The sequence below is a fragment of the Falco peregrinus genome, chromosome 8 (genome assembly GCF_023634155.1).
Source record: "Falco peregrinus isolate bFalPer1 chromosome 8, bFalPer1.pri, whole genome shotgun sequence".
NCBI lineage: Eukaryota > Metazoa > Chordata > Aves > Falconiformes > Falconidae > Falco > Falco peregrinus.
This window is the reverse complement of record NC_073728.1, coordinates 4,173,413-4,461,770: the sequence shown is the minus strand read 5'-3', so window position 1 is coordinate 4,461,770 and position 288,358 is coordinate 4,173,413. Positions and strand designations below refer to the sequence as shown.

The 288,358-nt window shown below is 45.0% G+C and overlaps 3 protein-coding genes and 1 long non-coding RNA gene across 5 annotated transcripts; 2 read left to right on the top strand and 2 right to left on the bottom strand.

The window, feature by feature from the left end:
• Positions 1–26,427: 26,427 nt before the first annotated feature.
• NABP1 (nucleic acid binding protein 1) lies at positions 26,428–35,673 on the top strand. Of its 2 annotated transcripts, none has more exons than XM_005241319.4 (6): positions 26,428–26,723; positions 26,819–26,957; positions 29,901–29,972; positions 31,394–31,466; positions 31,732–31,798; positions 33,278–35,673. In XM_005241319.4, the coding sequence occupies exons 1-6, from the start codon at positions 26,633–26,635 to the stop codon at positions 33,463–33,465; spliced, it is 630 nt and encodes a 209-aa protein (XP_005241376.1). In that variant the 5' UTR covers positions 26,428–26,632; the 3' UTR covers positions 33,466–35,673. The 2 variants fall into 2 exon arrangements, with proteins under 2 accessions (XP_005241376.1, XP_027648108.1); XM_027792307.2 differs by having other exon boundaries at positions 26,442–26,723; positions 31,738–31,798.
• A 27,873-nt stretch (positions 35,674–63,546) lies between these two features.
• Positions 63,547–116,161, top strand: LOC114013182 (uncharacterized). The gene is made up of 11 exons (XR_008748450.1): positions 63,547–63,741; positions 64,666–64,792; positions 65,680–65,780; positions 68,577–68,745; positions 86,501–86,557; positions 87,136–88,221; positions 88,518–88,659; positions 93,387–93,433; positions 107,099–108,950; positions 111,912–112,073; positions 112,805–116,161. It is a non-coding gene; the product is annotated as an uncharacterized LOC114013182 (long non-coding RNA).
• Positions 80,800–91,222, bottom strand: CAVIN2 (caveolae associated protein 2). The gene is made up of 2 exons (XM_005241345.4): positions 90,782–91,222; positions 80,800–83,413 (listed from the first exon to the last, which is right to left on the bottom strand). The coding sequence occupies exons 1-2, from the start codon at positions 91,172–91,174 to the stop codon at positions 82,619–82,621; spliced, it is 1,188 nt and encodes a 395-aa protein (XP_005241402.4). The 5' UTR covers positions 91,175–91,222; the 3' UTR covers positions 80,800–82,618.
• A 3,103-nt stretch (positions 116,162–119,264) lies between the features above and the next one.
• On the bottom strand, positions 119,265–250,316 carry TMEFF2 (transmembrane protein with EGF like and two follistatin like domains 2). Its single transcript, XM_055812960.1, has 11 exons — positions 250,136–250,316; positions 248,694–248,803; positions 242,533–242,662; positions 239,499–239,525; positions 173,447–173,543; positions 153,052–153,200; positions 151,792–151,851; positions 128,670–128,793; positions 126,974–127,132; positions 121,220–121,306; positions 119,265–120,811 (listed from the first exon to the last, which is right to left on the bottom strand). The coding sequence occupies exons 1-11, from the start codon at positions 250,314–250,316 to the stop codon at positions 120,715–120,717; spliced, it is 1,221 nt and encodes a 406-aa protein (XP_055668935.1). The 3' UTR covers positions 119,265–120,714.
• Positions 250,317–288,358: the final 38,042 nt, after the last annotated feature.

Genomic DNA, 288,358 nt, shown 5'->3' with positions numbered 1-288,358 from the left:
GACAACCATACCGCACACCAGCTGAGCAAACCAGGCTGTGTGAACCCCCTTAGCCCATCCCAGCAGTGAAGGAGAGCCCCTTCACTTAGATAACTGTTAGACTTTGGATGGCAAAAGTGCTTGCTCTGCCTGTCCTCAGTGTCTCGATGGTGTGTGATCTCCTGCTTTGCTGTTCTCTGCCCTCAGCACAAATCACCAGTGTGCTCGGGGGCTTCAGTTCCTTGGTTGAGGACTGTAAAAATAACGCTGCTAACAAAGCCGGGGTGTGTGTGTGTGTGTTGGTGCAAGTAAGAAACACATCGTGTTGTTTTGTCCCTGTTCTTTTCTGTGGAAACTCCTGTGTGAAGGGTTCTGCTCCTGTTTGTTGTTGCTAATTTGATATTTGTATCAGCGCTGTGGTTTGTCCCTTATATCCTGGTATTCTGCCGGGGGGAACAACAAAGGATGCTGCTTGTCAGCCTAAAGTGGAAGAAAAGAGTCTGACGAGGAAGGTTTGATAGCATTGGAGTGGCTGGGGATAGAGGGAAGGGAATGGGCAAATATTAGCAAGGAGAGTATAGATGAGCAGGGGGATGCTCTGAAATGCCAAGATTCTGTATGAGTTTGTAATTTGTTTGTTAACTAAATGAAGTGACTCTGAAGCACAAACACTTGGCAAAATCAGATCAGCAGAGGAGGCTCCCCTCCCCGTAAGAGCAGCTTTCAGCAAAACAACAAAAAAACCCTGGGAGACCCGGACCTCATGTTCATCTTTGCTGTAGCATCTGCAGTGTCGGGGGACTTGCTTGAAACTTGAGGCACCAAAGAGATTTGTGCTACAGCTCCCTTTCTCAGCCAGCGCTGCGAGCCAAGCAGGTCAGCTACCGACTCGCTCTTCCCTTGGGACTTCATCCCTCTGAAGTCACGGGGAGTCTCTGCGTTACCACCAGCTTCACAGACTTTGGAGCAGGCTCTGAAGCTTGTCTTCAGCCAGCTGAACCCTATTCAAGTTCTAAAGCGTAATATTTCTTACTGGTTTCTTCTTTCCCGAGGCTGTGAACACTCTTATGTGAAAGACAGGGCTCAGGGACTTGAGTCTGAGCTACTCCCTGAAGTGCGCGGGAACAGAGTGGGGCTCCCGATGCACCTTACGCACCGGTAAATGAGGTCCTGTGATGCCTCTCACTCGAGTGAGCAATAAGTGGCTTCGGCAGCAGCAGCAGGAGCTTATCACCATCGTCTCCTCGGCTGACAGCCACCGCAAAAGTAGAGGGTGATGTTTTGGTGCTGTTGGGCTGGCACAGGCAAAGCGCAGAAGGCAATACTTGAGCGGTGCTCTGCTCCATCCCCACAAAAACCGTGTGCTGCGCTGGTTCCAGGTGAGCATCTTCTCCTCTCTCCACCGGGAAAACGATCTGAGCCCTTTATGTGTGCCTGAGTTGGCTTTTAATTCATGTCTCACTGAGGAGAAAAGAGGAAGGTGAGGTATCACTTCTAAGCATTGGCTGCTGCTGCTTTTTGTAAAATTATTTTTAAGGCAGTAATCATTTTACACAGAGCTAAACCCAGCTAAGCAACATTAAAAGGAAGACAGTATTTAATGCAAGAGCACAGCCTCTGCAGGAAACAAAGGCAGCGCAATGCAGAAGACTGGCACAGTGGTTGTTCTAGATCAGATCAGCATCTTTCTGCTCCGGCCCTAGTAGCAGTCGAGAAGCACGGGCTGTTCTCTGCCAATATCGAAGTGAAGTCAAACTAATTGAGAACGATAGGGGAATGTGACTGTGCAGCGAGAACGATTTCATCTGTCTGGATAGGCAGCGTGAAATGGGAGCCCACGAGCACACAGCTCTGGCACCCATAGCAGTCAGGGTACGGTTAGTGGTTTAGGTGCTAATTGCTCTTCCTAAAAAAGGAGATGGTTGTTTGGGGTGGCCTTTAAAAAGAACAGTAGGGCTGTTAGGAAGCTAATAGTCATCCCTGTAAGTCACATCTGATTCAGCTTTGCTATCACTTGGAAGGAATGCAGGAGAGCAGCCTCTCCCAGGAAAGCTTGGTTAGAAAGAGCTACTAAGGGAGTCTGAAGCCACCCGCTCCAGCAGGGCCGATCTCTGCTCCAGGCAGACTTTAGCAAGAAAGTTGTGAAGGAGGCCCTTGGCCGAGGCTGGTGGGGCTGCTCCTCGGCATGCAAAACCACCGCAGACGTACTGAGGAACTGGCTTGGTGGCAGCCACCTCTGCGTAGTGCTCCAGGGAGCCGTTCCAGTAGGAGACTTGCGTGGGGGTAAAGCAGAGCTGAATAGACGCGTAAAACCCTGCATAATGCAGAACTGAGTATAGGCATATGCTGCAACACAGCTGTGCAGCAGCACGGCACGAGCTGCGACAAGCCGTGATAGAGTGCTGCACGGCTGCCCCAGGCGCGCAGCCCGGAGCGCTGGCTGCATCTCCTGCCACTGCTGTCCCCCGGCTGAGATGCGCTGCCGGCGGGCAGCGAGGCAGCCCGTGCCGAGCCCCCACAGGGGGCTCCTGGCTTTCAAGACCTGTTTCTGCTGCCTGGCAGGCTCCCCGTAAGCTCTGTGCTAGTCCTGGGTAACGTGAGGGGGGCAATGGGTGCCCCAGACTGCACTCCGGCTGCCGGGAAGCCACCCAGCCCTGTTTGCATCAGCAGGTTGCATTTCCATTGCTGCAGAAGGGAGCCAGCTCAGCCCCTCCGGGCAGAGGAGCAGGGCAGAGATCAGAAAGCCTGGCCAGCTGCTGGCTAAGGAGGTCCACTACAACCTCCCGCCAGGTTTTGGTGGCACCAAGATCTTACCCACCCACCCTGCAGCTTCTGCTTTTTTCAGGTCACTGTGGTGCCTGCTCTCCACGTCCCGATGTCAGACAGGTTTAGCCCTAGTTTAATGCTCGCCTTGTAGCTGTTTGGTGAGTGTACCTACCTCTGGTGAGTGTATTCAACTTGGTGTATTTATGTCTGTGATATGGCTGTGGTGGAAATGACTACCATGTTTGCTATCAAATGTAAAATACATGAGCTACTGACCAAAAAAGCTTGATGGGAAGACAAATGATAGTTCTTCACTTAATTCAGAGAGGCCCCTCTCCCCTTGTTCTGATTCCCCCTTTTTGTGCTTTACAGCTGCTGTGATGTTTATGTTATTTTTGATACATTTGAAAGCATAGCATTTTGGCACAGCTCATACAGGAAGATTAAATCCACCGTGGGAAAACTCTAGCACCCACTGCAGCCGGTGAAAAACCTTCATGTGAATCCACTTTGGGACACTTTCTCTGCTCGAAATGGGCTCCTGACAGGCAAGTCCCTTCTTTCCTCCCCAGTACCAGGCAGGCTCAGCAGGTCCAGCCCTGCACAGGCAGCTGCCTGCAGCCCCCTGGGAAATGAAAAACCCTTCATGCACAGGTAAGAAACGTAAATACACAAGCCAGCTAAAAGCAGAAAAACAGAATACCAAATGACCTCGCAGCATGTCTAACACCTGCTCGCTGGAATTACAGAAGCAGAAAAGTAACGCAGATTTGTTGCGTTTCCAGGTGTGCACAGGAACAACCAATATCCAAATACCTGCCATGCTGAGGGATTTTTTAAAAGGCAAATCCAGCATCACAGCTTGAGCCTCTCTTTTTAATTTTTTTCTAAGTAATATTTCTTTGCTTGCTGCTGGAGCCAACCTGCAGGCTCTCTAGTGTGTGCAGGCATCCCAAGAAGAGTGATGAAGAAAACCAGGCAGAGAGGGCTTTTTTTCCCTCTGACTTCTCAGATGAACGGGGGCAGGTGAGCTGGTACTTCTCACAGGTGGCCAAGCAACCAAGCAGACGGTGGGGGCCAGGTTTTGCAGCCCTGGTATCGCTTTCTAAAATCAGTAGTGGTTTCCTTCATGCTTTCTCTTGCCAAGCTGCAGCCTGCCCGGTAGCCTGCTGCATCGGAGGGGAGATGTGGTAAAGGGCTTGTGAGTCCTTCAGATCCCTGCTAGAGTTAAGGCTGTGTGAGGCTGAAGGCTTGGTCAGCCCAGCCTGAGTTTCAAGTCCTTTCCCAGATTTTTTATATTCGGACTTGAGGCAGGTTTTTACTACGCTGGTTTTTAATCTACCTGAATGTTTTTTTCCAAATTGCAGAGGAACACATACCTGTTTGTGTTTGTGCACATGTGTACAGGCACTTTGAACATTTAGCCCACAAATGTCAGGCTAGAGCTGCTGCAGATTACTGTAACGTGCCTTTGCAGTGAACCTTCAGCGGCTGCCTACCTGCTCCCCTAAGCCTGCGATAGAAGGGGGTCTATCAATTGGATCCTGATATTTATTTTCAGGTAAAGACAGTTTTTTGTCAAAACACACGGTGAATCTCCTTCTGAGAAACTAATACAGTAAATCCTACAAAACAAGTGTTTTCTGTTGTTTTTGACGTTCCATGGTTCAGTGGCTTCTAAGTATATACAGCAGGCTGCTACAGGGGCTTCTGCTTCACAGAAGGTAGTTGCTAATAAGGCTTCAGTGTTTCTCCTTGCATGCCTAGACATCAATTGAGAACTAAAGCCATAACCTTATATTAGGCTACACTTGATTAATGAGGTAGGTCCCCTCCCTGCTGCAAGCCCCTGGGTAAGATGCCTCCTGCGCTGCTTTCAGGATGAGAGTGCTTCCAGCTCCTGGCAGAGCTTTTGGTGGGGTTGAAGTGACCTCAGAAACTGAGCAATGCGTTGCTCCTTGGCAACCAAGTCTCATGAACTCTGCTGCAGCCTAAGATGAGCTTGCTGCGTGATGGAAGAGGTGCAGTGCTGTTAGTTGAGTGCTTTGTCCCAAACAAGTAGGATCCGCTGCTCATCTGGAGTTACTGTCTCAGGTCTGGTGCCATGTTATGTGACTACAGTGTGTCCAGGTGGCAGAGCAGAGCAAGTCCTCCTCTATCTGCCTCTGATAGTAACGGAGTAGTGGTAAAAGCACAGGAGGTGGGTTCCTCATTCTTATTATATTCTTATTATTCCCACTGTTATTGCCTCTCGTGGGAATCTGAAGACCTGAGATAAAAGGGTATACTCTGCCACAAGCTGTGAAGGACATCTGATGTAGATTATTGACCGCAGGGCAAGGACAAGGGTGTGAGAGGTGCCCAGAGCTGTGGGACCCTGGCTGTGGGTGTACTGGGTGGTTCCGCTGCCCCGAAGGTATAGACCTGTATTAACCCTGCGCTGTGACTCTCCGCTGATGCAAGTCCAAATCTAAATGAGTCATCAGATGCCCCAGTTATGTGCAGAAGAAATTAGATGTATTGTGGGTTTTTAGGAGCAGCTTTGGAAACTGGGTATCTAGCGGAGTAAGTGAGCAGGATTGAAGTGCACATCTACTTAATAATAAAAATTATTAATACTAAGACTTTGTTCCAGTGCTCTGTGATAGAAAAAAAAATCATTAGCTTATAGCACAAACAAATGGAAGATTGTCATTGATTAAAATTATAATTAAAGCACAGGAACAATACTGGCACTGCAGACATCTCTGCAGACTATTTGAACAGTGCGTTAAACAAAGTCAATCATTTCTTTGTAATAATGGCATTTACAGTAACACAATGGGAATGCAAGGCATTTCACTGCAGGCAGCCCAGTGTTTTGAAATACACTTACAGCATTAACATCCAGAAAGAATAGGTACGGTCTGTGTTGAAAAAATGGTTAACGCTGCAGTTCAATTTACAGATGCCAGGCTTCAGTATAATAAGCAGCAGCAAAAAAATGAAAATGAGGGAGGACGTTGAACAAGGGCTGTAAAAAGAGGATTTGCTAGAGAGAGTTTAGAGCAGGATGATTTTGATTATGTTACTGTACTAGATAAAATGACGCTGGGGGGATTCATAATTATAAACGTTATAATCCATGAAAAATAATTTAAAGATAAGGTGATAGAATATTATTAGCAACTTCAGGCAAAGCCTTCCTATTTGTGGTCATTATTAGTTGCCCTCTTTGGATCAAATTAAAAAGAGAAAAGACAAGATACAGCTCTGTTTCAGCACAGAGCAGGAAAGGAAAAACTTTTCTTTTGCTCTCCAGGGCTAAATTCCCTTCTAACTGGATGATTTTTTTTTTTATTTTATTTTTATTTTTTTAAAAGGAGGTTTCAAAATTGGGCTACAGATTTGTTAATAGCCCTGGGAAACTTTGTAATGTACTAGAATAGAATAAGGAGTGCCACCACATGCCATGCCACGCTCTGCGATATTGTGAGGAGATAAGCAGGTGCTCCATGTCCATTTTCTCTTTTAAGGGTAAACAGGGGACATTCAAAGATAGGAAAACTGGGAAGAGTTAAACCAAGCAAGCCACTAAGTACCACTTATCAAAGAGGTTGGTATGGTGCAGGAGAGAGCGTCAAGTGAAGTTCTTGCTGTTGAGTTGTACCAGCCCTGTGACATGCCTGCCTCTTCTCTAATATATTTAAGAATTGCCTTTTCTGTTTGGTATTTTTGTGGAAGAACCTGTTACCTTTATTTTTTGTTTCAATCCAAGCAGTTGCTACTGCTCGCTTACAATTTTGGGTTGTTAGTCTGTGGTAAGAGTTCCCACACTCCAGTTACCTGATTTAAAAAAACAAACAAACAAACAAACCAACCACAACACAACCAAACACTACCCAACAGATTAAATATGTAAATCTTTTCATCTGCTTTTTATTCATAGGTACAGATCCACCTGATAGTGAGGCTGAGCTAGCAAAGCTTCATTGTTTGTTTGGAAAAACCACATCTCTGCTGTTCCAGCCTGCCGGGGACTCTCCCCACTTTCCAAGCTGGTCTCTGCGGGAGCCTCAGCACAAAGCTGAGAGCTTCCTCCACAGGGCAGAGGTTTGAATTCAGCAGCCTCTTCTAAAAAAGTACTGGTGCCCCCTGAGGCTGGTTCAGACAGATGTGGAGGAATGCCAGGATCAGTGCACTGCGTTGGTCAAGGAATAAATTCACTACGATATCGCCTCTCATTAGCAAGGCATAGAGTGAAGGAGCTGCTTTGCATTGAACCCTATGCAGCAATGTCATCAGTCAGTATGTCTGTCATACCCCATACAAGGGGACCCACGAATACTTCGGTGACACCACTGGAAGGCTAAACTTCTTGATTTTGGGTGTACCAAACATTGCTTTGGGCAGGTTGTGGGCCAGATGCTGATCTCCCTTACACCAGTGAATGTTGATTACAGTTGAGTTACTCCAAGCTAGAACAGCAGGAACAGACCAAAAACGGGTAAGGTTTTTGGCCATGTTTCAAGACATATCCACCAGAAGACACAAGCAACTAATAGGTCCTTTGCCTTGCGTGCCAAGTTATCAGAAAAATACTGGGCATACAGAAGACAAGGGCAAGGGACCTTAAGAAGGTTCCTTAAGGATGCTGATACCTCCTGTAACTGTTTTGCTTGTGCCTTCAGAAGGCAGACCTTCCTTGGGTGGAAAAAAAAAAAAAAAGCATCATGGAGCCCAGATGGTTTTAATGCCCTTGAAATCTTTTAGTTGGCTTTATAAAAAACTGAAGTGATGGAAAAAAATAGGTGTGGTGATGTACAGAGAGAATGGGGAAGACAGCATGAAAGTGCTGTTAGGAGAGTGTTGTTCTGTGCAGAACAGTGGTGAAAGAAAATATAGGCAGGAGGAATGTTCAATTAAGGTAGTAAAAGGAAGCAAATATTTGAGGAACCAGTAAATCAACTAGATAAGGGTAGAATAAATGTAATTCAAAGACCAATTTCTTGTTGTAGTATGTTACAAACATCAGAGCGCAGAGCTGCATTTGATGGGCTATACAGTACAAAGTTGGGGAAGAGGCAGTAGCTCTCTTTAAAGCTTGCTGAAAGATAAATAAATCACAAAGGTTATTGTATCATACTGTCAGTGAGGTTTTTAATAAGCAGGTACAATTATTTTAGGGATGAAGAAAATGTAAGAAATATCTGCCCCCAAGGGCTGTTTTTTTCTCAACAAATGTGCTGGCAGAGAAAGTCACGCAGAGACATAAATATAACAGGATGGGAAACCATGTGTTGAGGAAAAGGAGTTTGTGATCCTGTTAAAAGTGCCCACTACAGAGAAGCAGATCCCAGTGGAAGATTTTCATAGAGAGGGAAAAACACGGAGTTTTACATAAAGCAATGAAAATGGAATACAAGGCATGAAGCTAGGCATCGATAAATTCATACGAAACATCAGACTTACACAGCATTAGAAACAGGCTTAGGACAATCTCTGCAGTTGATCAGTGCTGTGGTGGGAGGTGTGAAGTCCCACTCGCACACGTGAGGACCAGTTTAGAAAGCCTTTGCGCTTATTGGTCAGCATGCAATGCTCATCGTGCTCCATCTGGGGTGAATAAAGGCTCCATCAGTTCAATTTTAGGCCAAGTGTGATGGCTCAGAGGAAGTTTTTCCCAGGTAATGACTCCCTGACTGGAGGATTAGAAGCATCAGAGAATATCCCTATCAGCAATATAAGTACCAATAGAGGGGGAAGTTAGGAGATTACCGAAGGAAAAATAACATTTATTTCTCTGTTAGGGAAAGTAAAGGTAAAGCAATGGAGAAATGGCTGAAGTAAAGAAAGATAAATGTGGCAGAACAGGCTTTCACACTTCAAGTGTCAAGTCAAGTGGTATGGGTAAGTGGGAGGATAAATTAAATGTACAACTTGAATTTTGAAATAGTCCTAGCGACTTAGGAACGTGCCAGCTAAGCGCAGTCTAATGATACACTGTAGAGGGCAGTCCATGTATCTTGTTTACAGGGTGCACGGCAATTTCCAGTCCCACACCAAGCTTGCTCCTGGCCTACCAATGAGAACCCTAAATTCCGTGGTTATTACTGTTCTCCTTTTCTGTAGCTATTTCAGTTAGGGTTTCATTTGCAGTCTTTTAAACTTGAGCATTGCATCTGGAAGAGATTTGTGGAGAGTTTTTTTGTTGTTTTTTTTTAAGCTCTGTGGCAGCCCTGCGATGTCAGACATGGGTCCTGGGGGGTGCCACCACTGCCCACGCGTGGACCAAACGCTGCTGCCACTCTTCGTTTCAGGGCTAGTTTGTAGAGCCTGGCAGCGGCAGGTGTTTAAAGCATGTGAGCTGAGCATACTTGCAGTTTGAAGGGAAAAACCTCCTCTGTCTATCCCTTAAAAAAGAAAATCACTGTGGTTACTGTAGTAACCGTGATCTCATCTGCCAGCAGACACCGACTTCTGAACAGTCAGTACTGCAGTTGTGAGGTGTTGCACATGCATGACTGTAGCAAACAGGGCTTGGATAACATTTTCAAAGTCATCTAGGCTCCCCCTTCCCCCCAGGCCATGACTGGCTTTACCTTCACCAGGCAGGTGTTTGTCAAACTCGGTTTTTAACATCTCCAGTGATGGGGAAGGGAATGTTTTTCCTTGTCGCAGCTGTCGGCTGTTTCATAGCCTGCAGCGTGAAAAGGCTGGCATTTCCATGCAATTTTTATATTCACTGGTGTGATCGTAGCTCATCTCTCTGGTTATTTGATAGATTACACTAATGACCAACTATTTGGGTAGTGATCTTTGTCACCTTTTAATGTGGGAGTCGGAATACAGTCATGTAGTGCTTAGGAGGTGCTAAAGAGCAGAGCTGTCCTCTTGACTTCTCATGGCTGGAGAGCACCTGGGCAGACTCAAAATAAGCCTTTTTCTATCTAGTTTATTGGGCTGTATTCCTTTATTTATAGAATTGATTCTCTCCCAAGCTTGAAGTAGTACCAAATTGTTCTAGTTCGCGACTCAGTTCCTTCATTTTGGCTTTTAAATCTGCTGTCACCAGTAAATAATAAATCCAGGATAACACCGGTTTGTGAGAACATCTAGGTCTTGAGGAAGAAATGGCCACCTAAGTAACTGCTGACCAGAAGGTGTAACATGTTTATCAGATGAAACAAGTCAGAGGCCATCATGTCCAAAGAAGAAAAAAGGATGGTTGTTTTGACCAGGTTGATACCTGCAGCACGAGCAATTCACCCGCTTGTTCAAACAGTTCAGCTTTCCATTACTGGCATGCTTTGTTTTCAGCTAAGGCGCTCCCGATTTTCAGGCGTAACAGTAAGCAAACTAGTAACAGCAGGAGAAATACCATTTCAATGAAAGCGCTCCAATCCTGTGATAATTTTTTTTCTTTATCAGTTTGAGCTGATACAGAGATTCACTCATGAAAAGGTAGACAGGGATCACTGCCAAAACCATTGTCCTTCATGGGAGGATAGACCTTCACAGCAGGGAGGAAGGGATGAGTGTGGGGAGCGCAGCAGGAGGTAAGGGCCAGGTCAGGCACTGCAGTCTGAAATGGGCAGCCTGGCCAAGGAAGTCCAGAACCAGGAATGGCATATGAGTGCAAAGCCCTTCAGCCCCTCACCGAGCTGCTGCTCCCACCAGACAACCCGGCAGAGCAGCCCTGTGACACCCTCGCCCAGCTGGGTGGGACGGTCCCCTTGCCAAGCGAAGGGGTGGCCGCGGGAGCGCACGCCTTGGCTGGCTGAAGCCTCCTGTCCATGTTGTAGTGGGCCCTTTGCAAAGGACAATCCCCACCTGCAGATCAGACTCCCTCTCGTTCCCTGAGTCATGCGATCACCAAGTTTAATTTCATTTGTGACTGGTCAAGATTTGAGTGATTTGATCGGCGCAATTCTCCAGGGACAAAGCAAAGCCATTACTGCCACTCCTGCTGTATTTGACTTTGATAAAACAACCATTAGTTATCAGTGTGGTAAAGGCATCAGCTGACCGGAATTTTTGGCTGGAGTATTGCGTGTTTAAATAATAATAGGGCTATGTGAACACCTTTTGGTTAAAGGTACCTCCTACTTAATTAAGTGTTACATAAAAACTAAATTGTCCCCAGACAGTTTTAGTCGGGAGTATTTGGGTAATACACAGAGCAACAGCTTATTAAAATGGAAGAAGCAAACAAAAATAATAATGATGAAAGGGATCCTTGATTCAAAACAATATTGCTTGCCTTACAGCATTGACATTTGTGTCAATACTGTATTAGAGGTAATCAAATTTCTCATTGTCTGCTACGGTGTAACCAACTCCTCGGGTATAAAACTCCATTAATCACGGAGGTGTGCTCTCTGTGCCTGTGTTGGTGGGAAGATAAATTAGGTGGCATTTTGCAGATCTGCTGAACGACAGGAGGACATGCATTGAGTATAGATGGAAAAGGATAAGCAAAATCTACTCCTAGGTCTTCTTCCTTGACATTTCCTCCATGCCAAGCCAAAGAATGGTTCAGAGACGGTAATCTCATTAACCATCCTGCATTGTTTGCTATCACAGTTTTCATTTTAGAGCAAATGAAAGTGTATTTCTATCCTTAAGGCAACAGGTTGCAGGGGGTGAGTTTCTGTAACTCTGCAGACCGTACAGGCATTTTCCACCACCTTAAAATAGGAGTAACACTACCAAATGTCACAGTTGTCTTGGTCCTGATAGAGACTGCAACACTGTCAGCAGACTCTGGAGACCTACGTCTGCCACGGCTCCGCCACGGACCTCTTGCATGACGCTGGGTAGGTCACTTCATTTTGCTCTACCTCGTTTCCCCTGTCTGAAATGCAGGTAACAGCACTCCCTGCATGCAGAAGGCACAGCAATAACAATGCCATGTTAATGTTCATGAGATAGCGCCAAAGAAAGAACTTGTGGGTATGGGTTTTTTTTTAATATTCAGGTTTCTGAAGCTGTGTGAGATGAGGATGAGCTGCACGTGGTAGATGTCAGATGGCTGGATGGGAGGTGTTAAGGGTCTGCATCCCTGTCCCTGGCCTTCTCTTCACAGCTCTATGTACGTCCTTGTCCTTGGAAAGGCCACTCAGCAGCCGTGTAATCAGCAGGCTGCTTTGTAAATAAATGTGCAGTTTTGCTGCAGCTCAGTTTACATGTATGGGGAAACTTCACTGCAGGGGCCTTTCTTCCCAGTAATCCCCCTGTAATTTTCTACAGCCTCTTCTTACACCAGTGACTTGCTTCTGTTAGGTTCACCTGTGCTTCAGCCCCAGATGTTGTGTGGCTTATCTGAAGGGGCTGCATGTTTGAGTAGGTCATTTCAGGTACTAGAGCATTTAAACGGGTGGGGTTTGCCTGAGGGATCATTTTTACCTACGAGTGATCATACCGTCAGCATCCCCAGTTGCAAAGCAATGACAATGTTTTTTACCTTCTGACACAGAGCTCTCGGTAATAAAAATGCCAAGCGTTGTTGCTGTGTATAGTGTGACAGAGCTCTGCTTCGTAAGAGAGTTTAGAAATCTTTGGTTGTCCATAGCAACCTGAAGGCATTGAAATATCAGCTTGCACATGCGTGGGGGTTTGAAACACTGCTGCTACTGGAGGCTGCTAGGGAAAGGCTCTCTGCTTTGTCCCTGTGTTGGTGTTCTCCTCATTGCTCCTACCCACCCCTTTGAGACTGGTGCTCTTGTCAGCACGGCGGTTTGTAGCAAGCTGCAAGCCACGCTCCCTAGGAGGTGTGCATTGTGTACGGTCAGAGAGAAGCTGGCACCAAGGTGACATGCGTAGGGAAGTTCTAACCAGAGTTAGCCCCCATCCTGCAAAGACCTCAGTGCTGTGGTGTCCACGACTACGAGGCATCACAGAAGACTTCTGACTTTACTGGTGGTGGGTGCATTGTAAAAGGGTGCCTTTATTTTAGTTCAAAGTAGGAGAGAGAGACCAGCGCCACTTTGTCTCACGCTCTCAAGTCCCTTCTCCGTTCCACAGCTAACAAGTGGGGGGCAGGGCAGCATCCCAGGCTGTAGGCAAGTCATTGGCCCAAAGTAGTGGCTGTGTGACATGAGTCAACATTGCAGGGTCCCCCCTCTGCTGCAAACATCTCAGATTAACACACTGGGTCATCCTAAACCGACCTTGCCAAAGGTTGCACCCCTTGCATGCTTTGGGAGGCCCTCATGCCAGCCAGCTCTGGTAGGCACAGAACAGTGCATGCTCTGTTCTGGTGCAGAGTGTTGTGACAGCCCTGAAAGGGTGACTGCCACGGGTGCTTCGTCACAGCCTGCCACTGCCTTACTCCTTCGTACACTGCTCTGCTGGGAGCCAGAGCCTGGAGCAACTGCCCAGCTTTGCTGAGCCACTTTTGCAGTATTAAGAGTATGAAGACGTTTTCAGCAGCTTCTGTGCTTTTGGCAGCACCCAGTCCCCGCTGTAATTAGGCTTGGGTGTCTTCCAAAATGGCAGAGACTTCAAAAGCCCCAAGTCTAACCTTGGGGGAATGTAGGTGGGGCTGTGATCTCCAGGCAACGTCATCCTGGGATTCTTTCAGCTCCAGTGATCCGTTTACATAGTCAAGGTCTGACACAGCAAAAAAGACACTCACAGTCCAGCAACTTCAGTTTTTTAATCCCTATTTCTACCAGTAATCCTTTTCCTGTGAGTAGGCCCTACTCGTGGTGCTCTTGGCTTCAGTGGAGTGTCTTTGACCTGCCTGTATTTAATGTAAACTAAGACTACTTTTGGCATCTGTGGAATTCTAAAAAACTAAAACAGCAGAGCGTGATCCAGGGCAATGGGCTTTATAGACCCAGGAGGTCATGCTGGAGTTTACATTTCCTGCTGGCAATTCCATGGGGTTCCTAGCACAGGCACAGCAGATGGATTTCCTTTCTGACTTCAGAATAAACATTGGATGGGGTGTAAATATGAAACGAATTACTGTAACAGAGTGGAAAGGGAGGAGAGCGCCTTTGTCTGTTTACCTGATGTCCCCACACAGCAGACACTGCTTATTGGAGTGTTTTGGAAGCCAAAAGATAAAGCCCTAAACAGGGACAGCCAACTGCAAAGATGAGGAGCGCTCTTCCAGCTTTTCAAGTTTTGTGTAATTGTGGCCATTGCTAATTTGCATACCATGATGGTTTAACAGTTCTGTGCCTGTGATTGTGCAGCCTGATTCACATGGGAAATGCTTCTTGGAGCCTAATAAGCCCTAAGGTGCTCATCTTCTGTGCTACCATGGCAACGGCGGGATGCAGGAGAGCTGGGAGGGCTGTCTGCCAGGAGCTGCTGCACCTTGGCAAGAGAACTGCCTGTTGGATGTCCAAATTGGTTTAATTACCAGCCCTGGAAAGTATTTGGTGTCTAGTGAAGGAGTCTTCAAATAAGTGATACTTCCCTGAGCAGAATTAACCCTTTGGGTGCTGGCTTCAGGTGCGTTCTGGGCCTCCTAGCACAGCTGTGTGTAGTGGCGGGGAGGCAGTCCCAGGAGGGACTGCGCTGCTGCGCGCAGTCTGGTGGCATTCATGCAAAATTGTCAGTCTTGAAAAGGAAGCCTGCTGAAGCTTCACTGATGGTGTTCTGGCATTCAGTGTCAGATTGTGTTTTGGGTTTCTGTTTTTACCCCGCTTTCCCAGTGACTGCTGATGCCCGTTCCCTTTGGCTGCTGGCAGGGCGTGTGCTGACCTCCAGGCAGGGCTGAGCGGCTCTGCGCTTGTGGCAGGAGAGCTGATAACAACTAATTTTGTCCCATGGAGAGCTCTGGTGCTTTGACACTTATCTTCCCCCAGGGAAGGGACAATGACAGTCATTTTCCTTGCTGAAAAAGATCATGAGTCTGAAATGCTGAAGCTGTGTTTGCCAGGTCAGCCGGCCAGAGAAGCTCCCTGCCTGAGCCATGGCAGTGCCCGTGGGATCTGCAGCTTGGATGCCCCGTGTTCTCAGTTCTCCTCCATGACCCTGGTCACCAACAGGGCAGCATCCCCTGTGCTGCGTCCTGGCCAGGGAAACCACATGAGGCCCCGTCACTGCTGAAGAGGGGACAGCAGGATGGAAAACCGAATGGGGGAACATGGTCTATGTAAGAGAATGGGCACATGAAATAATTGAATTGTAATACCTATGAAGTACTCTGGCAGCTTGGGTAGATACCTGTTAATGCCAAGCTGAACCAAAACTAACTGGTTTTTTTTATTTCATTTGAAAAAATGAAGCAGTGTGATTGAATTCCACGGACCTGAAACTGTTTTGCCGTATCTTTACTCATGCTTTGGTAAAAATTAGCATTTCCCACTCTTAGGTCTTGACATTAAAGAAAGCAAGTGTTTTGCAGGACCCACCACAGCTGATTTCAGCTGCTTGATGTGCCTTTAGCGATGGGGTTCCTGCCACTGTTACACCTCGTGCTGCTTGGATGAGGGGAGTGATGGTTGGTGTGGCCGTGTGACATATGCTCCACGTGAGCTCTCTGCACCCTCCCCTGGTGCATCATTTGGCTGAAAATAGACAATACTTATTGCTAATTATGTGTTGCTCTAATACTGGCTGATTAAGGAAGGCTGCAAAGTTGACAAGTGTGTTCTCTGGGGTAGTGACCACCAAATTCAGTGAATGGGGAGGTGAAGGATAAAAATTTTAATAGAGAGAGAACCTGGAATGGCTTATCCAATAGCGGTTGGTTGGTTTATTGTTTGGGGTTTTTTAATCTTCTTCAGGATGTACTGATATTCCAGTTCAGAAATATAGCAGTATTGATTGGGATAAATGTACGTAAATGTCACAGTTCCTAACTCTAGGGAAGTGAACGCTACCTGGTAGGAAAAACCATTTCTTCTTATCTGGTTGGAAAAGAAACCCGGTCGTGTTGGCACGTTTTGGAAAAATAAACAGCAGGGAGAGAAACAACACCGTGGCTCTGCGGGTTTGCGGAAGGGCCATCAGAGGAGGGAGCTCCCTTGCTCTGCAGGCTTCAGAGAAGGCTGAGGGGAACGGCAGGAGTGGCTCCCGGTGCTGGGAATTCAGTGGCGTTCTCTGGGAGTGGCAGCCATGGCAGGGGCTGCGCTGAGAGGGTTTCTGTCAGGCTAAACAAACCCCTCCATCTCTGCAATGTCTTCTTGGTATTACGTGATGGTCCCTGCGCATTGCAGATGGGCAGGGATGATGAGACGCATACCTCTCTGTTATGCTGGACTGGCCATGATTTCACCTTGGTTGCTAGGCTGGCGAATGTCATGAAGACTTTTCTTCATATAATGTGAATGTTGCAGTTTCGCTATAGTTCCACTGTAGGTTGGCTGGCTTTCTAGCTTTCAAAACCAGAAAGGTGCCATCAAGCTTCTGAAATTAACATCTGGTTAAAGGCCAGCTTATACAAACATTTTAAAAACTCTTGTAACACGAGATAAAAATAAGCTTGAATATGGAAAACCTATAAAAAAATATTCATGATGCACATCATTATGCACCTTCTTTCATGTAGCATCTGATGATGAGCAGGATCTAACTTACTTAGGGGGTTACTGAACCCTGTTATTGAGGTACTCATGTCTCTCAGTTCTGCATCACAGCAGCTGAAGCTCAGTCATAAGAGACGGATGACGAAATGACGAGCGGATGATAAGCCTCCTAATGATCCTATGGGCAGTAAGCTACTGGACAAAACAGAAGATCTTCTGGGCACACAGATACGTCCCAGAAAGTACCTTCTCAGTTGGACTCTCTGTGTGTGAGCCCACGTGGGAGGGAGAGGCAGAGTAACTTTACCCACGCCTGTAAAATGTGCTAAGGATATCGCAGGAAAATACTTTTCATCAGAGAATGAAGTACTACTGCTTATGTCAGTGGTGAGATCGTTTTGATAGTTTGCTGTTTGCTTCCTTTGGAAAGAAATAGCAGACATTGCAATACAACTGGGGAGATAGAGATGCAAGTCCCAAACTGAGCAGCTACCCACTTTCCGTAATATCTCCTCATCTGTTAACCGAATACAATATCCATTAATTTACAATCATTTCAAGAGGTTAAATTAATGTACCGTGTCTGGGTTCTGTCCAATGGAAGAATGCCAGACAGGTATAAAATTTATTCATTTCATCAGTATTGCAAGATAAGTGGGTTGTTCTTCTAGGATTTTGTTTTAGTTTACCTCACAATATTTTACCAGTGTATGAAACAGCAGTTTAACAAACCTGCAGTCTAATTTATTGCAAAAAGTCCCTCTTTGCACAGGAAAAATCAAAGAATGCAGCAGAAGCTAAAACACTGCTGTAGAAGGAGGAAGAGAAAACTTTGGTAATAAATGTGTACTGGCTTTAATCTTTCACACTAAAGACCAGGGTACAAACAGGCCCAACAGATGAAAGACTTCAATTACACTAGAGCCTTCATCATATGAAGTAAATCAACACAGCAAGACCCATGCTCTAGGCTCACGGTCACCGGCCCAGCAAAAGCTCTGCTACTCAGCCATCATCTGGAGTCTTTTATGAGCTGCCTCCAGGTGGCTGCCACTTTAGGAACACCCCTTTTTTCTCTGTTGTCATTGACACTGCTTGCTCTCCACAGTTAGTCTAATCGTTCCAGAGATGTGAGAGAAAAAAAGGACCAAGTTTCAAATTTGAAGTAAGGTCATCCAGATTTTTCTTGCCGTCGCATTCAGCCTCCAGAGCAAACGCTAAGGGTATTTTTTCTGCAATGGCTGGGTGGAATTTCTAAGGATTGGCTCCTCCTGGAGTTCAAGATGCCAGACACAACCCTCCAGATTGTATCAGGTGGAGGTCAACATCCACATACAGTAAAGATGACTTACATAAAACAGTTGGACTGATACTCTTGTATTTCTTTATAAATTATAAAAGAAGCTTGGAATATCTGTAATACAAAATAGTTTTCTTGTACGATTTTGGTATTGTCTGGCTTGCCTGGAGAATTTAATGAAACTATGGCATTAGTAGATAATGCAACTGCAAACCGAACAACCTAGAGGAATTTTTGGTCCTCCGGCTACGTAACACTTTTTATTTTCATTTGCTTGTTAAGCTTAATTCCAATAATTAATTACGCTTTTGCAGAAAATATATTTTATTAAGTACTATCTAATACTACCCTGCAGCAAAGATGAGCCTCTTAGAAATAATCTTCAAATGTAACCTCAACAGGTAGATGTATATTGGCATCACTGGTGTCTTCACGGTTAAAAACACAGAAAAATTCAGTCCATACAATAACCAAATTTTAACTGTCCTTTATATATATACAAAAGTAATAGGAAGGGAATAGAATGCCTTGGTACAAAATGTGAAGACAGTATCTGATATTTTACTATTATTAAAGCCTTTTATTGGTCAAGGAGACCCAGCAGAACAGAGACTATAGTTATTTTATAGGAGAACAAGTTTTACGGTAGCAGAAATGCAGACAATTGGTAAACCCCTTCAAATAAGAGCAGCGAAGGTATCTCATGCCTTGGGATTACCATTTCTCCAGCAGTGCTAGTGAGGAATGATGCCACTCTTTCCTAAAGTGACGCTGCATTCACTGAGACATCTGATACGGATGGGGTTTGGGTTTTTTTAAGCCTGGGTAAAATCCCCTTTGACTAGGTGCTGCCTTCCTCTGGCACTGCCTTCTCTGCAGAGCTCCTGAGGACTAAATCAGGCCTCTAAAGGTTAACCTGCTGGTAGGTGTAAAATGCCAGGAGGGAATGATCACCCAGCTGGTCTGGGGCAGATGACTCGTGAGGCCAGTAACCTGAGAGCCTGTTGCACAGCTTTTGGGCCCCGGAGCTGCTGTGGGATCATAAGGAGCTGGACGGCTCAGTCCCTGTTTGTGCAATGCCCGAGCAGCTCGCCTGTGTTGCCCTCCTGAGTGTATGCCTTTCAGCTGTGTCTGAATTCAAAGTGCAACACCTATTCAGAGTAACTCCCAAATTGGATGGTCCTATTCTGAGCTGCTCTGCCTGGATTATTCAGGAATATCTGGGTACATTTGTTCCTACCTGTCAGTCATCCAAAACCTGGGAAGCCCTAGGAAGCTTTCCCTGTCCTCCATTTATTTTTCCATTCTCCCCATACCCTAACACAACACCAGGTGACAACACAGGCTGCCATATAATGGTCCCTAGAAACATGTTACCACAAGGAGTTAGGCTTTTTTTTTCTGTTGTTGTTTTTTGGGGATTTTTTTTGTTTGTTTAAAAATATCCCAAACTACAACTTGGTTTCAAACAGTGCCTTCCCAGAGGCGCTCATCACAAAGGACCACTCAGAGTACCCATTTGATTTCAAAATTCATTGGTGACTTTCAGAAGGAATAATTTCCTTTGTCTTCCTATCTGGACAGGAATGTTGATGTTATATATGGTCAGAAAATGGAAGTGGAAATGGAAAACCTGGGGTACAAAACCTCTTCTCATTGCCAGTGGCACTGGAAATGTGCTGCACTGGGGGTTTGATGTTTGGAAAGAATGTTTTTTCATCTGCTGGCCCTTTTGGGCCCGGGTGGATGGTCCTTAGGTCCTGTCCTGATATCGTAAAGGGCAGCGATAATATGCAGCCTATGGAAATCTGCAGCAACTGTTAGGTACTCATTAGTCACTGACACAAAGCTTTGCACATTAGAATCTATCTACAGGTGCCACAGGGAGAAGGCAAGGAAGAAAAATGTGTCATACTTTGAGGTAAACAGCTTGATTCCCTATTAGTCTGCCGGAGGCTGAATTAGTAATTTATGAAGCACTTTGCCACAATGAGATTTGTTTAGTCCACTTAGGATTTGTTTTTCACTGTTAACACAGAACTAAACAACTGAGACTGTGTCTACATGCTCTTCTGCAGATACGAGCTTGCTCTGTGCCCTGTGCCTGCCAGCTATAAGCCACATCACTGGCAGCACGGCCGCGCTGTTTGCACAGCATGGAGGGTAGGGCTAATATTCCCACAGTTACTCATCCCAGCACTGCACCTCCCTTTTCTCCACCAGGTGTTGCAGCCGCTTCTGACTTGTTAGCGAAACGGCAGGCACACCGTGTGTCTGCCTAACAGGAATGCAGCGGTCACACATGGAGCGCTGCAGGGAGGTCAGGGAGCAGGGGTGGTGACTACCCTGGGCAGGGTGGGGGCCATCACATCGTCATCCAGCTCTGTGACAGTGCGAACAAAATGCGGTTCCTCTGCCTAGGGAACAGACTTGTGGGATCGTCTGTTTTTCCATCTTTTAACACGCCCTGTTGCTTATTAAGATTTGAGAAAGGTAGAAGTCCATCTTGTTAAGACCACCAACAAACTTTCAGGAAAAAGCAGACACTGCTACAGAAAAAAAAAACCACCTCCACCCCCCCACCACCCCAAAAACAACAAAAACAAAAAAAAACCACACCAAACACCAAACATCGAAAAGAAATGCAAATCCCCATTACAAAAAAATAAATCCAAACCAAATTAAATTTTCAAAGCCTCCCTTCCTGGACATAAATCCTCTATTTTTCTTTTGAAGGTCAGCATTAGATGATGCAAAACCAACGCTGAACTTCCAGCCCATTAGCCTCTGCAGAGCCAGGCAGCCGGCAGACAGGGTGATGTGGTATGTCTGCATTTTTCCCCAGGCACTGGAGAAGTCAGAAGCAAAACCCTTCCTGGGGTGGGAACAGTTAAGAGATCCTCTTCTCTAAGGGGGTCTGTTACAGCCCTGGGGGCGTCATGGGACAAACCGGTGGGCTAGCCTACAGGAATCACCCCTGGCAGAGACAGGGCTGGCAAAAGGAGAAGGCACTTGCAAAGTGTTTTTGAAATGTTGCCTCCCCTGGGTAAAACCAATAGGAAAGGGCTTGCCTTGCTGGTATTTTAAGGGTTTCTGAGCCACATCAGACACCTCCCTAGTGCTCGCAGCCCTGCGCTGCGCCATGTGAATGAAGCAAGTTAGTCAGCCCACTGAGGGGAAAGGCAGAGCTCTGCACCCCACAGGGACTGCTTTCTTCTGTGACTTGAAGCATTTGCCTCTTGTATCAGCCAACCAAAGATTGCAGCAGGGCTAGTTTAAGGGATCACTGCAGGTTTTGTTGGTGTAAAGCTGGTATCTATTTTCCCTATGTAAACAGCGGTTACTGAACCGGTTTAGGTGATTGTGACAGAGTGGGGGTTATTCTGGCATAGCTACAGTGGGACAGTGCTAATCCCCGCCCCCCCCCCCCCCCCCCATCTGCACTTGTTAAACCTTTTGAGTAAAGATCCCTCAGATGAAGAAGCAAGGTTGTGAGGTCTGGGGTTTGCTACAGCACTCGCTGGAGACCCCAGAAACAGCAACTGTGAGTGTTAGTGGGCTTTATGCCCACAAATCTTTGAGGTTTATTGTGCATAGTCCTTTGGATCTCTGATGGAAAACATGAGGAGGCACCAGCTGCTATGCCCTCCATCTGTACAGGGCAAATTTAGATCCAGATTCCTCTGGTCCAAGCCCAAATTCACAGCTGAGCAGGAAAGGTGCCCTAGAATTGCCCCACATCAGGGATTTCATGTAAATCATCCTACCGGTGTGCACAGGATTAATCAAAAGAGGGAAGTAAAGAACTTTCAGAAACACCTTGCAGGACTGGGCTCTCAGGTGAAAAAAATTCTGCTAAAATGCATGGAGCCCAGGAAGAAAAGGCTATGTCGGTGCTGCAGGACGCACAGGTGGCTCCTCTTGGAGAGAATGCTGTGAATTCAGGACGTTTACTTAGCGTTTGGGGTTTTTTTCTGTGGTACATTACAGTGCCCTGGTACTCAGTTGGCTTTCTTAGCTAACAGCTAGGTAGGCACAAAGCTGCCTGGAATCCTGGCGACGGGCACCTGGCAGTCCTTCCTGCTTCAGGCAACTTGCAGGTACACTGCCCTGAGGTGGGGTGGGGGGCAACAGGCAGCTCGGATCTGTGTCCCTGATCAGGAGCAGGACCCCAACAGAGTGGGGATTCCCCACTGCATCTTTCCCACTGACTTCTTGCTGAAGTTCCTCTCAGGCCTCTGTGGCTTCCCCTGGGGTCATTCATATTTCCTGAGTGAAATCCTGACCCTGATGGCCACATATGGTGTCCTCAAGAGATGCTGAAGGTACCAAACCACTGTTTTCTGGGGTCTCCAGAATGCCAGTCTGGCTGCCAGCTCGTTAAATGGGCACTGAAGTGTCATCAGGGAGCTGAGGTGTCATTAACACTAAAACACAGCTGACCAAACCTGTAGCTTAATTTAGGAGCTTGTCAGATGTATGGTAATGGCCTGATTAGGCTTGGTTAAAGGTGGTGTTTGCAGGCTTCTGTACATTTTTAATCTCTGTATAATAAAATATTAAACATCAGCTCTTGCTCTTACTGGCAGATTTCTTGCGGGAAGATCTACTCTGGGACTTCTTTAGCACTGAATACTGAGCAACTGACAGAAAAAGGGGAGTTTGGACCAATGTCTCTGCTGGCGTAACTCCATGACAGCCGGAGGGTGGAATCCCAGCCCTGGGACTTCTGCCAGGCTTATGACTGCTGAGAACTCTTTTAACAACTCAACCCTGATTTTGCTTTGGACTGAAACCTCCATTTGAGTCTTGGCCTATAAACACTTGCATCTCCCATACAGAAGAAAAATGCTCTGCAGCAAGCAAACGAGCTTGGAAACAGATTTAACTTTGTCAGTGGAACCCTTGCTGTAGACATTCATTGAGGGCTAAATTTGGCTTCTGTGGTAAGACACTGAGTGGCACACAGACATTCAGCTCCCTCAGTGATGGAAAGGCTCCTGCTTTGGCTGCAGTCACAGTTTATTTGACATGCTCCCTGTCGCTCCTGTGAACTGCATAAGCAAAGTGTTGGTGCTGCCTCTCAATGAGACCCACTCGTGCAGTCAGTGCTCATTAACATTTTTTTAAGACCAGGAACCCTTGATACTGACAATGCATCTCTCTTCTGTCTTTCCATTGCATACTGCTGTTGCAGCTTCCAGACTTTTTTTTAGGCTTATGCATTGTTACAGGGTATTTGCGAGTCTTTTGGAAGTTCTTGTGGCTGAAGATAACACCTGCATCAAAGCCCTCTCTGTGCTCTTCCTGTTTGCGGAAGACTGACTACACCTCCAGCAAGGAGGTCAGAAAGTTGGTGCTTCCATCACCCACAGCAGAGACTTGATAGCCTTATGGTTCTGAGGTTTAAAAAGGAGGAGGAAAGAAGATGCTAGAAAACCAAAATAAATTAATAATAATTCTGATTTCTTTATACATTATAAAGAAGCAAGGGAGAAAAAAAATGGTTTGCTTTGCAGGTCACCTTCACAGTAAATAGGAATTGTTCAATCACTGCTGGATAATACTAAGGGCACTCTCAGGGGCTGGCAACTGGAATGACGATTAAAAAAATATGAGCAAGATTTTAAGTGTCTCTTTGTGAAACAAACAGAGCAAAATTGTTCATCAGTGGCGGAACAGATACTGTAAACACTGTCTTAAAACAAATCTGGAAGGAACGCGTATCTCTGCAGAAACAACAGAGAAGATGATCAGCTCTGTCTTCCCAGCACAGTCCCAACCCCTTATGGATACAGAGGGAGTCTGTGACCTTGCCTTCCTACTCCACGTGTCGAGCTTTCTGAAGCTCCATGTCTCTTTTTGCATTTGAGAAGACAGATAGGAAATATTTCACAGAATCAATGAAGTTGTCTGGGACCTCTTGTGATCATCTAGTCCAACCTCCGTCAAGCCGGGTGAGCTAAAGCAAGTTGCCAAGGACAGTGTCCAGTTGGGTTTTGAATGCCTCCATGGAGGGAGACTCCACAGCCTCTCTGGGCAACCTACTCCAGTTTTTCAGCACCCTCACAGAGTAAATAAAATTTACTATGTTCAGATGGAATCTGATGTGTTTCAGTTTGTGCCTCTTACGCTGTCATTGAGCACTACTGAAAAGAGCCTGCCTCCCTCCTGCTGGCTGTGCTTCATCTCCTGCTTGTTGGGATGGACCTTCCGTGAGCCTGGAGGAGGTGATCTCTGAAAGCCAGCTCAGAGGACCCCTATGCTCTCCACGACTGTATCACAAGCAGCTCTCTGAAGAGGCCAAAGTCTGCTCTTCAAAATCAGAGTTGTGGTCCTGCCGTTTGCCTTAACTCTCCCCTCTTATCATCCTGAACTCCACCATCTCATGGCCACTGCACCCAACGTTGACCCCGCCTTCATGTCTCCAACCAGTTGTTCCTTGTTTGTAAGTATGAGGTCTTCCTTACTAGCTCCCTGATCACCTGTGCTAGGGAGTTGGTGTCAGTGTACTCTTGAACTCTCCTAGATTGCTTGGACCCCGCTGTGTTGTCACTTCTAGTTTAAACCTCGTCCTACCGGCTCTAAGCTTAACCTTAGCATAAAATACATCCATCTCCTTCTGGGCTCACTGTTGGTCCCTGAACTCCCTGCTGCAGGCCTGGTGGCTCCATGCTAGCCGATGAGCACCAGGTGGCCCGGGCGTAATGTGTTGCAGAGAAGCGGTCACACACACTGGCGCAAAGGTAGTCCATCTGCATGTTTGCAAATACACTGGCTACAGCGGCAAGGCGGCTCAGTAGCCCAGATCCTTTGCACCTCTTCCAGCTGCAGCGCCGACACCTGCCTTCCAGGACAGATGTTCACTTGAAACTTAGTAGTGACACATCACTAGAAGCACATCTGCGGTGAAGCGGTTCTTAGTGTTTTCTTCTTTTGAGCTAATCACCCTCGTGACTTCCTCTCTGCCTAAGAGGTGAGGATTCTTTTTTTTTTAACTGCTTTTTCTGGCTAAAGGAAGGATTGTCCTCAAATCTCCAATGAGATTTGCTGTATGATCCACTTTCTCCTTTTGTCTCTCCTAATAAGTCAGAATGCAAGAGCCGGGACTGGAGATTTTCCATGGGGTTGCTCTCCACTAGGCAGAGCAGCATACGGCCTTTGGCTGCTCTGTCCCAGACACCGTAGTACTGAGAATCATGTTTTGTTTTAATTGAGCCTGGTGAATGATCCAGGCACAGGGTGCTACTGTGCTTGGGGCTGAAAACACAGGATAAAAAATTATTCTTTCCCAAGGACTCTAAATTGATGGACCAGACAAAAGGTAGAGGGGATGGCAGAAAAACCCCAAAACATCTGTACGGAAAAATTCTACCAGTTCTATGGATAAAAGTGTTTTTGTCCAACCTTTGCCAGGGACATTGTCATTCCTGGAGTTTGAACTCTTCCCCAGGTGACTAAATTAAAGCCATTCATGTACAGTTGATCACCCTAAAGGTTTCAACATTACCAGATTAAAGTTATAGAGCTAGTCTGGAGAGAAGCCACCAAGGGAGTCTGTCATCCCCGCCATCTGCACCAACAAGGATTTGGGACAGAAGTGGATTAAGCTCTTGGGGGCTTTAAGTAAATTCTCTTGTGGCTCAGGCTGCCTTCCTCTCAGATTCCTACAAACAGCACATTTTATTCTGACCACCCATTTTATTAATGAGTTTCACCCAGCAGGGCTGCTCCACTGCCTACAGATAAACATTGCACAACATTTGTTGGAGCAGAGCTCCAGTGTGGCGGAATGCATAGCCAAGCATTTCACAACTGTCATCTATGGATTTCTGCTTACAGAAATAGCACAGGAAACCCCAGCTAGCCAAGTCTGGCTCTCAAAAGGAGGAACAAAGTGCACATATACTGCTCTGCTACCTTTCCTAAGGGAGAGAGCTGAATTACAGAACCATCTGCATGTCTTCGGGCTGTTCTCTGCCAGGCAGCAGTTTCCTGAGGACCTGCCAGCCAAGGATGTCACAAGGCTGATGCGGCTTGTGGCTGGTCCACCACTTTGATGGCTTTCCCCTTGGAGAAACTACCCTCCCCTCATGCCTGACCCTGCCTGTAGCCTCGCTCAGACACTTAACATCTCCCCACAGGAAGGTCCTGACAAGAGTTCAGTGCGCTTTGACAGCCTTTTTAGTTCTCAGCAGGATTTAGGCTCACATCATTGGCACTGAAACCTTCAAAGCTTGGTACTGCATACCTACCCCTAGGCTTTCCATCTACTGCACATTTGGTGCCAGGAGCGTGAGGCCGTGGTGCAGCCCCCAAAGCCCTGAGGTACTATGCAGCACCACCGCCCTCCCGCCCAGGCAACGGCAGTTTCTGCCTGCTGGAGACCAAATCAGACTTCACCCTCCAGCCGACATCCCAATGGATGCCTCCTCCTCCTAAAAGTGTATTTTTTTTCCTCAGCGAAGGAGGCCGAACTGCTAGGAGACAGCTCTCCGGGGAAAAAAAAGATCTCTGTGACAAGACCCCTCTCGGCGTTACAACTGGGTCCTAAAATGACGCGTAAAGGCGGCAAATCGTTCCCTAACTCTCCTCTGTCCCCCTGCCGCGCTCGCGGCTGTTTTTCTGAGGGGGGGAAAGCGAGGGACTGAGGGAGCTGAGGCACCGCGCCCAGCACGGGGACCGGTCCCGATCCGCCAGCGCCCTGAGAAGAGCAAGATGGCGGCGGCACAACCCAATCAGCGCGCCGCGCCTGTTCGCGCCCGCCTTTTGCCCACTCCCGGCGCTCCGCGTGCCCCGGACGGTTCCATTCAGCACCCTCCCCCCCCGCCCGGCGCCCGGGGTGGGCCCGCCCGGTCGCTATAAAGCGGAGCGCAGCGCACATGTGCTCCTCAGTGCCGGCGGGAGCGGGAGGGCGCTGGGGTCTGCGTTGGTCGGGAGAGGGGGCGGTGGGGGTCGGGCGTGCCGCACAGTCACCGCGCAGCCCCTCGGTGCTTGTGTCCCCGTCCCCTGTGAGGGTTGCCGGTGCCCCCCTGCCCGGCCCTGCGCTGCCGCCGCTCCCCCGCGGGATGCGGGCTTGGCCCGCCCCGCCAGTCCTGCCCCCCTAGCCGGCCGCAGCATGAGCGCGGCGAGCGATACGTACTTCCTCATAAAAGACATAAAACCCGGACTGAAAAACTTAAATGTCATCTTTATTGTGCTGGAGATCGGTAAGTGGCGTCCGGCACGCCCCACCCCCGGGCCGCCCACGCGTGTCACGCAGGGGCCGTCCCGTGCCCCCCCTGAGCCGCGCTTCTCCCCGCAGGGCGAGTCACCAAGACCAAGGACGGGCACGAGGTGAGGTCCTGCAAGGTGGCGGACAAGACGGGCAGCATCACCATCTCCGTGTGGGACGAGATCGGCGGCCTCATCCAGCCGGGGGACATCATCCGCCTGACCAAAGGGTGCGTATGGGGCCGGGCCCGCCCCCCCCGCTGCCCGGGGGCCCCGTGGCGGCGGGCGGGGGCGCGGGGAGCACGGCTGGCCCCGGCGCGGCGGCACCCGCAGGTCACTGCCACATTAAAACCGCCTCCCCCCCCCTCCCCCGCCTAGCAGCAGCGTGGCTAGGAGGGGCTTGTATTTTTAATGAGGAGGTGGTGTTAAGAGACCTGGCTTTTTTTTTTTTTTAAAAAAAAAAACAACACAGCTCCTTAGGAAAGACTTCTTTTGGGGGGAGGGTTGTGTGGGGGGCGAATGCAACAGACTGTCCTGGTCTGTAAATCAAGCATGTTATTTTTACAGCCAGTTCTTTACTCTAGCAGGCAGCTCCTTAATGAAAGAAGGGGATGATAAATGTGTCTGGTGCAGAAAAAGTTGCTTTTCATTGCAGTGGGTTTAAGAGAAGTGATGGGCAGAGGAGGAGAACCTTGTCAGCTTCACTCTGAAAATTCATGCAAGGGCTTCACTGCAGAGCATGTTAGCTTGGTTAGGTGCAATTGATTTATCTCAGAGGTGGTTTAATTAAAAAAACACACACACACCCCTAAACATGTTTATTAAGTGAGAAAGGGACTAGATTCAGTTTGAAAATCCTCTTTCATGTCACTTAACTTGTCAGTAGCAAAACAATAGTCACTTTCATTTGAGTTCTTCATGCCATTTCAGTTATACTTAGAAATCCATTACACTGGCCCACAGCACTCCAAGAGATGGTGTGTAAGGTCCTCTTAATTTCTTCTTATGAAGAAGTAGGTAAAAGGTGACTGGGTGGTGCTGCTGACTGAGCTGGTCTTAAGTTGCTCATTTGAGTGTAATTCTTGGTTTTGGCGTGAAATGGGCTCACCCTTGCCACCAAAACTACAGCTGCTTCCTCCTATGCAAATGTCCTTTTACACGAAATGAGCTGTCTCCTCAGCAGGGGTGGTTCTGGGGAAGCCTGCTTGCGTGGAGAGCACGTGGAACGCTGCGCTGGGTGGAACTGAACAGCTCTGGGCCACTACAAAGCCCTGTGCACAGACGACATTGAAACAAATTAATAGCGATACTGTTCAGCGGCGTTACTGTGCTCTGCTCTGACTAGCTGGCTGTAGTTGCGCTGGTGTTTCAGTGCAACAGATGGGAGGGTCACTGCATCCCTTCATGTCCAAAAGTCAGTTTGGCTAGTATAAATTAAATTTATGAGCTCTCATTGCTGTTCCTGGTGGGTGGCTAAGTCATGCCCTCATTTGCGTGAATCGCATGCTCACTTAGGACTGCTTAGTGAGTGAAATGGCAAAAGCTAAAGACATTCTGGTTGGCTCTCACATTAAGAGAAATGCCCTCATGCTGGCATACGAGGTTCTCAAAACACCATTTTATACTTAGACAGGATTAGTTTGGGTGTGTGATGTTGCCAGTGCAAGGCAGGTAAGTTGCAGCTCTGTAGGCTACTCTGACTTCAGTGCAGGGTGCTCGCTGTTAATAGCAGAAAGGCTTGGCTGGGCCCCCCATATAAGCATGTCTTTCTGCTGAATTTCAAGCTGTAGATGCATTCCTTTGCAAAAGCAGACACTTGCTGATTTTTGTCATTGGCGGGATGTTAGTTCTGGAGTTTAGTGCTTTTTTGGCTGGCTCTTTCCGAGACAAAAACAAGGGCTTGCATACGTGGAATAACTTTGTGCTGGAGGTTATCAGTCGCATGATTTGCTGGGTCTTGTCCCAGGAAATTTATGTTTGACTTACATTTATCATTTCGTAGCTCTTGTCCTTTGTGCTCTGCTACAAGAGTGTCCCACTAGCTGGTTATTAAAGGTTAAGCATGGAGTTAAAGCATACTTTAAAGTAAAAGGTGGTGTTACGAAGTGCATTAATCCTGCTTCTGGATGGAGTGCTGCTGAGATGGGTACCCAAGCTGTAGATACTGTGCTGTACTGCTTGTGCTGAAGTGCGGGGAAGGTTATCTTTGCATTGGCACGATGGTCCTGTTCTGCCAACCAAACTCCTCCCCGGTGCCTCTGTTTGAGGCACTGTGTGTGGCTGGATGGCTCCCAGGCTCAGCAGATAAAGTAAAGGGCAAGAGGAAGGTTTGTTATCTATGTTCCAGAGATAGACCTGGAGCATAAGGAAGTGGTGACTTGTCTTAGGTTATCGGTGACTCCTGAGAGTGCAGTTGCTGGGGCTCCCTGTTCCTTTGCTAGAAGACACCCATATTCCTGTTAACTCTTGCACTGCACCTGGGTTTCTGGACTGTATTTTCATTATTTTTTTCACATACATGATGCCCCTCACTGGAAGAAGCGATTATGCAGAAAGTTTTGCATAACCCGAATCCCAATGCTTGAAGTCAAGTGCCACTATAAAGACTGGAGTGCACTCGTGCTGTCTTGTAAGTGAATGTTTCCGCCATCAGAAAATTATTTCACTGCATTTCTATGTCAATTGGAACACGATGATCAAACTCGTGCCTTTAAAAAAGAAAATCTGGTAAGGACCTATACTAAAACAGCGAGCGCTTCCTGTTGTACACATTCAATAGCAGTATCTGTATTATGCAGTGAACAAAGGTAATTCTTCCTGGCTCCTGCACTGAGAATTGTCACTGAATGGTAACACAGATACTGCTTTCAGCAAAATGCCTTTCCTCTGCAAGACCAGTCATAAGGGTTGCTCCAGCCAAGGGAAGAGCATCCAATCTCAAAATGATTGGCTGCTTTCCTGGAATTCGCAAAGGAGTCAGCTGAGCTTCCAGTACCTTTTGCTAGAAGCAAAATGTGGGGAACTTTGTGTGGTGAAGTTGGGGTCCCTGGGAATTTCTTCAGTCCTTTCATGCTGATACTTACTAACTCTTAGAAGAAGGCATGCTTCTACTTTTTTTCAACAGTGGTATTTCTTATTTGCTAAGAGACTGCTTTGCTTCTTCCTTTGGCCAGGTATGCATCTCTGTGGAAAGGATGCCTGACACTTTACACAGGACGAGGAGGCGAGCTGCATAAAATTGGGGAGTAAGTATTGAGTGTTCATAGTTGCAGTGTGATGTCCTCAGCAGAGCATCATGGTAAGTATGAGACATGGTGGCTCTTAGTAAATGGAAGCTAGGGCAGCAAAAAACTGTGTTGATTGGTCATGGGTAGGTACAGTACAGACAACTGTGATGTGTGTTTACACATGCTGTTGTGTTAATGAGCTCAGACCCTCTCTGGATTCTAGGTATGTTGAGGAAAACCAGCCTCCAACACTGGCACAGGTCTGAGTTTTACTTAAGGAGGAAGAGTTTAAATGACAAGAGATTTAATCTGCATTGCTTACCTAGGCCTCAGCTTGATTGACTAAAACTCAGTTTATTTTGGTGGAAGCCCTGTGTGTGTATCATGTTTGAGAGAGAGGCAGTGCAAAGAAGGAAGACAAAGGTAACTCCAGTGAATCATATATAAACAGAAGGAAGCCTCATTAACCTTCTTTAACCTTCCCACAAACTGAAGCAGTGGCGACTCCTGACTAAGAACAAACATAAGTAACATACTTGACATGCAACAGGAAAAACAGCAACATTTTCTAACCAGAAGAGCACTTCCGCTGTTGCACAAATGCCGTGGGAGGCCTTGCAGTCATCAGGAAAGTGGGGTTCTGGGGTGGCCACCTCTCATCTTGGATAGTTCAGAAATGCCCAGTGTCCAGCTGGAGATTGTGAGGGATGACCTGTTTTTTCGGTTTTCATGATTTGGGTTTTTTTGGTGTAAAGCCACCACCTCAAAAGTGTTGGCTTACTCTGCAGCAGGCTGGATTGAGGTGAGCCCTCACCTGGGCTGGGAGCTCTGCTTCTGCTTAACCAAGCTGCTTAATCATTCAGATCTTTCTTCCCTTCTGCCATTGTTTCCATGTGGTGAGTTGGTGGGGCCTTTTCCTCCCATGGTCCCTTTGAATGGAAAAAGATGCTTTGAGTTTCATTCCCTGTTTTGGATGCTGTGATGTTAATAGGGCACTCCGTAACTTGGGAGCGTGTAGGAGCATTCAAGCTGTCCCTAGAGAGCTAAAGCAGTCCAGTCTGCGAGCAGGCTGGGTGACTCTGTGCCTCAGGTGACCTTGTGAGTGGGCGTTGGACAAGATTGCACAGCTGGAAGAGAGGCAGAGGGAGCCCTTTCATCACCTTTTGTTTTCTTTAGGCCATTTTACCCTTTAGAGTAAATATGTACTTGCCTCTGCTTGACTGAAACACCCTTGCCAGGAAGATGTGACAGGTTCACCGCAAGCTGTAAAGGGATCAAAGAGCCTTTTAATACCTATGAATGCTCTCTGAACTTTGGGGTCTGGATAAGTTACTTCTAGGTGATGGGATATGTCAAAGACACATGCTCTTTGAGCTGTGGAGTTGAGAAGTCTGTTAAACAGCTTTTAGAACTTCCTCATAATCTTAATTTCTCCCCAGGTTCTGCATGGTGTACTCAGAAGTGCCAAACTTCAGTGAGCCTAACTTGGAACACACTGGGCAGAACAAACTGGTATGTTAAACTTGTCTGAGGCTTCTGTCATAGTGCTCCTTGTTCTGAACACTTCGCGTTAGGCAGTGATCAGATGTGACTCTTCTGGAAAAGTGGACTTGAAGTGATACATAGATAAAAATGAGCCAATAATTAGAGTAGCAAATAAATTTGCTGTGGAATGACTTTAAGAACGTGGGGGTGTGTGTGGGAAATCAGCGGTTTTCTGTAAAAATGTGAATTTTCTCTGATCCTTGTTTTTTGTTTCATTTAAATTTCTCCGAAGGTACAGGGTGAACAGAATAATAGTTCTGCATCAAGTAATATGGGTTCTTGTACTTTCGGGCCACTGGGTAAGTTTTTTTGTTTTGTAGAAATGAAAGGATGAGAAACACGTAACGGGGGTAGAAAGAAATTTATCTTGCTAAGGATTCTTTGTTCTGGGGCAACAGTGTACTATGGTCTAAAAAGTCTTTTAGATTGGGGCATGAACCTGCAAGCACAGAAATGTGAACACTTCCTGAATAATGGTTTCAAGATTTCTTTCCTAGAAGAGGGAGACATTAGAATATTCAAGGTGCCTGTATCACATAAAGGGACTTCTTTTTTCATCCTAAACTGATGTGATACTTGTAGAGTTTTTGCAGCACTTGAAATCCTGTTTTTGAAACCACCTGAGACCTTAGCTTTTAAGATTACTTCTGTTAGTCTTGCCAGTCACCACAGCTGTCTTGCCGGGTTAGCTTTCCAAAATAGAAGTGGTGGTAATCTGAATTCCAATATTTGACCTGGCTGGATCATTTTTTGATGTATTTAAACAATGAAGCTTAAATGAGAAGATGCTTCAAGGACTCGACTGGGTGTGAGCTGAGAGGGAGCCTTAGTTATGGCCTGCCTACATGATACCTGGCATTGTATAGCTGAGCCCTGCTGGTGGATGGCAACAAACTGATTCTGTAATTTGCTGTTCAAAAGCTCTCTGTCACTTCAGTGACTGGCTGCTTCCTCTTGAACACCATGATTTTAATTTCTTTTCTTTCACTTCTCTTACGAGACCTGTCTGTTCCCTTGAAAATAAATTATTCTGAACAAAGAAGGGCAGTGCTTTTGGGCCAGTCTTCCCTCAGTGCCAGGGTGAGGCTTTCAGTGTGTAGGTACTTCCTTGGTGGTGTTGCTTTGGGTGGTGGACAGCTGCTTTCACTGAGATTGTGCACATCTTCTTAAATGTCTTTTTTTTGTCTCTTCCTGCTTCATAGTCTTTAAATGCAATGATTTAATTTTGTCTCTTCCTTCCTGTCGTCATTCTGCCTCTCTTTCTACCAGTAAAATGTGAACAGAGAATGAGAACTTGGTGCTAGCTGAGTTGCTTCTGTGGCTGGACTTCACAAGGCAGCTTTCTGTTTCTGTTTACGTGGTAGTGGGGAACGATGCAAGGAGCTCTGTGTAGCCTGCTCTTTTGCTGATTTCTCCTTGACTTCTGCCCTGCTGTCTCTAGAAAATCTTGGGGTGTGTGTGTGTGACCTACAAGCCAGTGCATGTTTCTGAAAGCACCAGTTTAGTTTCATGAGATTCCAGTCTTTGTCCTGGGGAAAGAATCGGCACGCAACTCTGACCCTTCTTGCTTTAGTAGAGTGAAGTGTAGGAATGGAGTGGGGTTAACTTGGGAGCAGGGGAAAAGGCAAGCTGTGGTTTGGGGTCTTGTGGTGCCAGAGTGGCTGCTGGTGTTCAGGGTTTGCTGTAAACTCCATGCGTTCCCGCTTGCTAAACTTATGTAAGGGAGCAGTGATTTCAGCCCATGGAGCTCGTGATAACCTTTTTTCCTGTCTTTTTAGGAAATGGTTTACAAACTGGACCTGAATCAAGTGGATTTCCATTTACGTATAATCATGGCCACAGTTATGCAGGTAGTGGGAGAGGCAATGGACGAGGACCTGTAAATCCAGCCCCAGCTAACAGTGTTCAGCCTGTTCTCCCTGCTGTCAGTAATGGGAGGGACCCACGCAGAGCCTTTAAAAGATGACTATGCCAAATGTGGTTGTACAGCTTGCTTAAACTCTAAACTCTACTTGAACACTTATTGCACTTTTATTTATAGTTAACTGTGAACCAGTTTGTCCTTTGCTGTTTTTTTTACCTTTTGGTCTATGGAGCAATGTGATCGATTTCTTGTTTTGCTTAGGGAAGCACAGTGAGTCTTCCCCATATGTTAAGGGGGTAGGGGGAGAAGGTGGATGTAAGAAAGTAAGGGTAACGGGTTGAAGAGTCTCATTTAAAACTCGGTGCCCTTTGCTAAATGGAAGAAAATTTCAGTTACATGTCTGTATTTTTTGTTTCTGTTGGTCAGCCATATAGCCTTAACAGGTCTATTATGTCCTGTGCGTGCATATGTTGGCTTCCATTAGGGTTAATGGGAGTTCTTCGTATTGGAAGGGAAATGAGCGGGAAGAGCAAAGATGCTTTAGTGAACTAGGTGTCCTTGGAATGAATATAGCTTGCAAAAGCAATAAGTATAAGGAAATGGTGGTGCCAGCAACTAGTGGTGTTTCCTGAATCGGAGAATGGATAGCTTGGATGAAAGTGGAAGACATAGTGAGTGTCTTGTACCTTGACTTCTGATTCCAGAAAGGTGTGCGCTGCTCAAAAATTCTCTATGAACACCATTATCACTGTCAAGGAAAGTGACAAGACACTGATTTTTTTTGCTTTTGATAGAAGCTTGGATATTTGTTCTTGCTGTGCATGACATAGCAGGAGAGGAGAATCTAAATTCAGACAATATTGGGGAATACGCTGTTTGTAGCCACTCATTTAAAAGCCCAAGGTTACTTTGCAGGAGTCTCAGTTTCCAGGAAAGAACTAATTTCAAATGCTGTATTACCCATCCCTTCAATGAGGCTGCCTATTTCTCCTTCCTTGATTCACTTTTCCAAATGAATTATGTATTAGATGAAGCTATATATATGTGTGGATTGCAGAGGTACTGGCCAAGCGCACAGCTGCACTTCTGATGCTGTTAAGCTGCTAAGCTTCCCTTCCTCTGTGTCACATGAAATAGGAATTATCCCTTCAAGAACACCACCACCACCATCTCCTGGGGGAAGATAGCTGTGGTTTGATTTCCAAGATCACAAATGCCTTGACTCTAGGTAAGGGTCCAGTGCCATATTTCAGATCAGGTTCAAAAACAACTCGGAAGCTGAGGTGTCATACTGGATTCATCTGTTTAACTTCTCTTATAGCTGACCTCTCAAATAAAAAATTGCACTAACCATTTCAAAAACAAATCTAACTTTCTTTCTGTCAAGCCATAAAGACTTCATTGACAAAAGGCTCTTTCTAAATTGTGAGTTGTTTCTGTGGTTGTTCATGTTAATTGAATTTACTACTGTGTCACTAATGTTTACAAGTTATTTACATTTGATACTTCTGCTTTTGGTACTCTATCATGAGGACTTGTTGAAAATTGCTTCTAAGTGGCAGAAGTTCCTTGCTTAGTCTGAAATAATGAACTTCCTTTTAAATGCAAGCAGCAGTAACAACAGACTTCTGAAGGGAGGTTTACAAAGCCCCGTGTGCCCAGACACCCGAGGGCTATTTGCCTCCAGTCTGGGTCAAGTGCTGTCTTGGTACCTGCTTCCAGACAGAACTAGGAAAACTTGTCTTGGACAGAAGAGAGTGGCACACCTTGCGAGATCACCCATGGGTGCTGTTATGGAAGAACAGTGCTAATGGGTGAACCAGAAAGCGTGCTGCGACTTCTGGGGAAATGGTGTAAGGTGGCGATGTGTAGCTCAGGGACTTTAAATTGCTTACCTATTTAAATAAGTCATGTATAGTCTAGATGCATGGACAACCTCTTAATGCTGTGCTGCATTAAGACACTTGATATACTTGTGAGAAGGAAGCCAAGAGGACTTCCAAACCTGTCAAGTGTGTATATGGCGTGTTCCAGAGGTAAATGAGATGTAAGTATGGTGTGAGACGTGCTTTCCGGTAGTAGCTGTAAAGGTAGCAAGTGAAGTGATGGTGTGGGGGGGACTTAATGTTCATTGGGGTGTCTCCACCACGGATCTCAAATCCTGGTGGTCTTGTCTACAGCATAAAGAAGGTTGAAATAGGGGGAGAATCCTGTGTTGGTGTGTGCTGAGGTGCCTGATGTTTGTAGCTCTATGCATTTGAGCTTTTTTGAAGCTAATAAACTGAATGCTTGTTCACAAATTCCAAATAAGTGAGATGATTACTGCTCGTAAGTGGCGTAAGATTAAAAACTTGCTGTCAAGTGGATGACTGGTTTGCAGTTGAGAGGAAAGAAGCAAGAGGCTGGTCTTCATGTTCAAGGTTAGTAGCATTCCTGCCTCCCTGTTTCTGATGTGAAACTATTTTGGTTTATTAATGAATTTTTACTTCTTTGCAGGGGAAATCTGTGCCCTGAAAAGTCGCGTGGACTTAAAGTAAATTTAACGATAGTAATTTTTCAAGGTCTTCTGATCTTCCAGTGAACCTAAGACAATACCTCTGACTACCTCAGAGGTATCGGTGTCAAGATGGCAAGTTCTCAGCTTGCAGAGGAATCTGGAAGCCTGCCTTACATCTGTTTGGATCGTACCACCTCTGTGTACAGAGAGACAGAGATGGTGCATTTCTCAGTGTAAACAAGCAGTTGTCACGCATTACTCTGACACAACCAGGCAGTTCATAGGTGCCCAGCGGTTAGGTCACTGGGGAGTCTCTGTACAGATGTCTTACTGAGATAAAGGTAAGGCTTGCAGCTAGGGTAGTCTCATGCTAGATAGTACAGATTGCCAAGGCGGGGAGAACCAAACCCAACCCTCTGGAAGGCGTTGAGGTGTCCAGACACAAACTGTGCGGTGCCGAACTGCAGCTGAGCAGTCCTGATACCCCCCAGTCACCGGCAGCCCTGCTTTCCTTTCCCCACGAGCTCATCTCAAAGGGCTGATGGCAGGCTGCAGCAGTGTGGCAGCGGCGAGTGTTGCTGTACCTCTGCTGCAGTCCTCCGGGTGTTCCTGCTGCCAGTCGTCACCGTGAATCTTTCACCTTGGTCCCAAAAGTGGAAAAGCAGTCCTGTACCATGAAATACTCTCAACCGTGGATGCGTGGTAGTCATGCACCCTATGTCCACAGTGGAAAAGGGGAGGTGCCATAACAATAAACATAAATGCTGGACCAAGGCATGCCAGATAGAATCTGCTTTCACAACTCCATTAGCTTTAGCCTTAACTCGAACCTGGGAGGTTGCAGTCCTGTGTGCTCCAGTAATGCTGTCCCTCAGCATCACGTGGATTCTGGTAAGGAGATCTGCAGCTAGTGCTGCTTGTGATGAAACCGTGTTTCTACATCGGTGCAGTCTGCACAGATGACACCCTTAGCAGCACTGCAGAGATGTCAGCCATGTCCTGGATTTCTCTCAACACGGGATTGTTTACTAGACAAATGCTTTCTTCTAGCCCTTTGGGACTTTGCATTTTTCACAGGCGTAACTGCTTGTGTTTTGGTAATGACCTGGCTGTGCTATGGTCATCCTCTGCAACTTGTGTCCGTACCCCCAAAACAAAGGATCCTTTCCTGTTCTACAAAGCAATTTTCATCAGCAGCTTCTTAAGTGCTCTGTTAGGACTAGGAATTGGTAAAAACAATGAGGTTTTGAGTGTTTCTGAGGAAGTTTCCTGGGCTGTGTCATGGCCCGTGCATTCTCAGCTGCCAGGTTGTTCCCCTGCTTCTCTCCTGTGTCTATAGATTTGCCCTTTCAGATGTGCTGTTCATTTTTAACCCTTGAGCTGAGCAGTTATTTGCAGAGCCGAGTGTGGTCTCTGGCAGTGCTTCTGAGGGGGATCTGGGGAGGTGCCCAGCTTTCTCGCCGCAGTGCTCGCTAGCAGCCAGCTCTGGAGCTAGAGCTGGCCCATTTGAGGGATTTCCCCTTAGTTCAGCACCAGTGCATGGTACTGAGGAGGTGGCAGGGCTGTGGCTCCCTGTTGCTGGTCTGATGATGCTCTGTTGATGATTCCGGTAGAGCCATGGATTGCTGTGTCTTGGCCAGACGCTGCCCCTGTCATTTGATGCTGTGGGGTGAGCTTGGCCCTTGCTGCTGGGGAGCGTAGGGATGCCAGGGGATCCCTGGCCAGCCTGGGCTGGGCACCCTGCTTGGGGTGGCCCGGAGCACCCCCAAGGGTGGGCTCTCCAGTAACCCCAACCCCTCCACGCTGTAGGTGGAGTGAGGGGCTTGGGGTCTGTAGCTGGTCCAGGGCAGTGCATGGGTGCTGGAGGTGCTGGGCTCTGCAAGGCTCCTGCTTCAGGCTGCTGTGTTTGCTCGGCCGTCTCAGAGGCATAGCACGGTTTGAGTTGGAAGGGACCTCAGAGACATCTAGTCTCAACTCCCTGCCCTGGGCAGGGGCATCTTCCACTAGAGCAGGGTGCTCCCAGCCCTGTCCCACCTGGACTTGAGCCCTTCCAGGGCCGGGGCACCACAGCTGGTCTGGGCAGCCTCACGCCCTCATGGGGAAGAAGTTCTTCCTGATATTTAATCTAAATCTACCCTCTTTCAGCTTAAAACCATTACCCCTTGTCCTACTGCTACGTGCCCTTGTAAAAAGCCCCTCTCCAGCTGTCTTGTTGGCCCTTTTAGGCACTGGAAGGCGCCGAGGTCTCCGCGGAGCCTGCTCTTCAGGCTGAACACCCCCAGCCTCGCACGGCTGCGGGGGCTCCGGGTGCTGTGGCCCGGGAGCTTGGGGGGCTCTGCCTGCCGCCGTGGCTTGGCTGCTGCTCGGAGTTCCCAGCTGGCTCCGGTTGGTGTGGGGGGAGAGGGTTGCTCCCACCCGTGGAAGCACCCAGACCTCGCAGGGCTGTGCCGGGCTGATTTAGCAGCCTCTCCTCTGGTGTGCTTTTGTTTGCTTCTGCATAAGTGGGGAGATTGGAGCTGGCTGAAGGGGGAACTGCTCATGGGGACGTGGCTTCAATTAAAACAAATAAACAAAAAGCCCTTGTGTTCCCACTGGAAGACACGTACCAAACCAGGGGGAATTGCCTGAAAACTGAGACTGATGTTTTCAGCAAAGTCCTTCAGGAATTCATTCAGAGATGCACTTTCTGACTTCAGCCTTAATCATGCTACTAATTCCTTTATTCTCGATTCCGGAGAATTTGAAGTTGTTATGCCTCTTTACAAGGATTATGCTTTTTGATTTATTCTGTGATGGACATTTGTGTGTGTGTATACATAATATCTATAAACACACACAGCATCTTGTAAATTGGAATGGAAAAAAAATAATCCTAAACAAGCTGTTGACTAAAATTCAGAGGATGTAGTTCAAAGAGATTAGAAAAAAAGTTTGGAAATAACTAAGGGGAATACTTCAGGACTTCCTTTAGCTTTTAATTTCTTTAAATTGCTAATGTTTTTTTCTGAGGAAGAAAGCAATGCAGTTATAAGATCCTCATCTAAAACTGTATTCCCACAGCCCCTTCTGTTAAAGACTGTCCGGATTTGTACATTTCCTAGGGAGCAAGATTAGGGAAAGGAGTAAAGCATCAGGATTTAGCTCAGAAAAGGAAGTCTTTGTACTGTAAACATACCTTCAGAGCTAAACGTTTCCTAATTAGACAAGTGTAAATGGGACCGTATCGACTCTGCAGAGGAGTGCAGTCACTGCAGGGCTGAGTAGCTGCTACGTGTCAAACTGACATATAAAAGACAACATTGGCTTACTACATCACTGACTGAGACTCCCCAGGCGTGCAGTTTTGTGTTGTAGGGCAGAGCCCTCTACTAAGCTTTCTTCAGGTTCATAGCCAGAGGGTAAAATGGCCTTGCAAAGTACTGGACAGCTATCTGGGAGGTTTGCAAGCACGCCTGCCCAGCTCTGCTGTATGCCTGTTGGGACAGCCGGGAGATCCCACTGACTTGAAGCATGATTTGGATCAAGTCCTGTGCAGGTGGTAGATTCTCATCTGGAAAACCAGATTAAGGTGGTAGAGCAGATCTATTGGGTGCTAAATTCATAATTTATGAAGATGCTGAATGCTGTGGAAAAGCTGGAAGCCACAGCCAACGTGCAGATGTTTCTTTCTACCTCAAGTTTAAGAATATATACTCCTAAGCTCAAATTCTTTATAGTTAGGTGGTCGGGTTTGCTCTTTTTCCAGAGATGCCAAGGGCTGTAGTTCTGTGCCCAAAACTGGAAACAACCCACCAGTCATGGAGAGCTTGCTGGTGTGACTGGGAGAGGCTGCCACTTCCTTGGGAACTGCCTGCCAGTGCTGCCTCAAGGAGTGCTTTGTGCTGCGGTTGCACGGCTCGGGCTCTTGCGGTGCCAGTTCCTTGTGTGGGGTCTGTGGGTGCCTGTGTGCCCCAAAGCAGGTGGGGCGAGGCTGTCCCTTCCACCCCCGTGCCAGTTACCGGTGCCTGACTGCATGGTGGAAAGGCTGTGGCTCTGGCCGTGGCAGCACCGGCTGCGTGCCGTGCACAGCCGTCTGTGCAGGACCTGCTGGTGAAGCTTGGGGTTATTTATTGCTGAAGAAAAGGAAAAAAACCCATCCTCCCAGGTGGGAAGGGCAGCCATTGGCAGACCTGTCAGAGCTGGTGCGTTTGGTTCGGTTGGGTCCTGCCGCACGTTCTCAGCAGGGTGGGGTGGTGTATCCCAAATCCGGGGGGCTGGAGGGTGCCGGGCAGAGGTCTGTGGCAGAGGGGCTGGTGGAGCCCTGGAGGACTGTGCCTGGTGGCTTCTGGGACCTGTGGTGTTGTTAAATTTTTAAAACAATTGGACAAATACCTGTCAGGAGCGGCTTGGGGGAGGGGGATGTGTTGATTCTGGTGTGGAACAAGCATGAAGATGCATTAAATGATCTCTTGTAGCCATTTCCACCATTATTTTCTATGATTTATGCATTAGCTTAATTTTTGTAATTTCCTCCTTCCTAGGTTGATTAATACTAAATTTAATTTTCTGTAATCAACTTGAGCATGTAACTTGGAGACATGAGGTTTAGGCTGATTGCAGTAAAAAATCTACCTATCCAGCCTAGCTTGAATAAAGCAAAACTATTTTTATCCCTAAATTATGCACTATTTTCATGGAGCTCTGCAGCCTACTTATATTTAACCTTTGAGTGGAGTGCTCTATTTTTTCCGATCACCTAATGCAAACTTTGCAAATGGGTTTTTTAATTATGAGAAACCCACCTGCATGCCATCAACCAAATTATTAGCGAGGCAGAGAAGGATAACCAAGAGTGCTGTCAGACTTAAGCTGAATATGAAAAATGTTTAAAAGCCAAGAACAGAAGTTGCCAAGAAATAATTTTAAGCACCAGATGCTGGGGGAACAAATTAATACAACTTATTTTATTTTTAGAAATAGTGCGTTGAAGCCTGATGCAGATAGACATTTTGATGTGCAGCAGCAGCACTTGGCTATGCAAGAGGACTGACAAAATCAACACAACCTTCTGTTAACAGAAAAAGGAAAGATCTAAGTTTAAAAAAACTCTAGGTAGGGGGAGGGAGAAAGAGAACTTGATCTGCCCTCTACTAGTTGTAAGACTCCGGTGAGCTGTAGTTGTGCTGTTGCTTATCAGAGCTGTTTGTGATGTGGTTTGGGACGACCTTGAAGCCGGAGACCCCTGTGCAAAAGCCAGTCTTGAAAGCCTTTCCCTGGTACGCGCAACCTAGTTTCATTTTGCCTCTGCTTTACTGGTGGCGGGGCCCATTGCTAGGGACAGTGAGTCTAAACGTTCTTGCTGAGCTTCTTTTCCCCAGTGGTGCTGGGAATCAGACGTAATTTCTAGAGGAAGCGGGACCCAAAACATCCGTAAGTCAGTACCAGGAAGCCAGTAAGGAGGGCATGTCAGCTTGGGAAAATTGCTGCAATAAGCTCCTGGTAGCTTTCTTAGCAAAGTGGATTTGCAGAAGCTTTCTGTGCAACTTCATCGGTGTTGTAGCTGAAGGCGTGAGTCACAAAAATCTGGGTCTTTCTAGTAGATGCAAACAGCTGGAAGCTACGTTGGAAGAAAGAGAACCATTGATGACGGTTGTTTTATTGGATGTCTAGTGACTGTCAAACAAAAAGTGGTAGTAGATCTGCAATGACCTGACGTTTTTGTGGACAGGCTTCAGGAATCTGTTTTCACTGTACTAATTCTGATTTTTCTAGGGGGGTTGTGTGTGTGTGTGGTGGTATGAGTAGATAGCTCCTCCTCTGCCCATGGCTGCTTTGATGTCCACAGCTGGTGAGCTGTAGTTGTTACCACAGGCGTTGTTGTTGGTCCAGGTGTTGAGGTGGCCCCTTAGGAATTAACTTCAGGGACTCAGGTGGTATGTGCAGCAATTTGGGTGATGTGTGTAGCCTGTGATCATAGAATCATTCAGGTTGGAAAAGACCTTTAAGATCATCAGGTCCAACCATTAATGCAGCATTGCCAAGGCCACCACTGAACCATGTCCCTAAGCACCGCATCTACACATTTTTTAAACACCTCCAAGGGATGGTGATGTCACCACCTCCCTGGGCAGCCTGTTCCCGTGCTTGATCACCCTTTCAGTGAAGAAATGTTTCCTAATACCTGATCTAAACCTCCCCTGGCGCAACTTGAGGCTGCAGTTGATGTGACCTACGAGCCTGGCAGAGGGCCCCGCTGTCATCAGGGTGCTCTGCCAGGGACGCGTGAGAGGAGGTCTCCTTGGGATTGTATTTTTAGGTACTGCAGATGTTTCTTCTTCCTCCAAAAATGTTTGGTTCACAGTGTGCGGACTTTGGGTTTGATTTTTGTCAAGTTGCAGGTGAACTTGAAAGATCCTGGTGTGCAGCTCTGTGTTTTCTCTGACTACCCTCTCTTTACCTGCTGTCCTGCTGAGCCTTCCCCTGCCTGGTGCTCACCTTGCCGTGTCACCACTTGCGTGGCTGCTTATGCCAATATTCAGCTGCTTTATCACAATTCTGATTTGCTTCTAATGTGTCACTACTTATTGGGTGTTTGACAGGTCTGTCTCTTATTATTTCTGCTTGTTCCAGCTCATTTCCGTATGACCGAAGCCATTTGCAGGCCTGCCCAGTTAGAGCCCCCACCTCCCTCCCCAGGTCGGGGTGACATTGCCTGCCCTCCAGGGTAGCAGAGATCCGCCTGCAATGCCATTGATCAAATCCTCCGAGGCTGGAGAAGGCATTTCATGCATCTTTGTAACAAGTTGTTCACAACTCCCTGTGTGCTGGGCTTCAAATTCAGCCTTTCAAAGGACTTTGATAAAGAAGAAAGGATCATTTTTTTCCTAGCTGCTGCAAATGAAAAAGCTTTTCACTTGGGAGTCGTGGGTCATATTTATGGAAATGAGGAGAGCACTTTCAATATTTATAGTGGTTACAGAAGCGATTGAATCTATCTTTTATTGATATGTATTTACATGCCCACAAAAATCTTATTGCACAGTAGCTGAGAGAACTTTATTTAGATTTAGTATTTTGAAATAATTTTTTAGTGCTTCTTTATTATCCATGGAGTGCGAGATTCAATATTTCAAGTAGGACTGTCACCAAACAGCCGGAGGTTTTTAAAAGATTTTTATTTTACATAAAGATAAATGTTGAAGCCACATTTTTCAGAGGCACCATCTGTTCCGTGTTGACCTTAATTTTCTGGATGAGTGCTTTTCTTCAAACATTTTAAGTCTTGTCTACATTTCATTTGGTTGGGAGTGTTTAGGTTATTTGTCGAACAGGAAATCAGATATTCAGAATGCAAACACACCACTACATTGCAAATTATTCCCTTTGTATAATTTAGCAAACTGCTTTGTAAATATTCCGCAGACTTGCTGGAGTAGCTCTGACATCTGGTGGGTCGGTGCTGTGTGGAGCTGGATTTCTTTCGAATGTCACCATCATGCAAGCACTGGGAGATGGGGCACGGGATGCTGAGTGACAGCTGTGGAGTACCCTTTTAATGGGTAGTTTCTGGAGACAAGGGTTGGATAATGGTTTGTCGGTTGGCTTCGTGGCCTTAAAAGGATTTGCTGTTCAGACTGTCTAAACAGTACCTGATCCTACTGAAAGGGGGTCACTGAGATAGCTCTGTGTCTACATATGCATCGTTCCCACGGGGAAATGTGTCCCATCCTTCCTCCACATTCTTCTTGCTCCCATGTCTTCAGCTCAGGTAGGCTCATAGGTGATTGTTGCCTTCCTTTGCCTCTAGCCTTGCTTTGTGGCTCGTCCGAACTCTTGCTGCTCAGCAAGTTCAGCTGCTGCCCCTGCCACCTCCAGGGGCTTTCAGGACCTTCTCTCCACTCCTTCTGCCCTGTATCGGCTTCGCAGGCTCGGCACCTTGCCCCTTCCTCAGCCCATCCCTTGCCAGCCCCATGGAAGCTTCTTGGCACCGCCGGTCGCTGTCCCTTCCAGGGCGCTGCAGCTGAGACTGGTACAGGTCTATGTGAGATCTCCTCTATTGCTGTGTGGTCCATCTGGGCTAACGCTGGCCTGCAGCAGCAACTATTTTAGGGACAAAATGTACTCCTGGCAGGGACAGTAGCATCTTAGTGGCTTTGGATTGCAAGTGGGACTGTAACTCTGCCTTTATGTTTCTTTTTGTAACGTAGTAGCCCCCTTGGCCCCTGCAAAGTTTGTAGCTGAATGCAGAAGGGATATCAAAACTTGTTTTCCCCCTCAGAATATGGATTTGGAAATAAAACTAATGATGTAGTAGAAAAAGTGATACAACTTAATTTTTTTTTTTTGTGTGTACTTCAAGAAATTCCCAGAGGGGAATGCTGTGAGGGCGGCATGCTTTTAAATTAACCATCTGGTTTCTTTACAGCTCTGCTCTGTAAGTGCCTAGTAAAGCCCGTTTCAATGAGGTGCCAAGATGAGGGGAAAAGAGCTGAACAAATAAGAAAATACCTGCTTAAACCAAGACTACAGTGTTTCCAAGTACCAAAGCCCAGGGTCTGTCTCACCAGGCTGTCTGGGTTTGGAAGTGCCTATGGCTACACCGATGCTGGAGGGAGGTGATGGAGCAGCTGCTGGACCTGTGGCTCATGCCGGTGGCTGTTTGCTCTCCAGAAGGCGAGATAGTGCTCTGCTGCTGGATATTTAGGGGGTTCTTGGATGTTCTCATGGTACGTATCGTGGCCAAGGCCCTGTGGAGCAAAGGCAGTGTGCAGCTGGGGTGGAGGAGGCAGCGGGTTGGGTTGCCTGCTGTCCTTCCTCCTCACCGTGCCCAGGGGACCAGACTCTGCTGGGAAGTTGGGATGTCGGTCTCTTGTTTTAACTCCAGGCTAGCTCAACCGATTTTAAAAGGGATGTTTTACTAATCTGCGCTATAAAATAATTACATTAAATGTAGAGTGCGTAAGTTTTGTCTCTCCTGGTTATTTCTAGAATCTAGATTTGTATCTCTGTATGCAAGGACCAGCGTGATTAGTACTGGAGAAAATGAAGTCTGCTCTCCCTCTACCACAAAAATAAATATTTTTCCGCTCTCTGCAGAAACACTGAGTCTTGTAAATGGAAAATAAGAGCGGTTTGTGGTGTTTGGTCTTGTTTTGAGGCAGTGATTTATAAAATAAAGCAAACTGCACATGTGTAAATGGGTGAAGAGTAACTCAATGGGAAGAACTACAACACCAGAACTGTCCCTTGCACCTGCAGGACAGGCTCCTTCAGAAAGCAAGATGTCTGGCTTAACTGCCGGCAGGTCAGCTTTTCGTTATTACTGTCATTAATCTCAGTTTGACCTTTTTTTTTTTTTTTTTTTAATCTACTCAGCAGTGACAGAAGGAACTGTTGAAGAAACCCATTAAAACAGGACTCTTCAGCAGAGCAGGGAGCCGTTCCCAGGCTCTCCCGGGGGTGGGCAGATGGGTGAGTGCTCAGGAACAGCACTTCGGGCTGATGGCAGCATTTAGGATCTCAACTACTGCTCTAGGACAGGTTGAAACCTCCAAACTATCAAAAAGTCGGACTCTGCATTTAATGTGGGAGTCTCGGGTGAGACAGCGGCATCCCAGCGTGCTAACTGCCCCGGTGGCATGAAGCCCACTTCACGGGGTTCCCATTCAAGGGTCCTGGGCAAAATCTGGATATCCCAAGACAGCCTGAATTTGCACTAAGAGGCTGTTGGAGACTACAGCAGCAGTGGGGTAAGTGAATGAGCAACAGCTGTGTCCTTTTCAAAACAGATCTAAATTAAAACCAGTATGTCTTTCTCTTCAGCGGAAAAATGTTTAGTTTTACAGGATAAAACCACATTCGTTTCCAAGCATCTGCCTTTCTACAATTGCTTAAGATGACACCTACCTTCGGTAGCGTCATTGTAGAGTAAGTGTTTTCAAATCACTTGGTGTATGTTTATCATGTTTCTGTGGATAGTTCCGCAGCATGAAGTTTGTTAGGCTTTGAATGAATAATTCTTTTGAGACAAAATAACTCACTTCTATGTGATCTAAAGAAGGCATTCTGCAAGTGTGCCTTTGCTTTGCTATGGTCATATCTGCACCGCGTGAGTAAGCGTGTTAAAGATGATCAAAAGTATGCTGACCTGCTGGGCTGCGAGTTAAATATGAAGTCACTGTAAAACTATTTGGGAGACTACAACCTTGTTTCTTAAGCTGAAAAGAGAGGGCTGAAAACTGAGTGCTTATCCATGGGAATTCCTGAACCACCACCACATGATTTTAGATGTAAGAAAGAAATGTGTTGCAAATCTGGGGGAACTAAGGGGGGAATCTGCTTTCCACTGGCACGTAGGATAGGTCACAACTTGCAACAACAAAAGCAACTCTATCCACTAAAACCTTCAAACATGGCATCACACTCCCAAAATTCTGTGCTGGCTTTTCATTGCTAGCACTTCAATGTTTGTTTTGTGGTGAAATCCAATGCCCTGGTGCCTGTTTAATTTTTGAGGGAGACCGCTGTGCAGTCTGTCTCATGTGGTGAAACTCTGATGCTGAAAAATCTAGCAGAAAACTGGCAGGTCACATGGGGAAGCAGTACAGATGTTGCTTTTGTTTGTCAGGGTGAAACAAGGTGTTAAATAATGGGAGGGTTTGTGTATTGCTTGATTTTTGTGTATATGACTAGGCTAACCCCAATGTGCAGATCAGGAGGATGAATTGGTAGGCAAGTGGGCAGCTGGAGTGATCGGGGAGGGGTGGGGGTGGTGGTGTGTGAGGGGTCATAGGGAAGGTTGTTAAGGACACAAGCTAATTTTTTTGATTCTCCTGGTTTGCAACAAGAAAGAAAACCTTCACCTCTGCTGATCCAGTCACGGCCCTGCCACCTTGCTTGCATCACTCCTGATGGGAAAATGAACCCTCTGACCATGATCTGCCATACAGTGCTGGCTGCCCGCGTCTCACCTGTGGGCTATTAAAACCCTGCGTCAGCAGTGCCCCGCACTCCCCCAGGGGCTGGAGCTGCTCTCCTCGCTGAGCGAGGGCTGCCGGGGCTCCCGCTACTCAGTGCAAACCCAAGCTTCAAAATGACTACCCGATGTTTGGAAAAGAGTGGCCAAAGAAACAGCAAGGTTGGTTTCCTGGGCTTCTAAGAACTGTTTTCACATTCACTTCTCACAGGTAAGAATTAAAATTGCAATCTTGTGTCCATAGTTCTTATAAAGCAAGCTCCCCTCTAAAGAAATTGCCACAAACCCACATGTTCAAAAGCTGAACATCATTTTTCCTTATTAGACCATGCTATTATCCCATGTAATCTCTGGATTATAACTAATTAATGTAGCTACACCTAATTATTGAGTTAGCTACAGGTGAGAAGGAGCTTATTTTTAATGAGATTTTTGTTTGATGGAAATGAATGGATTCTCCAAATGGCATGTCCTTTCATCCAGAATTATTTACGAAGAACTGGATGTTGAAGTGATATGGGTTGCGTTTTGTTTTCTTTTTTTTTCCCCAAATATGATGCAAAACGTAGTATGTGGTAACTTGCTTGACTGCTCAGGAGTAAAGGGTGCTACGTGTGAAGAGGCTTTGAGCATTTTGCTAGGATTCCCGAATGTAAGAAACTTGTAGTGCAGAGATGTGGCAATAAATTCACTGCTTGGAACCTCAGCACCTAGAGGAGATGCACCATATTTATCTAGTGTGTTAAACCCCCCCTAGAATAGGGTACAGGTGCAGCTTGTGAGCAGCCCCCAAATGATGTTAATTCATTGCACAGTTGTTCTGATCTAGAGCAGGCTGGTGCTGCTGTGCCATAAACCATTTTATCCCTCCCCTGGCTGGCATTAGCACTTGGGCTACTTCAACCAAAATCTGAAAGAGAGAAGGATGTCCTTTTTGCTAGGCTCAGTGAGATCAGAGAGTGATATGCTCTCTCTATAGCATCTGTGTCAGTGATACACTCTCACTAGAACACTGGTGTCACCAACTTGAAGCCAGATTTAGGCCTAAACATCATTTATTGGTTCATCTAAATGCAGATGAATAGTTTTCCCAATTATTACAGAAATAACATTGTTTACTTGCCTTTATTATACTCCCCTCCCCAAGATAAAATGAAGATCTTTTGATTAGCAGCAACAGTAAAACGTGACTGATTTATTTGTGAGAGTTGCTGTTTGCCAAGTACATTGCTGCAGCAAAAGTACTGTTTGTTATGACATTGTACCGAGTCACTTGTTGATGCTGTTTGAGGGAGAGAATTCAGTTAAAAGGAACTGGAACAGGATGTTCATTTTATTTCAGTACTCGTAATCCCGAGTCATCTCTGATAGCTGATGAAATACAGCAACTTGCATTTTAGACAGGGCTTCTCCTAACATAATTTGAAGATGCTGTAATTTGATAGAGGGCAGAAAAATACACAGAGCTTATTTTATGCAGAGAGGTTTATTTTAGTTGTCACTCTATGTTGAAGCACTCTTAAACTTTACACATCTGTGGCACTTTACCACGTCTTTAAATACTTTGTAGTTAGGGTGAAACAAGAGCCGATGTGTGGGTAGCACGTGGCTGTGCGGGTACTGGGATGTCGAGGACTCTGTCCCAAGTGCAGGGGGTCTGGCTGTGGAGATCAGTCAGGTTGCTCCTTGGTTGATCACGCTGGCTTGCCTCATGGTTTGCTTCCACTGCAAAAACAGGAGGTCCAGAAGCATTTGGTTGTGTGCGTGGGAAAGTAAGGAAGCAAAGGGGAAGTTTATTTCTCATATAAGAGGTTGAGTTCAAATATTAAGTGAAATTTTGGATATAATTCTATGCAAGCCTGTTCATCTGTGAGAATATGATTATTAAGGCGACTATCAGAGTAGCGTGAACCATCAAATGTGTGTTGTTATTATTTCCTGTATGAATTTATTAATGATGGTAAGATTCTGAAGTTGAGTGTATTTCCTCTTGGCAGCATAGAGGCCTTTCAAAATAATTTGCATGTATCACTTCAGCTTCACTTTGGGGGTAGCAGGCAGCAAATCTTTAAAAGCACTGAGTACTTATGGGCAGAAAATAAAGAATATTGACTCTGTTTAAAACTGTGGGAAGAATTTATGTTGGAAGAATGTAATTATTAGATTTGGAATTTGACCGGCGTGCATGATACTGCTTTGAGTGGAAAATACTATAGGGTGAATGTTGATCAGAGGATATAAGGATGTAGTTTCATTTTTAATTTGCATACGTGCCTGTTCAGTAGTGCAGTTGATGTTCTCGATACCAAGGTGATGAGCTGGCTGGGAAAGCAAAATGATACCCCTAATCTTGTGCAGTTGGCGGTTTTCTTTTGAGATCCTGAGGTTTCAGGATAGTCAGGTTTGGTCTGGCACTGGTATGGCAGTGTGCCTGTCCAAAGGCTTCTCCTTGCACCCCTTTGCCTCCTGACATTCCCAGGAATGTGTGGGACCAGGCAGCAAAGCAGCTAAGAAGGCTCCTCCACCCTTTCATAGGAAAGTACAATGAATACAGGGAACATAGGTAAAACTGTACATTTAAATTATCTGCAGTCAAGTAGTGAAATACATTCATCCCTTCTGGCACTGTTGCTAATTTATATTTAAAGCAATATGAATTTCATGAGCATTTTAAAAAATCATATTTTTAATTCAATTTGCTGTCAACTCATTTGATGTTTTGTGTAAAGTCATTTCCCGTAAACAGGTTACTGAATATCAAAAGACTCGTCTCACACATAAGTTTGGAAAGAAATAATATTATAATAAAGATGAGAATCTGGCCCTCATGTGAGTTGGCAAGCACTTTCTGGATCACTGCAGTTCTTTGGTGCTTGCTTTATCACAGTTAAAGGAGTGTCCTGGGCGAGGAACATTTGGGGAAACGGTCAACAATAATAATATTTTCTAGGCTACAGTAGGTTATTCCGCAATTAACTACTAATATATAATATATGAAGAAAGACACCAATGTATTTTTTTCAAAATGTCAAAAAGAGAGTTGGAAGAAAATGGATTAAAATATCTCAAATCTGACAGACCTTTCAAGTTGTAGACCTCATGCAGAGTAATGGACTGTATAATATTAATAGATAAGTTGGAAAGCTAAGACATGTTTGTTAAAAACTGTTGAAGAAATAACTGCTGTGTTTTCTTGGCATGGGTTTCTTACCTGTGCTTGGAGATTGCTGTCATTTGGCAGATGCTGCGCTATGTAAAACTGAGCATCAAAGCTGGTATGAAGCTGCATTCTTTGCAAAAAGAAATAAATTGGTCTCTGGATGCCACCAATTTCTCTTCCAAGTACTGAGTAATGTACCCTGGGTGTAAGCGTTACAACATACAAGTAAAGCTGCTTGAGCTCTCACAAAGATTTGATAGATTCCTATCATAGTAAATCAGGCCAGTAAGGTTGAAATAGCGTTTTATTTATTCATTTATTTGAGCAAGCTCTGTTGCGAAAGTGGGCTTCTCCCTCTGTCTTTGAAAACTGCTAGAAAAAGTAGTTTGCACATTTTGAATTCCTTTGCATTGTAGTTGCATGTGATGCATCAACAAAACATGAACACTGAAATAGCCTCTGTTATATTAAAGGTCATTAGTGGATGTCGCCCTGAGTACAACTGAATAGTACTTTTGCCTTTCTCCAGCAAACTGGCTTCTAGTTGATATGTATGATGCAGTTTTACACCTTAATAAAATTTGAAGTTAAACTTTGAAATCCCAAGCTCCCAAATTTTCCCAAATCAATGGTTTTTTTTCCCAGCTGCTGATTGCCCTGGAAGGACTTGTGTGTTATTTCAATTAGGGAAGGAAGCTTCACCTAATTGCTAAGAGTTGAAATGGCCTAAAAAGCAGAATTTCTGTGCCTGAGGCAGCTCAGCTGAAGCCACTGAAGCATTCTGAAACAGCACCATCATGTCGCACCTCTGAACCCAGCGGGGCCCCTCTCTGGTTGCCTCCGAGGTTTGCTGTGTATGTCTCGTGGCACTCGGAGACGTACAGGGCTTGGACAAAAGAGTTGTCCAGCCTTTCCCCTCCCCCATCACTTCTGGGCTGGCTCCAGATGTGGTACTTGTGGCCAGAGCTTTCTCGTTCTGAGCCAGAGGTTTCAAGCCTGGTCCTGCCTGCTGTGAACCCAGGGGCTGAGCTGAGGGCAGCGATGCCCACATACGTGTTTAGCCTCTGTCAACTATGTGTATTTCTGTATAGCGTTAATGAGGTCAGAAAAGACTCGGGAGCCAAAAGGGTTTGTAGGCAAGGAGATCAAAGCAGACCCGTGCTGCAGGGAGTAGGGGGGGAGAGAGGGATCAGTCCTGGCAGGGGCTGAAGGAAAATCCTGTTTTACTGCAGGAGATGGAGAGTGGTGGTCACCACCACAAGGAGAAAACAGCAGCTTGTCTTTGCACTCTGCATCATGCCTTTTATTGTTGTTGGGCAAATTCTCACCTGGTGGGGATTGCCTCTATTTCGTTATCTTCAGTGGAACTGATGTGACTTAGTGTGTGTGTCTGAGAAACAGATTCATTACAAGGAACAGGGAGGTGCCGTACAAATCCTGAGTGTTCATGCAGTGGCACATTCCCCTGTGTTCCTTTTATGAACAAAATGAAATGAATCCCCGAGGGTCACAGACATCTGGACCTAGTCTGAAAACGCTGACACCATTGCCTTGATTTGATTCTTGGAAAAAAATTCAGAGCAGGTAGAAAGTGGAGCATGGGCTAGGCAGAACAGGGAAAAAGGGAATAAAACCAGCTTTCCCCAGTGAGTACACAGCTTTGAAGGAGTAGAAGCATAGTGTGTGCTGGTAATGCTTAAGCCTGCAAGTTAAAATTGTTATAATATGAGGCAAATCCACAATACCCACAGCAGGAAGCTCAGTGCATTACAGTGGAATTAATACGCTACTTCTGTGGTCAAAATGTGGGGCATGCTGAATAGCAGCTAAATTGTCTGGGAAGAGCCTAGCCAGAAACCCCGTATTCCTTTTGAGCTCTCGCTCTAAGGACATTCGACATCTCCTTTCCCACTCCAGGGGAAAAGCAAAAGCAAAGCTTCCCAGCAGCCATGTGTGAGGCAGGGCTGATATTCATCTGGGTCACACCAGCTCTGTACTTTGAGAGGCCATCGTGTCCTCAGGATCACAGAGATGCCTCCTCCGCAGAGACCGTGGCCTGAGGGCAGTGAGTGGTGGCCAAAGGTGAGGAAGAAATAGCATCCTTTGGTTCGCTGGTAGGCATTGTGCTTGACTCTCCATCCTATTCAGAGCTCACAGCTGCAACTGGTATTTAAAGTAGTCACCTGGGAAGGCCTCCCAAAGTAACTGTAGCTTTCTGCTGCACACGGAGGATAGATGATGCTGGGAGAAAGTTTTATGTTATTTTATGTTATTTCTGATGATACCGATGTCTGAGTGCCTGCTGTGAAGTGTGCAGAGAAGGCTCAGCGGTGCAGAACTGCCAGGGATGTATGCAACCTGCACAAGGGATGGGCATCCCTTCGCTGCAGGGATGGTGGGGTAGGGGTAAGCTGAGAGTTTCCTATATGGTAAGAATAAATTAAATTGGAGAAGACATTGTCTTTGAGTCCTTGAAACACATGGGTAGGAGGAAGAAAGTTAGTTTCAGGCAGAGGAAGTTCTCTGTTGCCAGGGCTCTTTGTGACAAGGAATCCAGAGGTGCCTGAGCCAGAGGTGAGGAGGCACAAGACGTCCTCTGCAACGCACAGTCGCTGACAAAGGGGCAGCAGCACACCTTGGCTACCCTGGGTTCTCCAGGCTCGTCCACCTTGCTGGAATAGCTGGACATGTAGGAGGGCAGAAGATACAGCCAGGTCAGGTGCACCCTGGTGTCTGCCAAACAGCTGGTGAGATCAAGCACTGTTTTTTTGAGGCATATTGTAACGTAGGGTGCTGGAAGTACAATGGTGATTTTCCATACGAAGGAGCACGGCTGCTTTGCCTTGTGTTGGGTTTCTGGCCCTACACCAACGCCTGCGCTGTGTCGTGTCGATAGGTGGTGCAAGTTTGCTGCAGTTTCTGGGTAGCCGGAGTGTTTTTTTGAAAGCTTGCAGCATGCATGTTAGGCTAATAGTGGGATCAGAGAAGTAAAAGCTAAACACTGTGCCAGCTGTAAGTAAAAGCTGAATCTTAAATATAAGCACTCTCAACGGTCTGGGCAGTACCCAAACAGCAGAGGTGGTGTCATGTCGTGTACGTTACTTCCATAGGTGCTTGGAGTTGTGCCTGGTAGATGGCATTTAGACAGGTCTTGCAGCAGAGGGACAGGGCAGACAGTGGTGGACTCCCAAGGGTAATGACCGGCTCGGTGTGAGCCCCGGGTCTGCTGCCGGGGGCTCCCCCAGCCTCGCCGCATGGCCTGGCTGCGGCAGCTGAAAGGGGTGAGCCACGCTAGCTGAAACGGAGCTCCTGGAGGAAAAAGGCTGCAGCAGGGAGGACGGCACAGCAATTAGACTGTCTCCACGTTCTGCATAGCATTAAGGGGTTTTGATGGAAAGTGAAAACCTTGCTGATGCTGAGCAGAAGCGACAAAGCCCCTGGTGTCAGCTAAAGCAGCTATGACTGCTCAAAATATAGAAAAAAGAGGATCTAACAAAGTCAGGTGTCTAACAGGTCCTTGCACACTGAACGTGCAATTGCGTAGTTTGCTGATCAGACTGTAAATGTGTCCTGTAAGGTTTGCAAATAGTTGTGTTGCAGGTCTGGGAAATCTGGTATAAATCGGAGGGGCAGAGTTAGTGGCTTGCAGGAGCATGAGGCCATCACGATGTCCGTTGCCAGAGATGTGTCCCAGTGTTTCCAGTGGTTAACTGTGGGGTTGTGGAGTCTAAATTTATTATATGGAAGTATTTGGTTCAGCTGTTTCTTCAGAATAGATGCCTATGGATAGCTGTTTGCAGGTCCACCCAACAGCAGAAGAAATTAACGCTCAGGCCGTCTGGTGTTTAATGTTAAGGAGACTATGAAGTCAAGGAGAGAGAATTGCAAGTGGTGCAGTCTGGCTGCAGGAATATTTTTCTAAAAGGGTTTACTTCCATGCCCTGTAGCTGGGAGTCATCCCGCTCACAGCTGTCCAGGTAATGATGATTTCCCTTTGCTGTGGCTTTCAAGGTTCTTAACTGTGTCTGTTTCACATTGAAAAAAACCCAAAAAATTCTTTCGGACCATTTTCATCAAAATGGAAACATCCGCTTTGGGTGTAAAAATAGTGGGTGTGTTCTCAGTGCAGTGCACATTTTCCTTCTGCTTGTCCTGATGTGCAAGGGCATTAGGTGCAACTACTGGGAGACTCAGATGCCCCCTGGGCACTGTGGCACTGACCTGCAAAACCCACGGTGTATCCGTGTGCCTGCCTGCACCCTGTCCAGCCTCCCTGCCTGCTTTCCCAAGCAGCTTGAACTGAAAGCGGTCTATCTCCAAGCTGAAAGGTTTTCTGGAAAAGCAGTATGCTTCAGGAAAACGTTGCTTGGTTAAAAATGTCTCAAACAGCAAGAGTGCTACTGGTGATAGGAGTAGGGGAGATAACAGGGTTTAGACAGCTTTTCTACCACGTTGTTGCTTTGCTACATTTGTGGATTAATCAAGGCCTTTGCCAGATAGGATGGAAGAGCAAAGTTAAGGCAGATCATGCTCTGGTATCTGTCGTTCATTCTCTCCCTCCCCTTCCTGGCTGCCTCTCGTGGCACAGCACAGTTTTGAATGGGGCAACAGCTTTTTCCTGCTGCTGTTGAAGTCAAGCCGCAGGAAAAAGCTGTCCTGCTCTCCGGTCACTGCAGCCGAAGAGCAGACCTTGCCGTCGGCCCCAGCTTCCCTGCCAGGTGGGCAGGTCCTGCTCTGGCCCACCACACCACCCACTCCACCAAGCGGCTTGGGTCGCTTCCCTTAACAGTGTGTGATTCTTTTGTTGATGAATTCAGGAATGATGGCGCTCTCCAGTGAAATGCGGAGCACCTCTGAGCTGGATGGGTGAAAACGCTGCATTAAGATCTCTCGCTAATAATCCTTGATTAATGTGGTTATATTGTTGTTGTTCAAGGCTGTTGCTGGACAGGATTAAGGAAGAAAGACCTATGAGAAGCAGGACCGGTTGCGAGTTATCTCCCTGTACCTTTTAATCTCTCATGTGGTACAGCCTGATGTTTTCAAGTCTTCCTTTTGAAATGGCAGATAGAAACATATTGCCGCTGTCTAGAACCTTTAATCTTCAAATGGAAATAAGCTTTTCTTGCAGAAGTAGGCTGCTTTTTCAGATGCTTTCAGAAATGCTGATGTTGTGCCTTGGTTGATCTGGCTAATTAAAAATGAGCTCCTGTCAATCAAAGCCATTACTTTAATGGTAATGGCAAAAATGCAAAGTGCAGCTCTAGTAAATAAGTGTTAGACAGAAATGTGCTTCATTTCCTCTGTCTGATTCACTCAGGAAGAGCTGAGGGTTTTATTGTGAGTTTTGATTTTCACAGGCCTTTCTGTTAGGAATTTTACCCTTTTAATTCCTGTTGGCTGGCCAGATGACCAAGGCAAGTTTGTTCAAAATATTTCATTACTTGCCCAAAGTCTGGGAGAGGCATCGTGAGGTCCCTGCTGGGCTGAGTCCAGCTGGGTTTGAGACACCTCCTCCTCCTCCTCCTCCGCCTCATACCGTCTGAATCCCAGCCCCTTGGGAACACCTGGTTTTGGCAGATACTACGTTTTGCTCCCTGTAAAAATGGGCAGAACCGAACCTGTAGCCCCAGGTTTTCTAAGCTGCGATCAGTCCCCTAAGCTCTGCCATTCCCCAGGGTCTGTTTGCTGTCCTAAATGTTCAGACAGCTGATCCTGATGATCCTGAATCCGCCTCCAGGGAGGCCCATCTCACTGGCTATGGACTGGCCAAGAAGGCACCTAACATAAGCTCCCTGGTTAAGCACATACAGACAGCAAAGTTTTTTTACTCCCTCCCTCACACCCTTCGTGTATATTTAGGTTTTAAAAACCTATTTCTACACCAAATAGATCAGTTGCTGCAGTGAAAGATATTCTGAGTAGAGTTTAACTTCAAAGTGCACACAAGTAATGCTTGTAAAGATCCCTGATGGTCAAGGTTCAAAAGTTATAAACATGCAGCGTTAGGGGGGTTGTCAGCTCTGTCCCTGGCTAGCAAGCCTGTTTTCAACAAAGACGCAAATGAAAGCAAACATATAAAAATATATATGAGATTTCTCAAACATTGGTACAAAGGCTCCAGGTGCCTTAATGATTAATTAGACTCAAAATGGCAAATAGGACCATGTAGCGGCAAAAGTTAATTATATGCAAATAGTGATTTAACTCAACCAGAGCTAACTCAAAAGAACTCAAAGCAGCTCAAGGCTTTAAAAATATATGTCTTATCCGTGCCCCTCCCCTAAATGCAAGGAACAGACCTACAGACCTTGACCTTCCTCAGAACAGCCTCATAGAGAGAGGTGCTGACTTCCCCCTCTTCTCCTGTATTTGCTAACTCCCAGTATCTCTTTGTCACTTAAACTTTTCAAAGGCAGCATCCCCCTGCTTCTGTCTGCCCTGAGCTCCTTCCCCTGCTGGCTCCTGTTATCTCTGGCTCTGCCATTCCTCTCCCTCCCTTCTTTTGGAAACAATGCTCTTTCCTTCTGCCTGTGTGCTTGTTCCTGCATCCCACAGTCTAGCAGCACTTCCCTTGTCCTTCAGTTGCTGCCTTATCCCTTCATCTCATTCCTGCCTTAAGCAATCTGGTGCATCACGTTTCTCCTGCCTGTCTGCAGCCCCACTGCAGCTGTGAGCTAAAATCCTCGCCTGGGAAGATGTAACTGGGGCAATTTAATAGCAGACCCAAATGCATCAGGACAAGCTACCGCAGGCTCAGTACCTTTTCCCCAAGTGCTGTAAAAGTCAGTCTTCCCTATTACTTAACTGTTCTTCAGATTTAATTTGACAAGCGTGGTGGCATCAATTTCCTTCACAAGGTCCTACTTTAGCCTGTCTCCTTCTAGAAACCCTGGAAGTTAGCAGGGATCTGTGACAAAGAAGAGCTGACATAGATCCGGCACGCATGTACAGCTGAGTCTCTTGCCTTCCCAAGGTGGAGGCCTCAAAGAAAGTATCTGCTAGGGTATTCCAGTGCTCTTGCACCCCTAATTACATTCTCATGACTTAATCATAAGCTGCCTTTTGCTCAGGTCTGCTTGTAACATCTTCCTCTTTTCCACTTCTGATGCGTGGGCTTTCCCTTTAATGTAGCAGCTGTTCAGTTCCTGCCTGAGTGATGGGATTGAAATACCTGCAGACAAGCAGAGGATCTTTCAAATTCCTTTTGAAATACACCTGGAAATTGCTAATTCAGTTCTCAGATGGAAAGCTCAACTGCCTGCTACCCAAGGGAAGAAACCAGACATGAGCTTCCTGCACAAACAGGCAAATGGCACAGATATGAAACACAGCCTCTATGTTTAAAGACCTCTGCACTTCACAATTCCCTCCTGTTCTTTTACTAGGGAGTCTTGTGATAGGCAGTATTTTCCTTAGGACTCAAGCTCCCAGTCTTGTGATCGGAGTGCTTTCATTAAATAAAATAGGCCTGAAAGCACGAGGGTGCTCAACAGGGTGACACACCGAGCTTGAAAACAAGACAAAGATACATAACCCTCCATTTTAAGGCTTTTTCACTTTAGAGGTCACGATTTCTTTGGAGGAAACCAGGGTGATAATTTTGGTGTGCTGTTGGCAACTATTCACAGCTGGCTTTTATTTTTAGGGTGGCACCTGAAAGAATGTTTTCCCCTGGTTTTGCTTCTTTGGAATATATCTAAGGGTGGAAAGGATAGTTGTGAAAAGTCTTTTTGTTTCTTCTTCTACATTGGAAATACTGGTTTTTTTCTTAGACTAGTGGATTTTTAGCCAAGCTGTTTTGAACACGGCAGTCAATACGTGCGCTTTGAGAGCGTACATTGGTTAAAGATCCCTTGCTACCAGTGAAGGTGGAGGCAGCCTTTTGTCTTTTCCTGGTCATGTCTACAATGTGTGTATCGAAGTAATTTTTCCTTTGGATGATGTGAATGCACACCAAATAAATTAAAGTCTTGAGCATCCTTTGTGCTCTGTTGGGTCTCCCCTCCAGACTTGATTTTTTGATAGTGAGAAAAGAGAATGTGTCCAAGTGGGGAAAAAAACCACCCTGTATGTAACAGCTCTAAGCTAGGATGAAAAATACATAAAATAGGCACCCTTTATTTCCCACAGGTCCTGCAGTGAAGCTGGAAAAGATCTGCCTTATCTTTCTAAGGGAAAAACCCAAGATTTCCTTTAAAAAATCTTTCTTGAGTATTTAAGTTAAAAAGCCATTGAATTGAGTTACAAAAAAAATCGTATACATATTACTTTTATTCTCTGTTTAATGCAAACTACAGCAAATCTGTGGACAAAGTAAAAGGCTGTGGCCTAGCAGAAAGTTGGCAATGCACTTGGGAACTCGCAAACCTTGAGAACTCTGTATTTGGATCATGCTGTCATCCAGTGATGAAAAATCTCCAGAGTCACCTTCTCGACCCTTCGCTGTATGTGATACATTTGTCATTCTACTGCATATTGTGAATTCACCTGGCTCAGATTTATGCACATATAAACATTATAATGAGAAGGAATTACTGCTGCCACCAGTGGATGTGTCTGGCCGGCTGCCAGGGAGTTCACTGATTGCTGGGGAGATGCCAGCATTTATGAAAAACGAGTATTCTTTCAAATCACAAAATTGTTTTTGATTGAGGGGGAATTATGAATAGCTGCAGTGTCTGCGATGGACAAATAAGTTTACTCTGAAATGAGGGCTTGGCGCTCTGATTGGCAAAATGCTCAACAGCTCTCGAGGTTTCGGGGCCTGATTTTCTGGTGCTCGGAAAGCTGCCGGTTGGGACTCGGCTTGCACAAAGCCGGTTTGGTCCCTGGGAGACCCTTTGCCGGTGACCAGCAGCCCTGGCAGGCTGCTCCCCCCTGCGCCGTCTGCCGCTCCTTCCTGAGCTGGCTCCGGCTGCTAATGAGCAGTGGAAAAACCCCTTTGGTCTGGAGGACGTCTGGAAATATTCTGTATTTCCTTTAGCTGGTCCTTACACCTTCTCCCCTTCGCCGCGTGTGATCCTGCCGTGGTCTGGCTGCCTTCCTGTGGTTTCTGTAGTTTGGCTGGGCTCGCTTTGCCCTCCTGTGGCTGACAGCGGATATTCAAGAGGTCTGTGCGGTGGCTGCCCCGACCAGTGATGCCCGACACCAGTGGCCGCCAGGCCAGGAGCTGCCCACAAGCCCGACTCTGCTGCCCAAAACAACCCCTTGATGATTGTGCTCAGTGTTTAGTACTTGCTTTTAAGGCTAAACGCAAATGTCTTATCGCTTAATGAAGAGTTGTAAGCTCCTGATCGGTGTTCCCTATGTTGTTCTGAACACCTCTGGCTGGAGTAGCTAATAGATATCGTTTAGGGTTTGTTTACTCGCCCTGAAACACGACCAAATTCTTATGAAGAGAAACCCACAGCCAGTTTTACTTTGAACCCAAATAATTATAACTTCAGACAAAAGAATTCACAATAACAAAAGCTTCCTTGGTAGGAGATGAAGCATGCAAAGTCAATTCTTGAAATACGTATAATTCTACCTCAAAATAACGTTAACATTGTCAGTCTCCTGCAGAATGGTTGCATCCTCAGCTCTGCGGCTACTTCACATGCCTGTTGATGTTGCTTCAGTTGCTGATTTTTTTTCAGTTGCTGATTTGCTTTCAGAAGGTAATAAGATTTATTGAGAGGGATAGGACTGGGGAACTGCTGGCTGGCTCTGCGGGTGTTGCTTTCTCAGATGCTGCAGAGGCGAGCTGTGTCAGCGGCGCGCAGGATGGCTTGAGCAGATGCGTGGAAACACACCACCTCGCATGGCCCTCGTGGTGGTGGCACATGGCTTTCTCCATCTGTCTCATGCAGGCACGGGGATGCCATCTCCTAGTCACTCTGATTAAGCAGCTGGGACTGCAGGGTGATGTTAGATTGACTTTCTTCTGAGAAACTGGAGGTGTCGCATGTGAGAGTGGGACATGGCTTCCAAATTTATAGCTGCTGCGTGTCAGGGTGACTTACTTGATGGAAGTGGAAGGTGGGATTTTTTTTCATTGGCAGATAGGATTTTTAATGTGAAGATAAGAAAAATCTCATATTTTAATAGTGATGAAGAGAAAATTACTGGAATAAGGAAAGCTGCTGATGTTTGCATTTGACCCAGGTGAACTCAGCAGGTACTCACTCATTGGCTATGTTTCCAGTTTCAGCATAGTTCAAGGATATCACTGGGATATTTTGATTTCTAGGTGGGGAAATGAGAAGGCAGCATCATTACACATGAAATAAAGCTTTCTTAAGAAATAACTCTTTAAAATACTGTAAATGCATTAGTAATTAACTGGTACTTCAGTTAAGATGGCTGAAATCTAAGCAGCTTAGGTCAGGTAAGGGTTCATATTCTCTGGGACATGTGTAGTTCCCCATAAATCTCTTAACTGTTTGTAAGATTTGTGAAGAGGAAAAAGGGAAGGGTAAAGGAGAACAAACTTTGAGATGTATGAATTGCAACACTGAAATACATGCAACCACTTAAGATAAATGCAATAGACTAAAGAAAGCCAACTAATAATGTAAGGAAAAGCAGTTATTAAAGCAAGCAGGGGCTCTTCCTTTCCCTGCTGTGCAAGTGCTGCTAACCCTGGGTAAGCTGATTTCATTTGATACCACGTGCTCATTTCTCTGGCTGTGGTGCCAGCCAAGGGTGACTATGTCCCATGGAGAAGTCTGCCTTGTAGATGTCTGAAGGTAGGTGAAAGTAATCCCACCACATATGGCATATGCTCCTTAGTAATAGGATAAGATTTTTAGTGGATCCTTTTCTCCTGTTTCCGAGCTTTAATTATTGTTGCAAGCATCTGCTATTGGCTGTGCATCCTCCTGGTAAAATTCCTGAAGCACGTTCTTACATTTTGTTGAGGATGAATTCTGGGGAAAGTTGGGAATTTCTGTTCAAAGCTCACCCAAAATCATGTGTTTGATGCATTTTGTTTAAAGTATTCAAGAGTTTGAGGGTAAAATTGGTTTTCCTCTTCTGCTATAATTGTAGGTAACCATGAGTTCTTGTCCACCCCTCCTACAGATACAGCATACTTGTTCTATTGCTAAGCTCCAAAAAACCCCAGCATTGTAACTTCTTTGAGAGTGACAGTAACAAAATCTCTCCACTTAATGCTAGAACTGTATTCCTGTTTCTCATGTCTCTAATAAAGAGGGTGTTGAAGATTCTGCACCATATGGTTTTTGCAGCCGGAAGTCCAGATGAGGTAACTGGTACATTCAAATGGCGAAGAACCAGTTTCATGGCTGCGGCAATAATGATTGCATATGGCTTAACCGAAGATGGGTGCTGTGCATTGGAAGATATGTCCCTGCCTGCAGCCATGAAATTTCCAAAGCAGGACTGGGACTCGAATGCGATTATAATGTGAGTCAGAACATAATTATGAATGCAGGAGGGGATGTGGGAGTGCAAACTGTGTTTGATATGGTAAAATCTTTGGTGTGCTGTAGTTCTCAGCCTGAAGTTCTGCACCCATTGAAGATTTCCAAAGTTGGAGCTTTGGAGTTGCTTTAATGTGAAATATTTATTTTTACATTACAAAGAAAATAATGGCTTAGGGGAAAAAAACCCAACAACAACCTAGGGAAAGTGTTCACAAAACACCAGGATTAGGACTGTGAAAAATTGCATAGAAAATTGCTTTCAGGTCCACATTTCAGAGCCAAAGTGGCACGAGTTCTCAGATGTGACAAGCAATCACCAGCTCCTCTCAGACTCTACAGGAGCTGCTGAGTGCTCAGTGTGTGTTTGAAAATGAGGCCACTGATTTAGGCTTCTGTGTAGGGACTTAATGGCCTGATCCAAGGCATCCACTTCAGAAAGTTTTGACTGGATTCACATAAACCCTTCAAGTCAGAGTATGTAATTTCTTATTTCCTGTGTCCAGTCAGAGACTTAACTCCAGTTTTGCATTTCATATGCAGAGACTATTTATAGCCCATGGAGGAAGGGAGGTATTTTAAGCAGTGTTGTTTGTGAGGACTGGTCAGCCTCTGAAAACTCACTGGGTGTTTCTGCTCCTGCAGCCTGAGGGTAGCAAAAATCTTGATGGTGACCTGGGGATAGGCTGACTCGGCAGCATCCTAGCTCCCACCCTTGCCAGTGAACACACCTGGAGGCTCAGTGCTGCAAAGGGTCTAGTCCTACCACCTCGTCCAGCTACAGGTATCTAATTCCTGGCAGGGATTTGTTCATCCTGCTCTCACTAGGATCTGATGATGGAGACTCCTCAGCCTCCCTGAGCAATCTCGCTGGTGCTTTGTGGGTGGCTACTGCTAAAAAGCATCGCCTCATCCCTTCTGGTGTTCATTCTAACTCTCTTTGCTGACATCTTAGGTCATCACTTTTCCCCCTTCCTTTAGGGAGATGGTACCTAGGTGATTCCTTCATAGTTTTGGAAAGCCCTCCGTGTACCTAATAGCTACTTATGTTTTCCTTCAATCTTCTCCTCTTTGTGCAGGAACGTTGAAAGAATTTTGGCAAATGCGTCATGTCATATTTTCTGTTCTTTTGACACTCTTGGCTCCCTCCAGTTGACCTGTAGCTTTCTAAATGTAGTATTTCAGCCAACATCTAAGGACTGCTGGGTTTGCTGTTACTGTTACTCCACGGGTATTTCTTATAGATATTGCATTTTATGATGTAAGTCTTTCTGCAGCAGCATAACTTTGACACATTAATTTTATGATTCCTTACAAACATTCCAGAAGCATTTCTGCGCCGCTGCCTTGCCTGTCTCTTTTCTATACAGGTGCTTATCCTGGCCAAGTGTAGGCCACCACATTTTTCTTCACTAGATTACGATCTGGGTTACATTTTTAAGACATTTTTGAAGACTGTTCTGATTTGCCAAGATCATGTTCATCCTAGCTCTGTCTTCAAAATCCCTTAAAGCTTTTGTCATCTGCAGAATTAGTAAGCGTGTTCTTTTCCATCATCCCAATTATTTATGAAAGTGTTCAAGTCACCCAGGACAGATCATCATGGAAAATATCCTTTCAATTTGACAGTGAACCACTGATACTGCTCTCTGAGGACAGAGTATCTTCTGCACTCTAGGTTGTGTTTCCTTTTCTTTTTAATGATTATATCTGCAAAGAAATCCTTGCTGAAGGCAAAGTAATGTGTCACTGTTCCTTTTTCAAAAAGAAGGGGAGCGCAAGACGATCATGGAGGCTCATGCAAGTTGTGTCCTGGCCTACTATCTGATGCCATTATGCCAGGGACAAACAATTGGTGGACAGGCCGAGGTGTAGGGAATGTGCAGAAGGGATTTTCCTTCCTACATTCCTTTTCCTCTGAGCCCTATGGGATTTGGATGAGCATGGCTAAGACAGAAGAATACATTCTCATGCCAGTCAGCACGTAGGTGAGTCCGTTTCTCTCTGTGCCTTTGGCGTAACGCCGTCCTGAGCAGGCTGCCTTGCCACAAACCCAAGGGATGAACGTGCTGAGTGGACACGCTCCTGCCGTACCCTGCCAGCCTCGACCTAAACAAGGCCCGGGACCTCGGGAGCGCAGCACCACGCTAGCAGTTTTAATTGCTTTCAACCAGGGCTTGAAACGCAGCCAGGAAACACACCAACTCTGAAAGCTGCTGTCTCAGCAGGGCTGTATTAAAAGGAGATTTAATGAGGGGAACAGGACGGGAAGCCGCCGGAGAACCGCTGCCAGAGCGCTGGTTGGTTTTAGCCCTTTTTGCTGCCAGCGCTCCCCACGGTAAGGCAGGCCTTCGCCCCACGGCCTGCGAGATGCAGCGAGGTCTGAGGCAGGTGATGTGGAGCGGAAGGCAGCCATGTTATCCACCCCGGCCGCTCTCCAGCCTGCGGGGCAGCCTTCGCCGGGAAGGGCTTGGGCCACGGCAGCGAGCAGCTGCCTGGTGGCGTGGAGGGGCCCTGTGTGGGCTCCCATTGCTGGGGGGGACGCAGAGAGCACCCGGCAGGCCTTGGCGGGAGCCCCCCCCCGCCCCGGGGCAGCGGGAGGCCGGAGGAGACCCTCGCCGCTTCCCGCAGCGGCTTCACCGCGCCCTCACGGCCCGAGGGAGGCGGAGGGGCCCGGGGGCGGGCGGGCGGGCGCAGGCCGGCGGCGAGGCGCCAGGGGGCGCCGCAGTGCTGCGGCCGCGGCGCTGCCCCCTGCCCGCGGGCTGTCACCGCCTGCGGGGGAGCGGCCGGCGGCGCGGCCCGGCGGGGCCCAGGGGCGGCGGAGGCCGGGGCGGAGGGGGGCTCGCCCTCACGCCGGTGTGGGGTGCGGCCGTGGCGGGTTTGGCCCCCGGGCTGTCGGAGCCCTGTTTCCCCCGTGGGTAAGCAGCCCGTGGGCCACCCGCTATGGATGGCCTCGACGCCTCGGAGGGGGCTGCGCTTCTCCCGGGCTGTGTGCCCCGAGGGGGGCGAGGGTGGTGAGGGGGCTCCGGAGCTGGGCCAGCAGCAGCCTGTGGGGCCAGGCCAGGCTCTTCCAGCCGTGGGAGCCCGCTGCTGTTTGCCTGCGGAATGGCGGCACCGGGACTCGGTGCTGCAGGACCTGCAACGAATACTGTCCTTAGGCAACATGCGTGTGCTGGATGTACCGTAGTTTCAAGCGCAAGTTCTGTGAAAGGAAATTATAGTCTTTATATGAGCATATATTGACTCACGCTAAATTTCACAGGTGCAAAAATTTGCTGCCCTGAGGCATTGGTGGCCTGAGCCGCCCTGGGGGCGTAGCGCCCACCTGCCCGGAGCTGGGGTGCAATGTGGCTTTTCTCCAGGCATTTCCAACCCGCGGTCCCTGCCGGGTAAGCGACCTTGAAAATCTGTGATGGTAGAGGAAGGGGAAATCCTGTGCACTGAGCCCCACCTAGGAGCTGAAAAGAAAATGCAGAGGGTGAATTCAGTGCGCCCTTGGATTTTGCCTGCGCTCTGCAGCATCCCACATAAATTAGTGGTGAATCATAACACAGTGACGAATTCCAGTCCCTGTGACTGCCTCTCTTCCCTTGCTTATCTGCTGGCTGCTGCCTTGCTTCGTGCTGAGCAGGTCACCAGACCGCAATAGTTCAGTGGTTCTTGCATAGGTGACTTGAAAGCAGGGGCTGGGGAAGGGGAAAAAAAAAATAAAATAGTACCACTAATTATTAAAAGCGTAGCATAACTCTAGTGCTGTAATAAGAATAGACTTCATACCACGAATGTTAGTCGCCGCTAATGGGAAGCATCACGTATAAATAACATTCCCATCTGGTTAAATATTTTCCGCTGAAAGGTAATTCCCGACTACATGGCTTTTCCTGAAGCAGACGCTGTCTCCTGCTTTGGCCCGATGCTTTGCCGTGCGGGCGTGCAGTCCATCGATAGTACATAGTGAGGCACGTTAAGCATTTTGTACCATATTCTTGTCTTAATTGATATTCATAACCCTCCGACTCTTTCATGGGGAGGGGAGGGGAAGGCAGAGCTATGAATTAAAAGCACCTGCATATGTGAGGAATACAAAGAATGTTGATTTCTAATAGTTTATTCTTGCAAGGTATAATATAAGCTAAGCTGGAGAGTAATGCTAGTTGTTTCATCTCCTGAGGCACTTGACTCACCTTTGTGCTATCAGAGGGCAGATTTTCAGTTGAATTGAAGTGCAATAGTGGAACTAGCAATAATAATAATTCTTACTTTTGTATTGTTTCAGTAAGTGGTGCTAAGGACCTGTTCCTTGGTTCCCTCTCCTGTACTTTCAGGGTGAGTTAGATGGATCTGACATTCACAGCTTGTTAATCACCAGAACCCCAGGTAAAAATAACTGGATACTTTAAGTGCTGTAAGATTTTCTACTGACACTTAATAACACCCTAGATGTTTTTCTTAGCTCCTGTACTGTGTGTGCATTGTAGTAGTTTCATCATCGCAGAATAAACGTGTCTTGGTATTGAGATGGAGCAGGAAATGGAGTGGATGTTTGAAGCTGCAACAATGGTTTTTGTTACCTTTGGCAATTTCATTCCAACCCGTATTATTTGGCTTCTTGTGAGTGGGGAAAAATACAGTCCTTGAAAGTCCAGTGCTTCAAGGCATACAGGAAGGAGCTATGCTGTAAGGACATTATGGACCTCAGTGCATCATACCAGTCTTTTGCGGGGAAGGGCAAATGACATGTAAATTTTATTTGTTTATTCAGATTCTGTTCCTCTTTTGACATCAGGGACGCAGTTGCATTCACTTGATATTTTCACTTCGAGTTACTGTTCTCACAGCAAGAAGAAAGATGTGTTTTGCAAATGGTGAATTTCAGATGGTAGGATTGTTGTAGACCAAAGGACTACAATGGTGAAGAAGAGGAAGTTTTAAAGTTGTTTTTTATTTACATATCCGTTTGGACACTAAAATCAGAAACTGCATACTCTAATGTCTGCCATGTGTATTCAGGGTGCTCTTGTCTCTAACTACAACAAAGCTAAGATGAAATAGCTAGGCTCTATGGCCTGCCTTCTGGGGAGCAGCTAAGATATCTCAATGGCTGTTGTAAGATTCTTCGGTATCAGCTGGTGTTACAGGGCATTGGCTGACAGGTGATATTCTCGTTGTTATAGATGTGATATGCCTCTGCTGGAATCTGGCTGGCATGCAACTGCATGAACTGAGCTCAAATTGAGAGGGATTGCTACTTAAATGCTGGTTGGAGTTCCTACCTGGAAATTCAGGAAAATTAAACCAAACTACCTGGTGCCTAATAAGCTAATTTTCCTCACTTGCAAACACAAATCAATTGGTTTAACCAGCAACACTTTATTAAGGGGAATTAAGTTTCCCTAGCTGGTATTGCTTTCATCTGCCCACATGATCCCAGACAGCAGATGCTTGGCTTTTGTTTTCCCATAGATATAGTGGTTTTGCTTGTCTGAAGCCCACAGAGCACCCATAAATGCTGATCTGGTGGGAGATCCTTCAGGTGCTCACCAGTGCGGGCCAGGGCTGCCTGAGCAGAGCCCCGTGTTGTCCGAGTTGGGGAAATTCATGATCTCATGACCTTTCTTGTGTTTCTCTACTAGGGACTGCTTTCATATTGCATAGCTTTATTCACACAAAGTGTTTGGCCAGTATCCCTGATGAGACCTGACTTGTAATTCTAAAGCACTGGAAAATACTGCAGGCCTTGTGCACGCATTGTTTAGTGCATTCCTTACATTGACACTGCGTGACCTAAATGTGTTCCTAGATATGCAAACTCTGCTGTAGTTGTGCTTTTCTTAGTTCTAGGGAATGCATGTATTACAGGGAGAGATTTACATGTCAGACATGTCTTTGAATCACCGAGCACTCCCATATTAATAGATCTGTGTTTTAATATTGCTGTGACAGTTTGCTGGAAAACAGACGTATACATCCTCACAAACACTGATGCATTAAAATTTCACTCTGAGGGAAGAGGATAATTTATTTCTACTCTACCTTCATGCCTTTCAGCATCATGAGCGGCAGTGCTAGCCCTAGCCACAACTGATGTCACAGAGTCCATGGCTAACAAGCAGGAAAGAAAATCAGTGTTTTCACAGCCTTGTAATGCCTTATTTATTTATGTAATAGATTGAATGTCATGTAAAGTTTGAAACTGCACTTAGCTTTTCTCAGCTCCCTTGATCTGTCTCACAGCTGTGGTAGATGGTTCTCTCAGCTGCTGTTGCTGCCTCTCTAATCTGCACTTTGATTTTGTAGGCATTTCTTATCTGCTGGTTGTGGTCTGTTTGACACGTCCAGCTATGAAAGGAAAAACAGACTGAGAACTCGTGTGATAATACTTCTGCCCCAGTATAAAGGAACTTTAATCCTCCTTGCAAACTTGCCATATGCGTGCAAAACTGCATGTCTTAAAAAATTCTTATAAGCACTGAGTTATTAGATACCAGTGTTGCCCTAATTTATTTTACACTTGATTTTCAGTGGGTGTGAGCTGATGTTGGTATCAGCGGACCTATGTGTATTGTTGGAGAAAACCAGAGCTGTGTAGTTCCTGGAGCTTTGTAATGACCTGGTTTTACTAAACCTGCTCATGGTGATTGGTATTTTTGCCTGTATGTCTGTATCGTGAGGGCTGAGCCTGGGCTCCCTAAAGCTAAGGCTGACTCTGAAGACAAAACCCTGGAGTTAGAAGCTGCACTGGATGACGTGGGGTCCAGATGACTGAACACAGCCAGTGACTGGCTGCACTGCCCAGGTTGCCGCTGCCTGCCTGCAGGCAGTATAGAGGCTGCCCCTGCGGCTGCATCGGGGTGGGTTACAGGGTGTGCTGTGCTGTGGGTAGGCTAAAGTTTGCAGCATCATAGCCATTGGTGCTGTTTGTCCTGAGACGCAGTGCTGGCGCACAACACGGCCCTGGCAGCGGAGCCTCGTGTGACTGCACGGGAAGTTCATCTTCATGAGGCACAGTCTCTCCCTCTCTGCAGCAGCCCTCTATGTTCAGTGCAGAAATCTGTTTTATCTAGGCTCATGCAGTTTTATAGTATAGAAGGTTATTTTATTGTGCGTGCAAATTATAATTACTTTGATGTTCATAAGGAAGTTTAAAGTTTGGTTTCTTTGGTTTGCCCCTAGCTCCATTTGGAAAGCCATCTACCAAAGTCCACTCTGATTACCATTTTGTCTTCTGACCTGATAAAGCTGCTGCAAAAGGAAACAAGCTGCTTCTGTTTTGCCTCCTGCTTTCCTGTGGTCTCAATGGCAGAAACCTGCTTCCTTACTTATCATTGGCATAAGGCTACGGGTAAGTGTTTTGCCGGAGCTGTGATATACGTAACCAGCTGTTCATCTTGTCTAAGTGGGGGAGAAAATCACCCAGAGGAGCAATGGCTCTCCCTGAGGCAACAGCTGACGTGGATTTATGAGGCTGTAGCAGACATAATCAACCTATTTAGTTTTCCCGATGCAGGAAGCGAAGCTCTCCTGTGGGAACAGACCTTCTGTACCCTCAAGTAAAATAAATCTTGCTTCCTGGGTGATTCTACTAGATGGGAACCAAAACCTGGGTGTCATGCTGCTTCAGCTGTGGGAAGCTTATTTACCTGCTTGTGGAACAAGATCTGCTGAGGATGCTCAGAGCTTTATTTCACCTGGAAGGTATCAGAGTTTGTCCTAAACCTTTGGAAATAGCTTTCTAAAGGATAGTTGCCTGCCTGAGGAAAAGGCAGTACTCATTCTTTCTTTCTGGCTTCTTTAGGCTCTAAGCTAGCACTAGTTTTTCTGAAAGAGGGTGCTGCTTTTCCCTGAGAGGTGATCTTCATCAGCAGTCACCCATTTCAGCCATGCTCCCTGCGTAGATGGCAGTGTTCAGGTACAACCAATACTGTTGGATCTGGGGGCTGGTTAGAGAGGACACTAAATCTACGGCGAATAGTGCACAAGTGAGCTGTGCTGTTTCTGATTCTGGCATTTTCTCGTTTGAATAGTTTGAAGAGCAGGGCAGGCTGAGCAATGAGGGCCGGAGGTGGGCCAGGGCTCAGGGAAGTGTGTGTAGCAGTGGCCCTTGAGAGGGTGATCTTTTCCTCCACCTCTCATGAGACTCAGGGAAACAGGAACTATTCTGAGAGCAATGCTGTCTGCGCCTCTGATTGTCTGGATGCTCGCTTATCGGTGTGAGACAGGTGCCTGGATGCAATCCTCTCGGGGGAGGGGGCAACCTGTTGTTTGCACTATTTACTCTTTCTTGTGGTAGTGTCTGAGAACCACAGTCATGGTTCAGAGCCCCCTTGTGCAGGGAATTGATTATGAGTGGGACTGGGATGAAAGGGGATGGTTCCACAGGGATGGGCTGAAGTTTGATATTTTTCTCAAGTTTTATGGAAAAATACATTAGTTTCTAAATGAGTGACAGAGCGGTTGGTATTTATGGCCAACATGAGCAATATAACTCCTTTCAGCATTTTACTTCAGGATACGAGCAGCGGAAGGCAGAGTCCTGGGAAGAGGAGCTTGTAAGCTGAGCTCTGAAAGCGTTACTGCATTCAGGTGGCATGTTTCAGTGGCAAATTCTGGCAGTTTTAGCCTATGCCTGTGGTATCAGAAAAAATCAAGGTAAAACACAGGTTTGAGAAGATGTAGGAATCATCTTCAAGGGGTGAAACATTTGCTATCTGCTGGAAGATCTATTAAGAGTGTGTTTAAACATTTGTGTGGTAAGGAAGTTGGTAAATGCCTGTGGAAACTTTCACCATTTTCTCTTTAAGCGTGACCTTTTCTTACGTCTCTTTTTCTATTTTATTTTACTGGCTGATTTTGTTGTGTTGTTATGTTTGGTTGGTTGTTTTTTGTTTTTTGTTTTTTTTTTTTTTTAAAAAAAAACCAAAAGAAGCTGCTTGGAAGTTACTGTAGGCCTACTTCAAAATTTCTTTGGAAAGTACTGGGGTTTTTTTGCTTGTCTAATTCAAGCTGAGAAGCAGTGTAGTCCACAGGAAGCACTGTTAATTTCAAGGAACCAGTCAGCTTTAGTAAGGCTGATTAGTTGAGAGTATTAGGTGAGAGCTTTTGCAATATTCAAAGTGTCAAGTTATTACTAAATTTTACATTGATTTTTACCAATTGTCACATTTTCTGACAAGTGTTTTAATTGTTGTCTGGAAAAGGAAATAAGTATTCTTGTTCCTTTCTTTTGCTGCTTCTCTGTTTTAGAGTGAGGAGTAATTCATTATCTCACAGATAGAAAACAATTAAAGTGTTGTTTCTTTCATCACTGTGTGATAATGGAGTAACAAGATGATGTCTCAGACCTGAAGTCCTTACTGGAGTTCTTGGAAGGGAGGGGAGTACTGCATGCAGCTGAGCTGGCGTAAGAAATGTCTCATCTGTCCTGTGCTAGGGGGTGATTGAAATCTCTCTGTAAGCTACTCTATTAGATATGCTTATGCACTACTGAAAAAATGCAGGCTGTAGAAGAAAATACCACTGCAAGCAAAGCCTGAATATAGTAATACCTAACTTGTAAGCAGTGCTCCACTTACCTGGCTGAGTGCCAGCTTTTTTATGATACAGGCATCAGTGTTTGTTTAATGTGTCCCTTATCAAATCCAAAAGCTAATATTTGAGTTAGTCCTCCATGAAGATAAACAGGAACTGTTTGAGTGAGAATTAAGATATTGTGTATCATACTCCTCAGAATAGTATCTCGGTACTTTACCTTGAATCCAAAGAAATGTCTTGCAGATGTGTATTCAATCTGTGCTCAGAGAAAGTTCTCTTAAAAGCTAGTTTTCGTAGTGAAAGTATTTGGGGAAGTTACAGCAAAGAAGGGGATCTTGATTTTAATCAGATGCAAAGCATGCTGAAGTTGATTTGAATCAGTCGATTGGCTCTCAGGTCAGGCTTTTAGTCTTGAAGGTAGTAAAGAGACTGTCTTTTGAAGAAGCTCAAATAGGGCTTCTGTATTCCTACAAACAAGAATTCTGTAATTCCAGCCTAGCTGTGCCGGGGAGTCTGGTCCACGATCATCTTTTCTGCTACACAGAATAGGCAGAGCTTCCACAGCTCCACTGGCTTCAGTGCATTCATTCCGAAACTGCATCCCCCTATACAGGGGTAGAATTAAGCTCCCCATACTTACCTCTCAGTTTAACCATTGATGATTGTGTTTCTGAAAATGGCACTTTTGAGTACCTTAGGTACAAACTCAGATTTGAAGGCAAGCAGCGACATAAGGAGTTTTACTGTATGGTTGGAATAAATGGATGACACAACAAATGATTCCAGAATGCCATTGCCGATGAAGGTCAGGACCCCACCTCCCCTATTGCTACCACAAAAAAAAAAAATAAAGTAGTATAGTTAGGTGGCTGCAAAGTTTAACATATCTTACTAGAAGCCTAGTGAAAACCGACCTGATAATGCAAATCATGGTGGTAATGGTAGCGAAATATGGATGGAAAACAAGCAAGAGACTTAGAAGGCAGCAGCTTGGGAAAGGAACAACAACAAATGGTCACTGTACTAAATCCAGTTAAGAATGAAGCTATAATATGTATTGAATGTAGCAGGCTTTTCCTCACCAGGCAGTATTCATGTAGCTTTAAAGGTGAACATGAAAATCTGAAAATATCACAATGCTATGTAAAGAGGATTATTGTGCACAAGAAATTTCTATTAGTCGGGGAAAAAAAGAACATTTCTTACTAAGGGCAAGCTTTAACTATTGCTATAAGAACAATAACAACTGTTAATGCTGATAATCATGAACATTTGACATCTTCAGGTTCTTGCCAGGCTCACTACATGCTTTGTCAAGTTAAATGCTGGGAGGGAGCAATGTAGCTGGAACTTGCTGGAATGCATTAGGTGGAGGAAAGGAAACCCTATTTCCTGACAAATAATTTTTTCAGCTACTGCTTTTTTGCAGTGTTTGGCCAGCTACATTGTTGAGTGAAAATAATATTTGGAGAAAGATGGCAGAGCTCACTGAATAATATATAATCTTAACGAGTAAAATGTCTCCATCACAGTGGCGATATGGAAGTAGGCTAAAGCCTTGTCATTATCTACACAAAGTAATTATTCTCTGTAAGCATCTTGGCACTTCTTCCACCTCAAGTCCCTGTGGTCATCTGGATGGCAGAACTGCTGCTGGCAATGAATCTGCTAGTGACCTTTGCCCAGAGCCCCAGTGGATGGGCCCCTGTATCATGGAAGGGCAGGCACACGCCTTGCTGCTGAGTCCACCAGCAATTTTGCATGCCACATTCCCAGAGGATTTTGACCAGAAGAAAGCCACTGAAGAGCTTAGCTGATCCCTTCTTTACTGTCTTATTGGAGCCTTGTACAAAGAAAATGTGAGCAGACACCAAGCACTGTATTGTAGTGTGATGATTAAGATTTATAGAGCCAAAAATAATCTTTCAGATTGCTCCAGTGGCATCAAAGAGGAGGTTTTGCCATGCTTTCTACTATAACAAGCAAATCAGATGAGTTCTGAGTTGGAGAAAAAAATGATTACTCAGTACTTGCTACAAGTAAAATATTTACCAGATGTGTGTGTGTGTGTATGTATTTTAACTATAATCTGGGGATCTATTTTGTTCTTGGGGTAGGTTAGGCATTAACGGAGCAGCAGTGGAGTAATACCCCTTGCAACTGCCTTGTTTGTGCAGGCAAAACTCTCTGGCTATGTTGCCTATCATTATTGTACAGGCAGAGATGATCTCACCCTGTCTGTGTTTTGAGCTGACCAGGCATCATCATATGGATGTAGTTAGTGCAGTGCCCCATTTGAGCTAATAAGAGACGTGGCATATTAGCTTGGGGCAACATCTGACATTTAACATGTCTTCCAGTTGGCTTGAAGCGTGGGCAGAGCGAGCTTGCATCTGTCCGTGTGGACATTGCCTCTGCCTGAAAAATATTGTGCAAAACCGTGTGTGAAAGACTTGCAAAGTGATTTTGTGAAATCCTTATAAAGTGAAACACTCTAATACAAAATTGCTCCTATTAGAGCTGCAGCTTGAGTAACTCTTACATATGATCAAGAACCACCAAGTCAAGTTCTTTTGTCCCTGATTTTCTCTAAACACATTTGGATTTTCTTAGTCTCCTACTGCTGGCGTAGATTTGGACTACTGTCACAGGATGCAAAAAAAGGATCGCCTGCATTTGTTTAGTTTTTCAGAGTAGATGCTGAATACTGTGATAGTATAGGCACTATAAGAAAAGTCAGGAGGATAACTTTTCAGGGACTTTGTATGAGTTTATAGAATGAGTTACAGATGTGCAGGTGTCTTCAAAATTAATGAGATGGATTAATGGATGCCAAATATGTTTTTTTAGGGTGTAGCACGTTAATTCTTGTGCTAAATAGTACAGATGGATATACAGGTATGCATACAGAGATACATGTGTGTCACACGTGTGTATATATATAGGTGTAGCATGTATATATGCACATGTATGAGATACATATGTGTCACTGTAAAGTTGTATGACAAAGAATCCATACAACTCCTGAGTTTCCACTGTCTTTTTTTTTTTTTTTTTTTTCTCTCAGTAATACATTTCTCCCTTCCTCTCTACAGAAGGAGACTTTCTTTTCAGGCACTGAAGTATGACAGCAGTAAACAAGTAGGCAAGGAGACATTTCCCTTTTAAAGCGTCCTAGTCCAGGTTTGCCTTCCATTGGCTCCAAAGCTCGTCATCATTTTTTCCGTTTCCCTCTTCCATGTAGAAAATTATCCAGGTACGGCAGGTACAAAACCCCCTGTATCCTATGAGCCATTAACAAAAATTCATAGTAATGCCTTTCATTTTAGGAGAGAATTATACAGCAAACTGGATAGCTTCTGGAAAAGCACAAGAAACGGTCAGGAAATAACCTAGAAGATGTTAGGAGTGGAGCAGGAGGAAGCTGCTCCTGATCTGGGGGCTGCACGGTGGGAAGGGGATTCAGCAGGTCCATGCTGGCATCAGAACAGAACCTGGCCTCTGTTGTGCGAAGTGGCAGAAAGGCACCACTAAAAAAAGAAATTGAGGAAAGCCAGAAAGAACAAGCTGTTTCTCAGCAGATATGTGAGAATGGAGCAACTCCCACGGGAGGCCAAGCACGAAGGAGAAATGGCCCAGCCAGCATGGCTGCCTAGTATCTTAATATAGCAGACTTGGCAAAGCAAGGGGGTGAGGCTCGGTGGAGGAGGAGAGCTGGGTTTGCTTTCCCAAAACCCCATTTGCAATAGCAAAGAAATCCCTTTGGCTCTGTTCCAGCAAACCATTAGGATTCAGTGATCTGGCAGGGAAATCCAGCTGCTGGAGGTGCATTCCTCAGTGTTTCTTGCACACCCTGCCTGCCCCATGTCTGCAGAAGGTCTGTACTCGGTGGGGGATTAGCTAAATGTCTGGACAAGCGGAGACCCCATCCTGCTGTTACCAGCATTTGTTCTCTCTCCTGCTAGCCCCCGCCTCCCCACAAGCATTTTTGGAAGCAAGTCGACATGGCATATGCATGGTCTTGTGCGAGCTTGTGCAGCAGACCTGGGAAGGGGCAGTTCCCAGCATGGGCTTCTGCAGGATCAGGCTGAGCTTTTCTGATGTGTGTGAATAAGATACTGCTTTTGCCTACTCCTGACTAACTTTTCTCTCTCAAAACAAAAATAATACAAGCAAACCAAAAGGTATTGACAACATTGCACAGTAAAAGTCACTTCTAGACCTAAATCCAGGGCACTGCCTCTGCAATGCTGATTGGTAGGTAGGGACATGATATATTAAATATTGTGCTCTTTCCTCACTGTTACTGTCTTTTATATGGCAGCTATCCCACAGTCTTTCCGATTCCCTGCTCTCATTTCCATCCTTTTGAACCCTAGACCTTACTGACTCTTGTTTTTCTTTGTTTTCCCTGTTTTGTTGGTGCCTGTTGGGTTCTGTCCCATCCTTTGCTTTGAGGACTTTGTCTCTGCCCTGGCACTTTGCCGGTGTTTCTTTCTCGGCAGCCTTTCAGCTCCTTCCTTCAGTTCCTCATCCTTCCCACTGACTCCTTCCCTCACACTTTCTCTCTCTTATGCACATCCCACTGTTTCATTTGTTACCCACATTTTCCTATTTGTTTTCTCCTCCCACGCACTTCTTCCTGTCTTAATGCCTCCCTCCATTCCCAGCTGGATGTCAACTATTGTATCATTAAGAAGGAATGGGAACTGATCAAACAAAAATATCAGATGGATTGATTTTTAGGACTGGATCCTGTCAGTCTTACTTTTTTTTTTAGTGAAAGAATTTACAACCGCTCCAAAATCCATGAAAACTTTTCCAGGTTCTCACCTTATTTTAAACTGTGTGTCATATATATTACGTATGTATGTCATACATAGTATTTTAGTGCTACTGCATAATACGATCTTGCTTTAATTGAGATCTCCATGCTGTTAAACCTAACCCAGAAACACAGGCTTCGATGTACTGCAGGCTTGCCTTTCATTTGAAGAGGTGTGCAGTGGCACGCGGAGGATAAAGTCATTCTTCCAAAGAGCTGACACCTGGACATGCAAACAGAAACCCCTTTCTTCTCAGATTTACATAGGACCTAATTACATGGGTCACAGGTCTTTCATGACATATCACCTCTTAATGTTTTCAATCATAACCTGCTCACTGACTTCCAATCTCCAGCAATCATCAACAGTAAATAGTAAACCTTGTAGGAAAATGAAGGTTATTGAAAAGAAGTCACATAGTGAGTATAGCTTTCACTGTGATAGTGTGGAAGTGACGATCGACTGCAAACGCAGACAACTTCTGTGTGTTCATAATTTGTTTACCGCTAGTCAGACGTTCTTACTGTCCCCTTTTCCATGTCTCTCACAGCCCTGTGTTGAGTTGTAATGATGCAGGGACCAGGCAGCTGGTTAATGCAGCTCATGTTGTCACCCTCACGGGGCTTATTTGCCTACAGGCATGTCAGAAGGAACAAGTAATATAAGGGCATATATAACTGTAGTTGGCAGTGTACTGAAAAGATGGTGAAGCTTGCTTTAAATGAATAGCGTGGGACATCAGGAGCTAAGTAGCTGAGAAATAAGATAAATTTGCTTGAATGGAGTGTTGTGTTTCTGTAGTTAGGCTGTGCCTGGTACTTGATCTAAATGAGGTATGTGTACATGGTGTGCAGTGCAGACATCCCCTGTGTGCGATTTGTTCCTAACACTGTCTTGCACATTTTCGGTATCTAGCACAGTTCACCTCACTCGTACTTCTACGCAGCTTAAGCCTGATGGGAGGAGTAAAGCAGGCAGAGCCAGACTCTCCTCGCCGGAGTTAATGGCATAGGGCGTTACAATGACCTGCCTGTTACAATGTCCTCCCTGTGTTCAGGACTTTGAACGTTTGGGGGTTTTTTTCCCCCCAAACCTTTAGGGAGGAGTGTGGAGCGATTGATACTATGTTAATTGGTGTTCTGGTGTTTCGTTGTGTGCCTGCACAAGCCTGAGCCTGTGCGCGCTGCTGCTTCATCCTGGCAAGGTGATAGCGAGCCATGCATCCTTTGTCAGTGCAATCGGCATTTGGTTTAGCTGTTGGGGATCCCATTGAGAGCTTGCTCTGTCTCTCCGTTTTGGGTTTTGACTGTTGACTGAGTGCATGTCCCCTTGGGCTTGCTAACTGTTTTTCCTAATTCTTCTCCTGCAACAGGTGCTATAGGTTTTCTGACTGCTTTGCACTAGCGCACAGCAGACTGTCGAGTAAGGGGAACGTAGGAGGCAGTTGCACCCACAAAAAAGTCTTACAATCTCTTGTGATGATCTGGTGTGATCATCTGTTAAGATATTCCAAGAAGCTGTATGGACAAGTTGTTCCAAGGCCAGTACTGAAGGGAGTAAAGAGAACCATGTTTATTACTAAACCTGGGCTGTGTATTGCAGCTGCGTTCCGTGGGAGAGGAGGTGTTGGAGAGTTTAAAGCTATCGACTGGCAGAGGAGCAATGCTAGTGTCCAACCTTGCTGCCACCCAGTATAACACGGCTTCCAGTTTGGATCAATTCGAGCTGTCAGACCCCAATTTACTAACCATGGTAGAAAGGACACGAGTTTTCTTCCAGAAGGTCAGTATCATTTAAGGTTACTGAAAGTGAGGAAATCTGTTCCACCTTTATAGGGAAAAGATTGCTGTGGAGTTTTTAGAAGCTGCACAGTTATAATGAATAATGAATGTATGGTACTTTGTGTAGTGTTTAGCTCAGTCTGAGAAAGGGAAAATAATGGAAGTCTCTTCTTTCTGCCTGTGTGTTCAAACGAAGGAAAATCAAAGCTGTTATACCAGAGCTATATATCAGCTAACATATTTTAGGAACTGTGGAATGATCATAATTACAAAAAAGTCCTCCAGAGAGAAATTATGACTCATAGTTTATGTTCTCTTTAGTGTTGCTATGGAAAAAGAGGTTAGTGCCAACGGTCATACAGCAATATTAATCTCTGATCTGAAAGAAAAATAAATAACAATCTCTAGCTTAACCCAAAGCGGATTTATTCTCAGTTACCACCGCACACTCCATTAAAGGGGATAACCGTGTAAGAAAAATTAAAGATGACATTGATTATCAGTTCTCAACATGCAGTTAGAGTGAGTTCCTTATTTGAATGTGTGCACTTCAGACTCCTACAAATGACTTGGCGGAGTGAGAGGAAGAGAAAAAAGGCATTTTGATCAAAAGGAGGGCATAAAGATCAGCCGCCACCGACAGCTGCAAGTATGCTGATTAAAATTTCTTTATGCATGCACTTAGGCTCAGCCTGGGGTTGATGCTGGTTCAAATGCAGATTCTGAAACAAGACCCTGGCAAATGGGCAGTTTAAAGTGGTGGAAAGTGGCTATCAGCCTTTTTCCATTTATTTGGGAAAGTAAGGGCTGTGAGTCAGAGCGGCGGATACTTATGTGCTGAGTCAGCACCCTCCGGGCTGCTCTGGCAGTTGTTTCCTGCCAGTTGTTTAGTTGCCTAGGCAAAACCCTAACCAGGACTGGGGCCAAACAGCTGCGTGCTTGCTTTGCTCCACTGGTCAACCTTCTTTGCATGCAGGAAGACTACTTGCCAGTGTTCTCTTGACACCCAGAGCGAGCATGTATGTCTTAGTGGGTCACAGTAAAACTTGTCTACCTGCGTACGTGACTTTATTTTCAGGAGTTGGAGCTACGCTTGCTCCGTTGTTTGCAGTTACCGATAGCGAAGACCCTGCGGTCAGAACTTTGCTTGAAATTTTGCTCACAATGCACCCTGCAAAGCAGGCTATAGCTTTCCTTTCTGCCACACTGTTGCATCTGCCATGCTGATGGCAGTAAAACTTTTTATTCTGTTGATGAGCTAAGCAGATTGGATTGGGGAGATACACGGATCTCATGTCCTGTATCTACGCGTGCAGCTCTTACTGACGGTCACAGGAGTTGTACGTGTGGCCCAAACACATTGTACGGCTCATAGAGTTGTCTGAGCCAGCTGAAGGCTTTCCATTGACATTCAGGGTTGGACTGGTCCCTTGGCGAGCAGTTTGCCCTCTAGCAAATTGCCATTGCTTCACTAATTCTTCTGAGTTTACCCCTTTTTTTTTCTTTTTTTTTTCTTTTTTTTTTTTTTTTTTTGTTGTTTTGTTTTTTCTTTTGAAGTGTGTGACTATCAGGCTTCAGCTGTGTAACTGTGTGGCATCACAGCCTGTAACGACAAATGGGTTTCACTGCATCGGTGTAAAAGGCATACAGGTATATTTTTACCTTCTGATCCTTTTCTTCTTCCTTTCTTCTGTCTCTTTAATTGTCAAACATGTTTCAGTCAGGCCCGTCTGAGGGCTTTCACTGCACTCTCTTATTTGACAGTGAAATGGTCCAGAAAGCCCCTATCTGTGCCTTTTCACGGAGGAGCTGGCTCATGGATTAGCGCGTGGGGGTCAACGGGATGCTCTTTGCCCTTTCCCCTAAAAGGGGACAGAAATGTCAGCTGGATTTCTGGCATTGAAAATGGAAGTATCAGCAGCTGCTGAGTGCTGCTAGTTTAAATATTTATACCGTAAGGACTTCATCACACCCTCTTTCTTTGTGCAACGCTCCCACTGATTTCAGTGGAGGTCAGACTCTGAATCCATGCAGCAGCTAACAGGTCAGGTCTTCCAAGTAATAATGGTACGAGCGGAGCTCACAGGCAGGCGCCGTACCCGTGTTACTGTGTCAGGAAGGGTAAACAAGCAGTTTTTTCAAAAAGTAATTATGTAGACAAACCTGTCAGCACAAGCATGGAATACCCATGCGTATGTGTGACATCTGCCAGCCTGACAAGATCCAGGCACATACTTCAGATACTTGAAAGAATACAGTGCTGCTGGTGCTTCAGTCTGTCTCCTCCCCAAAACAGTTAAGTTTTGCAGACTAATGTTTTCAGTCAAGACTCCAGAATAGGAGGAGAGGGGAAGAAAGAGCCTGGTGACATCTCAGGATCCTGAGCTTGCTTCTTCCTCTGGTTTATAGGACAGCACCAAATCAGACATTCATGAGTTGAGCAAACATTTTTCTCTCTTGCAAAGCATGGTTCCTTATGTTAGGATTACAGGCCTGCTCATCCTTGTAAATGTGTGATCATGATGGAGAAAACATTTAATTCTAGTCCTGCAACTGATGGCTGTGTGCGTAACGTATCCTGAAGTGGGTATTTGAACTAATTCTCACAGATGCTCGGTATCCGCATTTCCAATGGTTTTACTGGATGGCATTGTAATGCTCTTAACACACTGCGCATGGGATTCGTTTCAGCATCTCTAAAACTGTATAAAGCGTGGCCAGGGGTATTGTTTGCATTAAAGCTTAGCAGGACAAACAAACCAGGCATATCTGAAAGGGAAATGTAAACATGATGTTGGGGTTCCTGGTTAGCGCTGGGTGGCTGTGGGAAGTTGACAGCTGTTACATAAAGGTTAAACGTGCATTCTTTGGACTGTCAGTAAAATTAAGCCTGCTAAAGACTATGTGGCACTCTAGAAGACATGAGTTTATCTGTGTGCATAAACAGAGTATACACTTCAATATAAATATGCTTTAAGGACTATTTAAAGTATTAGAAGTGTGCTGCAGTCCAATAAAAAAATGCAGATGGAGCTAGCAGATTTTGGAAAGTGCCTGACTACATTTGGATGGGCTAGAGATCTGACAAGTGTTTGGAAAGCAAAGCACTGCTGTTCACGTTGCTAAATAACAGCAGAGGATGAGAAAGAAAATGGTATAGGTACAATAGGGACGTGAACTTTAGTAATAAATGCTTGACCTTTAAATTTCATCTTTGCCAGCCTCTCAGGCTGCTTCTCCCAAAGACTGACGTGGCTGTGTGCTTTATGTTATGCTTTTATTTGTCATTTTTGTAGTTAGTTACAAGTAAAAATGATTGAAATCCATTGTAGTTAATACAAAATAAAAATATAGCTGCACGAGTTATGCCATGATTTTTCTTACAGACAGTATCACCTGTATGATACCACACACTTAAGAGCTTAACTCTTGATAGTACTCGCCTACACTAAGCTCTTACCAACTAACTTCCAGTGTGATTTACTGGTAACAGATATTACCCCTGTGGAGTAATACCTGTTAATCATATCATAATGATATTTTTGTTTTTTGTAGTTTTTATTTCCCCTGTAATTTGTGGTACTAAATACAAGTTGAAGGAAGCAACCTTTTAGTGCAATGTTAAGCATCAGTAGAATTTTATATATATTTTTATATATATATAAAAAAATAATCCACTGCATAAGCAAACAAGGATGTAAGGTAACTGTTGTGGGCATTATGCTTCCCTTTCCTCCCTTCCCCCTTACCTTTGTTAAGTGACAAGAATGAACATTCATAGTGAACAAACTACCCCGTAACCTCTCAGTTTCAATTAATTTTGAAAAATCACTGGTAATTTTGAGAGTAGGTAGGTGGCTTTGATGAAAGTTATTAGCAGAGAATCAAATCCTGTGGCTTTGCCGAGTCATCCTTACGTAAACTCATCCCTGCTATGAAGTTCAATCCGTAACACTTTGTTCCCTTTTAGACGTGCTTAAAAGAGTATTTAACTTTTTTTGAAAAAGTTGTCCTTACATCCCTGTAGTTATCTAAATTCTGTGTAGATATAGCTCTATATATGAAATACTTGTAAAAAGATAAATTATGCTATTTTCAAAATACTCTGAGATACAAAGTTGTGCCAGGTGCAAAGTTTGATAGTATATTGCTATAGAGACTAAAAATTAATTAGTGTTATCTAAGTATATATACTTTAAGCTGGGAATATAGATTTAATATTTTGGGGTTTTATTTTTGCCTTTTTTTTAAAAATTACATTTCATAGCATCTCATACTTTCTTCAGACTATCTCCATGTTCCTATCAAATTCCTTCTGTGTTTCTATTTTTTTTTCTTCTTCTCCATTTCTCATCCCTTAAAGGTACAGTAACTGATCATACATTCATGCTTGTCACTAACGTACTTCCATAACTCCGGTAGATTAGAAAACATTTTTTCATTTCCACCTAAACACAGTCATTTCTTCTAAGTGAATGGCGAGAGACTACTGGCAAAAATCCTTCCCTGACTGAAATGGGTGAAGCCAACTTTTCCTCTGCTCTTTTAGTCATACAGCATCGTGGAGCAAAGCCCCAAACCGACCATACGTGACTGCGTGGTTACTGAGGCTGTTGGTATTCACGGAGCATAGCAAGGAAACCCGAATCAAATGTTCCCGTTGGTATTTCTACATTTACATACAAAACTACTCACAGTGCTGTGAAATACTGAGAGAAGAAAGCAGAACAAAAAAGTCTGGGTTTTGACTACTCTCCATGCGTTCCTTTGACCTAACTATGAGGAAGCCAGCTGACCAGCTTGCTCCTAGTAGACGTGCTCGTTTCCTGATAGTCTTTTATGCCAGCTGACAGCATCTCTAAATTCATAAACACTGGTGACTTGGCCTAAAACGGAGCATGTTGCAGCCTGTGTCATTGACCTCGTTCACTCTGCATTCCAACACGATGCAATAAATTACCACTGCAGAGAAAAGGATGGAAGAAGCTGAATTACTACGACTGGCTGTGTAGCAGAAACCAGTTAACTCGCCTAAGTAAAACTGTGCATCGGGAAGGCGAAGGAAGGCTCGGGTTGATTACGCTGTGTGGTCTATCTGCAGGACAGCTGCTTGGGTCGTTTCTTCATCAGATTGTTCCGTTTCCCCACCGACTGGGTTGTTTCTTTCATCGTACAGTTTCTGGCTAGAAACTTCTAGAGGCACCCCATACTCTTCATCATCTTCAACAATGGACAGCTCAATGTTGTTGTCCATCCTGGCATTCCCTACCATTCTGGCTTCCTTCTCTAGAGAATCGGCTACTGCTTTGCCCTCCTCAGCCAGGGAGGTGGTAGGTGTCATATCGGAGTGCATGTCGGCGAATGACATTTCATCCTCGTTTTCAGCTTGGTCGTTGCTTGTAGTTTCTGTCGGTCTGTCCTCAGCTTCAGCGGGGCTTTCTCCTTCACGGGCTTTCTTCACATTGAACGCGATGGGAGATACTTTGAAAGCTGAACTCTTTGAAGAAGAGGATTTCTGATGATGTACAGTAAGCGATTTCTTGATCTTTTCTCTCCGTTCAGGTGAGACAATCTTTGTGCTGATCTTGTTCATCTTCTTCTCGATGTTTTGGCGGGAAAATGCTTTCTTGAGGCTGTCCACCTTCTTGAGGCTGGATCTTTTAATTTTCTCAGCTCTTGATTCCTCTGTTTTCTCCTCTGCACTGTCATCCACATCATCTTCCTCATGAAACATTTCATCATCTGAACACAACTCCACTGTGTGCAAGGTTTCTTCCAGTGTTTTGTTCTCATCCACAAGCTCCTCTTTTCCTTCTGTAATGCTGGGGATAGGCTCTTTTGCAAAAACACTGGCAGGGATCTCATTTTCCTCCTGAAAGAATTGACAATATTTGAGTTTCATAGTTCACACGGCACAAATTTAATAAACAAAGCACAAACCCTGTGCTTCCCCCCTCCCCTCAGTGAGATGAAGAATGCTGAACACTTCTTGTTGTTTCAGTATATTTAACCAGTAACAAGCCACTCAAAGCCCACTGAACCATTATCTGGTAAAGTTTAAGACTAATGAGCTGTCAGCTGTAAGATTTCTCTTTTGGAGGGACTTGGAATGTATACAGAATGGAAATCCTGTTCTTTGTCATTTAAATTAGACACTCTTGCAATAAGAGTTTAGCTGTGTAGTTGTACACCTATCCCTGGGGAGAAGGGATCGTGTGGTGGCTAAAGGGGTTGTGCTACAGACCCCTGCCTAGTCCTACAGAAGTCATATACACCCCCTCCCCACCCCCCGGCCCAAGATTTCAGTTTCTCAAGCCAAAGACTGGAAATATCTCTGCAGAGGTGTTAGTTGCATCTGAGAGGTATCTTGGATGTCAAAATTCAGTTAGGGCTTTCACTGGATTTTTAGAAAAAAGTATGTTGCTGTTAAAAATGGATTGCTGATACTGAGAAGCCATGCAGTCCACGATGCATAGAGTATGTGCTATTTTACAGCTGTTTACAGAAAAAGTTGGCAAATTTGGTTGGTAAATTGGTGAATATGAAAAATATGGACAGGACGGCTCCTTGAAAAACAAAAGTTTATGGCACACAAAACCAGACAGACACTATACCACCTAGAAAACACTAGTAGTCATTTCTAGGTAACAGGAAAATTACTGCTTTTTAGAAACCAAACCAAGAAAGGGCATGGAAAGAAAGAAGGTATCTGAAAACAACACGCTGAACAAAGGCAGATGCTGCAACTTGTAATGAAGGACCTCTGTGACTGCCGAGTGCAGAAGCTCTGCAACCCCGAGAGTTCAGAGGCGGCACAATAAACACTCTGTTCTGCGGTGGGTTTTGCAGGCATCTGCCCATGCAAAGCAAGCGAGGCTCCTCGCACACTCCCTTTTTCTTTCAGGATTGTTACGCCTTAGATCTGCATAGTCTCTTTTCATTACCTTTTTTATCACTTTCAGACAGAGTGCATGCAACATCACTTGGTCATATGGATTTTCTCCTCTCACCCCCCGCCCCCCCCGCCCTGACTTATCTTTAGATACAGAAGGTGGTAAGTGCTGAGTGAAATGGCTGTAATAGTCTCAGATCTGTCCCAGCGGGCTGGAGTGTACAGTTGAGGGGAAAAAAGGCCACATGCACTTCAAAGTTCACGCTCATTATTTCAGGACTGAGCATGCAATTGTGATCACTGGAGAGAACAGTGGCTTGGGTTAAATTTGCTGTCAAGGCTGTATAAGGATGTTGTACATAGTTGTTTTTAAAAACAAAATAGTCCTGACTACCTCATAGTGCTTCTGGTACTCAGGAATATGCACGTGGGCAAGCAGAATCATTTTATACCATATAGACGCAGTATATAATCGTATATGCTGGGATTCATGTGTGTTGATGAATACACCTCAAGGATATAAAAATGAAAAGCATCAAAAAAAGGGATGGGGTTTTGGCAGTTGGTATCTGCTTTCCTTGTACGGTTTCCACACACCTTTCTGGCCCAGCGGCTTCAGTCAGATACGCTGGCACAGATGAAAGCTAATAAAGCCAGCGCTCTTCTCCCGACACCTATAATGTTGTTGCAGCTATCGGCAACAGTGACCAAGATAACAAAACAAAGACAGCCTGCACCAGCTTTAAGTGAAGGCAGCTGTAACTGCAGTACAAATATTTATATTTTCTCTCCACTGCAGTTAATGAAATGTGGATTACATGAGTGGGTGCAGTGTTTAAATAATTCCCCAGAGTGTGAGAGCTCAGTATAAAGCATAATTCACGTATCTTGTGCGTTCTTTCCAAACCCAGGTAATCGCGTACATCTGAACGTTCAGGTGAAAGTGCCTGAATGGCATAGAAAACTCTGATTTTAATGAGTGAAGATGGGTTGTAACTTTTAAAGTATCGAATCTGGGAAGGTGGTGTCATATGAGATTGATCACGGTGCAGCCTGAGCCAGAGGTGGGCCTGTGTGGCTCTTCTCAAGGTCAGTTTAGCTGTCTACAGTCTTCACGTTAAACTAAAGTACTGCGTGCAGGCCCTAGAGGAATGTGGACACAGATTTTAATTTGTAATTTTTATCAAGTTAGTGACTGAGTAGAAAGGAGACTGTCAAACTATCCGTATTTATGGAGAAAACAAACCAAACAAAAAGACACTACGCAATGAGCTGATGATTCAATTAAAAGCAGATCCTAGGTGGCTATCGGACAGTACTGGCATTCAAGAAATCACCTCTCCATCTAAGCTTCCTGCGTGGCCCGGGAAAACATCAGCCTCTGGGCATCTATTACTCCGCTTGTAAAATGGGAATGACCTGCTTTCCTATCTCACCTTTCTAAAAGACCTTAGTATCACAGGAACAATTAAAATGCAAATGAAAATAAATTAAGTAAAATGCTTTGGAAATCGGGTGGTGGTATAGCAGGAACGCTCTGTGGTGGAACAGACGTTTCTATTTCAAATACAGTTACTGATAACACGTTGTAAGTGGGCTATTGGTAACTTTTTGGTCTAACAAGTTTATATGACAGCTATATTTTGTTTTGATACATTTTTCAAGCAGCCTGGTACTTCATTTAGGAAGACTAGAACAATACACTGAGAAATGCCAACTGTTACAAACTGCACACCTATTTTCCATGCCAAAAAAAGTAGAACTTTGATCTTTTCTTCTTGATCTAATCTAAAATTCTGAGAAAGCAAGACATCTTTTTATTTTTCACATCCGAGTTCAACAACAGCGCTTTGTATTTTCTCAGATGAGCTTGACTGCAGGTAGTTAGCTCCTCTGAATTTTAGTTTTCCACATAGGAGATGAATAGAATAGCGCAAGTTCCCCGTGTAAAACAACTCTTGCTAATACAATACTTGCAAAGTTAAAATCAGTGCCTTCCCTGTGGCCTTGATCAGCCGTTCTCGGGAACTTCCTATAGGTCATAATCTCATCTCTATCTGTTACCAGAAAGGAAGATAAGATCCTTAATGGTGTACTACAAAACTGGACAGCTGGAGTGAACGGGTAACTAATTTACTCAGAAGTGCTGGATGTCTGATGCTACAAAAGAGAAATCAGTGTGCTTTGGTTTGGGTTCTGTTAATTGGATGTACGAGGCCATGGCCTTCAAGAAGGGGAGATGGCATTTTCCCATGCTGACAGCAGTCCAGGCTCCTCTCTACTTTGTAGATGCTGTTATATGCCTAAATGATTACTAGTCTAAAACTTGTTTTGCAGCACAAAATTTATTGAAAGATGACAAATCCTTCTAAAAACAGCTATAGCTCCACCTATTTTCCTTTGGACAAACGCATGCTCTGCAGCCCGGGATGCTGCCGCAGGGAGGGAGGAGGAGGTTGCTAGCTGCCCATCTGCACGTCCTGGTCCTGTGTAGGCTGAGGCATTGGCTGCACCGTCCCCCAGCCGCCCAAACCACAGCTGGGTCAAGTCCTAGGAGCCTCGAGAGGAATTTTTGTCATTAGTCGATATAAGAGTATTCTCCCTGCAAAGCTCCACTGGGAAATTTAGTAGTTAGATAATAGCATTAATGGCCTGTAATTCTTCTGTTTCCCTCACTTGTTCATTTTTGAGTTTTTCAAAAGATGATTGGAGCGACCCAAACAACAAGGTACAATCAAATGGCAAATTTCCTGTGCCCTCCTCTTGCTTCGTTTCAGCATGAAAACCAAGAGCAGCATCTGGAAGGGACTTGAATTCAGTGTACTTGACCCCAAGCTGTAATTTTGACTTATCTCTCCTATTCACTAATAAACATGACATTTAATTAAAAAAAAAAAATTAAACATGAGCCTTTTTTTATCTTGCATCTTGCTTTTGCAGCTAAAAAAGCAAACAAAACCCCCACCAAACCAGAACCAAAAAGCTGATCATGTGATGAGAACAAAACAGAGGGGAACAATGCCAAAGCTTAACAAGGATTTTTAAAACAGTCACTTTAGTGTTCTGCTGAATTGCTTTGTCACTTGTGGCATTTGTAATAACTTTTGCATCCTCAAATGCTTGGAATGGAGCTCCCTGAAAATATGTCACCAATTAAAGAAATATATGCAGACAGTCTAGGGAGAGAAAACTAAGAGCATTTTAATGGAAAATATGTAAATAGATGAACTTTTCTAAACGTAGTTCATTCTCAGCGTGTACGCTGAGGGAAAGCTGATGCTGGTGGGCAGCAGCACGGTTTCAAAAAATGCAGAGCTGAAGCTCAGTCATGTGTTTTGGCTATGCTCAGTGCTCCCACCAAGTATCAGGGAGTTTGAAGTATATAGTGAACGCAGAACCAACTCGCAAACATGTATTTTTATTTTCATGCCGAGCTGTCTTCCTAAGCTGGAAAAGCAGGTCTTAACAAGAAACATGCTGTGTGAAGTTTGGGATTTTTTTTTTTTTTTTCAGTGGAAAAAAAAGAATACCCCAGCTGAAGAGGAGCCTCAGACATCCAGTTTTCCCTTTTGTTTTTACAGAAATCTGACGTCAGTATAACTTCTCCTTCCTGCAATTGTTTTTCCATAGATTCCTGCTTGGGGCAGGACAGAAACGCAGCCAGCCTTTCTGCTTTTCCTTCTGTGCAATTATGCCAGCAAGGTGGTGGTCCTGCTGACTACCAGGTCATCCCACCTCCAGCTTGTAAGGAGACCCCACGGGGCGATTTCAAGGAGGTGGGCACGCAGGTAAGGCGCCTGCCCAGGCCAGCAGCAGGCACTGGGCACAGCCCAGTAAGCACCCACTATCCCTCTGGGTGCGGCTGCTTCCTCGGTGGAAAATCCCAGCTCCTCCCAGGCTCTGCGGGAGAAAGCCCTGGGTGCTGCCCACCCGGCCACCCTCCTACGCCCCGGGAAGCGCTGCTGGCTGTCCTGGTTTTCCAAACAGCCACACTGCCTGTTAGCAGCAGACCAGTGCCAGGAGCAACTCCCGGCGGACAGATGAATATTTTTACTGAATTTAACTGCAGTATTTCTTTTCAAAGGCTTGTGCTCCTGATCTGCATCGGCTTGGGATCGGTTATGTTCATCTCCCCCTGCCACGGCAACATATTTTCCAGTGAGAGGTGGGAACTGAGTCAACTAAATCCTTGTAAAAGCAATGAAGAACAGACCTGCTGTTCAAAGGTACCAGCCCAGTGGTGGGTGGCGGAGAAGCAGTGGATGTTATTTAGCCATCGTTCTGGGACACAGACCTGTGTCGTTTGCTTTGGGTTTATGCACTTTAGGATCTGGTATTAAGGAAAGACTTGGAGGTTTAGAGAGGCCTTAGCTTTGCAGAGATGCTACGTAGTGTCAGGAAACAAGCAAAGCTAGCTCTCCCCTGTTGGGATACTGCTTCACCCTTCAAACCTTCTTGGTGAGTTTTACCATTACTTTCACCCGGTCCCTGCAAATCACTGCTGCGGGCCAGCAGCAATGGAGATCCCTAGCCAAGGAAGGTAACACGGAGTGCCCTGCACGCACACACACACACACATGTGTTTTAGTCTTTTCTTTCCGCATTATGTCATGTTAAAATGCTAAAATTTGAGTTCTGTGGAGGAAGATGCTGTAGTTGCAATGGCAAGGCCTTAATTCTCGTGCTTGGAGGTATCAGAAACGCCACAAGATTACCTCCCCCAGGCCACGCTGGTGTGCCCTCCCTATGGGAAACCTTCAGGGTCTAGGTCTGAACCTGGAGGGGGGAGCCAGTCATTAGCTAATGGGGCCTGGGAGATGGCAGTCTTTTGACTTGCAGTAATGGATCTTAAATTACTTGCAGAACTGCAGAGAACATGTGTCTTTTAATTTACCCAGTCCCTGGAATAATTTCCACATTCCTTCTGTGGTGGAAACCACTGTGCTCGTACAGGCTGCAGCTCCTCCTCTTCTGGCTTGACAAGCCTGGACTGTAATTTGGGAGAACAATAAGCAGGGAGGTGGGAGCTTCCTTTCTGGGGGAAGTGCCTGTGTACTACCCAGGCCTGCCAGCTTTTAAAATCTAATACTGCTCTGTTGTTTTGGCTTTGTTTAAATTGAAAGAAAACACCCAGCAACCCAAGGAGCAGAATTAGTGACTCGGCCAACAAGCTTAGCATGAGGAGCTGGTGATGTGCCTGAGCTGTGGCTTACTCCAGCCTCATGTTTGCTCTCCCTCCTTCCTTCCCCCAGGGTGTTGTGGAGGTCTGTTTGCTTTTTTTAATTTTAAAGATGTGAAAGTCATGTCCTGTGTTTAGTTAAAGCTCACGCAGTGTTCTATCCAGCCCATTGCTTAAAAAGGGGAAAATATGCAAACTGCTGGTATCACTGGATGGACTCCCAGGAAGTGGAGTTTTTAGCTGCATTTTTAGCTCATCCCTGAATGGGCCAGAAGAGCCTGAGGAGCAAAGCGGGGCGGAGTGAGCCTGAGCGGACAGGGAGCTGCAGTGCTGTCTCTCTCCTGCTTCTGAGGGCAGATGGGATGGCAGTTTCTAGGGGCACTGCTATGATTTAGCAAAATGGGCTCTTTTCTCAAGTTTTCTGAGTTTGCTTAAAAAAAAAAAAAAAAAAAGGGCCCTTTCTTCAAGTTTGCTTAAAAAGCCAAAACAAAACACCACAAACCAAAAAACATCCACAAAAGAACAGCTCTTCTCCCCGTGTACGCTGAGAATGAGTAAAAGACGGCTCTTTCCCAAGTTTGCTGAGAAGAAAAGGCAGCACTTTTCCCAGGTTTGTTAAGAGCAAAACAAGGGCTCCTTCCTCAGATTCACTAACAGTAAACAACAGCTCTTTCTCCAAGTTTGCCATGAGTTAAAGGGGGCTTTTTCCCAAACTCTGCTAAAAGTTAGCAAAACCAAAAGGCTCTTGACCCTTGTTTGCTAGGAGCTCACAAAAAGATAAAGAACTTTCCCCCCACGTTTGTTTGCCGAGAGAGCTGGCAAACAAGACTGCTTAACTTTCCTCAGGTTTGCTAGGAGTTAGCAAAACAGGATTTCCCCTGCAAGTTTCCGAAGAGTAAAAGCGGGCGTTTCTCCTGAATTTGCTAAGAATTGAAGAGGGCTTTCCCCCCAGGTGTGCTAGGAGTTAGCAAAAGACTGCTCCTTCCCCAAGTTTTTCAAGATGAAAAGAAGGTTTTTCTCCCAAGTTTGCCAAGTTCGCACAAAGACAGCTCTTTCCCCAAGTTTGCTAGGAGTGAGCAGAAAAGGGCTCTTCCCTCCAGTTCAGGAGTGAGCTCGCGGGGCCGGGATGCAGGGATGCGGGGCGCAGGGGTGGCCGCAGAGCCTCTCACCTGGAAGATGAGCACCTTGAAGCGGTCCCGCCGGAGCAGCTGGGCGTGATGCTGCTCCAGGCGTCGCACCTGGTCGCATTGCCTCTCCAGCCGCTCCCGCACGGCACGGGTATGGGCACACACCTTCCGCGACTTCTCCAGCAGCTTCTCCACCGCTTCCCCGGTCGCCCCGTGACTGCGGCACAATTTCCCTAGGTCTCCCTGAATACCCCGCACAGCCCCTTCCAAACCCCGCTGCCTCTGTTCCATCTGCCGTTGTTGCCCTTCCACCGCTTCCAACATCGAGACCAGTTTCTCCAGTAAGGCCAGGACGGTCAGGGCATTCACCTGCCCCCCCACCGCCTCCGACGGCGGCAGCGGGGGTACCGCGCTGCCTCCCACCGCCTCCCCCATGGCCGCGCAGGGATGGGGCGCTGGATGCCGCCGCCGCTCTTAAGGGCTGCGCCTTCGCCCTCCCCCGGGGAGGTTTCGGGCAGAGCCCGGCCCCGGTCCCGGCCCGCCCCGGGCGGCCAGGCCGCCCGGGGCGGGCCGGGACCGGGGCCGGGCTCCCGGTGGCTCCCCCCATCCCGTAGCCCCCCCGTGTGGGGCGAGAGGGGGGGACCCGCGCCCCACGCGTGGCGAGAGGCAGCAGCCGCGGCAGCATCAGTAGATGGCAGGAGATACCGCCGAATGGCGGCGGGGGGGGATGGGCAGGGCACGGCGGGGGGGGCGGCTCCAGTCGGGAGTTTGGCTGATAACAAAAAAATTGTTTACCAATTAAGATGCTGCTGCTATAATAATCATTTCAATGATATATTAATATCCACGTGCCGCAGCAAATCTAATAATAACAAAATTTTCTAACGTTAATTTTTATATATATAATAATCGTTTATTAGTATTAACACTATATTATTAAATATAATAATAAAAAGTTATTACGAGTATCAATATGATTGTTATTTAAAAATATCTTAATACTAATGTGCTATAGCAAATATTGTAAGTTCTTAAAAGATATTACTAGAACCAATGTAGTTATTATTAAAATGATATATTAATATTAATATGATATAGCAAATATAAGAATAACGAAGATTTTAGAAATTCAATTGTTACTAGAATCAACATAATTATTAAAATAATATAGGTATATTAATAGTAATATGCCATAACAAATATAACAAAAATTTAAAAATGTAATTATTACTAGAGTCATCATAATTATTAATATAATAATATGTCATAGCAAATATAATAAAAATATATAAAAATTAAATTATTAATAGAATAAATATAATTTGTATTAAAAGCGTACTTTGTTAATATGCCATAGTAAATATAATAATAATGAACAATTATTACTAGAATCAATACAATGATTATTATTAAAATCATATAATAACGTTAATATGCCATAGCAAATATAATAACAAAACATTTTAGAAAATTAAGTTATAGCTAGAATAAATTTTATTATCATCATTAAAATCATATATTAATATTAACACAACATAGCAAATATAAAAATATAATATTGGTATAGTTGTGCTTATATATTATTAATATCTTGATAATTATGTACAGGAATTACCATCATAATTAGCATATGTAAATATATTCACACGTGGTGAATCAAATCTCCCAGCAGTCCTTCCACCGAGCAAGTGCCCCATGCAACATCAGACTGGTCTTTAAAGATAAGTATTTAAACTCTCCCTCTTCCCCTCATCATTATTTTTATTATTGTTATTTTTAATAATATTTTAGATGATGATTATTCCATTCCATTCTTCTCATTCTTATCTTATTATTTCAAAGGAAGAAGGCTGAGGCTGATGCTGCCTGGGCCGCTGGATGGATGGAGGGAGCACCAGGAGATGCGATTCACTGCCCGTGATGTGGCAATTAACTGGGCGCTCTGGTTGCCCAGACTGGATTCTCCGGGACATTTTTTTTGGATAAAAAATCGTAGGGCTAGAAGGGCTGTTTTGGGGGAATAGCAATGCACTGGGGGTGGTGGCAGCGGGACAGTGTTTTCAAGCTTTTGCGAAGCACCAAACGGAGCTGCTTGGCATGGAGAAATACCAAGCTGTTTATTTAGAATAATACATAACTGTTCCCAGGTCTGAGCCAAAGCTGTTATCGTCAGGGAAAATATTACAAAGTTGCACAGACTTGGGTTGCTCATCCATATACTGACATTCTCCAGCACAGTAGATTTCTTTTTATCTTCTGTTCTTGATGTTTGTCTGGTAACAGGACTTCTCGCCGCAACGCGGATGTTTCTAATACCTGGGCATATAAAATTCTAATACTCGGGTAGTGGAAATGCATTACTGTTGAATACTTGGGTGTATAGAATTCTTCCACAATTTTCCTGCATCCTGTAGATTAAAAACACCTACTTGGAGTCTAAATGGCTGTGATCCTCATTCCCGCCCCCCCCCCCTCCCTTTTTTTTTTTGTACGCAGAAAACAAAGTAGTTTAATTATTTTACCATGAAAAGGAATAGAAACTAATGACTTCAGAATAACGCACATGAATTAGCCATTTCAAGCACTGCATGTTTGAGCCCCTGAACGTTCTGCGGTGTGACTGGTTTTGTTCCTTGCTTTTTTTCAGGCTGCAGCTTCTATTCCTTAAGTTGTGGGAGCCTGAAAAATGCTTTGGTGAGTGAGTTCACTTAGGAAAAAAAAATTACCGAGTCTGCCAGAGTTGTCAACAAGGAAAGTATGCTGAGACTGTGAAATATGCAGGCTCAGAGGGGAGTGGACATATTTTAAAGGAACAACCTAAACAAATCCCTTCTGTTTCCTTCCACTGGTGCTCCTCAGCACACTACCTGATCCGCCCTTCCTGAGCCATGTGTGTTTCTGAAGGATGGCTGCTGTCGGCCCTGCTCCTGCCTCGCTCACTTCCTTGCTTTCTCCCTTCTTTTTGGCTGGGACCTCAAGAGCCTGGGTGAGGAGGAGGCATTTTTGCTCACCTTGCTCTGGTGGGGTCTCGCGCACCGTGGGAGAAGGGCAGGAGTCTAAAGTGGTGGCAGTTTCTAGCAGAGGTGGCCCAGGCTGCTGCCAGCCTCTCCTGCAGCAGAGGTGTGAGATGCAGGTGGTGGAGGGGAGGGAGGGAGGGAGGCCACTGCTCCCAGCAACACTGCTCAAGGCTTTTGCTCTCCCAGCAGCCTTCTCCCTTGCAAAGCCAGAGGAGCTGCAAGCCCAGCTCTCCTCCCTGTCTCTGTTTCTACTCCAGTCCTTCTTCCTCTCTCTCTCTTTCCCCATGGAAGGAGCAACCCTGGCCATACTCAGCTACGTACCTTTCCTGTAGTAAAATTTCTCCCCCCACCTTTTTTTTTTTTCTTTTCAAAATTAATTTTTCTTTGGTTTTCTATGGCCTGGCTGTAGTCCCAGCTGCTAGACAAGCTGGCTTTCCAGCCCCTTGCTGGTTTGCACTTTGCAGCCTGTCTGCCAGAGCCTTTCTGTGTCAATGTTCCACTGTACGTGGTACATATGGGTGACAGAGAAGATAGGTGTGCCGTCTTTGTAATCTAAATAAACACTCCCCTAACTCCTGTCGTGAGCCTTCTGCAAAGGTTCTGCAAGGTTTTGACTGTGTAAAACTCCCAGCCTTGTGTGCATCCTAGGGAAAAGCTGCAGCACCCCATGGTAGCCAGCACAGAATCCGAAGCATGGTTTCCCTGTTAGCCCTCTGACAGAGTAAAGCAAAGCCAGGGGCGGCGGCGCTGATGTAGCTGCAAGGCCCATTGCCACCCACGCGAGAGGATTCTCGGGGTCCCCTGGCTTGGGAGGTGCCGTGTTGCCCCTGTGCTCCCTGCCCAGCCTTGCCACTCCGGTCACAGGCCCTGAGGTGATGCCATGGGGGAAAGGAGGGGTGATAAGAATAAGAATAAGAGAGCCCCAAACTCGTACCTATCCCAGCCTGCCGCTAAATTCCAGCTGCGGGTTTTGACACCAGCTGTCAGCTCTGATTACCTGTCACGTTTGTAACTGCGCTGTCAGGCTGGCTGAGCTGCCAGCGCTTGGAGGAATCGGAGGCTTTTTATGCAGGTTTAGGTTTTTCTTTTAGTTTTATTGATTTATTCGGCAGAGTAATAGAGGAGGTTTTTTGCCAAGTTGCAATGCAAGTTTTACTGGTGAGAAACTTTGTAGAGGAAAACATTTTACATTTATTTAGAAAGAAGCAGCATTAAAGAGATTAAATTTATCAGGGTCATCCAATGTAAGTCAAGAGTTCTTTTCATGTAAAATCAATGTGCGTGAATTACACGGACAGAAATTGGAGGTTAACTCACTCATTAGTCACGTGGTGCTCAGGATAATAAATGTTTGATGCTGCAGCATTAGTGGTAATTTATTAGGCATGGAGTAATTGGTAAAACAATATGATGGGAAAAGAAGGAGAGAGGAATTAATAGGGAAAGGAAGAACGGCAGGGACCGTACAGGTCGTCCTCAGCTTATTGAATTTCAGTCCAAGCTCCCACTGACTTTAAAGGTGTGGCGTGAAGCAATCTAGCTCGGTGAAGGCAGGTGGGTGAAGGGCTGGTTAATGAGAGGAGCTGTGGCAGCCATGGGAGGGGAGCCCAGCAAGGGAGAGTGGGCGCCTCACGAATACACATGGGATGGGAAGAAGTGATGCTGCATCGATGCTAGCACCAGGACCAGCAGCGTCTGCACCCAGCGAGTGGTTGAGGACATGAAACCTGGTTACCTCTTGCCAGAGGGTTTCTCTGAGGGCTGCTCGTGGGTCACCGTAACATTTCCCTCCCATCAGTCTGCTCCTTCTATTGCAGTGACATTTGTCATGCCACTGGAGCCTCTGCCTTTCATCCAGGGTTGTTTGAAGCCGACCAAAAGCTTCTGGGGAAGAAGAGGCCAGACTGGCTGGTTGGTTCAACGTGCACGGTGATGGAGTGGGTTTTGTGATCCTGGGCAGTGAGGCTCAGAGTGCTGATGGGATTTGTCCCAGCAGAAGCCATTTCCCACCTTGGCCACAGGCTGGTCTTTCTAGTGGCACAGATCACAGAATATCAGACTGGTCGGGGTCAAAGGTACCTCTGGTCCCTCCCCTGCCAAAGCAGCGTCACCCAGAGCAGATCGCACAGAGTCACGTCCAGGCGGGATGTGAATGTCTGCAGGGAAGGAGACCCCACAGCCTCTCCGGGCAGCTGTGCCAGGGCTCTGCCACCCTCCAGGGAAAGAAGTTCTGCCTCACGTTCAGATGGAACTTCTTGTGCTGCGGTTTGGGCCTGTGGCCCCTTGTCCTGTCGCTTGTTGCCTGGGAGAAGGGACCGACCCCCCCTGCCCACAGCCCCCCCGTGCCCCCTGCCGCCCCCCATCAGCCTTGTGCCCCAGCCCCTTCCCCAGCCCCCAGCCCAGCTCCGGACACGCTCCAGCCCCTCCGCGTCCCGCCTGACGTGAGGGGCCCGAAGCTGCCCCGGGGCCCGAGGGGCGGCCGCACCGGTGCCCAGCGCAGGGCACGCTCCCTGCCCCGGCCCTGCCGGCCACGCCGCTCCGGACACCAGCCAGGGCGCTGCCGGCCGCCTCGGCCACCCGGGCAGGCCGGGGGCTGGTGCCCAGCCGGCCCCAGCCGCCCCCCCGGGCCCTTTCCCCCCGGCCCTGCCCAGCCGCTGTGCCCCGGCCTGCGGCGCTGCCTGGGGCTGGGGTGACCCGCGGGCAGGGCCCGGCGCTGAGCCCTGGGGACCCTCACACGGTGGCCTCGGGCCCTGGGCCCGGCCTGCCCCCTGCCCCTGTAGAGCCCCTGGCTGGGTGCCAGCCCCAGACTGAGGGGCCTGCCATCCCCTCGTCCATCCTGCCCGTAAAGATATCAAGCAGAACCGGCCCCAGCATGGAGCCCTGGGGGACACCATGAGTGCCTGGCACCAGCAGAGGTAACTCCATTCCCCACCACTCGGCCATCCCGCCAACTTGTTACCCAGCGCAGAGCGCGCCCAGCCCCGCCAGCTGTAGCCGTTGTGTTTTGGGAAGGTGTCACGATCTCCACTGTGCCATGCCGTGGTGGGCTGCGCGCTGGGGAGCAGGACCCTCACTGCTTGGCAGCTCCCGGAGCACCGGACACAACGTGGGAGGCCGCACGCCGCGTGGCAGGTATGCAGAATACTTAGTGCAAGGTGAGCAAGTGGAACCCCACCACCTGTGTGCAAGGTGGATTGGGATCTGGGCAGCCTGGGGCTTCTGCCGGCAGTGGGGGAGGTTGGGGAAAAGGCAGCTGGAGTGGGAGGATGCAGCAGGAGTGTCCCCGGTGCCCCGGCAGCGTGAGCCTCGGAGAGGTGGAGAGAGGCCCTGTCTGGTGAAGCTCCATGCTCCTGCTGCAGCGGCCCTGGGGTGCTGCACCCACCCTGCCAGGGCTCTGCTTGTCCCCACGGCCACCCAACCCGCTCCCCCGGGAGGGGACCCCAGGGCCCGGCTTCTGGCTGGCAACTCCCTGCAAACAAGAGTAACGGCCTTCGGCGAGGCAAGATGGGAGTGAGGGGGGGAAATGTGGAGTCGCTGCTGGGAGAAATTTTAATATTTGGAGGAAGAGAGAGATGAGGCTGCCTGACGGGAAATGTATCATCATAGAAGAACATGAAACTGCAATTTTACTCTCTTGTGCAAATGGTATCCGGTAGAACTTAATATGCAATGTAGAAATCCACTTCCACTTTATCGGCCAGGCTAAATCATGTTATGCACAGGAGACCTCCTTTTGCTGCGTGCCAAATAGTAATGATTCTGTGCAGACTTGTAGACAAGTTAAAAAAATAAGCCACATAAAAATACCATATGTGCCAGGCATTTTCTGTGTATTTCCTCAGATATTTGAGGAGCAAAATAATAAACCACTTTTTTTCTTTTTTTTTTTTTTCTTTGAAAAGCAATTTAAGTTTTGTGAAAGGGGAAAGAATAGTTTCCTTAGCTTCAGATAAAGGAGAATATTTCAGCCACTCGGTTGGACTTTTTAGCAGCTCGGACAAAAGCGAGGTCAGGACACCAGCGGATACAAATTGAACAGCATATGGCCAGTCAGACCGGACTTGCCAATTTATTGTATTCATCTAGCGAATATGTGGGGCACAGAGCAGGATAAGCGAGTCCATTAATATTGGAATAAAAAAAAGATGTGGAGGTGATATTAAAAGGCCATGAAAAATGGCAGGATCTGCAGGATGGGCCGTGAGTACCTACAGGGAACTAGCTCTGCTTTTGAAGCAGAGAACCAGCTTCATCCTCACAACCTGCTCCCGTGGCCGAGCCTTTGTGATGGGTGTGAGGAGCTACAAGGTCATGGGGACTGGGGAATTGGAGCCTGAAGGGAGGGTTTTATTGTTGTTCTTGGTGAAAGCCCTTTCCAACTGGAAAACGGGCTTTTAGGAAGGTGATTAAAATGCTCACCGATGTTTTAATTTCCTCTAAAAGTGCCAGGTTCTTTGGAAGAAAATGCTGGGTTTTTTTCTGAATTTCAGATCAGAAACTATCTGTGGAAATGGAGCTACTTTTCCCTTCCATTTTTGGATATTTCTGGAAAAAGAGGAGGTAATTTTCAGTGAAAGGCAGAGATAACCTGTCTGCTTTCCCTTTCCTCTGCCACTAAAAGAGAGTAAAAATTAGAAAGCTTTTAATAATTCAGAGTTGAATACACATGGATGCAGTTTCTTCTAGGATACTTTTTATTACAATCCATTCTCAATGATTTATTGTCTTTTGAAGTTTCTCAAGGAACATTTAAGAGAGCAAATCTCATTGGAGAGGACGAGGACGGTCTACTCCTCTGAAGACTGGCAGAGTGTTCTTGTGTTGCTTGAGGTGATGCCTTTTCCTAAAGGAGGGGAGATTTTCTACTGGTAAATCAGGGATTAAGATCAGTATTGTGCTAAAAGGGAGTCTGTCTCTACCCAGCACATTCCTCAGGACTGTTATTATGGGCAAAAAGCTGAAAGAAAGGCTTTTCCTACTTTGTAATCAGGTTGGTTGGTAGAAGATGATGATGAAATCATGTTTAATGGACCCAAATAGAACGTCAATTATGTGAAAAGCAGGTGAACCGAGGAGATCTGTTTTCTGCAGATAACTGGGGAGACTCGAGTCACTTACGGTCTGCAGACACACTGTCGTTCGTATCCCTTGAATCTTTTATTGGGGATGAGCTATAATGGACCTGGAATCTAGAGAGTGTCTTTCCCTCATTGCTGAGGCATCTGTCATGTTGTGCCATGCGACTTCATGTTGTTCAAATGACATCGCAGGCAATAACAGTGCAATGCGAAGCCAAGCATGATAAATATGACATGGCATGTCCAAAACAATACTTGCTTTTAGTAGATCAGTTATCCTTTAAAAGCTAGCATTTAGCTTTGTCCTTAGATAATTCAATAGCTCCTGTCTTTAGTAGGAATATTGTCAACCTGAGTTACTGTTTCTGATGAACAGCGGTGATGGGACAAGATGGCATGAAAAGGACGAAGGAACAGCAGACTCTGGGTGTGCATCCCAGAGCTCTTTTCTGAGTACCTGGTCAAGGTGAGGTTCGTGGGGCTGAGCACTATAACTATGTCAGAAATAGTCGAGCGAGATCTGTCAGGGGCCAGCTGGCCTCAGCGGTAGCATTTGCCCACTGCAGCACCCTTGATTTTTCTCTATCCTTTTTATCCTCAGGTCACCACTAGCGTGTCTGTGATAAGATAGTGAAAGAAAAGGGAAAGAACACACACACACCCACCCACCCACCCACCCACCCACCACATGGTAAGTTGTGTGAGCTGGGTAGAGGAGGAACTGACGAAATCAAATGATTAAAAAACCAAACTAGGACTTAAACCTTGACCAGCCATGAAATTTTCATTTTGTCATGAAAACTGCATCTGGTGTGACCTGGCAGAGCCTGAGGGAGAAGCCAGCGTCTCAGCCCCCCAGGACAGCCAGGGGCAGAGAGCATCCAAAAAGTAGGAGTGCGTTCTGGACCCCCAGAGTTACTTCCTCTTCACAGAGGAATATTTTGAAAACTGTTTGTTCTCGTACATGAAAAACAGAAATCTAGGCTGGAAGTATCTTGAGTATTTGACAGTATCTTATCTTCTCTCTTGTTCTCTCTCTCTCTTTCCTGCACTCTCCCCTTGCGGTCTTATATATGCCCTGTGCATGCTGCTGTCTGTTCATGATAGTAATTATTTCCAGTGATTGAAAACACTAAGTTAGTTATAAAAAAAGTTACATATTTTTCAGAGCCCCGGTTGGGGTTAGAAGAAAAAAAGGTTAAATCAGGGACCGAGCACCTGTGGTGCGTAGTATTAATACCTTATTTATTATTGCACAGCTATGAAGTGTTTTGATTCAGGGTATTGAATAAGCAGAAAATCAGCTACATAGGACACAGCTAAAATGTCAGGCTGCAAATTAGTTTGTTTATGCAGCAAGCACTGAGGATTTCAGACCCTCTCTCTTGCTGACACGTTCTAGGTTACAGTTGGTGAACCCACATTCAAATCAAAGCCATGAGCAGGGTGAACTTGGTTTTTAACCCGAGCACAGTTCACCAGGAGTTATTTACATGCATTGGCTGCAGAACTGAACTCATGGTGCTGTTCAGTGTTTCAGATGACCGCTGGCTTGTGCCCTGCAGCAGCCTGTAGCTCGCCCCCGTGCCGTGTACCTCCTCCGGCACCATCTGAGAGTTTCCCATTGCTTACTCCAGATGCAGAGGGGCTGCTGCAGCTGTGAAGTGGGTGCATGTCTTTCCCTACAAAGATTTTACTTCCCTTTTAGGCCATGGATCTTTAACTACTAGGGCCTGACTGTCCACAGTTCTCCAGGCTGTGTTGCCAGGCTTTTTTTGGATCTCTCAGACAGTAAGCGCAACTCAGGGTTGCAGCCACATAAAGGTGGAGAAAGTGGTGAAGCAGCTGCACTGTGTGCGCTCTGCCACTAAGGATCCTTTGCCAAAGCCCATTTTGTTTTGCCATGTCGCATGTGTTTGAACAAGATCATGGAAGGATTTTCAGTTGTCTTGATGGCTGCAGAAGTGGTGTGGCTGGGGAGCTGGTGGGATAGCCTTCTTCCAGGCTGGCCTCTTGCAGTGCATCAAATCTGGATGTCATTCCCAAGCAGATCAGCCCCGAGATCTCTGCTCATGCTGCCAATGCAAAGATCAATTAGCCCCTGTCATGCGGGGTACTCTAAGGAGGAGACCGGTGCACTGCAAAGTGGTCTGGACCTGCAGAGTCATTTTGTGTCTGTCACCAAGGAACTATCAAAGAGTAATGACCTTGTCGCTAGTATGCAACTGAGATGGATGTGCAGCGATGACCCAGATGTGTGAGACTCCATCCCATAATTAGTCCTTCAAACGAACCAGCTGCTATGCCATTGCTTTTCAACTGGCTTTCGCCCTGATTTCATACCCATGCAGTGCTGCTTGAATTATGTTGCAAAAATTTCTCATTAGTGGCATATAAATCAGTGGCAACTGTACCTGTCCCTGGCTGCGCGATGCCAGCTGTAAGCAGGTCCCCCGGTCTCACGGCTTCCCCTGTGAATGGAGATTCATCTCTTCTGCTCTTCATCACTTAGGAGGGGAGGACGAGGGGAGCTTGGGCATTTAGGGCACAGGAGGAGTACATGGGCATCTCAGCTAGCTTAGAGTTTTCCTCAGCCAAGGACTTTTTGGTTGTGCAGTCAGTCCTATTGTTAAGGGGACATCAACCCTCCAAGAAAAAAACAAAACCAAAGCATTTTCCTCTCTGAATCTTCTGGCAGCATTGCCAATTGCTGAAAGAGGGCTTGAGAAAACTGATCTGCCATCTGGGAAGGGCTTTTTCCTCTAGCTTGCTTTGTCCACAAAATCTTGCTTCCCAGCTTCTTTGTTGCTTTCTGGGAGCAGTAGCCACAACTCCTTTACTGAACAGGAACAAGGAAGACCATGGAAGGGAAAAGTTGTGATTGAAGAAATGAAGCATCGGGATTTGTTTTTTTTTTTTCTGCAGATAATCTCCCTTTTATGAAATCTACAAGGCCAGAAAAAAAAAAGTATTCAATTGGCATTGTGCTTCAGTAAGGTGTGTCCTAAAAAGTAGTACATTTAAAAGAATAAAAAAATTCTGATTCCTGACTGCTCAACACATTTGCCCAACTTCAGAGCTTTGCTAACAACTCCACGCTGTTTCTTAGCACTAGGCATCATAGCAACTGTTGTGCAGTGTAGTGTTTTACAGTGCTGCGGTGGGTTGGCTTGTCTGTTTGTTTCTGAATGAGCTCTAGGCATCGGAGGGTACCCCAAGTGGGTTAAGGCAAGAGAGATACTGCAGTGTTATTCTCGATGCTATTTAGCTTTTAGCCCTCCTGCAAAGAAAGCAAAAAAGCTGGCTATTGTAGGTTAGGTACATGTAACTCCAAAACCTATTATGAACAGAATTACTGGCTTCTTTAGCTGACTTGTGATGCAAAATATCATTGAAGGGACTCAGAAGAATATCTTTTGCTCTTGGACAACCCCCAGCTGAATGGGAACTGTATGGGTAAAAAACCAAGCTAAATTCTGCATTAAAACACAGTTTCTATCCTCTCGCCTTCTCTTTTTTTTTTTTTTTTTTTTTTAAATGCTGATAAACATTTCCCCCCTGTTTATTGTCACAGCAGTCTACAGTTATATGTAGTGCAGCAGCACATCATTCAAGGTAGCACAATCTGAAGAAGCAGCATGTTTTAAAGCTGTATATTTTCCCAGATTCCACATTTACTGGTCCAGACAGCAGGTCTGCACCTTCTGTGGCTTTAAAGGGGTTCAAGAGGATCAGGCAGACGGAGCAGTGTTGCTCTTCAGCTGAATCTTCTCTATGTCATTTGCTATATCTGCATTTATGAGAATCCTGTATCCATGAGAGCTCTCCATCTTGAGATGTAAGAGTGTGGGTATTAATAAATATGAAGTGGTTTAAAGAAAATTTAAAATTAAAAAGAAAAGCTGCTGGCCAAGGTACACTCAAGGTATTTGCCATAGAGATGATGCAGGAGGTTTGTGGTGAGTTGTTGGGTGGTTTCAGGAGTTAAGATCCAGACTAAAAAGAAAATAATCAAATTTTCTCCACTGAACGCCTTCAGCAAATATTTTCCCATCTTCTCCAGTTACTAAATATGGTAATATTTGAAGAATTAAGAGCTGAATGTAGGAGCATAAGAAATATCGGGTCGGAGGAGGTTAAAGAAGTCTCTTGGAATCCAACTTCCTGAATAATTTTCCTCTTGCAAAAATTTGATTGCCTTTCGAATAACCCTGTTTAGAATGCATTTACTGATCGTTATCTTGCGGGCTTGCATCCTGTAATGAAATCTTCCCCGCCGTCATTCGGAGCGTGGTCCTTCCGGAGCTGGCGGGCTCGGCCGTGGCTGTGGCTGGCGTGCTGGGGCGGTATCGCAGCTCCAGCTCACCCCCCTCTCCTGACACCAGCCGCTTCCCTTCCTCTCCTTCTGCTTTTAAAGGACAGCCAAAGTGTTTCAAGTGTTGAAATCCCTGTCTCACTGAAATTGCTCTCAACTGGCTGATTTCCTCTGCCTTACAACTCGTAATTAATTAGGAAAAGGTTAATTCTGCACCTTCTAGTACTTTCTCTCTGATATTACTCAGACCATGGTTATCTGTCCCTGTCTCCCTCATTCCTCCGTCTCTCCTGTAAAAATGGGTTTTTAGGATTACTCAGTTTCTGATCTCAGTATTTTTGTATGTCATCTTGTACATCTCTAAAAGCATATTACAGGTGTCGCTTCATGTGAAATCCGTGTAATTATTTTTTAGATTTGAAAGGTTTTTGCTTTTTAAAGGGCAAGCAACACCTTTCGGCAGTGCTTCCAGGTGCAGTGAAATGCATGGGAATTTCCAAGCACAGTGGGGGGAGAGGTTTCACTGTCACCAGTGCGGAGCGTCTAGAAAAGCTAGCTGGCGTCCCTTGACATTTTCTTTGTGGAGGATGGTGGTCATCTGCAGATGCTTTTCAGAACCTATTTTTAAGAGCATTTTAAAGAAATCTCTCCTTTGGTTACGAAGGGAGACTACCCAGGGAAGGATGGACATCTAAAATCTGTTGTGTGTGCCCTTCTAGGGAAAGCCAAGGTAAAAAAATGAAGCTTTAGAAAATGTCAAAACCTTTTTGAGAGTATTTATTTCTGGATGCAGGGTTTTGTTTTCTCAATAAATGTATTAATCAAATTCAGCATGCCTTCACCAGTTGACCAGGTCAGTCTTAGTTGTCATTGAAGTTTATTCACTGTCCCCAAATTCTGCTGGGTATGTCCAGCAACATTAGGGGCCTTGATATGTTCTTCTTTTACAGGTCCTCGCCCTACAGTAATTTTATTTTCTTTGTGCTAGGAGCAGTGGTGTGGTGTAGTTGTGAACGGTGCTGAGTTAGGGGCAAGCCACCAAACCCTGGCTGATGGCTGGCGCGTTGTGGCAGCTTGCCCTCAGGAAAGAGCTTCTGGCGTGGGATATTTTCCCTTTGTGACTGCTGCTCAGCTGGCGGGTGTCTCTCTGCTGCTTCCTTTAGGGAATGGCTACAGAAAGTGGTACAGGGGTGGGGATAATCCATGTTTGAGACTCTTCTGATGGGACCAGAGATTTAGTACAGGATGATATGTCTTAGTTTACAGGAGGATAGTGTTGTGTAATGTTACTCCACCATGCTATGATGTACATGTTTTGTAATCAGAGAACGTTAATATGCACCAGAAAAAAAATAATCTCATCTAGAAATACTAAATAAGTACATAGGGCATCCAAAGGTATGGTCATGTGGAAAGGCAGGTCAAGCCAGTGAGAGGACCACGTCTAGCACTTATCGGGGCTTTGCAGATCCTAATACCTCACGGGGAGGCAATACTGTTTTCACTGCTACGGATGAACATTGGTGAAGCTCTGGCAGTGTAACGTAAGGCGCCTATGCAATAGGTGATATGCAAAACATCCTGCATCCATTGAAACGACCTTTAATATTCTCAGAATCTGGTGTGTTAAGCAACGGAGCTCCACCAACCTTCTAGCCCCTGGAGCTCTCACCAGGGTGAGATGAGGACATGGTCAAGAGGTTCCTTCACAGTCTTTCTATTTTTGATAGGAGAGGGTTGGAAGTACTTCAGCTGTGCTGCTGAACTCCTGTTTTTGCGACAGTTTAGTATATTTCTTAGTACTCTGTTTTTTTGCTTACTTTATTCAAGTACTAATTATGGCAACATTAATATAGACCAATTTTAATACTGAACAAGCATGCACCAACATTTGTGAAGACATACTTCCCAGTGACTTTACAGTTGTCCTTGATGTAGGATGGGATGGAGGTGTACAAGGAGAAGAACTGGGAGGATTGGAAAGGGCTTTAGGGAAAACCTTGAGTCTGAAATTCAAACTAATTAGACAGGGAGAAGCAAAAGAACTGTTGGCAGGAGCAGCAGGAGCAGGAGGGGGAAGTGCCTGCTCTAGTGAATCCCTGGTTACAGGTGAACGGAAGTCAGGAGGACACAGCAGAAAGAGAGGAGGAAGACAAGGTCCCTGCACTTCGTGGTGTTACTGCTCAAAGCAGCAGTGGGCTGTTCACTGCAGCATCTATCCGCCCCAAAGTCCACAGGCTGCCTTTTCCCAGCGTTGACCCAGTAGTAATGGAAGAAGTGTGCGGGTGACTGCTAGAAGCCAGCAGCAGTACGTGCTCCTCAGGGGAGCCCTGGTGAGGGACCCAACATTCTTACCTTCTGCTGGTGACTCAGTTGGAAGGCTGCCTGGACCTTTGGTATGCCCTGGTTTGGGGGGTTCCTGTGTTTTTTGTGTAGCCTCTGGCACAGCAGCTGTGACTGTCTCAGCAGGTGACATGTGCCGGGATGAAGAGGTTCGGTTCCCTGGGAGAGAAATGACAGTGGTCCCAAAAAGTACCCAGGCTTTTATGTACCATTCGGAAGAGCACATGCATTTAAAAAAGAATATTGTTGAAACAACAGAGCTATATATGTTGTATTACTGTCCTCTGAGGATTGCCTTTCTCCCAGCTTCAAGGTATCAGCCCTGTCCTGCAGGCACGACCCCAGCCCCATGCAGCTCTCTGAGAAGCACCTCCTAAACATCACTCAGCCTCTTCTGAAATGATTTATTCACTCTTAAACATGGGTTTTGACCTTCAGGCTTCCACTGCCAGCAGGACAAGGCTTGGCAGCTTCTCGTATATGGGCTGTAGATGACTCCAAACTGAAAGGTTGCCCACTTGTCTTTTGAGCTTGTGCCAGGCTGTCCTTCAGGTTGGAGCTGGGCTCCAGCAAGTGCAGCACAGGGAAACCAAGGTATTGCTGGTGTTTGCAGAGACTGCGGGGGTCTCGTGGTGACAAGCAGACTTGGTAAAAGTGATCCTATGCGAGTCTGAAAGGCAAGGGGACAAAACTAACATCCAAGGGGTTTAATTTATTGAGGTTATTTTCAACTAACTTCATTGTTTTCTCACTGTCTTCATGCTACCTGTGATTTTATTGCTGCCTGCAGGCTCAGGGAGAATTGCTCGGGAGCAGAACAGATGTGAACTAAGGGGAAAAGGAGGGATTTGGTGACCTCCAGCCTTCCATGGGGGAAGGGGCAGGGGTCAGTGAGTTATGAAGAAGCACCGCAGAGAAGCAGTGAGCATGCTCACCCTCCTGTCCATGCTTTTCTTCTTTGCAGGTTTCTTCCGCAGCAGCTTTTGTGACGACCACTAGTGTTGTTTTTAATATAGGTGGGCTCTCTGTCATTGTGACAGTCCCGCATGAGCCCAGCTCCTCTAAATTGCCAGGGCAGGCTGGCCCCCCGTCGCCCCGGCGAGCTCCATCAGCCTAATTGGGGCTCCCGGCAGGGCTCTGCTGCGCAGAGCAGCTGGTGCAACCAGGGCATCCTCGGCAGCAATCGCTGCTCTTAATGAGTTTGTTGCTGTTTCATTAATGAGTGAGTAGCTGGGATTTCATTTTCCCCCCGTACTAGTTTTCCAGACCTCTCCTTGAGAAAGCAGACCAAATTCAGATGAAAGGGATAGTACAGTATTCTAGATAAAATTCCATTTCCCCCCTCTTTTTTTCTTTCCTTTTAACCAGAACAGAGTCTCTGAAGGCATCAAATTGATACTTTTTGCATATCAAGTGCTACTTCATTTGAAACTATTTGCTCTTATTAACTAACATAGACATATCACTAAAAGACATTGTTATTCCTGGCTGAGTAGCATCAAGCATTTTTGAGGAGGAGAGGGCTTTATGTAGCCAAACCCCTAAGAAATACACATAAAACCCACCACCTGGACCATGTGTTTTTCTTCAAATGTATTTCCCATAGAGTTCTGCAAGGTCCTTTGTGAAGGGAGCGAGAGATGGGCTTTGTGCACTGCAGATGTCCGCAAGTGAATGAACAGCAGCAAAATATTTTCCTCTCTGAAAAGTGGGGATGCTCTCCTCTCCAGCTGTGAAGCACATGCCGACACAGTCAAGACTGGGGTGAGCAAACTGCTGAGCTGGTCTGCAGAGCAGGGAGTTGACCCGCCGTCCGAGGGAGCCTGGGGTCTGACGGGCTGGGGGATTAGCCTGCTTATCTGCTTTTCTGGCTTTCAGTTAGGATTTAGTTAAGAATTTCCTGCATCTGCATCAGCAAGAAGAAATGGCTGTGCCCAGGATTTGGAAAGGTCAGCAATAGGCCAAAGATATTTAAGCACACAGACTTTTAAGGTGTTGGAAATGTGTAGGCTGGAGGCAAATCCTGAAAGTAGGTCCTTGGCATCAGAAAAGTAAGTCTTGGGAGCAGCTTCTAGCTAGGACTGCCTGTGCGTATGCACGTGCAGGAGATGTACGCGTTCCATTTTGTGCCAGCTGGGTGTCCTGCCACAGCAACCCCCCTCCATGTGCTGCTCCCTCTCAAACCGGCCGCAAAGCTCCCGTGGGCTCCTGTGCTGCTGGGTCTCGCTGGATGCGTGGCGTTTGGGTGACCGTCCTCCCGGGCCGGGGTTCCCCCTGCTGCAAAACCCAGCACCCTGACTTTTTCAACCCCACCTGCGTTTTGACCCCTAGCAGCCAGCTGGTAGGTGCCTGCTTTGAGGCAGGCAGAAAAAGCCCCTCAGATTAATGGTCTGCCTAAAAGCTAAAAAGAAAAAAAAAGAAAGAAAGAAAGAAAAAAAGAAATAATTTAAAACATCACATTAAAATGCCACTCCACATCTGAAAGGATCCATTAAAACTTTTATAGAGCTTTTTACATTTGTTTCCCATTTTACATTTTGTTCTGGATTTGGGCACTCCTCTTTTGTAATTCTCCTTTGTAATAAACATTTTTGCCTTGCTTGGCTCTGCACTAACAGGGACTATTTGCTGTGCAGAAGGAAACGTGGGATTTTGCCTAGAATGGAGCTTTTTCTTCAGAAATCACCATTTGCCGGGATCCAGCCTGGGTGGGAGCCACAGGCTTGTGGCAGGAGGTGTTCCTGCAGCATCATTGTCCTTAAAAAGCTGTATTTTTTTGAGGGATTTGGAGAAGCGCATCCGGGCTTCTCCCTCTGGTGCTCTGCCTGCAGCTCCTTCAGCAGAAGCCCCATGGTGGCAGGGGCAGGAGGAAGGGCTGGCACTGGGAAAGCTGCAGCATCGCATGGCCAGGCCTGCGTGTCCCTCTCCCTCGTCCCACCACACTGCTCCTGGTCCTGCCACCTCCGTGTGTGTCCCTGCTGCAGCTGCCCAGCTGCCATCCCCACTGGTGGGTGCGCCCCCACCGCCTCTCAGTCCTCACGTCTTTTCATGGCCTTTCTATTCACAATAAAGTAAATAATTAATTTCCATTAAAAATAAATAAATTAAAAATAAGTCTGCTGCAGGTGGGTGAAGGAAAAGCTTCTAAGGTTCAGCAGGAATTGCCAGTTGTCTCTGCCTCCTCTGGAATGTTGGCAAAAAAATTATAGCTTTCACCTGTTCAGCCTTTTTTTTTTCAGAAAAGATTTTGACTCTTAAGTATCGGAAGAGCATCCGGACAAGCGCTGCTGTCTGTGGTGGGAGCCAGGAGCAGTGGGACATGTCCTGCACCCCACCCAGCTTGTCCCCTCTGACGGGGCCTGGGGAGATGCTTGAGGAGTGCGGGGCGGTCCGCTGCTGAGGCAACTTCAACCTGCTCGTCACGGCACTGACATGTGTGGGATCTATGATGCCAGCTGGTATGTTGTTACTTTGAAAATAATTTTAAGACCTCAAATTTAGGTTAAAGTCAAGTATCCCTGTAGTCAAATGCCAGCAGCTTACCCAGGTAGTCACAAGCGACCCAAGGGAGCCTGTTGCGCCATGTGTCACCGTTGCCTTGCCTTTTCCTTCTTCTCGTGCGTGCATGGCATTGCAGAGCTGGCTGGATGAAACCCCAGACACTACTCACCTGTAGTTCTCAACTAGGAGATCTGACAGGGTGTTATTCCATCCTTTGCCTTGCCTTGTCTGCTGCTCTGCCCCTTACATGGGTACGTATTTCTGAAAGTTAAATATTTGCAATGAAGCCTTGTACACTGGGTATGGCATGGCCACCCCAAGGGGTGTTTCTCAGGAGCAATAAAGGGTTAACACTGGCATTGCTGGGGCAGTGCTGCTCCTTGCATGGCTCCTCTTCTTGCTGTGTTGTCTTGCAGCTGCACCCGCTGCCAGGGCTTTCCTCTCCTGTCTCCGGCTGTTTGGCTTCGGCACACCTGAGCCTTGAAAACGGAGGCCTGACTTCAGGAATGCAAATAATGTTCCCTATGCATCCACACCATGTCTCTAAAAACCTTTTCATCTTGTTCCTTGTTGCCCTGGAGGATAATTACTTCAAAGAGCAGCCCTGTTGCCTGGTATTTCAGTTTATCTCATTACCATTGTGTTTGCCAAGCCAGCCAGCTTTGCCAAAAACAGAATCAAGGTTGCTGGCAGTGCTGGCTGGCTCGCGTGTTCGCCCTCTCTGCTGGCTGAGATGCTAATTTTTCCTTGATTGCAAACCCTGCATTCATCTTTTGTGAATTAACCATGCCTACAGACACAGCATAACGGCTTTAAAACCCCAGGCCCGAGCCTGCAGGCCCTTCTCCACAGGCCATCAAAGGCAGGGCTAATGGATGCTGTTAGAATATTTACTTGCCACTTTTTTGGCCAAAGGGAGCAGCTGCCTGGCACCCATGGTTGGCAAAGGGCAGGCGGGAGCGCCGTGCGCGAGCTGCTTGGCAGGCAGTGTGCCGAGGGGAGGTGCTGGGGGGGCACAGCGATGCGGCCGGGTGCGGGGATGGATGCGCCGTCACAAAGGTCGTTTCTTGTGGTGCCAGTGAGTCGCAAGCCTAGAGATGCGAGCTGACAGCTTCTGGCTATAGGAGCTTCCCTGGGCTTCAGGAAGACTAGAACAGCCCCAGGATACCCTCAGGGTGGTCTTAATATAATCTGATTTCCCTCTTCTAATCTTGAGTTGATTGCAACAAACTATGTGTAAATTTTTTACAAGTCTTTGGTGCAAGATGCTGAGCCAGCAGAGGCATAGCCACAACCTGAGCAGGCGGTCATGCTCACATTGACTCGCATCGGCATTGCCATCATGGTCAGAATGGGGCACCGAGCTTTGAATTGCTGCTTAAAATTAGTTTAACGGGTGAGAATTATTTTACGGTTTTTTAAGATCCCTAAAATCAGACACTGCTCCAAAAAATAAAAATAGAATGAGCAAAGTTGGGCTGTGTTAGCCCAGGTCTGCACAGCTTCGGCAGGGATGGATGACTTGGGGTGGCTAGCCACATTCCGGGGTTTTACATTGCTGTTTAGGATAAACCTGCCATAAGTGATGCTATGGCTGTTGCTAAGCAACAAGTGATGATTGCTATAGCCAATATTCCCCTCTTAAAGGTACATTTGCAAAGAGTAATCTTTTGTGTGCATGAAATTAATTTGCAGATGTATGGATTTATATTAGTTAGTGGCAATAAACTTCGGAAGCGCTTCGGTGCGGTGTTAAAAAGGAATACAATGTAGCATGAAGATATTGCGTAGCAAAAACATTAAGCCCTCCCCTTTAATTAATTGGAACTTAAAGCTGGGATATCTTACTCACCAAAATAAATTAACAGTAAATCAGGTTACAGAATAAATTAACAAATTAAATCGGGTTACTTGGAGAGCTTGAAAAAAAGGCCGTCTGCGAGCTGCTTGCATTGCAAATACAGTTAAGAAGTCTTGAGCTGGAAGGGAAGGCGCACCCAGAAAAATGTAACTGTCCGCCCGCACCGCTTGAAAGTGGCTGATTTTCAGTCTTTACCATCAAAGACTGGATCTGCTTTCAACATGGATTAAAACTCAGCCGCAATGTAAAGCCCACCGAAATCAAAGCAGCCACACCAAGGACGGACTTGGGCTGCTTATTTTCTTCTGTTTTTCTGCGCAGTTGCCATAGGTTTGCAGAGGATGATGCTCCTTTCACAGGCCATCACAAATATCCCTTCTTCTTTTTTTTTAAGCTTTTTTTCCTTCTCTTGCTTTTTTTCCACTGGTAAGGACTTCACTTTGCCTCCTGTGCCTGCAGAAGCTGCTCCCACCCTTCGCTCGCTCCCTGCCCCCACCTGTGCACGCAGCGACTCTCACCACCCACCGTACCTTGGCCAAGGTGGTGGCTTTTGGAGATGCACGGAGCCCGCTGAAGGCTGGGGCTGGGGGCTGCTGGCTCTCAGGGGCTCCGGGGGGGACAGGCGTGATGCTCCTGCCATGCTGCAAAACTTCCCTGTGCGCTTTTGGTCACCCTGGGCTTGCTCCGTCGCGGCGGCACGGCTGGAGAAATGGTCATCTGCCAGCAGCTGGGAGAAGGGGAACCTGGCAAGGTATTTCAACTGTATTACTTTCAGGTGGTTGCTACATCTTTTCTAATTAAAATAAAATCATCTTAGGACTCCTGAAATGAATATTTGGTATAATAGATTCAGAAAGTGATGAAAATGTTTTCATTAAATAGTGAGAGAGGGAGAGAGACCCTGCAAGGCATAGCATTTTATCTCAACTCTCTAATAACATTAATAAACTCTTTAATCTTTGTCACATTTATGACTTAATGGCAATCCTTAAAGACATGACAGACAAGTAAGAGCTGCCAGGTTCCTTTAACCTATAAGCATTCATATTCTTTGCAGGATTTTGATTAAGTGGAAAATTCCTCTGCGATGGGCTTTATTCTCCACGTAAAGCTGTGCTCTGTGGTCGGCGCCAGCGGCAGAGGGTGCGCAGCCCTGGCCGGGACCCGGCGGTGCCAGGGGATGGGGGTGGCATCTCCCTCCTCCATGACCAGGAGCCAGGTGGGTGCTGGCTCCTTCCCTGCTGCCGGCCGCGGGTGTTCAGTGCCAGCCGGTGTGAGCAGCCCATGCTGTTTCCCCTGTCCCACCCGTGCTGTCCGGGTACCAAGCTGACCCTGCTGATAGGGACCCAACCAACCCGTCTTTGGTCACCTGGGGGACTTCATCCCTTTTTTCCATGAAAAATGTGTTTAAAGTGATTGACGGTGAGCTTTCTTTTGTATTCTCTGCTTTCTCAGGGCTACAGAGTGCTGAATAATAGCCACTCCGGAATCTTTGCTCACATATCCGTGGGTCTGTGGTGGTCTGCCACTTCAAACATTTGCTAAGAAGTAGCATTAAAAGTGTCACTTGGTTGGTGGTCAGGCACTACAGGTGCCAGGCTGAGAGTCACCAAGCCCAAACTTCACTCTGGCCCGTACGCCGTTGTCCTGTGGTTCAAAAGAAGCAGGTGTCCAGGGGAAAAATAGTACGTGATGGGGTAATTAGGGGGTTGCACGACGAGACAGGCACAGTGAGGAACTGACCCCAGCCTTTGTATTCTCTTTCTTTTTTAATTTTTACTTATTTCCAGACTTCCAGCAATCTGGTATTTTCTAATCTTTGAGTCCCTGAATATAAAACCTAATTAATGCTCATTTAATGCTAGGTTTTTGCATTTAATCTCCTAGGGTTTTTTTCCTTTTTTTTTTTAATGTTACGTGCTAGTGCAGCCTTTTTTCTTCTTTTGCCAGGGTTTGGACCCAGCATATCCATTACTGCAGCAACTGTTCCCCAGCTGGAAGCAGACAGATGCTCCACTGATGGGGTGAGTCCAGAAAAGGGTCGTCATCAGCAGCTCGTCCCCTTTGGTGCCTCCTGGGGACCCTGTGTCCCTGGGATGGCTGGGGCAGCCGCATTCCTTCCCTGCCTGACTCGGGGGCATCTACTGTGCCCAAAGAGAAAGAGCTCCACATGGTGCAGATGATATTTCATACAGATTTGGTTCAGTGTTATCTGCTGTGAACATAAATACCAGCTCGGTAACTTCGCTCTTGTAAATGATAAACTGAAACCTCTTTGGTTGTTTCGCAGTCAAATGCCAGTAACAAAAATGAAAAATCACCATTAATCCCCCTGCTTTATTTAGTTTTGATGCTGTCAAGAAAAGACAACACTCATGTAGCATAAGGAGAATTTTTAAATAGAAGCATTACATTTTAAAACTCTAATAAAGATAAAAGCAAAATAAACAGCGGAATTTGAATTTAGAGAATGAGAGAAGAAAGATTAGCCTGTACTGGTGAGGTAATGAAGGTAGTGGCTGGCAACAATATTTAATAGCACATTAATGCTGAATTACTTTGGAATTTCTGCAGGAGTAGAGATGACATCCACATAAACACCAAATGAATTCCAAATGATTGGTATTATCATAAAGAGCACCAAATGAATTAATAATGATGGAACACTTAAACTAAAACGTTATCTTCTCTGTTGTCTCTTTTATGCACTGTGCAATTCATTTTTTGCCAACTATGACCCTTTCTTTCGTTTGTCTTTTAATTTAAAAAAAAATAATAATTTATTTTTGCACAAAGGTTCTACTCCTGTACCGTGTGAACTGGGGCTTGGACTAGTCTGTCTTCATAAAGTTTTGTGTTGGCATCGCAAAATTTAAGAGATCGATGGGAAGACATCTGGATGTGAGATGTATCGCTGGGAAAATGACTATGACTAATAAGAACCATAATAATAACGATTCCGCCTTGATGGTCCCACATGTGCAGAGACCTCAGGGCACCCTTAACAGCATTTAATAAACTAAATGGCTCACTTTACTGCAGCGCAATATGTCTCCCCCTCCCATGGAGAAGCCCAACAGGAGAGGAAGCCTGAACTCGCAGTCTGTGTCACAGCCAAAGAAGATAAATAAAAGAAGAAAAAAGAAGGTAAAGAGGAGGCTGGGGCTTGTTTTGTGTGCTGGGCGGCGCTGCCCATGGGTGCCAGTGAGGAGCTGAGCTCTGGCGCTGTGGTTACATGTGTGGGGGCTCTTTGGGGGCCTGGATACCTGACAAATGTGGGCTCTTCAGGGTGGCGGGCAGGCAGGCAGAGCCTGGGGAGGGGGACCCAGCAGCAGCAGCAGCAGCAGCATTGCCTTCCTGCGGGCAGCAGTGCCCCAGGCCACACCAGGTCTTTTCCCGGCACTGGGCTGGGTGCGCTCGCTGACATATTAGCAGTCAAATGACATTTAGGGAGCACAAGTCTCACTCTCTCCTGCAGGCCAAGTAAATATCATTAGTAATGATATTAAATCTCGAATTGTGCTCCTGCACTATGGCAACCACTCAGCCAGCATGTGCTATTGCTGCTTGTTCCTAACAATTACTTTCAGAGACTTTATTTCTTAGAAAACTATTACTGACCATAATCCTCTACATGGCATGCCGTGAAAGTAAGAAAGAATAAAAAAAGGAAAGTCAACCCAGCTGTCAGAGTGAGGTTGTAGAGGTGCCCAGAGGCTGGCGTGGCAGGTTTCGTCTGGGTTCGGAGGGTGCTGCTGCTGGGTGCTGCCCCGGGGAGCTGGGCAGGGCAGAGCTGCGTGGCTTTAGAGCAGCACATGCTCCAAGGCAGTCAGCTTGCTCCCCAGCGCAGTATCCGTCACGGAAATACATATATATATATAAAATTACTTTTTTAAAATATATGTGTATGTATAGATATGTATATACATGTGTGTATATGAGTATATGTATATATAACACAAATGTGTGTATATCCATCTGTGTACATGTGTATATAAATACATGTATGTGTATACATGCACATGGAAATCCATACATATAAACGTATACACACACACAACCTCTTAGCTGTTGGCTTTTCGCTGCTGAAGTGTTTGCTGGGCTGTTACAGGCTGCCGGTGGCAGCGGTGGGCCGCTGGCCCGTCACACGTGCTGTGCTTTTGTGACAAAAGCAACGTATAATTATATTACAAATTAACTTGCAAATGCTGGCAGAGATGTACTCCACAGGAAAAAAAATAATAATAAAAAAATCAGTTTCATCTTCTCTTGTGTCTTGTAGCTGGTCCCTCCAGCACAGTCTGCATCTGTCAGAATCCATGCCCTGGGAGCACTAATCATTTTTATTAACCATTAAACAAGAAGATCCTTTTTATTTGAAAATGTAAAACATGCAGGAAGCACTATCTATAGCCGCTAATTCAGGTCACATGAAACAGCTCTTCCTCACCTCTCGGCTCGTCCCTGCTCTGCTGAAAGCTGCTCACCGACCAACCTGCCGCAGCACCTCTTCCCCGTCGGGGTGATGGTCCATCGCCTGCATTTGCATTTTGAAGCTGGATTTTTTATCCTGAATAATTACATTTCATTTCCGAGTGACCTGATGTAAAGCAAGCCCCTTTTAAAGCTTCTCTCATGGCACATTTATGAGGCGTTACTACATTTTCTTAACATTTTTCACCTTCCCATCGTTTTTATTTCACATTGGGGCGGTGACAGGTGAAGGCACGGTGGCCGCTGCAGAGTGAGCCGGAGGATGGCAGCGGCCGGGGTCACTCTGCGTCTGTGGACTTTGGTCACTGGTGGGATGACACCCCACTCCTGTCCCCCTCGCCCCCCGTAAGGAACAGCCCTGTGGGCTCCCACGGCCTTGGGAAACTGGGAGAGGGATGGACATCAAGGCTCCTACCTGGGGGTCTGCTCTAGCTGAGCAAAAGGGGTCTCAACATTTTATATACAAAGCTGAGGCTGGTGCTGCCTAGTTAGCATTATAGAGCAGCTTCCTCACATGCTTTTTTATTATGCAGCTTGGCGGCTGCTGTGTGAGACTGCGGAATATTTTACTGCTTTGTGGCTTGCATTCAATACGGCAAAAAAAAGGAGAATTTGACAAAAATCCTGCTTTTTTTTTTTTTTTTTCAAAATGCATCTTTGTTTTCAGTAGCCCTCCTGCTGTGACAAAACTGTTAATTAAACTGAAACTAAAATAAATTAAGCCCACCTAATATGGAAACATTTGAAGGCAGAGCACCAGCCTAAAGGCTGGCTAGGGTAGGAGCTGGCTGTTCCTGCCCGCGGGTGCCAGCAGAGGTGGCTTTGATGGCATTGGCAGGGTGCAGTGTCCCAGCTGCCGCCCGCGTGCGGAGCAAAAACCGAAATTTTTGGCTCCTGTGTCAAACAGAGCAAATTTAACTGGCTCAGTCTGCTGGGTTTTGGCCCATCCAGAGCAGAACTATAGATAAAATATTATTATTAATAATAAAGTGGCTCTAAAGACCTCATTGTAATGGCTCAGCGCATCTCCATCTAGCTTGAAGTCCCATTGGGGTTACTGGTTATTGCGAGGGGGGAACCCCGCCAGCACCAGCAGACGGGGGCGTTCCTGCCTCCAGCTTGCCTTCCCGAGCTGTGCGGGCTGACATCTGCAAACACCTTGCGGCCAGCCCCCACGGCCATGCCACATACCTATAAATAAAAGCAAGGGCAGGCCTGGCCCAGGCGCAGTGTCTACTTTGATGTGCAGTAATGAACTTTGCTTTTAATTCGGGGTTGTAACTTCCATCCCGACGCAAAACGGGGAGCTGCGGAAAAGCTGCATGCATAATAAGGGGTGAAAGCAAGGATGCGGCGCGAGATGCGTCTGATGTTGGATGAGAGGGAAGATAGCCTTTAATCATTTTGTTTTCAAAGAAGCTTTAGAGAGCTCTTTGAAGATGAGGCTTTCTGAGAGCTGCTTCTGGAAAATAGGAGGCAGCTATACATGGCACCCACCTTCGGCTCACGTCCACCCGCCCCCTCGGTTGACCTGCGCGTGGGACAGAGGGACAGGCGCCCTGCCTTCAGCACGCACCCCGCTCCACTGGCACCCGGGACACTTCGGCAGCGCTGAGCCCACCTAGTGCTGGCCGGCGGCAAGGTGAGACCCTGGCAGCTACAGCAGCGAGGAAAAACCACCCCAGAGTCTTCACATTTGTGGTACTCGCGGCTCCTCAGCGTGCAGAGGCAAGTGAAGGGGGGGAGCAGCAGCTAGAATAGGATGTCCAGCCTTCCTTTATTAATTATAATATTTTTGCAATGACAATATTCTGTAAATCATGTCTTACCATCCTTGGATGAAAGGGAATGGTAATGAACATCTGATCCAACTTTATTTTAAGGAAAGGCATCACAATGGCAAAGCATGGAAGCTCCCCCTGTCCTGTAATGCAGCTTTTGGGGTGGGAGGAGGCGAGAGTTGTGTGTCACCCACCCACTGCACCCAGGCTGCATGGCAGCTACATGTGCCACTGACTTCTCTGTGGGCTGGGACTTCTCAGCGGGCTTGTCTGCCTGCATCCAAAGGCACCGAGGGGTTGAACATCGTCCAACATCCCAGGCTGGGCAGGGAGGGTGAGCTCTGCTCACCAGCACTCAGCGTGTGCCAGGGTTTATTTTGAGGACCGAGGTCAGGCTGCTGTTGCGTTAAATGCATCACGTACAAAATAAGCACATGGCTTCTTGCTCCAAAAATGTTACAGGCTGAGAAGAAAAGCCTTGGGGAAAGGTGTGCCAGCAGTCCTGGTTTTATCTGGTTTTACTAAGTGGTTTGGCCTCAGTAAAACAACAGCCAGGCTGGCAAGAGCCCACAGCTGTTGGGACATCAGGGCGCGAACAGGGGGTGTTGCCCCTAAGCAATTGCCCCAAGTGTGGTATCACTGGTCTTGCAAGTGGTTTTGTACATCTACATCTTTTGTAGTTAGTAATTCAGTGTGTGCTGGTATTTGAGGTTTTTTACAGAAATCACAGTGCCATGGCAAAAAAAAAGCCCATGAAACAGCCAAAATAAATGAATTATTACCCCCACCCCCACCCCAAGTAAGGAACAAGCTCATCCCCATCAGCATTGCGAGGGGCTTTGCTGTGGTGGTGTAAGAGTGCATGGAGAAGTGGACAAACAGCAACACATCAGCATCTTCCACGCGACTCTGGAGGGAGCTGGGCTCTGCCTCCCACGTGGCACTAGCCTCGTGGCCATGGCTTTCCCGGCCAGGCCCTCATGTGCCCAGCCCACCTCCCTTCGCTGGGTAATGTTAAGCTGCACAAAGATTTTCACATCTCAAGTTCTGGCCAGCATATGGCTCTAGCAAATGCACTTTCCAATCCCTTCAGAAAAGGAAAAAGCAACCCCAAATCCACGTCTCCAAATTTGCTGTTGCACATACAAGTTCTGCGAATATTTTCTACAGAAAACTCCATTCCTGTAGGCACAACCCCCAGACACTATAATTTTCAGAGCGGGTGCCCACACCAGCATGTTGAAGTTTAAGTTTGAAAGGCCCAAAGAGGTCTGATACTCGGCGGGACCTGCCCTCTGTGCATTATAACCACGGTCCCTTCCCCTCTCTGCCCGCTGCTCTGCAGCACGTGCGTAAAACTCTGGTTTTCAGAGGCGTGAAGGCTGTGAGACACTGCTGCTGGGGCTGCAGCTGGCAACAAACACCGCCTCGCAAAGGCGGGCTCTTTAGGGATTAGACGTGGTGTTGCACCATAAAAGCAAGGCGACTTACTTTGGGAAGTTTAGAGAGCATATGCCGGACTCCTGCCTTCACTTCTAAGCGATGCTATATGCTCTGAGGCCAGGCCAAGCCTTGCCTTTTTGCCATTAGGTTTACTGCTATAACTACATGGCGGCGCATTATGTGTTAATGTTTGATTTTTGTATCTAATGTGACTGAAATAAGCAATCCAGATCTGATAGTCCCGGTGGGGGGGGACTGACATTTGGATTCGGCTCAAAATCTGCAGCTTCGATGCTTGTTACGACTCTGCCATGTCACTCCGAAAGCACAAAGCGCGGCCGGGGGATGCAGAGCCACCTTCGCCACCCCCAGCCTGAGCCTCATCCTCACACTGCCACGCTCCTCGGAGGCATTCGCTGCCATCGCCGCACCGGGTTTAGCTGATGGAGGGATGTAAGCGGGGTGCTAGAATGCCACTTAGGGATCTGTTTAATTAACAGAGCTTGCAAAGTCTCCTTAGATGGGATCTTGGAGCACCAAACCTGCACAGCTCAGCGCTGTCGTGCCTGGGCTCCCTCCATGGTGCCACCTGTGCCAAGCCTGTGCGTGGGAGACACCCCAGCAGGGACGGGGACAACGAGGAGGATTTGATGGTGGGTTTGAGAATGGAAACGTCTCTGTGGTCCAGCGGGCTGGGATGCCGGCTGCTCGTGCTGCGCACTCCTACCCTGCACCATCACCCTTCTAACCTGAACAGGAGCTTCAAGGAGTGGAGAGCTGGAGCTTGGGCTGAGGAGCCCCCTCTCCCCCTGCCTCGCCCCAGCCAACCGCTCCGCGAAGCCGATGGTCCCGGCAGAGCTGCCCCGTGCCATCAGCTGCCCCGCTGCCTGCGAAAGCACCGCACTCCCGTTCCCATCAATCAGCACAGACCAGGTGCCTGAAAGCATCTCTTGCCAATCGCCTTTTATTACCTTTAAAAAGCCAAGAAACCCAGAACAAGACAAAAACTGAGACCGTGTGAACATCATGCAATGGATTCACTTTAAAGCAGGCTGGGGGGGGGCGGGAGGTGGGGGGGGAGACTAAAAGCCATGTTAGAGGAGAAGTATCACTTCACCCATGCCTGAAGGCCAGACCGGGTGGACCGTCACCGGTGGGATTGGCGGTGACTGCTGTGGGCGATCAGAGCGATGCTGAAGCAGGAAATGGAAACACACTCATGAGACATCATCCCAGGTAACCCCAGATCTGATTCTGACCCGAACACAATTTCTTACGTGGCAGTGACAGTGAGAAATACTCCTGACTCTTGTCATGGGTACTTTCTGCCTAGGCAAGGTCTCTTTGGAAAGGAGCAGCGCAATGAATACCGTTACAAGGTTTTTTTTTTTTTTTGTTCGGTTATGTTATTCAGTGTGACTAGGAGTCCGGGAGTCAATTAGTGGAGTGGATGTTATCTAGCAGGAGTGAAGTTACTGCACTCTGCCCTTCAGTCTCACTCTGTCGTCTTAAAAATTCATAGCACAAACTAGAGTAATATTACCTTCTCGAAAGAACGTGTTTTGGAGAGTTTCAGCTACCATGGAAATAACTTTGCATCTTGTCCATCATGTGGCTGTGACAAAACCCATGCCCTTATTTTCCTGAGGTATAGCTGACATTGGAGTTCATTACATTTAATGGAGTAGGGTCACCCATAAAGTTATTCATAAGGTACTTTCTGAGTGGTTTTCACCTTCTCTTTGAAAAAATAAATTATATCAGCATGTTCGCGAGGTACAAATGGTGCTGGCATTTCAGCTGTTATTATGTTATTAACTTTTTTAACCTAATGATTTTCAATCAACAGTAAGAAGCAATTTTCACGCACTCCACTGACCATAGTTGGAGATTCTGCAAAGTGTTCTCGTAGGGTTCACCTTGACAGACACCTAATTCCCTCCCAAATCGAAACATTACCCCCGACACTCTCATCACGGTTACTGAGAATTTCCATTTCCCCTTCAGTTAGGATTTAATTTAGAAGGCAAAGACTTCCTAAGCTATGGGAGAGTAAAGATAGATGGTATGGGAGAAGAAGGCTGATGAAATGTAGTTGACTCCGGATCTGAAATATTTTATCCCTCCTCAATGTAGGTTAAATTATTCTTCACCTTTCCCACATCCATAATTGTCGCTGATCTTGGACCAACTCAAAACCCTACTACTGAGTTCAGTAGACTCAAAATTGCCACTAGAACTGGAAAAAGAAAAAAAAAAAAGAAGAGATTTGTTAGTGTCCACATACAATATCCCAAGACTATACACAGCTATGAGATACAGCAAATTTAAGAAAGGCAATTTTTTTCTCATCACTGAGTATTTATTATATATAACAAATACATGAAAAAGAAAAAACTATATTGTGTGATATAAATAGTTTATTTACATTACAGAAAAACATCAAGACAATGTATACTATTTCAAATATATCCATACATAATCAAATATAGCTGTAGTACATGTTCTCATTGGTGTAGATTACCACAAATGCAAGGCAACATGTGTAGATCTTGTCTTAATCTTTTGTCTATAATACTGTATTTTGTAGTCCAAGCTCTCTGCAGTTAGTTTTGCCATTGTGGAAACATGCGCTCTTTAAATTAACCTTGTCGATGCTCTTGTTGTGTTGTCTGAACTGTAGTGCCCTGTGTTTTGCTTCTGTCTGTGGATTCTGTTGCTCCTGGGACATTTCCTGGAAAAGAGAGTTGTGAGAATACACAGCTCTTAACAAGGCGGCTGCTCAAGCGGTGGCGTGGGCAGCAGGGGACGCGAGGGCGAGACAGGCATCCTCCGGCCCTCAGCGTGTTTCCTCTTCGATGACATGAAATGGGCTGGCTAATGGCAACCCCCAACAATCCCCCACAAAGCCCACAAAACATGTTGTAAACAAAAACATGGCAAAGGAAAACATAAGATTCCTGCTCCTTACTGGTGAGCAGTGGTGACTCTGCTGCGTGGTGACAGCCCCAGCTACACCGCATCTCTCCTCGTTAAATAACGCATTTTTTTTCGGTGGAAGATTTAGGATGGTCTCCTGCTCACCTGCTCAGCGTCCCAGGTCTGTGAAGTATTTACGAAGCGGACATGGGGCCTCTCTTTCCGAGGAGCTAAGCGTCCGCAGTCCCTACGAGTCTCCATGGAAATGCTCCACGCTCAGCTCATTAGCGAGCGGCTACTTTACTACGGGTGCCTGCACTGTGCTACGCTCCTCACGCAGCGGCTTGGCTTGGGGTGAAAAGCAATTGCACTGAAAAGACCAAAAATTTGTTTTTTTCTTCCTTTGAACGGCTGTGAAAGGAAATCTCTTTTGCCTCAGGACCTCATGGTGCTCCTCAGCAGGGGAATGTTTCAGCCTTTTACTTGCAGCAGCGTCAGCTAGGGGGATGCTACAAGCGTTTCCCCCTAATGGAAAGGTAATAATAGTACGTTTCTGGTTTCCTCCCATGGAAAGGCACCCTGAGACAGAAAGCGTGGAGCCGTTTAGCCCCAGCTGGAGGCCACAGGAGGTTCCAGGCAGCCGAAAGCCAGGGGGGGTTATGGCAGAAACTCTCAGGCAAGCAGAACCACAGCAGGGTGACCAACACCCACTAAAGATGCTGGCGCTTTTTGCGTTTGTGGTACCAGTAGGAAAATGGTGAGCTACAGAAAAACAACTAGCAATAAAAATGGTCCTTCACCCAGCGTAATCTAGTTACCATTTCGCACAGGAGGAGGAACAAGCTAGTTGCAGTTCGGCCATGCGTTAGTCCTCTTTCTTCAGCTGAAGCTCAGGGCAAGTTTCTAGCCTGGGTGCACCTCGTCCTGCCCCCCCCCCCCCCCCCCCCCCCCGTGGGCAGCTACAGAAGAAAGACTGAAACGCCTTCTTGGAGTGGCATGGCAGAAAGCCCCCCGATACTCCAGAACATACTGACACGGCAGAAGGTTCCCTTTGTACTGGGCTAACTCGCTTTTCTGTTCCAGGAAGGCTTTCGGCTGCACCTTGTGAAAGGCCATGTGTCAGGCACCGGGGAGAGCCCACCCCCTCAGTGCAGCGAGAGCTCAAAGCCCTTGTCTTCAGCTCTGTGTCAAGTAACTAACAGCAAAATAGAGTAAAACAAATTTATACGGACTCCTTAAAATCAAAAAGGCCACTTTTTCCCCTCCTGTTGAATGAGAGTGATGCTATAGTTTTGCAGTGCCGGCTGAAAGGCTGAACAAGAGCACAAGGACTTATGGAGCATTTCAAAATGCTGAAATACAATTATGTAAGAGTCTAGCAAAATATGGGTCAGATTGTCCTGACTTGCCTCACTTTTAAGCCAACAGGACCACCCCCTCATGAGAAACTGTATGGCTGTGCGCTATATTTTGCCTCGTTCCTTTCTTGGAAGCAGTAAAGTAGGCTGCTATCGTTACTCCAGGAAAAATAAGCCTGCGTCTCCAGCGCTCGCGGAGGTCACAGAAGAGCTTTCATTATGAAACTAACGCAGACTTTGGCTGATTTGCGATTTCATGACAAACTCATCATTCACTGCACCTTCCTAAAAAGGCGGTCAAACTTTCTGAGTGAGTCAGGGAGCTGTTGCTAGCAAACACAGGGCTGATTCACTGAGCCGCATGTCATGGGCACGCTGACAGCATCCCGGCCCCGACTGTCCCCAAGCGGCCCCTCCTGCCCATTCAGCCGGAGACGGCACAGCAGGACCTCGCAGCGCTCCACGGGAGACGGCACCGACACCTTGACATGCTGAGAGACAGCCCTGCTAAATCCTGCTGGCAGCCAGGCAGTATGGCCAGGCTGCTGGGCTTCCCCCGACTCCCAGGGGATGAGGATTTACACCGCAGCCCCACTTTGCCCCCGCACTCAGCCATGTGAAGCAGGCTGGTTTTGTAAGAAACGTGGAGGTACCAGGTGGCTGGGGGCTGACCAGGATGGTCAGCAAGCCCAGGGGATGCAGACGTGCATTCCTGGAGAACAGTGGATACCGACTGCTCCAGCTGGAAGCAGGGAGATGAGCACCTCACCGGCGCTTTCCCCAAACTGACATTGACAGTATCTATGCAGTCACTTAGTCCAAGGTCGAGAGAAATAAATTAAAATGTAGAGATTACTCCAATTAAGATGATGAAAAAGCATCTTTTAACCAAAAATGCCCATGTTTTAACCTCATCGTACACCCCGCTACCAACTGATGGAAGCTTGGGAAGGCCCGGGGTCCAAGTACTGACAGCAGGACCGCCTGAATGCAATGCTGCTGCACCTGCAGGTAGGTTGTGTCTGAAGTACATCTGGGTTTCCTAAGAGGGGCGTTGGCATTTAACCAGCTTTTTAGACTTAATCATCTGCTAAAATTGAGTGACAACTTTTCCTTGGTCCTTAACTCCTTAATCAAACACTCTTTGTAGTGCTCTGTGTGTGGGATGCATTCATTTATGAACACAGCAGTTATACCAATGTAAACTAGGTACGGAGCACAGGCTGCCTGCCCTCCCTCCATTGAAGCTTGCTTGCAAGCTTGAGTTACTCACAATGTGATTCATAGCAGGTAAAACACATTACGCATTCATTTTTAATCAAGTTATTTCTTCACATAAATAAGCTGCTGTGACTAAACATTAGGGGAGCACAAAAAATGCAAAGCTGTAAAGAAAACTGCTGAGAATCATTATGACACTAGGCCATACCTATATTATTTACCACCCTGCTTTTATCATCGCTTCTCTTGCGCCTTACCTCTAAGCTAAAAGCCCTTGGGTTCAGGGGCTGTGCCTTACTGCTCCACTCCCTTCCCTCCATACCTCTTGGCCTCCGGTCCCCTACGCCTGCACTCCAGCCACTTATTCCCATTGCTGGCACTAGCAATGAGTAGCCAGGTGGCCAACTCCATCAAGGAATCGAGCTGCTTACAACCAAACTACCAGTTTTGTCGGCTGAGTTTTCAGCTGAATCCATCCCCTGACCGGGTTCGCCGTGTGCCTACAGGGATGCTAACGGTGGCACAAGAGCGCTGGCAGGACCCAGCGCCCAGGAGCCGGGGAAGGGCCGAGGGCAGACCACCCCTGCCAGCAGCACAGCTCATTTATTCAGATTAAAGTGTCTGTGCAACAGCGGCCCTACAAGCGCCCGGGAATTGCTCAGAGCCTTCCAGCAATGGAAGACAGTCCATCGACTTGCACCACTGTACAGGTATGAGTTTAAGAGCAACAACAGTAACGGTAGCTAAAAGATTTGCAACAGCAGCCTCATGTGGCTCCATTGCAGGGTTTGGACACTGCACTCAACTCCTTTGATAAATGAATTAGGTGAAGCTGCACTGAAATGAGCAGCAAAGAATCTGGCTGCAGTGGCCTCTGAGCAAGTAAAGTTTCCCTTCTTTCTCCCAGGAACCTGGCGGGGCAGTTTTAGCAATAGGATGTGGAGTTCAAACCAGTACAGTCAGGTTCTCCAAAGCAGCTGACTTCAAAAACTCAATTACTTATGCACATGCTGCCACAATGCTCTCTTGTCATGTGGATTTCTCTTAGGCCACTTAGGAGTACACTTTTGCAAATGTATCTTGAATCATTATGCCGGGATGGAGGATGCTCCGCAGTAATTACGTGCATTACAGAAAAAAGTCAAAAGATCATAAATTAACTTGGTTACAAAGTGTGCGGGAAAGGGTACCATCCACCTATGAAAACAGTGCGATGGGTGATTTGCATGACAGTACCAGATCATTCAGCACACTGCCTTCGTTCTCCGAAGTACTCCGAGGGACTGCATCAAGGTGACAAAAGTAAAGTCACTCGACAAGATGATACAGAACATTTGTTCCATTATCAGTTACTACACCATCTTCTCTTTCTTACTACACCCTACATTTTTGGCTGTTTGAATTATTTCTGTGAATACCAGCCTAATCTACTGCCTCATTAGGCATTTGCCATTGAGTGAGGAGCCCCAAAGGGCACTGGGGGGGGCTCAGCCTGGAGAGGGGGCAGCTCGGGGGGGCCCCTGATCGCTCCCTGCAGCTGCCTGACAGGGGCTGTGGGCAGGGGGGGTCGGTCCCTTCTCCCAGGGAACGAGTGACAGGACGAGGGGAAACGGCCCCAGGTAGCGCCAGGGGAGGTTTAGGTTGGGTGTGAGGGAACATTTCTCCACCGAAAGGGCGGTGAAGCCCTGGGACAGGCTGCCCGGGGGGGTGTGTGGTCGCCATCCCCGGAGGTGTCCAAAACCCATGTAGATGTGGCACTTAGGGACATGGCTCAGCGGTGGGCTTGGCAGTGCTGCATTAACGAGTCCTGGACCCGATGATCTTAAAGGTCTTTAAAACCTAAATGATTCTGTGATGACTCAGCTTGGCCAAAAAAGCATCTGCCTTTCATCAGATGGTTTTGTTTTATTCCTTTAGGCCAGAGAAGGATTTGTGACTTTTTTTTTTATTTTTTTTTTTTTCCAGGAACAAATGCTACACTTGTCTTCCAGCTTCCAGCTGGGTAGGGACTGCAACACAGGGACTGGAATATAATAAAGATTTTATCTTCTACAGAGGTACGATACCTGGCTTTTATTTTTTTGTATTTTAAAAATAAAATTATTTTTAAAAGAGTGATTTCTCTATGTTGCCAGCTGAAATAATTTAAGCTTGTGATTTCTGAGAGAAGCCTGAAGATGCCTGAAGTTCAGAACTTACCCCCAGCCCTCCTAGAGGCAGTTCAGTGGGAAAGCAGAGCAGCACGTGTAGTAGGGGAAGGGGATTTACCCATTTACTGCCTTTGCCCATCTCACTCTGAACTACCCTGGGGCTGTCATTTCCAGCTACTCTTGGAAAATAGCGAAAGTTGCTACTCTTTCCTCCTCATTTAAGAAAAAATAAATAAAACCTATATGGCTTGGCATGCCACCACCTAGTGAAGACCTTAAACATGTGCGGTACCTTTGAACATATACACAAGCCTAATGAAATCATTTAATCAATGGGATTGCAAACAGGCTTCAAAGTTTGTATGCTCTGCCTGATTATGACTAAGGGAATGGGCCCTTGAGGAAACCAGATGGAGATATGATTAGTTTTATTAAGTGTTGATCCAGCTGCTGTATTTATATTCCCCTTATTTATATGAACAATATTTGTCCAAGCATCTGAATACAAAATAGGAAACTTCATTTGCTGTAGGCACCGTTGCTACCTAAGTTTGATTAAGATGGAAGTAAAAATTCAGTCATAATAATGAAGCAGCACTGGCTGGCTGGCCCAGGCGATATCTTCTGTTTGTTGGTGAATTAAACAGCATTTGTTATCAGTGGTGTCACTGCAGAAATCTGTATAATCAGCGCACAAAGTAGGAAAAACAAAAGTCTTTTCTTTTTCTATTGCAAAGTACCAGAGATACTGACCTTGTAATACAGAGGACTACAACACAGATGATAGCAATCTGGATGGTTCCAATCACAGCCGCTATTAAGACATACTGAAATCGTACTGGACCTGGAACCACATATAAAACGCTGTAGTCCTTTTTTTCACAGTGTTGTCCAGTATAGCCGGCATCACATCTGAAACAAAATATATTTGTTCTGGTTATATCTGCTGCTTTCAAAGAATGCTGCAAAAAAATTATATCAGAAAAAAAATAATGTATCAGTGTCAGAAGTATAAGCTTATGTGCTTTTTTTGCAGGATGGGCCGCCCATAGTGAGTACCAGAGTCTCCCAGACCTCTCAGAGGGAAGACTTCAGATCCTCAGCATCACCGAGGTCTGTGAGAGTGAACGACACTGCGATGGTGCCAGGAGGTGCCCAGGGGACTGGGACTTATCTAGCATCAAGTGGAGCTACTTGCACGTTGTGATGAGAATCCATTTAGTTCCTTGCACAACATCTTTTAGATTTCTCCCTTTCTTTGGAGAGGTGGGGGAGGGTGAAAAGCCGTCTAGTTGTGGCTCCTTATGCAGATTACCCCTAAGGAGGTGATAAGCAATCATCCATGCTCCGTATGAAATGTGATTAGATGTTCCTGCAAGTGGATACATCATTTACATTTTGTCTGGTTGCTATAAAAAACCCCTCTGTTGATGCTGCAACCATCCACGCCAATGCTGCCTGCTGCACTGCTCACCAGTTCCCATCCTGCAGCCTGACATCTATCTCCCCTCTGTGATTTTGGGGAGCAAACAGTGGTTTTCCCATTTCAGCTCTTGCCCTGTTTCCCCTAAAAAGCCCAAGCAAGAAGATGCACAAATCCAAGTCAATGGCAGCAGCAACCATAAGAGACGGAGCCAGATTGCCTGGGCTCCTCTCAGAAGTGTTAGTGCTGTGCTAACGCTGGCGGGTTAAGCCTTGAGCACCCACCCTTCTCCTCTCCTGCCCTCCCAGAGCTGCCAGCAGCTTGAGAAAAGGACATTTCCAGCTGAATGGAGAACCTAAAACGCAGCAGCTGCAAAGAGCAAAATGTGCCCTGCCTGTTTGTGGGAGCTGGGAGAAGCTGGCTTGAGGGTCTGCCCTGGGGGATAAGTCTGGTCCGTATCTTTGCTCTTCCAGGCCAGTGTCCCAGGAAAACAGTGCTTCATGTGTAATAGTCCCTTTCCTTGCCACCAGGCTGCTGGTTGGACTTTGGAAGTAATATCTCCACCCCTGCAGGGAGGCACTCGCTGCAGAAACACGTCCTTTCAGTGTTACCCTTCCTCCCTGCCCCAACCTCCTCCAAAGCCCTGGCATGAAGGAGCCACCTTCACCCCAGCTCACTGTCCCACGAGCATCGCTCCTGCCACAGCAGGGCCATACCCCTGGTGGCCCTCCTCTCCTTCAGGCTGAGGAGGCTACCTAGCAGCTGCCTGAGCACCGGCTGAAGTGCTTTTTAAAATATATCTAAATATAACTGAAGGTTACGGAACGGTTTTACAATCAATTAACATTGTGCATAACTCAATACGCTTTTGCCACATGAAATGGGGACTTTGTTGAATAATTTACATCTAACGGGTTTTGTAGCACAAAGGGCCACGGTTACCGTTATTTTCCATAGTTTATCTAGATCAAGTGTTTTTGTAAGTCAGTATTTTCATGCATGTAGCCTTGGTAGGAGAAGGATTACCTGCAAGACGGCTCCAGCATGTTAGTGGAGTGCTCACACTTGCCATGCATGCAGAAGCCATTGTAATGCTCTGGACAAGGGATGTAGATCCCTCTCGCACTTTCTTCCAGTTTATTCGCATTCTCTGTGAACACAGGTGAAGGGAACATTAACCCGACAACGCACGATAAGGTGAAACAATGGAAAGAACTCAGCGTATGAAAGAAAGGAAAATCAGAAGAACAAGATGTGAAAGATGTTGTTTACAGGAAGCAAGAGCAAGGGTTTGCACCTTGAAACAGGTGGGCTGCTGTAGGTACAAAGCTTTGCAAGGTGTTCTGTCATTCTACTGGCTGTCTAACTCCTGGTAACTGTCAAGTTACAGCAAATGAGACAGCAGGAAAAATAATTTGAGTATTCAAACCCCAAAATATTCAAAACCAGACGAGCACATGAAAAACGCCTGCTCATTTCTGTTATCCTCTACAGACTGCCTCCTCACACCCAGGCAAAGCTAGGAGCAAGGCTCTGGACGTTTGCATGTAACATACCATTACAATATATTTGGTCATTCAATACAACATATTTGGAAAGATAATTTTACGGCTGAAGTGGAGGAGCAGGAGTCCAGAGCTGACATTTCTCACCAGTGCTGCATGCCCCATGCCGCAGAGCCTGCTGGCCTCCTCCCCATCCCACAGCCTGGGCACTGCTAAACTAGTCTGGCTTTCTGTGCCTACTTCTGCAGCTGTCACATAGCCACCGAGACTGCAAATCCTGCAAAACTTTTCCCTCCAGGCAGCCAGGAAAATGGAGGTTTCATTTGGTTTTCAAACAGGCATGTGCTCAACATCTACACCACGGGCTGGAGTGCAGAGTGTTACTTGCAATAAACTCACATGAACTTTGTAGGCCACCGAGGTGATAATTACTCTAGGTAATTTTGGCAAATTCTTCCATGTAACAGATACTTACGATATCTCAAATGGTAAAAATCCCTTTTCTGTGGTAGTAACATCTAGCCACAACTAATTAAAAGCAGAAGAAAAAACCTCTCATGGTAGATGTCTGAGGAAATGTCATTTGCACACAAATATGCTGAAGCATTTGCACCTTCCGAGAGGAGTCCCCGAGTGTCAGGAAACAACTGCAGGTTGTGTTCTGCCTCCCAGCCAGCCCTGCCGGCAGTAGGTGTGCGCAGGTATTATCCCACCTTTGGGAAAAGTGTGTGCGGCAGATCCAAGATCCAGATTTTCATAATGAATTTCTTTCCTGTCATTGTTGTCCAAGGAGACTTTTACGAGTCTCTTAACAACTTGTGCTACTGAAGTTCGTTATATTGCCCTTACGTTAAACCAGGCGAGGACAAGCTCCCAGCAAATGAGAATGACAGGGCAACCTCTACAGCCCCGCAGACAGCATGAACTTCTCTTTTATCGTTAGGACCTTCAGGAGCCCTGCACTAGGGACCATTGCTTTATCTTTTCTAAACGCACAGCCTCTCCTGGCTCCCTGCTCACACTGGGGTGTCTGCGCGAGGCTGCTGTGAAGGCTGTGAACGACAACGCGGCGCAGAAGCGGGCATCACAGTGCAGTGACGCCTCTGGGACGGCACAGGCAGGACGGGTTGACAGGAGACGTGCTGTAGGCACAGTATAACCGCCTTCGAGAGCTGGCCCAGGAATTTCTGCTACTGGAAAGAGATGGGAGCAGAAGGTCCATTCGGTCTGGTGCTAAACATTTTTGGTGACCTATCAACCCTCTAGGTGAGGCAGTGGCTACCAGCACGTGAGATACTTACGCAGAGAGTTATCATCCTACCAGGACCTCATCTATGTTCCTTTTTTCCCCCAGAAAATCTTCCCAGATCAGAAAAAAACGTGTATTATGTGTGTCAGCTATCAATGGACTTGCCCAGTGCACACACACAGGTCCAGTTGTGCTTGGGACTTGCTGGACTCCGTACCCACAAAATGATCATCTATGCACCATGCCCGACAATTTCTGGGTGTGCTGGACCTCTGCTATGGTCCATACTCAAATATATTTCTGCCCAGGAAACTGCAGCAGGAAATACAGGATCCTTATTAATACATGATCCTTATTAATACACATTTTTTCTCTTGTGGAGAATATTATGCCATTTCCTTCAAATCTTCCACCATCCAAAGGAAGTTTGATTCCTTCCTGAAGAACAGGAGACTGTTCCACGTGTGCGTGCGTGTGTGTGTGTGAGAGAGAAATTGTTACTTCCAGGACAGAGTAATGTGCTAGGACTTGAAAGGGGAACTGGGACCTGTCCCAGACTGGCAGATGCTCTCACTGCGTGTAGACTGTAGGGCTGGTAAAAAGAGGAATGATTTTTCCTCCTTCTGCAATCATGTGGGCAGAAACCGTGTTTACTTTAAAAATGTCTGTAGTATGCTTTAAAGTAAATCTAGGTTCCTGCAGAACTTGTAATTACACCTCTAGGTGTAATTTCATGATGGAAAAGCCTTTACTGAATCAAAAATGAGCTGGCCCAAGCTTTGCTAGCACTTCATAGGATAAACACTTCATACGGGAAGACTTGTCATCTGGCTAGGAAGGCACCACAAAACCCAGACATGAATTGCCTGCAGTCCCTCATTTCGACTGATGACTCTTCTAAAAGACTTAGGGATTGAACATAAAGGCAGAGAGGGGGAAAAAACCCCGGTATTTAGTTTGACTTGCCATTTCAGATGTTCAAAAGATAGACAACAATAAAAGCATCACTCAGTTCAGACTAAGAAGTTCCCTTCTTCCAGCACATTTTGGATTAATCCAAAGGGCTTCCCTGCCTCAAAACAGGTTATTTTCCTCATTACACAAAACACCTTTTCAGATCCAAAACAGAGACCCCGAACACCAAGACATGCTTTAAAAGCTCCTTCGTGTTAAAACTGGCTGCTCACATCTCTGAAGGATCTGAGCGCTTCTCAGTAATCCAGCCGTCGATGAGAAACTAACCCTCACGAATGCATCACAGGGTTTACATCACTATGGAACAAGAACTACAAATCATCTCTAAAAAGAGAGGATATGAATAAAAAACAGGTTCAAATTATGAATCAAATAGGAACTGTACAAATTTTAAAATATTAAACCTAAACAAAATAAATTAAGACTTCTCCCCCCTTATTATAATTTTGGATTGCTTATAAATTCCGCACTAGAGGCAATCCACACTAACTAGGTTACAGTACCACTAACCTAAGGAGCCCCTCTACCACACCAAGCTCACACATACAGAGAACAAAGCTGAAATACAAATTTACCCACTTTTTCCCAAGCACAGCAGAGCAGTATTCATACAGCAACGACCCAGACCAAATTCACAGTTAGCCAGGTTTCAGTAACCCTGAATTCAGTAGCTCCTCTTCAAACATTAGACTTGCTGCATTGTCATTGGCAACTATGGGTGAGTTTTATTTGCACCAGAAAAACCAGATTTTACCTTTTTGTGATGGTTAGAATTTGAGACAGAAGCTGTAAAGCCTGAAGATAAAAACTGGACTGACTAGGTCAGTCTCTCCTATCTCTGGACAAATCTAATTCCTGGCACATTTCTCAAAATGCTTCTCTTTTTTATTTTAAAAAGAAATACACCCTCACCCTCCAGATCAACTGAATTCAGAAAGCTTCTTCTTTGAAGCATTTCTCTGATAGAAAATGCCACTTTGACAAAGCCAACATTTTTTGCATTTCTGCAACACTTTTTGCATCTTTAGCCTAACATGACATTTCATATTCACATCTTTTGTTAGTGCCAGAACATGACATGATAGCCTATCATATAAGCTACACTAGTCAAAACAGATTATTTTTAAATGCATTGAGGCCAGATGCTACTTTGTGTAGACTGAAACAGCTTATCATCTTGCTTACGAGAAGAGTCTCCCAGTTGAACACTTGTTCTCCAGCCCTTCTGTGGATGGCAGGGAGATGCTGAGACGATGAGCTATTTTGCTGGGATAAATTGGATCCTGAAAAGTTATCCAGGGTGCCTGGCCACCCACTCAGTGATCTTTCTTTTCCTGATGGACTACCTTGCGAAATGTTAAATACATTATTTAAAGCTATCTTGCCTAAATCTTGCCTTAACATCTATGGCTGTTCCTGTCCTCTATTAAGGAGCAGAAGAATTATTTCAAACATATTTTGTATTCTTTTTATTTCATTTCTGGTTTAGCTATGTGCCTTTCTTTCCGTTTTTGGCAGCTGAATGTGCACGAGTAGGATTCTCAAGCACATATTTCAGTGAAGGCTGAAATTCAAGAGCTGACATGGTCTGCCCAGTTGCAGGACCATGCAAGCAATGAACACAATGCAGCAGCCAGCCCCTTCCCTGGGCAGCCCCCCGTGCCCAGCCCCCAGCTGAGCAAGCGTGCAGCTTCTGCCACACAACCGAACATGTGGAGTCGTGCCACTGACACACGGATAGATCTGGTAGTGCCCTTGATGAGGATTATATGAAGTACTGCCTGGAGTGCCCAGCAAATTCCTTCCAGACATAAGTTCCCGCAATACACTTCGGAGATATTAGATAACAAATCTAAGCAAAAAAAGGTTTCTTACATCCAAAAATTGACTGCCAGGCACTTAACGATCAGTTCTGCCGGGCTGGTAATTCTGTTATTCTTTATGTTTGAATCAGTGAGAACTCCTTGGTGATTTCAAGCAAGCAACGTAGAGGGCCACAGCCTGTAAGTTCTCATGTTGGCATTTTCACTTGTACAGTGTGTCACGTTGGAGCTTATAGAAATAATAACTGAGATGTTATGCCCATATGAAAAAATACTGGCTCATGTACAGTGTTAATACCTAGTGTGCAGTCATCACTGGACCAAGGGAGGTCCTAAAAATACATACATATATATATATATACACACACACACACAACTCTATTTCACCAAGTAAGGGATGAAGCGGTGAATGATGTGCAGCAGAAGCTATTTTGACACCTATCTCATTGGCAACAGTGGTTAAGGAGAATTGACTTACGTAATAATTTAATCTTTTAATACCGCTGAGGTCAGTCAAATTTGCTGCCGAAAGCTCTCGCTGATATTGAGGTAGTAACTCCTTACACATCACATTATCAGAGGATTTGTAAAGGAGGAAAGGGATTCTTGGGTCAAATGTACATCCTTAACTTTCTCAAAGGGGTTGCCCTCATGGCAGGTGTCCCCCCCAACTCCTTGGCAGCTTTCCCAAAGAGACGCCGCAGAGCATAGCATTGGGAACTTAACAAGACTCTTCTGCTCTGCACCACAGAGACTCGGTGTGCAGCTCTTATTTGAAATCAAAATAAAGGTCCAGAGAGTATCAACCTGTGGAGCAAAGGCAGAGGGTGCCCTGAGTTCTGTGGGAGAGTTTCAGTACTGACCAGGGGGGAACCTGAATCATGTGGCTGAGCCTAAGGACGGGTGACGTTACTCATCTGCAGTCTTCGCTGCTCTTTTTGGGTAAAATAGAGCTTCCTCAGCCCAGGAACGTTTGCAGGAACAGGTCGAAGGTCCCTCTGCAAAGTCAGGAGGAATGGGGTAGTAACGGTGTTGCTCCCTCTGAAAGCACAGAATTGTTTTAGCAGGTTTGCTGGTACTTTCCCTCCTCTTTACAAGCATCTAAGAGGAACTGAGGTCCCACAGCAGCTTAGCAGGAGGAGGTCCTTAAGCAGGAGTCCTACCTACTTGTAATGAATAACCGTGGTGACAAATCCCAGCTCAGACCCAGCTGTGGTGAGAGAAAAGAGATTTCTGCTGAGTCTTTGCTCGACAGCTCCAGACACCCTGCCCTTGGGAGAGCTGCCGTCCACCGGCACAGCCGCCCTCGCCGTTAACAGCTGCTCGGGTCTCACCTCTTAATTGTCTTGATTAGGTTCCCTTCCTCTAAAACCTTTCAAACCTTGCTCTCGGATCTTAAGAATATAGAATTTCTCTTTACAACGAAGAAAACGCGTGGCAAGCAAGTTGCCTGAAAATCACTGGGTGGGTGTTGGAGCGAAAATTCCGAAGGAAGCGCTTGCTGCTGCTCTGCGGGAGCGCGCCAGCCCCCTCGCCCCGAGAGCTCGTGGAAAGTGAGACACCAAATGTCAGCTGAAAACGTCTGGCACCACGGTGCTGCAGCCCTAACCTAAATTCATCCTGCAGCCACTTCACGTACAAACTTCCAGCGAGTCTTTCTACATAAACGGCACAAAAAAATACCCTCCCTGTATTAGCTATTTTACCGAGAGGAAAAAAAAAAAAATGAAATGGGACTTTGTGAATTAAATTGCATTCAGTTCTTTTCTCAGGCACAAAATAGGCCTGCTCAACACAGTAATTTATTAATTTTAAATGTCCCTATGCAAATGAGTTCCCTGGAATAAGATAACATCCACTTTCCTTTTTAAAAATAATCTAGTGCTTTTTATGTTTGAGATGATGGCAAGATGTCCTAGTGCACTTGGAAAAAAAAATATTGTGCTCTGTCTTTTGCAAGCAATGTATCGTAATTATTCAGCCTGCTGCCATAATTAATAATAGAAACCAATGAATTAAGACACTAATAATCCCCAGATGTTCAAACGGAGAACAAAATACTTTCAGCTTGTCAGCATGTATATGGGGGCTATGCTATATATGTTAAAGCTATCTCTGAACTTTTGAAACAGAGAAGCACTTTTATCTAAAACTTCTGTGAATGTATCTTCCTTATTTGAGAAGACTGTTTGAAATGACGCAACTTGTTAATCATTTTCCTGCACAGAACAAGACCATTTAACTACTCAAAACTAAACACAACATTTTTTTTAAACTCTCATTTGTTCTTTCAGTGGCCATACTCCACCCGTGTTCAGTGGCTCGCCACAGGTGCCTTATCCTAGTGATGGTGTAGACCCCTAGCAGCCCAGGCTCCTACACACACGAGTAGGTGCTACCAAGTAGCTACAAGGTGCAACACAACCCCAGAACGGCACAGTGAGAAAAGCGCATACTAGCAAGCATTGCTCGCATGGCTGAACAGGGACCCAGCAATATTAGCCAAGAAAAGAAAAAACCCTGCTGTACGGGCTAATGCGTTGCTCCAAACCAGCACGTTCTCAGCGTACAGGGGCTCTCGGCAGACACAGCTCCTCCCTCGGGTGACCGTTCCACTCAGGGAGCTAAGGCAGGCTGTTGTCTCACCTTGCCTGACCTCCTCTGCTCTCTCTCCCGTTTCACCCATCACCCCTACCAAGGCCACCAAAACAAAAGCAGTGTCGCTGCTGTTAAAAGCAGATGCTGCATAAGCACCTCCACACTTCATTTGAGGACATCAAGAGGTGACACACTGACCTCTTCCCTCAGCAGCTTCCTGGAGTGGTCCATGGCTGCGTGTGAATGGCACCTGCACACCTCCCAGTCGGGTAGATGGGACAGGTCCTCAGGTCCCCAAGTCGCCTCTGTGTGAGCCGTCACCAAGCCATCTCAATAGTTTTGTGGATAAACTACACCGATGGAGCTCCTTAAGAGTGCCGCAGCGACGGCTGGTCCCCAGGCCTGCAGTCGTTGCTACGGATGCGATGTAATGATGCAGGGCTGTATTGTGGATTTATCAAAGCCCCGGGTAAAGGGGCCCTTCGAGTCTGTGCTTCCTTCTTTTGTGCCAGGATTGAATAAATCTGTGTTAACCCCATTCCTAGAATAGATTAAATCCCTCTGTGTGCTAACTCAGCTACTCTTTGTTTTTGGCATGCCACTAACGTTCCCTTCACTCGGATTCCCATGTCTAAGAGAGATGCTGCCGGCCCCGTGGGAGCGGCCTCCTCCCCCTTCAGAAACCAGCCATGTCAAGGAATAAAGTAGCAATTTTTCTCCTTGTGTATGATGTCCTTAGGCAGCCCATGACAAAGCCCTCAGAGGATGAGTTAACCTTAATATTATTGTAATTCTGTGTTGAAAAAAAGTCGGTGTCAGTTTAGAGACTGGTGAGGCTCCCTCCAATTAGGCTGCACGCCTGAAGGTAGAGGCGTGAATGCTGTATCCATCACACGCGGCACGGCACCAGCCGAGCGGGTGTCACTGCTCTGCGAGAAATTCCTCCCAGTGGCTTGGCTGATGGCTTGCTTTCCCTCCCATCCGCCTCTCCTCCAGCTACTCATCAGTGCCAATGCTGGAGGGGGTCAAAAATGGACAGCGGGATCCAGCCCAAGGCTCCTCTCTCTGTCCTCCCCTCCGAAAAAGTATGCCTGAGAGCTGCAATTTACTCTTAATACCAGATTAAAGAGAGATGGAAATACCATCCCAGTACGTGGATGTTAGCAGCAGAAGGTGCTTCTTTATATGACCAAATTGTGTCTCCTTCAGACCAAACAGGCACAGATCTATGGAACGAGGCAGAGGGTGGCTAGGAGGGATGCTGGCACAGGGAGCATCTGTGTTCAGCGCTGTCTTCTGGGACAGGAGCCAGACCGTGGTCCCTATCACACAGCCCCATGCGGCATGTACAGACACATGTGTCTCCCCAGCAGCAAAAGCAACAGCAGCTATTCGCAACCCTTCCCGGCCTAACACGCAGCAACGCAGCAACATTAGTTAACTTAGTTAAGTGGCGATTAAGGAATAGACCTCCCCGAACTTGGCCAAGTGGTGTCCTGCTGTTTCTGCTTTGCGTGCTACTATGCAATTTCTCTATCAAAGCAGCCTTGCTAGTGCAGCACTCGGAAAGCAGCTTATTTATATGTAGATGCGGCTATATGACATTTCCAAATGCCATACATTTGCATATGAAGGTTCCACTTTTTTCCCCCACTTCGAGTAAACAGATTCTGCCGCGATTCCAAAGCCATGCTTTCACTCAACTGGAGCTTTCTGAGAACCATCCTCCTTAAGAAGCTTAAAACCCCCTGAAACATCTCATTTTCATAACTTGGCAACCTTGGCTATCAATAGCGTCTATGGGCAAATCTTTTGATTTATAGTTTTACCTTTGATACCAAACTGAGCGCAGAGAGCAAAACTGCAGGACCTTAAGATTGCATATGAAATGGCTACAGATAATCTGCAATACAAATCAATATTTGCAAATAGGCCTCAGACATATGACGGAAGCTTGTGGTCATCCGAAAAAAGGCTGTGGGTCGCATTCATTATAGCTATGAGGATGGTATTGACTTTTGTCACTGATCTTTCACTTGAAAACACGAGCAGGAGCTTGCTGCAAGCACTCCCGAGGAGCTCCCAAACTGCAAACCTAACACAAAACCACAAACTTACATAACGCCGGGGGAGCCAAGTGGACATTATATATTCAGCTTTCTCGTTCAAGGAAGATAAGGCTGAAGCAGATGGTATGTGGGCAAAGTTTCAACCTGAATACATTGCCTTCTAAAACCCACCAGTGCTAGAACAGTCCAATTTTGTGACACAAGGTGGCCGAACACGCTACCTGTGCACTGAAGCGCTGCCCAGTGCGGAGCCTCAAGGTACGTGCTACAGAGGAGCTGCAAGAGTTTCCCGTTGGCAATGCATGTGTGGAAAAACACAAATCTCAACACCTCTCCCATACCACCGAGCATGAATAGTATGAATTATGTATGATACACAGATTGAGCCCTGTCCTCGTGCCTATTGGTGCTGGGATGCGCAGGCATGGGTGTGCGCTGAAGGAAGCGGTCTTTGGGTATCACCCGGCGGTGTGGGAGTGCTAATGGCAGGCAGAGCGGATGGCGGAGCACCAGACATCAGCTGTCCTCCTCTCTCCCAGCTCAGCCCTGCGCCACGGCTGCGAGCGGACCTCCTCGCCATCCCCGCTACCCCGTGGGTGGGCAAATGCCAAGGTGAGGATGAGCTGCTCCCTCGAGGCCCTGCTCCGCCTGCTGTCGGGGGACCGTGACAGGTGCTTCCTGACGGCAACAAAAGGCACAACAACCCCTGGGAGTCACCATCACTGCAGTCTTGGCTTACGGAGTTTCACCCATCTGCCACTGCGTTTCTAGAGGACTTCATCCTCCTCCCCTGCCAAGTGGCAGATAGCATCAAATATGACAAATGGGATGAGGTGCCAGAAAGCCGATAAATACTTTTGATACGGCCCTAAAAATAGCAAAGGGATATTTGTACCCTTGTGACACTTTTTGAAGAGTAGATGGATATGCATGACCTAAGTTTTAAGATGGGTGTCAAGAATATTGATGTGTAGAGGGAGCAAGATCGTTTCGCTGGTGCCGCCCCGGGGGACAGTCGCATGATGAACAATGTCTCCCATCTCCCCGGCGCGGGTGCGCGGGGAGGGGGCTCGGGGAGGGTTGTGCTTCAGCTTGCTAGTACAGCTCTGCCCACCTAGGACGTGCCTTTTCCTCCATGGGGATGATGAAATGGGAGAAATGGGGTGCAAGTGCTCTTGGCGTGGCTGGCCAGCAACGTGGCTCACGCTAGGGCAGGCTGTGACCAGCTGCAACTACTGTACAGCTCTGAAAGGCTGTACGGGGATTAAACTGTCTAAGCATATCTTTCATAAATGCAACGGAATAAAATATGTATATGTTCTGATGGAAGAAAATGCTAGATAGGCTAAGAGTTATGAACAACAGTTCTGGTGCAGATTTGTTCTGAAGGACTAGCAAAACAGGGCGTTGTAGTGTCCTAAGTCCTTGCAGTTGCCTCCAGGCTAATTCGTGCTTCCTACATGATTGAGCCTGGCGTGTTTCTGGGAGGGAGTACACCTGTAAATTCGATTTAGAACTTCCAACCCATCTCTGGAAAGGTAAAAGTCAAGTGCAGTTTTTTCCTCTCCTCTCCAGTCCCTCCAATAACAGAGCCTCCAAAGGTCTCCAGTTCACACACGCAATCCCAGTGTCCTGAAGTTATTTTCTCTTTGGCACCTACGCAGGTGGCTGGCAGGAATTTAAGTACTGATGCAGCTAGCAGCTCTTCCAATTTTTAAGGACTACATTGATAAAAATTGCTTTTTAAGCAATGTAACTGTGCATGAACAACGCATGTTTCAATGGAGATGCACTTACCTGTACCTACCTGGTCATATCAAAGGAGCACACACATCTTATGTAACAAAACTGCATTTTCCATCAATCCTCGCCCTGTCTCTTCAGCTATGTGAGTGGCTTTTACTGGCAGAAAGATTGGGCAGGCGATCAATGAAACAAAACTGGAGTTTCATTTTGAGAAACTACTGCAAATACAAGCGCACCCTAATCCAATTACCAAGCTGTCCCCTAATTTCCAATAGGAACTCCAGCTCCGAATGGATTGTTTTCTGCGGAGATCAATGGATGGCAAGAAGCAGTATTTGAAAAGGTCTCCGACTTATATTTAGTCCTGCCAGCGTGATGCTAGGAAAATTTACTTTTTGGTTGCACACTTCAAACAAACTCAAAAAATTACAACTGAAATCAAGTATGAATGGCAAAACTGTCAGAGGGGTTTGATGGAAGGCACGGAGATGGAAAGGTTACCCAGGTACGTGACAGCGTGGGCATGTAGGTCAGGGACGTCACTTCAGCCAGAAGGCATTTCCTTCAGTCCTTTTGACAACCTGAAGGTTTTACAGCCCTAGTTTTGCACTAATTTTATATTCAGGTTTGATTACTAAAAGCAGTCTTTTTTTTCCCCTTTCTTTAGTGGGGGCGCATGTTGGTAAGGTGCTGCCAAGCTGAAGTGTGACACCCATTTGGCTCCCTTCCCGCCTTTCTTTTTTTCCAAGGTAGCATCTGTGCTTGTAAAAACATGCTGCCTGAGAGATTTCATCCAGGAAACTGAAGAAAGAGCTGCAGAATTTGCAGGAAGTGTAAGAAAATAGGAGACTGAAATAAAAATACTATCTCCTATATGTGGTATTTTTGAATGCTTCCTGAATCACGTGCCTGGCAAATCCCTTGTGCATATCTCGGTTATTTTAGTTGCCAGACTATGACCCTGAATGGCCCGTGACTATTCAGAAATATGCCTGCTGTTGGCTAAAAGCATGGTTTCAGCCATGCTTGTCACTGCTTTTGTTTGGTCTATTCAGAGAAGTTTTATTATGTTCAGAAACATCTTATTGGCATGTTGCAAAACTGTGGTCACTCCTCTGTACAAAGCAAAGCACTGCACTTGCTGAGGGATGAATCCTGCTTAGTTTGCCTCTATTTTTACTCACCTGTCTCCTCTGAGTCCTGCATTGTAAAACTGCGATGGCAATGGGTCCACACAGCCTACAGCTTTGCTTTCTGTATCTGCCAAGTTCTATTGCTAAAATATTTTGTGGCTGCTCAGAGGATCAGTTTTTAGCAGAGCATATGTTAGAAATTCCTACTTAGTAATCAGGAGTTCAGTATGTTTCCCTTCCCATGCCTGAAGATGGGAAGAGATCCCTTACTATTCCCATAGCATAGGAGAAAATGGTAAAACAGTATCAAATGCCACTGCAGCAAAACCTGCTATATTCTTTTACCTGATTTACTGAAGATACACTTTGGTTCCCACCTGTTGTGAAGCTCTGCGATGGCAGGATCAAGCCAAAACCTTTGCATGTTCTTGGTTTTGCAACAAAAGTGTTCAATCTCGCCATACAAATTTAAACTTTTTGTCTATTACTCAATGCCAAAGGTCTATCAGGCTACAACTGGTCTCTGAGATGCAGAGAGGAGACCACCCAACGCTGCAGAACATACTCTGTGCCTACCAGTAGCCTCAGAAGCTGAAAGAGACCCCTCCAGGGTGCATGTTGCCCTGAAGACACGGTTATGGAGCCCCCACCTCTCCGTGGCTGATGACCGCAAACTCTTCCAGAAGCACAATGTCCTTGAAGTGACTTCTCCATGGACCCAGTTCAGACTCTGCTTCCTGCGCTAAGCCAGCTGCAGATAGGCTCTGGTTGCCTTGCGATGTCCACCTCCCATCAGACCCTTCTCTTCAGCCCCCATGGCTCCCCCTGCCTATACACGTTGATGTATTTTGGCGTGACGGGACACAGCGCGAGTGCAGAGCTTGCCCTGCCATTTCTTTCCCTAAGGAGCAGAACAGCTTCCCTGCACCACAGAGGTCCTGAAATTCATCAGTGGTCACGCAGCCCATTTTGAAGCACGGCCAGGAAAGTCTATTAAGGACATCTTTTTTATAAATGAACACCTGCATTTACTATTTTTATACCCCCGCACCTGTTATTATTGTCTTCTAGAAGAGCCACAGAAGTGAGCTGTAGAGATGGCCTTTGTGTAAATAAAGGGTTTAGTATTTTGTCTTAGCACTATCTTTGAACTAATATTCAAAGTGGGAGAAGCTGAATGGAAAAGAAAGGGCAATTTTGGGAAATGGAAAATTTAATAAGAATAAAAATGGATGAAAAAGATGTATAAAGAAATCACAGAGCCATTAAACTCGATGGCCATTCTCCCACTAGCTTCAGGAAGGCCTGAATTTCACCCACTGCCTCTTTAAATCTTATTCACTCTTATAACAGTATTTTAAACGAAACAGCTGACATCCTTCTGCCCAGCCAAGGCCCTTTAAATCACTGAAATGCAGGATGGAAAAAAATCTGCAGTGCCAGATGTGTCTAAAAACAGTCACAGCTCTTGTTGAGGCAATCTGCAGAGGAAAATGTTTAGCATGTATCATGCCTGACAAAACACTAATAGTTTATCAGTTCTGATATTATAGACTAATAACAGGCCCTTCCATGGCTACTTCATTTGCAGAGCACAAAGACAGGCTAGACTTCTGCTACTTGATTTTAGAACAGTGCTTTTTTTTTAATCCTTTCCCATCCTAGCTAGATGGAAGTACGCTTCCATTATGAAATGAAATTGTAAATGAAATACCCTGGGGAGGGGGTGTTTTTGATGTACACCTGACACAGCTTTAAACCACAGACAGAATAAAAGAGGGAGATTAAAACCATAGGGAGGGTTATAATTTTTTTTCCTTTTTCTCCTGGAAAATATTTTGCCATTATGTAACGCTGTCTAAAATGGCTAAGGCTGGGGGTAGCAGTAGGCAAAGTGCATTTCGATTCAGTGACGATAACATGCTGAAATGCGCTGCCACCGGTTCCGTAATAGCGCATTTCATTTAGAGCTGTTGTATTTCCAGGAAGAGAGCTTCACACTAACTTAACACGGATGGGTCCATGGTAAAGTGACAGCCCGAGTGTGTAAGAAGTCCCCTTGCTAAGCAGGTAAGCGCTGCTTTTCAAACCCGCGTTACTATGAGTGCCTCCCTTGCTGGTGGTACGGGTGCGTGCCGCAGGGTGCCCCAGCGCAGGGAAATGCTTTTGTGGACGGGAGTACGGCAGAAGGTATAGCTGATCCTCAAAACGCTGCATCTCCCACAGAATTCCTACTTCCTACCAAGCATTTCCATTTCTCTTAATAAATTCCTGTCACTAGTGGTTTCAGTGTCTCATACACTAAACGTTAGGAAATCAAAAAAGAATAGTTATGTTGCATTGCTCGAACAAGTGTGGGTTTTAGCAGATGTAGTCAATGAAAAGAAGTGGAACCATCAGCAAAGTGAAACCGATGTGGCAAGATATTTGTCTGTCTTTATTTTCTTTACTCACATCTATTAAAAGAGGCAGAAATTGCTACTTGTCTCCATGTAGTCTAATTCTAAAGGTCTATTAAAAATAGACACACCAGCTCCTTTTCTCCCCCAACCGCATTTCTTTTCACTCTACCAGACGCATTCACACTCCCTGAGCCTAGGTAAAGCCTTTGTTATCTTAAGGTTCAGGTTACCATTTCATGTGTCTAAATGATCAAATTATCTTGTGTTTGTATTGTAATTTGACATGATGATACTTCTTCTAGAAAAGATGATGTTTCAGGCAGTTATAAGTAGCAACCTTCCTTACTATACAACTTATTTATTGCAACTGTCATATGCTTTCATCTCATAGTATTTCAATATCTAACATTTCATGAAGAATGCCAAAACATCCCATGAAACAAAATTCTGAAGAAATTCAGTTCTATGAATATTTCAATTTTTTTTTTTTTTTTTTTTTTACATTTCAGACTAGATCAAACACAAATGTTTAAATGTTGATGTTTCCTGAAAACAGATATTTTAGCATCTGATTATAACTTTAACTCTCAAATCCTTGGGAAGGCTCTGTAATTCCTAACAGCAGATTTACAGAAACTAGGCCTAAAATAATGCTGCTAGGCATAAAAATACACTGTGGTACTCCTTAATATCCATTAACTAATTCAAACTAGCACTGTGGATGGCAAACAGCTGCTGTGCACCACCACCTCAAACAGCATCCTTCAAGGCCAACTCAAGCTAATCAAAGTGCCTGGAGCCCAGAGGATGGGTGGAACCAAGGGTGAGCAAAATTCCTCCCCAAATCCAGACAACAAGATTAATTTTCCCAGCCTTTCCCTTGGGGAAGATTGACAGAGGCTTGTCTCAAATACTTTTTTTTACTTTCCTTTCTTGTAGGGGAGGCAGGGGGTTAGAGAAGGGAAAGAAGATGCTGTCAAGAGGGAAATGCCTTCACCAAGGTGTCGGAAGGCCAAAGACAGCTGGTATCTACCAGTTTTCCGGCATGCGGATGAAGTGCGAGGAGTTACACACCAATACCTAGGTGAGCACCGCAGCTGGCACGGTGAACCCCAGCCACCGCAGCGGAGCATCGCAAGAGCCACGTGTGCCACTGCTCTGCGTCACAGCACGCCTCAGGCCGTACCTACGCGCTTTCGTTGGTCCTACAGAAGAACCAGGCTGCATGTTTTTTCCCGACCTGGTTTTCTGAACAGTGGTTGTAGGCCATGCTGCTGGGTCTTCATTTCCATAAACTTCTGAAAGCAAAGGTTGGGAAAACAAATTCTGGAAGTGGCTTTCACTAGAGCATAACAACTAGCACGACTGCAAAGCACGAAAGTGTTTTCCCAAGGGGCCTTCCTGCATTCATTTCATCTGGGTGTCCCCTGCCTTTACGGGTCCTTTTAGAAAGAAGGCATCTGCTTAAAGACAACTGAGAAAGCAGGCACTATTCAAGTTGGATCGAGGTTTAGGGATCACATTTTTATACGCAAGCAGGAAAAAGCCTTTTTTTCCCTGCACGCTCTACCTCCCTTGGAACTTACTCATTCTTCCGATCAAAACACAGGTACCAAGTAGGGGACAAAAAACCCAGTGGGTACTGAACACTCAGGTTTGCTCAGGAAAATGGGCTTCTATGCTCCAAACAAGACAAAACATATGTAAATGATACATGATGCGTTTATGGACTGGGACACAAACGGAAGGATCTGTAGAAATGCCTACATGAACTCGGGTCTGCTCATCTCTATTGCACAGCCAATTTCTGTTTTGATCCATAACCTTTAACAGAACAAAATGTTACAGAAGGCTGCTTACATGATAGTATAAGGGAAAAAAACCCCAGTAAGGTACAGAGTCTTGGGGAAGCAAAAGAAGTGGGAGTCAGTATTTGGAGAGAGCTTTATGAATTTTGCACAGTTCTGATGGAATTCCCAGATGGGAAAATATACTCGCATTACAACCCCCACTCTCACCCTAAATCTTATCTCAACCCAATATCGGTGTGGCAAGTCGGTACTTGCTTTTCCTGTTTATTTCCTACGGATCAAATTCTTAGCCTGGACATACTGAATTTTCAGGCTCCCGAGCTTCTACACAGATCAAATAGCTTTCTTGATAATGTTCACTCACAACATTAATCCAAAAAAGGATTTGTTTATTAGGGGAAGAAAGCACAAATGAATTCTGCAACTTTTGATTCCATTCATTAGTGACTAATTTGAGGGCTAAGCTTTAAAAACACAAATGGAAATGCTCTTTTTCCTTCAGCTACATCAGCCTAGGTAAAGCGACGCCTAGCAGTTCACCGGAGACCTAATTTAAGTTTTAATGCTAACAATTACAGGTTCCATGAGCATGACACTGGGAAATTGTAAGTAATGAAAAGAATTTCTCTCATTATAAAACCACAAAAAACCAGAAATCCAAAAAACCAAGGCATGTTTTACCAACCTTAGCATATGTGATTCAAAGTTAAAGGAGAACTCTCATAAAAAGTGAGGTATTCTCTTGAGGCTGGCAGATTAAATGAACAATATTTCTCTCTCCCTATTGCTTATTTTTAAAATCTCCATAAGCCTGTTTCGATTTTGCATGTTGCTCAGGAAAAGACTGTCAGGAGTAAGTGGCGCGGCACTCCAGAGTGTTGCAGCTTCTTTCCTGGTATGGGACTTGTTTGTGAGGCTGTTCTATGATCCCTACAACAGTGTTTCCATCTCCTATTCCAAAAAAAATTACATAGATTTCAGTAAGATGGAGCCAAGCAGGATCTAAAGGTAAATTTGAGAATGTTCTATAGAAGAAAAAACACTTGGGGTAGCCTAGGCTGCTGCAGTGCCCACTGCTATAAAATTGCATTAATGCCCCATAAAACCTTGCACTTGTAAATGCAACTAACAATTGTAGCAACATTTAAAAGTCTCACATTTTTTAAGGAATGTAGGAATTGTATTATTCTTGCACTCCCCAACACCAGGAGTGTGTGTGCTGATGCGTGTGAGCACAGGTGGACCCCACCGCTAGACAGCATTCATGCTGCCACACAGCTGGTCAAAATATTAAAATGTGGATTTTTTTCAATTTTTAAGTGATTTGATGGAAAAGCAGGAACGCTTCCTAAATAATCTATTTGTTTAGTGTGACAACCTCTGACTTGAAGCCTGCGGAACCGAAAGCCAAGCAAATCTGCATATGCAAGGATGCAATTTCCCCAGCGTTTTTACAAAGCTGCAGATGAGAAATGGTTTCTCTAGCTGTGATGGATGCGTGGTGCTCAGGTCTATGTCTCACTTGCTAATTCCATTAAGAAGAAAGGAAAGCCTGGTTCACAAAGGCAGAGAAAAACTGCACGGCAGTTTATATCCCATTGCTAAGCTCTGGGGCTTTATTACTCTGCACCAGGTTAGGAAAGGGCTGACACGGTAGTAGACACAAAATTTAATTTAAAGGGACAATGTCAAGTGGTTTACACTCAAAACTTAACCTACTTGAAAAACGTTACAATCTGGAGAAGGAATCTAGTCTGAAGTTCTCATACTTTATTCCTAGTGTGGGAAAAAAAATTAAAACAGTCACTCGATAGCAATCTAGGACTGCTGTTCTGGCTCCTGACCACTCTCCAGGCCTGTTCCAGACAATGAAGATGACTGTGACTGCGTTCGGCGGGCTCTGGATCGAGCCTGTGAAGAAAGGGAGGCACCGCACCCCAGCGCTCCTCATGAGCTGGGCTGGTGCATTGCTGCCAGTTCTCCTCGAGAGGCACAGCTTGCTCTCCCGTGCAAAGGAACTGGAAGTTAGCGATGCAAAGTGTCGGGTTTTGGTAAAGTTTTAGTATAGTTGCCTTTTGTCAAACATGAATGTTACATTGTATATTGTATGTATTTTGGAGGCCAAGACTCTTGGACTTTTGAAGAGACTCTTTGAAGAGTCCAAGACCCTTCTTTATCCTTGGCGTGGGGAATCTGCGATGGCTCCTGTGGCCTTACCCCACGGCCCCGGCCCAGCCGAGGGAAGATGATGTGTTGACACAGATGGATTTTGCCCCTTTTGGTGGAGTGTTCAGTTTGCTTGGGCAACACAGCCATCTGCCGGATTACTCGCCCGAGCACCTCCGGCAGTGCCAGGAAGGTCCCAGTGCCAGAAAGCAGTCTGAACAAGATCCAAGGCTGTCACGTAGATTTGAAATCCCATGGGAAACCAGGGGGTAGAGCAGGGAAGAGAACAGCCATGAGCAGACACGCAGCATTTTGTGCTTGTTAGCGCTTCCCGGGCACAGCAACAGCATCAGCAAGAGGGGCCATGGCACCGCCTGCAAGAGAGTCCCTGAGCTAGCCAAGACCACAGAAGGCACCACTTGCCAAAGGGGAGTTTACCACCATCGAGCAACCCCAAAATACACCTCAAACTGACCATTTCTGGGTGTGCATTTTTCACCAAAGGAGACTATCGGGGCTGAAATGCCTTCTTCCCCTTCCCATCAGCTTTGCCGCACTGCTGGTGTTCAACTGCTGAGACTTGATCTAATCAATGCTCATATAGGGAGGTCTGTCTGGCCCGGAAGATGATATTATTGAGTAGGTCTACCAAATTTGTCATTGTCTTCGCTGACAATTTTCATGAATATATAACATTGAAATATGGCTCATCCATACTGACTTACTCTTTATAGTGCTCAAAATGGCTTGGAAAAAAATCTTTGTAATTTGATAATGAGAGAGGATAAAATCAGTTAGGAGAATAATTGCTAATATCCAGATCTTAAGAAGGGAATATAAATATAGAAGAATAAAAATAAATAGGTAAATGAATAAACAAGATGAAAACTCCTTGATTGCCTAGACCCTGAATGCAAAAATGCCACCAAACCCGCCAACTTCTTTACTCCTATAATGGGAAAATTCAAGAAAACATCAATCACAGGACTTTTGGCTCAGACACTACTTTCCAAAACACACATTACACTTAGAATGTTTAGAAATGCTCTTTCATACAAATCACAAGATAAAGTGTGTTTCTATAACCCAAATCTTATTTCACAAACCTGACCAACACCAACAAACTGCTATTTGTTGGAAAGAGTAAAAATCCCCTCCCCCACCCCCCCCACCCCCAACAAATACTTTAAGGTTTCAGAAGATGGAAAGAGGCCAGAATCGTGCAAAGAGAGACACAAACACGCCCGTGTGTGGACACTGTGCTGACGCGTACTGCACTCGCAGCCATGGCAAGAGCAGGTTGGTGAGCCCGGCGCGGCGGGCACTGCCACAGAAGAGCCACCTATGGCTCACTCTCCCCACGTCTGCTGTGCTGAAAAAGGGGATGCTGCTTTTCAGATGTCTCTGACATTAGGCATTTCCAATACTACAGTAAGTCTTGCCTGTATAAAGTAAGAGCCCTTAAAAAGCCAAGGTGATGCAAAAAATGTGAAGATTTACGTTCTAAAGGAACAAGTACTCTTGCTTTTGCAAACAGATTTGTGCGTTATTTGCAAGTACCGATGTGCCTGAAAGAACAGGAGGGAGCAAAGACACTGATTGAACAGACAGTTTGAATAGTTCAATATGAAAAAAATCAGCTGGGTGTTGGGACTTGTGGTTGTTCGCAAAGCTGCTGCCTTCCTGGGACCCCACGTTGAGCATGCGGGGGTGTTTATGGAAAAACCCACACCACTCTGCTACCACAATCTCTGCAAAGAGCATTTGGCACTGCTGCATTAGCATAATTGACAACATCAATTATGCCCACTGCTATTTTCTCCCCTAGGAAAGTGAGTCCATATGAGTCAATGTTTTAAAAGCGTGTAGTGCTCATGGTCTCGGTGATTTTTAGTGCCATTAAATGGCAGAGAACAAAGGTATTCTCTGGAAGGGCGCAGGCTTGGGGAAATTGCTTCAGAGGCACAATGGCTGAGGAACTGCGGCTTTTTCACACAAAGCTCCCCATGGCCAGGGCAGAATTTCCCTTCTGAGGAGATACAAAAGTAGGAAAAAAGTAGCACATACCACATTCTTATAATAGACATCATCAAATGTTTCTGCACTTGAAAGAACAGGAGGATGGCATGCAGCTTCCTGCCTGGCAAACGCTGAAGCCTGAATGTTCGTGGAGCCTCTGTTTTATACTGCTGTCTTCCTTTTCACCAACTATTTCTGAAAGGCTGGAGTTGTTGCTGCTTTTGAATAACAGCTGTCCATTTCCCCTGGGGTCTCCCAGCAGGGTTATGCTGCAAACATTTGGGGACACTGGAGGCACATGGATTGCCCTGCACGAACTCGCAACTTTCACCCTACCTGCTGTCACCGTATGTAAACATGAAAAATTTAAGCAAGAATAATAGGTGTACAAAAAGAAGACATCAGCTGGCACAAGTGACTGTGGTTCAGGTTAAATCAATGGACAGTACCTGATGAGATCCATCCAGGGGACACAGTCGCTGCCCTCAAGAAGCCCAGTGGGGACTGAGCCATACCAGAAGCCTTGAGGAGCCGCTTGCTAAGGCACAGTGATGGTGCCTGTCTGTGCCGAAGTGGTACCTGCTGGACCTCAGTGCTGATTCAGGATGTCTCCATCCCTCCCCACAGCTCTGGGGGAGTGAGGTGCCTTCTCTCTGTTCCATAGACGCCCATCACCTCTCACTGGACCATCTCTTCCCACACTCCTGACCTCTTGGCACTCAGACACCATCTCCACTACAGACCCACTCCTCTGTGTCATAGCTCTGCCCTCCTCCCTGCCCAGTAACCCAGTTTCCTCCTGACTTCCCTGCTTGGTGCCCAACTCCTGACAATGTTTTGCTGCAATCAGTTTTCTTCTAGCCGCTATCTTTCTTCTCAAGCGTGGGCTAAAATATCATCTCTCTCCTAAGCCAAAGCTGTTCTCTTCCTCCTGCCCACTTGAGCTGAAGGTGCCTTCTGTGTGCCTCTTCCTCCATCACCCACGACTTGGCTATCTTTTGTCATCCTCCTCCTCCCTAATCCTCAGCCTGCATCTCCTCCCTTTTTGCTACAGCTCAGTTGCTTTGTGCTTAAATGCGCTGTCTCCTCTCTAGGTGATGTAGGTCGCTGCCGTCCTAAAGCTAAACCACCAGGCAGCAGCAGACAGAGTAGGACAGGTTGCACAACATTTAACAAGGGGCTGCAGGCCTTCATCTTGACTTGGGCATGCAGTGCTCTCCTCAGTTCTCCAGGAAGGAAGATGAAGGATTTAATACAACAATATTACTTGCCCTTATTTCTGACTTAAATAATTTTGGCCTACTTGGCCATGTCTCCTGCCCATCACAGGATACAACCTCAGCCATTCCAGCCTTTTAAGAAAACCGGCTGCTGCCTCACAGAAAAAAGCAGAGTAATCGAGGGTTTGGGGGAAAGACACTGAACACTCTCTCTGCGTGACCCTCACTTCGCCTATGGAAGGGCTCCTTGGCAGTAGGAGATACTTGGACTGTGGCTCACCTGTGATCTTTTGGAAATTAATTTCAGCATTTACCTTCCGTAGACATTTCCACCCTCTCCGCTTCGTGCTGCAGCCACCCCCAACACCTAGCACTCCTCTGCCTCACCGAGGCATCATTTATTCATAGCTCTATGTTTTAATCATCACACACCATTTTTAAGTAGGAACAGAACAATCATTTCCAGCGGCTGGGTACCCTAATAACTCAGGGACGTCATGCACAAAGGGCCCTCACAAGGGATGACCAGCTGAGTTAACGGCTGCCAGAGGGCTCTCCGGGTAAGACATGTTAAGACCTGTGAAACCATCAGCTGGATTTCATGTAAGCCATGCAGCAAGCTGCTCAGCTAAACCCAGTAACCTGCACCTTCTCTCTCAGAATACTTTCAAACCACAAAAAGATCACAAACTCAAGCAATGAATGCACCACCTGACCCATTTTCACAAATACCTTCCCAAAGGTTTGAATTCTCAGTGCGAGCTGTGAAAATTTGCATGCACGTGCGCGCGCACACACACATTCAATTTCTAAATCAATCCTCCCAGGCAAAGGGTATAAAAAATATCTCCCAAGACTCACTAGTATTTACATGTTTTTAATTTCAAATGCCAAATAAGGCTATTCAGCCATTATATTTTATTGTAGCTTCTAAATAAATTAAAACCATTTATCACTTAAAAAACCCCAAACATTTTAAGAACCTTATTAACTTCATAGTTAAACACCGACAGGTAATATTTTCTATTGTGGCAACGTTTCCTGGTATCACAGCTGTGCTATGCTGTGGATATTCTGGATTTTCACTTTCTTAAACCTGTATATCGTGACAAAGATATGCACAATCCAGCACACCAATTCAATAATTTTCAATAATGTCTGTCACTTCTGGCAAATAGCTTACAAATGTTATGGCCACTGTCAGAACAGGTATTTTATGGCCAGAACATCTGTACATTGACAAAAATGGAAGCAGCCCATTTATTAAGAAGAAAAAGAGTTTCTGGCAAAAGGAAGAGTAACATGAAGACAGTGATTTCTTAAACCAAAAAACCCCACTGGAAGATGAGGACACCTCACCTTAGCAAAGGGAGGAGAGAAGAGACTTACACAGCTCCCGCGAATTATGAACCTGACAGCATAGGAACCGTACCTGCATAATCTGTTCTTGCGTAATGCCCATCTTCCGATTTTGTAGTTGTTGTAGTATTATCTGTGTGAAAAGAAATACGTTGAATTGCTTGGGGAGCCTGTCCTTGATACAGCCTATGCCCCAGTCACCAGTGCCCAGGCAAACCCAGCTTCGCTTGCATGCACAGCATCGCTGCTGGCTGCAAGGCTCCCCTGGGCTGCCAGGTGAAAACAGGAGGATCTGGCTTTTTGGAATCAAACATGAAACATCTTCCATTAAGAAAACACATTTTTTTTCTAACAATATGTGATAACAGATTGCAGCTGGGATAAATATATCAGTATGAAGCAGGAGCTGTCATTTCTGCTCTATTTCAAGTAATTGGGGAGTTTTAGTATGTACCCTGAAATGAACTGCAACATAGGGTGGTTAACTTTAAAGATACAGGAATAAACTAGAACGTGTTTAATACACCTGTATAGTATGGTCTTGTACATAGATGTACTGAGGATTTATAGGTCAGAAGCCAAGGGGGAAAAAAGCTATTAAGAATCTGAGCCTCAGCAGACACTTTATTTACAGGAGCTATTTAAAGGGAAATTTCCTTCATTTTTATTTTAGAACAAAACAGAGTTTTCGAAGTCAACTCAAGGGTTACAGATGATGCAGTAGCCCATGAGCAGCTGGGCACAGAGAAGCTGGCATTCGTGGAGAAACACGGAGAGCTTCTCTGAGCTGCTGTTGGCAAAATTTCCTTCCGGGCACCTCTGGCACCCATGGGTGCCGCGCAGGTCTCATGAGAAACCAACACCAGCCCTGTGCTTGGAAGCAGCCTTTGGCCTCCTGAGATTGCTCCCTGCTGCTCCAGTTAAGGGAGCAACACAGGATCCATCCATTCTGGGTGGCAAAATGTACCTGCGGGGCTCTCCTGCTGTCCTGCTCCGACTCCTTTCCGGAGGACAGGGCTCTGGGCAAGCTGCTCTGGGCAAAATCCAGGCGCCTGCTTTTGAAAGCCCTGTGGGGCTGGAGAGTCCCCTGCTGCTGCGGGCAGGGTGTGGGAAGGGTTACGCACACCGCTCCTCACGCCTGGCTTGGCACCTGTGCTGCAGGGAGCTCTGCCCCCTCCCACAGCCTGTGCTCTACAGTATAGACTGCGAGAGTCTAATGGAAATGTAAGAAGTGCCAAATAAGAAGCCAGCCTTGGTTCTCTCTCTTTTTTTTTTTTTTTCCTGAACAAAAATTGAAAACATTCTTTGAAATGAGTTTTGTTGTGAGAGTTACCTTGACATCGACCCAAAGACATGACTTCAATTTTCTCCTGTTTCTGGCATGATGCCTCTTTGATTTGACATGCATTATCATAAGATTTCCCATCGGAAGCACAAAGAGGATTGAAGTTGGTTTGAGAACAGTCAATGTTGCACACACACCTGAAAAGATAAAGAAAGAGAAAAAAGAAGAGGCTAATATAAGAAAGCTTCTTCATGACATCATAAATATATCTCAGAAATAAAAGTGTGTGTATTTTCCTGACTGCGCAATGCAAATTGACAGAACGAAAGTGGAAAGTTATGTCAAGAGGTCATTTGTATTTCTGGATGTAAATGAAATGCAAGGAGAGGCAAGAGACACAGAAAAGCAAGCAAAAGGAAAGGCAAAAAAAGTGTTATATGTGGAAAACTATGCCACAGCATTACCACTTGTAATTTCTTGTAAACCAAAGAACGCCCAAGCAGATAGGCAGATAATTCAAGCTTCTGCACCCTCTTGCAATTAAAGAAGCCACAAAATGCCCTTCTGTTGAGGTGCTGCCCATCGTATGCAACACGGTATAAATGTGGGTTTATACTATGATTTAATTCTGATAATAATTACTTAGAGGCATTCTGGTCCTAATAAAAGATGTGATACTGGAGCCTCACCTCACCCCACTGGGATAAAACCACCTGCCCAGATGGCGACTGGCAGCAGGGATGTGGCTGTCCCCTCTTTGTGCCCGGGGCTGGTGGGATCCCCCCAGCTCCCGCACGGGAAGCAGCGAGGCTGCTCCGTAATAAAGCCAGGGGAATGCTGTTCTTAGGAGAGACTTTGTGCACAAGCCCTTTCTGAAGCATTTGAATAACTCGACAACCAAAACGCCTTCCTCAGGTGTCACCCAGGAAGGTCAGCGCCCACTCCCAGCCTGGGGACACGCTCTGTGCAGGGGGTGGCCCCCACAGCTGTGAGCAAAGTGCGGGCAAGTGTGGGTAAGGCAGTGGTAGCCCTGTCCTCGGGGAGCTTAGGGGCATCTCCAGAGCCACAACGACCAAACTCCTGAGCATCTGGGATGCCACAAGATGTGAACCAAAGCTCAGTGGGGGCATTCACTTCAAAAGTCTGGTCTGGAGCTGAACTAACACACTAACGTGGATATGCCCTGATCCCAGCAAGCCTCAGCATTGCTCATAAGATGGAGAAACCTAATTACTTCCATCAACAGCAGGCTGCAGCCTTTTTTCTTTAGGTTTCTCCTATTTCATTATCATTAGCGATGTCAGACACCCTTGGGCATCGGCAAGGGAAAGGCATGCTAATCTGCTGTCCCCCGACTGCGCCACAGAACAGACAGCTCAGCTTCAGCAACGCCTGCATTAACACCGATGTGCTCCTGCTCAGGGACAAAGCCAGAGGTCTAACCTGGCAGCTGCTTCAGCTCTTCTGAGCACGTAATTGTGCACATGCTGCTATCTAAACTCTTCCCGGCTCCTTCTGACATTTAAGGCAAAGGAATGCGACCGATGCTCTATCTCCAGCCCACTGGTTGTGCTGAACCTCACGGCGCCGACTCCACAGCTTTCCCTTTGGAAAGTTAAGTAATGGAAATGTCAGCCTCTAGCCTCACTGCTTGATCTAAGAAAGCGTTTAAAAGTCAGTTCACATCCCATTCACAGCAGACATCTGGACACCTTCAACCACTGGAAATGCAGAGGGATACAGGCAAGAGAAACCTCTGGCAGAAAGAGGAAGCATAGGAAATCAGACAGCGTGGGTGGGATTCCTCCATCACCCCCTCTGGCCTCTCGCCTCTTCAAACATGCCCAGGGCGATGAAAATCAGTGGGACTGGTGCTTGCCTTCTCCTTTACATTGGGTAGGTCTATTTCCCCCAAACGTTCAGAAAGTACAGAAAACTTGAGCTCAAAAAGAGACCAACAGTGAAAAGCTGTGGTTATAAATTAAATTACATTTCATAACTAGGGGAAGAAGAGAGTCTACTCCCTGCGTAACCATTTCCCCACACTGATGAACATATGGAATATAGGAAAAAAACCCAGTCCATTTCCTAAGAACCTCCTTATCAGCGGAATAAGAATGTTCTGCTCCACCGAGATATTAACCATCGCCATTTCTTCCCACAGTCGTTTCCAGCTTCCCACCTTAGTCAAACTCACTTCATTAGGAAACATTAGGAAACATTTACTGCTCAAGTAATAGTGATTCTTTCCACGTAGCTCCACCATTTGCATTTCAGATGGGACACAATCAGCCATATGCTCCTTTTTTGTAATAAACCAGCTCAGAAACAGCTTCGCTTCCCTACATTTTGCTACAAAAAATGAGTGTAGGTTAATATATATTATGTCTTGAGTCAAGAGAAAATTAAGTCAATGAGAAAACTAAAACAAAAGGGTGCTCTTTAGGGGAAATCTAAGCAATACTGGATGCAATTTCAAAAAAGCCTAGGGGATGTAGGAACCTGTGCTAGGAGTTAGGCACTTAAGAGACATATTTTCAAAGGTGTTTAGATGCTTAAAGATGCATGCAAACACTTTGTGTGGGATTTTTGAAATCTCAGAGACTGATCTCCCATTGATTTCAAAGACCATTTCAGAGCCCACTAGGCATTTATTTGCATCCTTCGATACCTTCCAAAAAACAAAGTTCCAAAACGACTTTTCTAACCTCTTTCAGTAAAAGTAAGAAGAGAGCCAAGGTTTTTCTCAACTCCATTCTAAAATCTTCACTGCGAGACCAGCCTTTCTCTCCAAGCAAGGGCTCCGTAGCTGCATGCTGCACTGAGGCCGCACCACATGAGCACCACGGACCATGTGCAACTTGTGCCACCGTCAGGTTGCTCATGGGGGAGGGACAGAAGAAAGGGACAACCTCGGGATGACGCTATCTTACAGGATCTCCTGTGTGAAACCTGATTTTTGGGGCTGACTAGAGGGCGGTGAAAAAACACTACAATAAACCTGTCACCCCAATCTCCTTGCAGCAAGGATCTGTGCGTCATCCACCCCTTGCACAGCTTTCAGCGGGCGGCTTCTAGCTTGCATCTGCAGTTTCTTACTGCTTTTGCACTTATATACTCAAATCCTACTTTAAGGCTGCACAATTAAGTCAACATCAAGTATACGTCAGGAAATGCTAAAGGTAGGATTGCATCAGGAAGATTAATGTGCCTGGGTTGCTGACTCTGTTTAATTTATAGCGCTCATCTTATCAGGAAAAATGACAGTATATTCAAACACATTTTTTCAAACTAGAGGAACAAGCAGTCTGCCATTTCAACCATGCCCCCAAATTCCAGAAGAGTAAATAACTGACAAAGAGGTGGGGCATTTACTCCAAATGTGCATGCCCAGGCACCCGCGGTCACAGAGCATACATCATCCTTAAGCGGGATCCACTGGCAACGTAATAAATACAACATGAACAGCACTTAATGCATTTGATTGAATGAAATCCTGTAGCCATAGGTAACGCTGCCTTCACTTCCCGAAGCATTACAAAATGCAGAAGTGTGGCCGCCTCCCACTAAACAAGCAGAACCAAACCGTCACATTCCCGCTTGGCCCCCAGGGCGCACCTTAGGTGGGCGTCCCAGTGTCCAGAGTTCAGATCCTGCGGGACACAGGAATGCCCTGCCCCAAGGAGGTCCTCGCCCCAACACGTGTCAGGCCCAGAAATCCCGTCCTGCTCCTGGCTAGCATCCAGCCCTGGTGCTTCTCCTCACACTCAACCTGCAAATTTGGCCAAGGCCAGGCTCTGCCCTGTCATCTTCCCGCTCTCCCACAGGTGACACAGCCGGAGCGGCCTCATCTCTTTTGGGTGCTGGCTGTCCTGGCCCGGGGCTCCCCACAGGTCCCCTTGCCTGCACGGGGCTGCCAGCATGCATCCACTGCCACGTGCCTGCAGCTTCCCGGTCCCCGAGACACTTCAATACGCCTCTAATTTTAAGTAATTTGATCATTTGACCATTTTATCATCCTGACTATGGCTTCTGATTATAGTTCTATCAATAAATCTATTTGGTTTCTGTGTTCCTAAGCGCAGCGCTGAAGAAAGCTTGGCAATATAAAGGCTGACTGAGCTTTCCTTGGGCTCAAGAAGCTGTGAGAGGGTCAATGAGGTCTCCTAGGGGGGTCACAGGGTGAAACTGTACCCAAGAGCATACACCAAATACATGTGTAAGGCTTAACTATGCCTTCTGCAGTCAGAAAAGCAGCTTTAAAAGCATCTGTGAGGAAAAAGTGCTTCCAAGATGCCAGCTGATACCCTGCAGCTCCCTTGGGAAAGGAAGAAATACTGAATGCTGTCCCACAGGCCCATCACATCTTTCAAGTAATGGGCTCATATGTTAATTGATTAAAATTTGGGCTGTCACTATAAACAATCATTAAACAAGGCTCACTTTCTTATGTCTATTCTTTCAGGTCATTATGACAGTCTCTGATGAATTCCACTACTTTTATATGGTTTATTTTATTCCATTTCATTTCATATGATGAAAATCTTGGAGGAGCTGAGCAGCCAGCAACCCACTTAGTTATGCTGGTGATCAGAAAAGCAAGAAAAATCAAAACAAACTAAAAAGACTGTCTGACGGGCATACCTGGGCACCTCCTCAGGGGATCTGGGGATAATTCCCCCAGGGGCATCCTGCAGCACTGCTTGGTGGCTTTGCCAGACCCTCTTGTGAGAACATCATGTTCAGGCACAACTGGAAGGCCTCTGCAGACGGAGGGGCAGCTCGCAGCTAACATGCTGGAGAAGCCCACGAGGCTGCCTGTGGGAGGGCTGGCAGAGCTGAACCGAGCCCGAGGCAGGTAAGATGCTGACAGGCACCTCCTTGTGCCTCTCTGCTGACTTGCGGGGTGCAAGTCGCTGCGCTTCGGCCTTTGAGCTTCTGTCAAGGCAGTAACTGCTGTAAATATACTAAACAGCACAAGGGAGCGCGTGTGCCTTTGGGTTGTCATTATTTCACCTGCGCAGCGTACTTCTCCCCTTCCCAGGGAAATGAGAGAAGAGCACAGGGTAGACCAGCAGTGATTTCTTGCACAGATCTTGACCAGGAAAACTGCTGCCCAGAGCTCAGAGGGGTCTGTGTCCCAGCAGCGATGGCACTGTGCTGCACCGGGTTGCTCGGCCACACTGGAGCAGCCAACTTGGCTTTCTGTTGCATCAGCCTCTGTAAAGATTGATGGGGTCAATAAACCAGGCACAGGCAACTACACTGGTGAGTGCACAGGCTCCTAACGCCCCACTTTTCTGCAAATAACGTATGGTATTATTTTCTGGGCACAGAGAGTACCTTTGCCTGCAGAGAGCACGCCACTGAAGAGAGGATTCATGGCTATGAAGTGCTGTCCCTGGAGGGAGGAACTGCGTTTTAAGGCAGCGTCTCAATAAAACGAGAGACTGGTGCTTTGCCCATGAAGTGTTGGGGAATGCTATAATTATATTTCCTTAGTTCATGAATAAAGTATAATCATTAGTGACACAGTGATGATAAAAAGAGCCCCACTCCACACTTTATCTTTAATCCTAAGACAACTATTCAGTCTCCCTTCTCAGCAAAGTATTACTGAATAATAATTTTAAAGAAAGCACTATGCAATATCTGCACATAGCATGAGGAAGGTTTCATATGTAGCTCTGATGGGAAGGAAGGAGGATAAATGAGACAACGCTTCTAAAAGAGCGGTTTTACTGGGAACAGATGCAGGCACATTTTCGTCAGAGCGAGATGGCAGTGGCAGTTCTTCCCTATTCAACATCTTTTAATTAGCTCTCTGCAGTTTGGAAACCTGAGAGCATTGTTGGTACTACCTCTGTTTATTAAAGATTCATATTCAGACTTTGCTGGCCATGGGTCATTTGCTTTTTGGAAGCAGAGCAACAGAAAATTGTGTCTGAGAGATCTGCAAAAAAGTACTTAATGAAATGACTAACGTCTTCAGCCAAGTGTCTCGTTGATTACAGGGTCCAAACAGCAGAACAGCAATAAATCTGCCACAAAGAGAATTGTCAGTCAAGAAAAAAGGCATAAAACCAAACAGACAGGGAAGCGAGAGCTAAAAATGTGAAAATGCAAATATAGTGTTATTTTTACTAGTCAGAGCTCTGATATTTGAGCACATATGCTAATTTGGTCAAGTGTGAGATCCCACCATGTCTCAGTGAGCACTACTTTACAGGGAAAGTGATGTTCCATTCTGCAATCATTTTAAATGTCGTGTATTTTCTCCAGGCAAAAAGAAAAAAAGAAAGGAAAAAAACAACAGCATTTTGCAGTATAAAAAAGCTCAAAGCCTTCCCTTTGCCATAAACCAGTGTATAAATAAAAACACGGTTGTTGTACGTTTATGATATTTCCACCAGAGACATTTCTTATCTTCCTTTGACCAGAAAACAGCGAGCAGCAACTGAAATTTCTGGTTGGTTGTCAGTACAGTCCTCCCCAAGCCCCCTGCCCCTCCGAGTAGGACATTAAACATCCATTTAAAGCAAACCTGGCAGTATATGCCTGCATAAAGAGCCTGGCAATCAGTCCCAAATGCCTTCTCTATCATTTGGATTCCTGCAAGGTTTTTCTTTCTGGTACACAGGGCATCTTTGTTGACATTACCAGCAGGCAAGTTGAAATGAAGCCAGGCTTAACATTATGCCTCAACATTCGAACACACATTGTACCATGGTTCAGCCGCGTGTCAGGAGGCTGGTGGGAGCGCTCATTTACCCAGGCAGCTTTGGGTATGTTTAATATGTCTCAACACAACACCACGCAGAGATATCTGAACCAGCTCTAAGCAGGGACTGGCAAGGTTAACCAGGCTGGGCAGACCCAGCCTCTGGGAGCTCAGCTAGCCCGTTCCGACCGCCTGTGTGCTGAGGCATCGTGCCTTGTTAAAACACACTGCCTGCGATACCCCTTTAGCGGGGAGCAGCCAGAGGTTACCTCTGCTACCCACCTCAGCGCCACATCAGTCATCCTCAAAGCTGCGCCCCCCTCCCCGGCACCTACATGGGACTGTTCCAGGGGAATCAAACGCACCTCCGTGTTGACATCAGTCTTGAAAAGACCACAGAAATACCAGCTTCTTCCTCCGGCCCTCCGCCCGTTTACCAGTGCACCATTAAGCTTTACAATAACCTCAGACAGCCCTATAGCAGCAATGACCTGGTAATATTACACCCATTTTACCGAGAGGTAAGTTGCAGCGTAAAGTCCTGGTACCCTCGATACAGAGTCAAGGTACCTTCTGGTAGCTGGGCCAAGCGCAGGTGCCCTCGCAGTGGTCTCTGCAGCACGCGGAGCACAGCCCAGGAGGGTGGCACCTGATGATGCCTCCAGCCGGGAGATAAAACTGCCTGGCATCCTCGCCTGGTTTCACATACAGCTGAACATCAGGTACACAGACTTACATATATAAAATATATTGATAATGCACTCAGGCACACAATATTTTACGCTTTCTATGAATCATCTGTTACAACCTGCCTGTGCTTGCCAGGAGATTGAAATCCTATCACCGCACTTTTAAGAACATCATTAAGAGGCTTAAAGAATAGAGACACTGCGTGTCTCCTTCAAACCAAACTTTGCTGTATTTTTGAAGCTGATGCAAAACTTTAGCTGCAGTGCAGAACAATAAACAATACATATTTTATAATGGCAGCACAAAAATAGCATGCGATATTTCTTTCCAGGGCCTGCTACTTCTTCTTTTCTGCTTTAAGATCACAAGAGAAGAAAAAGCACAGCTTATTTTGAGTGCCTTCCATTCAATGTTATTTATTTATCTAATTTATTTTTATTTTTTGTCCTTTGCAGCTCAGCTTCTGCACTAAGGGCTTTAGCACATCTACTTTTCAGTGGCTTCCCTGGGATATTTTACCTATTTCAGCTGTTCAAATGTTTATCTTCATCAGGAGTAAAAGGAGAAAAGCTTGATTCCCTCAGGGTGACGCAATGTTTCTGCATGGCATTTCAACAGCATCCTGTTATTCAAACAATTAGGAATCACAGAGACCATGCATGGAATTATCAGCATACTGCTTAGAGATTTTTATTATTATGTAGTGCATAATGAAAATGATTTGAAAGACCCCAAAGCATCATGAGAGAAGGAAGCACTGAATAATCAGGTGATTTTAAAAAAATTTTTGTTTATGACTGCAAGAGACCAAGATATTTTTTACTGGACATATGTCAAGCTAAAATGCACTAAAGTGGTGAATATATTTATCGATGTCCTTCCTTGCATACCAAATGCAACATACTCTGGGAGCCTACCTGGAGCGCGGAGTCGGGTGCTCGGGCGATGGCTGTGCAGCTGCCATGCTGCTGCTGCTGCTGCTGCTTAATAGCAGGGAGTGACTGGCAATGCTTAAAAACGCATATGGATTTTTCAAAGCACATTTGTTATGGCAGCTCACAGAGGTTGTTTCAAAACGGTTCTGTGGACCGCTCCTGGAGGCACCTCACCTCACAGCATGGGGAGAGCTGCTGGGGCACTGCCTTCTTCCCGGAGCTGGTCCCATGCTCCACCAGCTTTCAAGGTTTCATTCTGGAGACTGCTGCTCATGGAAACTGCTTTAATCTGCTGTGCAAGACACTGCAACTTGATTCTTAATTCTCCTTGCGTTCCCCCCCCCCACCCCCCCGCAACTTGCTTTACTAAGTTTTTGACAAAAAACATCACAAACTTCACCTTTGCTTCCTTCTTACAATTCAAAGCACCAATTATAATATGACCTTCACCTGGGTTCCCGATGCCTCTAGTGCCCTCAACAGTACATTGAATTGTATGCTAACACCTTTAGGGCAAAATAAATGTCTCATTTTATTTTTTTAAAAAGTATCATTCCTATTTAAGAGGAACTAAGTTGTGTAAAGCACTCTTTGCTAGACTGGATGCTTTAAACTCAAACAGAGAAATGAGAGAATTACAAGGCTGATGACTGGGCTTGAAGAGTGATTGAAAAATCCTCAATCTAGTCCTAGCTGTGTGACTAGAGAAGAAAATTCTAATTCTGTTCACATGCCAATTCAAACGTCTGCAGGTATCTAACGTGTGAAGTTTATTTAAAGCACATAGAATAAAATAAATGCCTTTTTATGGTTTGCCTACACTCACTGTCCTTCATGTCTCTATGGTCTCTGTTAAAACAAAGCTTTGCTGACTGTTTCTCTCCCTCTGTAAACATTTGAGGCTGTCCTTCGCAAATGTTGTATTGTGTGCCTCAGTCTGCTGATATTGTTTGCTTCTATCTTGAAGCCAGCAGAATAATGAGAATTGTTCCCACGAATCCCAGTGTTCCACCTGGAACAGCCAGCAGGAATATTGCAATGTCTGGCGGGAAGCATGGGATAGCATCTAGCTGCAGGTCCTGGCATGGATGCAGGACAGCTTGGTCTGTTGAGGAAGAAATGAGGCACCAGCCGGGACCCATGGCAAATTTCTGGGTTTTGTTAACCGCACTAGCGGCTACTCCTGAAAGCACAAAGTGGACTCTGACTTATCAGTGAGAGCAGGGGCTGGTAGCCTTCAGGCTAGCAGAGACCAGCGTGCTGCAAGCCCCATCCCATGCAGCACGTGAGCCACCCACTGCCGGCGGGGAAGGCAAGGCTTAGGAGTGGCCTTCCTGCAATTAGTGAGAAAAACGCCCATGGTAAAATAATTCCTTCTTGTAAAGACTCCATCCACATGCGCAGAATCAGACTGCCTCTCACCGCGAACTGCTCTGCACCCTCAACCATGTGTGCCTCCCGCTGCCTGAGGCAGCACCACCCGGACTGGCTCTGCACTCCAGGCCACGCTGCGTGGGAAGATGACTTACACTGCAAACCAAAAGCCAGTCAAGGTATGTAATGAAATTTTAGGAGGATACTTCCAGGCTTTCCTTCAGGCACTGTTTGCACCTTCTGCACAGACAGAAATAAGGCATGATAACCTCGTGTCATTATCGCTCCCTGCAGCTGCCTGACAGGAGGCTGCAGACAGGTTGGGGTTGGTCTCTTCTCCCAGGTAACAAGTGGCAGGACAAGTAAATGGCCTCAAGTTGTGCCAGGGGAGGTTTAGATTGAGTATTCGGTAAAATGTCTTCACCGAAAGCGTGGTGAAGCACTGGAACAGGCTGCCCAGGGCGGTGGTGGAGTCACCATCCCTGGATGTATTGAAAACCCACACAGATGCAGTGCTTAGGGACACGGTTTAGTGGTGGCCTTGGCAGCCCTGGGTTAATGGTTGGACTCTATGATCTGAAAAGTCTTTTCCAACCTAAATGAGTCTACGGTTCAATGTAATCCCACACTGTGATGAAAGAAGATCTCGGCCCATAGATGGGCCCAAGCAAACGGCTGCATGTGCAAGACGGAGGGAGCAGCAGCAACCCTCTCTTTCCTCAGAGCGCTCAGCTCTGTAGGTTAGAGCTGCCGTACCAGGCCAGGCATTATTACTGGCTGGGGATGCTGCCCCTTCTTTTGCTGTCTCATGATGACCACAGTGGCTGGCTGCTTTTGGGAGCAAGCCCCAAGGAAAAGTACTGCTGCCAGAGAAATGAAGACCAACGAACAAATGAAATGTGCCATCTCAAGGACACGTCCTTGCCCACAACCTAACGAGATGAAAGCAACCTTCTTCAGGTCTGGGACAGAGAGCAGTGGAATCCACCTGCAGCTCCTGAAAGGGATGCGCCACAAGCACGGGCATCCCTGGGGCACCTGTGCTCCTCTGCGTGGGAGAGCTTCGTTACAACACGGGCAGGCTGAGAGACAGCAATTAAGCCTGTACGTCTGGGCACATCTCATGCAGGCTTTTAGCTGCGACTTGCACGTGGGAAAGGAGAAGGGCAGGAGATGGATGCTGTGGGGAAGGGACACCTGCCACCCCGCAGGGGCTGCGCGAGCCGAGGTCAGCCCTGCACGTCAGCTCCTATTGAGTTTTCCTCAGGCTCATATTTAATGCATGGGATGTATTTTTAATGGCTTAGATGTGTGAACAAATCGTGGCCTTGATGTTCCAACATGGGTGTGTGAAGGAGCCTCCGACCTTCTGCAGTGGATGCAGTTTTAATTTAATAGTTAACATAAAGTGGGATGAAAGAGATGAAGCATTCTATTAAGACATTTGATAATAAATTGGAAAGTGCTTTCCCAGTGCTTTACATAGTTATTCTCTCTGCTGATCTATTTAGCCAACACATGTAATTCTGAGCTACAAAGTTGTATTCCTGCTTTCGTAAACATACTTACATAAAACTCAATAACAACACAGTCTATTTATTGCTAAAATGCTAGTAGGAAATTGGAAAAGGTATAAATACAATTCATTGCTGGTGATCTCCTGCCCCCTGAAGGCACTGTAAGGCTCCAAATCTTGCTCAGTTCACAGCATCATAAAACTGAAGCAATAAATGTCACTCCTTTCTTGATTGCGCATTAGGCCAATCGGCTTTTTATTGCGACTAAATAGGCCGTCATGAAGGCACCACTCAGTTTACTACTAGGGTATGACTTTGGCTAAATGGGGGGCCAGGGAGGGAGGAAAGCTTATTTTTAAATAACAAAAAAGGGGAAAAGAAAACCAGTAAAAAATGGTGCAAAAAGTGCACTGCTCTCCAAGGTCCCTGCACTTGCTCACTCATGCTGTCACGCCCCGACGTATGCAGACGATTATGTGTCAATGCACATTAATATCTGATGTGCATTATCGTATCATCCCCTACGTGCACTTTTACAGCCAAAGCTCTCCCAGCCATGGGGTTACACAACCGAGCGGTGGCTTCGCCTCGCAGCACCCGCGCACAGCTCTGCCCTTGCAGAGCCCAAAGGGATCCTTTTGTGTGCCTCCCACAAAGCGGCAGGAGCCAGGCATGATCTTCCCAACACTCTGTACTACAGCAAGAACACAAAACAGCCTGCCAAAACCATTCTGTCAAATGCAAATCAAGGCGTGCGCTCAGAAGGCTGCTACCTTTTCCTACCTAGGACTGAAAACCGCCGTCTCAGATAGTGGCAGAAGAGTAAAAAAACCACAACCCTGGGTTCATTTGCTCCCCTGTTAAGCTGGGCAGACAAAATGGTTGCTCTCTGCTATGCTGTCAGGCGTATAGGTTGTATATAGGCACTTCCTGCAAACAGAGAGAGGGGTGCTGTGGCTGTTGCACTCAATGCCCAGCCACACACGTGCGCCCTTGTGACACGTGCAGATCGGCGTGAACACAGCCCACAGCCACACCACCTCAATGCAGTTGAGCCGCTACCCCACACACCCTCCAGCTGTCCCTGCAGTATAAATGTTTAATTCACCCGCTCCGTGCTGGCTGTGCCGCTTCAGCCTCCCAGGCAGGTGAGGAGGACCTCCCTGCTGCCTTCAGGTAGCAACCCCCAAACCCTCCCCGAGCCCCTGCACGTGGGCAGTCACTGCGGCTCCTCCTCGCTCTCCAGCAAACAGCAAAATGGACTAGCTGCAAGTCAGCTTTAGGTTTTCTCCGTGCTTCCACAGTCCTCTGTCCTTTCCCAGTCCACCCCTCCAGCCTCCTCTGCCACAAGCACCCATCCCTCTACGCCATGCCTCTTGTCCGCACACCACATGCTGAACTATAGCATCTTCGCCATGGAAACCTAACAGGAAAATCTGGCTATTTTGAGCCATACTTTTAAAGCTATTGCAGCTTTTTCCTTTTTTCAACTCTAACATTGTCAAACTAATAATTATGAAGACAAATGGCAGTTCTACATGTCTCACAAGCCTTCCTCCCCTTAAATTTCAGAAGAATTTGTATCTTGCTCCGACAGGAGCATGGCACCATGATAAGACAAGAAACCCCTCCAAAATCTCAGAAGTTATTTTTGGCTTTCCGCAAATCAATATGTCCTCTGAAGCAATAGGAGCAGTCAGTAAGCCAAATTCTGCTTTTATCATCACAATTTCCAAGTTATTCCCTTGCACTCTGTGAACAACTGTGCATTTACACTCAAGCAGTCTGTTCTCGCTTCTGCCAGTGAAAGGCTCCACTGGCTACCAAGAAGTTATTCCACGGTTATGATACCGGGAAAGAACTTTTGTTTCAGTGAAGTTAGTGGAATAACTTTCATTGACTTCCATAAGCTGACACTGAAACCCAAGTTTGGATCAGCATCTGAAAAGAGGAGCACAAGGAAAAAAAATAATCTATAAGCTTTATGACTGTGCAGGGTATTATCCCCTGGACACAGAGCGAGTTTTGCTGTAACTGCAAAAGATAAAAACCATCTTTTTTATTACAAAGTCAAATGTTAGGGATTCTAGTTTTTGGATGAGATGGATGTGTTGTAAAGGGTCCCTAAAAGACCTGCTTGGGTGAGTAGTACAGATGGAACACAATGTGGGTTTGCATTTATCTGAGAACATTTAGAGCTCTGACATACAGTCTACATGACAGACTTCCTCGATGTATAGAGAAAATATAGCCAATTTCTTTGTGTAAGCTGAATTATTTACCAGAGTGTTCCAAAGTGTATTGGTAATAAAACACTATGAAGTATAAGTAACTCCAGACAATCTTGGCTTACATTAAAACCAGTTGGTTGGGGTTTTTTTTGTTTGGGGTTTTTTTTGGGTTTTTTTTTTTTTGTTTTTGTTTTTTTGTTAAGAATGTTATTAAGAAAATAAATCCTGAGAATCTGGGAAGGTAGGACTTTGTCAAATGAACATAAGCCTCTGAAGGACTGCGTTGAGTCAATGGATGGAAAGGTCGAATTCTCCAAACCATCACCCTAAGGGAGTTGGGAATCACTCTCACTTCAAAATTAAATAGGCTTTTTGGCACAGGATGAAGGATGAAAAGATGGTAAGGTGATTTTGTGAAACTTATCTGCCTGGGAAAAATGGCTGTTTTTAACTAACCCCCCCCCCAAAAAGGTATGCAGAGTAAAACTATTTCGCCAGATGGCCAAACAAGCCATCGTTTTTCCATTGTTCTAGCCCAGCCACTAGTAGCACATTCAGTTTAAAAGTACAAGGCGCTCATTCCTGCCTCCTACCCTGGAGGACTGGACCATAAGCTGCTCTTAGAGAAGCTTCCCCTGAAGATAAAGCTAACTTCTTCCCATATCTTCCCTTGCTCTTTCAGCAGACTCATTGCTAAGAAAGAGGAAACCCACATCTTTTTGGCTTGATTTAAGGTCTTTTAGAAGACGGTGGGGATCTTTCTCTGGCTATGGTTGGGCACAAAGTCACTTTCTCACCTGGGCTAGCTTTAAGTTGAAACTGCCCACTGAAAGAGTCCTACAATATCTCAGTAGCTTGCCATCGAGAAACTTGATAGGAACTGTGGCATTTATGCAATGCTCACCTGGGGACCTCATTTTCTGACTCTTAACATGATGGCTAGACACTAGCTTCTAGTAAGCCTGAAGCTTTCACCTCAGCTGGAACTGCTGCAACTTTGTCCTTTGCGCTGTGGACAGCAATTCATGCTACAGTTTTGTGTTTCGCTAGTTTTTACACTTTTGTACCAGTTCACACGGCATTTCTTTCCACAGCCCAAACGAAGGAACATGGTTGGGTTCTCTATTCAACTCTCCTGTCCCAGAGAGCAGATCTGGCTGGCCAGTCTCCCAGAAAAGCCACTGACCTGGCCCTTTCACAGCACAGGGTTCATAATGAAAATAAAACATATAGACAAGTAGGTGTCATCTTACTTTTTCTAAAATCCCTGTTCTGTCTTTCACTGCGAATCCTTCATTGACCAATTTCCAGTTGCTTAGGCTACATTTTTACAGCATCACTGCCTCTTAGCCCACTGCACCATATTTCTACAGTTATCTCAACATGGTGTCACAACAGTTACACTGGAAGTCAGCTGCTTGCTTTTTATTTCAAAATCTTTTAAATCAGAGAACATGCACCAAATGAAACATTAACAGTTAACAGAGCCAGAATTAGGCTAATTTCTGGGCAGGCACTGGAGGTTGCTCTGTTACTACGCTGGGCCTAAGATAAGTGACACGGGTGTAAGAGGGTGTAAACTGCTTGGTCGTCTCTTGCTGTGCAATGCAGAGATTGCATGCTGCAGTGCCTTTACTTTCCTCTGTACACCCTTGCCTGGACTGTTATTAGACATGACTACTAAGATCCACATGAAGATTTATGCAGCAGCAGCTTTACTTCATGCCTTAGGTATGATCTCAAGTTAAGCAGAAATTCAAGTCTTTGCAGGATTGCGTATTTTTAATGATTTGATTCCATTTCTGTGTTTGTTTGAACCACAAGTGCAACGAATATGTTTAAGTCTTACACATAGCCATGAACAAAGATCTCCTTTTTCTCTGAAAGAGAAAGGAAAGCAGCAGCAACTGGCAATATATGTACTGTGTAATGCATGGGGCACTGCAGATGTTAAAGCAGCTCGTTGTTTCTGCATCTGGAACAAGTAGGTCACACATAGTTATTACACACACTGCTGAACATGAAGCAGCCAATACCCATGTAATGTATGTGAGCTTTCAAACTACCTTTTAGTACTTTATAGTAGCACAGCATCTTGTTTGCAGATGCTCTGGTTGAGAGCAACTGATGGAACAGTGAAAGGGCCCAAAGCTGACTGACCTAATTGCTGTGTGGATTGAGAAGCTGGCAAAATCATTAGTTTCTTTTATATGCTTTCCTTCTATACTATAATAAAGATAAATATTGATTGCTAGAGCAATATCGATTGTAGAGGTCGCTGCAGATGGCAGCTGCATGATTTGCACAAATATCTCCCATGTACAGTGCTCCTTATTTGCATGAGAATGCAGTTTCACCATCCTCATGTGTTGCCTTATAGGAGCATTTACCCAAACTATATATATATCAGTGATTAGCACTGAAATATGAAACAAAGGACTGAAATAGTACATCTTCTTAATATGTTTTGTGTGTGTGTGTCCATCTGTCTGCCTGTCTGCTGTGGGTAAGTGGAGTTGGGTGTCCGAGCCACGCGGCCAGAAGCACAGGCCGCAAGGGACCTGCTGGAATTTATGCTGCAATGTCACCACGTCACTTGGGAGTACCACCCAGCCGCACAGCACGCCTGAGGCCACGCTCCCTCCTCCACCCGCTGACCTAGACACTGAAACTGCCAAGCCCTTCATTCAGGCCTGGATGCCTTCCTCCAAGCCGCCAGCTTTGGGTCCTCAGGGACACAGTGTCCCTGTGGAATGGCTTCAGCATCTTCTCCTGAACTGAACCTGCCCAGTGGGATCCTCGCCTACTTGTGAGAAATGGAAAAGGCCTCTCCAGCACGGGCCAGGGTCGTGGTGGGGGAGGAAAATTGCCTACCATGAGTATGGTGCCTAGAGCAGAGCACAAACCCCTATGCTCAGCCAAGGAGGAATCCTTGGGGTGTGTGGGACCGAGCTGCAGGAAGCAGCAGGAGTATTTACGTCCCTTTTTATCACTGGTGCAAGGCCCATTTCAAGGTCAGGCAGCGCGTGGCAGGGCTATTGCTGCCTCTCTCCTCTACCTGCAACCTCCAGGAGGGAGGAAGGGGAAGGAAGAGGAGCAATCTGTGGAGATGGCCTCCTCACCTCCTCGGACACTACCCGGCTGCAGGGAAAGCACTCTCATCTGAGCACATCGTACATCTCTGCATGCCTGTCTTACAGCTAGCAAACTGCATCTTATTGCGGGCAATGCTGCACTTTGAGACTGCTGCTGGCTGACCTGCTGATATTGAAATTCAAAGGAAAAGCATGCATATTTAACCCCAATTCATCATTGTGATTTTGATTAACTCTACAAGTCAGAGGTTTGCAGGCTTTAATCTTGTTATAAGAAAATACTCCTGTCCTGTCTATTGGTGTCTTCCAACAGGAGACTCAACAGAGGGCTTCTTCCTATTATTTATCTCCTTCCACTTACTTGGACGCATTGCGGACCCCTGAAATAGCTGCCCAGTATCTCTCCAAACCATGGCTTGTCCAGTGTACAGAGTGCTCTTATTTCCTCAGTGGCCCATAAGGAGGAGATTAATACTGGAATCCAGGTTTCTGATGTGGTTATGTGCTGACACTAAGCCACTTTAGCAGATGAGTGGGCACTCCATTTGGTGAGTATTTCATAGATGTTTTTTGGAAGATCTTAGAAATACACCATGGTTCAGAATGTTATGCTTCATTCTTCATTTCCTTTTAAGAATATCTCTCGGGGTGTTACGTTGAGTAGCCCTGTCTTACAAAATCAATTATTCCTTAGCCAGCTCAGAAATAAAACCCCAAGTAAGCAACACTAAATGTCTGATTTACCAATAGATTGCAATCCAGTGCTAAAGAGCATAGCCACTGCCCTGCTTTAAATATTCATGAAGCCCACTGGTGCAAAATGCATTAAAGGTGGGAATAATGCCAGTAATACACGATCCTCTTAGTGACAAGAAGCTTTCACATACTAAAGTAGCAAGATGTTAAAGACTTTCAACTGAACAGTCTTTGTTTTTAACCTAGAGAAAGAGATTCACTAATGGAATGCCAAATTGCATTCACTCTCATGATATTAGGCTGTAGAATAAGATAATAGTACACGTATGCTTTACCATGCCGTACAAAACCTGTTATTACGGTGGGTTCGTTTCCACCTTTTCTCTGTACTTTCCAGAAAATGTTCACACACCTCTTACGCCTTCGAGTAGTCTTCTATGTGCCAAACCCCCTATCAGAATCCCAGGAGTCTAGCCATTAACAGATTGGTTTTACACAAATAAAAAGATTTAAAAATAGTGGTGGCACAGTAGAATAGCACAATTTAGCTGACTGACAACTGGCAATGAATAACCAAAAAAAAAAAGAAAAAGAAAAAAGAAAAAATAAAGAGTTAAATCAGAGACAAGGGACTGCAAAATAACAGACTGTGGCAATGTAGAATAATGTTAATTGTCACTTTAAATCATCAGCAGCCCAACCACATCTGCTATCACACCTGTGCTCTCTTCTCTGATCTACTCTGGCACCCTAGCAATATTAGGCGAAGAGCCAGCCTCACATCTCCAGCTCTCTGCGGTCTGGCTCTGCTACCAGCCTGCATCCCTGTCACCTGGAACGGGTCAGGCAGCTGACCCTGCACCCTCAAATCGTTCCTGATTGATGGGGGATGCTGCCAGTGCTGGGCTCATCATCCCCTAACAACAGGTCCCGGGGCCACCGGGAACCACTGACCCCATTTGGATTTCACAAACCTCATCAGTCAGGTGAGGTAGCTGACGGAGCCCTGCTTACATCTGAAATCTGATCCGCATAAAACCAGTGATCAAATAACGAACGGAGATTTCTTTTCCCACTTAATCTAAGGACGTTTTCCGTACAACACATCTTGGCAGGGGGAGTGGGGGAGTATGTCTAGCTGGTGCCAAACATGGAAATTCAATTAACGCACATTTGAAAGGGGGATCTAGGACCTCCGTACATAGTCCGCTTTTATTCTAGAAATAAGAATAACAAAGAGCTAACACCAGAAGGCTCATTTTTTAGAAAGACGTTTATCCAAGACTAATCAGGGGGCAGAGACAGGAAAACAGGGCTCTGTTACGGCATATGAAGTTGTTTACTTCAAAGCAGACCTTTAACAGGCTTTACATGGTCTTTGTACTTCTGGTTGGAAAGCTGCTTTCCTGCCTTTTAACAGTTTGTCTGGCAGCATCTTCCCAGTAAATGCCCTTCCCTGCTTCCCGCCCCAGAAGCATCTTGCCCTGCAGAAAGACTGCCTGTCAATAAAGATTGAGAACTTCAGCTCCTGCAGTCATTACACTGCTCCGTATAAGCCAAGTTGTTTCAAAGGGGAGGAATTAGATAACGCAAAAGCTGCAGTGGGAACATTACTGGGGTAAGTTGGATCAGCTTATTTTACCAAGCTATTTCTGGAAAAAAATAAACACTGCTACTCAGTGCTTATGATTAATAATGTTATCTTGTAGCTAATTTTATTCCTTGCCCCTCTCTTCTCCTGCCTTCCAATTTCAAAGTGCACTTAATTATGAAAACACGAGCACTAGACTGTGAATTTTGATATATTAATTTTACCATGGTTTTCCTTCTACACTGCACCACCAAAACTCTCAAGGACAACCGGTCAAGGAGACAATGAAAATCCTGATACCTGGGGTAATTTTCTTAAGCAATCAACATTAAGCAATTTCTTCCACACAACTCTCATTGCACCTTGCTCCTGTTTTTCAGCACCACAATCCCTTTCCACGATGGCAGCCAGAGCCAAGCTGCTGTGGTTTGTTTACTTGGTGTTTCTTAAAGACTAGAACTGGAGATTATTGAAAGCCTGGCAAGAAAAAAACAAAATGAGCCCAAATGGATGGCTGTGACCATATTCCTAAGCTTCTTCACTGAACAGCAGAAATGTTCATTATTCCATGCCTGACCAACAGTGCAGGGTGAGGTCAGCTGCCCAGCACTGGGCCGAGTTATCATGTTCACCGTTCATTCGTTGACTCCTCTCTGCTCTAAGCCTACTGTCCAAGTTACAGTTTGGGCAACACTGCTTTACCGACACCTCACTGCCCAGTCTCTGCCTCCATCCTTCACCGGCCACCAGCTCACAGCTTCAGCAGCAGCAGCCAGAAACAGCTCTAACATTTGCATGGTTATTTTGTTGTCTCTCTACCGTTGTATTAATTACTTAGATAGAAAAACAAGGCTTGGTGTTAAGGCAGCGTTAGAAGTACAGCTCTGTGAATAGCGGCTTTTTTGATCTATTGGCTGCTCCAAAATCACAATGAAATGATTAGTTTAAAGTTGGCTTAATGTATGTTTGCATAGTTTCTAGGCAAAATGAATAAAAAAGTGAGTAGATAGAATTATTTCCCTTCAGCTTATGTAGTTAAGATTTAAAATAATAAAAAAACCCTGAATAAATTTGATACCTCTTTAAAAAAAAAAAAAAAGTAAAACAACTTCCACCGAGAAAACATCTAAATGTACACTCTAATTATTTCAAGCATTTGAGGGTGAGGTCTTCAACTTCAGCAACTAGGAAAAAGCGAGACAGATTTCCCAGCATTTCTAATGCCAGATAAGAATTAACATGATGATAATACTAATGATACTTTTTAACCTGAAAAGCTTTAGGTCAATTGTTTTTCCCAATTCTATTTTTACCAAAGTATAACGCTGTAAAACCCCAGATGGAATGACATAAGTTATAACAGCAACAAAACGGATAACTGTGTTTCTAGATTTTGTCTAAATTGCATGTTCCAAAATTATTAACCAGACTGTTTTATACATTTTTTCAGAGTAACAACCACCTCAATCACTGTACAATGAATCTCTGGGTGCAGAAATTTGAATATCTAATATTTGTAATGCTTTCTAAACCACAGTACCTTTAAATATTCTAACATTCATTAAAATAGAAGAGTAGACCAAATTACTGTACCAAACATCCTCTGCATCTTCGTCACACTCTGCCCCAAACTGGCAAATGTCACAGGTCGATGTCTCTTTTTGATTGGTTTCACCTGAGCCTTCATTGACTGTTTGATGGAAAGCAAAAGAATATACATTAGTAAAGACAGCACTGTAGCAAAGCACTTCTCTCTAGAAAAATCTATGCACTGCGTCAGCTTAGTGTGTTGCTCACAAAGCCGACGGGTGGCCAACAGTGTTTCTGAACGGAGCCAACGCAGAGACTTCCACGTTGGCCTGTGATAAATTCCCTGACTTGCGGGTTGGCCTGTGATAAATTCCCTGACTTGCGGAGTTAAAAAGGAAAGTGGAGCAAGACCCTTCCTCTTCCTTTTCCACTTAACCCTGACCCCTTCGAGCTGCAGCCGGGAACGCTGTGTCACCGCCATGCCTCACTGCTTTGCTCCCAGGGACAGTAGCGGAGGTGTATCGATAGCATCACGTGCTGCCTGGTGTCCTTTACCGCTGAAGGGCCTTGAGATGGACCCAAGGGGATGCTTCCCTCAAAAACGTTTTGAAATTACCTGCCGTGTGGTGCAATCTAGTCCGTTCCAAAGGCAAAACATTTTTCTCTTCAGAAGCACAGCCATGAGCCCCAAGGACTAGTTATCTCTGGAAGGAAAGATTTAGCACTGTCCAGAGGAGGGGACGAACTCCAGCACAGGTTGAATTTGAAAGCCAGGGAAGTCAACACCAATGTCTGCAATTGTGAAAGGTTTGCACCTGGCTCTTAAGTCAAAAATGTGAAGGGACCAGGGAAAATAAAAAATATGGGTGGAAGAGGACTGCTAAAAAATATTGATGGCTGACAACTGACAGGGAGAGAGACCACTAAGGCAGGCACCAAGAAGAGGGTTTGTTACAAGATCCAAAAGAAACATAATCTGTTTGCATTAAAGTATATAAGCACCTTTTAATATCTTTCGAAAGACGCTGCTTTCTAGCAAGATACTGTACCTCACGATATCCTTCTGCCAGTTAGAGAATAATTAAAACAACCCAGACTTTAAGTACCAGTCAGCTTTGACTGATGTTGTTATCTGCATAAGCAGCCTCTGCAGTGCCATCCTTTCATTCCTCTCTTTCACTTGGTGTCAGCACTGCGGTGCCGGCTTACCGCACATTTGGATCCAACCTACCAAAGCTGGTGGATGTGCTGAAGTGTGTTGGTAGCCCCAGTGACACTGATGGGTCAAATCACCTGCCTGATGTTGTACATCCACTGCATGAGACTGTTAACCCAGGTGTTAAGCGGGTTGTTACTGCAGGCTGTCGTGTTGCAGTGACCTTGGGTAGGCTGCTTTTGTTATTTACTCAAGAAAATACAAGTCCGAAGCTTGCACAGAGCTGCTGGAGGACAAAGGGCTTTAGCCCATCGAAGAGCAAGTGTGACCCCAATGCTTGTTTTTCAATAGAAATGCTCTCTTAACTCTGGACAAGCCCTCTGTCATGTTCTCCTCAGTGTAAAATGGGGAAAATACCACTGTCTGCCAACACAGAATATGTAAACGAGTATATTAAAAGATGGTGATATGCTGATACACTACAGTGATACGGACCACAGAAATACCTAAAGTAGATGGTTTGTCTAAGAAGTTTTTTTCCTGAGGCTTAATATAGACAAAGAAAGTGTTGGTATGTTTAGTTATGAGCTATGCTGTGGCAATTTCTTATCAGTCATGCTTGAATTTAGACTATATCAAACTGAAAACCTTCACCTATGATGAACATTCTGATTATCCTAAAAGGAAAAAAAAGAGGGTTTTGCCCTATCTGTACAAGTTTGCTCACCTTTATATCCATAAAGTTCATGTCAAAACTCCCAAAGTGGAATCTCGGAAAAGATACACTGGGTTTTTGTTCTGCTGCATTGTCAGGCTTTGTAGGGAGGGTCTGAGCTGTGGGGTTTCTGGTTCCTTAAATGATTAAGGAACCGTGTCAGCTCATATTTTGTAAGAGCCAATGTAAGAGTGTAGACAAGGTGTCCAAGTGCCATGTTCTCATGCCATTAGCATCTCTGTGTCGCCTGTGTGATCCTGACCCAACAGCACCGGGAGGCTCATGCTGCTGTACACCTCCTCCCCGCCGCCCTGCAGCTGCACCCAGGCCTGCGTTTTTCGCTAAGTTTCATTTACATTTTAAATATAGAAATCTCTCTTACAGAGGAGGTAACTTTGACAGCCAGTTTTGGCAGGGGATTTCCAGTGGTGAAGCTATTAGACAGAACATGTAATGAATGACTGCATGCAAAGGACAATGGGACCTACGGGCAGAAGACTTCTTATGACAGCTGAGCATTCCTCACCTATCAGGAATATGACCAACTGCTTCAGTTCAGCAGGTTGAGAATATATTCTTTATGGACAAGAGCTATAATTTCTTTATTTTGTTATTCTGCAAATCACTTCCTTTCTATTTCCTTTTAATTAAAAACATATGCCCTATTTTGTATCCCTCCCTGGAATGTTTCCATTTGTAACCGTCTAGCAGGTGTGGTTGGACCAGGGACTTCACACCGTTCTGCATCACAAACTGAGTAAAATAGCTACTTAAGTCGTTAAAGGAAGGCATTTGAAAGATTGCGCATGCTGAAGAGAAGTAACTGATTTAGAGAATAACATCCACACTACAGCACAATGCAATTCTTACTTTCTACTAGAAAATAATAGGTCACTCCTTCATACTTTTCTGAAGAAGCTCTGCACTGAGCATTCCATAGTCAATGTGCACCTTGTCATTGTCCAATGACCAAGCATGCAGCAGTTTTGATTTAAAAAGACAGCCGTTTATCTTTTTTTCCTGTTTTCAGTAACCACAGATAATACTATTCTTTGCATTTCCTAAAAGTGTGTTTTGTCTCCCAACACAAACATACACACTGGCATGTGCACCCACACCCAGGACTGACACACATAGGGGCTTGTATTCTCCACACTATGCACGTAAGTGCTTTGATAAATCTGGACATCTTAGAAGGAGTTGTTTTCCCAACGTTTCCTGCTGCTTTATAGCTCGAGGACCAGTGGATGCTCATTTTCTAAGGTGACTCTTCTTCCTTTTACTTCCTCGCTGCACTTGTTGATTTGCACTTGCTTTCATATCCCAACTAAAAAAAAAAATATCCTGCTAGCAATAATAATCTAATTTCTGGATTCCACTTCTAAAAATAAGAGGAGTACAATCCTCTTTTGCTCACGCACATTACAGAGTTCTCATATTAGCAACTGTTGAGGTTTGACACCAAGATCCTGTAGGAACATAGCAGGGCTCTAGGGAGGATAATCGCTGAAGCCCACTGCTTCTTACTCACGCAACTGAGAAATGTTAAGCTGCAAGTTTCTATTTGTATTAGCAAGATTAGCAACTTCCAGAGTTCAAGAAAATGTGCTAACATGGGTTAGAAGGTCACTAACATTATCTGAAAGTCACTTCAGAGACTACCTCAATCTGCTAAGCAATATAAATTCTTTAGCTGGGAAGGCACTACACACAATTTAGAGTCAATGAACTGTGGTAACCACAACAGCTCCTGTTTTAATCATTTGGCCCTTTTCTGGCATTCTCACTGCACTCACATTAGATGCGATTTCGAGAATATCAGTACTGCCTGCAAATCCCACAAGAAAAAAACCTTTTTTGAGACATTTTACTTTGTTTACATAGCTGAAAAAACAGACAAAGTATCATTGATAGATTGGTCTGGCTCTGTGCTTATCTCCTGTAACATCAGGAGAAAACTACAAGTCCCAAACTGTCCCCTCACCACAGACACCTCTACTTTCTCTTTGCACTTCCATCTCTTTGAGTCAAGAGTCCTCTGTAGGTGCCACAGCCCCAACAGATCATGCCGTGACTTTATCCACACAGCTTCCCAGGCTCATGCTCTACTAGGAGTTGATGACTGGTGGTTTAGCTGTTTTAACAAATGGACATCAAAAACTGTGCTCAAGCTTCTGAATAGCCCTCGGTCCAAGTCTTCCCAAGTTGCTCAACAAGTGTCAAAAGCAGGATGGAAAACAACTCTTTGTAACTTCCAGAAAAGCAGCTCCAGTGGGATGGTTAGGAGTATGCACAGCAGCTCACAGTCTTGATCTGATATTCAAAGTGTCACCTATTTCCTAAGTGGCACAAGGGACACACACATATCTTGCCTGAGGGTCCACCATACTGTGAGGAGTAAGTGGAAGTGGAAAGGGAAGCCAGGAAGGTGAGAGACAATTAGGTGGCCACACTTGCTAAACACAAAGATCTCAATATCTCTTTGCTAATGCACCTCTGAAGGCAACAGGGCAAACTCAAGAGAGTCTCAGTTCACTTTCCACGTGGCTTTGCAGGACTACTAACACTATTAGAATAATCCTTACCCAATATATTGTAACTATAGTGGAGAACACAACAAAGGAACAGTATAAAACATCACCACCGTATACCTGAACATACAGAAGTATCACTATAAGGAATTGCTATGATTGTCTTTCGTATTACATAGTCTTCCTTTGATGGGATCAGACGTGTTCATTGCAATCCCTGATTCTGACTTCAGTCCTCATGGTGGGACATCTTTGCTATTGTTGAAAGAAGACCTTCAAACAAAGCTTGCTCTAGCTCACCCTACCAGCATATCCACTTGTTTTTAGCTATAAAAGCTAGGTAATAACAAAAATCACGTTGAGATGAGGGTTGATGGCCATTTTAATATTTTGGAATGAAAGACAATATGCGAATTAAAATGTGGAGGAGGAGGAGGAGGAGAAGAACGCTTTCCAGAGCAGCTGAGGTGATCCTGTCACATGCTTCAGTCCTAACAGGGGTGCCCTGGGCAGGTGACAAGACGAGTGGACAAAGTGAGAAAGCTTTGAGAAACCAGGACAGAGAAGCCAGCAGAATTAATAAAGTGTTAGAACAAACACTACCTGCACCTCTACCAAATGGCTAAAACCACCTCACAATCTTGACCAGTAACAGGCCAGATGCTGCAAGCAACTTCACTCTGATCAATAAGTCTTTTTTCCTGAAAGCATTAGCTCAGTCAAAACCTGCAAAGTGAGAAAAATGATGGGTGCGAAGCAGGGGGTCGACTCACGAATGACTCTGCTCTCGAAGTCTGGCAGAGGCTCAGAACGGCATTACAGTCAAAATGAAAAAGAAAACGGCCTACCGTATCGGTAATAAATCCAAACTCTGACAGGCCTTATTCTGCTTTACTCCTGCCGTCCGGCTCCATCTCAATAAATACAAATTTGCTCTTTCACACCCACAAACACGCTGGGGAAATTACTTATGGCACAAGAAAGCAATGTCTATCCTGCTCAGCACCTGACTCAGAACTACTTAAAGAGACCTGACACACTCTCCTTTGTGCCAACGGGCCTTTGATGGGTTTCTCCCTAGCGCCAAGGGTCAGTCCTTGAAGCCACCTCTCCGCTAGCGATGGGAAAGCTATTTAAGCAGGACCAGGGATGTGCCATACCTGAGCTGGCTGCCCTGGAAACCAGCCCATCTCTCCCAGCCTTTGTATCGCTTCAGGTCCCATCTTGGGTACCTCCACGTTGCCATTCTCAGCTACGTGCTGGAAAAGGTTAACGGGATGAGTTCAGCTCGATGCAAATACCTAACAGGCTTTTCAGGGAGGAACAAGATGTATCCAGCCAGCTCAGATTGCTGATAAAATGTGCTCTTATCTTCTTGCTAAAGACCATGTAGATACAGCCTGGCACTGCTTTGATGCCAGTCAGACTCAATTTGCAGTGTTTTCCAGCTCTCAGACTTCTACTGTGACTCTCAGGTTATATTTTCTCTTAAAATCACAGCTGGTGGACTATCTCAATGTGTAAGGAGCGCAGTTTATATGTATATTTGTTTTGAAAGGTATGTCTAAGCCTTAGAGCTGTGGAGAAAAAGCCTGTGAGTATAATAAATATCAGAAACCATCAAGTATATGATTTTTAAAAACAAATTATTTTTGTAGGGCTGATTAATGATTTTTTCTGGGCAATGCTGAGTTTCTGTTGGAAAGGAAAGAAGCACTTCTGAAAGACCTCACTCTCGTGCAAGGCCCCGTGCTGAGCTCACCCGCACCTTGTGCCGAGGGCCCTGATTCTGCCCTCACACGGTCTAATTAGTGCAGTAAAACAGTGCCTGGGAAGTGCCCTGAGTTCAGTAAATACTAATATAAAATTTTCTTCACCTTATTGCTAAGCACCTCTCTCTAGTTCCATCTTTATCTTCTAACTCCTGTCTTCCTTCCTGCCTTCCCATTCTCTTTTACCTTCTTTCCTTTCCCTCCTCCCCCGATTTCTCAGTGGCAGTTATCCCGGCACGGAGCCCAGCACGGAGCAGCTCCGGCAGCCTTGCGGACGAGGTGCTGCTGCTGTGGGGAGAGACATGGGCCCATGCAAAGCCACATGCCTCTCAATTCACTCAGCTCAATGTCTTAGGAACATCAGAAGCCACTTCCAGCTATCATCCAGTCCGGGGGCTTGGAGGTGAGATGGGTAGGTAGCCTTCACACCTCCTGAACCTCATTTATTGTGGCTAAAAGTGGATGGGACAGGAATAGTTTCACCGGAGCAGAACTGCTCCTCTGCATCTATCTGCTTGCAGTTCTCTCCTTCTGGCAGGCACAACTGGAGGTCTCCAAGTGCATCTGGGTCTGAAATAAGGAGATGAGCCCCTACAGACTCTGTCGGGACTTGCCTGTGGCTTGTACAACTGTGGCTAAGAGGAAACAGATTCAATTCTTACTCAAAGTTTATTTGTTCTAAATAAACACCATTTGCTAGTTTCTGTCTCGTGCACATCCCCGCTGCTCCCACAGTGCATTTGATAAAAAATTAAATATGATTAGCCTAGGCCAGTTTCTCCTAGCAAGTATCTCTAATGGCATTTCAAAAGGAATGGCTCATTGAATAAAACCCTATTGTAAGCTTTCTGAATGCTGACACGAAACAGCTGTGATTATTGCACCCTTGCGTGGTCCCCTACAAAATTTGATGTTTGCCTGGTGTATGTGGGATGCCAACACTGCAGATTTATGAAGGTGTACGATGACCAGCATTGACAGTATTTGCCAGTTTGAGGAAGAGGAGGCTCATTTAATTTTGCCAAGAGCCTCCCCTCATAAACAGCTTTGAGTAAAAAGCCAAATAGCACATGGGGACTATTCATCTCCGCCTTGTATTAATTTAATTTTAAAGAGAAATCACTTCCTTGCAGGAGAATTTTCAAGGAATAGATACAGCTTGTTGTAAAAAAATGCCTCTGATGCTGCCAAAGCTTTTGTGGCATCACTCCCTGCTGTCATGTATTTAAATATGCACAACAGCATGAACAAAACATCCAAGTGGACATGCCCACAGCTGGATGGATGCAATGCGACGAGTCACCAATCAAGGCCATTATTAAAGAGCCCGGAAGGAAATTACTGTAGTCCTAACTGCAAGGACCAAAAGATTTCTCAGGATCAAGGAGAAACAGAAAAAGATGATGTCAGATTCTTCCCTCAGGTTGACTTGCCTGGCCACACAGATCATTAAACCTCAGCGCTGTGTCAAGGGAGATGGGAAGCTGCAGTCCAGGAAAGTACCCGATACCGCAACGCTCTTCTTACTTGTCAGAAAAAACGGCCGTCAAAGGTTCCTCAGAAGGAAAGTCAAGTGTGAGCCACCTGAGGCTGGCTTGGCTCTCCATCCATGCCAGAAGGGAGGGGAGCAGGCCAGTCTCAAAACCCTCTTCATCCCTTCTGTGAACTGCCAAACACCCACTCCCTGCAGACCTGCAAAGAGCCCCAGCATCTTCGTGCTCTGCTGAAAAGCAGGGACTGGTTCTGGCCCCTCCTCTTCCTCCTGTATGTCTGGGCAGAAGCTGCATCCCATGCTGCCTGAAACAGTAGCTTACTGCCGGGTACCTTACGCTTGATGCACGAAACACAAGACACAAAGATAATCTGACGGACAGAACATATGGACTGTACACATGCTGTAAGACTGCACTTACAGCAAATTCTATCAAGCAAATACTGCATTAGACATAACTTCAGCTGGAGGAGTATGAATCAGCAGTGCCTTCCTCTGCAGGGGAAGAGGCTACAGCTGGATGTAAACCACAGAAATTACCCTGACCTCTGTCAAGAATTCACATCCCACCTGAGGTTCTAAGCACTTCTATTCAGTTTAGACAGAGACGAACCCGGATCACTGAATTTAAAGAAATTCAGTGGAAAAAATAAGGAAGGATCCAACCCAGGGTTTCACAAAGCCTGCAAGAAGGAACTCCCAAATGGGCGATGGGACTTTCCAGGGCTTTCTGTGCTGAAAGGATGCTTTTGCCAGCTTCCTACCTGGTGGAAAGATTAACAGAAGGCTTGAATGTGAACCCTTACAGCTACTCATCTTTCAAGAAACAGAATGAAAGGAACAAAGATAAAACCTAAAAGAGCTGTCTAGCATCCACTTGGTGACTACTTCAGTTTTAAGGTCTTTGTCACTTTGCTATTGATTTAAGTCTGTGTATCCTTTTGAATATTAGTATTGCTAGCAAGATAGCAACATCATACATAAAAATGTTCTTTATTCCGGAACAGATGAAACTCCCAGTGGTAAAAGAAGATTTAGGTATCTCTGAAGATTTCTTATCGCTGTGCAACATAACTCTCTAATGGTTCAGTGCCTTGGAGGGTCATCTGAGATCACTTATCGCATAAATCAAATAGGTGGCAGGCTATAAGAGTGGAAGCCTATAGCAATTTCATGTCTTTGCTTGCAGACATCAAATCTATCTTTTAGGCAGACTATAGAGGAGATAATATGCCACTCCATTTAAGCCACTGAAGAAACCCAAATCTGGGTATTAACCAATTTTAGGAAGCTGCGCCTAGTCTTGACTGCACCACAATTATCTTGGGAAATGACTGGTTTTAAATCCTAGAACGCAGACCGCAGACACTGGTCCTGGTTCTAATTTCCACTAAGGCTCCTGTAAATCACTCTGGCAACGGAAAGGAGTGTCAGAGCAAGTGAAAGTCCAATTTACTTTATGTCCCATTTACATATTCAGGGTGGTGTAAAGTGACTCTACTGTAAAAATGACTTGAAATTTACTTGAAAGTAAAAATACCTTTCACTGAATTTGAGAAGAGCCTGGCAGTTTTCTTCTCCCAGTCTGCTTTTCTTCCATGTTATACTCCTTTCTGTTTATTTCTGGGGTGCTAATGCAGGTTACATGCACGTGACTGAGCACAGGAGCTGCCCCGGAGCTCAGAAGTGGAGAAGGCAAGTGCCATGCTCTGAAACAGGCTCTCCGAAGCAGGGAGCTCAGTCAGGTGCCAGAACTGGTGGTCACAAGCCATGCTCAGCCAGGCAGTACCCTTGTGGTTGGGAGCCACAGAGTCACAGAATCATGTAAGTTGGAAAAGACCTTTAAGACCATCAAGTCCAGCTGTCAACCCAGCACTGCCAAGCCCACTGCTGAACCATGCCCCTAAGCACCACACCTATGCAGTTTTTAAACCACGACAGATGGTTCCTTATCTGCCTCTTCCTCCGCCAGCTCAGCGGTCAGCTTGCATGCAAAGGGCAATCCCCAATCCCCCTTCCCAGCTCTTGCCCCAAAAGAATTTAATATTTCCGCAGCAGCAGTCCCTGATCTGCAATTGTCACTGCTGAGCTGATCCTCTAAACCTGTAAAACCAGGGCTCATCCCTGCGTTTGCTTTCTCTGTGAGAATTTCTATTTAACAATAAAAAAAAAAAAAAAGGAAAAAAAAAAAAAAGAGAAATCCAGCTCAGAGCTAGTTGTAAAAACATCTCTCCTGACACGTGTAAAGGTCTTTCTGCCTTCCCAAGCCCGTAGCTAGCTAACAGTCCTTCAGCCTCTGCTGTAGCTCAGGGTGTGCAGGAGTGCAGGCACCTAAGAAACTTGTTAGAAGCCAAGACGAGGGCAACTGCAAAGTTTCTAAGTCCTGCAGAAGAAGATGCACATTTATGTAACATAGATTCTGTCTTTTCTATAACCCTGTTCCTCAACAAACAAGAAAACATACTGTGTCAGTTAATTGCATGAACACGTTCAGCAGTAAGATGACCTTTTGGGACAAATAGGAAAAAAAATCAGTCAAACCATGGTTTTTGTTTTCATTTCCATTATTAGTGGGCAGGCTCAGGCACTGCATGAGTAGCACCGTTACTGGCTGATTGTACTCCTTGGTTTATGCAGTGGAATAGTCGTGCCCACAGCACAAAACCCGTAACGAATACTGGCAGCCTAAGGAGAAAGGCAAGGCAGTGCAGGAGTAGCAGAGTCACTCCTGGAAGGGTGGCAAAGATTTAGGAGAAGGAGCCTCCACGGGCTAGGTCTGTGGATAAACTGGGGATCTGTTTTTCTGCTGTCAACTAAAATTTACATGACTGTGTAGGGAAAAACCTCCCAGACCTCCACTAAGAGGACAAACAGGTTGAGTACAACACATCAAAACTCAGCCTTGATGTGAGCAGAGGAGAAGCGTGGATCTGAATCCATTTACACCAGAACGATGTTGCCCTTTTGAATATAATTTTACAGATGTGTTTATGATATAGGGGGAGCCATATGGCACGAAAGGTTTAAACATTTAATCTCACTTAGCTTCAATACACTGCATATACAGAAAATTGGAAGCCCAGCAGGAAAATGCCAGATTTCATTCTCACTTAGTTGTGATTAACCTTTATGAGCTCGCTCAGAGTTTTGTCACCTGTGAAGTCATTGAGGGCAGGCAGGCTGCGAAAACCTCTACTTTCTGCTTTGGCCAAGGTGCCGCAGCTGCTCAGCTTGAGCTCTTGGAGGGCTGTGCTGCCCAAAATGTGGACCCCTCCTGCCCGAACAGCTGTGCACCCGGCTCCGTCCCGTCCCTTGAGTATGGAAAATGTAGGAAGGACTACAAGGAGTGAATGACCTGGAGAGACTTTCCCCCTTCTCTTCCCGCAACTGCGCTTCCCTGCATTGCTCCGGTGGGTCCGGTTTAGAGGAGCCTCACACTGGCAGGCGGATGCAAAGCAAACAGCTGATACATCCCACACTTTGCAAATATGCTCTTTTTCATTAATATTGATTCCCACACACAAACACTTTAGCTATATTCACTGATTGCATTACCATTGCAGAAGTGTAATTAACAAATTAAAAGGGAGGATTGTGATTCAGTCTAATTTGGGAAAAATCTTTAAATTAAAAAAAAAGAAAAAGTCTGATGTTTGAGGATCATTCCCCTCTGCTTTTCATTTTAATGCCTTGGCCATGCTCTAAGAGAAATGCTTTCATCAAAATAAACACCTTCTGAGTACGCTGCAGTACTGGCATACACGAGTGCTTAAAGAAGCATCAACGAGACAAACAAATAAACAAATGAAAGAAATCCTAACAGATGCTAAACCAGATACTAGATTGCAAATGAAGGTGTATCATCATGGAGAGAGGAAGGGAGAAAACGCCAGTTGGAAGCTGCTCAGACTGATCTGAGACTGCCAGCTTATTCACAAAAACTCAGGAAAAGCCACACAGAACACGCACGCCATCAGCCCAGGTGAAAGCCAACGCCACAAATGTTTGTGGAAGGAGGGAAGATCGAAAATCTCCCATACTTGCTGCCCTTCCAGATGCTTGAATGATAAAAAAACCCAGCTCCACTAAGTGAATCAATGTTTGCAAGAGCAGTCAAAACTGGCTAGCCAAAGTCTGACTGCTTTTCTCTCCAAACGCCAACTGAGCACACCTGGAAGAATGGCTGCAAAATGATACCTACTTCCCCTCCTATCTCCTATGAAAAACACCTTTCAGGTGATCTAATATTATGAGAAACCATAATCATTAAGGACTGATCAGGCTAATATAATTTTCTGGATGGCTTATTAACCTACTAAGACATGTTTTTCTCTACTTCCCTTCATTAGCGACAGCAATAATTAGGTAAGGACAGAGCAGCAAAATTGATCATATGCTACTGCCGAAGGGGACAGAGAATGTATCATGGACATTTAGCATAATGTTCTCCAAACTCCAGATGCATTAATTATCTTTAGTAACACAGCTATTTTCTGCCTTTGACAGAAGGAATCCATTAATGTAGATACTGTGTAACAGAAGCTTCTTTTTCTCCTATTCCAAAATGGAATTCTCTTTTTTCTTTAAAGTTCGTAATACAAAATGATATGAGACAAGAAAACATCACTGTCTCAACTATCTAGCGATACCACATCCTTTCCTTATTTCAGTCTTGACTACCAGTCTCCCCATGCAAGTGGCACCTTAAAAGCAGAACGGCCGCAGAGCGTTGGCTAGAGAGCAAAGCAGTGAGTTCTGCTGTCACCTCCCGGGCGAGGATCCCCAGAGACACTTTCCTCATTTTTCTGGGCCAGCTTCAGACAGCCTTCCCGCTGCCTGCCACCCCTGGTCACCAGAAGAAAGCACCTACAGCTTTCACTTCGGCAGCACTACTCAGAATATGTCTACACTTATAGGTACAAGTTCTACAAATTTACAGCGATGAGTGAATACCAGGTGCACTCTGAGCCCCCGTTATGGTCCCGTTTCCCTGTCTGTAGCAGCAGGAGCAGCACGGCGTGTGGGCTGGGGGATGAAGGAGCAGCTGTACGGAGCATCGGTGCCTGTGTGCTGCCCACCCCCTTCCCAGCCTGCGACCCCAGAGCCACGGCCCCAAGCCCCAGAGCAGCTACCCCCACCCTTGAAAGAGAAACTGCCGGCTAAGCGAGGACCCTGGGCACATCTGTGATGCGCGGAGATGGGGACCAGTGTCAACCCACGATGGGGGCTGCCAGCTCCCTGCTCCAGGAGACCTCCAGCATTAACCTTCCCACACCACTCTGCTAGCGTGGGAAGCACGTGTAAGCATGACAGCGACACAGGGATCGCAAGCGATGATGAATTTTTACATATTTTTCCAAATGTGAGCAACTGGCTTTCCCTGAGCTCTCCCCCCACGTGAGCGGTAGGCAGCTTTCTGTAGATAAAAGCATTACAGGGAGCTGAAGAGAGTTGACATTACAAACTTGGCACTTCGATGGCATGCTGCACAAACAGGGACAGGGAGGATCTGCCAAAGCGAGAGCCAGAGATAATATGAAAAGCATAAACCCAACATATTGACCTTATTTAAGTCCAAACCGCACAACGCTAGGATACTTAACACAAAAATGTCGAAAACATTCTTTATTCCACACACACGCATGTTTTCTTTAAATATGCAATTCACTTGATATCTGCAATCCCCCCTCTTCAGATGCAAAATCCAAAATAATGATTATATCAGTCATTGCTTAATACATTCAACTGTGGCCCTGATTTTCATGCATGAATGGTCATTTACATATCATTACCCATCATGCCATCCACTCAGATTTTTCTTTCTAAATAGAGTAATACATTTAAAGTTGTCATTTTAAAACAAAAATGCTTAAAAAAGGGGACTTTCATTTTTCGTTATCTTATCCGTGCTCTTAGTGGCCAATAGACCAGAATATTAAAATGGAAAAGTCTCAGTGTGTGAGACAACTGCCACAGTGAGAAGATCTTAGAGAAGAGACAATTATCAAGGGATTTTTCTCAAATTTGGAAACACAGATAAATACGAACAGAAAAGCCAAAGCAAACCAACCAGAAGCAAAACAGTAATTATAGTACGTCCTTCTAGTTTCCTAACACAAGTCCTTGTTGGGAGCAAAGCTAGCTCCACATTAGGAAAATCACTGCAGACATGAGGTGCAGTTAGAAGCTTTGCATGAATAAATTACAATTTTTCAATTAATATTGCCCATGCCCACAATAGAGGGAGGATTTTTTTTTTTCCTCCTCCTGCTACTTTTCAAGTAATTTTCTGCAATGTTTAATTAGGAAATTTCTCTACAGAAGGGAATGTGATAGAAGATTAATTCTCTATTTTCTCACCCACTGTGTCAGTAGACTCAAGTGGACACTATAAACCCCAGCTAAATACGACGAGGACGATCAAGCACGGAGCTCCTTTCAAGAGGTCGCATCCACAGACTGTAGATCTCATTTCAAAACAATAGAAACGAGTTAGAAAATGGTGTCTCTCTGTGGTGCAGCGCCACAGAGGAACGATTACAAGTGCTTCATGGTGCGAGGGTTCACCATGCCAGCTGAGAGGGTTTGCTATCATGGCTAATGATACCAAATGCCGCCAAGTGAGAAACAGCATTTCCACAACCACTGATGTCTGGGGTTCTTTTTCTTCTGTTCCCCACTAATAATTATTCCTCTGGTAGTCACATCCTATTTTACATCTTTTATGCCAAGTATGAAACAGCAATTAAACAATAAATAATGAAATGTTCGCTGGTGGGCAGAGTAAAAGGGTGGAGGTTTTTTAAAGGGAATAGACAAAGGGTGCAAATCGTATTTGTTTTTAATGAACAATGAAGGGAACAAGCTATATACCCTCAGGACATAAAATCCTATGAATGGTCTACTGCTGCCAACGCTGAGTAAATATTGGGTTAATGCTTTTTTAAATTGAAATCCAAGCCAGAGTAAGAACACTTATTTAGGGGAAACGCAGACCTACAAGATATGGAACATACAGGACACTATCCTTTGACAGAGAGGGTAAGCAATTTTCTCAGACGTTTTATTAATGAAGTGGCTGAACATCAAAACAGAAAAAGCATGAACGATTTAGAGGAGGAAATGCAGACATGTAGCCCAGTACAGACTGAGAGCCTTGCTCATTGATTAACTAGGACCAGATTGTTTTAATACAATAGAAGTTGTCAGTACATACCTCCTGGGGACAGGAAAGGTCAAAACAGGACAACTGGCAGAAAAAAATGTGTAATGCAGAAGAAACCTCAATCCCAATTTTATTCTGGGCTTGAAAAAATAAATCAGCATTTTGGCTAGTCTGATGCCTTATTTATGCCCCACCTCATCCTGTTTTGACGTGTTTGTAAGACATTCTTATCCCACTCTGCGTGATACTGCTCTGGTTTCATGTAGAGAAATGCTCCAGCAGAGCATTTAAGAAGGGGCAGCCACCTTCACAGAGTGCAAGGGAGAGCTGCAAGTATGACATGATTCAGAAAACACGACTTCCAAGGTGAGCTTAGGGGAATGGAAAATTTTTACTCCAGAGAAGACTGAAAAGAGACTAGTTGTCTGATATAGAAAGGAACGTTAAAAAGGCTGCTATAAAAAGAAGGATAATGAATTGTTCTCCACTTGCACTGTTTCTGAGACAAGAAATAATTGATATAATTTACAGCAAGGAAGATTTAAGTTAGATATTAGGGGTTTTTTTTTTTCACCCCCAACCTCTAAGTATTACCATGTGCTGGAACGGGGCACAGCAGAATGAAGCTGGTGTGCTCAGAACTGGCTTCTGAGACCACTCCGTGTACATCTCTGCAAGGGACCATCTAACTATAGTTGTTCCCATCAGAACTGAGAAGGATGGATGAGAAGCCACTTCCAGAACTATATGTCTCCGACTATATCGTCACTTTTCTGCAGGTTAGGCAACAACTGGTCTCCATACTATGCATGGCTCAGCCTTTACTTGTACAAACTCCCATTGAAAGCAAGGGGCAGTTTTTGGTAATGTAATTAAAATGTCCTTATGTCAGCTGGGGGTGTGATGTCTGCCCGTGTATGAGGCCAGTACGTATTTTTGCATCATCTCTAAAAGTTCCTGGCTCCTGTAGATTTGGAGGATTTGGTTACATCTAGGAACTTGTGGACAAGACTTCAACTCTTCTTCTGATCCTGAAGAGGCAGGGGAGCCAACCGCATCTTCTCCCTCTCTCAGGAGAGAAGTGTCTTTTTTTAGACACAGTGGTTTGAAAATACCTGTTCCAGTTGACCAAGTTTTTGTTCCATTACAATAAAACACCTTTCAGAGAAACGGCATAGATCTCTTTAACGGGAAAACATTTTAAAGTGTTCTGTTACATGGGTTGCAAAACCTACGTTGGTACAGGAACACCGGTAACGTACTGCCTGTCCCGGAGCAGCCGGCAATGGGTTTCCAGCGCTATCGCTCACGCAGGGGGACCCCCCCTGCCTGGGCCGGGGTCCTGCCCAGCAGCCCCCCACCCTCACGCCAAACCGATGCTACCCACCACGGGCCCTGCGGCGGCGGTGCCCCCGATGCGAAGGGCAGAAGGTGGTGGAGGGAACGAAGCTCCTCGTGCCAGCTCCCTATCTGCGGACAGCAAGGCCGGGCAGCCCCGGGAGCCCTGCTTCCAGCCAGCGCAGCCTGCACTGCCCGAATGTGTGTCAGGAGCCTCAGCGGCCCGTGCGAGAGCCCGGAGTCACGCGGCGCAGAGGGCTCGCAGCCACCTTTGTTCTGCAGCCCCTGGAGCTGTGCTCTCTGTGCCGCATCTGCCGGAGGCACAGCACAAAATCTGTCCCCTCCGTTCCCGTTTCCAAGGAGCGAGCAGCCCTTTTACAGCCAAGCTGGTCTTCAGAGGTTCCTCAGCCTCCGGTGTTCGCAGCTAGCACCCACGCTACACGGGTGCGCTCTGTCCCCTCCTTTTTCCTTTGTGAGCAGTTGGGCCCGGGGCAGAATTACAGTTTATTTGCACATTGATAGCGGAGCCTTTCAGAAAGGAAATATGAAATGATGAATCAGAGGTCCGGACATATCCATCTGTCATATCCAATAAGCACGCATGGGCCACATGAATGCCTGGTCACTCTTGTAATTAGCTGTTAAAGCTGAATGGGCAATTTTTAGCCAGAAGTGCATGAAATGCATGAACATTTTAATGACGCACAGAACAGTTAAGAATATTACATGCACGGCTCCTGATCACCTTGAGATTTTTTCCCTACTTAGTGCATTGGGGGAGCTCAACCTCTTTAACCCTATTAGAGCAAGAGGGCACAGCTGGAGTCAGGAAACGGTGAGCTGAATAAATTGCAGCAAGGCAGGCTCTTTTTAAAATGCAACTTTTCCTTCCAAAAATTCTTAGATAATGATGGAAAAAACGTCTGCAGTGAACTCTAATGAGAGGAAAAAAAAAAAAAAAAAGGCCATCATAATAAATGTGTCCCATGTGACAGCTGGGGAAAAATGAAGGGTCTGATTCAGGTCCTGTTCTAATCAATGGGACTCTCTCCATTACCTCTGCTAACAATCACATTAAACCCTTTATGTTTGGTTGAGTAGATACAGCTCAGAGGTAAGGAAGCAAGAAAGCCTAGTCCCTGAAATGGCAGTTAAGCATCAGGTAAGCCACCTGAACCCACCCCAATGCAATAAATCCGTATGTATGAATACGTACAGAACACATACAGATGGTACGGATGCTATTTCAGCACAGACCAAACCCCTTGTGTCTTCCCCTCAAACATGGGCAGAGGGGATCTGGACAAAAAAAAAAAAAATCATATGGAAGGCAGCCAGGCCCTGTAAGCACAACCAAGCAACGTAAACGTAGCTAAGGAGTACAACCCCATGTTTACATACACAGAGAGAAAAAAAGGAGATGGCCCAGTATGGTGGGGAACAGTTTCAACATTATCACATATTAGGTATTTGCAATAGATGATGCAATGTTGTTCTTGCTCATAACACTGTAAATTTGGCTTCAGGAAAACCCCTGGGAGAAATCCCATCCACATGTGGTGGTCAAGGACATAAGACATGCGGTGGCCTCTGACGTACAGCACCGAGGGGAGGCCACCCTTCAGCTCCTCTCAGGTGGATGCCTACTTGACTGCAGCAGAGCAGAGCTGCTTCCTAACAGGTTGAGACCAAGCTCTGGGTGTTCACCATGAACATTTCTTAGGAAAAGTTAATTAGCATACGGTGGACATGGGTACGTTTCTCTACAAAAGCCTGTTCAGAGTGGAAGAATTGTAAACATCACCTAGCCTAACCACTGCTTTCATGTACCTTATTTTTACACTGAGTTGCCATAAACTATCCCCGTAGTATTTTATTGTAATTACATGCAGTAAAAGGAACAACTGGGTAATTACCTCAGACTCTGCAATAATATTTCCACATTAAAATGTAAGTGCAAGGTGCATAGCTCGTGTCTGTGTTTTAACCGTAGGAAGAACAGAAGACTACTCATTCAAGGGAAAATACACATTAAAAAGCACTCTGCCAGCTACCAGCAGTCCGGGGCTGTCCCAGTTTAGGTTGGGTGCCTGCCTCTGCTTACATCCCTGTCGACAGCAACGTGTGGTTGTGTCTCCAAGGGGCGTTTATCCTCCCTGGGAGCCCAGCACCCCTGAAGCATGCACAGGCGAGCTTAAAAGAGACCATTTGCATGTGGAGGGAGGCACTGGAGAAACTGGCTTTCTGAGCCTGGTCCACTGGCGCATCAAGGGCTGGGGTTGCCGACCCTCTTGGGCAGCAATTGCAAATGTTGTGGGGCAAGGTGGCGTTGGATTAGCTGTATTTCACTTCCAGAGGGTTGTCTTCCACGTTGAAGGATTTTGTGTCTTTCATGAGCTTTTGTGCTTCATTTAAACCCTAAATAAAGCACAAATAGCCCACGGGAGTAAACTTTACTCTCTACCTGTCAGAATAATTTCCTACCTGAATTAACTTGTGAATACACTTTAAAAAAACCCCAGACACATCTCTGTAGCCTGATTATTTGCCTGCTTTATTTTCCAAACTTTTTTTTTAATGCCGCTTTTCCACATTGGGTGCAAGTAGAATCATGTGAATGGACTGATGGGGTGAAGAGCAAACCCAGGCTGGGACGTTGTGCGGCATGTGCGCTCTGGTTTATACAGCTGTTGCTTTATACGGCCCCCTGGGATGACTCTTCACTTAACAGCACTCACACGGGCTCTGTGCCTGCCTAATTTCTTAGCACCTGTATGCTCTGCAGACGTATTTGCAGTGAGTTCTCACTGGGGGAGTTGTGAGTCCCCTCAACCATTTTTCATCAGGAAGGGCTACACAAGCCCCCCCAGCCTCACCTGACTGAACCTTTCAGGATACCCCATCGTCACAAACCTCAGAAAGACAAACTTCAAAGAAGAAAAAGCAAGAAAAAAATAAAAAGAATAAAAAATGTTGGTTAAATAGCACTGTTCGAGATGCAGATAGTAAAAATTCACAAGAGGATCACACTGAACAGCTCGGTTTGTTCAGGCTTTGCTCTGAGAGGCAGGGACCGTGTCAGCCCCTTTCTCAGGGGTGAGCCTGTCCCTGCTTGTGCCCCGGCAGCCCCCTGAGCTGCGGTTCTCCAGACAGAGGTGGCTAGTCCAACCCACCAACTGATAAGACTTCTTTCAGCTTAACAAAACTTGGTGTCTGCATCACTTCTTTTTTTCAGGGATTTCAAATAAAAAGCTCTGAGTGCTGGCTCTGCCTGCCTCTCTTTCACAGTGGGAGCAAGCCCCCACCACCTGCCATCAGGCTTAGTTCCCAGCCCCAGGCAGCACCGCCTTTCCGATCACGTTGGCCAAACAAAACAGAAACCATTACCAGGTTTGATTTATGCTTTCAACTTTCTTTTTAGTCTGAACACCCATGGGGGAGAAGTTTGAGGACAGCACAGGTTTTTGCATTGCTGCCTGAGATCTGGACAAGCCACAAAATCTCAGCCACCCAAACCAGAGCTGACGGCCCGTTTCTAAGAGACCTGTGGATGTATGAAGTTTGCATATGGCCTTGCTTTTCGGGAGAGCAGAACTCTTCCTCTGCCTCCAACATTTTGGTGAGAGTATCCATAGCACGCCGTGGCCGGCTGCAGAATTTGGGAGAGGGCTGGTGGGCAGCAGGAGGCCATCTGAGAGGATCCAGCTGCACCACCCAACCAGCATCTACCAGATGTTCTGCCTAGCTCCATGTTACTGCTTTATTAATGACAACGGGAATCATCTCTTCTAGCCTTACTATCACAGGTAGTTTAATCAAAGAGCTAACAAAGCAAGCAGGGAAAACACAGCCACGGGTTGTGCTGGTTCCAAGAAAGATGCTTTAGAGGAACAGAAACCTCCAGTAACCCACCGGTTGGTGGTTGTGCTGGCTGCAAAACAGGCAACGCAACTGCCAACACGATGGGACACCTCCAGGAGCCAAGCGGGCAAGGAGCTCCAAGTCCCCACAAGTGTATTAAAAACCCTGTAGCAGAGCATGAAACGTGATTTTCTTGTCTCTCAAAGAACCTGGTATTTATCACTCTTAAATCAGCCTATTTTCATGACATCCCACCTTCCTGCCTGGATCAGGGTCAGCAGGGTTTGGGTCTGTGTGTGCCAGATGGTTGTTCTCAAAGACCTGTCCCCAACTTGCAAATTCCCTCAGTCATTTTTCTTTCTTAGTTCACATTTCTAAAGCGAGATTATTTTATGGGAAGCATCTCCCTAACATCCGAGCAGCTCCATGGTCTTACGCTGTGCCTTTCTGCTTCGTTAATGCTGCTGTTTTCCTAACAGTATTTCTATGCTAAAATGAAATTCCCCCACTTTGCATCCCTTGTACAGAAAAAGACTTTTCAGGGGATAAAATATAATTGCTCAATGCATCAAGCATGATTGATGCCTCTGCATTTCCTGGTAATTACCCTCAAGAACAGCGTGCATTAGACACTCTCTGCTATCGCAAGTAGTGTCTAGGGTCTTGTGGTCAGGTTTGCTAAAATACCCCCTGCAGTATGCGACCTATAAGACACATATGCATATGCTACTTAAGTGGATTCTGTTTTACTCTTGGGTTTGCATCCGATCAAGGGAAAAATGTCCATGAAGCTATTCTACCACACTGTCATTAGAACAAGTGGGAAAAAAATAATAAACCCCCCCACCATTATGATTTCTATCAGCTTCTACATTTTTTTCTTACTTATTTTATACTTGCCATTTACAAACAGAAGTCCATACTTAGACTTGATTCTGGATATTAACCTTTACAGAGCATCTATTTTCCCTCTGGAAGCATAAGGATTTTTAATGGTTACTTTTTATTTACAAAGTAAACAGATTAACAGAAGTTATACAGTATCAGAAAGCTTCATCTCAGCTTTGCGTGAGGGGTGCCTATGGCATAGCTTCCTAGCTTTTCCCCATTTTGTACAGCACCCTCTACACCTACCGAGCATCACTGCCTCTCTGACAGGTCTGGAACAGGTTATTCTTGCTCTGAACCAATCCCTGTTCAAATACAGGATCTGATGCTGAAATATATTACTACTTACCCAGTAGCCTATTACTTTAACTTTAGCTTTGAGTATTTCCAGTCCTTCTACAACAGTGACAAACCTAAGCATCTGAGGAAATGCCATCCTGTATCATTTATGCTCTTTCCCCATTGCCAAGGTAAAACAGTGCACCTGCTTTACATTCGCTTCTCTAATACTTGGTTCAGAAACCTTTCAAAGCCAACAAGGACATTAAGCAGTTGAAAAATGCTATAATCTGCTGCAAAAATCTTTGCCAGGCCATAAACGCCATGTCCTTGCGAGCTACTCTTCCCTCTTGCTACCAGTAACCACATGGATGGATCTAAATAGTTCAACCAGCTGAGATCTAAATCACATCGAAGGTATCATTAACAAATGGAAAAAATGATACAGGTCCTTCTAGGAGATGCTCAGTTTCCTGCAGCCTATCCACACTCGTTCTTTGCACTAGTTTAGCTTGAGATCCCAGAGGCTTGACCGGAGTTCAGTGATTTATTCCCAGAGAGTCTTTGGTCACGTTGTTCCATTTTTTATTTATCTTTTGCAGCTGGCCTCACGCCAGCAGACATTCCCCAGCACCTATATAATGTTTCAGTGCACCGTTCACCGGTGCACACTGTGCAAAAGGCTGGACCCTCTTGATGGGATTCTATGATTTTATGATATTCTCCCTTTCTGTGCTGCTCCGGCTGAGCAGTCACCAGCACCCCTGCTTGCTCACGCTCTCCAGCAAGCCCATAAACCAACCCTGCAATCCTGAACAGGCCTCGTGACACCACGGCTTCTGCCTTAATTGCTTCCACAAATTTTAAACATAACTATTGACTCTTACTTTGGAGTTAGATGGGAAGGAGTGAACCACTGCTTCCACTGAATACTCAGAACACATCTCTTTGCAGACCTCTTAAGTACACCTATGTCCCGGTTTCAGTTGGGATACAGTTATTTTTCTTCTCAATAGCTGGCAGAACACTGTGGTTTGGGTTTAGTGTAAGAGTAACGTTGATAACACAGTGATGTGCCTAGTTGTTGATAAGTAATGTTTATGCTAAGTCAAAAGACTTTTCAGTTTCTCAGGCCCTGCCAGCGAGGAGGGGCACAAGAAGCCGGGAGGGAGCAGAGCCAGGGCAGCTGACCCGAACTGGCCAAAGGGCTACTACATACCATAGAACATCATGCCCAGTATATAAACTGGTGGGAGCTGGCCAGGGGCCGCTGATCGCTGCTCAGGGACTGGGCAGGCACTGCTCAGCAGGTGGTGAGTGACTGCGTTGTGCATCGGTTGTTGGGGTTTTTTCCTTTTGGGTTTTATTCCTGTCTTTTCCCCCTTTGCACTACAATTATTATGATGACGATGATTTTATTTAAATTATTAAATTGTTCTTATCTCAACCCATAAGTTTTACCTTTTTCCTGATTCCCCCGCCACAGCTGGGGGACGGGGGGAGCGAGTGGGTGGCTCTATCTACCCAGTTGCCAGCTGGGGTTAAACCATAACTTGTTATTTACCGCAGTTTTGTACCCTGCCTTCACGGAACAGATAATGCTTTCATGCTACTGCTAACCTATTTTTCTTCTCCCTGTACTCTAGCACCCATCTCCATGCCCTAATTGGGTATGGGATTTTAGGTGCTGAAATTACTGCTCCTAGGACTAGGCAGCCATTTGTAAGCTTTGAAGGTAACCCGTCTGATACCAGATGAAGAATCTGCTAGAAAAGCTCAAAAGAGAAATAAAGATGTCACCTGTTGATACGTGGTAGCAGATCCCACTATTATCACGCCAGGGCTAAGTGCCATGGACCCACACCAAAGAGCTGAACCGCTGAAGGGGTGACACTGCAGGTGTCCCTTCAGCCCAAGGACATCTGCTCTGGCAGGACGACTATGGTAACCAAAACGTAGCTACCACATTCTCATTTACATGTTACCTGCTCTCAAAGCTGTTGAATGCCAGAGCACTCGGCAACAGCATCAGGGAAACACCTAGTGCCATGCACACGTTAGCCATTGTGAGCCCTGAGCTAGAGGAACCTGGTGGCTTTGCACAGAACAGCAGTTGCTGGATGCTGAAGGCAGTGGAAAGTGACAGAGGATGGTTTTGATGGCTATTCAGTGTCTCACTGACTCTTCGTTGCCTTTTTGGCTCCTAGCTTTCTATTGCAACAGACTCCGAACTCAAATTTGCAGAAGTCCAGGCTAACGCTCTCCCTGCCGGCCAGCATTCCTCTTGAAGATCAGCACCCCAGTGTGGGGCAGAAGGCTTTGTAGAAGACAGGGCTTGCGGTCATGAAACAGGGTAGATGTTTCACACACAGGTAAGAAGAAATTACTATGGCAACACCGCACGACTTCATTAGAGGTAGAAGAGCTCTTTTCAGGAGAGTGGCATGTTCTATAAGGCCTAACGCAAACATCTTCACGGCTGCAGTTGGAGAATACCTGAGAAAAATAGGTGGGTGTGTAGACAACTAGAAAATTGGCCTATACTGCCAGAGCACTCAGAAAACACAGTATAAAAGGACACAGAATACCAGAACCTCCATCATCAGGTTGTGGAGGAACTACGCTAGCTACACCAAGATTTGTGCCTTGCCCACCTAAATAAGACCATATACCTTCAGCTGTTAAAACTACCAGCTTACTAAATTCAACTATACAGATCATATTTCTACGACTTCTGCATTTCTAAGGCAATCCAGAATACTGCCAGCAATTTTATAAATTTACAGCAAATACATCCAGGCCTACGGTAGCAACACTGTCTGGGTAGCGGTTTTGTATGCTCTGAATACAAGTGCTTATTAAGAGGGCCAAGAGCAAGAGTTAATTATGGTATTTTAAAAAAATCAACAACACAAACCACCTCTGTCTATAATTCATTTCACAGACTTCAGCACCTATCTTCACAAATCTAGGCACATAGTTGAGTAAACAAGCCTTGTAGGCTCAACTTGAAGCATTTGTAGAAATGAAGAAGAGTGGTACCATGTTTCCTTGGGTAGGGAAGGAAAGTCATCGCATTCAGGAAGGGGGCTTGGCTGCGTGTGGCTAAAACCTGGCTGCCACTGTGTGTATCGGCACACGATCTGCAATCAGATTTGCAGTTGTGCTGCCAGGGGACTGAAGAGGTTGGCTGTTTTATAAACCGCCGATGTTTTCTCCTGTCCCTGCATGCTCCAGTCTCACCAGAAAGCAGCATGATGGATGGGAGAAGGTCTCCCTTCTCCTGAAAACCCCTGCAATGGAGGCTGCAGGCAGGCTGTCACCTCTGCCCATCACCCTGCCAGGGCAGGGCACTCCAAAAAACCCTCTGTGCCAAGGGTCCCTGATTAGCCCCACATTCACCGCAAACCCATCATTTTCATTGCTCCTTGGGCCATGATTGTTACACCCGACAGTCCTCTATAGACATTTATAAGTTGTGTATCAAATAATATAATACTGCCTGTTAAGTGGTAATGCTTTGTAAGACAGGAGACAGTACTGCCTGGAAAATGCCTGCACCCCCTCCGCAGGCAGCAGGTCTGCTGGCCTCCACATAAGCCCTACAGAAAGATACACCACTGGGACACATCAAACACCGACCAGGTTACGTGCCCATGAAGAGGGGCCACAGGCTCGCGGTAGAAAAAGGGAAGAAAACTTCCCCTGTCTGTATATATGAAAGACTGAAAACTTTCAGACTTTTTGGATGAAAGGCATTTTTAAGCATCTTCTCTCTGTAGAGACTGGCAGAATAAAGACGCTGTTGGAGCACTTGAGCTTTCTACTCTCAAACTCCCTGAAGTCCACAGGGAGCACCGCACTGCCTTTGGTCAGCTTTGGATCAAGCCACAGATGCCAGCAAAAGCCATCCCAAGAGTAGCATTGCTTGTGCTGGCGCAGTCTGCCTGCATCCCACAAGAAAAAAAATCAAGAAGTACAGAGAATTATCTGAAGGGAAAAGAATCCTGAATTTACACTTGGGCAAAGCACAAAGCTTTGTCTTTACTACCCCTCTCCCTAGGCACATCTTTTATTTCCTCTTTCACATTCACCCTTGAATTCTTTGTTTTCTGGGGACACAGGCAGGTTTTGACTCTTGCGGTAGGTTTTACTGGGAGAACAATAAACAGGTGATTTTCTCCTTCGGGTGCCTGAAACTTTCCTTAATGTTTCATTACAAGCACATACGGCTGGCTCACAGCGCACACAGTACAACTTGAAAAGAACCGCAGGTCGAAGTATTTCACAGCAGAATATTACTGTGGATTTAGCACTAATTCCAGCTTTATTCCTTTCCTAATTCCTGTATCACATAGCCTTATCTACACAGATAAAGCCCCTTGAAGTGCACTTGCTTTGATGCATGGATGGAAGACTTCTGTCAAAAAAATATAAGATTTGCTTAGAAAACAATCACTGCTATATTTAGACCACAGTCCACTCCAAACTCCCCTGACAGGTTTCAGTGCAAACAAGCGAAGACTTCCCTTGGCTGACTACAAAAGTTACGTTTCAGACAAGCCGGTATTGTACCACGGCGATGCATTTTAACCTCTCACAGCATTTCGAGCGTAGCCACGGTCCCATAAAGCTAACACCACCATTACCAGCACAGTATTCGCACACCATGTAGCTAATTCCCTGACTGCCTCACAGTATCAGTGTCCCTGAAGGGCATACTATTGATCCATAGGTAGATTACGTTAGTTGCTTGGCTTTGGGAGATACGCACTCGCTCTCTGGCATCCTTGCAGAAAATGGCTTTGTTTAATGCACGCTGTACCTAGGTTTTCAGGAGCCCTTCAAGCCAAATCATAATGGTGCAAGGCATAGATCTTTTGATGTCAAATCCTGTATGATTTTACAGCTGGCAACAAAGAAATTTTACATTTATAGTAGACAGCAACTTTCAGCCGGGAAGATTTCAAAGCACTTTATGAACTATCATTCAAAACAAATAATGCCGAATGAAGACATTTCTGGGTTGAAATATAGAAAATATTGAACAGAACTACTCAGCAGCTCAGGGTAAAGGTGAAGAATACCCCATCCAATTGAATGCGTGCAATGCAATTTTAGTTAGGCAGGATGCAATTACAAAAGCTGGAATCTGGCCAAGCCACCAAGGTTAACTACTCTACTTTTTCAAAAAGTATCGTGGGATTTTTCTAACGACCACAAGTTAATGATGTTGTGTCTGAAAGTCAGCACCTCTCCCCTTACAGTGGCCTTTACAACCATTTAATAACAATGGCCTGATACTAGGTCCAGTGAGAAAATCCCCGATCACCATTCCCACCACCTCAGAAATGTGCTCCTTTTAGAAAAATGGGTTTGGAAGGGATCAGATGAGTCACTAGGTCCAACTCTACAGAATCACAAGAAAGATCACACGCATAATCCCATCACTGATATTGAGTCTAGAAAGTTCGATACACCTTCTTCAAGACTGACTTCAAAGTTACGAGCACCATAAACGTAGTACCTTCCACAAAAGGAGCTACACGGACCTGAGACAAATTCAGCTTAGTAGCATCCTTCAATACTTTAAAATATAACATGTACCATGAACTTTGTGGTAACCTGCAATACGTATATTCTTGGACTATGCAATAGAAGGATCTAAGACTAAATACACAATTACCACATCAGACTGCTATGAAACACAGTAGGAATAGTTACACAGGTTACTTAAGTAATAAAGGGACTCTGGCAACCTATTCTTTATTAATCCATCCAATCAGAGATAATACTAATACTTATTATTAGAGAACACATCCCTGTATCCCACATCAAATCTTCAGCTGAAAACCCGACAAATAAATCACGAACAATTTCTATTTTGCCACGCATGCCTTTGGATTTATTTTGGCCAATCCATTTCTTTTAAATGGACTTCTAGGCCATTCATTCCGACAAGCGGTGACCTGTGTTTTCAATTATTTGCTAGATAAATCATTACAAATAAAATGCAGAATTTAAATTTGATAACAAATGGTACTTTAAAAAAGAGAAATGGAAAAACTAGAAATCCCAAAGGGCTTTATAATCTTCCATTCAGATCTTGAGTATTGCTCATGCAGACCAAACCATCAGCTATTAACTTGCTGGCGAACGTATACAAGATTCTTTGCTACCAGATATAAACCCCGTATGTGACAGTTAAGCCTTAGAAACAAACGGCATGACCCACCAAAGCCAACAGGTGTTTTCATGCTGATCTCTGTGTGCTTTGGCCCTCATGTACCAGATTACAACAGTTTACCATCCACAGAACAGCACTGGCACAGATCCTTGTCTCATGTCCCTTCGTTGAGTGTTGATCTGATGAGGTAAGTGAGGTATTATGCCTGACCTTTTATAAAGTTTTGGTTTACTCTTTTCTTATGCAGGATATTAGATAAAGAAATCACAGTAGCCCATGGTAGCCTCGCCTCATAAAATCTAGTATTCTAACCCAAACAAAAGCAAAATAAATCAGGCTTGGAGAAGTTGGGGCAATTTCTCAGGTGGAATAAATCAGAGCGCTCCTCTGCCAGCCATGAAGATCTCAACTGCCACCAATGAACCAAGCACCTAGCCTACAGGATCTACACCATACAATAGTTTCACTGTTCTTTTTAACACTTAGCACATTATACCACTATTTGCCAACAGTTACTTTTTCTTGGTGCCAACATTAAACTTGCAGTCTTAATGAGAGCTTCACGGGACTGAGATTCATATCAAGTTTGCCAGAAATTTTGGGGTTTTGGCACATTTTAATGTCATTGGTAGATGGCTTTTTGAGTTGTCACTGTTTAATTGTTTACAGGTGAAATGCTAAATGTGATCTTTGCTCTTATGTTAGCTCTAAGCGAGCATACATTTGTGAGTGTCTGTCAAGAATTTTTCACCTGGAAATTTGTTTCCTGTAGATGAAAAAGCTATCTTCTGGTCCTAATACTCTGATGTTTATTTCATTAAAAGGATTCATCCAGATTTATTTCATTGTGATTTTGCATAATATCACGCTGCCCTGTGTTTCGTGAGATCTCTTTAGACGTCACTTCTTGGCCATCCTCTGAGTCTCCCACCTCAAAAGTACCACTGTGGGCACACAGCTCATTTTGCTCACAGTCTTGAAATATGTGAAGGTGTTTAAGTATGCAGGCAATGCAGCCAAGCTATATTCAAAGGTCTCTTCTGTCATCCGAACGGAAAACCTAAAACCTGATGTTAATACTAATCAAAAATGGTTCATGAATTTAAGTTCCTGCTGAAAACAGAGGGATGTGCATATTCTCTGAGTTTGGATCAAACCTTTGATGACTGAAATATTTCTGAGCTAGAGGGACCAAACAGAAACAAAAAGAGATTGAAGAATCAATCCTTGCTCCTGTTCTCCCAGCAAGGAGGGTTTTACAGCTGGAGAAGGGGAAAAAAAAAACCACCCAACCCCACAATGTTTATGTACCTTGGTATGACTGCAATAACTCAGCAATAACCCAGCACATAAAAAAGGAACACAGAAAAGGCTTCAGGTGAAACTCTCTGCTGTGCAGATTGCTTGTCTTCTTTGCTGGTTCACCCTCCAGCTCTCCACAAAGACAGTTTTAGGCCTGGGAGATGGAATGGATCACGCTCGGGCTTTGCCCATTAAAGGCAGCACTGACAGCTGTCTCCAGACATCTGGCTCTCTATACTCAAACCCCAACCTGAACGCAGCAACCAAAGGCAGCGTAGACACAGCTAATGTGCTTGATGAATAGATCGACGGATAGATGGATAAACAACAAAAGCATGAGAAAGTAAATTTGACTGAAAATTTAACATGTTTCTCCAATAAGAATAATTTCTTTTTAACAAAAATGTGGCTTTCAGTGCAGAAGTTTCTGCTTTAAATAAAAACTTTCAGATTCTTTTTTGTGCAGGAACTCAAACTAATTTTCTTCTTTAGGTGACTCTAACCATACATTTTACAAGGGGGCCATTCCAAATAACTGGTGTTTTCAGGGTTTCTTCTTAATGACACCCCCTGTCATTACAACATATTTACCCTACTGCTGTGCTAAGATTAAGTGAACAGCCATAAGCAGCAGTTCAGTTGGCATATTTCTTATATTAGAAATATCTGGGACCCAGGTCTGTGCTACAGTTTTTTAGTGTGGTGATGCCAGTAGGACTCGCACTTGTGTATCTCTACAGACAATGCAGATGAAAAAGTATTTATTCTCTTAAAAGATAATCATTACAGAACTGTAACTACAACAAGGCAGAAGAATAAAGGTCTTTATATTCAAAAGCTAACACTATCTGGGAGTGTCTGAGAATTCGTGTTCATTAAGAGCCTCAAACTTAAAACCAGATTTTTTTGCGATCTAGCCACTGGAAAATTTTTGAAAAATGAAAACAATAACAAAAGTCAAAGTGTAAGTGTAACTTCACATCTGGAAAAAGTTGTTCCTTTTTCCTCTTTTTTTTCTAAGCAATACTCTCTCATGTTTGTGGAAAGCTTGCTTAGCTGAGCTTTCCAGGAATCACAGATCATTCTGCTTCCGATTGCATCAGAAACACACACTCTCTCTCTTTTTTTAATTTTGGCATGAAAGCAGAAGATCTAAACCCTTAAGTGGTATTGGAGGCACAAGTTTTAAATCTCATAGCAAACAAAATATTTTTGTCACTGCATTTCCTTTCAGACATGTGGTTGGAATTAATGTGGCCCTTTCCCCTCACACCTCTGAACAGTCATTTGAAGAGGGTGAAGTATGCACACCGTACATGCTTGTGTATCAAGTGAGAGTGGCGTGCCAAAATGTCAGCAGAGCTTCCATACACATGAAGACCAGGCAAAAAAGAGCTGTCAGTCTGGTAAACAGTTCTTCAGACACCAACTTTAGGAGAAGAATATTCCAGCAAATGGAATAAATCCCAGAGACCTCCCGCTTCCCCAGGAGGAAAGAAACCACCTGCCTAAACCCACCACCGAGCAGAACTTTTTTGGAGTTCCTGCTAATTGCGCCATGCAGTGGGGATCTTCCCCACCCATCATTTCTTGCTCCCAGAAGGAGCCTACCTTATCTGAGATTTCATTACTTTCCACGCAGTCCTTACAGCCTAGCCCTCTAATGTTGCAAACACAAACAAGACTCTGACAGTGAAAACGTTCTCAAAGCAGTGTTTTGAGAAGCCCTCCCTTTTTCCAGGGTACAATACTGCTTTTACATTACCCCTCCTTCAGCAGCATGACGCTTTCCCCCCAGTCCTGCCATGCATTTGAACCCCTGGCACTTTCCTGGTTACCTGGTGTCCATCCCTCATCCTTCCCATCTCTTTGGCTCTTACAAACATTACAAACCCATACACCCGTTGCTTTGTTGCTTTCACAGACCTATAAAATCAATAGACCTTCACCGCACCCCTCCTGAACATCGTTTTCTGATGAGAATCATACTTGAAAAGGGAAATAAAATCAGCAATGCAGTCAAAAGGAAGTTACTACATTAGGGTGTGAGCACGAACAATTTTTACACCTTTGCTTGCACCCTGCAGCACTTCTGCAATGACAGTCTCCACTTACTCACCTTTCTGCTTTAAGAATTTGAACTCTCTGGGTCTTTTTTTTCAGCCAGAAGGAATTTAATGCAATATGGATATTATCATAATAAATAATAAAATAGTTGTACAGTATAGTAATCTGGATCAGTAAAGGAGCACAGATCTTTTCTAGGTGCTCCTACAGAGCATTTCTTCTTTAACTCTGAACTGGGATTTATATAGTAAGGCAAGCTCCGATCCACAGACGTATTAGACACCACGGTTTTAATGGGAGTTTAACAGTCTGATGCATTATTTGATTTCCAAATGCAGTCAGCGCCAGCCCATCATTAGACATCAAGGCAGTAATGTGGCCCCAGGGAACGCTTCCCCCTAGGCCCTAGTAATCACTATTGGCCCTTAAATGTCACGCCAAAGTGTTAGTTCATTCAACATTTTCCTCTTTTTTTTGTTACAGCTTAAAGAAAAGGACAGAGGGTAATTTCATACACAAATGTGCAAGAGATTTGGTGCTCATCTGGTGTGAAGAAGGTAATTTAAAAGCTCTTTTATTTAGAAAATCTAAATATAAGAAACTTTGGCCTTCGTTTATTGGGATTCAGAATCAGGTCTGGAGACCAATAATAGTTCAGCTCACAAACCATAAAGAGATGTAAGCCCCACTAATTTCATGCTCCTTTAATCTGCTTTCATCAACTGTGTGGATTTTGTAAAAGCACTCAAAAATTAAATGTTACCATTTAGTAAAAGCATTGACTGATTTCCAAAGGGTTAGCTTGCAGTACTGCTGAAAACATTAGTGACACGGCAAATAATCCAGGGCTATGAGCTTCCCAGCACTACACGGTTTCTATTCTAGCAACATAAATATGACCGTATGAAATATATTCCGTTCTCTTAATAAAGGGAGAGAAAAAAAGCTTGGCCTGGATGTTGATCTGCTTCTGATGAGGTTATAAATAAACTGTTACTCATAGTCTCCAAGACAAACCAGTTTGGATATGCTCAAATATAATATTCATTAACATAGATTGTATTTACACAAAAAGAAAAAAAGACGATGGTGAACAAGGCCATTGATTTCAATGTAACAGGCAACGCAAAGCAATTGAATGCTGTTAAGCAACAATGCGAGCAATATTGCTTTTACCAGTTTTATAATACATTTTTTCAACATGTATTTCCTTCATTCCTATGATCATGGTTATCATGAATAATTGCATTAAGAGTGCCGTTTCATCAAATTAACTTACAACTGCAATAACCTTTCATGAAGATTTTTAGGATAATAGTTACTGTGAATATATAGAGAGCTGAGTTCTGAGAGAAAAAACAGACAGCTTAGCACAAATGAAAACACATTGCATACAGCAGACGCTGGCACCGTGCAGTACAGTTACAAAGAGCATTAATGGAGAACAAGCCTGGTGCCATCCAGCTCATCAACTATCATCTGTTTCTCGACTAGAAAAACCAACATCATCTCCATCTTTCTACCTCAACTCAGCAAAATGCTGAAAAAGCTTCTATGAGCAACAGCCACAGCACATGTCAAAGCACAGCTCACTGTTCATGCTATCTATCGCGACGTATGTGACAAAATTAGGAGACCCCCATGCGTGACCCTATGCCTGACCTGCATTCATCCCCTCCTTGGAGATGAGTGACACAGGAGAACAACTTGCCACCAGCCAAAGTGGCAGATGCACACTAACAAATTTGCTGTACAGTATCTGGGCACAAAACCTCCCCATGATGTCCAGAGGAAAGTTACTTCCACTACTGAGTAACTTTCAGTGATATCTGAGTATCCAGACTTCAGAGTCAAATTCAGGCGGCAGCAGCAATGACCGCAACTCCCTAGTCATGAGAAACACTGAGGATACAGCAACACCACAAGGGGTAACTGGGCAGTGATGGGCAGCCCAGGAGACATCTGGCTGGGATGCCACTGTGAGAAAGGTGACAAAATCTTAGGATTTCTGGGATGACACATTTTCACCATCCAGAGAAAGCGCGATAAATACTGTTATTGGAGTGCTGTGTTGAGCTCTCATGCTCAAGGAATCCCAGTTTCTGAATCTAACTGACTATGGATAAGGGGAAATAGAGAAATTACCTGAGACTTGTTTGACCTAAGAGAGAGGTTGAGAAGAAGTGCAATGGCTATCATGGGATGTTGTGGGAGTGGGGAGAGAGGACATGTATCAGGAAGTGGCAAGAACTGGGATCAATGAGCCATTTTGTCCCTGCCACCTCTGCACGCAGCTGCTCAGCTGGCTCTCATCGGAAGAGATCTAGGAAGGGTGATCTTGACCAACTTCTTTCCTGATGGAAGATCCACCCGCAGGAATTCCCATGACACTCAACTTTTCATTTTGAATATTTACAGTAAACTTTTCGCTCCTCTGGAAAAATTTATAGCATTTCTGTGAGGTTTTAAAACCTGCTATAGAATCTTCCAAGATGGGGGGGGAAAAAAAAGACAGTGCAAGAGAGAAGAAAACGCACATGGAAATATTATTCCTTGCTGAAATCAATGGATATTGATTTTGATAACATTACACTGTATTTGTCATGCCCCCTCCCCTCCGCCAAATGGGGCCAGTGAAATTCTGACATTATGAACTCAGCCGAAACCCTGCTCTCGTTACTGTACGATCTCTGCAATAATGAAATCCAGGCTGGGTTAATGTGTTAAGGAACGGAAGGTGTTTAATAATTTTAACTCAAAGACTGCTGCTAAAATTAGTAGCATGTTCATTTTGATCGCTTCAGTGTTCAGAACAGACGGGCTCTGGTAATTTTATCACAGACCCAGTATGGCTGAAACTCACTGGAAAGAAAAATCACCCATTTCACAGCTGCTTCGAGAATCAATTGATAAAGCCCTTTATAAACACAAAGCAGGGCAGGTGAGCAAAAGCACTGCATGTATTTGTTCAAAGTACAAAACGTGCAAGTCAGATCTAAGGAAATATTACATGACGACTGGGTTGGAACTACACAAGGCCAACCTTTTCTATACTGTCTAGAGATCCCTTGTTCATAACCTCGGGCTACTATCAGCACTGTGATGCCTGCAACAAAGTACTATGTGCATATCAGTACTTGATGAACTGAATGAATAAATGTTAAATCCCAAAGCAAGATGTTCCTTGTGATCTCTGTTGAAAGTCTACAACTCTTTAAAACAAGAGCCTTAACATCATAATCTCTGTGGCATCTAAATCATCATGAGTAATGAGCTCATTTTCCATAAACTGTGTTCTGCCAAGCAAAGTTATCTTCCCTAATACTTATTACGTAACTGTTCAAGGGGAAAGGCGAGTGGAGCTAACCCCATGCATGCTCAGTGCTCAGCTCCGCCTGATGAGATGCCTTCTGCTTCTTGGAGCAAGTTCCCGTTCAGGTTCCAGACCCTCCTTTGGCTCTTCAACATCTTTGTACTCTCTCAATCAAAGCACTGGCAGAGGCCGTGAGCGATAAGCAGCTCCTCCACTACACGGGCAGTGCTGGATCAACTGCCTTGTGCTGGGAACCTGCTGTTTATTTCCCAAAATGCATTCATGTCAAAGCACTTTATCAAGGTTCAGACTGAAAGAAAGAGGACATCTGTGTCCAGGTTCCGATCTGCAATTAAAACATTTCTGTTGAGATGGATGTTTGGAGTGAATCCCTGAAGCTGCCTTTCCACAGCTACTTTTCCCCATTTTAGCCACAGGCTTCATCCGGACCTTTCTGTGTTTCCACTCTTTGTACTTACCTTGGATGACCGTAAACCGGCTGAACACAGGATAAAATACGTTAATACCCAGCACTGTTAAGAGGAGTGAGAAAGCAAAACAGCGTGACTGCAGAGCAAAGGTTCAGTGAACAAGGACAAGAATTCAAGACTGATGAGGGAGGACCCAGGACCTGTGAGACCAGCTTAAAAAACGTCTTTCATCAAAAATAATAAATCTAAGGCCCACCTTTTCCCCCCTGGGTTTCCAGACTGCATTGCCAGCTTGCTTTCTACAACAGAGGGGCAAGAGCATCCCTTAAAAACCATCAAAGAAAGCTCAGATCTTCACTAAATTGCATTGTAGAGGATCCTAAGCTTGTGTATAAATTCAAAATACCACAGAGCCCACGATGAAACCTCAAAACTTGGCAGCAAGTGCCACCCCTTGCTATGCACAGTTGGGAAAGAAGCCATCTTCCCAAAGCACTTATTTACCGCTCTCTTGACAATATATACCTATGCCTGAGCCCATTAAGCCAATATCAGCATCCCCAACGCTTTTAATGATCTCCGGAGCGGGCCTCTGGAGACAGCCAGTCTCTGAGCCACAGAAGGGAAAACCAGCATGTTGAGAGGGGGGTTTTCTCAGACCCCAGCTCCCAAACGGTTTCATTTCCCCGATGTGGACCCAAAAATGAGCCTGTACTCAGACTAGACCAGTCAGACCGAAATCATGCTCTGATGCTGGCATAAATCAAGAGGAGACAGAACGAGGCCTATGGGGAGCAACGAAAAGATGGAATCAGGAAACCACAATTCATCATTTATCGTCTCGGTATCCTGCTAACAAGAGAAACTTCCAAACTAATGATTATTTCAATGCTGCCTTACATGCAATGTATCATCACTGAACAGAGTATAAAAACATCAAATAGAGTTCTAAGATTAACAGGATGTTTACAAATAATTATTAGGAAGTGATTGCCTAATTTTGGACTTTGGTTTAGTGTATTTACCATCTTATATTCAAATATATCCATACTTCGCAATATTTACACATATCTAGTTTGTGGCTTCACACAGTATTGCTACAAAAATGCTGATTTAGTATTTATGTAGACACAGTACACATTTTACTGTGCTGCAAATGCAATTTGCCAAGATGTTTCATTCCTCCTTTTGTAGTTGTGTGATTAATTATTCTGATTTTCCTTTATTTATTTTGCTTAATAAACTTTCATGCATTTTGCTCAACAAATAACACAAAGTTTGGTTCTTGTTAAAAAAATACAACTTCTAAAAAGAAAAAAAGGTCTTTCCTGTCAGCCTTTAGGTTTACCACTTGGCCTAAATATTACCCCTCTACAAGAATTACTGTGTTGAACACTCATAAAATGTCGTACTTAATATATGAACCGCATTATTTTCTGTCCAGCTTTGGTTATGATCAGTTGCAAGAAAAAGAGAACTGCTGCATACACAATCCAATATTGGTTAACCTGATTTACAGGCTGATACTTCACTACTAAAAAGACTGGAACATGCCCTCCCCAGGCACGAGGGCCAGTGGTGATGTGGGAGGTTCTTGCTGTGTTTGAGGACAGTCCGTGGCTCTGTTGTGCCAAGCACCATACAAATAGGTATGTTCCAGCTATCGCACTTATATTTAATTTCCCTGGGTACCACCGACAGATACAGTAAATTGACTTTAACCCATGTCGATGCATATTGCCCTGCCCATCATATCCCATGGGTATCATTCCATCATATCACCAAGTCCCTGAGCATCTTCTCCACATGGACCTCCTCACAACAGCACCAAGAAGGTCAAAACTTGCCCCACACCATCTATATGGGAGACCAATGTAGGACAAACTACCCCTTCTGCCCACCCTGAATTACATCTTTCTGCACAGGGAAGGGGATGGCAACGCTTGCTCTGGCCAGAAGGGTCCAGCATGGCAAAGGGACCTGCTCACCAGTGAGCGCAGGGGTAACCGCAGAGGCTAAGCTGCCCCTGCAGGCACCTACATTTAGAGGCAACTGGAAAATGCAACTGCCTCCCTTTGCCCTGCGATGAGCAAAGGAGGTGGGGATCTTAACACCTCATCTCCTTTGCACGAGTATTGTATCAAAAATGACACGTTATCAAGGGAGAAGCAGGTAAGGAGCTGTGATTCTGCGTGATTTTTAGTTAACGACACACCATCCCTTCAACAGGCAAAATATAATTCTGCCACTATGCCTATGTGAAAATGTACATACACACCTGTGTTTATGATGATCAAAATCTAGTAGTAATTATTACTACATGATTTTGATCCAGGAAGAGGATTAATGCACAAAAACATTTTCTACTCCACTGCAGGAAATCCTTAGAAACCAAGTACTAGGTATAAAGAGCGATGCTTCTGAAAGCACCAGTCTGGGGCTGTTATGGATGTTTTCCTACACACATCCACTCATTTCCACTTTTTCTATTCTTGCATAAATCTTTATCCTCCATTAGCTCATTTAGTCAGGGTCAGATTTATGGGGGGTGAACTGGCTCTCTCAAAGCTCATTCTGCAATCTCAGGAATACTATTATACTTATCTGTATCTCAATTGCTTATCTGTAAAATGAAAATAACTGTACTCTTCTCATAGAGGAACTTAACTTCATCACAAGAAGACATACACTCCGACTGCTAACACTGTAATGTTCTTCTTTAAGCCGTAATAATGCTGACATTTTACTAGTGTTTCGCTCTTCCCCTCTAAGAATTGTTAGAGCTAAAACCCAATGTTTCATACCATATACCAAAATGCCAAGGAAAAGAGTATGATATAAATATACAGATATGAAACAGCATCTAAAAATGATGATTTTGATCTTTCAGAAGACAAATCGCTAATCTCTGGCTCTAATGAGATATGGGATAATAAAGGTCATGCTGAGTAAAGGACTAAGCTGACGGATCAGTCCAGAAGTTTCAAAACTGGTATTGTTGCTCTTGTCCTGTTGGGGGAAAAGCGTGATCCTTTGTATGTACGGCAGCAGACTGTTACAGGCACGTTAAAGAGACCCATTAACTATGCTTAATGCAAGGACAATTTTAAACTCACCCAAGGATGTGCAGACTGAAGTGTGGTACTGTGGTATTCTAAATGCTGCAAAATCATTCCATTTATTCTTTCAAAATACACTTTCAGTCTGAAACCAGTAAAAGGTCCTTCACCTCTGCACATCTTTATGAGGATTATTAATGTGATGCAGTAGAAGTTGCCAGGTGACTATGAAAGGACCTTTGGTCAACAGTAACTTGAATTAGCTGCTGACATGAAAAAACAAATGAAGAGTAACACAGCTTTATTCAATTTGGGACTTGCTAGTTTGGGACTTGATGTAAATCTGATACAGAACTGCCAACAAATAAGAGCACCTCAACAGAGCACTGCCATAATCCTTGACTTACATCTTCCATCCTCAACATTTTTAGCATTTCACTGCTGCTCCCATTGGGTTGCCAACTGGTGTCTGGCACTCTTTGCAGAGTTCTGTGAAGAGTGGATCTCTTTTTTCACTGGCTGACGGGGTTTTTTTGTGTTTACTTTGCTCAGGTGAGCTGTGCGCTGTTTTATAAAACCCAGCCCATGGTGCTCTCCTCTACAATAAGAGCAATAAAGATCTCTGACCTCTCACACCAACAGAAGCTGGTACAGAATTGCTGGACTTTACCTGCCACTCCTTTCTGCTTAACCTCCACTGAACTGGCTTGTCCACTGCTTTTAAGATCTTTGATGAAAGCTGATTTCCTAACACCAAACAAGCAAAAAGTCTGAGAAAACAGCCAAACCTTTTCCTTTGATGAATTTATTGCTCTATATCCCCGACTGAACAAATGCTGTAAGGTGTAGCTGAAAAAGTGTCTTGCTCTCTTCTTTCAGAAGCCGCTTTAAGCTTACTCTGGGTTAAATTTGCCATTATGCTCGTAGGTAAAGATCAGTTTGCAATACACTAATCAGGTTCAGCAGACTGCGCAAAGAGTGAGGGAAGCTGCTCTGCAAACCAGAGAAGGCAGAGAGAAGAGGAAGCGGAGAGGAGAAAAACAGGGTACATTTTTGGGAAAACTGTGAAACGAGGCAGTTTTACTCTTCTGTTTTCTCTGCTGCCCAAGTGAGTTCATTATTGCATGTAGAGTTTGAGGAAGATTCATTAGTTTCAAAAGGGCCTAGAATGGGCATGGTTATTGTCATTTAATGCTAAATAAATAGATGCAATTTGTATGATACTCTAAGGGGAACAAAAAAAAAATCTTTTGTCCTTTTCAACACTAAGGAAAATACAAAGTAAACATTGTTAATAATAGAAACAAAGGGATGGAGTCTAGCAGAGCTTTGAGGTCACTGACTCCATTCATCAAAGGGGGAAAGAAAGGAGGGTAAGGTACAATCTAACCTAATTATAGCTTTGCAAAAATTATTTTCAAGCCATTAACTGAGATTTGGCCTACTTAGATTGTAAAATTCTGGGGGCAAAGACTCATTCTTCTCTGTACCTGGGTGTCTTGCAAAATGTGGTCTGTGCCCCCGACCGGAGTAGCTGGGCCCCAGCGCACTGACCCTCCGAGAGCAGGAAGGCGAGCCCACCTCGGCTAGCCACGGGCCAGCGGTGTGCCCGCTGCTGGAGGACCTCTGAAGCTCTTGCTTGGCATTAACAGCTGGCAAGGCAGAACGTGGTTTGAGATTTATGAGCTATAGTGGGAAGAATTATGCTGTTCAGTTTAATAATCAGTCCTTCCATGAAATCCCAGTGTCTCTGGCGTTAGAACAGGTAACCATCCTAGGTAAGCGTTCATGCAGAAATCAGCGTGAGTCAGGAGCCAAGCCAGGAAAAGCCTCTCCTGATAACTCATGGTCCTACCCAAAATCAGTCATCCAGAATCTGGGTCAGCATACAAACAAATTGGAAGAGTTACAAAGATGAGGGGGGAAGACCTCTTGGGGAATGATCCCAACTATCTTTCAGGCTGAAAGTGCTATTCACTGAGAATGAGCACATTCTTTTTGATTTTCTATTTCTTCCAGGTCAGCTGCTAGCATAACCTGCCATACACGGAGAACCGCTTATTGTCATGGTTCTGTTGTGAGATGTATGATACCTGCTGGTCTTGTGGAGGCCTATGGTGCAGGAACCAAGAAAACACACAAGTGATTTCGTGGAGTGGTGGGGGAAGGACTGGGGGCGGCCGCGGAGTCCTGCCCAACTCTAACTGCAGAGAAAAAACCCTGAAAATATGAATGCACCCTTAAAGATTCTGAAGCTGCAAGGGAATAACAGAACCAAAACACATTCTTTTAAAACAAGCTGATGTAGAGTCGTTCCCGATTTTCAAATGTGCTGTGAGGGAGTGCGCAGTGTAGAAATCCTGTGTTATTAAATGGCCCGCACCTCCCAGCACCACGGCAATTACTTTTCAATTGCAGGTGAAGAAGTTCCATGGTGTAATTTATAAGTCATCTCCAATCTCTGGAAAGCTGTGGTATATTATGGGTAAAAGCGCCTCGCTTCTTACACAGCAATCATCAGATGTCAGTACAAGTGCTTGGTTCTACCAGTATTCAGCCTCATGCATAGGTTTGAAAAACACGTGCAGAAGATTTGGCCAGGAGCATTATTTTTTAATTAAGAGGGGGAAAAAAAATCTTTAGAAAGCATCTTAAACTGACAAGGTGAGGTGTGCAGAATGACCTAAGACAGACAGGCACTGACTGAAAGCCATTGAGGTAATTCCAGAAGTAATTAGATTTTTGGACACCAAAGTGATGGAACAGGACAAATGACCTTTTCTCATTCGCACACTAGCAGCTTATTTTTCTGATTTGTTTCACTCTCCAGGAACAGTATTTCTTTTAAATACTAGCGGAAAAAAAAATATGGCTACAGCACTGAGCTGGGATGCAGAGTATCTGGATTCAGTGCCTGGCTCTGCTGCAGATTTCCAATATGACCTTGGGCACATCCATTAATCTCTTGCATCTCAGTTCTTTAGCAGTAAAACGGAAGGAGAGCTACTACTTTTTCCTTGCCCGCTTGCTTGTCTTCTCTGCGCAGCCCGTAAGCGTTTTTGGAGCAGAGTTCCCTGGCATAACCACGTCTATAAATTTAGCAGAGGCCAAGTAAGTCAAACGCTGTGCTAAAAAGTCAAGCACGGCAAGGCTAAAGGCAGCATTTGGAAGCACTCCCTGGTGCCCATGCTACCTGTACCTGGGTCTGTGCTCCAGCCCGGGAGCAGGTCCCCAGGCTGTCCCCTGCCCAGCGCAGCACTGGCAGAAGACACCTTGCCACCCACCTGCCCGCCCGCTGCAGATAACCCAGCAGCGGGTCCCATGACCTCAAAACCTCACTTGAACTCCTTGAACTACAGAATTTACCGACTTCTCGGAGCACAGGAGGAAGGCAGGATTTAGGCCTAAGCCACATGGTAACTCTTATGTAAGATATGGGATCAGATAATTACAGATTGGCCTGACAAAGTTATTGTGAAAATTTACCATATCGGGTAATTACAGATTGGCCTGACAAAGTTATTGTGAAAATTTACCATATCGGGTAATTACAGATTGGCCTGACAAAGTTATTGTGAAAATTTACCATATCGGGTAATTACAGATTGGCCTTACAAAGTTATTGTGAAAATTTACCATCCTTGGCATCTAATCACCACTTTGCTGCATCTGTGAGAGAGCAGATACATAAATATGCACCCAGACACTGACATACACATTCTGTCTGTATCCAATGTGCAGAGATACCTATGTGTGTATGCACACATATCATTACACACCCACGCACGATCATATTTCAACACAGAGAGGCATGTCAGAGTTCATTTACCATCAGAATAAACATCCAACTTGACACATTTTTCGCAAGACCTCTGTGAATTCAGCATAATTACATTTTTGAGGATGTATTTTGCAAACGTGCCAGATAATGCCAGAAGCACAGCTTTGAGTTGACTGCATTCTTACTCCCACCAGTGTCCTTGCTATGACAGTTTTGATACAAACAGTGTGTATTAGATCGTTAGTACAGAGACAACCCTCTCTCCCTGCTATGCTTTTGAAGCTCAGTCTGATGAATGGGAACTTGCTCCTTTTGCATTTAGCTCAGCCAATATATCAGAAAGCTGCGCCCAGGGAATGGCATCTAGATCGTCTCTGACCATGCTTCTGGGGGGTTCCCTACCAGCAGAAACAAACAAACAAAAATATACAACATGCCTGCAATCGATCAAAGTATAATTTTTTCAAAGCATACAGAAGGTCATGTATTGACTAATAAGGCAGACAGTTATCCAGGATCCATGAAGTAGTGTGAGCACTCAAACCTCCACCCACATCTGTAAGATTTCTCAGTGCGCCACGCGGACAGGACCGTCTTTGCATGCTTCCCGGTGTCTGTTGCAGTCCCCCTTAAAAAGCAGAATGATAGCTAACTTATGGAAATGTGCAAAAGATAATGAGTCAAAGATCTCTGCGCATGAAGCAGGAATGAGGGTGGGGTGGTGGTTTTTTGTTTTGCCCTTTTTTTTTTTTTTTATTTTAAACACTCCCAGAATATTTCAAAAGGCAAAATTTGTGAAGTCTCTTCCTTTGCATGAAATGACCTGGAAGAGGTGACAGTAATTACAATCAGAAGTTGTCCAATGATGCAGCCTTATGCTCTGCATCACCCTTTTGCTAATCAAGTCACTGTATTGATCACCTCTCCTTGGATGCCTTCCCTTTTACCCCAGGGGCCCACGCAGTGTTCTCTGGATGGGCTGCAGCTTGAGCTTTCAAAACTCCCTAATATCAAGGCACTGAATTTGATTTGGAACCAAGCGGGGCAGCCCTGCACCACAAATACCACAGGTACCCACAAATACAAAAATCTTTCTGCTCTCCTATAGTTACATTTGCCCTCCAGAGATCACACGGCATTTCCATCACTGTTAAGCACGATAACTTTTTTATTTTCTCTTTCCCACACTCTCTGCACGGCTCCCACAACTTTTGGATCAGATTTTAAAAGAATACTAATTCCCTGCAAGCCTCATGAGAATAAGCAGCTTCATTCAGGCGAGATACCCCAACTGGAGCTCCCACTGATGGAAAGGCTGCGCTAGAAACTGTGAGGTACTTGCAACATTAAGGAGCTTTGCAGGAGAGAGCTGCTGTGAATCCACACCACAGGAACTGGCTTTATATACTCTACTGACCATGAAAGCATTTGGAAATCTGAATTTTGGCTATTTTTGCAGAAAGCAAAAAAAAAAAAAAAAAAAGCCTCCTTACATCTGTATTTATGGGCATAAACTGGCTCTTCTCTGTTGACTTTGCAATTAGACACAATGCTTACACTGGCTCCACACAGACCCTGCTGATCCTCCCTGTCATTTCTTCCTGACTTGCTCCTGTGCAATCTCTGCTCTGAATACCACAATGATGATCAGTTGCCTCTTAGAATCAGTGACTGGTTTAAAAAGATTTATTCCAACTTTAAAAGACAGTTACTACAGTTACATTTGAAAACCAAAAAAAAAGCACCCAACACAAATCAACACAACCCCCAGTTTCTTTTTGCTATGCTAATAAAATTAGGAAAATTCTGCTGGAAAATTCTAAAGATAGCATTGTATATTTAAATTTCAAGACACACTAAGTTTAGAACAAGATAATGTGGCATTTTAATTATGGTTTTTCCATTTATATATTTCCTACGTGGCACAAGACCCCTTTAATGAAAGCATGTTTTAGAGTAGCTTCAACACCCAGCATTATTGCAAGTTTTTGAATGTGCCAGAAGCTTATCAGCTAAAATATGTTAATTTCTCTAATGGGGTAATGAAGTCTAAATGCTTTCAGGAAGACATTGCTATGATAATGGGTCTACTTAAAACACAACATTAGGAGAACCTTGATTACAGGTTGCTCAGTAGTTTCTGACTTCCTTGGGAACCGGGGTTTGTTCCATACCTAATTTGCTGCAAGAGCTGCTGGGAAGGAAGCTCATTTCCATTTACTTAGTCAATCACCTTCGACAACACAACCAAAACAGTTACCTGCTTGCAAAAATCTGCTAATACAATTGCACAGCCCAGAATTAGAGACCGACCTAAGAGCTGCAAAGGCTTTGAGGATGAAGTGAGTCCAAGCCATGTGCAGGGGAGCCCGTGGATGGTAAGAAGCAGATGGACAGTCAAAATGAAGTGACAGGTTTGATGAGAGGAGAAAAAGGCAGGGGAAGAGTTGTGTGGAGCGAGAAGATGGCATGCCCACTACGAAAACACCTGGTTGAGGCCTGTGCACATCTCTGGAACAAGACTCCATTTCTACGTGTGCAGTACTTGGTAACTGGGAGACTCCACCATCAGAGCTTCAAGACACTTGTGTTTTCTAATGGGGGAGCTCAGCTCCTCTTGGCTTTATAGAACTGTTGACTTCCCAAGACCTGAACCTTATCAACAAGTGTTTCTTCCATCTTCAACACACACCCACGCAGCCCTCAGCACTAGCCTTTTAATTCTCCTGTGCTGCGGTCCTGCAGGAAGCAGGGTAACCTCTTGCTCCTTCTGACCGGGAAGGCGCAGAAACAGAGCTGCAGTACCTGCTTTGTGCCCCCCAGCCAACACCTTTACACAAGACACTACCCAGCAAAGCCCTGGAGAGCTTAATCCTGCACCCACCTTTGCTTTAGGGCTGAGGGATGCAATGCACCTACGTATTTTGCCATCTTGCAGCATCAGTAGAAGACCTTTTCCCCCAGCTGCTCACCACCACAGCTGCTGCACAGCCAGCGACCACTGCCTCGCACCTTGGTTCTGCTGGGCTGTCAGCTGCCCAGCCTGATCACATCCACACGCTTCTTCACTTCTCCATGTATCCATCCTAGCAGCTGCAGGGTCAGGCCACAACAGGATCACTCAAGCCAGCAAAGATTCAGCTTGTTACTGAATGGGAGAAAAGGAACACAGTGCGCAGAGAAGCCTCTTGTCTAGCAGCACCCTGCATATAAGCTAGCAAGCTTATACTGCAAATTAGATTAAAACCTACAAAAAAAAAAAAAAAAAAAGAAAAAAACAACCACCAGAGAGATACTTCTTCCCAATGTATCACAGCAAGTTCTGACCTCAGACATCACATCTGATTTCCATTATAGGAAAATCAAGAAAGTCTGACCCTGTCGTACAGATACACTCTTTGAAAGGAAAAGAGCTTGATATTTGTCTCAATGTGTTCAGCTGGGACTATGCTCTCCCTCGTTTTAGAAACAAATGGCTCTGTAAATCCAGCAGAATCGAGTTTAGCGTGATCTAAGTGAACTAAACATTCTAACTTGGTATTTGCATTTTGTCTTATCAAAACAAATAGTAATCCACTCTTTAAATCCAGTATTTCTGTAATTAATTTGCAGTCGCTACAAATCACCTTTAATTGGATTAGCTACAATTACAATTTTTATTGTACTTATGTATGATTTCTCTGAAATCATGAGTTATATTTGTGGGGGGTTTTGGTATTGGATTTTTAGAAATATGAACTCTAGGTGAACATACGAGAGGTGGGAAACATTAAAGAGATAAATATAAAGGGTAAATATTAAATATAAAGGGTAAATATTAAAACCCCCTTCACTCTTATTTTGACTGAGCTCATCATCTATGTATTCCCTCCTTTTTTCCCCAGCAATCCTGTCCTGTACCTGGACTCGACAGACCCCAATTAGCCACAAGAGTGATTCACTGCTGCTCCTCTGCTGCCTGACCTGCCCATGCTGCAGCGCATGGTGGCAGCTGGCGGGGACCTGCAGGAGTCTGATGGCCATCATGACTCTCCTTTCCTCAAGTGTCAGTCTGTCCCTGGCGTTAATCACCTCGTTCTGATGAAGGAGGATCAAAGACATGCCTATGTTTTAAAACCAGATAGGTGTTTTCCTGGGCATAGCATGAGATGACTTGAAGGAGCCGACTCCTCTGAAAACTCAAGTTTTTCTAGCAAAACATGTCCCCTCATGACGTCTCCAGTTAGGCATCCACAAACTGCTTACCGCGCTCTGGGACTAATCACTGTGTTAATAGTGCACCCTGGCTCAGGTCTCCAGTGTAGATAGTGCCATGATTTTTGGCATGAATTCTAACCCAAGTCACACTCTGCTTTTGGGAGGGGTTATTCCATAGCCAAGGGTACTGTCCACCACCTACGAGTGTACGAAGTCACCGACACATCTCCAGTGACCTCAGTCAACACTGGCTGAAGGTGTGGAGCACACTATACACAAAAGGGACATTCCCTTGCACTGTACGTGCTTGTACAGCTGCAGAAGCCATCTAGGTTTCTCTACGCATATTCTGAGATGAAATCAAATGTCGTGTAAGGAAAAAATCAAACAAAAAGAGGGCAACAACCTATGGGCATAGCTGACCCTAGACAAATGGAATAAATTTACTGGAAATACAGGGTTCTCATTCAAGACCTTTCATTCTTAAAATAAAATTACATGGCACATTGGCAGGAGTTCTGGCACTGCTGTAGCACCAGTTACAATTTCACAATTAATACATGCCATAAAAACAGCACATTTGATTCACATGAGCATGTCCTGTCACATAAATGTAACACCATGCTTCGTTACATTTTCTATCACATATATGAACATGCTGCCTTCCTTTCCACTCCCTCCAGCTCTCACAGCTCCTTGCGAACAAAAGTACAGCAAGATTTAATCAGGCATAGCAAACTGAAAATTCATTCTTTAAATTGGTGGAGTCAAATTAGCTACTAAGAAGTATAAAGCACAAAACAAAGTTCTCCGGAAAAAAAAAAGAGAGTTCAGCCAGGTGCTATATTTTAAAAAAACAACCCAGAACTCATAAATGATGCACATTTTATGCAACCTGACTTTTATCTAAGGCTCTAGCGTTTCTATTTAACTAACCCCTTAAACAAAATGTGTCTCTAAGGCTTTTAACAGCCACCTCTTCTTCCACCGCTGTTGCTAATACATATACCTCTGGCTTGAGCCACCTCCTGCTCCCCATTTTCCACAACAGTTCGGGGCTGGTGGGTGCAACACTCGCTCTGGTTATAAAGCCAGCTATTCCGCAGGGAAGAGAGATCAGCGGGACAGACAAGCACGATGCCTGCAGAGCGCTCTATGCAGCACAGCAGCAGACACAGGCTCACCCATCCTCTCCAGCTCCCCTGCGCCCTCCTGCCGGGGAGAGCGGGCTGCTGCCCCCCCAGCCCCTCCCCCAAGGCGCTTCTGGCCCGTGCCCAGCCCTGTGCTGAGCCACTTGACTGCAACAGTCAGCAGAGGATGGAGCTGCGGCCGCAGCGGCGGCTTTCTGCGGGGTGCTGTACGGCAAGCGCACAGCAAGGGGCTGGGAAAACAGCAAGGCCAGCGAAACGCAGGGCAGGACCTCGGCAGCCCACGGTGAGATGAGCCGAGATTGCTGCGCTTGACAAAACAGCCGGATCAATATGTAAAGGAGAACGAGGGTAGAGAAAGAGTAATTGGAAAGAAACATTACTTTCCTCAGTTTCTCTTCAAGTTCCATGGCCAATCACGGCATAAATGATGCGGAGCTTATATATTTAGCATCTTTGTTCAAGAAATTGCATGGCCCAATTCATTTTGCTTACAGTGTGTATATTGCTTGAAAATACAGCCTCTGACTTGATGCTCAGACACTAGGCAGACATTAAGTATGTTAATATTGCAGTTGTAATTACATGTTTTTTTCTTCCAGTTTTGGGAAGATAATTCTTTGGAATAATTACACAGAGGGTAACTAAGTTCTGGGAAACGTTTGAGTCACCAAGAATCACATCTGCACTCGGGAAACGTTTGAGTCACCAAGAATCACATCTGCACTCCAGCAGAAAGGCTTGTTGAAATCCTGAACATTTTTATCCCTGATAATTATAAGAGATGGGAAAAGCAAAAAGTTGGTTTATGCCTTTTAGGAGAAACACATGGAGTCTGTTTGGAAGATGCTATAGGGATTTCCTCTAATGGAAATAGCATAGCTGTTATGACAAGTTTCTGACTTAAGATTTGCTGAAGATTTTCCACTTCACAATTAGAACAGTATTTTACGTTTACCCAATACCTCTGTGCTTAAAGGGCACACAGCCAAACTACAAACATCTCTCAAATCTTATGAACTTCCCAGGCAGAACTCCTGCCTAGAGCCAGGGATGAAATGCAGGAGGACGTGCGACCCACGGTATGCAGACAACTTTAGTTTGTAGTACAGTCACTGCGTAACAGGACACTAAAGCACTCCACAAAGAACTGAAGAAGAAAATTACATACAACCAAAGCTGCCACTTAAATATCAGGCGTGCAGAATTCCAACTCTGAAGCTGCTTATTTCAGAGCAACCAAGGACCCGTGAATAAACAAATGAAAAACAAATGGAATTTTTCAGTGTTCAAAAATGGGATTTTAAAACCCGAAGGTTTAACATTTTAACAAATTCATCAGTAGCTGAAATAAGTTCAAGTGGAGCTGCTGTACCTTATTCTCCTCCTTCCCTGTCCAGTTGTAATGCAGATTATTTCAGCAGCCCAGGGTCTCTCGGTAGTGTTTGTGTGGTACCCGTAGGTCTGGAGTCCTCTATTCATTCGCATTATTTAAATAATAATACATATGTATAATCCTCCTTCCTCCTGTAACTGTTCTACTTGAAGAACCAATTAATTCCATTTGTTACTTCCTGGTGTATTATTTCTTCTCTACAAGCTGGAATCCCTTTAGGATCCCTGTCTGCCCTTGACTGCTAATGATTTCCTTGGCTTTTCAATCATCAGAGCCTCTTCCTGTGGATTTCAGAGCATTATTGTGATTGTCAATTTTAATAATGTGGGTTTTCACAGTCTGTGCCTACTGCAGGCCTTTAAGGAAAAAAAAAAAAAAGAAAAAGAAAAAAAGAAACCATCCTGCTTTCCATTGCTTTAAAATTAAAGTAACCAATTATTTTGTGTTTTGTTTTTTTTTAATATAAGTAACTCAGTCTTATGTAGTGTATGTCCATATATGACGTGCTACATACACAAACACTGACACAGCTCTTCTCTCCTTCTGTTACTGGTCTGAGCAATAACCATAAAACGCCCCAGTCTTTCCCCTCACACTAAAGAAAGCCAGCTTCCAAAAGAGCAAAGCAGGGAAAGGATCAGCCATTTAAATGCCTTTACACAGAAGGTACAAGGCGCTGTTTTTATTTGCATCCAGAACCCCCTTAGGAACGGCAGAAGCCATTGTATCCGAGGAGGCTACCTCAAGCTTCTTTTCAAGAGATTATGGATGAAAGATATTTAACATTTTCAGGAATTCAACTGTTGTATAAGCACCTGATAAATGATGTGTAAGCACTTGAGTAACTATTTTGAGGCCCACAATTCCGAAACAGAGGCATTTCCTGGGGCATCAGGCTTCAAGGATCCAAGTTCCAGATCACTTGTACCGCCTTTTGCACTGCTAGGTGATCAGGGAGAGCACGGAATGCCTACGTACCTCTGTGGCTGGGTAGATGGATTATTTGAGCTCTGAGGTTTCAGGCAGAGCTACACCACCAGATTCACTCCTAGAGCTGCACTCTTTCGAGTTACAAGTCTCCAAGCAATGTCACTGGCCCTGTCTATTAGCCTGCACCCAGACTGCTCTGCACGGATGGGGATTAAAAAATCTTCCCTATTCTGCTTAGGTGAACAGCACAGTACCACCTTCAGCCTCAGCAAAGGGCTTCTGCTGATGTTTTTCATAGCCGAATAAACACCATAAATGAAAAGAGAATTGACACGTTCTCTTAATACTCTGCCCTGTATTGCTACCACCACTTGAAGTGGTGCTCGGGAGCTGAGAACAGGAGAGAGGTCAGTGGGAAGTTTCTTCTTTTCTTTCCATTACTTTGGCTGAGGGACACCAGGCTCTGCCACACGTCTCCTGTCCTGCTGCCTGAGCAATGCTAAGGTGCCCACACAGGTGTTTGGTTTTTTTTCAAACTGTTCATTGTGGCAGTGCAAAATTAGGTGTAGGTCTGAGATTCCAGTTACATCTGTCTGTAAATAAGCAGCGCATCTGTTGTCAGAGCTGCACAGACACCAAAAAGCTGACGTTTGTGAAGTTACCCAGGACCAGCTGAGATTCAGCTCTGCCCCATTTTGTCCAAATGATTATTTCCTAATGAAACTCACCATAAGGTTGATGATCAGACCAAGCGTGAGCTTTCAAATGCTGCCTTAGTTTCTTCCTTTTAGTTACTGATCAACCCAAGCATACGAGTTCATCTGTTTTGAAGGAAACGTTACTAAAAAATGCAGCAAACCGCAGTCAGTTACACCAGGTTATGGGAACGCACTGCAGTCAATCACCTAGCAAGTAGCAACAGTACTCCTATTGGCATAAAAATAGTGTACAAAAAGCACAGGGAGGAAATAGACAAGTTGAAATGCTAGGAAAGAAAATGTTCTGGAGCACAGAAGTGCTTCCCTAAAGTGACAATCCCTTTTACGAGGGAGTTGAAGCTGAAAGAAGCAGACAGAGGCAAACAAAATAAGGGCCAGCAGTGGGAAGGGTCCTTCACATCCCGAAGGAGCTCATGTTAGCTTTCAGAATCCCAGGAAAAGAGGACATCCAGGGAGACAGGTTTCATTCCAGCAAAGGGATCACTATTAAGCTCATTATCACATTGCCAGACCCCACCATTTAGGCATATTCACAGCTGATTCTCACATCCAAACACATTTTTTTATACAAGACCCTTCAAGTTCACATTCACACTCCCATCTCGGCACACACACCAAGCATTTGTTGGTAGGTTTTAGCAAGCGATTTCCCACTAGGGTAGCTCAAGGATGAAGCTTCTTTCACCTTCTTGGGGAACAGCTGCTCCTGGCTATCACCAGTGACATGATTTGGAAATACACTGACCCCAGTCTGATTCATGATGAATATGCACATAAGAACATAAAAATTGTGGGCATGCATTTATGCACAATAACGCAAACAAAATATGCATTAGGCTGCCTTGTAATGCTCATACCTACAAAAGGTTAAATAGCCCTAGGTGACAGAGAGCTATTTAAATGGACCTTTTTATAATGGCAAACAATAATGCATTCTGGTTACCTTCTGACATGGCTTTCTTCCAGTCAGCATTAAGGAAAATTACTACCTGATTTTAATATATCTTGGTTCAATTTCATGCAGGCTTATTGTCTTCTAATTATCAACACAACAATTTGATCCGCATCCAGATTAAGGCGCTGCCCTGACTTCTAACACCAGAGCAACGCCCGTGGTGGTGTGCTGATTTCTCAAGCAGTAAGCAGTTTGCTGTTGTCTCAGATCCCCAAGGCACAAATAAGCAGATGCTGCATTAAAGCTTGTTTTACAAAACTGCTTCAGTTGTGATATACATTTTTAATATAATATACTGAGTGCATTACAGTGAAAACTGCCAGGGCCAGTAAACTCATACAAATTCATTAGCAAGACCAGCTTCTCAATTAAGTCTAGCTGAAGACTAGCTCTAGTTGAAAAGAATTGTCCAGAAGCAGTTGAAATGAGTGAAAAGCTTGTTCGTGTTTGCCACACGTGAGCACGGCTTAGTTTACCGTTTCAGTTTTCCGAACGTCACTTGGGATTGTTTCTCATCAAGGACAAGCTTCAGCGACCTTTCTCTTCTTTTCATCACAAGGATACTGTGGTTGGCTTGAAAGCTTGAATTTTTTACAGTATTACTATTCTGAGCATAAAAGCAGAGGCGCAGGTTTTCCTACCCAGAATGACTTCTACATAGGAGACACTAGTAGCCAAATGTTTTGCAACACCCATTGACATGCTTTCATTTACAGGCAGGTTTAAAGGATCAGAAATTATCTCTTCTGGTTTTGAAAGACAAGCCAAGGGAGAAAGCAATGTTTTCACTCTCTTTGGCTTATTTGCATTTCTTACCTACACTCTTCTCCCTCAATTGACATTGTCAGCTGTAGGATGACAAGTGAAGAGCGCCTCTGGAGTACTCTGTAGCTTAATCCTCTACAATGCCTGTAAACTATATAGTGAATTGGTGGTTACAACAGGAGCTCTTAAAAAGCACAAAATTTCACCCTTCCTTCAAACTGAGAGGAATCTTTGTTGAGCACTTTGAAGAAACTCAAGCTAGCAAAGGATTAGTATTCTAAATGTATTTGTTTAAAGACAATGCAATGTAAAATATACCAAAAAATTAATCTGGCCAGCAGCAGACTAAAGGTTTACACAAAGCATCTGCTGGTTGCCTCTGGTAAAACACAACATTTGTCTCGATGGTGTTTATGGCATAACTGGCTGCTACTGCTGAGAGCCGTGCTACAGCAGCCTTCCGCAACAGCTTACCTTAAAGGAAGAGAAGTTCCGGAACATGGCCTTCTCCACCATTTTCAGGATTACTGTCTTTTATGAAGCCCTCTGGCACCGAGTCTTTCCAGACAATAACAATGCAACCGTAGCAAGGGGGATGAGTTGAGGGAAGAGCTTTCCCTCCCTCACTACTCTTTTTTCCTGCTGTGCTTCACTGTATTGCTTTCCAGCACACATCCCTGAGCGGTTTTCCCAAAGGCTGATCACCAGGCCAGGGTGCTCTGCAGCATCTTCTCCCTCTCCTCTTTACATTCATACGTGATCATGACAGCGTGCTTACTTTTCTCTCCGCAGGATGATGGCACCTGCATAACCACTTTTTCCCCCTCATTGGAGGTAACAATGGGTTGCTGGAACTTCCAGCTTGTTTACAAGCCCAGCTGACATCCAGCTGAACCAGTCTAACCCCTTACCAAATGACACTAAAAGTGACACAAAGTCCTAAAAAACACAAAGAATTTTCATCGCCTGCCCCACTCTGAGACGCTGCCATTTGACAAGTGACATGGTTAAATTACTTCTCAGGGCCATTAATTTAAGACTGGAATTTGCAGAGATTTACACAGTGACACTTGTATCGTATATGCTAGCACCTACTACCACTGTACAAGTAGCTGGGCCCTGATTTAACCTGACCTTAGCAACTTGCGCAATCTGACAGCTCCCCATGCTGTTCACCTGCTGTCAGATCAGAGTCTGCTCAGGATCTGCCATTCCCTCTACATCTCTTCAAATTAATAGCATTTCATCAGTTAGCTCTACAATGCCATTAAACACAGAAACAGCAGAGATGACTTTTCAAGGCCCTGATCCTGAAGTCACAGCGCTTTTAAGGGAGGGGAGAAAATTAAGATTATATGCCTCACCACCAGGTATCATTTAAGACAAGTGGGGGTGCATATTCCTAATTACATAGCTTGCACAAGTAATCTCTTCAAGAAAGAAGAGAATTCTGAAATGTCTTATGAAATAGGATGAAAGACTGTTTGTGCCACCCTTTTTCCTGCCCCTAGCAGCTGCCCAATTCCTTAGTTTAAACAAAGCAAAAATCTCTCCTTCCTATGAATTAAGGTGAAAAGCAATGAAGCAGGAAGACCTCAAGATGAAGACAGGGAAATACGAAGCAGCACAGTGAATATCCAGGCTGCTATGTGTAGAGGTTTCTTCCATTTGTTTATCAACTTTGAACCTTCTTGTGTTCTATGTTTGTAATTGTTTTCAAATAACTATAATGCTCTAGAAAGACTTCAGATATTCTTTCCAATACATAAATTACAGATAGATTTTCTCAGCATTACTTCCAAAGTAGGGTACTTTTTTTGTCTGCCCTGGCACTGGCTTGAGACTGTGACAAACTGCAGATTATTCTCTACCTAGCTGACCTCTGTAAAGCAGGTTTAGCTTTAACACAACTGCCCGATTGCCCAGTGAAATTGAGAGAATCTCTTTTAACCAACAAACACACAGGAGCTGAGATGGAAAGAAGGTACTTAACCCTCAGGTAGAGGGTGGATGGACAGGCACAAAAAAATCCATAGAAAAATCCTGTTGAAGGCTGCCCAGCACTACCACATGCCTGTTAAAACTGCTGTTTCCAAGTAGTAAGAACAAATGTCTTCAAACCAAAATCTTTCACTTCATATGTACTATTGTCAATTCAAAAACTGGCTCATGGTACTGTTTTCAAATAAAAAAAGAATCCAAGAAAATCCTTCTGAACAATATAAGGAAAATTTTAGTCCAGAAGCACCTGTCATCCAGCTAAAGATATCCAGAAAAAGAAAGAGTACCTTAGAGCAGAGGATCTAGGGCACATTGCGGCTTTCCAACCCGAATCCATAAGTAACACTAAGAGGTTCAGATACAGATTTACTCTACAGGTGAGAGGTGAGAAGAGTTTCTCTCCATGTAAAGTCTTCATGGCTGGCTTTTTTTTGGGGGGGGTGGGGGTGGGGGTCGGGAGTGGGGATGAGGGGCGGCAGAAATTACTGCTGCTGCCTATAGATACTGCTTAGGCATCTGCCACCCTCACCTCTAGGAGAATGCTCAAGTGTTGAAATCGAGGGTCTCAGATCTGATGCACCCCACAGGATACCAGCTGGTAAGAGTCTACCATGTGAATGGTAAATGAAAAATCAAAGGAAAATACCCAAGCACATTTTTCCAGGACCCATGGCGTAGACCCCTCTCTGACACAAGGGATCCCTGCCTGGCCAAGCTGCTACTGCCACAGCAAGGGGACAGTCATCACCAGCAGGGCAGGAGGGGAGAAACCCCAGGAGGAAACCAGAAAGAGTTCTAACAGCAAGGATGAAGCCAAGCCTGGCGTGGCCCCAGCACCTGAGATCGCGTGGTTTGATCTCGTAACTCGCTGAGCACCCTTCAGCTCCTTTCGGGAAATGTAAGGGGTCAGAACGCAGCTGTAGGCAGCAGCTGAGGGAGCTGGGTCAGAAGGGGGTGTGATGACAAAGGTGCCTGGGCAGGTGTCATCTGCCCTTTTCAGTCCTGTTGTGTAGGTAGAAGCTCACAGCCTGATTCCCACACATGCACAGCTTGGCCAGGCTGTATTTGCCAAGAGCAAAGACTAACAAAACTTTACAGTCGCCTGCTGAGCCTCTCCAACGCTGCCTGCAAAAACTTCACAGGACAACCCTCCCGCCGGCTTTTAAAGGTCCCCTTCTGCTGCTTCTGTGGCACCCAAGTGAACGGCAGGGCAGGACCCTGCCCCCTGAAGCCCTGAGCTGAGCTTCCCTATCCAGCACAGATACACAGGGGCATCACCACCGATCCTGGCGCATCAGGTCACGGGAAGAGAGACAGGACACCAAGGAGGGGGGCCACAACCCCACTCAAGTTCCTCACACAAATGGGGCAGGCGAACCTGCCCATACTCCGTGACACCCCGTGCTTTGGGGCCGAGTGGCCAGCTGAGAGGGGACAGCACTGCCGTGCCATGCAGGAGGGGAGCTGGAGGCAGGAGCCAGGGGGAAAGCTCACAGTATGGCACATACTCCAATCCCGTAATCTTAGGGAGTGCTACGCAAGGGCAGGGGAGCCCTCTGCACATTGCTAGCAAAAGCCTTCGGAGAGCCAAGGAAGAAAGAAAAGACTAACAAAACTTTTCAAAATATTTGAGAGAACCTGCGCCAAAATCTCCTTAGATGTGTATCCACAACTAAGCATGAGAACTAAATCGGTGCTGCTTCCCGGTCACAGTCTAAAAGCACTGATGCAGCAATAAGGACAGCTTAATTGCTGAGAGGGTTACATATTAATAGCAGAATTTTTGTTCAGAAACATGTGAAAGCCTGTAGGCTTTGGAGCAATAAAATAGAATTGGGGCCGTATGGTGGCAGAACAAAGTCTGCTGAAGAGTGTTGTATTTTCTGCCTTTGATAGGGACTTTCCAGAGCTGTCAGCTGAGCTGCAGAATTAGAAACCTGACATTGCAGCAGTCAGTTTTTAGATTTCAAGCTGTTCAAATGACTTGCCTCCAGGGAGGAATATCTAGCACACAGGAATCAATAGCGAAACAGGTAAAGATGCCAGCGTGCAGGGGCAGCCACCCCAACACCATACCCCAGACAGCCAGGCAAATCTACTGAAAAGGAGTCGTGGGAGAGGACGATGGAAAACCTGGCTCCCTCTGTGAATCAGTGTAAGAGAGACGCTACAGACATTCACTACATTTGTGAGATTGCAGCTTGATTATATTTGATTCCACATCACAGACTGATCATCCACACACCCTTGGTTCACACTATGCCAGTGCTCCAAGCCACTTGCTGAAGAGATTATAAAAGAGCCTATTTTACCATAGCCTCACCTCTGAATGCGTTACAAGTGACATCGCTTAATTTTAGCCAATCTGAACAGCTAATTAGATGTAAACAGATTGAAAAATTGTACACACAGGACAACTCATTTTTCAAAAGGCCACTAATCTAAACACACCTGAGTCCATCAATTTACTTCAACATTTGCCTAAATGAATTACAGCATAGACTTATCCTGCACTGGCCTTGTGATGCGCATAACTGGCTCCCTCGTCTTCTGATGAAAATCTCAGGCATTGTACAAAAGAATACGTTATTCGTTTATCAAGGCTCTATTGTAACAAAGATGAAGATGCCTCTCTGTCTGAATCTAGTGGACGACATGTATGAGCCAAAGCAATTACAGCCTGCTCTGGTACCTTCTCGCTCACCTCCCAAACCCATCACATACACTAATACATCAAAGCCAGGGAGGATTCTTTGTAATAAGAGATACAAATCAAATTATATTTAATCATGATCGGTACAGGTTCCAATTTCAGAGCTCTCTGGGTGTGGCCCCCCCCTCTGCTCTCACCCCCTTACACCAGGAGAAATGGGAAGAAAAAGGTTCCTGGACAGATCCTCCAGGGAGAGCTGGCCACCCTCCTCCTCCCCAAGGCTCCCTCCAAGCAATAGCTGGGGTAGGCCAGTAATTACACTGGGAATCAGAGCAGCACCCCAGGGCAGACAGAAGCCCAAAGGGGCGTCTCACGAGTGAGATGAGATGAGGAGCCACCAAAGTTATCCAGTGCCAGACAACGTAAAGAAGTCTTAGGAGGAAATGCAGTGTAGGATGGCCTATTTTTAAACACAGAGCAATTAGCCCAGCATTTTGCATAAGGTTTTCCTCTTCTGCTAAAGCCCACATCTCTTCCATTACCTGCATATGTAAATGTACACAATGAGAAGTGAGAGGGCAGAGAGAAAAACACTTGTGTGCATTTTGAAATGAACAAACATACCCACATAATCAATCCCTTCCCAGACTGCTTAACAAAATAGGCTAAACTCAGCCTATTTCATGTGTAAACTAATTTATGGCACCTGGAATTAATGGTCCACCAAGCACTTTCTGACCTCCCACGTGACAGAGGCCCCTGACTTCCAAATTGATGCTTGACTGAGCAGAGCAATCTAGACATCCAAGTGTCAAAACCTCAAGTGACGTAGAAACCTACACAACTTTTAATCACTTCTATGTGCTGTTGCCTTCATTTATAAACATGCATCTAAACTTTACTCCGAGTTTGTCTAGCTTTAATTGCTAGCCTGGCATCTCATTAGACCTTTGTCTGTCAGCATAAAGAGCCCTGCTGCTCATTTGTGTTCCCCACACCGGTATTTACTGATGGTGACCTACGTACCCCTTGCCTTTGCCTTGAAAAAACTCAGGGCAGCAAAGCTTTCACGGCAAAGCTTGCTGGCCAGCCACTGCCCTCGGCTGTGCACAGCCTTCTGCTCTGCTGCTCAGTGCCACTGGAGCTGCAGGCACCACGGCCAGTAAAGGTGAAGGCAATTTGACATCCTTACTCCTGCTCAGGCGCCTACTTCTTACATATACGGGGATAACGGTGGCCCTTTGGCCCATTGTGTTCACAGGGGACTCTCGCAACGTGCCCACTGACTGCCAAGACTCCAGCTTTCTTCCTAGCATCACTGTTTCCAAGACCCTCTTCCCACCTCACTCCTCTGGTTTGCTGTCCTTGTTCTAGGGTCATGGCTTTACGTTCGGCCACGTCAGGCGGCCTGCTCTTGCACCATTGTACCTAGTAAATCAGGTTGCTTTGCATCGGTGAACTGTTGGGTTTCTTACTTCCCCAGTGACATCTGCTGAGAACTTGATCAATGAGGAAAGTATGCACCCACCTAAGTCACTGGTAAAACAAACAAATAAATAAACAGCATGAGGCTGATCCTTGTGCTGTCTAACAACAATAAATCCACTTACAATTAACTTGTGAAAGGCAGTTTTTACTCCACTAATTGTGTACCATGTTAATTTTGCATGATTCTTGTTCCTTAATCATAGTGTCATGTAGTGGCATGCCAAATACTTCACTGACATCCACGTACACTACATCAACATTGCTGTCTTTATCAAGAAAACCTGTAGCTTCATAAATAACATTTCATTTAGTTGACAAAATCTATTACATCAGCCCATACTGCTCAGCATTAGCTCTCATTTATTTATTAAACAGGTCCGGGTCCGCATATCCTGCTTTACCTCGGAGTCAGACTGACAGGCCTATAAATAATCTGGATTTTTTCCCTACCCTTTTTAATACCCATGCACCTACATTCTTTCAGACCTTTAGAACTTTCCCATGTTATCAGACTTATCAAAACCCAACATTAAAGTTCCTTAACTAGCTCTCTTTAAACTCCTACCCGTGAGATATTTGGGGCTGCCGAGGTAAAAAGGGTCCTGCTTCAGTAGCTGCTTTTTTAATGGGTTTAAATAGGCACCATCATTATCTAATTCCCATGCAGCTAGAACAAATGAGATCAAGAAGTCCAAGGCATTAAAAAAAAAAAAAAAAAATCATGTGAAACATCATGGAAGAATTCTGACCTCTTCTTTCCTGAATCATGATATTTTCAAAATGCAGTTTGGAGTTCTCCCTATTGTTGAGCATTCTGGGCTTCTGTTCAAGTATTTTCCTGAGGACTAAAAGCATTTTATGTGTTTGTTTTAATTGACAAATTAAGCACCTTCTATAAAACTATTCAAAAACCTGGGCTGAAAGACTTGTGGCAACTTCTTAAGAACTGGTAGAACTGTACTATAAAATTTGTACTTATCTGGATTTGATTATGAATTGGTCTGGATTCTTGGGCTTGCACCCAAACTTGTCCTGTATACGCATTTACATAAAGTAGGTGGCAATCTCCAGTTTGCTAAGTGTTTGGGAATCAGTCATGCCCTTCCTTAAGATAAATTCCCACTGACTTCAAAGACAGCAGGCAAACTTTCTGGTTTTATTTCCCAATCTCTGAAAGGAAAGAAAGCCTCTTAGACAAAAGGGAATTAAAACACCCAATGCAGAATATATTAGATTTGCCAGGTGCAGCTGAGGTCTGAAATGTAGTAAGAGTTAAAGAAAAGCAAGTACATGAACCTTGAGAGAGACTTGGCAGTTTTCATCCCATTTGTTCTTTTTAAGATCTCATGAGAGCATCTCACAAAATCCTATGTCATGCCAAAAAACGTTCAAAGCAAGCGCATAGTGAATCAGCTTCTTCAATCGCTAAACTACAGAATATATAACCAAGAGATGCACAAGGATCTGAAGAAGTTCTGGTCAATCCGAGACTGCCTCAGGCCCCACTTGTGCAAGACACCCACATTCAAAAGAAAACTGTGAAAGCAATGGCATTTAAGCATGTGATAAAAATTAAGCATGTGATAAAAATTAAGCACGTGATAAAAACTAAGCATGTGCTTGAACGCATGCTCTTACCCCATGAAGTAAGGTGTTTGCAGCAAGCATGACAAAACCATCTGAAAGCTTGTGAACCATTTTTCTTCCCTGTGGAAGACTTCCCTGCATAGGAAAGCAAACGGTGGGCTAGATTCGCCTCTCACTGTCATCACAGCTAATCTCTAGTGACTCCACAGTTGTCACAAGCAAAATTAATCCAGGTTTACAGAGATGTAGCAGACAGCTGTAATCCACTACATCTCTCTCTTGCTGTGTTTACAATAATGGACCAATAAATGAGTATTTGTGATTAGATCCCCCCTTTTTAATCTGTTTGCTGGAGTATCATAGGATTTGTTTGCTGGTTTGATGACTTAGTTATTTGTGGATTTACAGATTGCACATGATTAGACAGCATATTTTTGATTTTATTGCTCTGTTTTGATGTGGACAGGCAGTTTTGACTTTTAAAGCAAAACCAGAGCAACCTCAGTATTTTTTGATGTAGGTGAGCACCCTCCCTTTCCGTCTCCTTGTGTAGCTCTGAACTACTTACAAGAAGTGTTAAAAACCATGAAGGTCTGTATAATTTAGGCAAGAGGCTACAAACGGACAACATTCCTACTTCCCACCTAAAAAAGTCTGTGGATCTTCACGGCACCTTCTATTCATTTTCTTAAGTTTTGCAGGAATGGCTGAAAACGGACCACAGATCATTCACTGTGGGTCAACTCTTTCCCACAGTATTTCTCTGTGTTGATAGCCTGCTTGACGGGACCTGTGCATTCACACCTCACACTAAGGACACAGCCAGGACTTTGGCCCATTCATAGCAAAGCAAGCACAGGGATAAAATGCATTACTTCACATTGGATTTTTGCATTCTAACTTCAGAAGCAGCAAGCGAAACAGAGGCAGAACCCAGGTGACTAAATCCAAAACCACTACCTCCCGTACCGGTACTTTACATACAACCCTGGAGAGCTTCAACTCCTTAGGGGCTGTGGGGATTTACTGAAACATCTCAGGCAGGCAGGGTCGATTAGCTGAGTACTTAGCTCAAATGAGAGGCTGAGAGGAGTCCAAAAGCTGGTATTCCTGACATTTCCATACCTTCTTAGGATTTCCAAAATCGTTAATGCATCTTACCCAACACAAGGTGCATGCGGCAGCGGCCTAAAATTTCAGTACTTGTGAATGGTCAAGTGCTTCTCATCTAGTCAACAAAACCATAGGAACTTCATCCTCTCCTAATATTTAAAGGCCACAAAGAGACATTAACTGCCTTTTCCTGATCTAACTCTTACATAGGTCAGATGCGCGCCAGCCCTGAACTAGAAGTCGTGTAATCACGTTAGGACAGCAAAGAGCCTGAGCTAATAAACCCAGCCTTTCAAAGAGCTTATTGGTTTGGGCTCAGTGCCACGCTGAGGTTAACAAGGTAAAAAACTGTTTAACAAAGGAGACGTATATTTGACCATCCAGAGTCAGGTCAATCATTTAAGATTTAAACATTCCCTCCAGAGGTATTTACCCAGTCAGTGCGCGTTGCTTATAGTTGATTCTGTACCTTCTGATGCTGCTTTAAATTACACCTCCCAAATTAAATTAGAGCAGAAAAAGCTTTCCTATTACCTTATTGCAGCTGATGATAGCACGTGGGGTCAGCAGATACTCGGAATTCACATGAGAGAAGGATGTATCACCCATTACACCCGAGCAAAGAAAGGACGGGATCTGTAGCTCAAAATATGAATTCTCTTTCTTTCACAGGTTAAACACACTCCCAGTATTTTCCCATATACTGAGAACATGTGTGTATGTGTGTGTTTATCAGTATTGCATTTTATACACTCTTTCATTCAAACCAATACACACTCCAGGTTTTATGGTGTATTTTGGCTCAAGTGTTATTGCTAGGACAGTGTTTACAGCAATATTCATTGTGTTCTGCATAGCCCTGCCCATCAATCAACCTTGTAATAAAGCAGAAAGGGAAATCAGTGGAAAAGCTGCAGAGCTGCCGAATTCAAAGTTAGTCATACAAAACCAGCACAGAGAGAAGAACAAATGCAATTAGGTCAAAGTGTCATTTGCCTGTTGATTAAAGAAAAAAAAGATATACGTGCTGCATTACAGTTTACCTTAAAAAATAATCTAGGCTTCAAAGCGTTAATTTTTCCCTCCCTATTTTCCCTGGGTTGGTGTTTCAAGATGACTGCTGCTTCGTACAGATTTATAATATGTATGTGTTTACCCACACATCTTTAAGCCAACAGGAAAGGCAGACCAGAATTCAAAATCTATCATTAAATCTACATGTTGGCACCTACAAAGAGCTGTAGGACTTCAGTTTTTCTGGATAAGACTGAAGGGATAAATTGAAAGAATGAACAAACAAACAAGCCAGTCTCGTCCTTAAAATACACACACAAAGTGGGAGACACAGACAGAGGGGGAGAAGAAGGTGGCTCCTAAGGTTGTTGATTTCCAGGTTTATCTAAAAAATTGGGAATAACTTAGGGAGCAGTATAATCTCTGATTCTTTCTGGACTTCATATGGGTATGCTGACAAACAGCGTGGTTCAAAAGATGCAGCACTGGTTTGGCTCTGAAGCAGCATGTGTTATTCCCAATTCAGCCGTTGAAGTGTGATGCCTTTGCCCAACTTGGGTATGCAGCCTCTGCTTCACAGATTTTATTCTCTCCCTCACTGTGAAGAAGTGCCTCGCAGTATCAGGGTGGACCACACTGGAGTCCTAATCTTATAATTAGCACCTCTAGATGCCACCATAATAATAAATGGTGACGATGATATTGATGAATCATGACTTGTTTTTTCAGTCTGCTTTAGTCTAGGTCATAAAGAATTAATGTAAAAATCAAACTAGGATAAGATCTGTGTACCCAAGGGCCCCATATAATTCCCACTGGAGTCAGCAGGACTTGAATGGAAATTGAAGGACACTCGGAAAGTAACTCAACGTAGGTGCTTATGCACTGCTGTGCTGGGGGATCTCCTGGCGCGACAGTCACCCACAGTCAGCCCATCGGACTACGAAAGCAAGCCAATCAACAGAGCTAAAAATACAGATAATGCAGGGAGGGGAAAGGAGGGTTCAGTGTAAAAAAGAAACCAAGGAGACATGCTCTTAGCACATTAAGAGCCGTAATGAAATACTGCATCTTGAGTTTGTCGCTGTCTGCAGAAAGCTAGGAAATGAGCAAGAATTCATTATAAAGCTGCTCAAGACCAAAACATGAATCACTGGGTTCTAAAAAAACCCAGTTGTCTAGAGAACGGCGTAGATGAAAATGAATGGAATCTCTTTAAATTACTCTCTGTATAAACTCTTTCACATTCATTCTTTCTGCCATTGATTAGTATATCTTTCTGGGATACGAGTTTTTAAGTAATTCCACACCACACTCCCAGCTTCTGCAATCAAAACACAGAAACGGCTTTTGATCTGCATTTTTAGTCTTCATTTACAGGGAAAAATGTCTTCTGCAGTAAGAAGCTTGAACACCTACTGCTCTTACCCATTTTCTGGATATCCCCAAAGTGCATACTGAAGGCTCAGTAATCAAATGAGATTAAGATTCCTCCACCACTTTACAAATAAGGGGACTTTTGTATGCTATTGCTGCATAAAGAAGGATTAAATCACCTCTGGAAAGCCCTCAAGATCATTAAAGTGCTAAGAAGCTGAGACCTCTCTGATCCCAGCATCCCTGACAGGAAAGCAGAAAACCCCACTTCCTAAATAATGAATTGAGAAGACTTCTCTGCAAACCCAGGTAGGAATGTGTGGAAGGGAATCGTGGCCGGCAAAACACGGCCTCTGGCTATGTTGTTCCTTGCTCCTACTCTGTCCAGTTTTCTGAGAAAACAAGGTTCGTACAAACACACAATGTGTTTTTGTGTGTCTGCCCATCGCATCAACCTCTTTTCAGCAATTTCTGAACACTTAACCAATTGTAACTTCATGTGACAGGAGCATCCTTGAGAGAGAAGCATCACTGAGAGCTGAACTGGTGTCAGTCAGCGGAGAAACCACCTCAAAGCAAGAAACTTGCCATGTTTCAAGGACTGGAGAAACACGATGCCCTTTACTAGTTCACAAGCTCAGTTAATTTCCTATTAGACATGTATCTTATCAGACCAAAGACATCCAACCACGAGATACAACTCTGTTGAAAAGCTGGTTCCCTCATCTCACAGCTTGCAGAGCGATACACAAGAGCACTAAGGGAACCCATGGGAATAATATGGAGGGGCTCCGGTAAGAAGCAACACCCTTTTCCACCTACAAGTGCTGAGAGGCAGAGATTCCCACTGCTAACGGTCCTCAGCAATTCAGACTGAAGGATCAGCCATTATAGGTGCCTTCAAGTAGAAGCCCATCTACTTTTTGTCTTTTTAACCAGAGCCTCCTACTCCGTGCCCTGGAGGCACTACTCACCCTGCCTGTGCCCACAGCAGTCCCACAGGGCTCCCTATCTGGGTCTCCCTGGCTGCAAGGAACCTCCCAAAGACCGACCACAACAGCTGCACAAGCCTGAACCTTGCCAGAAAGTCTGCTAGCTGCGAAAAACACAATGTGTGGAAACACAACGCAGAGCAAACAGCAGTGCTGAAGTGTAGCGCTAGCCTGTGCCCTGCTGGCACTCCAACAGCAACAAGAAAAGGGGCAAATCAGCAAGAGAATGGCGGCTCCTGCGGGCTGCCAGCGGGTACCTTGCTGCAGATGGACCCAGCACGCCTGACAGCCGTGGCGTCCAGGACAGCCCCATTCTGCTGGTTGAGGCAGAGGCATGGCCAGCTGGGAGGGTCCCTATGGCTTATTTTTGCAAAATATGATGCTGCATTGGTTAGCAGTTTGTTAGTCAAGACTGATGCATGAGAAGCATAAGAAACAAAAACTTTCATAAAAACCAGAAAACACAGAAGATTGTCTAAAATTTCAGGCTTCTCACAGAACAAAACATCCCACTCAAGATTGTTGGAGTGGGTTTTACAAGACTTACTGTGATGACATCCAAAATTTATTACAGCTTTTACAACAAGACCGTGTCTAGTAAAGAGTGATGTAGTGACAACATTTACTTGGCTGGATTTAGCTTCTTAGGGCACATAAATATACTTTTGTACTTTAAGAACAGCCGTAGCTGCCTACTAAATCTTGAATAATACAAGGCAGCTTTGTAGACCTTTAAACACATGCACCAACTTGGTTCCATCTCCTTCACAAATCTGCTTTCTTACTACCTGCCCAGTCAGTCCCCAAGGTCCTGTTCTGCTCATATCTCGTCAACCTTAGCTTTTAAAAATGAAACTATTTGGAAATTCTGTTTTTAAATTCCCATGGTTTTGAGTATGGAATTCATTACTTGTAGAAAGCAGCCAAGTTTGTTTCCTCACCTCCGCAGTTATAAACCGAATGGGAGATCTTCTGTTTTCCTTGGTACGTACGTGATTAATTTTGCACAACTTCATTGAAAACTGATATATTGACCATATGTGTGAAAATCTTGTCATAAACATAAATTGAATTGTAGATTTCAGTTAAGCACTGAATAAGGAATTTCTTTGGTGTAGTAGTTTAAAAAGACAATTTAAAAGGACATTAGAGTTAAATAGGAATAGCTGGACAAAACTTTTGACAACAAATCGCAGTATTTAAGTTTCTGGGGAGCCAGATTTGAAGCATATTAAAGAGTCCTGATTTCCAGGAAGCAGCCTGCATCCAATCTTGGAAAATTAGGTCCCTTGCAAGCTCCTTATATGCTCATGTTGTTGGCCACTTCATGGGTAAAACTAATACTTTACCTATACATTGTGTTCTCTGATATGCTGGTTACCAAAACTACATGAGGACTAGGTGATATTTTGCCAAACAACAGGGTTGCATTTGAAAAACCTGAATCCAGCCAGGGCCAGCCATAAAACCAGGTAAGAGCCCAGACCTGCTGTGTCTTATGCAGAAAGTTGGCTCAGCTCCGGTGGCTGCCCCAGGCTGCGGAGCCCAGCAGCAACCCTGCCTGATGCTGACCTTGCCCTTCCCCTGCTCCCAGAGCTCACTGAGGGGGCTTGGGCAGAAATGAGGGTAACGCTTAAAGACAACCTTCCACAGCCACCCCAGCTAGCCCTGGCCCTCCCAGCCCCCAGCGCCACCTGACCCACTGGCCCCACCATGCAAGTAGCTCCCAGCAGTCACGTTCCCTGTCCCGGGGGAGGGCACTGCCCAGACCCAACACTTACACTTCCAGGAAGGACCGACTGGTCACAAACCCTAGAACCAGCGTTAAACAAGTAAACCCATAAATGACTGCACCTAAGAAATAATAATAAAAAAACCAATCCCCAACTCTGAACTGAAATGCAAGTTTTCCTGCATTTTACAGTATCCCCCTGTATGCAGTGAAGGGTTTGGACTGTTTCCACGTTCATTTTTGCTGCTGCTGTTCTTATAAAAGCACATTGTTCTTTCCCTCTGACATTTCTTCATATCTTTGAAAGAATGCTCTCCGTTACCACAAAATATTTGGCTTGAATCCTCCAGTGAGGAGGAGCCAAGGGTTTGGCTCATGTTTTAAAACAAAAGAAATATTACTCTAAACATAAAACAAATGAGTGCAACTGTAACAGTAGATGGAGATAGAGCTCCTAGCACAAGCTATGAATAATTCCAAGTCCTATTAAAAATATCACAGCTTTCTGAATTTCCCTAGAAAACAGCATGTCATTATTAGGTTCCAGCTTGACTAAAACGCAAAATACCACCTTTTTTCAGAGAGAAAGCTAAACAAAAGACAATATGCAATGTCACAAGTAAACTGCAAAGCCTATCCACTTACAATCTGAAACTGTGAAAGACAATGTGTGTACACATAACCACAGAGATACTAAAAGATGACTCTTACCTCCGTCCCCAGATCCCGAGCCAGCATCTGAAGAAAGAACAGAAAGAAATTTATATTCATGTTCTACAGTATGTCCTGTAAGCATGCAAAGCAAGACTGTTAAGTGTATTACAGTGTACCTCACATTTGGTATCATCCCTGGGTAAATCATCAAGTTCTAATCTGAATGTAGCTCACTCGAACCATCTTTTTCTCATGTCTTTTCTTTAAAGTCCCTATATTAGACTAAAATAACCTAAGCCCTGGACTGCTGTAATGTCCTCATCAGCCTCTACCTCATTTTGTTGTACTGAGACTGATAAAGCTTTGTTCCTAACAGCTGTGCAAAGTTACTTCCCTTGCCCACTACTCACCATCAAAGACAATTTTTAAACCCATTTTTTTAAGGCCAGGCCAACTGGAAATTCATGTCATTATCGTTACAAAACAACATCAGCTCATCAGATCTTAACTAGTTGGAATAAACCATTGGAATTATTGGAAAATATTGGAAAAATTGGGAAAAAATGGAAATTGGAAATAACAATCAAAACCTTTAGATAAATTATTAAAATGTCATTTTTCTCAAGGTTGTTGCTGAGTTTCAAAATTGAGTGAGTATTTCATATTTATTTTTCCTCTGCTCAATGTCTTGTTGGCTGGAATGACGAGAGTCACAAATTTAGAAAGTGCAACATCACGACATTGCCAAGCCCGGAGCTTCATTACAAAACTTTCCAAGCGAGGCAAAGCACAGAAATGCACACACATGTAGGGTTACCAAAAATAATCCATAAGAGGAATTTCTTTTTCAGGGAAGGGAGGGAGGTTATCATCCCAACCTCCCCCTTAGTGGAGGGGTTATCCATTTATCAGCATCAAGATTAATAGACAGAGTTTGGAAAGGCTGCTTTGGGATCCAATTACCCTATGAACCGTTAGACCTAATTTACTGACAGCAAGGTCTGGTGGACCTGAACTGGCTTGCACACGCCATCCTTGCTCAAAGTTAAAAAAAAAAAGGAAAACCTTTATTTCAATAAACGTGGCACAAAAATGGCTTAAAATGGAAGATTTACACAGCAAGACTGCATAGGACAGATGCAAAAAGGGGCTGGAAAAGAGAACAGAAAATGGTGGGTTTTCCCAGTGACCATCTCCTGCATTTTCCTGATCTGATCTTCTGTCCTGATGCTCTTTCCCAAATGAGCTACTGGGGAAAGGAGCGTGTCTTCATTAGAATGCCCTCATGGCTCTGGGAAGTACTGCTTTTCCAGGTGTGCCAGGTCTCCCCAGCACAGAGAAAGGAACGAATGCCTGCTACCACCGGCCTCCCCCAATGAACTACCATATTCTCGGGCACTTTGAATAGATGCAGTGCTTGGTGACATGGTTTAGTGATGGACTTGGTAGTGCTGGGGTAACGGTTGGAATTGACGATCTCAAAGCTCTTTTCCAACCTAAATGATTCTGTGATTCCATGAAAAAAACCTTGTGTCTCTCCTGCCCCTACCCTTCAACAGCCAGACGCCTGCCGGTCATGGCCAGGAGGGCTGCCCACTGCCAGACCTCTCAGCACCCCAGGTCGCTGCTGGGGGGTCCTAGGCACCCTCCAGAGATCCCTATCCCATGGGGAAAACCTGAGGTGCATGGCTGCTCCCTTCTCTGCTGGAGCCTCCTCAGGAGCCTCCTCCTGGGAGAAAGAAAAAAAGGCCAAACGATCAAGACTTCAGGAAAGCCTTTTTTTTTTTTTTCCTTCTCTGTTTCTGAAATCCAAAATGTGTTTCAGAGAGAATGCTTCCAACACAGCCATTGCCAGTAGGCATGAAGTTTAAGAAAAGATGTAGCAAAGCTTCACAATTATCCCTTTAATCAAAAAGTTTGAATGAAAAAAGACCGGTTGCTGCGCTGAGAGAATTCACCAAGTTGAACAAATCCTATGCCACAATAGGCTTTGTCAGCCTGAGCTCTGCTTAATACCAATTTATAGACAAAAAAATTGCAGCGTATGTTTTTTTCCCTCTTGAAAATTGTCAGGTAACAGCTTCAGAGAAGAACAACATTTCCAGAGAAAGGAGTTTATTTTCTCTCAGGTGTACAAAACACAAAATTGCGGCACTGCAAAAAGTTTGTCTAATGCACTTTTTATTGACTCCTCCATCCTCAGCCAGGAAAAAAATTCTGCTTTAAGTTTAAAGAACTCTCTCAAGAACAAAGAGTTACTCCTCCTGCTCTTTTCAAGTTAACTTCACTGCCCACCTCTAACAGATACTGAGCACAAAAGAAAAACATCAAGAACTCCTGCACATAAGCAACTCAGTTTTCTGTGACTGATTTTGCTCATTCACCTTTCTAGCTGTTTCATAAAAGCGGAGGTACAAACAGCTCACGATGCTCAGAGTTAAGCAAAGATGTCTCAAATGCCAGTCAGTTTTCACATATGCTCTTTAATGAATTCTTCCAGCAGGTCCAGAAGTAAAACCTGTTGCCTAGACTTGTTTGTTAAGCATCTTTCAGGCCAAATCTTTAGCTGGTATAAATTGGCAGGGTGCATTACAACCAGGGGTCTGCTGAACTATGCTAGCTGGGAATCTAGCCCTACGTGCACAAAGAAAAAGCTAAGAAACTGGATTGCAGGCAATAATGCTCCAGTTCTCTCTCTCCAGATTACGGAGGGGTCTGTGGTAATCCAGATGCCCATTTATCAGACATCTGCTCATTTAATCTGCTTCCAGTTACTAGGCGTAGCAGCTCAGAAGTGTACGCAGCGCACAGGATGATCAGGAGCACAAGATACGTATTAAAAAAAAGAAATCAACTTCTGTGCTGGCTCTTCAAAACAGTGTCAAGGGTATACTGTATCATAGATGGTGAGCCTGTGCTAAGTTAGTGACTTCACAGGGAAGGATGGCAGCAACTTCTCATGCCTAAGACTGCAAAGAATTCTTCTGTAATGAATTCAAAGCAGGCATTCAAATAGCTTTCGCCATCCACAGGTTCTTTTATTCAGGGGCACGGCAAGGTCTGCAGGCAGCCTGGAGTGCATTATACATACCAGTCGCACATGATCCTTCGGACACCAGGAGTATTTCGCTCTGCTGCTTGCAGGCAGCCTGTTTCAAGTAGCATTCATTCTGGTAGGTGTCGCCGTTGGAGCCGCAGACGGGCACGTAGTCATTGTTACACTGATGGGAAGGGACAGAGAGCAGAAGCATTGGTCACACAAGTGGGGTGGCACAGGACCCATTTGCGTGACCCCCCCAGCCCCCTTCCAGTATTAAACCCCTGGGAAAACCACAGAAAGGGAGACACTCTTCACCTTTACAGCTACTAGGGGAGAGGGAGGGGGGATTCTTAAAAAAGGCAAAAGGCAGAGAAGTGTAAACCAGACTTGATCAGGTTAGGGAAAAGGTAATGTGAATGGGCAAAGTGGTCAGTAAGTGCCCCCAGAGAGGCCTCTCCCTGCGAGGAGGATGTGGGGGCATCCCCAGGGAACTAAGATGGGCAAGGCAAACAGCTCCTCGCATCTGCAATAGCAGCTCATGTGTTTCCATTGGATGGCTACAGACAAATTGCAACGAACAGGCTCACTTTTCCCCTCCTCCCGCATAGACACCCTCGCTGCTACACAGACAGTCTGCATACACCAAAGTGTCTGCCTGTGCATGTATATAACACTCTATTTAAGTACTTAGCTATAATTAGAACTGATTGGACAGAGGGAAATTATTTCTGAGAGACCTATGATCAAACCCCATCCCTCTTTCTGCAGAGCTGTTTCTGTTCCTGGCAAGCTCCGGCCGGGATGCTCCACAAAGGTCCAAGCTCTCCCCATGGTGGCCAGCAGGCAGGAGCAGCAGCACTGCAGCACGCTCAGCCCGCACACCAAAGGGCGCTGAAGTTACTCATGCTACACACCCCTCTTTTGGCTCAAAACTCCTGCTCAGCTCTGCAAACTACCCGCTTTGTTCCCTCTACCACTGAAAGACAGCTTTGCCCTCTGTTGTTCATTTTAATAAAAATAATTCCATTTTATATTGAAAATTGGGCACCCACCGGGTGCAGTTATCATAAGATAATCACCCTCTGAGGCTTAGAAATTCTTGGATATACCCTGTACATGGTAATTATACTGGGGATATGATTATCTCATGATTACTGTACTCCTGGTATGCCTCATTGTTTAATTATAACAAATGGAATGATCACAACTATTATTTACAAATGCTCACCTCTGTTTAAATCAAAGTAAAAATTAAAAAGAAATCGTACTTCCTATTTAGCTGTACTACGCCACAAAGCATCTGAGGTGTGTTCGTCAGGCACAATGTAAAACACAGAACTGAAATTCCAGGGATATAAAAATCAAATATGCTTCAACGTGAATGACTACAGAAGTGATTAACACAAATGATTGCATAGATTGCATTAATTGCAGGCCTCCACACAAAGCAGCTGCCAAGAAATTATTCATAGTTGGTCAGAGTGACATTTTGATTGGGCCAAATCAAAAGACATTTTCCTCGTGCATTGTATTTTCTTGTCTTCCCAAGCTGCTGCCCACCCCCAGCACTCTCTTCCCTTGGAACAAGAAAGGAAACCAGCAGCCACAACAGTAGAAATCCTCTCCTTCTGCTTCTAACGAAGGACTCCTCCACGCAGAGATTTTAAACAGTTCATTAAAAAGTGTTTCTATGCTATTTTCACCATTATGTTCCAAATCTGAGTAATGTTGCAAGCAGAAAATGCCAACTTCATCCAGAAGCTCAACGATTGCTGGAGGCTGATCTGGAATACTTAACCAGGACAATTAACACAATGGTGCAATTTTTTTAAAGCAGGAAGGAGCAAATCATGCTTGCTTTAGACATATTATCTGCTTGCCACCCATGGGACCTTTTCCCAGAGCAATCTAATCTGTGCAGAATTTGGCCCAAAGTTTCTCAACAGGCTCTGTTACACGTAGAAACAATGCTGGATCCTGCTCCCCAGAAACACAGCAGCAAACTCTCTGCTGGTTTTGCCCAGAGCAAGAGACGATCTTTTACACTGACTCAGCTGCAAATCTGAAAGGCCAGACGGCCCTACATTAGCAGCACACAGCATCAAGAGTGAAATCCTGATCCACAGAAATGAGTGACAGAGCTGCTCTGAGCTACGCTGGAGCTTATTCCAAAGCTTGGCAATTTCAAAACACTTTTGAGAGACACCAGGGCTCCAGGAAGGATTAACTCTCCTGGCAGAAGCTTCACCATCTCTCCCGTGGCTCCTGACACATTCAAGCTTGGCTTTGGGCAGCAGAGGTGGGGGGTACTCTGTGATGAGCACAGGTGATGCAGCCTTTTCTTTTGCAAATCATGCTGGTCAAGGATGTGTTTCTTCATCTGCTGCCCACTTTTCCTACCACTGCCTTTGGACAACCAGTATTAAGACGGAAAAGGCAGGAGCCACAAGGAACAAAAGAAGTGAGATCTTCCAGATGGATTCTCCCTTGGCTTTGAGCTGGGATGGCTCTACGAGCCACCAGGACACCGTACTGGAAGGTAGCCAGGAAAGACGACCACCGATGAGAAGGTTGTGATGTTAGTCACCAGGTTACTCCTAACCCACTAGAGCCAGACTCTTGTACTTGACCATGCTAAATCCAGTACTCGCAGCTCTTCACATCACAAAATACTTGCTAGTACTGGACAATTAGATGTTGACTATCAGTTTCCCCAGTACAGTGACACGTTTTTGGCATCAATTTTGGGCTCAATAAAACAAGCTGTAGATGAGGGAATGATTCTCCACCCCTCAAGTAAAGGTTGATCAAGCACCCAGGGGAATGCATGTCAAAACTCCCACTAAAGCAGCAGCATAGTGCCATACTGTCCCCTTCTCTCTTACATATGCACATTTATAAAATTCAGCTGTAGAGCAAGAAACATACGTATGCAATTCAGCCAATATCATACAAAGGCTGCCTTCCTCACCTCTAGCAGCCCGGAGTGCCCACTATCACAGCCAAGGACAAACCAGCTCTGCCAAGCGCTGGGGGTCAGTGCTAGGCACTGAAAGCATAAGGTTTGTTTTCTAAAGAAAATGATAACTTGCGTAACTCCCTCTCTTGGTAACACTGTTAAAAGTTTGACTGCCTCCTACTTAACTAGTCCAAAAATGTCACCTACATCTTGAACCAAGCAGCATGAAAATATATTCCAGAAATACGATACAAAGCTTCAAGCTGGCCAGGTGATGTTCCAGCACCACAAACACTGAGGCACGTACAGGATTCAACATGCATGCAAGGTCTCGTGGTGACCAAAGAGAAGAGGCGTGCAACATTGATGGAAATACCCTGAAGTATTTTTAGATATGTACATGAAATCTAAGATGGAAAAAAACCCCAGGTTGCCAGACCTGTGGCTTTGGGCAGACTAGGGTGCAGACCCCAGTGAGCCATGTCTCCAACCACATGCCTGCTGTTCTGGTGGCCCCGCTGAATTTGCTCTGTGCAGGGGGGGCAGCGGTGGTGGTGCTTTCTCCCACACTCGGCCCCACTGCTGGAGCCAGCACTGGCCCAGTGCATTCCTGCCCTGCTGACACCAAGGTATGAGCTTGCCTTGAGCGGGGGACAGATCTGCAGTTACTGATCAGAGCAGGAGAGTGTTTTCCAATGCAATACACATCTCATTGTGAGGAAGTAGTGAAGGGGCGATCATTTTGCAGTAGAGTACGGCAAGAGAGCCAACCACTATGAATCCCTTTCTCAGCACACGTCTGCTGGCTTTCCAGGGATGGAAGCCTAACTCAGGTGTTCCAGAATCTCTGATCATATCCACCCTTTCAAACAAAAATAAATTAATTTTGACTCCACTTGGACAGACACTGTGCATCTGTGATTCCAGTTTGAAAAACCCAAACCAAGACTGCAAACGCCCTGCTCCCCACTTCAGCCCCTCAAGACACAGGCTGGCCAGCCCAGGGCTTTTCAACAGTATGGAGGCAAAATTAGCTTTCCATCCTTGTCTATTCTTTCAAGCTGCAGTTAAAGCCCCTGGCAAATTCTGGAGAAAACATAAAATATGGTTATAGTGATGAGGACTCTGCTATTGATTCGCTAACCATCACCCCAGAGAGCTATCATCAAAACAGGGGACCTGAATTCTGATGGAGGACCCCCTTACCCATGACACAAACTACTTGGCCAGCTCTGCCTTACTTGGCCAGTCTCAGACACCACACTCAAAATTAATTTTCTACTCTGGTGGCGTATCTTTTTGGCTTGTCACATTATCCACTGATGTTACAAGAGAAGTTAACATCCCCCCAAGCTCTGCCTGTATCAAAGTGGACACGTTTGACTACAGAAGCCCCCGGCACCGCACCGCCCTTTGCAGCACCGGCACAGGATCAGCCACAGGTAATTTGCCCTCCAAGGTCACAGCCAGCCCTGCGGCTCCACAGAGGGCTCAAATCAAGACAAAAAGCTCTGAGTGTTTACAGGGCCTGATCCAAAGGGCGCTGAAACCGAAGATTACTGTTGATTTCAACCCATTTATTAGTGGGATCAGGCCCACAACTGCCCAACTTATACTTTTAATTTCATTTACATATTCATATATAAGTTCTCAGATTATCTTAGATTTGTTTCAACTGCCCCCTACAGCACTGCTCGATGCAGCAAATATATAGTATTCACCTCTTGAAGAGGAGACAACACAGCACAAAGAGGTTCATTTGGCTTCATTTACTGCAAATCACCAGGGACCAGCATCCTGCCTTGGGGAAACAGTGCTCCCAATGCCTTCTTCCCTGCCGATGGCAACGTCTGAATTTGCTCCTTCTAGGCCATGAGTCCACTGCTTTATACCACATGGCAACACCAAACCAGGACCAAAGACAAGACCCAAGCATGTCCTGTGGCTGCTCCAAGTTCAGTGCTCATGGCACAACATCTGCCCTAGCTTACCGCCAGGCAATGGGACAAGTCACAGACGTCTCACTGCATTACGGATTTTTCTTGAAAAGAGAAAACAGACCCACCCTTAAATCACTGCACATCCTGAGCCAAGGCAAATGCTCAAAACAGCATTCTCACATTGAATTTTTGATTGCACACAAACTAGAAACAAAATAAAAAAAACAAAACCCCATGGCCAATATGAATTCTCTCCCAACACCGGAAACACAAGCATTTCAGCAAACAACTGTCTTGTTCTTATTACAGAAAATTCCTTCTTTGTTTTAAATGAAGGAATTTATCATTTGAGGTTTTTTTCTCTGAAGACACATTTGGCTCTAGAAATATAAACGATACTTGTCATGCTTCAAAGCAAATAGTCTATCAAAGCTCAATAACTACTTAATCATTACAGATGTGCACAATCTTGAACTGTGCACTATTTGGCCTGCTCTACTGTAAACATACAAATCAGTGTTACAAGTTCCACAACTTCACAAATCCACATTAAAATGCAAGAAACCACAGGGGCATAAATGTACATACAACACGTGCTGATACATGCTTAAAACTCTTTTAATTTGTTCCGTTTTTATTCAGGTCATTATGTAAAGCACAGCTGTTTTGTGAGTTGGCTAAAACATATTAAATGGAATCCTTCATAATGAAATCATCTGACTTTGAGAACGCCTGAGGTTTAGATGCAGCTGGAAGAGGGAGAGAGAAGAAATAGCAGGAAACCCCCCTACTACTCAGTAACACCCCCCCTAAAACTACATAAAAGCTAAAGGAAGTTCATGATTTGGGAACAGCGGGATTGCTCCTTAATCTGATCAGCTGGGCAGATAAACAGGCAAGAGCATTGTCACTATGCAGCCCTTCCTGAAAATATTGCATAAGCACATTACAGATCCATTTCTTTAACTAGATCAGAACTCCGAATACAATAAGCCATGATCTGTATCAAAAATGAATTTAGAAAGGGCTCTAAATCTTTGTTAAAAGGGCAGAGACAAAAAATCAGAAATGCACAACCTGAAACTGCAAACCCAAAGGGACATTTAAAGCCACAGCATCTGCATTTTCCCAGAGAAACTTGTGTCTTCTTGACACCAGTTGGTTCTCCTGTCAGCTTTTATACATGCTGCCAGGTTTTCGCTCTAACTTCTCTGCACGTAGGGAAATAAATTGCCAAGTGATAGGTTATAAAGGGAGATCCTTGATTTGTATTCTCATTAGTGAATTAGAGAATGAAATATCAATCTTCTTACCTTGAACTGACAGACACAAGTCACACTGTCTCCAATCCTTAAACACTCCCCATCAAATTTACAGGTATTGGTGTCGCAGAGAAAGAGATCATTTTCTCTGTCATCATAACCTCAAATGTAAAGAGGGGGGGAAAAAAGATATCAGCTTTGGTCTAGCAAAAGGAACAATACAGAATGATTGCATTTTAATGCACGCAGCACAATAACCTTGTTGACGAAATGACACAGTCCAGATTTTCTTTTGTCCTTCCCTGTCCTCAGTTTCCCACTTTTTCTCTTGTTTCTCCCTCGGTCTTTCTCTTAGTTTCTATTCCCAAATGCCTCATGCACTTTTTTTCTATTTCACAGACTCCGTTTCCTCAAAAGTCACCTGGTAATTATGCTGTTTCTTTATGTTAGGGTGGAAATGTCATCAACTTATCCCCATCTGATCACAAATCTGTTGGACAAAAGTCCAGATTGGGATTTCTCCAGCCCATGATGCAATAAAGCCCCCAATAATAAAGACAAACAGGCTGTATGTTTTCCGTGATGGTCTGCCTGATCCCAATGAAGATTGATCACCTCTAAGTTAACAGAAGTGCTAGGTTCCCCACAAGCCGCTTGAGCGAACCTAGCTCTTTGCCTTCATTTTCTCTGGGAAAAACCAACAGATCTGACTGAAGATTCAGTTCACGAATACAAGCGTGAATTTCAGATTTCGCTAGCTGACTTCCCACTCCAACAACGTGCGGCAAGGTATTAAACAAAACAGCTCTATCAGACTCCAAACCCATTAGGATCTAAATCCATCGATTTTTTTAAAAAATACATCCGAGCGCTCTTAACCGTATCGCTACATGTTTGAAGCGAAGAGCTTACAGTGCCAGTGCCCCCCCCCCCCCCCAGGTCTCACACGTTACGTGCGGGGCACACGTTACCCCAAAAGGCTCTCTCCCTTCGGCGGCTATCGCAGCCGGATCCAGGCTTACTTTAGGTTTCGGGAAGGGCCGGCTGCTGCCCTACGTGAGAAACTCGTTCTAAAGGTCACCCGACTTCAAGGAGCGGGCGCGGGGCTCCCGGTGCCCGTACCCCGCCGCGCCCTCGCCCCGGCGCGCACGGGAGGAGCCGCCGGCAGGATGCGCGCAGGCGGCCCGGCTGCCCGCTCCCGCACCGAGGTGCCCCGCGGCAGCGCGGAGCCGCCCGCAGCGCTGCGCACCGGCGGAGGGCGCGGCCGGCACGCCCGGCCCCGCGGAGCGGGGGGCAGCGGGGGGCAGCGGGTCGCCCGGGGGCTGCGCGCCGCGCCGGGAGCGACGGCCGGCACTTTTCGCCGTCTCCGTTCCCGCGTACCGACCGGGACGCGGCATCGCCCACTCAAGTTGTCTTCCCCCGGGCTCGCCCGCGCAACTTTGAGCGCCCGGCGGGGCACGGCGGGGCCAGGCGCGGGAAGCTCCGGTGCTTACCGGAGCAGTTCCAGCCGGTGGGCGTCTGGCAGTCGCTTAAGGAGGTAGGGAAGGCCGCCAGCTTGTCGGGGCGGGCGAGGACGAGCAGCACGGCGGGCAGCAGCAGCCAGCAGCAGCAGTCGCAGAGCGTCCAGCCGCCGCCGCCGCACTGCCGGGGCGGGGAGGGCTCCCAGGGCACCATGACTTCCTAACTCAACTCTCCGGCGGCGTGCCCCCCGGGCGGCGCGGCGGGCGGCAGGGACGGCCGGCGGGGCCGCTGGGCATCCCGGGGCCCCGGCCGGCGGCGGCAGCGGGTCAGCGAGCGGCGGCCGAAGGCGGGCGCGACGCTGCTGGGGCTAGCGGCGGAGCCCGGCGGGGCGGTGCGGGGGTGCGGGCGGCGGCGGTTCGGAGAGCGGCTGCCATAGGGGCCGGGCGGCGGGGAGCGGGGGGAGGGCGCGGAGGGGCCGCCGCCGCGCAGCCGCCGCCGCCGCCGCCTGCCCCGCTCTGCCGCCCGCATCCCTCTGCGCGGGGGAAGCAGCAGGTCCCGGCCCGCCGCGTCACGTGCCGCCGCCGCGCCGCCCCCATTGGCCGAGCGGGATGCGGGGCCCGGCGGGCGGGGCCGGCGATGCTGCTGCGCCCCGCGGCAGCGCCCGGGGCCGGGCCGGGCCGGGCAGGAGAGGGGGGGCCGGGGGGGCAGCACGCCCGCGGTGACCCCCGCACCCCCGCCGTCAGCCCTGCACCGCCGGCTGCGGGTACCCTCGACGGGGCGAGGGCCGGGCTGCTCCCCTCCTGCGCGCCCACCCATGTGTGCGCCTCGCCCCCCGGCCGGCGCGTAGCCGCGGGTGGGCTAGCTCACCTGGGCGCGCAGGCATGCCCGTACGCGACCCCGTCCCCCCCATCGCGCACACACGCCCGGGCGCTGCTGAAGTTGCTGGCCTCGCACCGGTATTTAATCACGCGCGTCTGCGACGTTTAGGAAAATAAAACACTGGCACAGCTGCGGGGTCTGGAGCGGGCGAGGTGACCAGGGGAAGGAACGAGCGCAGTGGGGAAAGCGGGGAGAGCCTGCCTAGGGTCGGCTGGCAGCACCTTGCCTGGCTGCAGCACCATCCCCGCGACGGAGCCGGAGGAAAAATGCACCATCACCGCGGCACGGAGGGTGCGCTGCCCCCCAACGCCGAACGCACGCTCGGAGGGCGCGGAAGCCCCGCCGCAGCCTCCCTCCGCCTCCAGCCGGCGCCTTGCCACGGGGCTGCGGAGCCGCCACTCACTGCTGCGCCCTTCGCCGCGGATCCTCCGCCCCTCCGGGGCTCTAGTTTTCGGAGGCGGCGGTCGGGACGGACGGTGAGGGCTGCCCCCCGCTCCCGGGGCGGCGGGAGCGCAGCAGCAGCGTGCCCCCGCAGCCTCCCCAGGCGGTGCTGGGAGCCGCTCGCCCCAGCCCCTGCCCTGGCCCCGCCGCAGGGCTGGGGGCTGTTCAGCCTCACCCCCCTCCTCCTCTCGTCTCCGAGCCCGCAGCCGCTCGCCGCACGGGCGTAGCGGAGCCGACACACACCTGCTGCCAGGTAAACGGGACCCCTTGCCCCCCGCCCGGCACTGCACGTGCGCCGCGGGACGGGGCGCTGGCGGGGCGAGGGCACGTTAGACGCCAACCGAAACGGAACCATCGGCTCAGGTGGTGCAGACGGCAGCAGGGAAGCGCTCCCCGGGCACGGCCGCCGTGATTCGGGCCGGAGCGCGGGGGGAGGCGGGAGCCGCCGGGCCCATCCCAGCGGGCAGGACCCCGGGGGGAGGCGGCCGGGGTCGCCCTGCCCCTCCTCTGCCCCGTCCCCTCGCCGCGGGGCAGCAGCAGCCCCCGGGGGGGCAGGGGCGAGCCCTGAAGGGGGCCGCTGCGGGCGGGTCTGGAGACCCCCGAATGAGTGGGAGGAGGGGCCCTGCTGGAAGTTTGCTTTTCCCGAACGCGTGACCTCCTTTGCGACCCCTAAGGTAAAGATTTAGGACTCGCTTTTTAAAAATACTGGCTGACGGTATTTGATGGAACCGCACTTTGAGGGCTCTATGCAAATCCAGACAACAGTACTACTGCTTGGGATCCCTTCATAAAGAGGGCCTGGTACGCCAGAGCTGAGGAATATTTTATGCTTTTGTAATTCCTTTCTGGCTTCTCCGTACGCTCCATGACAGGTTTTCTTCTGCCTCCTTTCTGCCCCATACTTACACGGCTGGTCCCTGCCCTGGCCCTGCCCGCCTGCCACGATCTGTGTTGACCTTATCTACCCACCTGCAGTCCAGAAGCCTTTGCTACAATTAAAAGGGTATCAATTTGCACATTCCAATATGTGCTAAGGCTCTGATGAAGATCCACACAAATCCCTGTGCCTACTGTTTCCTATTGACTAATCAAGCCCTAAGCAGCACCTAGCAGAAAGGAAATATTAATTTTTACTGCCTGCTAGTGGTTGCACAGAATCTTATCCTTCATCTTCTGCGGGCTTACAGAGCATCTGCCAGCTGAGCACCTGGTGTCAGATTAAGGGTTTTTTTTTCTTTCCCTTTAGCTCTTTATTTTTTTTGTGTGTGCCATTCTGTTATTCCATTTACTATCATATTCCTTCTATTTCCCCTCTCACCTCTTCCTCTTTGTTTTCAACTTCTTTTCTTCTTTCTCATATTCATTATTCGCTGCTTGCTGAAGCTCAGCTCTCTGCTTGGCTGATCATTGAGGTGCTTAAAAATGAAAAATGTCCTGGCTGTCTAGGTAGCACAGTCGCACAGCCTCACCAGGGGAATGTCCTGCTTGCTCTTTTCCTTTCTTCTTGCTCCCCCCTGGCTTCTTCTTCCCACTCCCCTGGTTCCTCTATGTGGTCTCACTGCTCTATTTTCCCCTGGTTGCAATTACCACAGCCTACGGTTTCTATTCTCATTCTCTCTTTTTTTCTTTTCCTGCACCCTCCTCCTCCCTTCCTCCACACCAAACCCCCTTCTTTCCACATAGCTGCAGTTCAGAAAGGTACCACTGCCCTCCTTATTTTTGCACCATTTTAACCAGATGATACAGGGAATGAAACAGTTTTTCCCAGTCTTGCAGCGAGACCCTCTCTGATCCATCTTTCCTGTCACTATAACTCACACCCAAGATGATACCGCCAGTGTATCTGGCATTCACAGAGTATCATTAAATACAGCAGCAGAAGCCCCGCTACGGCCCGTGTTCTCCCCAGAGTGCCATATAACACCGCAGCGACTGAATCTCAGGCACATGGTTCTGACTTATATTTACCCTGCTTTATTTTCAGCCACTCAGACAACAGGCACTGCCTGGGGAGAGAAAGGAGTCCCTCTATTTTTATGCTTGTTTTCTGACTTTGGAATATGGAAGCTCCATCAGAGGTCCTGTAATTGTCACAACATGATGCTTGAACTATGAACCTGAAACTGTCTGAAGGGCAATCTGCTTAAGGCACAGTATTACGTTTTTTGCTGTGACTACCACTGGCATTTTCTTTAAAAAGATTTTCCTTGTTGATATGAAAACTTTACTTATAAAAACATTTTTATGATAAAAATACATCTGACAGTGTTCCAAGCTAGACCCACGAGCCCAATTTCTCCATTACTCTCTCTAGCAATCTCTTTTGAATTGTAGAGACTGAGATACAATCATTTTTCTATGTAGTTCCTGGCTCCAGAGCATACCTTCTTCTGCCCTGTTAATGCAACACTGCACACACAATCTCTTGGTAACGCATTATTCCCAGCTATACTTCAACACTTAGGCTAGTTGACACCTGCATTCTTGTACTCCCTGATGTTCCCATCCCATCTCACCGCTACATAAAACCTACTCCTTGTAAACCATGTGGTGGGTTCACCACCACGCAGGCAGCATTATGCCAATGTCACATACAAATTGCAACCAGTATCTTCTCAGTGAGATACTGAGGTCACAGCATGTGTGCCCTGGCTTCCCATTCTCCGTGTCCAAACCAAGTACCGAAGACCAACAGCCACTGGTATAGCTCCTTGTGGTTACGTGTTTGGCTCCAGCACCAGAGAAGCTGAAAAGCTATCTGAACCATTCTTGGAAGGGCTCTTCTAGGATGTGATGGGGGGAGGCTACATCTCGAGTATTAAACCCATTACTTGTAGAGCTTTTCTGAGGCTTGTGCCAGTTTTAAGATGCTTACGTTACAAGAAATAGGCAGATGAGAGGCCTCAAAGGCAGCTGATACGAATATCTATCCAATACACATGGTCATGATATTTCAATATCACTGAGGCTGATAGTTTTATCCAATACACATGGTCATGTCACATGTACCGGTGCTCAGAGAAGATCAGCTCCCAGATGAAAAACAGCTGGTTGAGATGCTTCAGGTGCTCTGAAAGCCTCAAAGCAAGGGCAGGGGTGCCCTGGCTGTGTTCTGCAGTGGGCAGCAGTAGCCAGCAGCTGAGCCCTGGGGCCAGACTGCACCTGATCCCAGTCCCACGTAGCCACGTCTGTGAGTAATGCCTTCTGTTGCTGTGCTTGGCTAGGAGCTGGTGTACTAGCGGCAAATTATGCAACCTTAGTTATTCACACTTGTATTATATCTTGGCTGTGCTGCTCTTGGAAGCCTGCAGTTTCGAAAAAGTTTCCCAGAACTTGGGAGAAGCCAAATGGTACAGACAAGTATAGCAAAACCTCCTCAGCAATGCAAGTTATAGGTGCACAACACCCGCTCTCTTTCTGCTCTATCTACCCAAAGACCACAAAGCTGAGTTCATGGATCCTTATCTCTAAGACACTCTCTAAAGGCCCTAGGAAGGTGACCAGGGTCAGGAATACCCATGAAAAAAGGCTTCTTATGGCCCAGCTAATATTTATCAACAATGTTTTCCTCAAGTCAGCACTAGAAGTACAGGATAAGGTTCCACAGCTGCTAAGGACAAATCCTAACAAATGTCCAAGGGACATTTAAGTTAGCCTCCTCACCACTGACACCATATTGCAACAGGTTTATGAAACACACATGTACAGATTTTGAAAAAATAAAATCCACTCTGCACAATTATTGAGAGCATGAGAGCCACACCACATTCATGAGGAAGATGCCACCATCAATGTTAGTTTCGGGGGGGGGGGGGAGGGGGGAAGAAGTAGGGGAAAAAAAATATTTAAAAGAGATTAAATGACCAAATAAAGTCCTACCCAGTACTAAAAAGAAGGGAGTGGAGAGTGGAGGCGTCACCTCTTTCTGATGGCAGTTCTTGCCAAAAGAGCAGGTCTGACTCCAAAGACCACACCAGAAAAGGCTTGGGAGGCCAGTTGCCACTTAGAAGACCCAGCCCAGAAGGAAAGGATGCTTCTTGCTCCAGCAGAAACCAGCAAAGCACACACAGCCTGTATGGACTTGCTGAGTATGAAGCTGGAGTCTCTCCCCCCACAGAAGAACAATGCCTGTTTCAGATTTGTGTATTTTCAGGCCTGGCTTGACCAAAAGTTGGCAGCCTTAGCCTACACACATGCTCCTGTCAGAAGTTTGTGAATCTCCAGCAGATTTTATGATCATCTATTTTTTATGTGCTCAGGAAAAGTACACATGGCTTCACTTGAACACACAGGCAGTAGGTACTCTTTGCCTACATGCAATTTTACAGATTTTATACAGCTTTCAGCTAAATCCCGTATCTCAATGCAAAGTATACCACTCTTGGATATCACATGGATTTTTAATGCTCTGAGGGATCCTTTGGGTCTATAAACAACAAGCAGATTATATTCATCTACATACTGTCAGACTTTTTTTTCCCCTTACTTGTGAGAGAAATATGGCTCTCACTCTTCACTTGAACTAGTGTGTAATCCAAGTACAATTCATGGCCAGTTAGGAGAAAAGCGTGCTGTATTTTTCATTGTAATTAACTGCTTCAGAGCAAGACTTCTCATGTATAAAGATGAAGAAAGGTCTCAGCTTTTCCTGAAAGACAACTTGCCTTTCAGCAATGTGTCTCACACTTTGAGTTTTGACTGAAACATTCCACTACTTTGGTGACCTGTTATGCCAAAAAAGCTGTCTTGTATTACGCTTTACTTTCAACTGAATGTGCTGGCACATGCCAAGAAACAGAACAAAGTATTGCAATATATACTGGAACACTATTTTGTGCTGCTCCACACATGAAATTGATGTCAGAAAAAATTGCACAAAGGGCATGGAAAATGCGAATAAATACTGTGATACTTTTACCTTCAGTTTTAAATAGATGTATTGAAATGCATGGATCCTAAAGATTTATGCATCCGTTTATAGTCCATTCTGGAGTTTTAACATTTCATGCAGCTTGTAGGGAGCGTATTATTTATATAAAGTCATGGTTATTCAGCAGTGTTTATTCCTGAAGAGCAACAAAACATCTTCAAGGGAGAAGAAATTCATAACTCTGGTTTACTACCAGGGTTAGCCAACTTAACAGTCTTATTTCATGACTGATTTACAAAGAGCTTTGCTTTTACAAGCACCTTTGTAGCACTGGACATTTTGCTACCAGCAGTAGGAATCACCTCCATCTCCCAGGACAGACTGCACTACAATGGATTGAGTGGCTTGACAGCTCTTCAAAGAGTCGGATACAGAAAAAGGTGGTGGTGGTAGGGACCTTTACTGTTGTGGGGATGCTCGAGCTTTGTTTTTGCAGCTGTCTTCCCAGTGCAGCACTGAATAGAGATGCAGAACTGGGGCCTGTGAGGAGAAACCCCAGAGCGGCGATTCACTGATGTCACTTCTGTGTAACATCAGTTTCTTGGTGATGCAAAGTATTTCTTCTGTCCAATGCAGTGTAACATCCATCTCTTATTTTCCTTCTCTATCTTTGGGCTCTTTTGCCCAGAATTGTTTTCAAGACAAAGAGCATGAAAGTGTTATAATGTGAAAGAGTGAGCGCAACCTTAACACACCACTGGTGTTTCTAACTACCTCATTGGAATTGTAGGGGTTGCTTTTTTTCCATAGCAGACAATAAAATTGTTTCAATAAAAAACAACCTGGAGACATAAACCAGCATTTTCAAATGGTGTTTCTCAGTCAACTTTTAGGCTCACCTTCTATAAAGGTGGGTCTTGCAGAAGTTACATTCAGCTCACCCCAACCAACCGTACGGTATCCTTCTACCTAGATATGATTCCTGCAGATCACCAAAGGGAATGAACAGTTTAACTGAATAAATCCCAAGCAGTCTGACTTATCCGCTCCTGTCTCCATGTGGCAGTGCTGTCAACAGAAACACCTGAACTGCGTCTGTCTGCAGAGGAGAGAGGGCCCAACCACAGGCAGATGTAGTAGTAGTGCTCAATGTGCAGATGTGTGAGCCTTTTCTGCTTGCTTTCGGTAGCCCCTTAAGGATAGGTAGGTAGTACTGCCCAGCTGTTTAACAGATGTGGCAAAGGAAGAGTGCTGTTTCACACGAGAGAGGCAGCATTGCTGAAAGCCCGTGGAAGACACTACACACTGTGCTGAAATACCTTGTATGGGTCCTCTGATGTGTAGCTAAGAGTGGAACATCAAAGGAAGGTTACAGTGGTGTTTCCTTCTTCCAGGCAGCTGGAGGCTGGGGCTGCTCAGGAGCAAGAGCTAGCATCTCTGTGGTTAATAGCTCCTGGTAGATTTTCTTTCCATGAATTTCCCATGAACCACACAAACATATGGCAGCCAGGAGGACCTGTGGTCATGAGCTTCACACACTGTGTGAGAAGATAACTTTCTTAAACTTGGCACCTGCTACCATCATTTGATACTCCTACTTCATGCATTATGAAACAATAAACAATCATTTCGTATTCAGCACCTTGTGCCAGCCCATATCTGTAAGCCCTGCTCCATGTCTCCTGATATATTGCTAAATCATTCTAACAGATAACAGCCTGTCCATGCTTTCCTTTTGCATATGGATGGAGATCTAGCTTGGAGCATCTAGATGGAGCGTCCCTGCCACAGTAACTGAGCACATGATGAGGGTGCCAGAGCATGCACCCAAAGATACCATTCCCTGTCACACACAAGGGTTTTGGGGACAAAGGACACTTGTATGCCCCAGGCAAACACCATGCGTGTGGACTTCAGTTCAGCTACTCTGTCATGGTATCGTACCAAAGCGACTATGCCAGAGCAGTGGTGTGGTCCCGTGCGCTAAGCAGTGAAAGGCTGATGATGGGCAGCCTTTATCTGGCCTGTCTCAGGTCAGAGAGTGAAGGGTTGTGGGAGTATTTCTGACTGTTCTTGGGAATGGGGCATCAAGGAAAATTAAGTATAACAGAAAACATGCTAAGACTCTTGAAGGATTTGCGTAAGAACTAGGATTCTCACAAGGATCAGAAGAAATCTTTTACACATTTTTCAGACACATACATACCCACACACACGTGCATAAACATTCATGATTTAGGTATTATGAAATCAGATTCTGTACCTGAGAAGGGAGAAGTGCAGAAGAGATATGGTCCTGAATAACAGATAATTTGGCATTTTCTATCTAAGGATCCGAAAGGGATGTTTTGTTGATACTGATGTTGTATACAACAGACTACCAACAGCTGGCACAGAGGTGATCTAAGGAAGACTAATATTGTTTCCCATTTAATGTATAGCACCAATAATTATCCAGGTACAGTATTTTTATCAGGCCACACTACTCTCTCACCTGATTTGCAAGCTATCATGCATATATTTAACTTTACCTTAAACGAAACAAAACAGCAATACAGAAAAACATTGTTGAAACCTAAGAACATTTCACTCCCTATCATGTAATTAATTTTTTATTCAAAATGTCATTGCTTGTGTGTGATAGAAACATTTTTTTTATGATCAGTCAGGCAAAAGTAACTATTATTTAGAAATTATTTGACGGCATACCAACTCAAAACAGTAAAAAATGTAAATGAAGATGCTTCACTAGCTAAAACATTGATGTCAAGTGATACATATAAATGGTAACTTAAAAAAAAAAACACTTGTCAAGTACATCAAGTAAAGCTCTGTAATAATAAAGAGACCCTTGCTGCCTTAGATGGAAAGTTTAATAGCTTCCATTTAAGGAAAGAGGAATTAAAGGCAGAGTGCAGTCCTAAATACCACTCCTATCTACTCTGAAAATGGTGGCACAGAGTCATTTTTCATAGGTCTGTGACATGCATAAACAGAAGCATCCTGGGTATTCACTGCCCAACATGTGAAAATAAGACTGGCTTCTGCATCTGCTAATACTGGAGGACGCAAAGTGAAGGTGAGCGAGATGTCTTTGCACTTGTGATGCCCGCAACATTGCCCGTCCCTCTCCACAACCTCTCAACTGTTTTTTTCCTCTGCCAATGATCAGTGTCTTTGCTGATCCTGCTCCACTCTCAGCCCTTCTCTCCTGTCATGTCTCGAGACGTAGCACGCACCCTGCTATCCAGTGGTCCCATGCTTCTGGAAGAAGTGCGACCTTCTGGCACAACAAGCTGGCTCCGTGGGGTGTCCACCCTCCTCCTGCTGCAGTCCTAGTCGAGGTCTCAAGCCCAGCTGGGGGTGCTGGGAAGCAGCAGGATATGACCAGCAAAGGCATTTGCTTCCTATGGAAACAGCACGCTCTGCCCAGAATACAGCCTCGCAGCTTGTTTTCCCTTTGCTTCATAAAATGTGCCACAACTTTGGAGCAAGGCAATAACTATTAATCGCTGTGCAGGAGAAATACATGGCAGGTATGAAAAGTTCTTTGCAGTCCCATGTCCTGCATTAGCCACTGCCTCGCTGTGTGCCTGTGGGCAGGGCACAGAGGGGTCCGGCGGTATAAGGTCTCCAAGAGATCCCCTGCAGATGATTTATGAGCTTAGACTGCTTTAAATAGTTCTTCTTTATATCATAGCAGGAAGATTTAAAGTCTGCTATGTGTCAGCTCTGTAACTGAGAAGGGTGTGTGGATCTATAATATGTGGATAATAGATAAAGTGCCAGTAGATGGCTCTCAAGATATGAGGCCTATGGCTTTCATAGGACTGAGACAACTTCTTGGTTATTGAGTAATAGCTGCTTTTGCTACATGCCAGGAAGAAAATAAGCACTCAAACCGTATTTTTTGGAAGGCGACAGGGCAGAGAGCATGAAACTGGGGCATCTTCTCTCCAGACCTGCCCCAAAGTATCGAAGTTCTTAGCTTAGTTATTTTTGATAATTCAAGGAAAAAACATACCCCTCTTTCAGTAAAGCATGCTTGAAATTCCCCTCAAAATCTTAAGTGAAATTTCAGGGCTGTTTAAGCAGACTGGAAAAAGCTGAGACAATACTTCTGCAGTACCTCTGTTTCTGTGCAAGAGGAAGTATTGCCAGTCCCAGTTATGTAGTTAGCAAGTTAGATTTCCTTAACTAGCAGTTGAGCTATGTCTATTTAGAGTTGATTTTCTCAAGCATATATGAACTAACACCCCTAAGGGGAGGGGTCCAGGAGGGAGGCTTACACTTAGCAGTTCTACAGAGGACTGAAACAAATTTTTATGACTGTATGAATGCAGTAGATAACATTTAATTGCCATTTTTGCTTTCTGAGAAGGGAGATTTCATTCTCAGTCTGGGCAGTGATTTATATTCCAAGCCTAAATTTTGTGAATTGAGTAAAGACAGATAACAAAAGCAAAAGCAATCAAATTCTTCCAGCTATTTAATCACTCCTAAAAGCAAGGGGGAAGAATTGTACAACATAACTTTATTCAGCCAGCCAGCCACATAGTATGTGAACTAGAAATTCTGCATGAAAATTTATTCAAAATTTAATTAAATTTGATTCTGTCAATGCTCTAAATGCATTTTTTCCACATAACATGTCCTGAGGCCTACGCCACCCAACTGTGATATATTTTCCTGGTCAGCAACCTCAGCCTATATTTATTTTACTCCTCCTGTTTCTTGGTTTCATGGCAGGGACAAGCAGAGTGATTGCCGCCTAAATAATTAGCCAAGGGAACACTTTCTCTGTATGTATCTGTACTCATTAGGCTGGTGAGAAAATGTAACTTACTTTCATAATCTCTTTCTGTATAGGTACCTGGCACTTTCTGGGAGCAAAGCAGGGAGAAAATGTAATTGCTAAAAGCTCACACGCTCATTATTAGATGAACGATACCTTTTTTCTCTCAATCTTGCCTGATAAAGGCAGCTATAGAAACAAAAATATAGAGCTGCTGCTTTCCATTATAATAGGAAGGAGAAATGTAGCCTTGTAGTATCTTACCCCTAACAAACAGTAGCACAAATATGTAGAATATTACAGCATTATATTATATAGTACAGTAATAAAATAATGTAGTATTATTGTCATACACAGTGTGCTAAAACCACGTACACAGCCACAAGCAAAATAAGAGTGAAGGCAAAAGGGCATATACGGACACCATCCAACGCCAGGAGTCCCCTGAGCGACCTCCCTTCCTGCTGTGTCCTCCAGAGGGACAATACTTCCCAATTTCAGGTCCTGCTTTCAGGCAAGTTAAGTTTCCCACCTGTTTTGCATGATGGTACTTCTCCTATTTCAGCCTATTTTTTTCAAATAAAGATGAACTTTAGCCAAGGGGTTGGGCTGAGTTGAGCTAGGGTCAAATTGCTTTATGTGAGTTTCTGCACTTGTGCTTTTTACAGAAGAAGAATGTCACTCAACCCATGATGCTCTTCAAAACTTTGCATGAAATTCCGCTCTCGTCTTTAAGAAAGAACTGTTGAACTGAAATTACATCAATGTAAATTACATCCCTGAACTGCAGCCTTTAATGTATTAATAAGTGTACCATACGCTTTGGGAGTCAGGTAGAAAAGCTTCCACTCTTCCACAAGGTCATAACTTTTTCCCAAATAAGGAGGTCGAGACTGGTACTACCATTGGTAGAAAGCTGGATGACACTCTCAACCCGCTGAAATCAATGTAAGTTAGTTATTCTAGTTAGCCAGGTTTGGTTTTTTTTCTATCAGCTTTCATGACTAATGCAGTTATTCCTTGATTTACATACTATTATCTCCCTATGAACTTTGGAGAATCTTGCGCTCATTTCTTTTTATTACAGCGCTAGAAACTATTAAAGAAAAGCTCACCTTGAACTGCAGAAGACAAGGTGGTGGTTCTGCAGATATGGCTATCTAATGAATTCATGGCTTCCCCTACAGAACCGTTCTGGAAGCAGTAAGGGATGATGGGAATTTTTGAACAAAAAATTCATAAAAAGGCAATGCAGTGTTTCACTTATTATACTTCTCATTTTATAGATCCTTGCCCTGATTCAATCTCCCATTCTGAACATCTGGTGTGCCTTAAAAAGAAGATTCTTCCACGTGGATCCTGGTTCCCGATTTCCTCAGCTATTATTTATTGCATCATTTGGGCTTTAGAAGGGATTGCTGAACCAGTGTGGATAATCTAAAAAATAAACTTAATCTAAAACTAATGCAAACTGTACAGCATAGGAGATTTAGAAAAGCCTACTTAGCAGTCAAGTAAAACCTTTTCATTTATCTTGGTACTTCCCGAATCCAGCGCTGAACAGATATGGGACCACAAGGAAAAAAACTAAGTAGTTTCTGAGTGACCAGAAGGCAGAAATTGTGCTCACAAGACTACTTGAAAAAGATTGTCCAAGCAATGTGTAGGGATCAGAGTGGTTTGAACTTCCCGACATTGTTGAGCATCTGCCCTCTTCAGTCTGCTGACCCTCCTGAAGTCAGCGCACCCCAGTTACACCCGACACCACGGTTACACCAGGGAGATGTGAGCAGCAGGAAAAGCTCACTGTGTGAGCACGGGGCCCTGTCTCAGTTGTATCAGGAAGTTTCAGCCCTTGTTTTGAGAACAGTGCCTATTACCCACACTTAAACCAAAGCATCTTTTGTAATTTAAATGATGGCTGCCTTGATAGCTTACTGCCTGAAACGTTCTTTGATACTGAGGCATAACGCTTTCCAACTGTGACAATCAAATATAAGGGTCCTGTTAATGCTGCGTGCTGGCACAAACCGTATTTGGGAGATAGAAAGGTGATTAGCACCTTCTAAGCTCTATCCAAATAGAAAGCTAAAACAATCTGGATTGGCTAGGAACATTGCATACAAAATTCTTTAGCATCACATGTCTTCAGAGTCGAGGTTAGTGCCAATGGCTTCAGCAAATGGAGCAAAATAATCACAGATTCAAGGCTTTCAGGAGTGCGAAAGGCAGAACTATTGGTAACAGCAGTACTGCTGCTACACTGCTCATTAAATGCGGTGTCATAACATGAATGCTCAAGAGCTCGTGGGTATTTTTTCTGTAGCCTTGCAGTAATGGACACTGACTCTGTGCAGGGACAGGTGACCCTTGTACTAGGTGTTGTACAGCAGACCTGGCAGTGTTGGGGATTTTCCACGCCTCAAGCAGCAAGTTTTATTTAGAACTCTTCACTTTTTTTTTTTTTTTCAGAGTAAAAAAGCTGCTTCTTTTGTGTGTCAATTGTACTTATTTCAAGTAAAGATTATTTAGATGTAATAAAATAATTGTTTCTTTTTTCTTAGGCTTAACCATTGTGAAGAGCTTGCATTGCCATAATGGTGTATTGCCTTGTAATAAGAATAGAGAATATCCAGTGCAAATGCTCCTCCCAATCATATTCATCTGGTCTACATATACCAATGACTTCTGCACGCGTCATTCAGAGAATGTAAAATGGCTTAAAAGATGTGGGAAGTGAGGTCTGGATTGCCTGGTCAGATCCTCTTTGCTGTTGTTAAAAGCACATTTGGGCGATTTCCCTGACCCCAAATTAACTATTTTCTTTTTTGACCTTCTAGAGCACTTTTAACCAACTTGGAACCTTGAAATATAGGAAAAACACTTAAAAGCAACGGTATGACTTCACCATTACGTTTCTGTGTGGTACCTCTAAAGACAGTGTACAAGTGCTTTATTGCAGAAACTTGTTCTGTGCTAGAAAGCAGCCCCAGCACAGCTTTAAAAGACAGTGTCTCCCTCTGTCATTAGAAAAAGCTGCACAGGGCAGACCTGAGCTGCCCACCATCACTCACCTGAGTCACGTCTGCCGGCTACAGATGACCCAAAGAGATGGGAAGCTGCGGCTGGATCTAAACTTGGGAACGCTTCCTAAGTCTGGGTTCGAACGTGCTTTCTGACCTTCCACTGCAGGAAGACTTGAGCACATGGCCCGTCCCTGCCTTGTGCCAGGCAGTTCTGCAGCAAGCGTGGCATGAAGGCCACGAGGGCTGCTGGGCTGGGCTGGGCTGGCTGAGATCCCAGCCCAGAGCAGCAGCGACCAAGGGCATGCATGAGCCTGTGGAGGACCAACAGAGCCAAGACTACTTATCTAAACAACCCCTACCCACGAGAGATGGTGCTCCAGAGGCGGACACTCTATTGCGTTCTGTAAATGATATGTTTGCTAAAGACCATCAAACAGCTTTAGAAGTAAGATTTCTGGAAAATGTACAAAACTAAAGCAAAATTACAGCACTGCTGTAGATAGTGACAAAGCATGAAGATACATCAGCATTAAGTAAACAGCTAGCTTGGGGTTTTCAATTGCAATTACCACATACTCTCTCTGTTTGTAATACCTAGGAGACCCATAGCACATTACAGAATTTTGTTAATTACTCAGTAAGTGAAGAAAGAGAGAGAAAAATACTGTGACCAAAATATATATTGTATATTGATTTAGAGAATTGTAATTTAAGTTTAATAATTCATCATTCTTCTTATCAGGCTACACTGTATTTTGTAAAAAAGTAATGAAACCTTATGAATACAGAGGAAATCACCCTCTGTCACTTGATCTATGCTGAGAAATGGGAAGGAGTGGTTTGTCTTCCCCTTGCCCTATTTATAAAGCGTGCAGTTTGGCAATGAGTAGATTAGCAAGATTACAGACTTTTCTTTGTTGTTATTTATCATGCAACAGTAGACAAAATAGTAACTAGTGTTTGATGTTAAGAGAGTCCTCCCAGGTAATACCCTCAAGAAGCAATCACAGGAGCACTCAAAATGATGACAATCATTGTCCCATCAATTTCAGCAGTTCAAACCAGGAGAAGCTGCTTGGCTCGTTGAATGATAATGAGATCATCTCTCTATTGCTAGAAAAGCCAAGTCACTCAAACAGGAACTTCCACTAGTACTCGAACACTGCAAGCTAGTAATGAAATCACCATTGTTTGCATCTAACTGGAGGAACAACCACTAGAAAGCTTACTTGTCATGAGAAATTGCTTAACATTATTGTAATACATGTATGCGCATCTGCAACCTTAGTGTGTTTTGAGTGTATGTGCCCATTTGGGCTAAATGATTTCATGAAAGTGCACTCTGAAAACTTCAGGGCGAAAAAAGCTTCATACAGAACTTCAAACAAAGAGCAAGTATTAAGTTCTTATGTGTGCTTTCTCTGTAGAGGCATTAATAATTTTCAGCCATTGCTCATTTTCAGCACAGATAACTACTGCCACATCCTCGCTGTTGAAATCAGAGATGTCAAACAGCTTCATGGTACAGTGAGGAGGTCAGGTCTCAGCCTTGTTTCCAGTGGAAACAGAGCTTATGTGATCACATTGATTATGAACACGCAACTCTTTCCTCCCTCATCCATTATTGATTTAATTGGCCGCTTTCAACCAAACTGGAGAATCACAGATTTCTCAGAAGTAATTAAATTCCTACAAGTTTCATTGAAGTAGAAAACCAGGAAAAGGACAGAGACCCTAGACATGCTCTGAACTAAGCTCATTTGTAATAGGCACCAAAGAACCTCAAGAGGAAATTCTCAAATGATGCCAACTACAGGTAAAATCCATATGAAACTTTGACCTTTGTCAAAGACCATTAGACACAAATTAGACACCAGCAGACAAAAATCTAATACTGGTACTCTTAGAGCTTGTCATACACAGGAAAGCCTGAGAAGTTGAGCTGTATTTGTTATCTTCTGAGTCCAAGACATACTACCAGAGTGCACAGAACTGGATTGAATCAGCAGTGTAAAGGCATAACATCCTCCAGCCGTGCACTCTGCTGTTCCTCATTTCTCATCTTTTTTTGACCAGATATCCTCTGTCACCAATTATTTCCTTCCAGGTGATTCAACATATTCAATCAGACTGGGAAGCACTAGAAGAACAGCTCGTAGCTGTTCTTGAGACTCTAGGAAAGAGGCCAAAGCATCTGAAGAGGTGGTATCTCGGGATGGCTGATACACTTCTGGAGGCAATGTGTATTTCAGAGAACCACTACTCTGCTTACACCCACTGTTGATTGCTATGGTATATGCACAGGAAATTTCTCTTGAGACTTACTCATTATAAGTATGTATTATAAATACATATTATATATAACTCATATACAAATATATACTCTTTGAGACATACTCATTAACTTCCCTAATTTTAAAAATTTGAACGGGTCTCCAAACAAAAGCATCACAAGTAGGAAAAAACCCATTATATGTGGCAATCACCTATTAAGAGCCATAGACACAGGGCATAGCATCTAATCCACTAATCCCCAACAGCTGGAGAAAAGTCATTACTTGTAGACAAGCAGAGATCTTCCTAAGCCCCAGTGTCCTTTCATAGCTACATTTGCTTTTCATGTACTATGTTTTCAGAGATGGATGCAATAGCAGAACAGAGGCAGCTTTTCTGATTGGGCACACACACTACAAAGATATATCTTCAAAAGTATGGCATATAGCTTTTTTTTTTTCTTAATTCCCCTCCCAATTAATTGATTTTTTCTTTAAAGCTCAACATTTTATAATTGGAGTAAATTCTGCTCTACTTAGGATCATCTTTTTCATTTTCTCTTCACTTTTTGCTATTCTCAAACCATCTCCCTTTCTGGAAATGAAAAAATAAATCTGAAATGTCAAATGCTTTGGTAAGGTGACTTCTATTTATTTCATCTAGATGAAATGAAAGAATTGCCCATTTCATATACAGTAGGCAGTGCAGGAGAAAGACAGAAACTAAGTGGCTCCCCACAGATTCCTTTATGTCTAGTCATAGATCATCTTACTGTTGTGCAGAGGATAATGAAAAGTAACAAAGGCACTCCCATATCGCCGGATCACTTCTCTTTTGCTTAAAACGCATACTTAATGATATAACTATCCACACATTTTTTCATATCGAAGCAGATCAACCAATTACACAGTTTTCAAATAGCTAAGTGGATCTTAAAAGAGCAGAACATTCCTGGTGTTATACTTGGGTAGCGTTGTCTGTTACACTGCCAAACTAATGAAGCCCAAACCAGCAAAAAATTCCGGGTAGCGAAACAAGGTATATCTGCCAGCTCTAGATGGACCACTGAATTATCATTCATCTGCTCATAAAGTTTGGTTCCAATTACACCTCTGAATTGCTCATTCCTTGAGGACATCTGGTGTAAGTTGCTTTCTGAAAGGTAGCCACATCTTTCACGAAGTTATGCAGATACAACAGCTGTTGTATATATGGTCACCCAAAAGTGAGAAGTGGCATTCTGTTTCTCCCCCATCTTGGAACATAAACTCAATTCTTTGCGTCTACTGTGCAAGAAGTTGGACTTTTTGCTGTTGTTGGATTTTGTGGTTTTGGTGTTTTTTTTTTTTTTGTTTTGGTTTTTTTTTGTTTGTTTTTTGTTTTTTTTTTTATTTTTTTTTTTTTTTCCCTTTCCTGCTGGCTCCATTTCCTTACACATAAACCTATGCCTGCAAATTACAGATGCTGTGTTGCTAAATTCTGGCTTTATACCTAGAAGGCACTTCAAAAAACCTGGCTGGGGTTATGCTGAGTGCTATGCAACTGTTTTGGTAGCAGCTGTTTTCTCTGAGTCAGCTGGAAAACAGCTGTTAGTTAGCTACTTTCTCCTTGGTCAGAGGGTGCTCACTAGAGACAGTTTTTGGCTTTGTGATCCAGGTTCATTTGCAGGAGATTGCTGGGCAGATATTGCTTTTCCCACATGCTGGAAGGCCACCTCTGCAAGCAGCTGTTGTGCGATTTGGAAGGTGTTACAATGTTCCTGCTTTTGAGAGTTTGATTAATCAATATAATGTGAATTTTGTTCAAAACTGTATGGGTCCAACCTAAAACTCACAGTTACCAACAGGAATGTCTCTACACACTTCATCGCACTTTGAGTTAGATTGTGCTAAATACAGCATCTCTATTTTCCCAGCAGATGACTGCTGGAAATAAAATTCATCTGTGTGCAGAGAGATCAGAAAAAAATCTATACCCAACTCAAGCAATGCATAAACTTTTTCTTAGTTAGCTACATGGTTTGATTAATCTGTCAGACTGGCTTGGTATCTGTGTAACTCCCCTGACCTCAGCCAAATGACTTTGGATTTACCTTGAAGAATGGGGACAAAACAAAGGCCAACGTCTTAAAAAAGCATAATCTGGGCTATCGAGGTGGATCCAAGACACATAACAGTATCAATGTTCACTAATAAAGGACATTTTGAGAGAAAAATGAGGATGCTATTTACCTTTACTGACCTACTGTGAAGTGGAAGGGGTGACTTGGGCCCTGGCTCTACAATAGTGAATAGCAAACACCCCACCCCACCCCCCCCCAAACAAAAAAAAAACTGTCACAAATTTTTAAACTTAATTTCCAGGATTTTTTTCCTATGACAGATGAAGAGGTATCTTTTCTCACATTAATTGAAGGCCTCTTTAATAAATCTGCATGAATTGGCAAAATATACATTGATGGTATACTTGTCTGATTTGATTTTATATGAAAGGAAAAAGGGTGAGAAATTTATTTAACACAGAAAACCAAGCACAGATCTAAAATTATGATATTTATCCCAGCCTTTACTGTGATCATTCAATTCTACATGCTCCCCACACCCACTTTTGTGTTTCCGTGTCTACATCCTTTCTAGATTTTATCTGACTCTGAGACTAAGCTTCTGCCTCTGGAACATAGATAGCACACCTGGGTTACTGCAGTCTAAATAATGAAAAATGACTATTAGTAAGGTAATTGTTGCAGGAAGAGAAAATTGTGAAATGTTCCAGCTGCATAGTAAATGGCATAGCGTGCTACATGCAACACAAACAAATATGCCTAGAAATGTACAAAACCCCACGGACCTCTTCAGTTTTCCCCAAATTCTTGGCATTACAGATTTTTTTTCAAAATCCTCATCAGCCTGTACCACAAGAGGCATGCAAAAATATAATCATACAATAAGCTATCTAAATATTTATAGTACCAGGGGATGAGAAGACATTTTAAACACTTAATTGCAGTAAGAAGCCGACTACAGAAGCCAACACATGTACCATTCCTTAATCTCCCTCTGTTAAGGAGAGGGGCGAATATTAAAATAACGTATAGCGAGAATAACACATCCTCAAACTGGATCGACCCTTTTCCCAGGGCGCTGACAATCAGTGACTCTTGATGAAAGGTGTTAAAATGGATGTATTTCCAAGAAGTTCTACACAGCCGGAGGGACAGATCTGCCCCTTCCCTGGGCTCAGCCTCCACAGCTGAGCAAGGGGTTGGTGTGGCGCTGCCCTCGCAGCCTGCCCACCTGTCCAGCCACCCGCCCCAGCACAACGCAAGGCCCTGCTCCTGCTGAGGAGGTGACATAAGGAGGTGGAGCAGAAGGAAGGGTTTTTTCTTCAGGGGAAAAGATTTTTCCAATGACAGAAACCCACGTGTTACAGACCGGTACGTGCTCAGCTCCTGCTTGCTTTCAGATCGGTTTCTGCTCTCTGACACATACTGTTGGGTTTTATTTTCCCACCCCTACGTCATCACTAAAAATCAACTCTCCTAAACAGGGATTTATTTTAGGGGAAAACCCAACACTGGAGTCCTTGCAAAGAGCAGCAAAACTCCTTTGGAATAAATTGCCACTGTGACCACAATCTGATATCACACTAACACTGAATTACTACTACTCCCGTAAAGTTTATGGGATTTGTCTTGTCTTTGATGAACCTTCGGCTGCTGTTTCATATTCTAATAGAAATTAAAGACCTAATTACACACAGTTTAGACTGCACATGAGGGACATAGGCTCAGCTTCCAGCTGAGCTGGGAAAATTTTAATTGTTTAGTTAGAAGAGCAATCTATTCCGAGACATGCAAAAGCAACTTCTGATTCTAGGTTAAAAGTCATTAGAGCAAGTTATGATCTTACAACTATTAGTTTCCTAATTTAGAACGAGGAATAACAACTGTAAAGAAAAGGCAGTGACTGTGCAGATTAGATCATTAGACCCACAGTCAGCAGAACTAATGTCCATTAACCTAAGTGGCAGCATTAACACCCTTCTTCCTGGCACGGGCCCTCCGCCTCCCTGTAATCTGTGTTTCTGGAAGAACACCTGGCTACAGCAAAGTGAGCCAATTCCAGGAAAAAAAACCAAAAAACACTAAGCAGGAAAACAGCAACTGTACTTTTTCTGCTATCGGATTTTCCACTGTACGTGGAGCCCATCAGTGACCAGTGCAAGGGGAGCGGGTCCCATCCTTCCCAGCCAGGCTGTTTAGGACACTGAGGATCTCAAAGCAACTTCTTTGGGAAATGATGGTGTGAAACTTCAGGCCAGAAGGAAAGTGCCAGTTCTCTGGCCAGCATCAGTATCACCTGAGTAACCACCTCTCTTCTCTGGCCTGGTCGGGCCACCCAAAAACCTGACAGATGGCTTCCAGCAGAGACAGGCTACTGTTCTGCCACCTCCGGCTGCGGGCTTATCGCATAGGTACCAGGAACCACAGGACATTAATATACCCAAAAAAATGAAGCAGAGAAAATTCAAAAGGCATTTTGTTTTTATCTTGATGAAAAAAATGTCTTCACGTTTCAGTAGTGAATGTGAATACATGGATTGTAGGGAACTTTTAATATCTGTTACTTCTTCGCTATTCTCTTTTCAGAAGCACACCCCTCCATCCCTCCCCCTTCCTGCGTCTGCCACCATCAGCTGTGTAGAGTCTGCAATTACCAAGGGACATTATTTAAAAACTGCTAATGTGTAGGATTTAAATAGCATCTTTGTGTCGACAGATTCTGTGTTAGTGTGCAGAAGGGGGAAGTAACAAAAAACAACAATAAATTAGAAACTTGCAACAACAGTGGGATTTAACGAGAGAGCATTCGCATAGAGCTGCTGAGGGCAAATTAAACAAACCGGGATGGATTACCATCTGGTTTGGGCAGGCTCACTTGGCAAGGGTCTAAGACCAGAAGGGACTGGTGTATCTCTGCTGTCTAGGTCACCACACCATGCTGCCTAGAACAGGCTCGACCCTGGATTGAAACGAAAGAGTCTCCTTCAACTTTCCCTCACGCCAAAGCCCCACAAAGCAAATAGCTTCTCAAGGGTTATGCGAAAGGTATCTGCCATATTAATCTCATGATTTGCTCAGTTGAGTCTCCAGATTTATCTGTTCTATTTTAATTGTGGCCATGATTCAGTCTTCACATCCATTTTTGGTGGTATCAGTGAAACTGTACCACATTTATTCAGTAATATGCTCACTTTATTAAAAAGATAAGGAAGCAAATATAAAATGAAAGCTATTAATAAACATAGGACTGACTTAGTGCATCAAACCACCATCTGAGTACTCGTAATTTAAAAGAAACTAATCACGTCACTCACTGAATTAGTCCATCTAAGGATCCGGGCTCCATTTTCTAGGGACTATACAAATCCATTATAAAAAAGAAATACACAGCCTCTGCTTTCAGGCAAAAATATTGGGTATCTGTTTCAACACCAATCATCAGATCGCCTGACATGCTGGTGGAAAGTGCTCTATATTACAGGTCCAAGAACAGCATAAACTGTATAAACCAGAATAAAACAGGCTGCCCCCCTCAACCCTTCCACAGTACTGCTGAACTGTCCCTGAGCTTCACTTCTGGAGTGAAGATCTTGGTGAAGGGACCTGTGCAGGTCTAGAGCACTGTGCTTCTGCCATTCTGCAAGAAACTGCAGGAGCCCATGAAGGTAAAGCATCCAGTGTGTCCCCTCTCCACTCGAATGACCTGGGAACAAAGTATTTCAGCTACGAGTGGGCTGAGTCTATGGCTAGTGGTCACTGCTCAGGCAGAGCAGCTGTGACTCTGGTCTCTCAGCTGGTGTGGTGGGATAATAGATCTGGATCTTTCTTTTTTGCCTGTGCTTAGGTGCACAGGACAAACTTTGCCTAGAGATTTCCATTTCTTACCCATCACAACCAGTGGAGACAGGTGCAAGGCGTCAGGATGTTTTTATGTGACTTCTGGTTAAAATCTATGAACAGAGCACCATCAGTGAGCTCTCTTTGGAGAGAAACTGCTGGAGTATGAGAGCACTGCTTAATACGTACTCATATAGTCCAGTGACAGAGAACCATCAGGGCAATAAAAATAAGAATACTGTCTTTACTTTTTTCAAAGTTTCACCAGAACAAGTGTCACGACCCACTGTATTCCTGCTTCTTTCTTACAGAAAGGTGGTTGTTCTAGGTGAGCACGGTTCTTTTTTTCTTACCGGAGAAAGACAATTATTATGTTAGGATGGTTACCTTCTCTCAGTCCTTGTTGCTTCAGAGTTAACACACTGCTATAGAAAGGGAACATTGCTAATGGGAATATTTTATTTTTGGCCTCTTCTGGGTTTTGGAACGGGTAAGTGAACATATGCTGTCCCTCAGTTCACCTGGGCCTGATGAGACTTACAGCAAGGTGTTCCTGCCCCTTGCCCCTTGCCCCCCAGCCAGGCAATTATTCCCCGTAGGGAGCAGTCTCCCTTTCCTAGCACTGGCACGGGTGCCTCCCTCAGCTCTTCAAGCACAGTGGAAGCAGCTGATAGCTAGGAGAGCCCGGGCTTTGCAAAGCTCTGCCATTCAGCAGTCACCAGAACCGCGTGAACCGGGAGTCGTGTCCATGACAGCGAGATGTGTTGCTTACACTTCCCACAATCCTGGTGAGACGGGAGAGTGCAGCTCCTCCACCTGCGAGGGCCATCAGTCCGCTCTCATCATCAGCCGCTAGCAGCATTAAGGGAGAAAGCATGAGCCTTGCCGCGTGGGTACATTCATCAAGCCTGGATGCTTTGTACGGGATAATTTTTCTGAAGCCTTAACTAGATGCGTATTTTCTAAGGGACATCTGTAAGGTACCTGAGATCACATAGATACCAAGGTGAGAGGTGACTCTGCACAGGGAAGTGAATCCACATCTAACTCCAGGGTGTTTGGATGCAAAGTCTTGATTTTGCTCTTTGTAAAGGTAGAGAACAGCCCCTGCACTCAGCTTTACTAACCTCCAGCTGGCAAACAGTATGTGTCACATTGCCTAAAACCACAAGGCTGATCAAAACCCCCAAGACATTAATAAGTAGAGAATTGCCCCCTTGCTGCCTTTTGAGCCTCTAGAGAACATGTAAGTTATTTTTGCAAACTTTTCTTCATATTTAAAAAGTCCAGAAAAATACCGTCTTTAAATAAAAACAGCGTTTCATATAACCCCAGGATTCTTGAGCTCTGGCTAGAAAAAAAAAATAAATCCAAGTATTGAGAGTGTCTGAAGAAAGAAAATATGAGAAATCGGAGCCAGCATTACTAGCATTTTAAATGAGAATGTGAATTCTTCCAACATGTGGGGATAGTCAAAGAAAAGAGAAGTTGAGGATCGTGCTCAGGGCAGACAGGGCATTGCTGGAAAGTGAGATGAACAAAGAATTTGACAGAATTCAATTCACAGTCTGCCTCAACTGAAGCAGGTAAAACTTGCCCTTTTCTTAGGGACCTGTTTTTATTATAGTTTTAAAACTTTTTCCAGCCTCCTGCCTATCTTTCTGCTGCAGATTTAAAGAAATAGGAGGCGGGTGCATTGCAAGATGAAGAATGGGAGGGAAAAAAAATGAAAAAAGAAGCCCTTATCATTCTCTGATCTCTTTCCCAAAGCTATGGAACAGGCTGCAAAATAGCTGCTCTTTAAGAAGCCATCTGAAGAGAAAGTGCCTGGTGCAGCCTGTGCTGTGCCTGACCCCTCGGAGGAGGAAGCATCCCATCCCCCAGGACCACTGCGGTGCCCGAGCCCCTTATCGCATTCCGTGGCAGAGCAGGTACGGGGGAAGGCTGGCAAGGGAGCCAGGGAGCAGAACGCCAAGAGTGGGGAAAAGGAAGCAGGAAAACTACCAAGACAGACAGAGTGGAGGAGGCTGGATGAGAATTCAAACAGTCACAGCCAAAAGGAAAGGCTAAAGCAGAGTGCTATATTTAACAGAACTGCTCAATTAAATGTTGCTGGAAAGCTTAAGTTTTGAAGGATCATGGAGTTACAGTGTACCTTTTAACTTTTGTGCTTCTTCCCTGTTCTGTTCATGACCTTCACTGCTCACACCACATTTGAATGTCGGTGGCAACTTGTCTAGACTGCCTCTTTGCACTTAGCATTCCATTGAGCAATTGTACATACCCAATAAGCCTTTCCAAATATTATGTATTGCTTAATTTAATGCTACAGTCCCAAAGTAACTAACTACGGAACACATTTTAAAAATAAGGTACAATAAGAGCTGGGGAGCACTGAGAGTTTAGTAGCAATCTTAACTAATTTTAAGACATTACCAAGCAGGATGGAGAGAATCTTGAAGAGAAGTTAGGAAAGGGTAGTTATGTGGAATTCCACTACTTTTGCTCACAATTTTCTGATTTCTGATTCTTTCCAACAATTGCAAATAATATAATTAATATTATAACTCGGAATGTTACACCATAAATACATTCTGGTGGAGTTGCATGTAACTTCAGCCAAATACTCCATGTTGCCAGCTTCATTTAATTCTAGAGAACATCCTTAGATTCAATAGCAATACACCGATCAAGCCCTATTTGGTACCGATATACTGACTGTCCTACTGGAATTTGTATTGTTGAGTAGGTATCTGCTGGGTCGCATTAGATCACATATAAGACAATATTAAAGATTCCTGACAAAGTTACACAGGATTACATCAAGGGCTATCAAAATAAATCAGGATGATAGCAAATAAAACAGTTTAAACAACTGTTTCATATTTGATACTGTATTCAAAGGAATCTTGAGAAGCAGGCCAGGTTAAGCTTGAAGAATTTGAAATAATTTATTTGGAATGTCTTTATTCAATCCACACAGTAAAAAAACACTGTCCAGAGTGGGCTCAAAGCCATGACACAGACAAATTGCTCCGTTCTATTTCTATACAAGGGGTGAATTGGATATTGTTTAATTAGGGAAAGATATTTTAAGATGTTCTGACATTAACAGAGAGCTTTCAACTTTGCTGTTAGAACTGAAACACAACAGTAGCTGTAATGAAACAACTTGTTTCTTCCCTAGGAATGTGCCATTACAGAAATTACTATGTGTTATAGAGCCACTTCCTTGTAGACATAATGTCCTAAGCCAAAGTCCACTGAAGCTGGTGGATCTGGGAGCAGACTCATAATGACCTGTCTAAAAGTCAGAACATTGGTGGATGGATAGCATCATATTCTACGTGCTTTGGTGGAGCTAAGCCAGCTACATCAGCTCAGAATATAGCCTTATTCATCTCAGGCAACAAGGCAGCATGTTCAGAGCACCGATCAGTTCTTGGCAGGTGAGTAACCAGAAATTTCTGAGATATGGCAGAACTGTATTTAACGATTATCTTCTCCAAGACTTAATGATGCTTAATGCTCTTCTGTGACAGAGCGAGGTGGTAAGAGAAAATTTCTCACGATTGTTTGTCAACAGAAATACCAGAGTTAATAACAGTAGTCTCTAATAAATTCCATCTTGAACTTCAGAATATGACCAGCTGCCATCTTCTCCTGTCCCTGCCGGGAGACAGGCACAACCTGGGGAGTGTGAACCCCCACTCTTGATTATTGGACAAAGAAGTTGCCATGACACAATTGCTTCTCCCACTATGTCAGGTTTTACCAATGTTTTCTGAATACCAGGATCTCTTTTCCTTCACAATAACAAAGGTCTAGACCCTTTCTAGACCCTGCGGTAGCCACAACCCTGCTGCCGAGCTGCAAGAGACAACACTGGCACTGCACACGTTTCGGGGGGTGTGCGCACGCGAGGGAGAGGATGAGTACACAGTTCAATTCATGCTGCTTGGTTTCCATCCTGGAACACAAGGAAACGTGTCCGGGATGACTTCAGCTGTCACTTCTCAGAATATCAGACCCCATCTGTTCTTTAAATAACAAAACAAAACAAAGCCTTCCACTTAACGTTGGAAGATACGGAAGGGTTTGATTGTAAAACTGATTAAGATTCTTTATTTGTAAATTCCACTGGATACTCAAGAATAAAGCCATTCTGAAAGATCATGGAAAACAAAAGCTTTAGATCTGCTTTGTATCCACTCTATCAATGAACCGGAATGGGGGAAGACAGGTGCAGGTCTGTGTATAAACACCAAACTGCTCAGACCCGCCCAACACAGTGGCAATGGCATCCTAAAGACTGTTGGGGTGCCAAAAAATGAGTGAGGTAGGAATAGCAGGAACACATTCTCAGAGTATTTCAACTGTAAAACAGTATGTGTTTTTGAAGGAGAAGAGTGTTTATTTAAAGGAAGGACACAGTCACTTAATGGTTTGTGATCTGGATATAAACATGGGCTAAGACTAATAGAAGGAGGCAATATCCCTGAACTTGTCTGACCTTCTCCCCTCCAAACAGTCTCCTCAGCTCTTCTTTCCTTTCATGAATCTGTTCCCAGAGTTGAAGGGGTTGCAGCATTTTGCCAACTGATCTCTTAGCCTAATCTTCCCAACACAGGAAAGAGAGCCACCTTTGACCCTCATGCCAGGATAAAAGGAAGGAGAGCACTGGAGACCTATCACAAATGACTCGTCAAGCTCAGTTAAGCCTAATGTAGACCACAGCCAGAAAGGTGGCTGGGGAGAGAGCTTGGACCAGCACATCCCTGATAGTCCTTTTAAGAGGATATGTCCAGCACATCCCTCCCCTTGTTCCCACATGGAAGCTTGAACTGCATGACCCTAAGAGATGCCTTGAGAAGCTGGAGATGTTAAGGGAAACATGGGAACAATGCAGGCCCCCGACCAGGGCACGGCTCTCCTGGAGGAGGCAGCAGCTTGCAGCCAGTGTGGTTTGGCAACCTGCTCTTGGTGCATACAGTAATGCAGTGAATCACAATGCTCTGCCTTGCTAATGGGAATTTATTGAGAAATCTTAGAAGAATTACACGAAGCTTTGACAGTTACAGCCAGGGCTACAAAGCAACCTCCCAGCGGGAACCGCTCGCTCGCCAGGTCTCTGGCACAGCATGGGACTTGATGAGCTCCTGTCTCTTCCGAGCAAGTAGGGCTCAGTCATGCTCGCTGGCAGCACTCCTCCCTGACTCCCATCTCTTCCCCACGATGTACAGACTCTGACCCAGAGCAGGCACTGGGTAAGATAAACCCTTAGCTCTTTCAGGTTGCAACGGTGAGGCTGGGGGCCACACTCTGCATGTGACAGGGCATGCAGAGGAGATGTGCTCTCTTGCCTTAGCCAGGATCTTGTCTGTCCCACCACCCCACATATAGCACCTGATGGGCATCTTAAGAGAAGATGCCCGAGAGAGCTGCTCCTGGACAGCCACAAAGATCTCGAGAATTGACAGGAACACCCAGGGGTCTGGGATTTCCTGACACTTCTCACCACAGGACTGACGAGGGTACCCAAATCCCACAATGCAGAGGACTGGAGCCCCTAAATTGCAAGCCCACAGAAAGATACTCAAGCTGGAGATGACCAGCACTTCTCACATGAGAAGTCAGAAATCACAGACTTCCAGCCATGTAGAGGCTGCAGGCTGTGTGCTCCGCATACAGAGGGAGGAAAAGAGAAATGCAGTATCAGTAATTTTTCTATGGCTTTTTGTAGGAGATTTGCAAAGGTGCTAGAAAAACTGCTTTACTCATTCCAGTTAAATAAGACTAGCATTTCTTTCCAGTAATTTCTAGTAGGGAGTACATTTGGTTTCCTGTAAGCTATAAATTCATGAAGACAAGCCCCCACAAACCAGCATGAGTAGGAATCATCTCAAGATTTATGTGTGCATGTCATTTTCAAAAAATTCCTGCAAATCATTTATATGGCAGGATGCATACATGCTGGCTGTAAGCAATTAATCAGGAAACAACATTTTACATCCCTGCGCTGGCATTTGAGGTGGGGCCTGAAATACAGTAGGGTGGAGAAAAGGGAACTTAAACGTCTTGTAAATCTAGGAGAGTTCTCCATATAAGACTAGACAGGAGAATTACGGAGGAAGCAAGACTTGCCTTTGCATTTGCCAGGGCTGTGAGGAAGGGCTGCCAGCATTTGCTGAGATTCCTCTCCGGGCAGCTGCCTGGATCTGTGTCTATTTCTATTAGAGCTGTGCCAGTGATGGACAAGCATGCTGAAGCTACAGGAGCCTCAGTATATCCTCACTGATCTCTTCCTAAACATTTCTGAGCTGTGTTCCTGGATCCTCTAATTCATGGATCCAGAAGGATTCTTCAATTATTCCTCATTCCTCTCCCATAGTAACTTGTTACGCAGCCCTTACAGTACATAAGAAAAGAGCACTTCTGCTGGAAGTAACTGACAGATAACTATTTACGGGTGCTCAAGTACCACCAGGAGAACTGAGATTTGAAGGGAAGCACCGGCGTTGCTTACATTTTGTGAGATCAAGTGCAGCTCATGGCTGTTCATTTGGATACTAAGTTGATTATAAATTCACGATACTTGTCATTGCAGGAAATTGTCATCACATACTCAGAAGCTAAAAATCTTTAAATGCTTTTTTAGTGGGCATGGAGGGAATTATGAGCCATAATTTTGTGACAAGAGTAACTAAAGGCTGGCTATCATCCCAGTTTAACTCCTACTGGAAGGAGTCAGGGGAGCATGAAAGCAACCATCAGCCTGGAGTCAGTCTGCTGAGAAGGGAGGAGGAAATATTCCTCCTTTTGCCTTAGTAGACCAGCCTTCAAAAGCAACTGGAATAAAGCAAATTTTCAACCATACAGTAGAAAAACATACAGTTGAAAAGCCAGCCACTAGCCCAAACCAAGTGTTCAAAGGCTGGCTGTGGTTTCTGTACCCGTGGTTGCAAATTCACCTTTTTAAACTGAAGAGGCTTTGCACCCGCCTCACAACACCCCACCCAAAGGTGACAAGCTGGCTGCAGCAGCCATGATTTGAACCCAAGACTTTCAAAACCAAAACCCAACTTCTTCAAGCTCAGGATATGTCTGATCTCTTTCAAGCTAGGATAAATAATACAGATCTGTTTAAATTTGAAATATTCTTCTTGTGAGCTTTCTTTTCCAGCAGCAGCAGATTCCTATCCTCCTTCCCCAGCTAAACCGAGATATTCCTGAATATTTTATAACTAAAAATCTTTTCCTCTTTGCCCTCCTATGTAGATTCCCACACCCTGCAGCCCAGCATGACAAGTTCTTTTCTTTGAAATATTCAGCCACTTTCAGTGGGTCTTGTCAATCCTTTACACCTATTTTAATTGAATATTTCAAAGCAGAGAGAGATCAGAGCACACTGCCTGGGTGGGCACTCGCTGACGATGTCAGACTCTCCCTCCTCACCTCTAGCTGAAGCCATCAGATATTTCACTGCTTTATGCTAAGGGTATGATGGATGTCACAGCCTAATGGGTGAAGAGTGGTGATGAGGGAGCTTGAAAAAGAGTAGATAACGCATGCTAAAGTTAGAAGCTGTTTGTTTTCATGAATGGGTTTGAACTTTAAATCATACAAAAATCGTGTCTCACAATTCTGCAGTTCCATGAGTTCCTTTGCTCCCCAGCTGGGGCCAAGATATAAACTGATTTGGTATATTTAGTAGTAACTTTCACTGGGTTTTTTCCTCCACTTCTCCAAATTTGAATACCTGGATCATATCAGTAGATGCAGTACCCATGTCTGCTCTAGATGCAGTGTAGTAGCTGCATCCGATCTGAGTTCTTTCCGAAGAAAATAAATGGGAAACACTACAGACTTGATATTATCCACACCAGAGTCAAACCAACGAATATATAGGCTTCCATTCTGGTATAACATTTAAATCTTTTAAAATAGAATCTGAACAACTACTAAACAACTACTAAATTTCTCAAGCAACTTGTAAAACTTCTGGATAAATAAGAAGGTAGCATAAAATGGGATCCCCTGTACCTCAGTTGTATTTCTTAGCTTACATGAAAAGCAGCTTTTTAGAGGGAAGGACTGCAGAGGGAACAGCTGTCTGAACCCAAAAACTCTTGTCAGGGCATTCTAAATATTGATGACCATCAGCTGCATCAGCATCGGGCCACAGGCAGACAACTAAAAGAGGCTGCCACAAGAAAAAGTTCTGAAACTAAGTGCAAGCAAAAGGAGGATAGTTTTTCCTGAAAGAGAGACAACCAAGGTAACACCGCTAAGACACTTTAATGTAAGAGTTTTTGCTGTTTGTTTTTGTGGTGTTTTCTTTTCTTTAGTCCTTTCTTTAAATCATCAGTTTGTTTTAGCTGGCAATGATACTGTGAAATTAATTATTTCTATGTGTTGTCCCAGGCAGAATCCCCTGCAATTCCTTGATAAACTCCTATCTCATGCTCATGTCTTCATCAATTTAGAGGCTTTACTTCCCATTAGAATTAGTTGTTTACGGTTGACAAATATTATCTGTATTTTCCTTGCAAAAATGATCATGGGGATAAAACTTCCATTTTTATATTCACAAATAAAGCTGAACAATTATATGGCTTTTGGCATAAACAGGAACATGACAAGATTTCTTTTCAAATATTTTTCCTCCCTTAGATTCTCTATTGTGGTATTTTGGATCCAATGCCTGAACATTCATTGTAATTAATTAAGCTTTTTATTCTCAAGAGTATTTTAGCATGATTTGCCAAAAAACGTTTGGAAAATGGCTGTGCATTTAATAATACGTGCATTGGCTACTGTTCCAGCTCTCTGTAGGAGAGGATGGCCACAATAAGTCTAAAACATTAGTTACGTCTGGGAACCATGGCCCTGTTATGTGAACATGGCTTAAAAACAAGAGCTGAATGCCTGGCTTTTCTATTATTCCAAATGATAAATAACATATCAGACTGAGAACCCAATTACGTGTGAAATAGGTAAATTTACCCAGACTGTGAAGGGTAGGGTGTTAACCATTTTGGTCATGAAAAGGTTGAGGCAGTAAATGGAAAAGCAAAGAGCAAACTTAGTGGAGATGACTGAGGCAGCCCGAGCACTAGAGGAACTGGCTACCAAGACCAGAAGAGGGCTCCAGAAGCTGTTCAGCACTTCACTACCCTCTAGCAGGTTTCTGCTTTTCATAATTATCTGGGTGCAACCTCCATCTCATGAAGCCTTACACTCATTTTTATATTTGCTTTCTTCCTTACATTTTAATTCTACTCTCAGTCACTGGAAAACAGAATAATAAAAACAGGTTTCAAACCCAAACAGAAAATGCTAGGTGACTTCACACTATGGTCGCTAAACCCTTTTTTTGGTATCCAGGTTATCTAGTTTAGAGCTAGGAATCTCAATGCTACAACAGCGTGCTGTGCAACAGAAAAAGCTTTTACTCGTTGTCGCTACGATCTGGGTCTGCCTCTGAGCATCTGTTTGCACAGGATCCGATGTGTTTTAGTCTTACTACTACCGTAACATCAATAGCGATGAAAAAATAATAAATCTAGTCCCTCTGTTTACAGAGGTTTTCAGTCAATGAAGACATTTGGGTTACTGGTTTCCCAGTCCTTGAGCAGATTTAAGGTTTCATTTCATTGGCCCCAGAAGAGAATAAATCAGTGCTAACACAGTGCAATAGCATTGTCTGCAGTTGCACAGAAAGGAAAACCATGACGCATACAGCCTGTCTGCAACTTTTTCCTGTTATGCATAACATATAATAAAATAATAATTACAAATTTGAAATCCTTTAAGTGCCGTACATGCTTTTTCAAACAGCTTAACTTTATATCATTCTTCAATCAAACGTGTAGGAAAAGTGCAATGGAAGCTGACATATGTTTCAGCACTAGTAAAGAAGAGATCATATTGATCTTTGATGCAAGCATATGCATTTCTCAGACCATGGCCTGCCACTGATAATTGTTTTGCCCCGTGCATTTAGAAGTGTTGGGGCAGACTCTGCTAGTAAGATACCCTACAGAATATGGACCTGACCCAGCACTTACTGAAACTAATCGCATTTTTTCCATGACACTAGCAGAGATGATTTCAAGCCCCTAGAGCAGAAGCTGGCTTGCAATTGTCCATTTTCTCTCATCATTCACAGAAAATAAATTCTACTGTGCCTTTTCAAAAATGATAGTTAAGTTTTAAATTCATGCTTTTATTTTGCTTAAAGAGAACTAATTTCTTTCAAATAAAGTAGTCTTTTTAGCAGAGTTGTGGCCTATGTTTCCAGGGTCAACTTCTAATAACAGCCTGCACAAAAAAATCCAGTTGTGACATTCATTCATCAGTGCAGCAAACAATGAGACTATAATGATGATAATAATCGTGTTTATTTTTGCTTCTGGACAAATGTCATCCATTCTCCATCCAGTCCCATTGTGCAGTAGGCCTGAGCCACAGCCTACATGAGAATCAGCCAGCACAGTACCACACAGCTCAAATTTACAACAATATGCTGAAATACAGCAATTTATTTTTTTTCCTGTGCTTTTCTCACTGTTGAATAGATCTTCTGTAAGAACCATTACCTTTAATTTATGTCAAAATATTTTAGCTAAGGATAAGCTGAAATAATGGGTGCTAATGATGCATTTAAGATCCTCTCGCTGTAGAGGATCACCTTGTATCTGTTACAGAGGTCCTTCACCCACTCAGTGGAGAATTACCTTCAAAAAGTAAACCTTTGTTTGCCAGAACCTTCCCCTCCTCTAGTTGCCCTACTGCTCCATTTTTAGAGCGTGCCCCATGCAATTCCTGCTACTGAAGTTAATTTTTCTTAATTTTATTTTTAACTGTGGAGTGTTCAGGAGATGTTCTTGCTTCAATAACAACGTTTCAGCATTTGCGTTTTGCAGTTCAGCAGCACACATGAACATCCCTTTGTGATGCTTTTTCAGAAAACTTTGTGCTTCCGTAACTAACCCTATGTGGGAAGTTATGTCTAGGTTTGTGGATGCCTTATGGCCCAAATGGTCACTAATAGCAATCCATTGTCTGTTTTTGACAAACATGAAACAAAACTGGACTTCCGAATTATTAAGAACTGGTTCAATAACCCTAGGGCTCAGGCGCTGATTTAAGCTCAAAATATTTATGATCAGTTTCCATCACGTTACTTAATCCCTCTGGTTCACTCAAGAAATGTTTGGCATTCAGATCATGAGTTGTGTGGGGCAGCAGCTGTCTCATGTAAATGTATGGTAGAAAAAGGGGGTCTCCAGAACTGGCTGGGGATTCTTATATACCAACATCTTCTGTGCAAGTGTCCTGCTACAGAAATTCAATGAACTACCCATTTCCAGGAGGTTTTTCCACTGAATTTTGTTGTAACCTGTGAACTAGGTTAAAAATATTACTTAGGACTGTGCCAGAAAGTAATTTATCCCGGAAGACAATGGGAAATATTGAGCAGTGAAACAGGTTTTATTTTTAAATTATTATTTATTTTAAACTTCTTGCAAACTGCAGATGGCCACTATTTATGCCTGGCATGTGGTGCCTGGTGCTTAAGGATACAAAAGAAATCATTTTAAAGAGAGAGTTTTCTTATTACTGCTTTGAGTGATCTGACACCTCTTTCAGAATTCTTCTAGGAATTTTACATCATTTTAATACCAAAAGGAAAAAAAAAAAAAAAAAAAAAGAAAAAAAGAGGATGTTTCTGGTGGAGCTACATATATATGTATTATATACTGACTGCAGCAGCTAGGTATAGGTTTCAAAGATAATTTACAAGCACGGGAGAAATGCAAGCAATAACTCTATCTTCAGAAGTGGGTATTTTAGAATACTCCATATTACCCCACTCATCCCCCTATTCTCACTGTACCCCACCTGTGGTAACTTCACCTTCATTTCACAAGATTTGCTCTCACAATATATTTTCAAATAGTGTGCAGTGATGATCATAATATATATACTTTTTCTTTTGAGATTAATGTATGCTACTACCTCTGACATGGTCCTCTAGATGTCACGTCTACATTTCAAAGAAACATATTAGTGTGATTAAGTGTTAGACATGGGTAACACATTAAGACTTCACCAGCTGACTCAAAATCCATTTTGGTCATTACTGCCATGAAATTTGTTCTCACAAGTAGTGCACTGGGCTGATATACCAAGAACTTCACAATTAATTTCAGTTCCTCCTTTGCCATAATGAACCAAAACCAATTTCTATTCCCACTGAGAACAAAAAGTCTTAGTCTCAAAACACACACACACACACAAAGCCTAGAATATTTTTTTTCCTTCTAAATAAAGATGGATTCTTCCACCAATTGTTTTTAATGCAATTGAAGAATCCAACCACCCCTTTCCATCTACTATCTCCACTGCTTGCCAGACAAATAACCTGGACAAAATGAAATGCAAATATTCAGTGAGTTTGTTTTTCCAGCAGCCTTGAAAATTGCATTGCTTTCAGCTCTGCTTGTATAGCAGGTAATCTTTATGATCCTAGGGAAAAAAAGTAAGGCTTTATCCCACTAAATCTGCATGAAGGAAAAGCATTTCTAACATGCTGTGAAACAACAGAATCACACAATTTCTATTGTAAACTAATAGTTCCTTTTTAAAAAAAAAAGCTATGGAAGGCCATCTGCATATAGTGTCTAAAGAGGTTGTTTCAGCTTCTTCTGGAATATACTTCCCTGCCACCACCAAGCTGGGACTGCGCTGCACACTGGAGATAGAAACAAGAGGAAGGATGACAGGAAGGAAGAAGGGAGGTGGACGTAAGAAAGGAGGGATTGACATAAATGCTGTATTTGATAGATTTCTTCCAGTTAAATCTGAATTTGTTAAAAAAAAAAAATCAGAGTATTTGAATATTTTGTTTAATTATAGTTCAATATGTTTTAGATATATACTTACACATGCATTTTAAATGCTGTGGTATTAGGAAAAACTAAATCATTAGCAGCTCCCTACTACCAATAAAATGCCTTGGAGGTGTATTACCTGCACAAAAATTATTTGAAATAAATATTCAAATATTTTGCAAAAGAGTTTAAAAGTTGTTTTGCAGATCAGCAGTCCAGAGGAATGGTTCTTCATAGCATTCCCTCTTCTCTGTATATTTGGCTTTAAGAGAATTGAAGTGATTCTTTTCCTTACCTAATTCCTTGTATTCCCCTCCTGCTTTCATTATCAGACTTTGATTTAATAGTTTTTGCTGGAGACATAGTTCATCACTGTACCAAAGATGGCAGCATCCAGCAATTTACCTGTCAACTTCTTCTCAATACACAAGTGATTTTTCATAGAAAAGTGGAACTTACTGGAGCAGTGGTCTATTGTTATGGCATACGGACCTATTAGCGCAGTAAATTTATCATCATACATGACATAAAAGATGCATTATCATCCATTAAGTTCAGGTAGAAGCAAACCATTGGATGCCTACCACTGGATCTCTCTCACACCACAATATCCTTTCCAGTAATGCACGTGTGGTCTTTGAAGAGAGTTTCCCTTCTAAATGCTACCCTACAATTAAATGTGCACGGCTGTAAAACTGCAAGATACTAGCATCAAAATTTACTACAATGAAACGAGGCCCAGCCCAGTTAAATGTCCATTAATTATTACTTGTTTTACATGGACAGGAAAAGTCTTTTAGTATATAGCTTCTGCCCCCACCCCCCAAAAAAAGTTAAAAAAAATCTTTCATTATCTTTGTTCCCTTTTTGTTTTAACACAGCAGTACTAGGCAGGGAGGGGGATTCTGCACAGCCCTGGACTTCTAAAGCAGAGGAACGGGACCTCCAGGCAAAAAGCCACCATGCCCTAGGAGCACAAACGGATCCCCAAGGCTTCGCTTAATCATAGTTGCAGCCCCCTCTGTTTTCAATAAAATGATCTAAATAAAATCACATTTTTCTCAGGTCAGCACCATAATATGCAACAGTGTAAAATATTTTTTCTATCTAAGTTTACACCTGTAGCTGAATAGTTACAGGAAGATAATTTATCTGTTGAGTTTTGCCCATTTGAATTCTAATAATGCTTTCTGGCAAACCTAGATTTTTTTTTTTTTGTTTATCTTTTTCCTGTCTCCAAGAAGTAAAACCCAAGATATGATTGGAAAGGTCATTCTCCCTTTCCCTTTCTTTTCTCCACAATGAGAAATGTTCCAAGCTAAACACACTCCCCTACCCGTTATAGCCAGCCTGACCTTTGCCCATCAAAGCCTGTTGGAGTTTCACACCAAAACTCTAACAAGAATCACACAAAAGTGCAGAACATTTCCATTGACCTCAAATTCTCAGGACTGATCTATGAAGATTAACAGCTTTCTACATGTAGTTTCTACTGTTCAGTCATTTTACAAATATTGCCACTGCCTTAAAAAAACAAGAGGGAGAAAAAATGGGGAGGAGGTAGAGCAGGACAAATTCTACAGTGCCAAACCTTGATTCTGAAGTAATGAGGAGTCAGAGTCTAACTGCCAGAGGGCAGAGCTTTGTACATCATGCATGCTGCTTTCTAAGTAAGCTCACCAAGTATTTTGTCACCAGAAACCTGATCAACTAAGAGCATTGGTGTCCTGTTGGAGAGAGCCACCTGTCCTATTAGTGCTGAGCAAAGACAAAATTGAGGACACCAGAAACAAACACTCAAATCTTACACTACTTTTGATTAAACTTCTGTACGCCTCCTTCCCCACTTGTGAAAACCAGAAACAAACAGATTCCACCCTGATAATTATGGTAAAGTCCTAGGAAGTAGCATATGCAGCAGTTTTCTTTAAATAGTAGTTAGATTCAAAGGCAAAAAATATATCTAGGTGTGTCACCTCAACGTTCACTGCTGGAGAAAAGACATACACTTAGTAAGGTAAGGAAGCAAGGAAGCAGCAGGTAACCATCATTTAAAACATTCACATAGAGAAAAGACAATGTTTGGTGGACTTTTCCATTTGAACAATCATTGAAGGAAACATCCAACAATACTGACAATTAAGAATCCCTTGGTCAGTGCAGAAGACATGCACAGATCATGAGCACAAGTGGACCTACATCACATATCTGCAGCACTGCTGCTTGAAAAATGGCGATGTTTTTTCTAGCAGCGATGTGATCTCAGCTAGCTTGAACAGAGGATACAAGAGGGGTGCCATGAAGGAGCCCGAAGCTGCCTTGAGTGTGTTCAGAATCAGTAAAGGAGGTGCCATGGTGCCATTGCTTAGCTGAGAACCACACAACAGCCCCTTTGCAGTGTTTCCACTGCTGGCAACCATTGCAAACCAGTCGTTTCCTTTGCTCTGTTAAAAAGCACAGGAAGATAGGTTTCCTAAGGACTCCCATTACCCCAGGATCGCACCGCGTCATCACTTCAAAGGGGGCTGCTCGTGAACATGAAGAGACACCGTCTGACATCTTCCCACCACTGATCAAACCCACAAGGTATGGCTAGAGGAATGAAAAGTGCTCCCCAGGTGCTTTCTGTTATAAACTGGTGAAGGGACGAGAAGATTTCTCTGAAAACCTCAAAGACCTCGATTCAAATATGCTTGAAGAAGCACCTTTTTATCTATCAAATGCTTCTAGAGTCCAATTAAGCAAAGTACAGAAATGGATGGAATGGCCCTAAATAACCTTTGCACAAGATAATGCTTGTATGCCAAGAGCACAAAAAGCCATATAAGTTATTCAAACCTATATTTTTTTGTCCATTTGCAGTAACAGCTATCACTGCCCACTGTGTATCAATGGGCTGACTTGTCAGTGGATGAAGCCTGCTATTAGCCAACGAGTAACGTGGTTTCACACCCCTCAGACCTTAAGCAAGGCTTAGCTTTCACTGTGAAATATGGATGTATTTACAACACATGCATTTTGGAACTTTGCTGGAACATCTAGTACGCTTCAAAACTATAGTTTCTTTACATTTTACCGCAGTGCCAGGCCCTGTAATAAATATTTAGCATTAAGTGAAATTATTGTGGTTTATTGAGTCTATCTCAAGCTCTAGATGCCTGTACATTATTTA

Excerpts from the sequence above, each read along its gene's own strand:
- NABP1 (XM_005241319.4), top strand. The coding sequence starts at position 26,633 with ATGAGCGCGGCGAGCGATACGTACTTCCTCATAAAAGACATAAAACCC. Across the intron at positions 26,724-26,818 it reads CTTTATTGTGCTGGAGATCG|GGCGAGTCACCAAGACCAAG; the intron begins GTAAGTGGCGTC and ends TTCTCCCCGCAG. Across the intron at positions 26,958-29,900 it reads ATCATCCGCCTGACCAAAGG|GTATGCATCTCTGTGGAAAG; the intron begins GTGCGTATGGGG and ends TCCTTTGGCCAG.
- CAVIN2 (XM_005241345.4), bottom strand. The coding sequence starts at position 91,174 with ATGGGGGAGGCGGTGGGAGGCAGCGCGGTACCCCCGCTGCCGCCGTCG. Across the intron at positions 83,414-90,781 it reads TCAAGGTGCTCATCTTCCAG|GAGGAAAATGAGATCCCTGC; the intron begins GTGAGAGGCTCT and ends CAATTCTTTCAG.
- TMEFF2 (XM_055812960.1), bottom strand. The coding sequence starts at position 250,316 with ATGGTGCCCTGGGAGCCCTCCCCGCCCCGGCAGTGCGGCGGCGGCGGC. Across the intron at positions 153,201-173,446 it reads GAAGATGCAGAGGATGTTTG|GTGTGTGTGCAACATTGACT; the intron begins GTACAGTAATTT and ends TTATCTTTTCAG. Across the intron at positions 128,794-151,791 it reads CGCAAGAACAGATTATGCAG|AGAATGCGAATAAACTGGAA; the intron begins GTACGGTTCCTA and ends CTGTGTTCACAG.